Source organism: Thunnus thynnus, chromosome 17, assembly GCF_963924715.1.
Source record: "Thunnus thynnus chromosome 17, fThuThy2.1, whole genome shotgun sequence".
Lineage (NCBI taxonomy): Eukaryota > Metazoa > Chordata > Actinopteri > Scombriformes > Scombridae > Thunnus > Thunnus thynnus.
Window position 1 is genome coordinate 21,704,451 of NC_089533.1, and position 279,395 is coordinate 21,983,845.

Genomic DNA, 279,395 nt, shown 5'->3' on the forward strand with positions numbered 1-279,395 from the left:
GGAGGCGGCTCACTCACCTAAATTAGCTGCTCTCATGTTTAGTTTTTTTTTTTTTTGTTACTTTTCTGCCTGTTTTCAGTTTAGTGTGGACTGCCCCTTTAATCATCAGTGGACTCCATCAGGCCTCCATTTTGGCAGCCCAGTAATGAAGCTGCTGGTTGTGATAAAATGGAGGAAAGTTCAGCTTCCTCTGCTGAGCTGCAGAGCTGACCGCGGGAGACACATTTTCCACTGCTGACCGTTCATGACTCTGCCCTCAAAGAGCTGGCAACTCTGTGTGTGTGTGTGTGTGTGTGTATGTGTGTGTGTGTGTGTATATGTGTGCCTTTTGAATTCCAGTGTGTCCACGTGTAATTAAATCTTTGCTGACATGAACCGAGTGTGTGTTCCTGTTTCATGGTGAGAGCAGCAGTCAGGAGTCCAGCCGCCTCTCTGTTTCCCCCAAAGGACCAACATCAGCATAACATCAGAACCTGCTGGGAGTTTCTTCCTCTGAGACACACACACACACACACACACACACACACGTGTACAGTACACCAGCACTGAAAGGCATCCATACATCCTAACACACACAGTTGTGTTTCCATCACTTCAGAGGACATTACGTAGACTTACATTCATTTCCTGGAGACTTACCCTAATCTTAACCATAACCACTACTTGCCTTACCCTAACATAGCCCTAAAATTACCATAACATTAAACCAAGTCTTCACCCTAAAATTAATGACTTACATTAAGGGGACTTGCTTTTTGTCCCCATAATGCAGGTGAGTCCCCACAACATGACAGTGTAAACAGAACTATGTCCCCACAACGTGAGGAATGCCTGGACCACACACACACACACTCTCTCTCCCTCCATCCTACCTCAGCAGCGCCATACACACCCTCCTGTGGGTGTGTCAGCATGCAGGGTTCCGATTGGCCGACATCACATGAACAGAGGCTTTTTATTGGCTGTTGAGTCATTGCAGCCTAAACTCAGGGAGCAGAGGGAGCTGAGATGCGAGTGTGTGTACACGTTTTTGTTACCTCATTGGGACCTTCTCGGTATAAACACCGACCTTGTCGGGACCAGTTGTCCTCATGGAGACCAAAGCCTGGTCCTAATGAGGCAGAAGATCATTTCTGAGGTCCAGGTTAGAGTTAGAGGTAAGGTGTGAATTGAGGTTGGGTTAAGGTTAGTGTTAGGCATGAATTGGTTATGGTTAAGGTTGGGGTTTGTGTTAGGCTGTCCACAATGAATGGAAGTCAATGAAATGTCCTGACAAGGATAGCTGCGCAAACGTGTGTGTGTGTGTGTGTGTGTGTGTGTGTGTGTGTGTGTTTGAACTCATTACTGTTGAACCCCTCCTCTCGTTCTTTCTTTTACTCCTCAGCTCTTCCAGGCAGCCGTGTATGTGTGTTTGTGTGTGTGTGTGTTGCACACACCGGTTTCCCAGGAGACAGGTATCTGAGTGAGGGGGCGTTCAAACGCATATGGAGCACAAACAGTTTGAAAGGCTTGTTATTCAGACTGGAGTCTGCTCTCAGACTTTCAGAACTCACCGTGTTTGTCCTTCAACTCTGTTTTGTCGAAAAGCAAAAAGAGAGTTTTTGTATGTAGTGTACTTCCATACTAACTCTACTGTCTCCTTATTCCCTCTGTCTTTCTGTCCTTTGTCCTCACGTCCCTCTGTCCCTCTCAGATTACCTGTGTTTTTCCACCTCTGTTTTCCTCTTGGCTTATGCAGGCTGACATCAGAAGGTCTACAAGGACCTAAACAGGATGTCTAATACAGGACTGTCAGACACATCAGCCTGGAGCCATCTGAAGCGTTTCATCTTCATGTCATTTTCAAGCTGAAATAAGTTTCTAAAATATCTGATGTTATCAGGAAACTGAATTTCTTGAATCCACACATTTTAAAGAAATAGTCGCACAATTTGGTAAATACACTTGTTCGCTTTAATCACAAGATTGAGAGTGGTATCAATTTTTTCATCTCACTCTTAGCAAGAAAGCAAATATTTTCCAAAATGCCAAACTATTCCTATAAGCTCCATAATCATGAAACTTCAGTTGTGAATTCTCTACTGTCAGATGTTTGAGTGTCTGAGGTAGAGGAGGATCAGACTGTATGTACTTTATGTATATTTTACATGTTAACATCTCAGCAGGGCAAACCTTTATATATCAGTAATGTGGAAACAGTAGAACATCTGATTCATACAGAAGTGCTGTTAAAAGTGCTAGAAAATCTAAAGATTGGTGGTTGCATCTGGTCACACAGAGGGTCAGTGCAGAATCCTGACTATAAACATTTCAGTGATGCTCTTGAAAGGTATCATCATCTTTATTAAAACCATCTTTTCTTTTCAACTTTTATAGGTCTTTGAGTCTTCAAAATGAAGCAATGTGTACTTGCAACCTTTCATCAAAAGTTCTGTCTATCTTTAAGGTGTGTGCTTTTTAAACAAAGTGATTTCCTTATGGTTTATTGTATGTAATTGAATTTACTGAATAATTTGGGTAAATTTAAGTTTAGTTAAAAGGTTATACTAAAGATTAGAGGACAGTCAGAAAAAAATAAACAATTGTGACAAATCGATGTTTATAAGAAATATATTTTCTTCTTTACTCGCCTGTTAATCATCGTATGACCCCTCAGATCTATCTGGTGACCCCTTACGGGGGGGTCTGACCATTGGTTGGGAACCACTGAAATAAGATGTTATACTATATCAGCCAGAACAGAGTTACTGTTTAGTCTGTAATTCATGGTTTTCTCAAAGTAGTTTAGTTTAACACATGATCAGAGATCTAACAAAGTGGAAGCCCTGAAAAAACTACTCAGTTACAGAGACACGATTAGTTGTGATTATTTTTACACTCGCTGTACCTTTGTATGATATGTATGTACGTATTGTGTTTGTGTGTGTGTGAGTGTGTGTGTGTTTATGTGTGTGAGTGTGTTCTTTGTTTTCTCTAGCTTTTGATCTCCCTCTTTCACCCCTCAATGTGAAATGACAACTGAGCCCTACAAATATTAGTTCAGAGTGTGATCCCACATAGATGTGTGTATGTGTGTGTGTGTGTGTGTGTGTGTGCGTGTGCATGTGTGTGATGTACTGCATATCAATTAGCTATCTATTATTCATGCTGACAACGTAATGAATGAAACATCACAGTCTTTGTATTTCAGGCATGTTTACTTGTCGCTCTCTCTTTCTCTGTCTCTCTCTCTCACACAAACACACACACACACACACACAGCTGCCGTTATGGGTATTTAGACAGGAGTGACAGTGTGACTGAAATCCCATTGTAGCTGTGAAGACGAGGTGATGCCCACTGAATACCTGACAGCTGAATCCAGCTCGAGACTATCAGCTCCTCATAATGAAGGAGCAAGGACATCGTGTCCGCTGGAGGTGAGGGGGGTAAATGTCCCCTCACTTTTACATCTTCCTTTTGATTTAGTCTCTAAAATCTCTCTAAACAGCATCCTCTGACTGTCTAGCTGACAAAAACCAGATGAGAGAAGAGAAGAATTCATTAAAATGTTGCCTTTATTTGTTACTCTGTGTTCACATAAGCTTCAGGAGCCTTTAAGAGCAAAACCAAAAGCTTTGAGGGGTTTTTCCCCCTGGGTTTTGCCTCTCAGGCTACTCCTTAAACATTATTATTGGTGGAGGTTTAACCAGGCTGACAGGAAGCTATACAGACACTATTCAGGGCTGTAAAAGGTACGTCCACCTCCTCAATATCTATATTTTAATGTACATTTAATATTCTCCTAGACAGTTGAAGATCAATCAAAGATAGAGCAGTAAGTGCTCTCACTAAAGATGGAAATATAACACGATCTACCAGTAAAACTAAATGTGATGTGAAGTGGTGTTTGCTGTGTGGAGCTTGTTTTTTGAAAATATAATTGTTTTAATTTTGTGCTTTTATGTTGTATGTTCCTAAATTAATGTGTTAAATCAAATTAGCACACAGGTCCAGGTGGTATTCAGGCATAGAGAAACTGTAAACAGAAGGTGGGAGGAACACCAGTTGGGTCCCTGCAGCAGCAGCAGCTCCTTTTTGCCCCCGGGCTTCTCTAGCAGGTTTATCTGGACGGAGCAAAGCCCTAAACCAATGTCTCACTACAGTTATGACAAAGAAACACTGTTGTTGACTCAGTTTTCATAACAGTTTCAAGGTTAGTCAGAGTTAAAACTCTTCATATAGAATAAGAAAATGGGAAATACAGTGTTAAATTATACTAATATGTTGAAGACAATTCATCAAGCAACAGATTTATGGTAATACAGACTGAGTGACTACAACCTGCCATTGAGACTAGTGGACACACAAACCTGGCAACCCAGAAGAAAGTCACTCTCAGTTCTGCCAACCACAAGATGTAGAGACACTTCCTGCTGTACTTCAGCATGAATGAAGACAGAAGAAAAAATAGTAAGAATCTGAGACACTCTCATGCACAAAACTCAGTATTAACCTGTGAAACAGCTGACATTGCCAGTAGCAGCAAAATCAGAGTCAGAGCACGTCACAGCCTGAGGGAAAACCAGCAGACTCCTAACTCCTCTTTCTGGTTTTGATTTGATCTCTTTTATTCATTGGATCTCACCATTACCTTTATATCCAATTATTAAACTATATTCTTGTATTCTTTATTTTTATAAACCCCCTCCAGACCTGTTTTAGAACATATAAAAATCCTCTGCTTGGAATAATAAATTGTGTCTGACATGCTTTCTCCACAAAAAATGTTCAGATACCTTGTCAAAATCTTTCAAACTACAGCTCCTCCTTCTCCTTTATTGAAAACAGAATCTATAAATGTACAAAGTCATTTCATTTCAACAGTTTAACTGTTGGACTCAAGATGTCTCCTACTTCACGGAAAAGTCCACTTTCAGTGAACATGCAGTGGAGGTTTCGAGTTTTCACGTCACACTTGTGTCACTATATACTGGCCCTTGATTGGTTCCAAACTAGCTGTGATGTCACAAATCATGCTCATAGGTACGCGCCTTAAACTGAGATTTAACGTGAGCTCAGAGAAACTCTTAAGCAGATGAATGTGAAAACAAACTCTGCACATACATCACCCTGCACAGTGAAACTCAAACATTCAACTGAAGGAACAAGAAGAAAAACACATTTTAGACCGGAGGGAGACTTTAATAATGTTTATGCCAATAAAACAAATTTGAATTTGGAACATGCTGAATAGTAAAAAGGACAGAGGAGTGAGGTCTTCTCCAGCTCAAGGCTGCCACCTGTAGGAGAAGGCTGATGCTCACCATCCCGGAGGTTTGCTGTCATATTTTTCATTTTTATATCTTATTATACAGAGACAGACTGTTTTTATCGTTGTCTATCCATCCCACTTATGAGACATAACTGTGCATTGTGTCAATCATCAGGATGCCTTCATCTGTCCTTCTGGCCAATCCCCTGTTTTCTCCGGTCTTTTCTCCCATCTCATACATCACCACTCCCTCCTCTCTCTACTCATCCCTCCAAACCGTCATGTTTTAAACATTTTTCTTCATCTCTTCTCTCTCTCATGCCTTCTTCTACCTCTGCATTTGGTTATACTCTTGCTCTTTTCTGTTTTGCCCTTCTGCTGTTTGTCACTTACTTCTGCTTCCTCTGTCTCTCTATCTGTATGTATAACCTGTAGCTCTCTTTCTCTCTCTTCACTGTATAGCTTTACCATTACTCTTTAGTAAAAGATCCCCTCCAGACATGAATTAAGACATAAAAATACTCTGCTTGGAACAATAATGTGTGTCTGATATCATTTTTCCACAAAGAAAAATTACTGCTTTAAAATCCTTAAAAATACACATACTCCCTCTTGCGCTAAAAAATCAAGAATCTATGAATACGCAAATATTTTTCATTTCAGAAGTTTAACAGCAGGACACAAGATGTGTCCTTCTTCACTGTAAAGTTCATTCTCAGTGTTTGTGCACTGGAGGCTTCAAGTTTCCACATCACACTTGTGTAAGTTGAATATTGGACCAGGATTGGCTTCAAAACTAGTTATGATGTCATAAATCGTGCTCGTAGGCCCGCCCCTTAAAATCCGATTTTCAATGAGCTCAGAGAAACTTTCCACTTTCAGCAGACGAAAGTGAAAACAGCCTCCTAGTGTCAAACTCTGTATATAGATCATTCTGCACAGTGAAACTTAAACATTGTGGGAACAAGAAGAAAAACAAATTTTTGAGTGGAGGGGGACTTACAATCTGCTCATTATATGACACGTTCTATCTTTAGATTCTTGATTTGAAAAAGAAAAAACTCCGCAACAACAACAAAAAAAACCTTTGACGTAAAAAGAGGAGAAAGAGGAGTGAGGTGGAATCCCATCCAATGCGGGGAACATGCAGTAGATGCATGTTCAAAGATGGCAAATATAGCACTTGTTGAGCTACAACACGGAGAAACAGAGTTGAACATTAAGCAATTAAAGTGCATAACATAGTATTAAGAGTTTCAGATAGAGTGTGAAAGTGTTTGGAGTGGAGATTGTGAATCAAAGGAAATGAAGCAGCGAACATGAGGTGCAGAACAGAAGTAGGAGGACCAGAATTAGGTCATCAATTAAACACGGACAAATACACAAGTACAGTTCATTACACAGGCATTTAGGTGCTGTTTCCTCTCAGTACTGAGAACAAAAAGGAGAAATAAAGAAAATTGGGAAGAGGAGGAGGATTAGTCAGTGATTAATTCCTGAGAGTAACAGTCCCGTTTCATGCAGCACAGTCACCACAGAAAGAGAAAAAACATTGATACTAAAACCCAGTATCTTTGACATTAGACATCCCACTTTCTCCCAAAAAGGCTGAATATATTGGCAATACCAAAATATGTGGCCATGGTCAGCCAGTGCCAGTGGGTCCCAGTGAATTTAGATGTCTGCTTGGAAATTTCAAATCAGATTTTGCAACAAAAATCTCTCCATGTCAATGATTTGGTAAGTATACTAAGAGTTATCCAGACTAGACACATTTCATCATGTATTTCCATCCTTTTCTCAATTTACTGAGTTTTTATTAATTGAGGTGATACCCTTGTATCCTTTGCTGTTGTTATATTCACCATTATAAGCATATATAAACATCTGGGTAAATTTTTGATAGATTCCTCAATTGTGACCTCTGATCTCTTGGTCCTTTTGTAAGATCTCAATAGCATAAGATCTTAAAAACAACACATTTTACACACATGTATACACTGTTCCTCGATTACTATTGTGTGAAATGTCTTATGTAAACATCTGGAGCCCTTCAGTTCAATGTGGCCCTCTGCCTGTGATTTAGGTCATGTAGATTAATGACTTAAAAGGGCAACTGATTAATGAAAGGCTGCCATAGATCCATAAAACTTATCTACTTGTTGCTGTCTCTGTTTGAGTGTTTTGGCACTTTCCATTGAAAAAACAATCTCTATACCGTGTTTAAAGCAACAATTTGACATTTTGGGAAATATACTTATTTGCTTGCTTAGTTTTATGAGACTTACTTTCCACTAAATATGAATCTACAGCCAGGAGGCAGTTAGCTTAGCCTAAAGACTGGAAACAGTGTTGAACAGTGGTATACATACAGCCTGGCTAAGATAAGAAGACAATTCTATTACCCATTTTGTGAAGGGAAGTTAAAGCTTTTAGGGGAACATCACATTGTTAATTCTGAGAAACAGCATCACTAACAGTATCACTGGTGTGATGTAAAAAGGTTACCAATCATCATTTGTTTATGGTAATCATACCGAGACATTACAATCCATTTAAAGAGCATATGTTGAGCTTCAAACACAGAAACCCTCCTCTGTCTCCTCCATCTTGCTCCTCCTGCTCCTCCTCTCTTCCTCCCTACAATATGTGGAGCAGAATGACTAATGATCATTCGTTCTGTCACACGCCAGAGACTTTCTTTCCCTGCAGCCACATCCAAAATTAGCAGACACACACGAATAAACACACACAGATGAACAAACACCCAGATATTCATGCACAAACATGTCACACACACATGCCATAGACACAAGAGGGGCAGCTCCACCAGAACACATTGATCTCTATAACACTATGAACAAGACAGAGGATGTCATTGGTTTAAATGATTTCTGTCTGGTCTTGTATGGTTGCGTGTCCTGGGCAGAGAAACTGTCCAGCAACAGAAGGGTCAAAGGTCAAAAAAGAGAGAATTTCCCTTTATGAGAACATCTCTCTTTCACTCCCTGACACACTTATGAAGCTAAATAAAGACACAACATTTGATCTGTGATGCTCTTGACCACTAGCCATATGAACCTTGATTCTGTTCTCTGAGCAGCAGCTCCCTCTGCTGGATATGAGCCGCTACTACAGATTTCTGTCACACACTACTGACTTCATTTCATGTATTGATCAACTGCAGTGGGAGTTCACATCTTTCTCTTGCCACCTCCAGCTGGAAGGTATTCAGATTCTTGCTCAAGGACACTTCAGCAGGACAGACGCTTACTGCCATGGGACCGAGGAGGAGAAATCCTGTTCTTGTCTGTTGTCCAACTCTGATATTCAAGACAAACTTACCAGCATGAATCTCCTAAAGAATGTTTCACACAAGCCCAGATAACTCATAAATTAAATGATCAAACTTTTATAATGACGTCTGGATTTGTAAAAGCTCAAAAAAAAAAAAAGGTTTTGGTTTGCAGATCTGTTTGGCTCACAGCTGTTTAAACAGGGAAAAAAAAATCTGTCTGACTGAATGTGGTTGCTTCCTGTTTTTTACAAAGGAGCTCTGATCTAAACCAAGACAAAGTTCTTCTTCCATCTAAATATGTAACAGCAGAAATAGCAACAGCAACCGCAGCAGACACATCAACAACACATGTACATGGAGGCGGCAGACAAATATGTAAAAGATTTATTGAGTACTGATGGGTAGAATGCTGAGCACAAACAGACTGTTTTGGGAAAGTCCAGTATCTCACGTAAACCAAAATCATACAGCATATTCATAATGAAGCAAAATTTATTTATTTTTTGCACCAATACTCTCACAAATTAGCAAGTTTTGGAGGAGGATATAAGTAGCATTTTGATAGGTTGAGCAATACTTTTTCTTACTATAAATAGTGGAATTAAACACTGAAAGAGCTGCATCCAATCCTTGTTAACCATTAGATCTCCTAATACTGAACAAAAGATCATTTTCCTCTGAAACCAAGCAAGTGTGGTCAGAAGAATCAGGGCAATGAGCTAAATTGTGTCCGTTCGCTTGTTGAATCCTTGGGTTATACACCAATGAGCCATAACATTAAAACCACCTGCCTAATATTGTGTAGGTCCCCCTTGTGCTGCTAAAACAGCTGTAACCCGTGGAGGTGTGGACTCCACAAGACCTCTGAAGGTGTTCTCTGCTATCTGGCAACAAGATGTTAGCAGCAGATCCTTTAAGTCCTGTTAGTTGCAAGGTGGGGCCTCCATGGATCAGACTTGTTTTTCCAGCACATTCAGATTGAGATCTGGGGAATTTGGAGGCCAAGGCAACACCTTGAACTCTTTGTCATGTTCCTAAACCATTCCTGAACAATTTTTGCAGTATGGCATGGCGCATTATCCCGCTGAAAGGGGCCACTGCCATCAGGGAATACTGTTGCTATGAAGGAATGTACTTTGTCTTCAACAATGTTTAAGTAGGTGGTATGTGTCAAAGTAACATCCACATGAATGCCAGGACCCAAGGTTTCCCAGCAGAACATTGCCCAGAGCATCACAAGGCCTCTGCTGGATTGCCTTATTCCCATAGTGCATCCTGTTGCCGTGTCTTCCCCAGGTAAACGACACACACACCGGGCTGTCCACCTTCTTCCATTGCTCCATGGTCCAGTTCTGACGCTCATGTGCCTATTTTAGGTGTTTTTAGTGGTGGACAGTGGTCAGCATGGGCACTCTGACCGGTCTGCAGCTACGCAGCCCCATACGCAGCAAGCTGTGATGCACTGTGTGTTCTGACATCTGTCCATCATAGTCAGCATTAACTTTTTCAGTAATTTGTGCTACAGTGGCTCCTCTGGGGGATCGGATCAGATGGGCTAGTCTTCACGCCTCACACACAACTTTTGGTCGGTACTGACCACTGCATACCAGAACACCCCACATGACCTGTCGTTTTGGAGATGCATTTTGGAGATTACGCTTGCCCATTTTTCTTGCTTCCAACATATCAACTTCTAGAACTGACTGTTCATTTGCTGCCTAATATATCCCATCCCTTGACAGGTGCTGTTATAATGAGATAATAAATGTTATTCATTTCACCTGTCAGTGGTTTTAATGTTGTGGCTTATCAGTGTATGCACAGACTTTGCATCAAAAGCTGATTAACCACCAAACCTTCATGCAATAATGTCACCAGCAAAAAGGCCAAATTGAGCTCACTGTACTGCACTTCTAGTTTGGACTTTTAAATAGAATTACTAAAGCTTGTAAACTTTTAATTTTCCACAAATGTCATCTGATCTCTGCAAAATATAGAGTAGATATACATATATACAGCATAGTATTTTTACACAATCTAATTCTCTCCCTCTTACATCATCCTGACATTTCACAGTAAGCAGTCACATAAGTGTTCAGCCTAAAATAGTCTTTATGAAGCTGTTTCTGATTAAACTCTTAGCAGAGAGGAGAATCAACATTATCACATACTGTAGCGGGATTTAAAAAAGACAAAATCTTGTGTGTTTTAAACTATTCAAAGTGTCATTATGCAGGATTCATTTTCTCCAATGTGCAGTTTAAAGTAAAACTATTTATTATTTATTACTATGCTGGTTTCAAGGAACACTTGTTTCATGATGAGATAATCAGTTTGGAAGATTCTGCTAGTTAGTTTATTTGACTCCCATGAAGCAAAAGCCAGGACAATGTTCTGCCTCTGCAGTGAATTATATGTCTTAAAGGAATGGTTTGACAATTGGGGAAATACACTTACTATATATGCTTTCTTGCCAAGAGGTTGATGAGAAGATGAATACTACTCTCATGTCTGTATGGTAAATAAGTAGCTGGAGCTAGCAGCTGGCTAACTTAGCTTACAATAAAGACTGGAAGCACAGGCGAAAAGTTAGAAAAGTAAACCTAAATTAACAAAATCTGCCCTCTAAAAGACATAATCTGGCACATAATCTCCCGTAAAACAGCAAATTGTCATTTTTACAGTTCTATGGATCAAGAAAACAACATTTAACATGTTTATTAGTGAACTTTAGAGGTGCCAGTAGGTGGATTTTGTTAACTTTGGACAGAGCCAGGCTAGCTGTTTCCCTGTTTCCAATATTTTAAGCTAAACTAATCAACTTCTGGATGTAGCTCCATATTAACCTAATTCTAAACAAGAGCAAATGAGCAAATTTCCCCAAAAATTTAATTAGTTTGAGAAATGTAATTTAATCATTAAAGGTTCCCTGTGGAGTTTTTGACCTCTAGTAGTGCTATGGAGCATGTTCTTTTGAGCGGGTCCCTCATGCACATGAGTGACGTGATACACAGTCCTACCAATTGTTTCACACTGTTCCACTGATCTACAGGTGGCTGTAATGTGCCGAGAGACAATGTGCCAGCAAAGGCAGAGAAGAAGAAGACTGCAAGCTAATAAACATGGATGTAAACAATGAAGGATTTAAAATACTTTAAAAAATCTGTTTTATGAGGTGGGAAATGAATTCAACACTTTGTACATCACAATGATACACACAATGAGTTTTGATGAGTAAAAGTGAATGTAAACCTAACTTTTTTTTGTTTAGAAAAGAAAGAAAATGCCACAGTGCACCTTTAAGTAGCCTATTGGTTAAAGATGCATTTCTTTGGAAAGTGGGATCTTCTTTCAAAAAGGCCCTGTAGTATTTTTCAGAGAGAGAGAAAGAGAGGGAAAGAGACTTTTCATGTCCTTTAATGACACATCTGACCAAAAATAACTCAAAACACCTTCAAACCCAGCAGCAGCTCACTGAGAGAGAGACACAGCGAGGAGAGAGGCCTCAGGCAATATGGCACCATCAGCACAGCGGGACATGCATACAGTAATGAGGTTAGCTCCCAAATGGCACCCCACCATTCTTCAAACGGCGCCAACTTTAGGCTCCAGTCAAGCCGTCACCTACATAATGTAGTGCACTTCATGGCTTCAACACTGACGCCTGTTTTTCTTCATAATGTATAAACTCTGCTATAGCCCCGCTGTGACAGAAGATCCTCTTATCACTGAAAAATTCATCAAATTCACAAGAAACTGTGGGGAAACTAAGAACATGGGGAGGCTACTGGGTGCTGCTTCTGTGTTGGATAAAAATAAATAAATAAAGGAGACTGGTGCTCTCTGGTCAGTTCCTCTAAGTAAAGCTACAAAAGATCTGAATCTAATACTTTCTAGAAATTTTTACATGAATGAAAATAAAAGCTCTTCAATACCTTGAGTTCATTTCATTCTCTATATTTACAACTTTCATCCTTACTGTTTCTTACATTCACTCTTTTCTCAGCTATTAACACTGATCAGAAACAGGCAGACATTTTGGCACTAATTGTTTTTTCCCCTCATATCCCACATCATTAGTTAAACACAGACACCGTTCAGAGGGACACAAAGGGGTCCTGGGAACACAAACACAGCCATTATCACCCTACCTCATCTGGTAAATTCATGCCAACAATTTGTTCTCTTTTCAGCCATCAGAGGGTGCAAGAAGTGACATGAAACTCACTGAACAGACAAAAGAGAATTTAACATTTACTGTAACTAAACAGGACAGGGAGCAGCAGCTGCCAGTAATGATGCAGAAAAGTTGATCATAGCAAGCAGATGATCATAATAACTGCATGACGGTTTAATATAATTCATTTCTGAGTTATTTTTTTTAGATATACTACATAAGGTTAACAAGAAAAATATTCTTTATTATTGAAAATAAACACCCGACCCTAATTGGACAACAACTGAAGCTTTTTCAGTTCCGATTAAACAAACAAGCTGAATGGAGGCAAACCAGAGAGATTTGATAGCCTGATTTGATAAATAGTATATCCTCATTAAACATCTTGGACCACTTGTGAATGTAATTAAAGAAAAACTGTAATTAATTTCATTTTAATTTCATTTTAAAGTGAAATGAAAAATACATTCCCCAAGTATCTAATCCTGTGTCTCTGTGTTAATTGTTCAGTTATCTCTTGATATATGCCAAATATATCTCAAAAATGTATTTTGTGTTTATATTAAAGTTCCTTTCTATTCTCCTCCTGAAAAATGTTAAAACATTAACTGGGGTGGGCGGATTGATACCTAAGGTAAGGTACTGATACTAGCATCAATAGTATCGATACCAAAATTTAAAAAAAAAAAGGATCATGTTAGATTATGTACATGAACATTCTCTCTCGTGTCTTAACTGTCTTTTTTTTGCCACTTGGGGGCAGTGTAAACAAGTTGTGAACACAACATGAAGTATCATCACCTTTTAAAGGACCAGTGTGTAAGATTTAGTGGCATCTAGTGGTGAGGTTGCAGATTGCAACCAACTGAATAATCTTCCCCTCACCCTCCCCTTCAAAGCTGGTAGGAGAGCCTACAGTGGCTGCGAAACTCGCAAAAAACATGAAAGTCTCTCTCTAGAGCCAGCGTTTGGTTTGTCCATTCTGGGCTACTGTAGAAACATGGTGGTGCAACATGGTGGGCTCTGAGGAAGAGGACCCGCTCCCTATGTAGCTATAGAGGGCTAATTCTAAGGTAACGACAACACAATCATTCTTATTTTATACACCAATTAAAACATACTTATGAATATAATATAACATTTCCGTAAAGTCTGTTCCGCTAGATGCCACTAAATCTTACACACTGGTCCTTTAAGTAGATATGTTAAACTGGTTAGCAAACAGTTGCTTATATACAGTATATTATACATGCAGTTACGGAGCAACACCAGCTAGTTGCTAACTGTGCCTGTTTGCCATTTGGTGCTGAGCAGGTAGTGTACAGTGGGTTTTTAGAGCTTTTTCTCTGAAAACAGCCAGCCGAAAACTATGCTATGAGAGCTGTGAGAGTGAACCAAAACAGTAAAGTAGCAGTTGGACAGCTAAATAAAGAAACTCGCTATAAAGCTCCATAAAGCCGAGGAGCTGCAGAGTCAGGTGAAAATTCTCTGTAGGTTTATCATCACTAGCAACTCCTTTGACACTACAAATCATCATTTGATAATTATTATAAAAAAATATCGATTATAGCTTTAACATGCACATGATTGAGTAATTAACAAAGCATACTAAAAAGAAATGTCTAATGTTTTGTAAATCACTGGTAATGAAAATGTATTCTGAGTTCTATTAATGACGCATTAAACTCATGACAGTACATTATCCACTTTTAAAAATACGTTAAGATATTGATATCAATAGTTCTGCCACTAGTGTTACTTAGTATTGAATCAGAACCAAATTTTTTGGTATTGACCGCCCCTAATTTTCGATTACTCTGACCTTGACCTCGGGGTCATACACATACATTTTTCCACTCAGATGTGATTTGGGGTGACTTAGCTTGCAAGTTATAGCAGCTAGCACAGCAAAATCATTGGTCAGAGGTGTGTTTGGATGTCTGCCAGCAAAAACTTTTTTTTCATCCTCCTCCTCCTCCTCCTTTTGATCTAACAATGAGGGTGAGGGAAGTGTGGTTGGAAGCTAACAAGCTACAGCTCTATTTTGTTGTGTATATGCTAAGCCACAAAATACATCACATTACTGAAGCTAAAGATGCTCTAACTTCTATTTTACTGTGACTTTAGCGAGGCTCCCTTCAAGTTATTTTTGTTGCGGTTTTCAAATGGTGCAGTCAGAGGATTTAGCTAATAGTACCTGAATCAAATCATCATGGATAGAACTCATCATTCAAAGATTTCAATCATATTTTCAGGGGACGCATCATGAGGAGGAAACAGCTGAGCTAACATGGTCCAGGAAAATCCACTCTTATATCATCTCTCTATTTTGAATATCAACAGATCTGAGAACTCATAAAATGTAACATATGTGACATATGACAGAAGGTCTCCTTGAAAACGGCAAGCTGTTTGCTCCCTGCAGCAACAGCAAAAAATGACTTGACTTAACACTGTACAAATGTCAGCTGACCTGTTTGCACACACACACACACATGCTGACAATAATTCAATAATTTCTCTGTGAGACACTCAAAGGACTACTGTCGGCTCGCTGGCAGAGGCACAGCTCCTGTTCTTCACCTCCAGGAAAAAGTTCAACACTGCAGAACCCAGTATGTTTGAAAGGTCAGTGGACCACCAGGCTGGACAATGAGAGAGTGGAGAGATCTGCTACGTTTTCACACAATTTCCTCCACTACTAAATCCCAGGTTTTGTTTTTGTTTCCACTTTCTTTATCCACTGAACCAAATCAAAGCATGACTTGGACAAAGGAGAATCTGTCTGTCAGAGGATAAACATTAACCTTTAAAAAGTTCTTCACAGATGTCTTCTTGTCCTCTGCAGCTGGAAAGTCTCTTGTTTGATTCCAGTCCATCAGTCTGTGCTGCTTCTACTTGCCAGGATCCTGTGTATGTAAATGGCTGCATGTATGTACATGTATGAGTGTTTATGTATGTATGTGTGTTTTATTATATGTGGACATTCAATACCCTGTAGCATTGGCAGGTGTGTGTATGTTGAGTGTGGCGAAGCGTGTTCCTGATCCTGGAGCGGTGAAGCTGTAAGCTGCGTAAGCCACAGCAGAGCCCACCATCAAGCCTGTCATATAGGAGACTGTCATAGTGTTCCCTGGAGAGACAGAGACAGCAGAGAATGAAAACTATAGTCTGTCCAGAACGAACTGTATATTTAAATAAAAGGTAAACTTACTGTAAGTAAGTAAAGGACAGTAAGTAAATATTTTACTAATTCAATTAATTTGTTAAGCTTCATTTATTCAGAAAGTCTCATTAAGATCAAGATCTCTTTTACAAGTATTATTAAAAATATCCGTGAGTTGAACTTAAAAGACTCTCAGAGGAATTAATATGAGTATGATTTTTTAGTTCATTCCAGTAGTAAGGTGCATACTACTGGAAACTAGTCCTCCCCCGTTAAGTACTTAGTATACAAGAAGCAGGAGGAAACAGCTAGCTTGGCTCATTCAAAAGGTGACAGAATCCACCTACCAGCACCTTTTCACTAGTAGTAACACCTTATACCTCGTTTGTTTAATCTGTACAAAAACTGAAGTGTAAAAACAACAATTTGTGATTTTACAGGCAGTTATGTGCCAGAGGCACACTAGTCTGGCAATACCAGACAATCAGAGATCTCCCCGCCTACCCATCGTCTGGGGATTTCAAAATGCAAGGTAGTTGCTCGACCGGCAGTGAGAACAGCTGCTAACAAATCTACACCCCTTAAATTTCGTCAAGGACACGCCTTAATGGAAATGATGCTCTCCCCCCATTCTCTTCTGCATGCTGTCATGTCTCCGCCCCAATATGAAGGGCCGTCCTAAAGACTTTGGAGTGGTTCTGCAATGCAGGATTTTTTAAAAACTCTCTAATTGTTTCCATTCAGTTTTAACAATGAAAGCTTGGAGATTGTCCTCAGTCTCTAGCTTAGCGATGTGTTTAGAGATTGACATGTGTGTCTAGAGGCACACTAACTTCCTCTGGGAAAGTGACTACAAGAAGTTACTTTACCCAGTCGAGAAACAGAAAACCGCATTTAGAGTTTGACTCTATTTTCAGACCTGTTTCACCATCTACCTCTATATAACACTACAAACACTTATGACTGAACACTCTCTCTCACCTGCCAGCTCCCTCTGTTCAGGTGGCACTTTTCCAGCAGCCTGTATCATCGGCACAGAACCAAAATAGCCGTTGGTGACTCCCATGAGGAGGGAGAAAAGACAAGGCCAGGCTGGATGGGACAGGGTTGGCGCACTGGCCGGGTACACACACATGACAAACAGAGGGATGAAGACCACCCTCAGGCAGGAGAAGAAGAGCAGGCGGCCTCCAGACCAGTCGTACGGCAGTGCTGCCAGGATCTGAAGAAAGAGCATGGAGTCATTTCAGTCAAATTTTATTCTGCTGTTCGCCAGAAATTTTGTGAAACCAGCACACAAAATACATGCTATTTGCAAAAAGGTGAGAAAAACAGGGTTCTGCAACACGAGGATCATTTTAAGGACACAACCAGAAAGAGCTTGATGAGTAACTTAACACTAAATCCCCTCTGTTTAGTTAATAGTTCATAAATTACACGTGCAATCACACGTGCAAAAACAGAGAGTAGACTAGTATGGCAACACTCTCACAGTGGCAATGCAAATATGCTGATGTTTAGCAGGTATACTGTATATATTTACCATGTTCACCATCTTAATTTAACTTGTTATCATGCTAACAATTGCTAATAAACAATAAACACAATGCAGCTGATGGTGGTGGTAGAGGGAAATTAAGGTATATCCAAAGTGATTTTATGCTGAGGGGGGCATAAACGTGTAAACCAAATTTCATGGCAATCTATCCAGTAGTTGTTGAGATAGATAACTCAAATCTACAAATGTTAACCTCATGTTGGCGCTAGAGGAAAAGTCAAAGGATCACTAAAGTGATTAGGGTGCATCCTACGGGGATCATGAATGTCTGTGTAAATTTTCATGGCAATCCATTCAACAGTTGTTGAGATATTTCAGTCTGAACCAAAGTGGTGGACCGACAGACTGACGTTTTCCTCCATAAAGCCATGCTGCTAGCATGCGGCTAAATCTGAAATATAAACTTCCACTTTCCTGAACATTAGACCCTTTGAATTTTTATTTCTTGCTTTACTGGGAGGCTACTTGTTAGATACAGCATTCAAAATGCTAAAAAAAAAAAAGTTCCAGTCTGTTCCATGCTCTTTCTTATCATCATTTTCTTTCCACCTCCAAGCTACCATCATTTCCATTCCCATTTTCAATTTAATTTCTCTTCTCCTTCCTTATCTCTTTTCCCTCATTTCGACAAAATGCAACTGTCTGTCAACCAACCTTTTTCTATTCAAAGTCAAAATTGTGATTTAAGGAACCCAGATAAGTTTTAATTTATGAAAATATAGATAAAGCCTTTGAGCTAAGTGCAATTATCCAAAAATAAACCAGACTTTTCTCCATCCTCACTCTCAGGTTTAATAAATGGGGCGACCCCATTAACTATTTCACAAGGTCAACTCCAGTGTAAAAGTGTGACTTTGTCTCTTTCCTTTGTCTCACCCCTCTGTAGTGCCAAGAAGCTTAATGCGCAATGAGATAAAAGAGGACCGTTCTCATATTTTCTAAGATTTTGGCAGAACATAAAAAAGGAGATCACAGTAAAAATAATATGAATATCGATGTTCCAGTTGATGCAGTGTATACCTGAGGGAGAAACTGACGAGACCAAACATTTACATTTTACACATGTGTTTAATGGTTGCCAAGAAAACTGTAAACTATAAACTGGATAAAAGTTCTCTAATCAAACTTAAGTCAATGGACTCAAAGGCTAAAACAAATCTACACAATGGAGCATATAGCCCAACTGCAAATAAAGGTGAGGTGATCTGCAAAAATGGACTTCACTGATATTGTACCTGAATAAAAGAACATGGACCGCGGTTTATTTTGTTTGCAAAACCTTATTAACTAAGAAGAATTAAGGTGATACTAAGTTCAAAAGTTAAGAATTGTTTAAACCAGTTGTATCTTAAACATGCAAACGGATTTTTCCGCCACTTGGATGCAGTAAAACCAAGCTGTAAACACAACAAATATACAGTATACAGACGTCACCTTCTAAGTTGTAAATGTTTTAAAAAACAGTTCCTTATTCATACATCCAGCAGACATGGAACAACATATCTGGCCACCCAACAACTGTAAGTCCAATTTTTACTCTCCTTTTAACTCTGTTTTGGTCTCCACCACCTCCAGAGGGAAATATCTGTCTCTTAAGCTGCTCCACTATATTCACCAGCTAGTTGCAAAGTTTGTCTGTCTGCTATTTGCTGCCGTGCTGGCGGAATACAATTGGCTTTTTGAGCTTTTTTGATGAAAACAGCTGCCTGCTGCAGCCAAAAATTCAACTATGACAGTGAACCAAAACAGTAAAGTGGAAAGTGTGGAGTGGAAAACCAAAAAATGAGCTGAAAGATGTCAACTTGTTACATAGAGCTGAGTGGGTCTGCAAAGTCTGAGGATAAGTCTCCATGAGTTCATCTTTCACATAGTCATGTCATCCATTGTTCATATGAAAGTATTAATTACAGCCACTTCTGGTTCCCAAAATAAGAAGCTTAAGTTCCTTCTCTGTCCTCTGACACATAGTTATGAAATACTGAGCCGAGCACCAGATTTTCGACAGTTATTACTTACTTTTACAGCTGGCTTCTCAAACATGAAGCTAGAAAACACTTTCTAAACTGTCAAAAACTTGCGCCTCACCTTGCCAACAAAGTCTGACATGTTGAAGGTGGCCATGATGAGGATGGGGAGCCACTCTCCTAAGGTGGGGTTTCGTATCTCCGACTCCAGCCCGGGGAACAGACACAGGGTGATGCTGTAAGTCACTGCTATTGACAGCATGTAGGCCCAGATCACACGGGACACCACGTAACGATGCAAGATCATGTCTGGTTGGAGAAGACAGACACACAGGGCGATATTTAAAAACTTAAAGCTCTCAGTAAGAACACACTCCTCTTCCCAGTAATCTCCTGGGGATGCATTTGAATTTCAAATCCATCTATTAGGAGTCAGAGGGTAATTGAGCAGTGAGTACATGAGATGAAAAGAGGAAGAAAGAGAGGGATGAGTGATGAAAACAGAGAGTACCACGGACACCAGGCCAGCTCCTTCTTATCTTGGCTTTCGGGGCATCAAATCGCACATATGTCCCACCGACAAAGTCCTCACCACCCTCTTCGGTAGTGGACGGTCCTGTCCCACCATTACCCTGAAGAGAGACAGACAGAAAGACTTTTTATCCACATTTATAAGAAAACAAACACTAGAGAGTCACATTATATTCAATTTCAAAGAAATCATCTGAATTTTATCAGCTTATACTTTATTCCATCATGGTTGTGAGAGCAAATTTGAAAATATACACTGTCAAATGTCATATTTTGTTGAAAACCTCTTCAAGGCTTTTTGAAGGACATTAGCTACATAAACAGTTCATCAAGAAAACACTAGAGGTAGCCATCACACAGTAAATATATGACCTTTTTTTCTAGTTGTTTTCATTTATAATGGCTTCCTGGCTGCATGACATCAGCTTTTTATTGCAACAGCTATTAGAGAGGATCACTGTGACTGGCAGCACGTTGACGTAATGATGTTGGAGAGACTGCTGATCAGACTGCAAATAAGGCCAGGAGCCACACACACACACACACACACACACACACACACACACACACACACACACACACACACACAAGCCTACAAACACACATTATCTCTTCATCCAAACATATGGGCATGTCTTTCTACTCATGCTTCTTTTCAAACACACAATTTTTCATATGCCTGCACTAGCAGTTATGCACGCACACTCTTTCTCTCTCTCTGTCTCACACACACACACACACATTGATCCATTAGTTGATTAAAGGGACTTGCGAGCCAGAAGGCACCACTCTTCTTGATTATACCATAATGTAGAGCGCTGCCTTGGTTTCCCCCGGCAACCAGAACAAAGGGCTCCCTGAATCAGCCCCCAGATGCAGAAAATGACACATACCCGCCTGCACACACACAGACACACACACACACACACACTACTGTAAAAACACAGGGGGACACACTTGTCTTGTGTGTCATGATGTACAAACATGCACACATGAAAAGATGACAGCCTGAGGTGTGTCTTCCTTTGAAGGCTATGAACACACAAACACACTTGGTGTGATGAGGAATATTAGCTCCATGTCTTCAGACTACACAGGGCTGCTTCAAACACTAGTACAAAGTATATTTACCTCCTCTAATTTTTCAATCACTTCTTTCTTTCATTATCATGACTGGTCTCCTGCTCTCCACCCTCTCTCATCTCCTTCCTTGCTCACTTTCTTTCAGTTTTGCTTTATCATATTTGTGATGATCCCTTGCTCTTCTTCCTTTTTGGCTGGCTGCCTTTCTGTCTCATCTCTTTGCCTCCACAATTTTCTTCCAACCTTTTTTCCTCTCAGCGTCGTGACTCTCATTTTCTCTGGTTGTAGGAGGCTTCAACCTCTCTCTCCCTCTCTATAACTCCATCTTTTTTCCGCATCACCCACACCACCTCTCTACCCCTCCAACGCCCCCCCTCCAAAAATCCCTCGCTCTTTCTCTCTCAATGTTCCTGTTTCTGAGTGGCAGCCAAAAAGCAGCCCGTAGCTTAAATAAATTATTCTAAGAGACAGCCCTCCATGCCTGTGTGCGTGCTCACACTGTGTGTCAGTACACACAAATGTACAAAAAGAGGCACACACACTCTTCACTGAAATCAACAAGGAAATGGACTTGCATGACGCAACAGTTTAGAGGCCTGACATTTCCTCCCTGTCTGGTTTGTTGTTGCAACATTTATGAAGAGTTTAATGAATGAAACATGTACAAGAAACTTAAATGTGAAATTTTGCTGGTCCAAGTGGAAGAGTCAATCTCTCAATCCAACTTGAAAAGCCCAAATTGAGAAAATATTGAAGCTATTCAGTCGCAGTTGCAAAATATTAAGTTGAAGCATCTCCCTGTGCAGCAGACAGAAACACTCAAAACGTATTAAGACCCAGGCTGTACCCGAAATCACTCTCTCATTCACTCATTCTCTATTCCCTATATAATAGACACTCATTAGTTTACACTATAGTGAGCGGTTAATTGAGATTTCAGCCACTTATTACAGTAATCATCATCAGTTTCTGTCATCACTGACAGCTGTAGAGTTGTACAGCAGTAATTTTCACATCTATGAAATGTGAAATATTTTACATTTACATTTTGTCATTTGGCAGATTATTTTTTCCAACGCGGCTTACAGGACAATTAAGCATTAGAGGACAGTGACTAAAGAGAGCTGTGGTACGAATTCTCAAGTACCTGACCAGGTGTAACTGCAGTGAGAAAGAGCGCTAGGCAAAAGCTTTTTTTTTGATTTTTAATAAAGGGGAATTGTTAGCAGAAAGTACTTTTATGACAGCACTACAAAGTGCAAAATGTTCACACTTTTATTTCAGACACAGACAATTCAAGCACAGCATTGCTTTGAACTAAATGCTAACATCAACATGCTAAAATGCTCACAATGACAATGCTAACATGCTGATGTTTAGGTATAATGTTTAGCATGTTCATCGTCTTAATTCAGTGCGTTAGCATGCTAACATTTACTAATTAGCATTATAATATAGTTGATACTGTCATTTGCTCATAAACCAAAGTATTGGACAAGATACATTTTTGACCAGATGATGGTGCCAGATGAAAAGTTAAGGGATTACCAAAGTTAATCAAATTCATCATGAGAGGGACATAAATGTGTGTACCAAATCTCGCAGCAATCCACCTGTTGTTAGACATTTTTCTAAAAAACTACTAATGTCAACCTCATGGTGGCGCTACAGGAACAGTCAGGTGATCACCCAACTCATTAGGCTACATCCTCTAGGGACTATGAATGTCTGTACAAAGTTTCATCCATTTGATGTTTAGATATTATATAAGTGGTGGACAAATTGATCATCATTGCTATCCATAGAGCCATGTCGCTAACTGTATGCATTCATAGCATACACAGGCAAACAGTGTAGTCAAAATAGTGTCCAAAAACTTACAAATTTGACGTCCTCTGTGGTGACATCATGGTGAACCCGGTATCCAGTCCCATTGTCACGTGGGTCATGACCTTTTCCCAGACCTTTGCCTTGGGCGTGGTTGGTGTAGTAGCGGACGAATCGTGAGCGACGGACAAGCAGGTGTAGCAGGAAGCAGAGCATTTCCATGCTGATGGAGATGAGGAAGAAGATGAGCGTGTTCCTCCTCTCGTCTGGGATCAGCAGCTTGGTGAAGATGCGAGACAGGGAGATGATTACCCCGGCTGTACCTGGGAGAGGAGAGGAAATACATAAGACGATGGAGAAAGTGAGGACTAAGATGAAGGAGATGAGAAAGCTAGCAGGGAAAGAAATGTGTATGTGGGTGTGTGATTGTACTCACTCTCTCCAGTCATCACCCCCTGTGTGTACCTCTTGGGCAGCATCCCCATGTAACCATAGAAACTGGACTGCTGCACTGAGGAGGGATGAGGAGGTGGTTATCAGTGCAAACAGTGGCCTAACTGTAACAACACAATTTATTTACTTCCTGAACCTCCACACGCTGCTTGGGAGAAACCAGCCTGACCTCCTATAATTAAAATCCACTGCTGACTGAGAGGCTTTGTGTTCACACTCACAGTAACGACGAGGAGACCCCATCTGTGTATGAAAGTCAACAGCAACAGCTAAGGACTGAGCTCCCAACTGTATTTGTTTGTGTTGACACTGTTGCTTGTTCATTATTTTTCTGGCCGATAACATGTTTAATTGGAACACGATCACCACCATCATCAGGTTTGAATTATATCTATGGTAACTTTTGAGGCTGTATATATTTAAGTGTCTCTCCATCTTTATAATCTATACTTAAATCTATAATACAGTAATATTATTCGTATTCATCACAAGTGTCTCCCCATAAATCTTGGGTGTTGTGGTGCTATCAAATTCTGCATTACAACAAGCACAACCTTATTAAGTTGATATGGCAAACTTGCTAGCCAAGAGTTGCCCATTTACATATCCAGCAAATTCAGCATTGATTTGGAGTTTTGTTTGTGTCAAGCTAATGAATTTAAGTCCAATATTCACTCTCCTTTTAGCTCTGTTTTGGTCTCCATCTATGCCTGAGAAAAACATCTGTCTCTTTAGCTGCTAAATGTGTCACTATGTTAACAACATGTTTACTAACTGTTTGGTTTGGAAGGTAGTGTAGCCTATATTGTGATCCATTGTTAATATAAAAATAAGGATTATAGCTGATTTATGTTGATATGGTGAATGTGTTTACACATTTTGATTAGCACTCATGTTTCTGGCTACCTGGTGAACTCAAGTCCAATATTTACTCTCCTTTTAGCTCTGTCTTTTTTGTTACCAACTCCTGAGAAAAAAATTATGAATAAAATTAAATAAATAATAATTCATTTAACACCTAAATGCTCCACTATGTTTAGCACTTGCGGTGGGTTTTTAAAGCTTTTTCGATGTGTGTTGCTGTGGCAGAAAATGACGCTATCAGAGCAGTGAGACTGATCCAAAACAGTAAAGTCATGGGCCATAAAACCAGCACAAAGAGCTGAAAGATGCTAAAACACTCCATAGAACTGAGAGGAACCCCTTTCACATTAAACATGGTCATTTAACACATTGTTAATATATTAATTTTAATTAGTGCAGCTTTAAGGGAAGCCCTGTGCTGCATATTTATATCTAGAGCAACTCCCTTTTCTCCTTCTGAGAAACAAGCAAGGAAGGACAGAATAATTCAAACAATTTACTGTATTAAAGTGGAAGAACACAACTACAGTAAGTTCCTTACCTAACCAAAACACCAAGAAAACAGATGGATAGATAGATAGATAGATAGATAGATAGATAGATAGATAGATAGATAGCAATAAGCATTGTTATTAGTAGTACCTGTACATCCGAAGGCCACCACTCCCACTGACACCAGGTTGATGATGTAAGCCTGCCTGGTGGTGAACTTTGCCAGCCACACATCAAACACACTGACAAAGACCAGTGGCCCCAGCGCTAAGATGTAACCTACAGAGAACGAGACAGGTGGACAGATGGACAGTGAGGAGATGCCACAGAGCCAGGTTATGCTGTGACTGCATGACTGAACACATGTTTGACAGGTCCGACGTGCGAGCAGAGTTGCTTTGATCTGAAACCCGCCACAGTCTGATCCTGAGTTTATTAATTCCAGACACAAGTTCTCAAGCAGACAACATACTTCAAAAGACATTTCCTCAAGGATGCAAGCAGAGCTATTTAAGCTGCAGAAGGTTCTGTGGTGAATATGGTGAGATATCAAACTTCTCCTCGGGGGACATACATTTTTAAAGACCATTTTTTCCATTTTTGCTCAAAAGTGATTTTATATTGGGTAGGCTGATCGGCTTTAATATTTTTATGATGTTAGTCTCCACATATCACAGTGTCTTACTGAGAATAATTTACACTGCTAGACAGTATACAAACCAACTTTTAAATGAATAATTTTAGGCCATATTTAAATTCCAGAGAAACCTGATGCAACATGCTTTAAATAGCACAGTGAATTCACTTTTAAATTGTTTTGAAACCTTCAGCAAACAAAACTGAAGGTGATGCAAGATTTTTTTTTAAAGTGAAAAGAAAGACTCTTTACAGTCAGCCTCATTTTAAGAATAAGAACTCTGGGAGTATTATTGCAGAGTGTATTTTTTATCTCTCTCTTTATGCTGGCTTCCTATTTTTGCTCTGTGTATTCTGTTCAGATAAGCCTTGAGGACCCCAGAGGGTCTTTAATAAATGAGTAACAGTAGAATTTACCATAATGGGACTTTTTTTTTCACAATTAGTGATCCGTCTTTCAGCGTTTTCCTGTCCTGACTCACCCACAGTGATTCTGGTGTGCATGCTGAGTCGCTCCACCAGCACGTTGTTGAGGATAACGGCCAACAGAGCCACCAGGATGTAAGTCAGACTCATGTCGAACACAATGGACGTCCCTGAAACACACACAAACACACACAAGAGCCATGACCTCTGGGAGTTGGATATGAATACGTAGTCACTGGTTGTGTGTTCCAGTGTGTGAATGTGTGATTCATTGTTACAGCTGTAAAATTCTCTCTATGGACAGATTTATATATGTTTATCATGCATATTTATACCTTTAAACTTGTGGTGCAGGTAGTCCACATCAGTGATAAAACTGTTGTAGGGTAGCAGGAAACCCACTCCAGCCAATAGCATTGCAAAGTAGATGCCATGGTAACGGTCGTCAGGGATCGGCTCCTCAAAGTCTGAGCGGGAAGGGAGGAAAGGAGGGAGTCAAAGGTTAGAGAATTAAAACAGTATGAAATCACGCTCAAACAGTGGAGGGGGGGATGACTTCAAAACATCTGAATTAGGTCTAAAGCCAATGCACTGGATCTTCATTAAAGCTAATCAGGATGAATGAAGCTGCAGCAGCAGCAGCAACAACGCCTCTGCTCCACTAATGGAGCAGCTAATGTAGTGGAGGAGCTTGTTCCTATTGAGTAGATGAAGGATTGATCAGAAGAATTATTGATCATGAACTAGCTGCCAAAGAAGTTTCACAGCAGGACTTTTGTGTTTTTCAGCTGTTTCAGTTTCCATGTTTAAGTGTGATGTGCAGAGTCTTTATATAACTGTTCATAATCCTTTCCTAATCCTTCTATTAACAGCTCCACATAATTTTTGAGCACTTAGATTTTACAGTTGAGTAGAGGAGAAAAAAACATGAATTTGAGACTATTTATATCACTTCATGTTCACATTTATTATGGTAACTGAAACTGATGAATTACTTTACTATTCATTTGTTAATGGCTGATCACCTGCTCTTAGCTCTTCAATGATCCACAATATTTCCTTATAAATATGTGCTAGAGCTGCAACAATTAGTTGATTAATTGATTAGACAAAATGTCAAACATTCTTTAGTTCAAGCTTCTCCCATGTGAGGATTTGCTGCTATTCTTTGTTTCATATAATTGTAAACTGAATATCTTTAGGTTTTGGAGTTAGTTAGTTAGACAAAACAAGAAATTTGATGTCATATATTTGGACATTTTTCAATATTTTCTGACATTTTATAGAGAAAACTATTAATTAATTGATTAATCCAAAACATTATCGGCTGATTAATCACTAATGAAAATAATCGTTAGTTGCTGCCCTAATACGTGCCAATTTTAATAACCATATATGAATGCACCATATACAGCTCCTGGAAGCATTTACATCTCTGCTTTTCTTTAGCTTGTCTTTTTCAGGTTAAGGAAAAAACAACCTTTGAAGCACAGAAAGTGATGTGGATCAAGCCTACAGCAGATTTGTTCAGAATAAAGCAAACTGTGTCGTTAGCATGAGCAGTGAACGTCACCATGGCTGCACAGACAGAAGAAACGATCACCGCCTGCGAAACTCAAACCTCATTAAGGGAAAATCCAATGAAGAGGACACAGCAGCACTGCCCACACTGTATGACTGACATTTCATGCAGAAAAATGACGATATGGAAGTGTTTTAGGGTGGATTTCCCCTTTCTGACATCAGAGCCACAGATTGTCGGAGCAGCCGAGCAGGACTGTAACGTCAGCCTGGGATGGATTCAGTCGGTTGAGTCTGAATTATCATATCTCTGTGAGTTTTCTTCCTTAAGGGAAAAGGCAGGCTCTGTCTTTGTAGATTGAATACTCTGTCTATATTGTTGGCTTTATACTGAGATATGGAGACTGACAGCTACCAGAGAAAGAGAGATTGAGGCAGAGGATGAAGAGACTGGGAGCAGAGAGAGGGTTTCTGTCTAGAGCACTCGTCACTGGTGGACTCAGGGGGGGCAGCAGGGGGGCCAACCATGACAATCTGGAGTGAAGTTCCCTCTTGGATTCCCTCTTAGTGAAAAAAAAAATCCACATAAGTGCCTACTAAGGTGCTCCCATAGTATGATAAAATGCCCTCTAAGGTGCCCCCACAGTATTATAAAATGCCCTCTGAGCTGCCCGCACAAAGGAGAGAACATACCAAAGTTCTGTAATGACTGTCTAGTTATGGGTAAGTCGGGATGAAATGCCCTATAGAGGGCCTCTACGTGTGACAATCTGGAAAGAAGTGCCGTCATAGGTGCCCTTTTAGCGGAAGAAAATGTGTTAGTGCCCTGTAGAGAATCCCCAAAAGCGAGACAACATGTGCCCTTTAAATGAAGACGATGTAATGCAGTGCCTTTGAGTTGCTGTTGCGATGGGGTGAGCTGGAGGTTCTGTATGGGAGCCTTAAGTCTGCTACATACTGAAGTGCAGAATTGGTTGCCCTTTCAATGTAAAAAGTGCCCTATAGGGTGTACTGTATGGGAGAAAAACATTGTGAAGTGTCCTTCCTGTCAAGAACATGAGATACTTTTCCCAATTAGATACCCTTACAATGGAGTAGAAAGAAATTAATGTATGCTTTATGTAGGCTGACCATTAGGAATTTCTGAATCAATTTGACTTTTTCATACAAAAGGTAAGGGATAAAAAATGAATCTGCCATTGTTCGTTGTTCCAGGAATTTTCTTAAAGAGGACATTTTGGTTCTCCACACTTTAAGCGTACATATAAACTACATATTAACCATAATGATGGTGCAGATGTTGTGCAGATTTCTGCATTTTTCGAAAGAGGATCAAACATTTCTTAGACATGTTAGAGGAAACAGCGTCTAAGCTTCGGGCCGCTGGGTGTTTCCCATGGTTTATATTTGAGGGCCAATGTTGCTAGGAGACTGACTGGAGCATGGATACATCCCCCCTTTTAGTATTAGTTATGTACTGTTATACAACAGTTGGTTCCAAACAAGTAATTTGATTGGACAAGAGGCTTTCCATGAGTGTTGATACAGAGTACAACAGCACTGGGACTTTTAACTATACATGTATTACTCAGCTTTACAGGTGTTCTGATAACCATTAATTTTATACCGCCAAGATGAACATATTTCCACAAATAACATTTGAGTTAAATTATGAATGGTCATCGGAAGAGGACGAAGGGAAGGAAAGAAGCCTGAATACTTCAGTGCAAACCTCCAGGTGCGCTCTTATGACATCAGCCAACAAGTTAGAGAAGAGCAAAAATGAAGCTAACGCTGTAAGGCAAACAACATGGACGTTGAACTGCTTTGAACAAAAGTCTCAAAAATATAAACATCGACATTCAGTCTGTTAAGAAGACCGAGCTGAATACAGTCTTGAGGCAGTTTTATGGATCCATCCGGACAACTGAAGGGGAGCTCTGCAGCATCAGCAGCTACCTTGGGCTTTGGGCTGGTTTAAATCATAATATCAATGAGCCTCCGGTTAGCTGTTCATGGAATTTAATGCAGGATCCTGAATTCATATCAGTTAATAATGTTTTCAAAGGTGATGTAAAAGAGATTAGAAGCACAGGGAAAGACAAAACAACACATCATCCCCCAATTTCACCTGAAGACCAGCATCTTAAAATATTCTGCAACACTAAGTCCAGACCACCCAAAAGGTTTACTGAGCAAGGTCTGGTATGGTATTCAGTTGCACTTTGGACACTGGGGCACAGAGGTGAATCAAGGTCTCAAACCTGACTCATTTATCCTAAAACATGACGAGAATGGAGCAAAATATTTCACCATGACATTCAACAAAGGAACAAAAACTCATCAATACCCACTGGAGAGAGACAGAGAAAATCAATGGGGGCTCTCTTTTTGAGGAGCGAGGAAATCCCCTCTGCCCCGTAGCATCTCTCAAAAAATTCCTGAGCAAAATTCCACCTGATGCAAAAGTCCTCTGTCTGCAGCCCAGGAGGGTAACAGCTCCAGCAGACAGCTTCTGGTATACCGCTGTTCCCCTGGGAGTAAACCAGCTGTTACAGATATTACCCAGGACGTGCAAAGAGGCAGGGACACACACCAACCACAGCCTGAGGACCACCGCCATACAGAAACTGTAATGTTTGTGTTGCTTGGCAACAGCCCAGAGCCAAATAAATGATTAAATAAACAAAAAAAACTCATTATCTGATCGCTTATTACTGTTAACTAATGAATGGTGCCTGTAGAACTGTTGTATAAAGGTAATATCACACTCAAGGTCGTGCTGTTGTGCTGAATATCAGCACAGCTGTGATTATCTTCAGCACTCGGCCTGCAGCCTCATGCCTACAACCGAATCACAACCATGGTGACATTCAGTATAACAGCATTCCTTCTCATGTGATACTACTTAATTAGCATTTTTAAGATGTTTGTTCCTTTACAACATTCAACATTCAGGAGGAACCATCCATTTGGAGAGGTGAAGCTAGCAAGCTAGGCTAACAGCTTCCACTTGGAGAGTTGTAGCTAATTAGCTTTGCTTGCTAACGTTAGCACTGATTCCTACTGGCTTTGATGTTATTGTTCATGTTATTTCAGCACCTGCTGAGTCATTGGCAAAGCTGCAAACTGAGTGTCCCACATTACAGAAAGAGTGCTTCTAGTTAGTGTTAGCTGTCTCATTTTCATGGGTCCAGTTGTCATGACAGCAAATCACCAGACTGTCAAAACTCTTGTAACTCTGTACGATACCCAGTGATTCAAATCACAAAAGTGAGTCATTTATGAAGTCACGTATAGTGTGCCCAAATCATGAAAGCAATGGCTAACAATGGCGGCACCCTGGACACATATTGCACCAGTCAAATTCCAATATTATCAGTCAGTAATGTAGGGGGTGCTGTCATGGCAGAAAACTAAATAAAACTTAAATTTCTTCTTTTTGGTAGAAGCAATTTTGACCAAATAGGCTAAGTGCACAAATCAAAACAAACAGCAAGGATATACATACTGATTTCTTAATTTTCACACTCCACACTTCCTTGTTTTTCTGAAAAAAGAGGGATGTAGTCAATAAATAGGCAGTGCTATGTTTTATTTAAACCATGGAAAACTGGCACTGCACCATCCAACCCTACTGTAATACCTCCATTATCCTCCAAAAAAGGGTGTTGTTTGCATATGACAAGGCAAGCTGAGCGTAAAATATACAGAATATACTGGTAACAGGGCTGGAAATATCAATTATCTTCCTTATCGGTTAATCTGACAATAATTTTCTTGATAATTCCATAAAAAAATGTCTACAAAATGAAATGGTGACTAATGTCTAGCACAATTTCTTAAGTCCAAGATGTTTTCAAATATCTTGTTTTGCAACCATCCAAAACCCAAAGATATTCTGTTTATATTGGCAATGAATGTGGACAATATTATTGTACATATGTCATGATGTTCTATTATGTTTACATCATAAACATATATGTATATTTGTTGAATTCTGTCCACTTCCTGTATATGTACTGTACATTTTGAGTATAATGGAAAAATGCGGTGCTGGTGGAAAACCGTTCTATAAATCTATCTATCAAACCAGTATACACACACAAGCACAGACACACATATAGTCAGTAAACTCCCTCACCGGGCTCGGACAGAGCCAGCACTCCTCGCTCCGGGGCGTCTTTACTGATCTCCTCCTCCTCCAGCTGGTACGAATCGAAGCTGTAGCTCTGCACCACGCTGCTCTCTCTTCCCTCTCTCCAGCCCTCTCTCCCCGCATCCCTCCATCCAGCTCTTCCTCCATCCCTCCAAACATCCCTCTCATCGGGCGTCTGGGCCGGTGTGGGCCTGCGGCGCTCCGCTCCCACCGAGCCCATCTCTGCACTCGAAGTACACACGCACACAAACACGCACGCACTAACACACACTAAACAATTCTCTTGACAGGTTACACACTCGTGGGAGCGTGCATGTTAAACACAATCACAGAGACACGCCCTGTTCAGGCAGCTGGTGAGGAAGAGAGGCAGGAGACCTTCAGAGGATGGAGGATCTGCACAACAGGAAACACAAACAGAATCAAAATGAAAAGAAGATGCAGGCATAGAAAAAGCGGTCTGTCACTTCCTTACTGAAAGTAAACGTGAAAAAACTCAAGGTTAGACACCCCAAAGAAACCTACTATGCTGTGTGTGTGTGTGTGTGTGTGTGAGGCATATTAAATGAGAAACAGTGGCAAAGGATGCATGACTGGGTGACAGGGAAGGAGGTTAACGTGAGCGAAAATGAAGCTCTGCATTCATTGAACAGGCACTGCAATGTATATATTACTATAGAAGAGAAGAAAAGAGAAAATCAATTAGTTTGTAAATTAATTATTAATTATTAATCATTTTGGTCCTTTATCAAGCATGAATACCAAACATTCACTGGTTCAAGCCTCTCAAATGTGAGAAATTGCTGCTTGTTTCATATGTTTGTATATTGAATATTTTGGGGGTTTGGACTGTAAGTTGGACAAAACATGCAACCTGAAGACATCACTTTGGGCTTAGGGAAATTGTGACAGACATTTTTCACTATTTTCTGATATTTTAGAGACTTAACCATTCAGTGATTAATCAAAAAAGTATTTGATATGTTAACTAATTAATGGAAATCATCATTAACTGAAGCTCTACAATATATATCTGTTATCTGTTTGGCTAAGATTTGTAGACAGTAGACAGTAAAGTAGTTTTCAGCTGACATGAATCTTCCTAATAAGCTATTGAATTCTGGAAAATTAAAAGAAAAGATGCAAACAAAATGCTGGTTGATCTAAAAGGCTGCTATCATCATGATCTAACAACTTCAGCCACTATTGAAATTGTTCCTGCAACCCTCCTCACATTTTAATTTATACTCTCCACACAAGGTCTCTCTTCTGTCATTACAGCAGCTAAAACTGCTTCTCAATATCCTGCTTTCATTCACTCCAGTTAACTGGAAAATGTTGAGGAAAATGTTATTGTTACAAGGTAGGTCAATATAAATAGGTATTGACATTGTTCTGAATGCAAACATGCAAACACAAAAGCACAAAAGCTCATCTGGTGTATACACCTGTGTGTGTGTGTGCGTGTGTGTGTGTGTGTGTGTATGTGTGCTACCAGTAGGAGCCACACAGTCCAGCTCTGTCATCACACATCCTCGCTGAGGCCTCGCCGCCTGCTCACCTCTGATGCCCTGCATTAAATTTCAGATCTGGCCTGAAGCAAAATAAGCTCAGTTTTTGCTTTGTATTTAGGATGTGATCCTATTTTAAACCCCAGCTGTCTGGAAACAGACAGGATCAGATGATGTAAGATGGTTATCATCTCTGTAATTTGGGCTCATCCTGCATGGCCCCCAGTACATACAGAGAAAAAGGGAAACAGGTGATTAAATTGAGGCTCTCTCCTGCATATAAAACAGTTAAAGTGGTTATTGAGTGGTTGTTTAAAAAAAAATGATAGCAGCTCACTATAGCGTCTCACACACACTCACAGAGCCATGTTTTGCAGCTGGAAGACTTTCCATTTGCAGACTTGAGGAGGCGCTCGCAACCTTCCTCATCTAAATTAAAAGGAAAAGCCTCCAGCCAGCGACCGTAATTGAATTGCAGTCTGATATCACGCTGCAGTTTCTATTGTTTACTCCAGCTGTGACAAAAGGAACAGGTGTGTTTTTTTCAAGAGTGAACAAAATCACTAAATCATCACATTTTACGCCTCCAGCAGGAAATAAATAATTTGGTTATTAAATGCATTAACTCCAAAGTCACGTGTTTTGCTTACTATACAGGGAGAAAATTGAAAATTGAAATTAATCAAATGCAAAAAAACTCGACGGCTGAGCAGCGGATGCAACATAAAGATGCCCTCTCTGTTTTTCTGTCTTTCTAATTCATCATTAAAACGATTCCAATCAAGTCCAAAAAAGGTTTCAGGCGTTTTTTTGTATTTATGTTTGCAGCCCCTGAACACCCGATACCACCGCGCTTTCCCTCTTCACACCAACAACAGGTTATTAATGGCCCCCTTACCTCCGTGTCTCCCCCTCTCCTTCCGTCTCCTTCGGCTCTTATAGCAGCGGATCCTCACCGGACCTGGTCCCTGTACTCAGTCCGTCTCCATCAGACAGAGGAGGAGCTCCGGTACCGTCCTGCAAGCGCTCCTAACGCACCATCCAGCAGCGGAGAGGAGGAAGCATGGATGGATGGATGAGGAGAGTGAAGGGGGGGGGAGGAGAGAGGAGGAGGTGGAGGAGATGGGGAGGGGGGGTGCTGCCTCTGGCTGTTCAGCCTTTTTTGCAAAAGCGTTGTTAGAGTCGAGGATGAAATCATCCAAATGCACGTTTAACAACTTTTTTTTCTCCTGCGCACAGTGATAAATAATTAAGAGTGAAAATTATTTGCACATATTAAACTGGGACTAAAACATTTGATTTCAGGAGAGAAGAAGACAAGAGACAGAAATACACAAAATAATCAGCAGCTACTATATTCAAGCTACAACAGAGACAGGAATCCTCTCTCTAAACGCCTCAGCAATACACCAAGTGTGAATATTTAGGAATGGTGACGACAGAAGACACATAAAAATAACATAAAAAAGAAAAAAAGGAAAAGATCACTTTAAATTCAGAGTTCACAGCTGAGCAGACAAATCCTAGGAGGTCCAGCAGGGATATTCTAAACATTTTGTTATTCATTGGAGAGTTTCTCCTGCTTCTCTCTTTCAATTTTTGTCATTTTTTGAATTTAATTTGGCTTTACTGGCAAGATGGGATATACATGTGTGTTACCAAAGCATATAGAAAAGTAAAGTGGATGGTTCTCTATACACAAGCACACAGGCTCTCTGTCACACACACACACACACACACACACACACACATGCACACACGCACACACACACAGGAGCCTCAATGTGATTGACAGTTTTATCAGTTCAGTTCAATATGTTAATGTTTCATTATTGGCAAGGCTCTGTTATATTGAACACCCCCACGGTTGCCACAGAGGAGCACAGCCAGACAGTAATTATCTAAATAGTATGGCTGTCTCTTTAGGTGTACTGTCAGTGCAACACAACAGACCCAGGACCTGCCTGCTGCAGCTGCATTGCAGGTTGTAGGTTTGAATCCCATTTTAGTGTCTCTGTCTTTGTTTACTGTCTAATGAAAATCCTTAAAAGGCCAAATTCAGTTCACTTGACTTTTGGCTCAACATCACAGATCACATCAAAGTAAGATCAGCTGTATCAAATTTATGTAGCACATCATGCAAAAGGCTTATCCCATCAGAATACTGGATTAGTTCTGAATTAAAAAATAATATTGTGCTTATTAAGAATTTGTGCAGAGAGCGTTCCCCATGGTGTATTGGATTTGTATTCCTGATTTGTTTCTTGAGCATCCTGCATACTGACGCATTTTGTACAAGGCCAAATAAATCCAGTGATGTCTATCATGATGCAAGAAGAGACACACAAAAAGAGAAACTGCAAAAGCCCAAAACAAATGAAAAAATATGAAGAGAAAGAAAAGAAAAGAAGGTGTACAAAAAAAGGGCGAAACTCATTCAGTGTCTGGATCATGGTATCCTACTTTTTAACTGACCAACATGACATTTATTTATCAGTGAAGCAACAGTTACAGTAACATACACAACCCTTCTGTCCATGCAGAGACAGATGTTTTATAAATGCAAATTGCAATTGCAAAAACAAGCAGTTTTAATAGTTGAGTTTCTTTTTTCTTGTCCTGCATACAAGTCAAATCAGATCAGCACCAACAGGAACAGTCACTCCCACACAATGACCTAAAAACACACCTGCATGTCAGAGTGGCACGTCTATATTACACAGTTTTCTTCTTTCTTCATTTATATGCATTAGGAGTATGCTGTACACATTCAAGAGACAAGTATTATTAAAAAAATGATAACTTTCAGTAAAAAAAATTCATATTTCAAGCCACAGGTTCAGTAACACTGGTTTTATTCAACTGAGTCTGCTTCATTTGGCTCATAGGCCTCCTGTCTTCATGTACAGCGGGACAATGTCTCAAGAAAATAGTTCTATGGATAATAACAGATAATAAATAGTATTAAATTATAATAAATGAGGCAAGACAAAAGGGGACACACAACCGGAGTCCACTGGATGACACTGCTGCTGATTTTATGTTTCATTGTTGTGAGTCTCAAGCTTTAAGCACTGTGATATGTGCCAGCACAGTGGGTTTGAATTTCTTTAGCTTTAACAGCAGATTAAGAATGAAAAGAGCTATGATTTGGCAGTTGTTTTGGAGGATTACATTATTTATTTATGTGTTACTATAAAAGCCCTACAGTGGAACATATCATACCTTTTGTGACTAAACAAGTTGACTGTTTTTATGTTTGGTTTTTAAATTGTAACTAGTTTCATATTGAGATAAAGAATGCACATTTTGGCAAGTTGGTTGAGCTCGAGAGATAAATGAACTCATAAATATTAAAATGTTTGCTTAAAATTATATTTGGTCGGTCCATTAGAGCGCTGCTGTGCTAACTGTGTGAAGAATTTGGAAAACAGAACTGGGAAATAAAATCAGCATCTCACTCAGTTCATGTTTGTTCTAAATCAGACTCTTGATAAGTTCATATTATCACACTCATAACTATACTTCATTTCAAAAATCCTTTCAGTTCCATATTGCTATCCAAGACAATAAATGAAAATAACACTAATCTGTGGCTGTGAATGGTTGCGACGTATCAACCAAACTATTCTTTGTCAGACACACAAACCCATCCTGTGGCACAGCAGGCGTTTTGACGCTGGTCCAGAAATACGTTCTTGGGATGAATTTAATCTGTGTAAAATCCTCTGGATCATGAGGGCGTTGTTCTCTGGTTGTCTGCCTGCTTATCTGTTTAGCTGGCTGTTAGTTTACCTGTCTGGCTCTCACTTCACCTGTCTGTCTGGGTTATATTTGAGTTGCCAAAATGTCTGTCTGACATCTTGCCCGTCTAACCCCCCATTTCTATCTGTCTGTGGCTTTTTCTTCCTCTCTGCTCAGCTTGTGGGAAGGCTTGCAGCTCTGAATTTATGCTGTGTGTGTTGAATAGTAATAGTTTGTCACGTTGTTTTAGCCTGCAGCAATCTGCCCAGAAAAGAATGAGTTACTGTCGATTTGTTACGTGCGTGCGTGTGTGTGGGTTTGTGCATGCATGCGTGTGTGTGTGTGTGTGTGTGTCCCATAAATATTTTTCTCAGCAGCTCTCTGTTATGAATGTGTAAAAAGGTCAGACTATGTTACGCCTCCTTCACTCAAATGGAATTATTTTTCTGTCCAACCAATACCCGTCAGGAACACACAGACTAGTGTCTGTAAGTGTGTATGTATGTGTGTTTGTGTCCGTGTCCGTGTCCGTGTGTGTGTGTGCGTGTGTGTGTGTGTGCGTGTGCTTGCTTTCGTCCTTTTAATCCATGTGAATGTTTGACTTCTGCTGTGTCTATGCATGCATCTTACACTGATTAATTATGTCCTGTATTTACTGTTTAACACTAGTTTCAGTTGTGTGTCTGTGTGTGTGTGTGGGTCTGTTTGTATTTGTGTGTCTATCCCTCCCTCCTCTCATCCATCCCTCCTTCCAGCCTGGTAAAGATGCTGAGCATCAACAGTGTCTATATTTAGCTGCTGGTTCAATCAATGACGGCAGAGCCACAGCACCATGACTCTGCATACTGATAGTACTATACCGCCTATAACCACCTCCGCTCACCTCTGGAGAAAGAGATAAAGAAAGACGTGGAGAGAAACAGAGGGCGAGAGGCAGGGAAACAGGCAAATTAAAGAAATAATTACAAGAAAATGAGAGCAAAGACACCAGAAACGACAAAAATTCAAAGAGAGAGAGAGAGAGACAGGTGGGTTCCTTAATCGTGTCACACGGTTTGAAGAAGACAAGAGAGAGAGTGCGAGAAACAGGCACTGAGAGGAGGAAAAGGAGGAGGTAATGATGTGCAAGGCAGGCAGGTGAAGGACAGGGATGAAAGGAAAAAGAACAGGTGTAAATACAGAGGCATGGGGATCGAGGGATGGGGACAGATGGGGGAAAGAGAGAGTTGGAGAAGAAAGAGCAGGTGGAGAGTTCACACGAGCAGAGATGAAGACAAGGTGAATGAAGATGGAGAGAAAGAAAGTGTAAGAGGGAAGAACAGCTGCAGAGTCTGAGAACAGGAAAGCAGAGAGAAGTTCCTTCCTTAGAGATAAAGACACTGAGGTTAGAGAGGGAGGAGGAGATACCAGGGGAGGAAAAAGAAAGAAAGTTTGCACAGGAACAAGTACAGAAAGCTGTGACACATAGCAGGGGTTTCTACAGTGAAATAGCAGAGTGTACTCTATTGGTATGTGATGTAACTGAATGGATTTGGAGGGAAATGAAAGTTGAGAGGCTTATTGGAGGCGGGATCAGGTACACTGAGGAAGAAAGAGACAGCAAGAGTCTATCGACTCTATTGAGCCTCTATTGAGATGTGACAAGAGAAAAAGAAATGTTCTCCTGACCCACAGTGCAGCACTGTGGACTGCAGAGAGAGGTCAAAACTTATTAAGGGCTTAGAGGTGTTACAGCAAATAATGTGACCCATCATACTCTGTGACCTAAGAATTTCAGCTTTATTACTATTGGCTACTTTATTTTGATACAGCTGTTACCAAACATGGTGTCACCATAATATTTAAAGTATAGTCAAAATTTAGCTTAGCTTAGCATAAATACTGGAAACAGGGGAAGCTGTGGTGGTCCTGAGGTGCAAAACACAACAAAAATTTAAAAAACACATTAACAAATCAGAAAACACAACAAAACCACCAGCCTGCTTCTGTCCAAAGGTATTAAAACACACCTAACAGCATCTCTAAGGTTCACTAAAATGTTAATAAACACAGACTGCACAAACAACCCAGCTGTAAAATTTGTGTGAATGACTTAAGGCTTAAAACTCCTTAATTGTGCAATTAGGTGTATTTTGTTACAGATTAGGCTAGTTCTTTCTACGCTAACTTAATCATCTCCAGGCTGTAGCTTCATATTTACTGTACACACATAAGAGTGATGCCAATCTTCTAACTATAGAGTCACAAATGTTGACTTCGGTGTACCAAAACCTTTGATCCAACAGATTCTGTGATGCTAGATGATTAACTACATGAAAAAGATCGAAAGGTTGACCCGATATTGACTGTTGATGATAGTGCTCTACACACAGTTTCTGCTATCACAGCTGTGAAAATATGTGACCATCTCTGTACTTATGGGGTCATTTTTTCCTTCACAGCTATCAAAATAAATGTACTTTGGAGGCACCATTTTTGTTAACAACTGCTATATTGCAGTGGCATAGCTGACTTCAGTCCTGAGCTCAGCTTTTGTCTCATTTGGTCACTAGACCACTACACATCACACACACACACACACACACACACACACACACACACACACACACACACTGTCCCTTTCTCTCACAATAGACATCTCCAGTTCTTTATCCAATACACAAAAGCCAGCGTAAGAATATTTCTTTGGCTGTTATTCAAACACACACACACACACACACACACACACACACACACACACACACAGTTGTGTTCTTTCTATTTTTGTATGCGACACAAACATGAGCACTGACACACACTCACTCACACAAACACATAATCTCTCACTACTCTCACATGCACAAATCATCTCCATATCTTCTCTCTCATGGGACATGTACAGTACACTCAAATAGAGTACGTACTTACGTACACACACACATACACACACTCTATAAAGCCGTGAAAACTGGAAAGCGCCTTCAGCACTTGGAAAGCACTTGTTGTAAATCCACACTATTGTTATATTTGGCTGTGATCTGTTCTGGGCTTGAATTACATGACAACACAGGCGTAGCAGCATCTCTGTCTGGCTTTTTCTCTGTCTATGTGACACACAAACACATATAAACAAACATACAAATACATACAGGTACATTCAAACTGCACACACACAGGATGTGTATTCTTTTAAGAATCATCTATTGACTATATTATTCCTTTATTCATTACCCCTCATCCCTACTTATCCCATTGTGTTAACCCAAATTCTAAACCCAAATCCTAATCTTCACCTCAAACCATAAATTTAGAAACAAAAACCCTGAAAAGCTCACAAATTAACACATTACATCTTTCTTTTTTTTTTAATCTGTACAAAAACGTAAGTGTAAACATAACTGGCACATATGTAGCTAACTTGATGTTTTTACACATCAGTTTACCTTTGCACAGAGCCAGGCCAATTGTTTCCCACTGTTTCCAGTCTTTGTGCTAAGCTAAGCTAACTGGCTGCAGGCTATAGCTTCATCTTTAATGGACAGATATGGGGCTGCAACTATCAATTCTACTATTCATCATTGATTAATCTGCTGATTATTTTTTTGATTAATCAATTCATTGTTTAAAACTTCAAAAAGCACTGAAAAATACCCCTCACATTTTCCTAAAGCCCAATGTAGCATCTTAAAAAGTCTTCTTTTGTCCAGAACTACCAAATATTCAATTTGATACAACGAAAGACCAAGAAAAGCAGCAAATTCTTACATTCAAGACCCTGGAACCATGAAATGATTGGCTATTTTGCCTGAAAAATGATTTAAATATTCAATTTAATTAAAATAGCTGTTGATTAATTTTCTGTCACTCAACTAATCATTTACAGTAATTGACTAACTGTTGCAGCTCTAGACAGATATGATAAATCTTCTCATCAACTCTCCACCAGAAAACAAATAAGTGTATTTCCCAAAATGTTTGTGTAATGTCCTCATTTTGAAATTGTACATTCAGAGACTTTACCATGGAAAAAGAACAAAACCACACAAATTTCCGTAGATAGATGGATAGATAGATAGAGGAGATGAGACATTTTTCATGGTTGAGATAGTCCTATTCATAGTCCTGCTGCTCTGTTTGCTGTTTCCCTTTCAAAGCTGATCTGTGCTCTCTGGAGAGGTTTGTCTATGTATGTGTGAGTGTGCTTGTGTGAGTGTGTATGTGTGAGTGTGATTGTGTGCATATGTGCACTTTCTCTCTCAGTCAGTTCCAGCTTTTAGAGCTTTGTTATACACACTGTACACTCTCACACACGTCTTTAACAAATCCCTGCTCTGAAACTCAACGCTGTGTAAGCAAAGCTCAGAGACACTCAGAGAGCCAGAGTTCAATCACTCCTCTCTCTCTGTGTCTCTCATTATTATTGTCTCCATCTTACGACCGTTGTTTATTAAAGGTTGCTATGTAACAACCAGCCCCTTTACCGCTTCAATCACACAACTCAGCTTGTGTGTATGTGTGTGTGTGTGTGTGTGTGTGCATGTGTGCACTTGTGCCTGTCTCTGTGCCTCGGTGTGTGTTTTAGTGTGTATGTACTGTAATTTTATTTTTCTCTGTCCTCAGCTGCAGTATTTCACAGTAAAGCAATAAGACCAATCTGTGTCTAATCTGCTGCAGAGGCTTCAGGCCAGGTCGACTTCACCTTCCCTTTCCACACAGACAACTCTGTCATCCAGTTCATTTTGTCCAGTAGCGGTCAATTCGAAAACAAGTAACACTGTTACAGAATTGTATAGTTTAGTGTGTTAGCATGCTAATATTTCTGAACACAACGTAGCCTACATGATGGGAATTTACTTCATTTTGCAAGTATTTCTTATTGTTAAACTGGACCTAGCTTGACTGCTCTCCCTTATGTGACATCACTTCGAATATGAAAACAGCCTTACAAAAATAAGTCCAGATATCAGTGTAGTGTATATAGATATACAGTACTGTGCAAAGGTTTTAGGCACCTTAGATGTTTAGATTCTTATCCATAATGCAATACCATCAGGGAGGCGTCTGATATTCTGCAGCATGAGAACGACCGCAAACACACAACCAGAGTCATTAAGAACTATCTTTATCAACAAGAAAAACAAGGAGTACTGCAACAGATGGTTTGGCTCCCACAGAGCCCTGATCTCAACATCATGGAGTCAGTCGGTGATTAAGTGAAGAGACAGAAGCAACTGAAATGATTAAATCCACAGAATAACTGAGGCAACTTCTCCAAGATGCAGGAACAACCAAAGTACCTGAAAAGCTGTGAGCAGGTATACTGAGGAGAACTGCTGCTGTTTTAAAGGCAAAGCTGCTTACATCAAATATGAATTTAATTTAGGTTTCATCTGTTTACTGAACTTTGTAAGAAGTTAACATAAATAAAAACAAATTTATTTTTGAAGCATCCTCACTTTAATTTTAGTGATCAAAACTTTTGCGCAGTACTGTATATTTTTTGAAAATCCTGTTCAACGTTTCCCACACATTTGTTCACTGGGTGGGATCACCAAGTTGCACTTTAATGTCTGTACCAAATTTCCTGGCAATCCATCCAATATTTTGTTGGTCCATGAAATTGTTAAAATGATGACGATTTGATGCACCAACTGACTGACATTGCCACCCCTAGAGCCATGCTGCTATGTATGAAATGAATGTCGGCTAATGTATGAAATGTATGAAAAATGATTTTTTAAAAGGGGTAAAAATTGTCTCCATCTTTTCTTTTGGGTATCCGCACCATATCTAAATGAATGTAATAGTGATAATACTGGCTTCAATCAAAGTATTGTGAGCTTTTTCCATGTTATATATAGATAAAAAAAATCTGAAAAAAGCTGAGGTACAAACCTCTCTAATGTGTCAGATTTACACGAAGATGTGCAGCTGTAAGTTTTCTTGCTTCTACTTTATATTAGATCTGACAAAATAATAACAAGCTGTAGAAAAATCTGCTACAGGAAGTATTTTATCTAATGGCTGATGCAGTTAAGCTGTATAGAGAGATATAACAGCTAGAGCTGCAACTAATGATTATGATTATTTTCATTATCAAGTAGTCCGTCAATTATTTTCTCAATGAATCCATTAGAAATGGTGAAAAATTTAGATTACCATTTTCTCAAAGCCCAAATGTCTTGTTTTGTCCCGACCAACAGTCCACCACCCAAAGATGTTCAGTTTACTATCATGGAAAGCTAAAAAAAAAACCCCAGAAAACACTCACATTTAAGACAGTGGAACCAGAGAGTTTTAGCATTTTGTCTTAAAAAATTAAAAAACGATTAATTGATTATAAAATAGTTGGTGATGAATTTTCTGTTGATGGACTAATCGATTAATCAACTAATTGTTGCAGCTCTACATCACAGCTTCATCACAGAAACAATGGACATTCATGAGGAAATAATAAGTCCAAGTGAGGCAGAAAAAGAAAACTATATAGAGATAACACTACTATTGATAAGACTTTCTACTGTGGAAGAGTTTCTGCATGTTTCTTAGAAAAACTCTTCACAAAACTTCCAACAAATTGGTACAGTGTGTGCTGCTGCTTGTACTACTGGTACCAGGTTTCTTTAAAATGTTTATGAACCACAGCATGTAAGTAAAGACATCAGTGAGAATAATTGATAAGTGTTCAAATAAGTGCGCTGCCTCTGTTAGCAACTTTGTGAATCTTGTACAAATCCTCTGCCTGCGTTGAACATTTAATACTAAATGTAAATGCTTTGTGTTTAAAAGAACTACATTTACTTTTTCTATCAACAAATACTACTACTAGCACTAGTCTATACATTTTCCGTCTGTTTTGCGTTGTGCACTTTCGTATGCTGCACAAGTGTGACTTCGATTAGTCAGCGTACCATTAGTGCCCATTACATTTAAGTGTGTGAGTGAAAGTGAATGGGAAAGTTTGATTTAGTGGCTAAAGCCATTATCGCTGTTAGGAAATAAATGGTCCCTGTGGAGCGTTTCCACACATATCCTCTTCCTCTCCCTCTTTATCTCTCCATGTCTGTCTTACACACACACAAAGGTTTCCTCTGGGACCTTCATCAGGCCAGCAAGCTCCTTTTAGCAGGCCCCTGGTGATCTCCATATCTCTAATGAGATTATTGTAGTAATAGGAGAGTTGATAAACCCATTACCCAAAAGCCATCCCTCCTGCCTTACTGCCTGCCTGTCTGATATTTTCTCATGTGCTCACTAGTGAGCTCTCGACCGGGACAGAGAGGAGGAAGAAGAGACAGGAGGAGGAGGAGAAAGTGTCATTCATGATGAGAGGGAGCAAGTGAAGAGAAAACATGCTGCTGCCAGAGGAAAAGAGGAGAGAACGGTTGATGTGCGAGGGAGGAAAGAGAGGAAACAGAAACAGTTGCAGATCAGGAAAAAGAAGAATCGCTGACTAGGGCAGAGAAAAGGTGGCAATTGTAGAGAAACACAGGGGATACAATCTAAAAAATGAAGAAGATGATATGAATGAAGGATGGATGAACAGGGAGTGACTGGAAGAGTGGCTGTTAAAAGGTCATGTGTATTAGAGAGCCGTGTGCAGAGACCCCTCCTCCTTTCTGTCCTTTATCCTTCATCTCCCTCATTCCCGTCATTCTCTTTCCGCTGCCAGTTTCTCCTTTTGTACTTACAGTCTTCATCTCTTTTCCTCCCTCATCCTCTTTCAACCCAGCCTGGTCTATTCTGTCTCTCCTCTACTCACCACTCCAACACCCCCCCTGCACAAACCAACTCCCTCTCTACCCTTTCCTCCCTCCATCTCTCTCTCTCTCATTCTTTTTCTCTCTATCTTTCTCCATCAGCTTCAAAGAGCTGTCTTTGTGGCAGACCTCGAGGGCACCTGCCTCTTGAGGTGGAATAAAATCATCCATCCCCCAGTGCTTTTGTCTTTGTCTGTGTGTGTGTGTGTGTATGTGTAGCTGGTACAGACTCCACTGAAGTGCACTGAGGCCCAAGGCAGCACTACAACAAACAAACAAACAAAACACAAAACCAATAAACAAGCAGGTGAACTCTAGTCTACAGGGTCATTTCTATTTATGGGTTTACTCCGTAAATGAGATTATGTTACAGTGTTGCCGGTAACCTTTACAGCCCAAATGAAATTTATGTGCGTGCATGTGTACCTGTCTATCTCTCTGTGGTTGCTCAGTGTGTCAGTCTTCAGATTGTGTGTTTATGGCTCTTGCGTCTTTGAGTGTGTGCGTGTAGGTGTTTTGGGAATCTGCCACCTCTGGAGGCGTGTGCTGGCTTCTCAGTGGCACAGAGTGAGATTGGATTAGAGTCTCTGGCCCACACTGTGTGTAAATCAAGAAGTTGGTTCAACAGAGTGTGTGATTGAGTGTGACCTTCATGAGGAGAGGAGAGGAGTGTTGACCAGGCTGTTTTCTGCCTAATGGACCTTTTACACAGCAGACATGTCATAGCAGGAAAAGTACAGGTGTCATTGATAATGTTAATGGTGGCTGGATTCCTCTTAGTTTCTCCATATTTATGACCCTGTTGTCACTTCCTTGGACACTTGAATGGAACTAAGCCATTGTCAATGTTATCAGTTCCACCTGTGCTTTTCCTGCTTCAACATGTCAAAATGTCCACTGTGAAAAAGGTCTATTGAGCTACATTTTCTCTGACTAGGCGAGTAAAAATGGTTTTGGGCAGCTTTCAATCGTTTAGGCTACAATCCAATAAGTGCAGAGTTTGACAGGAACGCTTTATGACACAACTTTAAAGTGCTAATCAATAATTTTGTATTAACGATGATCACAAGACTACTTGTTTGATAGAGGTCTCTCATAGTGACAAACCCACAGAGAATTATCACCAGACTGGTTCATTGTTTTGGTTTTCTGGCCTGTGGCTCCACTGTTTTGGTTCAGTCTAATTTGTTCATTCTACCGATCAGCCTTGTTTACCAGCAGCGGGCAGCTGTTTTCAGCACAAAAAGCTCCGATACTGTACACTACCTGCCCAGCACAGCAGACAGACACAGTTAACAACTAGCTGGTGAACATGGTGGAGCATATTTCCCTCAGGAGTTGGTGGAGACCAAAACAGAGCTAAAAGGAGAGTGAATATTGGACTTTAAAGGTGCAGTGTGTAGAATTTAGTGGCATCTAGCGGAACAGACTTTGCAGAAGTGGAATATACATAAATATGTTTTAATTAGTGTATAATCATCTGAAGATAAGAATCATTGTGTTATTGTTACCCAGGAATGACCCCTTTACATCTACATAGTGAGCAGATCCTCATTCACAGAGCCTGCCATGTTGCAGCTCCATGTTTCTGCCGTAGCCCAAACCAAACACTGGCTCTAAAGAGGGCCTTTCACGTTTTTCGAGTTTCACAGCCACTGAAGGCTCTCCTACATGCTTGGAGGGGGTGGGGTTATTCAGTTGGCTGCAATCTGCAACTTCACTGCTAGATGCCACTAAATCCTACACACTGGTCCTTTAAATTCATCATGTTGTCAGAAAAATGACTCTAAATGAATGCTAATATTACTAGTGTTATCTGCTGGACGTGTAAATAAGCAACTGTTTGGTAAGAAGTTTGTCATGTCAACTTAAAAGAGAACAATATTTCAATCTTGTGTTCACAGCTTGTTTCCACTGCCCCCAAGTGACCTAAAAACCAGATTTTAGAAGAAGAGGAGATTGACATAGCACAGTTAGGAAGGCTTGATGGCCCAAAACACAATGACACATGCATGATGACCAACAAAAACAAATGTCACTCCAGTTCAATAGCTCTACGCTCAGAGTTTTTTCTTTCAATTATATTCACTTCCAAAGTCATAACTCTGTTTGTAATCTTTTAATAGTTTCAATTTGTTCATATAAGTGAAGGCATTTGCTGTTTAATATGACAATATCCAAGACTTCACATTAATTCTTCAATATAGTAACTGTAGTCTCAGGTTCACCTAAATGCATAGCCTGCTAAAAGAGAAATACTGGAGGGGGGAAACCCTTCTTCAAAAGAAAGCAAAAGACTGAGTTTGTTACACTCAGAAGAGAAGAGAAGAGAAGAGAAGAGAAGAGAAGAGAAGAGAAGAGAAGAGAAGAGAAGAGAAGAGAAGAGAAGAGAAGAGAAGAGAAGAGAAGAGAAGAGAAGAGAGGAGGAATATTTGGGTCAGCATGCAGTAAAGTGAGCTGAATCAATAACAAAGACTAAACCTGGTAAAGATTCATCCATGTTCAACACACAGTATTCATGTATCCACTTATGTAACCCTATACATACACACACACACACACACACACACACTACTCTACCCTAATTACAAAAGATAACCAAATTAGGGAGACGTTGATTAGTAATCAAAATGCATATGCGTATGTGTGTGTGTGTGTGTGTGTGTGTGTTTGTGTGTGTTTTGTGAGGTAGAGAGGAAAAAAAGTGGGATGGGTGTTGGACATCTAACGTCATTAGAGAGAAGAAGGAAAATCAGTCTAATAAAGGAAAGAGGTTGCTGCTCAGTCTTGGATGAAGGCCAAAACCACTACTACACACTAACTCACTGTGTATGTGTGTATGTGTGTGTGTGTGTGTGTGTTTGTGTGTTTAGAGAGGTGTATTGATCCATGGGCGGGTGGAGAAGACCTGAACTGACACAAACACCAGCCTGAATAAGACCTTAACTATATCTTCAGGTACATTATGTATAGCAGTGCTGCTGGCTGTTGTGCGGCTCATTGATCGGCTACTTTCTCTTGAAAAATGATTCCTCTGATAGAGTGTCTGGAGACCTTGAGAAATACAACAGTGTAGCAAACCCTTCAGGTCACTATTTCAAAACACATAAGATCTGACACTCTGTGAGAGAGAGGTTTAACATGGGGCTTTACAAAAACCTGAGGTAGTATCAGAACACGATATATTTACTTTCTTATTCTACCCAACTTTATATATCACAATGAGTGATGCATATTCATTCGATTAATTTTTAAGGAACAGATTTAATATGGAGAGTAATGTTTGCTTCTGCTGTGACTGTTTTGTTTCCTTCTTGATCATGAATCCATATACTTCATAGTAACAAATGGTCCACAAACCTTTTCAAATATATCCTGTTTACCTTGTAATATGTAACCTTCTCTAATGGGGGATGTAATAGCGTCTCCCATTGTTGGTCTTTTAGTCATTTTTGTGTGTGAGTCTTTTGGCATGCAAAAAACAAATATCTATTATTGTTCCATTTTGATAAAGTTGTGTTCTTCTGAATACAACCATAAAGGACCCTTAGGATCCATAAGAATGCTGTTAGAAATAACGTCCTCCACTGTATTTCTCACTTCACCATTAAATTTGAATACAGTAACACATGTTCACATTAACCAATTACATTCGTATTCAAAGCAGGATTTTGTGACATCACAACTGCTGTAGTTTGGAGGCCAATCACAGTCCAGTATCCATTTATACAAGAGTGATGTGGAAACTTGAAACCTCCAATAAACATTTCATTTGATTTTTCACTTTGTTCATTCAAATTTATTTTGGTTATATATGCAAAACTTAGGAAAATGGCTACTAATGTACAGATTGATGTATCTGATGTGATGTTATAGTTTGTGTTCAGTGGGTTGGATAGCAATATTACCTATATAATTCAGCTGCTGATCATTTTTGGTAAATTCAACAGCCATAAATCTAAATGGTCTGGTTCCAAACCTGCTTTCATCCGTTTATTGTTGAACACAAACAGTATGGCACCTTAAGTGATGATAGATAGCTAAGAAGAAGAAGTTCTGTTTTTTGTAAAACTGTTGTTGTACCTATTTGTTGTGAATAAAGAAAATTTTGCAAGAGCCTCATGTTTTGGGGGGGGAGGACAAAACAAAAAAAATACAGTGAAGTAGTTTTATTTTGTCCAGTAGTTTAGTTTTGGAAATGAAAAAAGTGCACATTCACTAATTTGTTGTTACTCCAGATATTTCTTGTTTTGTGCAAAAAATGTGACGCTTGTAAATCTTTTTGGTTTCATTTCTTCTGCTGCCCTCCAGCGGATAGATTTAAAGACTACATTTCCACCCATAATGCACTTCGTCCTTTTATTCCCATCATTCCCTGCTGCGACCAAGGACCGTCTGCACCAGTCAAGATGGCGGATAGACCAGGTAACGTAGCGTGTCCTCTGCTGAAATAATCATATATTTTCTTTATTATGTGCTTTGTTGTCGGTTTCTATTAGCACATTTTCGCAGAGTGAGTGTGTTTTTGTGTCTGACGGACCGTTAATGAGTCAGTTGGAGGCGTTTGTCTGACTGAAGGCCGCAGTCAATCCTTTGAGTCACGTCAAGGACTTTGCGTGTCATTGTCGGCTTTACTGTCAAAACTCCTCTTCCAGCCGCTTTTTGACATTTAACTGTGATAAGAAACTTTCAATTTGACTCGTAGTTTGCATAAAGCTGTCACAATTATGTTGTTGCATTTTTTTTAATTATGTAACGGTTTCTTTTGGCTATAAGTTAGCTTGCACGGTAGCCTGCAAACACAGACCGCAAACTCTTGACAGTTGGTCAATTTTAAGTCTAAAACAAGATGAAACTGTAGAAACAAACCACGAGAGGCTGTTTTGCTTTGTAATGATAAATAATGCACTATTCATTGTAGGTTTATTATAGCTACACACCTCTGGTGAATAGAGTTGCCTCCGGAGGTGGAAATGGCCCAGTATATCCATTAAAGACACGTTTTACGACATATTATAATACTCTGCTTAGGATAATAAGTTGCGATATGGTTTTTCAACCAAAAAAGTTTAATTACCTTGTTCAAGCATTTTTAAATGACATCTACTCCTCTTCCCTCATCGAAAAAAACATAATGTGTGAATATACATTATTTTTCATGTTAAAAGCTTTAATTGGATGTCTCCTACTTCACTGAAGAGCTATTTCTCTGTTTTGTGCCCTGGAGGCTTAAAGTTTCCACATCATACTTTTGTAAATCACATATTGGACCATGATGTGATGTCTCAAATTATGCTTGTATTTATATGTATTAAACTGAGATTTAAGGCAAGCACAAAGGAATTTTTCCACTTCAGCAGATGCATATGAGAACAAACTCTGCACAGTGAAGGTCAAACATACAACTGAAGGAACAAGACACATGTTTGAGTTGAAGGAGACTTTAGTATGAACACATCAGAAGTGCTAACAATTTAAGGATGAGCAGTGTTACTTTGTCTGGACAAATTTAGAATTAAACATAAACCTGATTCGATGTTTAATAAAAAAATATTGTACAACAGCTTCACAGTTATGAAGAACCTGTTGCTTTTCTTCAAGTCAAAGTGTTACAAAAGGGATATTTGATTTTGGTTCAGGTATTTAAATGGGGCATAATCTCAGACTCTGCTAATTTGTGGGCAGAAAAGGTTAATTATTGAAAAAATAACCAACACATTTATAATTAACTTAAATGTTGCAGCCTCATTGGTAATACTTTATATACCTCCTTACTTTTGCTGAAGTGAATGCAGGAGTTTTACAGCTGACATTACTTTAGTTTAAATCATCCACTGGTTGGTGACAAGCACCTGCTAAACACAATGAAGTAGATGTATGACACGACTGCACTGTGGTCACACCAGGTGTTAAGCTCGATATTTTACAGCAGCTTCGTAGCCTGGGGGTCAAAGCTGTTTATTTGATCATTTGAGGTCTAAATCAGAGCACACCACAAGAGCTACAGCGCGTTTTTCTCATTATGGACAATGTGTAATCTAACTGTTGTTGCCTTCTCCGCTTATGATTAGTTCCCGTAGCTGAGAAGCGGCTGATGGATGTGAAACTGGGAGAGCTGGGAAGCTGGCTTGGAGGTCGAGACTTCACTCCCAATGGCATCATCTCAGCCGTCCGCAGGGGTGAGGAAACCTGTTCTGACTAAAACTGTGTTCAATAAAAAGCTTTTTACCTTCTTTTACAATTAGAAGAAAGCAGTTCTGGTTTTGTTTCCTTCGCTCCAGTTTCTATTACAAATACTGGAGTTTTCAGTTTTCACCATTGCTGATTTATGAAATACAAGCCTTGGCAGATATCTTTGAAACATCAATCACCGTTGGTTTGAGAAACAGCAGCAGAAAGAATGTGGTGATACAGAAACCTCATAAATCATGAACAGAGACGTTTAAATGCGATCTTCTATCTTTTTGGAGGCAATAACTATCAACATATTTGAGAGCGTTAATTTATGAAACAAGATGTCAAATGTAGTTGACAAATGGTGGGAAAGTGTATTCACTTGGATACTGCACTGCACTATGTCGTCATACTGTTTTGAACTGTGGTTTATGCTGTTTTTATTGCCTCCTTCTCTTCTAGGCCACGACAGATATTACAACAAGTACATTAACGTGAAGAAGGGAGGCATCGGTGGTGTAGCCATGCTGCTGGCTGGCTACGTGGCCCTCAGCTACCTGTGGGAATACGACCACATCAGTAAGAAATCCCTACTTTGTTTACCCTTTGTTATAAATGTCAGTTTTGAGCCCTGAATATACTTAACTCAGCCACTATTTTTCATTTTGTTACTTATTATATTCTAAGAGTAAGCCCCTTTTGCACTTCAGTGTCTCAAATTAGCTACATAGATCACAGATGAGGAAAGAAAAATTACCTTTTAAATAACATTTTAACATCCTTCGCTTCGTCTTCTCTTCTAGAACATGATCGCTGGAGGAAGTACCACTGAGCTCCCTCAGCAGCCATCAGACCTTCAGGGTTGAAGCTTCCCCTGCTGTTTCTATTCTCAGCTTTGTGTAGATATGTGACTGTTGTGACCAATAAACAATACAAAGACTTACTGTTGGATGTCATGTTTTGGGTGTGTGACAAATATGGGATGAGTTAGTGATATAAAGCTGCATCAATCGTTACAATTAACTATTAGGAGTGCAGATACTTTATAAACAGTGGCCACCTCAATAGTGTAGTAAGGTGGGAATGAAAGTATAACAGGTACATCTGTAACAAACATTTATTTGTACACACTGTACAGATTGTGAGAATATGTTCAGACTGTATCCACTGTCAGCAAAATAATGAAAGTAATCCTCTGAGATACAACTTGAGCTGAGCTGCTTCACCCTCCACGTTTCCTTTAAGTTAAAATATGTGTATTCAGATTTCAGAACGCAGGGCCTCCACACACACACAACTGGAGAATAATGAACTATTTCCAGGATTTCAAATGTTTGCAAAAAACCACAAATATGTAGTTGAGGGTGACAAGTCTTGTTTGACTAATGCAATAGTCTAAATTTTAGAGGTTTTCAGATAATGCAAGGTGTACAGAACCCCATTCAGAGTCTGATTAACTACAACAGTTTAAAGTACAAACGGCCATTTACATTCCTACTGGCACTTATCACATTTCTGTGGTTTATTTCACTTACACTGTCAGAGATTTACTCAGATTAGCAGAACAGGAACAGTAGTTAGGTATCACAGATGCAGTCACATGACCTGAGGAAACAGGAATATGCTGTAAAAAAAGCAGCAACATGTTTAAGCTCTGCACCTGTTTCACTGGGTGCCTGTTTTTTCAGAGTCGGTGTTCCATACAGTACAAACATAGAAAACTTTAGACTAACCCGCAAGTCAGGTCATTCAACCACAGCCACACAGATGGTGACCTCAGTGTCTTTTTTTTTTGCTTGTTGTCATTTTCATGTATCCATGTTTTTTTTCTTTAAGAGGCAAAATACCGAAAAAGTAGCTATGTTTATCTTCCCTCCTGCCTGTGTCTGTATGAAACGACACACACAAGAGCGGCAGTTAAAGTCTTTAAGTTGAACTTGAGTCTTTGGAGCAGAGGGGCTTCATCTCTTCAGCTACTCTTCCTCTCATCTCCTCTGCTCACATCAGGGAGGCGAGCTACAGCACTGCGGTGTTAGGACCTTGAGACTGAAGGTTACTGTCCACTCAGGAAGGCGAGGTGGCCTTTAGTGCATTTGTTGGCGTAGTGGCCCTTCTCTCCACACTACAGACACAGGGGAGACCAAAAAAAAAATGAAGAGATTAATGGCTTTTTATTAAAAGCAAAGGAAAGCTGGAAATAGTGCAGAAAAGACAGAGTGTGTGTATGTAAAGTACAAATACACACCACTGAACAAAGAAAAGGTAACAGATGCCAGTCTCGTTATTTACAACCAAAGCGAGAGTCTGGTGTGTACAACAGATTTTGAGCAGACAAACGTGCAGATGAATCACCTTGTAACAGGTGACCTGGTCCAGTGGCCGAGGCCCTCTGTTGGACGTCATGTTATTTTGCTGAGCACCGGCGTTCATGACGTGGTTCTGCGGCCGCTGGCCTGGACTGGAGTTGGTCAACTGGATTAGAGAGAGCGAGGAGCGGCCGATGGTAGGCACAGGCTGCAGGAGGAACCCAGCAAAGAGAAACGGTTTGTTCTGCTGTTCAGCAACAAATTAGCATGTAGACGTGCATCTAGTATAGTCTAAAAAAAAAAGAGTCTCACAGTCCCATCCTAGTAGCTCTTACCTTTGTCTGGTTCTGGGTTTGTTGTGGTAGAGGAGGCTGTTCAGAAGCTCCCATCGGCAACTCAAAACGGGGACTGTGGAAGAAGATCTCACTGTTAAATCTGTGTAACTGTAGGGTGATGTCACCAATTATTTTTATTTCTATTGCTGCCTCTGTCTTTTGTCTAAAGATAATTATACTACTGTAGATGACATTTCATCCGATGAATAACACACAGAGAGAACTATCCCTAATCACAAAACTTAATGCTGAAACAAGTCATAAGTGGCAGCAAAACTGTCTCTGTTTTGACTGTTTTACTTGCACATTTCTATTATGTGGGAATCAAATAAAAAAGGTAACATACTGCATAAATTTACAGGATTTTCCCTCTGGACAGAAGCCCACCAGGTAATTCACACAGATCACCCTCCTTGTGTGTCTGTGTCTGCAGTCAGGACCTGAGACAGGAAGTCAGGGACAGAAATATAAGAATAATGCAGATGGACAATGAAAAATTGAGGTTTTTTTGCTGCTGATGCAGAAATTCGAACCAGCAGGAGTATATTTTCTGCACATTTAGGAGGTGTTAATATCATTACTGCTGGAGAGTTTATGTCCACTACTGAGCACCTACCGTGTTTGCAGAAGCCTCGGTCGTACCAGGGGCAGTCTTTGATCTTGGACTCGGGATCAATGTGCAGGAACGGACATTCCTTGTTGCTACACTCACCTGCGAGGGTCAACACACAAATAAAATCAGCCAGATGCTGATCAACAAATACAGCCACTGAGCTCATCTGTGTGATTTTGTGCAAAGTAAAGTCAACCAACCAAATTTGGAGTAAAAGTAGCATTCAGGCATCTTGGTCATGTCGTACTCGTGGAGAAACTCGCACTGGTCTCCTTTCTTACACAGTCCTCTGAGCCAGTGCTTACACACCACCGTCTTCTCTCCACTGATGTGACGGAACGGACACATCCCGCCTGTGAGTGGAAACAAAGATACAACACAACACAACAGAATTAAGTATTTTCCATTTTCCCATGCTTATGCCTGAAAAGTTTGACCTACCGGCATCTTGAACATGCATCCATTAAGATGAAAGATACACAAATAGGGAATTACAAGCTTGTGTGGTCCAGAAATCATCACATGTTGGTATCTTCTTCTGTGTATCAGGTTAGGTTTTGTGCTACAACTAGGACTTGGTGCTGGATTTATTACCAGTAAAGGTATCAATGTAAATAAAAAAGAAATATGTGTTACGTTGCTATCAGTGGAAGTATTTATGTGCATCACAATCTGAAAAATTCGCTAACTACTTATAGGGCAACTCTAGTTTTACACATAAGGTCACTTTACTCTTATTTAAGAGTTTAGGAGAAAATAACCTGGATGAAATCACTAGTGTTATCTCAGCTTGAGCTTGACACTTTATTTAAATTTAAAACAGAAAGCCTGCGTTACCAACTAACAACACAGAGTTTGAGACATTAGCCGGGGGTCGATCTTCATGTCTTTTGAAAGGTAATTTGTTCATTTCCACTTATCAGAACTCAGTGCTCTCCTGCAGCCACACTGAGGCTGTATGTGATGGTACTCAGTTCTAATTTAAAGCAGTCACTTCATGCTGCTCCTTTTGTAATAGAACTTTGACACTGATATATTACAGTCTGAGATATTGGGAATTTCTGACAGCAACTATATCTACCACTTGATGAAAAGAAGTGCTGAAGTGTGAACAAAACAATGGAAAAATGGCAGCAAAGGTGCTGCCAATGGCAATGGTAGATACTTGTATCTAATTAGAATTCAATATTAACGCTACACTATATTAACTCACACATTTGATTCAGATCATTAAACAGTTTGTATCTGGTTTCACTTCTTACTGAACTGCTCTAAATATGTAACTCCACAAAAATAGCTGAATTAGACTTTTTAACTGATGTGACTTCATGGATAGCAGTATCTAAAATAATGTATCAACACTTCCAAGTCAGAGAAACTGGAGGTTTTCCTGTTCTTCCCATTCTACCGGCATTGCTCAATATGCATACGCAGTATAACGAAAAGATGTTATTAGTTGCATTATGACAAATGTAAGATCCAGGGAGGTTTGGAAGATCCTTTACTGCTTGACAATTATTTTTCCACCTATCTCTTGTGAGACCTCCACCTTCATGGAAGTTAAAACCTGTGTAAAGGAAAATCTTTTTCAACACATTATACATGTTAAAAAATAATTGCTGAAAACATGTGAAAAGGCTGAACTATGTAGTACTGGATCATGGAGTTTGAGCATTAAACTGTTTTTCACCATTTCTGTGTTCAGGATATTTTGAGTGGGTCCCCGGCCAGAGGGAGAGCATTTACAGAGCAGCGCTTCACCAAAAAGCACTGCTTAAGAGGAAATGTTTCCAAGGGTGACGGCCACAATGAAGCTGCTTTTCAGCAGAGAAGTGAGTAACGTTAAGTTAACCAAAGTCCATTGAAAAAAAACGACAATTTACCATACAGATGATTGGTGATGGTTTACTTGTTAACTAGTCATTTAAGTTACATTTTTAGTGAAACGAATCCACATTTACCTACAAAATATGTGCTGCATTAAACAGTGGCTCCTAATATTACTTAATTTTAAAATATCATCCATGTTGCTTGTCTTACACCTACAAACAAGACCTATTTTAAATTGTGTATTTTTATATGGGAGTTTGGTACAAGCATTGATAACTCAGAGGCTGTTCAGTTGGCCAGTACTTTCAGAGGACACGCCCCCAGTGTATCACAGCAGAGAATATTGCAGATTTTAACAGGATTTTGAAACTTAATTTTATATACTTGGATGATTTTTTAATCATTAAAATTTGGCTGAGTGGTTAATAACACATTTTTCTGTGTTTTGACAAACTCAGAACACATATTTATTATTGCTTTACACGGACTTTAAATATTAAATTGTTGGAATATCCCTTTAAAAAAAAGTCAGTTCTGATTCTACAGAATTAAAAATGGCAGTCAAGTGTATGTATGTAGTTATGTGCTTCATGTGTGACAGTAGTGTAAATGCCCCTAAATAGTTAGTCTGAGTGCAGAGCAGCTGAAATGTTGTCATGTTGTGTTTTTACCTTTTATACACGCTGCTCTCATGAAGAACTCACACACAGCAGAGCCGGACTCTGTGGGGACATAAAGGGGTTTGGATCACACAAACACGAACAGAGACACCAACATCCAGATGCTAATGTCCACCTGTAACTCTGATCACAGTTTCCCAGCTACAGCGGCTAAGCACCAGCTAGCATCCGAGCACTTACTGTCCATGCCGGGGAAAGGCAGCGGCTGCGCCCCCAGCTGCTGCTCCACAGCGATCTCCAGGTCAAACTTGATATGATCCACGTTGGCCAGTAGATCCTGCATGTCTGCTTTTGGTTTGTCGTGCTCCCGTCAAGAGAAATGTCAGCTTCGGTTAGTTAGCTTGGAGTTGAGCCTGTTAGTAACTTCCTTCAGCAGCTAACGCAGCTAGCCGGGCTAACCGACGAGCTGAAGACAATCAGCGAGCTTCCCGATGTAGAAAACACAAGGAGCTGCTGCGTTTTGTAGCTTTCCCGGAGCTGTTTTATTAAGTTTGGTGTATAAGTTGTTTGTTTGTCACGGAGCTGCTTATAATAGTGGATGTGAGGATGAGAGGCGCGCAGATTGACCTCTGACCTGACGGAACAAGGCACGCAGAGCCCTTCTTCTTCTTCTTCCTCTTTTGTCTAATGGCTGTTGGCAAACAGCTTTTAGGCGCATTACCGCCACCTTCTGGTTTGTAGTGTAGATAACAACGGTTACTACACTATTACATTAAATTCTCCTATTAATTCCTGTGTTTCCCACAAATCTGAACATAACCCTGTACCCTACGTCACCTGAACTCCTCTGCAACATTTCTCTAATACCACGTGTCATGTGATTCCTTTGGAGTGCAATTGTAAGCGTCTGTCGCTATTGTTGACATCTAGAACAGTATAAAAATACATGCTCAGACTAAAAAGATCCCAGAGTAGTTATGTACATTTGTGGCACATTACTGCCTCTCACAGTTCAGTGCTAGATTGCAGTCTGACCATTTTCACCTTCTGGATTTACCTAACAAGCAATGTGTTTTACATAAAAACAAACAAACAAACAAAAAAAACACAGCAAAAAATGTGCTTGTACAAAAACATACATACATACATACATACATACATACATACATACATACATACATACATACATACATACATACATACTGTACATACATACATACATACATACATACATACATACATACATACATACATACATACATACATACATACATACTGTACATACATACATACATACATACATACATACATACATACATACATACATACATACATACATACATACATACATACATACATACATACATACATACATACATACATACATACATACATACATACATACTGTACATATATGCTGAGTTCATTTAAGAAAATGCTTGACTGAATAGCAAGGTGTTTAGTTTGCTTTTAAAAGAACTCTAAGTTCAGCAGGAAAACGCTTCCATTTTTTAAGTGCATACATGCTGAATGCCATCTCAGCAGACTTAGAAAATGCTGTAGGCACATGTAGGAGATTTATTAGCATGTCTGACATGTATTGTGGAGCCAGACCATTAAGTGCTTTGTACACCAAGAGGAGAATTTTGAATTGTACTCTGCAGACAACAGGTAGCCAATGACAGTTTTGGAGGACACGAGTTATGTGGTCTGATCTTTTTGTCCTAGTTAGAATTAATCAGTCCAGCCTGCTCATGACAAGTTTCTCTAAGGTCTCTTCAATGCCCTTTCCACAGTCTCATTTCTCTCCACCTCTGAGTCTTGTCCAACAGAATTAACAGCTTTACAATTAGATCAGACACCTAGTTTGTTTTCCATAAATGGCGTCAGAATCTGAGCATATGACTGTTTTCTGTGGTTTCACCTCCTCAATTCACTGTAATGCACAGATTATTGCTATTAATTCCATTCTAAAGACTGAACACCCTCAGTCTATCCTTCATAATTTGAAGGTCCAGATATAAGAGACAAAGCCAGATTTCCTTATCAGGCCTTTTCACCACCTGTATAAATCTGAAGGTAATTTTCCCAGTTGTGTTTTAGTTTTTCTTTCACCATTTCCAGATAGGCTTTACTGTCCTGTGGGTAATCCTGTACGATGGTGAACCTTGAGCAGTGTTTAGTAGTCAAAGTTACAAAAAACAAACAGGATTAAGACAATGTTGGAACAGTGTGGTCTCTGTCTTCCGCTGGACCCTGGACTGAGTCTCTCCACCTGTTTGTTTCAAACCAGCAACAGTCCCAGACCAGCGCAGGACGATGGTTATTTACAGTTGTTTGTTTATCTTTCTCTTAGTTGTTGATTCACAAAACTTACTAAAGTTTTATTCATTTATTTAATCAGAAATGTAACTTTTAACAACTATCAATATAATAATGTAATAAACATAAACAAATAAACATATAGTTAACAAATATTTTATTTATCATATTAATTTACTGTATATATAACCAGTGTAATTAATAAATGAATATTTTTCATTAACCTATTGTTTTATTGTCAAATTGCCCTGAACACACACACACACACTATATATACAGCAATTTGACCAGGATTAGTTTATATTCAATTAAATATATTGAATAAATGTATGTAATATTGTAATCTCTATGAATAAAGTTAAATAAACATAAGCAGTCTGCTGTCACAGTATATTTTATTTGGGTTAACTTTTACTGGCTCCTATTTAAATCTCATCCTCACTTATCATGCAAGCGTCTCTCAGAACTAAATGCTTTGTGTAAATTCAGGGTTAAGCGCATTAAGACAGTCAGCCGATTCTGTTTAAACAGGAAAGACTAAAAATAGAAGCTTTATATTATCTAGAGACATGAACAGAAGGCGATGTACTTTGAGATGTACTTTATATGTAGTGAGAACTTTGGGTGCTGTGTGTTCCTGAAGATATTTTCATTTCATCGTGAAGCAGAGTATTTAACTATCAACTCGTTCAATGTTTAATCTCATGCTGAATTTCTTCATAACAGTCTGTTAATATTTCTATCAAGAAAGGAACATCCCATTTGCAGAGATCTGCAGTCAAACTAAAAGATCACAAACATAAGACTTCGATTCATTCGTTATAGTTAACAATGGTAGTTTTATTATGTATCAAACTGTATATGTGCATACAGTGTGTAACACAGGACGCTCATTTATGAAACTAATAGTCACTTTGTGCTTCAATCTGCAGTGCTGCCTGTAAGGAAACGTTGAACTTGGAAACTCACTACAAAAGGAAGTGGAGATTGCTTTCAAGATTAAAGCTTAAATGTAAATGTAACATCTTATGTTGACAGTTGAGAAAAAAAACATGAAACAGCGAAGGTATTATAGCAATACTGAACAACTAGAGGACAATGACGTCTGCTCATCCACACACAAATCTTTTCATTGAGACAAGTCTGTTCCGAGCTGTAATGTTGTCTATCCATGACTGCTGTGAAGTCACAAGGAAGCGTCTTGATATGAGCTTTGACAGATTTCATAGGTGTACACTTACAACAAATATACACACGGAACAACACACCACCAAAATTGGTATAATAATGTTTGCAATAATCAGTAGTCCAGCAGCCATCAGTGTCAGAAGCTCCACCCTTTACAGCTCAGGTAGGCCAGGCATGGGGAAACGACCAGCGAAAGCCTCCACCTCTGTCCTGATCTCAGATACCCGCTGCTGGAACTTCTCTCCCTGGGAAAGAGCCTGAATGAACTCCCTCAGAGGGGCCTTGGGATCCAGACTTCTCTGCACCTCCAAGGTCAGCTCAATGCCTGTAGGATAAAGAAGAGCAGTGAGGGCTTTCAGATTGAAAAGTTTCTGAGGATTTTATTTTTTCATCATTTTGGTTTGGTGGATGGGTTTAAATATGATGATGTCCAAGCTTCAGTTGCCGATACTATGGAGAAGAAGCCAGTCAGAGGCGGGAATCAAAACAAAACACTGCACCATAGTGGTTGAATTAATTCAAAATTAAAATCAGAATCTCAAAATGAACTTCATAAAACTGCTAAATGTGTTACCAAGTTTCAACAAAGTGTCATTTTACAAATGTGCTTCTTGGGAGTTGTTTCTGACATTTTTAAGTTAAAAAAAAAAAAAAAAAAAAAAAAAAAAAAAAAAGCTGGTTAGCTTAGCTTAGCATAAAGATTGCCTGGTTCTGTCCAAAAGTACCCAAATCTGCCTCCCAGCACCTCTAAAGCTCATTAATTACCATGTTTTATCTGGTTTGTTTAATCCATACAAAAATGAAGTATAAAAATGACAATTTGTGGTTTTACAGGGGTTAAGTTTGGTGTGCTGCATAGACAGGGGAGTGTTTGATACTCAAAAGACATATTGGGTGCAGTATCACTTAAAGCACAGATAGCTGAATACCTTATCACCCCTTCATTGGTCTGGTCACCACAGTTCAAACACTTTTCTCAGAGAATATCTCAGAGATTCTACTTTTTTTTTTTTTTTACCTCTGTGAATGAACTCAGCCACCTTCTTGAAGTCATCTTCCACCAAACCTCTAGAGGTCAGAGCTGGAGAGCCAAACCTCAGACCACTGGGGCGCAAAGCGCTCTTATCCCCTAAACAAAGAGATGTATGTGAAAAGTTTAGAATGGCGCTCTGAAGGATCATTAACAATGGCAACATTCACAAAGGCAAGGGTAGAAATCACACACACACACTCTACAATGCAAACAAAGCTGCATGTATCATTGCATATTAGTGCTACAACACACTACCTGGACAGGTGTTCTTATTACAAGCAATAGCACAGGCTTCCAGAACCTTCTCAGCCCGTCCTCCATCACTTCCTTTGTTGCGCAGGTCCAGCAGGATCAGATGGTTGTCAGAGCCGCCTACACACAGAGACACAGAGCATTAAAAGACATAACACAGACCATGATGCTATAAATCTGCTATCAAAGGCTTTTTTCAACTAAACCACCAGTAAAAACAATAAATAAATTATATATATATAATAAATCATGCATGCTGCGTCATCACCCCTATTTTAAACAAATATTTAGGATTATATAAGTTTTAACTGTTGTCATCTGAAACTAGATAAATAGAGGTTCAATAGGGATGTTTACATTAACGTGAGGCTGTCATAATAATGAGAACTCAATATATATTATTCACTAACATCAATACCTCCAAATGCTTTATATGAAGGAGGAAATAAAGGAATGGATGTAATAAGTTATTGTCATCATTTTTTTCTCTATGGTGAAGTTTCAATTAAACTTGTGCTTGTGGAGTGGCACTGCAGCACTTACCAGTGACGATCTTGTACCCATGGTCAATAAGGCTACTTGATAGAGCTTTGCAGTTTTGAAGAACCTGCATCTGGTAGGCCTTGAACTCTGATGTCATGGCTTGTTTGAGAGCTACAGCAACACCTGTGAAAAACATGACCTAAATGAGATAGACGCCGGCAAAATAGAACAGCTGTTCACATCAAGCTGAGAGAATAAAGGCAAAAGGGAGAAAAATGATGACGAGGTGCACCTGCGATTGCATGGTTGTGTGGTCCTCCCTGCAGCCCTGGAAACACAGCCTGATTGATCAAAGACTCCAAGTTGTACAGAGTCTCCTTCCCCTTTGCATCCACACTCCGCACACCTGGAGGAGAGAAACAGAAAGACAGACAGAAGGTCAGATGGAAAGCAGATAAGGCAAGAGGTTTGTTTTTGAAAAAGGCGTCATATTCCATTTCTACCTTTCCTGTAGAATATAACTCCAGCGCGGCAGCCGCGCAGCGTCTTGTGTGTTGTTGTGGAAACAATGTCACAGTACTCGAAGGGCGAGGGCACCACTCCAGCTGCCACCAGTCCGCTGATGTGAGCCATGTCTCCCATCAGATATGCACCATTCTCATTAGCAATCTGCCTCATGCGAGCGTAGTCAATGTTGCGGGAATAGCAGCTTGTTCCTGGAGGAGAAAAAGACAGAAGCGAATATGTATAATATTTTTTTTCCTTCTTCTTTACATATACAGCTCCTCTTTGTTTTTACAGGGAATAAATGATTTGTTTTAATGTGGGACATATTTACAATCTTAATAAGAAGACAAAAATGAAAGACTCAGTTCAGTTCTTTGGTCTAAAACTAAAATTTTACCCTAAAAACTAAACAAGCATGCACTGTCTTTGTGTGTGTGCGTACTAAAAGACCTGCAATGATGAGTTTTGGGTGGAAGAGCCGTGCGTTTTCTTGCAGTCTGTCATAGTCAATGTAGCCAGTTTCTGGATTCACCTAAAAACAGTAGATCATGTCATTACAAATACACCAAAACAACACAGTTAAATTACTTTTATTCTATTACGTTTCCAATTTAGCCCACATTTTATAAGGAGCCACAGGCCAACGCCACGTGCACATACTTGCACTAATGAGGGAAAATGGAGGCAGTTTGAATTAATCTTGTTTAACTTCGTCTCCAGAGTCAAGATGTAACTACTCCAAATATAAAACGTCTTTCAGAAAGCCACTTTTTAAGCAACAATGACCCACTCTAAATGATTCTTTATACCCTGTCTAGGAAAACAACATTAAGATAAAAAGGATTTTATGAAGCACACAATGACAGAGTTGTAAAGTAGCATCAGATACAACAGAAATGTTCAAATGCCATTAGAATAATTCAATGCCAAGTTCCCAACTGCCTGAGCGTGCATCGACAATTTGCATGTGACTCTTATGTACCTTGTATGGCATGGACTCAAAGAAGATGGACGTCGCTGAGATTTTCTTTTTCTCAGTCATGAAGCCGTGTGTCAGGTGACCTCCATCAGGAAGGTCCAGTCCCATGATCCTGCCATGGGGTTCCACAATGGCCGTGTAGACGGCAAAGTTGGCTGGCGAACCTTTACAGAGAAGCATCAACAAAAGTATGTCAAGTAAGAGAGAGGAACAAGGAAGACGTTGCAAGACATGAGGAGAGGAGATGGAAAAAGCGAGGAGTACAGAAGAAGAGTTTGAAGAGTGAGAAAGTACGTTAAAAATACTGACATCAGTCAAGCCCTTCCCCAAGCGTTTCTAGTTTTAGATGTTAAATTAGTATTTGATACCTGAGTATGGCTGCACGTTGACGCCCCATTTCTCTGAGTCCAGACCGAAGGCCTCCAGCGCCCTCTTCTGACAGAGTCTCTCCAGCTCGTCAACATGCTCCGTACCACCATAGTACCTGAACACAGGGATCATGCAGATTATTACAACTTTATTTGTTATCTAATAATAGGTAGGATACAGCATGAATGCATTCCTGATATTTAATAAGTAATTCGACAAACTTGGTCGATCCTTGTACCTCTGTCCAGGATATCCCTCAGAGTACTTGTTGTTCATACAGGAACCCAGAGCCTCGAGAACAGCTCTGCTGGCAAAGTTCTCGGACGCTATCAGCTCCAGACCGTAAACCTGCCTGTGCTTCTCTTTTTTTATGATGGAGAACACCTGAAACACAGACGTACACAAATATTATTCAGCGGACAAGAACATTTTGTTACACAAGCTCTATAGTGCAAAAACACATCATTTATTCTGTTCTACACTCATGTGGAGAATTATTTGTGATTAGTAGCTGCTCTCAGAGTCTGACTGCAAATGCAATAATGAGATGGGAAAAGTCTGGAGATGAAACGACCAGTTGGTTAATTGATTGAGTTCCCGGCCTCTCATATGAGACGATGTGCTGCTTTTCTCTTTTTTATATGACTGTAAATGAGTGCAATGAATGGATTAATCAATGATGAAAATAATCTTGTTTCAGCTCTAGAAAGTTGCAATGTCGACACCAATCCAATGCACAAAACTCTCATTAAAACAATATTCTTGAAAGAAGTTATTAGTACTGTTTATCCCACTCCAGTCTTTTGTCTATGTCCTTTATGTAGATAAACTTTATTTGTAAAATCCACTGAACACAAACCTCAGAGTCGTTGATGGACAGAGGCTCCAACATCATCTTGTTGTGCGAGTCCCATGTTTCCTTGCTCACACTGTGGCCGTTTGTTAAAGACATGGTCGTGGTTTACCTGGTAAGTGGAGATCTAAAGAAGAGGAAGAGGATAATTCTTACGTTTATTTAGAGACTTGATAAGAGTCACAAAAACATACAAACATAAATAAAGAGTATTAAAAAGTTGAATTAAAGGACCAGTATTTAGGATTTAAGGGAATTTATTGGCAGAAACGGAATATCATATTCATATGTTTTAATTAATGTATAATCACCTGAAAATAAGAATCATGTTTTTGTTACCTTAGAATGAGCCCTTTATTTCTACATAGAGAGCGGGTCCTCTTCCACGGAGGCCACCATGTTGCACCGCCATGTTTCTACTGTAGCCCAGAACAGACAAACCAAACACTGGCTTTCGTGTTTTTCATGAGTTTTGTGGCCTCTGTAGGTTCTCCTACATGCTTGCGGTGCAGCCCCACTGAATGCGTCCAATTCATATAAAACACCCCGCCAGTCGCACAGCTGGTACACACAGCTGTTCAGAAAGTAGATGGTGCCGCAGCTTAATTGGCTGTCTTGATGTGAGCACTGTTTGAATTTTTGAATTTATCCCGCTCACTCGCCGCACCGCCAATTCAGGTCTGTGTGTTTTGTGTAGCGAAGTAGTCGCTTCAAATAGACAATGAATGTGTGCGGATTTTGTCACCAGTCAGTTTGCATACAGTGGGGCAGCATCATCTGAAGGGGAAGAGGATGGGTACTCACTTTGTTGCAATCTGCAACCTCACCACTAGTTGCCACTAAATCTTACACACTGGTCCTTTAAGTGAACTTTTTTTGACCTTTAATGAGGCTGAAAACTATATTGGATTGTTGTTATCGTATTGTCTTTTTAAACAATATACAATGAGTGCTGCTGACAATCTGCCATACAGGTCCATTATCACAGATCCATTTTCATAGATCCATTATCACAGCCCACAACCTCAGACAAAGGAGTACACATCAGCATCTCTGCTGTCTGCAGCTGCGTTGCAACACTCCAGCGGTGGCGTGATGTGGCTCCATCAGTTAAACTTTGAACCATTACATAGACAAGATAGATGAGCAACTGAATTGCAAAACCTCTCATAACACAGACTATGATGTAACTTGTATAATAAGTTCATTACTCCAAGAAGCCAGATCTTTGCCCGCCGTATTAACACTAACTTACAAAGGGTAAATATTTATCTGGTACTGCTGGTCTGGTTTACAAAGTTACTGCAGGCCAGTCAGCCGTCTGTCACATGAGTTTTATTACCTTTATCTGCTCTGCTCGACTGACCCAGAAAGTTGGCAACAAGGGAGTTAACACAAACAAAGCAGTAAGTGGACTCGTTTGATAAACTTTTAGAGTGAGCTGAGCTGTAGAAATGTACCACTACTGTTAAAGATATAAAGTCATAATAACTGCCCGCTTATCTGACCTAAATTTCTACCTTTGAAGGAAACAAACAAGCTGCCGAATGTCAACCGAGCAAGAGCCAACAAATACACAAATCATGTCAAATAAGACTTTCAAACGCAAAACAGAGGTTAGTCGCTTTTAAAAGTGTATTTCTAGCTGCCAACGTGACCCGTAGTTTGTCGTGTATATAAGTTTGTACATTGTTAGTACCGTTAACAAACTCACCTGTCGAGAAGAGACTCCCGCCGCTGGCTGTCAGTTGTGAAACTAAAATCTGTCCATGAGGCTACAACAAAAAAAACTGCGTCTTCACTGAGGATAAAGTCCGCCAAACTTTCCACCAATCACATCGCTTCTTCTTCCTATTCTACGTTTTTATTGGCGGTTGGCAAATGTCGCATTACCGCCATCTGCTGGATTTAAACTAAAATCTCCACTGACTAAAACAACAATAACATCCGCGTCGTTCCCACCATTTCCCACTCTGCTGTAGCTGCAACAACACCCAGAAATCTCCTTGTTGCAGCTACAATTAAGTCAGTTTTCTCAGATTTTCTTTCTACTCCAGCAGTACAGTTAATTACACTATGTTATACAGTTTTTGTTCCTGGGTAGTAAGTGTTATTTTCTAATTATGTATGCCTAAAAAGAATAGAAAATGGCTATTATTCCTTTCAAACTTTGCTTTTGTGACCTGGATAATGATATTTAATAGGATATCCAATAGGAAAATGGGCGAACACACATTTTGATAGCTGTAGAAGCACAAACTTAAAGTGTATGTAGTATGTAAGTGTGAGCACTAACACCATAATATATGGGCAACACTTCAGTCTTTTTTTATGATCGTCTTGTGTCACTGCGGCTAAGATTAGTACCCTGAAATCACAGCTATCAAATCCTGTCAAAATGCTATGGATGCACCTCTTATCACAATTACATTAAAATAAAGTATCTGCATGATAAAGACATTTACAGTATATGGATATTATTCATAAAGGTCTTAAGTCAAAGAAAGATATAGTGAACATTTGAAGTGAGCATCATGTGTAGAAGTCTTTTAAAATGTTTTTATATTTCTGTTTCTGCTTTTCCACAATACAGAATTCAGTGGTCGACTGAATCCACTGATTCAACATTTCATTAAAATATGTACTATTATTTTAATTTCTCTTTTCTAGGTTTTGTCATGAACTGTCTTTCAAACTCAGCAGAATTTGTGTATTTCACCACTCTAATAATGTGATAATATTAATAATGTTTTAGTTGATAGAATTCTGCTTAATCTGCTTAAATCTTTAAATTTTTTAAATTTCCGTTTTATTGATTCATGTAAGTGTTCAATTATGTTTTGTATACTGATGAATTTTATCCACCTAAACACTGTTTCAAAGCCTTCTCTACTCTGCCAAACATCTACTTAGACTTAAAAACAACACGTCTGCTGTATTGATTCATCCCATTTTCATGTCAGTGAACCCAACATGGACATCTGAGGTTGGGAAAGCCTGCTCTAAACCAATCACAGAGGAGTAAACCTAATAAAGAAATGAGCAGACACATTTTATGGGTTTCATCATATTCATCTGAAATATTTTCATGACTCAGTTATATACAATGTAAGATCCCAAAAAAACTTAGTGGCAAAGCTCAGTTAGCAAAGTTGCAATTGTACAATGATAAGTAAACCATAATTAATATCATGTACAAGCTCATAGGTTAGAAGGGTTGATTCCGAGTGTACGTGATGACCGATGTGTTCTCGATTGTAGCTTTCCTTCCTGGAGGGATCGATATCGTCATTATTCCATGCTCCTCTCCTCTGGTGTCTCCTCAACCATTTCCCAAATGGTAATATGTTACAATAAAGTGAAATACTCTTCATAGCTCTTCCTTTAAAAATAGTCAAATATATATATTGCGCCAGTCCATAAACATGTGAAAATGGCTCTGATAAATATTCTGCATCATTTTAGTGAGAGGGAGTTCATTCCTCTAGCTGCTGCTGCCGCTGCTTCTTTTGCATCTTTTGCTGTGAGAAAATAAAACATACCGACAGTCAGCTTAATACAGAAGCATGCTACATTCAAGAAATAAAAAATAAAAAAATGGAGACTTTATCTCATCATTATGATTTATGAATCTCATAATTACAAGATCTGGATGTAAAAATGACAAGATATGTATCTCGTAGTGTTTGACTGGCTTAGGGTAGTAAATATTTATCATCAGTGTATGATAATCACCGTATTAGATGTTTAGTCCAGCTCAATCAGTTTACCTTTTTTCTCTTCTTCTTTCTTTCTTGCCGCCTCCTCTCTCTGTTTCCTGATGATGGCGAGGCGAGCGAGGTCCGCTTTGGCCTGGTCCGTCTTCCCTGCCAAGTGCATCTTCATGTAGCGCTCCTTCGCTTTCTGTTTCTCGATCTCCTCTCTGTGTAGCGGTGTGTGTGTGTGTCAAGGTGGAGAAAGTGACATAAAGAAAGTCATTTTAAACCTTTTTTGACTGCAATTACAGAAGCGTAACATCACTGAGAATTTATAAGCGGAAGACAGAAAAAAAAATTTGACACTTTAGATATGAGTCATGCTAATGTGTTAACTGTAACATGCAGGGCGGTGTCAGGGTTTGACACTGCACCATCACACTTATATACTACAGTGCACAAAATACACTAGAAATATGCTTTTTGAAACTTCTAGCAGTTAACTGTATTTAAGTAATGACTTAAGTACAGTGTAGATATAATAAACACAGAAAGGATAAATCTGCACCTTAAAATGTGGACATTAACTTTTTTACAATAAAAAAAATGTCATATCATACAAATTCTATCATTCAATTTTTAAAAATTTGAGACAAAACACACACCTTTCTCTCCTTGATAGCTGCTTGGGCTCATCTAGCTCGATGTGCATCACCTTCTTGGATTTCTGAACCACTCTGTTGGGGTTCTCGATTTCAATCAAGCCCTCCACACCTGCTCTCCTCCTCTGCAAACACATCGCAACAGCTCAGACAGCATGAAGTGAATTCTTGAAATGTAGCAAGCACTGAAATGACAACACGACTATGTTCATAAGAAACTATTGAGCAGACAGCAGCAGTCCTGGATTAATGTGAATATGTTCATAGTAGGAGTAAGCAAAAATAATACAAAAAGTAAGTAAACTTAATTTCTATAGAACCTTAAGCTACAACGTGCTTCACATGTACACATATAATACTGAGAGGTGATTGGATAGATTTAGTGTGGTGATACCTGGGAACCTTCATCATCGCTGTCTTCTGATCCTGATGCCGGTAGCTTCTCTTCTGACATGTCAGTCTGAGCTGCACCCTCCTCCTCGTCCTGAAACACACAGACGACATTAACAAACAAAGGCATCAAGTCAAACACCTGCAGAGACAACAGAGGATACATACAACACGTGTGTAAGCAGGTTTTTGATCCATCTGGACATACAGCACATGCCTTCTCCCTGCCTTTTAGTGTGGCTGTTCGTAACATCTGTAAACACAGCAGCATGTTGTATGAACTACAATGTTTGAAGCATAATTTGGTCTTTACAAACTTCGGTCAGGAGTTAGAAACACGGGGTGGGTGGGAGGGGTCCTATGAAAAAATGTTGGTGTGTCCTGGATTTTTGGAGCCAATAATCAGAGCTAAGACTCTGCTTTGGATTTTGACCACCCAACTTTATGGAAGTTGGACTGGACCTTTAGTGAAAACCTGCCCTCTCTCGACGCTGTGTGGTAAATGATTGGACAGCCTTTGGATTACACTCTCCACCAACTTTTTTCCAAACTTAATTCAACAAATCGCATATTGCAAAACAACATACAACTTAAAACCAGAGGACACAGACATGACATGAATAACAGATCAATAATACATATAAGTAGATAAAATGAGCAAAGGGAGAAGCATAAATTAATAAATAGTAAAAAAAAAAAAAAAAAAATTAAATAAACATATCAACACAGATCTTTCAGAAGCATTTCTTTGGAAAAATTAATAGAGTCAGCACAATTTTAAAAACAAGCAGGAGGGGCCCAAACCTACTGAATCTACATTTATGTATGTAAAATTTAGAAAAAAAAGAAAATAAGATTTATCTAAAAATATTTTTCATTTTCCTTTTGAAAATCAAAAACATCAACGAAAACATCTTTAAAAGAAAAACAAAAGCCATTAAAAAATACATGTAAATATAGTTGAACAGATGCACAGCTGTTTCAGGTCTCAATGTCCTTTTTATATTTAAGAAAAAAATGATCAACTGGGTAGAATTGATGGATCAGTCTGAAAGTGACTTCTCTCCCTTTATTAGTGAGAAGATATTTGAAGGATAAAGTCCAGACTTTCCTCTAAGGAATATTTCCCACAACACCATCCCAGTATGAAACTACAGCAGGAACTGTTACAATATCACCTTAAAAAAAAGAGCTCTTATCTTCTTATTGTTGCAACACCACGCTGAAAAACTGATTTTACCTACTGCAGTTTCACAAGGATCAGAGGAGAAACAACAGGAACATTAAAGTCAGTGTTTCTAAGCAACATAACTACTCCAGAGGGAATGGCATCTAAAATGATTTATTATTGGAATAACATAAGCTGCAAGAAACTCTGTTTCTCTCTGTTGTTTAGTTAAATAGCTGACCATTCAGCTTAAAGATCCCCTCCTGGCAAGTTTTAAGATGTAGGCTATATAAAATACTCTACTTTGAATATTAATTTGTGTCTGATATGGTTTTTCCACACAAAAAATGATCTAGTTAAAATCCTTAAAATGGCATCTGAAAGCAATTATCCAAGAATATAGACTTGCTTTTGTGAAGTTTGGTCCAAATGAAACTGAAAGTGTGTGGAGAGAAAAAATAAGTTTAAAGATGAAACACCAAGAGAGTAACATTTGCTTGTGGAAGTTGGGATTGTTTGATGGGGATTTTTTCTTTTTTCCTTTCTTTTTTGGAGATGTCGTACTTTCCACCAACCTTTTTCCTCTCCTTCTCTGCCTTCATCTGAGCGTCTATCTCCTCGGGGCTTGTGTACGTCCGCATGCGACCCTTGTGGCCACCTTTCTTGCCTGCAGCGATGACCATAATGAAAAAAAAATGTCATCACACACACACACACACACACACACACACACACACACACATAGAGATTTGTATAACGCATATATGGACAGCAGGAGTGAATAACAGCGAGCAGACAGGCGTCCAAAAGAAGCAGATGAGATTATAAAGATGCTATCAGTGCTTGTTTTCATATTTAAACACAACTAAAAGCACAGACATGTAAGTTAGGAAACCACCTTTGTATCGCTGCCTGCTGTAAGGCTGAATAACAGAGGCACAAAACATAATTTCAACATACAGTAGCAGGTTGTACGATCATTCTTACCTCCTTTGGGCATTTTGACACACGAAAAACCTTATTAAAACCTCCCTAACAACTAAATCGTAACAGAAAACATCAGCGCTCGGGCAGTAGCACGAACTGACAGCTGGCTAAACTCACAGTAGTGAAGAGCAGCACAATATTATTCTAAGTAGGCGCTGTTCAAAGATTTGCCTGTGAACAAATATTTAATATAGACGATATTCCAAGCATTTAGCAAATATATCTGCCACTATAATTTAATTGTGTATTTACTTCTTCATAAAATGCTTACTTATTCCCCTTGATAACGTGACTTATAAAATACAATACACCTATCATGGTGTTTATCGTAAGGCAAGTTACTAGTCTTCTAAAGTGATGCAATATGCCAGAAACGACAGAAAGACATCTACCTTAATTTTCTCTCGGTAAACATCTCTACACTGACCTGAATACGTGCTTATATAAACGTGTACATTGTGTTAATCTGAGAAGAGATTTAACAGGTTATAAAATGCTGACAAATGTGTATTAAGTTTATTTCATGAAGTGACGTCATGCGAGAGACGAGAAGGTGAAATGGGACCCCATCCATGTGACGTCAAAATTGAAGGACAAAGACGCGGATTTCGCTCAATCAAAACCAAAACACCAGGAGCTTTTGTTCTACTTTTGTACAAAAACAGACCAAAATGCCCAAAGTAAAGAGGAGTCGGAAGCCACCTCCAGACGGCTGGGAGCTCATTGAGCCCACTTTGGACGAGCTGGATCAGAAAATGAGAGAAGGTGAGCCGGTAGACGATGATTGTCGCGATGCTCCTGCAAACGCTGCGTGTTGGACACCTGTAACATTTCAGCCTTCACTGCGTGTTTCCTTAAACAGATGGGGTTTTTTTACACAAACGGGACATTGTTGGGTGGTGCACGTAAAACGGGGCTTTTTGGCGTTTTGGAAATATTGTCCCCCCCAAAAAAAACCAATTACACGGTTCCTTTAAAGCAAAGTTTAAATATACAGAAATACAACAACCAAAACAACATGAACAACAAATGAAGCACACACACACACACACACACACACACACACACATATATATATGTTGACCTAGATCATCTTTGGGGACATTACATAGTTTTACATTTATTTCCTGGAGACTTTCCCTTACCCTAACCTTAACCATTGACCCAAAAAACAACTTTTTCCAAAGAGTAGCCTACGACAGACAGACAGACACACACACACACACTTTTGTCTGTGTTGCTGTATTATGTCATAAAGTATGTGGCTGCATAGTGTTTGTTCTCAGTCAGAGTTCCTCTTAGGGGAAGTGTTGTTACTATCACTATATATAATAAAATTGCAGCTGCAACTAACTATTATTTTCATTACTGATTAATCTGCCAGTTATTTTCACAAAGTAGTTAAAATGTTCGTTATAATTCCCCAGAATCAATGGTCTTTAAATGTCTTATTTTGTCCACACAAATGTTGAAAACTCAGATATTCAGTTTACTATCCTGTATGACTAAGAAAAGCATTAAATCTGCACATTTTAGAAGTTAAAAAACAGGGTTTTTTTGTTTAATTTATTAAAATGTTAAATTTACTTAAAAATTGACTAAAACAATTATTCGATTATCAAAATGGTTGCTGGTCAATTTCTAGTTGATTGACCAGTTGTTGCAGGTCTGAATACAATTTATATTTTTTAGACAGTATCGTGCTTTCAACTTTGTGGCAACAGTTTGGGGAAGGACTGTTTCTGTTTCAACATGACAGTGCCCCTGTGCACAAAGCCAGGACTATAATGAAATGGGTGTCTGAGTTTGGTGTGGAGGAACTTGACTGACCTGCACAGAGCCCTTACATCAATCTCATCTAACACCTTTGAGAGGAACTGGAACGCCGGCTGTGAGTCAGGTTTTATAACCCAGCAAGTGCCTGACCTCTCTAATGCTCTCATGGCTGGATCCCTCCAGCCAGGTCCCAGAATGTTTTGGAAAAAAGAGTGGGGGGCTGTTATAGCAATAGATTAGTGGTTTTGTAATGAAATGTACTTTATTTTTGAGGCATCATATCCGATGTGACATCCCTTGTTGACATTACTCACACCTTTTTGATTTTCTTTTCTTTTCTAACTTTCTTGTTTTTCCTCTCTGTCCCAGCTGAAACAGAGCCTCATGAGGGGAAACGAAAGGTGGAGTCCCTCTGGCCAATTTTCAGGCTGCATCATCAGCGGAGTCGATACATCTACGACCTCTTCTACAAAAGGAAAGCTATCAGCAGAGGTAGACACGGTTTGAATGTTTCCCATTTCCCCTTTGTTCTTTCCCTGCTTCCTCTTTCTTCTTCTCTTTTCAGCATTGTATATAATTCTTCCTTTTAATTCAACATGACATATTTGGTAACGGAGGGAACTTTGGTAACTTGACTAAAACAAAGTTCTGTGGGTTTGAGTAACACTTAATCTGTACAAGAGTTTCTAAGGACTCACCAAGGAGTCTCTGACATTAAACTTTATTATATTTTGGGCTATTGGATGCCATCTTTCCTAATTTCCCCATGTGTTAGTAAAAATTGCTTAAGAATTTAACATTTTCCAAGTCCCTAACACTTTAAGATGTTTGTTGTGTTTGGGTTTTTTTTTTCTCCCTTGCAAAAAGCATTTTCCCTATTGTTGTTTTTTTGTATTTGCACGTGACCAGACATATGAAACCCATTTGTAGCTCTACTCTGTGTACTAGACACCAAACCAGTGTTGTCTTTCTGTGTGTGTCCTGGCAGAGCTGTATGAGTACTGTATAAAGGAGGGCTATGCAGACAAGAACTTGATTGCCAAGTGGAAGAAGCAGGGCTACGAGAACCTGTGCTGCCTGCGTTGCATCCAAACAAGAGACACCAACTTCGGAACCAACTGCATCTGCAGAGTCCCCAAGAGCAAGCTGGAAGTCGTAAGTCTGACAGAATTTCAATGATTCTCACTAAAGTCATCTGTTTTTAATCATTTTAAAAATAATCCCATTGTTCTTTTTAAAACGTATAAATATGTGTTAAAGCTTTAGGTTGCCTCTCGATGTCTGTGCAGACTTTTATTTTTAGTTTATTTGTTTATTTGTATATTTATAGGGGACAGTGCATATTACTCAACATTGACCTTTTCACAACACCATATGTTGTGTTGTTGTTGTATTTTAAGACACAGGATACATCATAAAGCAAAGAATTATGATGAAGTTATCCACTTACCTCACCACATGGTAACATTTATAGTAAAATGTTCACCTGTGGTCTAAATCTGACTGTTTCTTCTTCTTCTCTTCTTCAGGGACGGATCATTGAATGCACCCACTGTGGATGCAGAGGATGTTCTGGCTAAGTGCAGTTTTTGGACATCCGGTCTATTTTCTGTTGGACATCGGGACTCACCCAGCTTCCCTCTGTGTACTCTCACAACCATAATGCAACATTGTCTTTATTTCAGCACTGATTTCTTCCCAATCATCCTCAGCTGCCTTTTATAGGGGTCAGTATTTAGTACTGCTCTACTTTTCAACACAGGGGAGCAAGGGATTATACATCGAGAGGGTCCATATTGTACTAATTACATTTGTTTTCCATGTCTGTTGTTTTTTTTAATACCTAAGTCAATCCCTAATCTCCAAAAACTCAGTTTAGGATGTTTAGGTTAGATGTTTCTGGATTAGGCCCATCATTACAGCTGTGAAGGGTATTTTCAATTCTGATGTATTTCATTTTATTTAAAGAGAACTGGGAGGGGAAGTTTTTTGTCTTTAAAATGTCATTGCTTCAAACCTGAAAACTTTTTTTCTTTATCATTGTTCATGTGTGATTTTAAATAAAATTGCTCTGATTTACTTGTTCTCTTTTGCTGTTTTTAAAGTGTAAAGCCCAACTTAGAATTTAGTTTTACCATTCTTCATCTCGAAGCATATCTCATCTTATGAATTTAAAAAGCTTTAGAGGTGCACTGTTACATTCCTCTGTTTCCTGAAGTATCACTAAAAGGTTGAATATGCTTATATTTCTCTCTCTGAACTTCTGTTTTGATCCTTTTGACTTCTACACAATACAGATACTGAGATGTTCAGTTTCTTATCATTAAAGTGAGATTTAGGTGTTTGAGGACAAGGCCAACATAATTATACATCTGCATTTTGACTAAAATATCTGTTTTTTATGTCTGACCTATGACCATGACTACAAAAAGCAAAATCTCAAGAGCAAACACCAATGAATATCATAGTTCAGTATTCCCAAATTAAAACATTTCACTTTACCATAAATAACATGGTTTTCTACAGATGTTTTAAAAAACAGTCCATCCGTCTCTTTGACCTTGTTTCCAGGTTGTTTTACTCTTGTGGACACTACAATACAGAGAAAATATATCTCACATAACATATAGTGACACTGTTGCCAAAACCACGGCAGCTGTTAAAGACAGGAATAAGTATAAGATTATAGGAATAAAGGGGTTTTTCTTCCATAAAACTGTTTTCACAAGGGGGAATTCTTCAAATGGTGTTTTATCATCTCATCTGAGGCACGACATTACAGATTATCTTTACTCAGGTGTCTACTTCCAGCTGTTAAATGTCAAGACTCAACATGACAGTGTTGGTGCAAATGTTTGTCTTTCATTTACTGAAACTTTTTCTTCCGTCGCCACCTTTCATTCTGCTGCTCCAGCAGGGCAATTAAACGTCTTCGCAGATGAGCATTTATTATTCATGACACCTCAAACGCTTGCACATTTGTCACCGCTAAAGCGAGTTACACAGACACAAGCCTGGTGGAGTACTGATGTTTAATGATGATCTGTAGCCTGCACTGGTCTGCTCCTCCAGCATCTGCGTTATCAACACAACAGATACTCTCAGCTACAGGAACTGCTGTGTGAACCAGGCATCAACGCAGAAAATGACATGGATTCAAATAATTTAATGAAATAAATGAATATCAGCAACATTACATAAAAGCATTGAGACATTCACAACGTGCTCTATTAAAAAAATCACCGGTAACGCCCCCCCTCATGATGACATACAAAAGGTGCGCAAACAGACATGATATGGCAACATAAGGACACTGAGTGACAACATATTAAGCACACTGTGGTATGGCTTATTCAGATTACATTCACCTTTTTGCATTAGAGGGACTATAGCTGATAAAACAACTGCTGCAACATCTGAGCAGAAAAAATATGTTATTTAAGCAATAAAAAAAAGACATCACATGCAGCAAAAAAAAGCACTAAACTGAAATAATACATTAGGTGTGATTGAAAGGTGAGGTTGCTCTTAATAATTAAAAGAATTTGCCTGATTCAAGTCAGTGCAGTGACATAAATATGCCTTAAAACCTAAATCTGCCTTGTTCATAGTGTGACCTTTCAGATCCAAACTCTGACCATGTAGTCACAAGATACAGTTACCATCCTAGATACATTATTACAGCTGCATCACTGACGCCACACAATTAGGAACAGTAAAATCTAAAATACTATCAGTGATGCTTCTTCAGTGTTGTTTCACTGGCCGATTTAAACATAATGATTTCCTACTTGTGCAGCTTTCCGTCATCCTCCAATCAGAAAATCCGGGTGTTGTCAGCATATTGATCATAATTTAAATTTTTGTACCAAAGCAATAAATACACAACAGTTGATTTTTGTTCATAGCACAGATCCAACAAAGGCTCGTTGAGAAGGCAACTGTCCTCAATCAGGTGTTAACGTTTTGTTTTTGATGGCACAGGAAATTAATGTTTCACATAATAAAAATCTATACAAACAAAACATCACCGTCTCAGCAACATCTCCTCAAACTGTTCAGCATCTTGTCCAAATATAACAAAACAGAAATATTATCAATACGATAATTCAACCTGGCACAAGACAGTCTCATGCTGACACCACAACACTCTCACACAACTTTTAAGACAACAGTGAAATTCAATACATTTAGGTTAAGTAGCTTTAAAATTCTCCTGACTGTGTAATGTCATATGCATGAAAATGCCCACCAGTAGATAATATGGGCGGGTTTTGGCAGCTGCTGGCCCTTCATGGGTGAGTATGTGCGTGGTGACGTTATTCTTCTGGACATGCAATTATCACGCGGAGCTGACTGGATCTAATTCACACAGCGAATACACTTCTCTTCATGCATCACAACCTGAAACAGCCTCTGGGAATGTTTACTCCATGCTCCCAAACATCAAATCTACTCAGTTAAAATCCAACATTGCGTCTCTATTTTGAACAAAAATGGACATTCATGGTTACTGCAGGAATGTGCGTTCAAGAATTCATTCACACAGCGAGAGAGAGAAAGTAATGTATGAAAGAGGAAACTGAAAGTGTTGGTGAGTGAAAAATAAAATAAAAAAAGGAAAGGCTTCAGAGAGGTTTTGTCCTTTGGAAGTTATGTGGTTCCTTTTAGTTTTCAAAGAGACGCATGTCACAAAACCAGCTGTAACAAGCCTACATGGTGCTAATAATGTGTCACGGACAGATTCAGAGGGACGTCTGTTCTCCACAGGCGGAAAATGTCAGCATATGCAAGTTTGTTACAGCAATCCTGAAAAACATGTCTACATATAGTTCAGATGATTCTGCATCAGAGCTGATAAAACTGCTCAGTGATTGGTGAGTGTTGACACAAAGCTGTGTTTAACCTGTTAGCAGGCTGGCCGAGGTTGGACCAGTACTTACAACACACAGACAGCGTCTGATGGATTGAGTTTTGTAAGATTAATTAAAAAAGAAAGGAAAAATATGAAAAAAAACATGTGTGTGAGGGCAGACTGACCTCTTTAAAACAAGCCAGCAGGAGTACCATTAATTTCCATGGAAGGGAAAAACACACAAATGGCTCAATAAGTAGAGCCGACCTTCATCTGCTCTGTCAACATTATATATATGTGTGTGTGCATGTTAGTGTGTGTGTGTGTGTGTCAACATGCTCTGAACCAAACACACGCAAGTAAACCACTCACGGACATTCACTTCTCACTCCGTCTCTTTTTTTTCCTGCACACAGAGGAAAGAGTGAGACCAGAGAAAAAACAGCAAGACAGAGAGATTACACAGATAAAACAATAACCAGTTTGCTCTGAAACTAAAATGATCTTAGACCTTATTGAGATCACCTTTGGTCCATTAAAGACCAAAGGGTCACAGATGATTCCTGCTAAAATGTGTGTGAATCCTCCTCCCAGTATAATATTAGATTTTGTATAAAACGCTGGTAGTGTAGTTAAAACTGAAACAAGGTGCTGCTGCACTGCTCCCATTGGCGGGCTGCAGGTACTGCTGAGTGATGAGCTGGCTGAGGTAGAGCAGTATGTGGCTGTCCTCCTCGCCCAGCCCCAGCTGCTCCTGCAGGAAGCAGCAGCGTCGGCCCTCCACGCCCTCTGGCCCCTCCGTGGAGCTCACCGGCAGGTGGAGGTGGTGGGTGAAGGTAAACAGGAAGGCCTTGGCTGCCAGGCGACAGAGCGTGCTCTGCACGTGAAGGAAGTAGGTGGAGCCACGGCGAATGTAGGTGCGGTGGTCGGCTATGTTGGCAAGAAGTTGGCCGCGATACGGCGGACAGCGCAAGGTCTTCTGGTCGGCATCCAGAATGGAGATGTAGCGACTGTAGCGGGACAGCGAGTAAAGCATGCTGGAACCCACAGGGGACGCCACTCTGTGGGGGACAGAGAGACAAATATTTGTTCATTTGTAAAGACAAAAACAAATAATTTCTTTAATCCCACCTCCACCATTATTGTTAACTACTACCCACCCAAGTCCGTACAAGAATGTAGGGCTGCAACTACAATTAATTTCTTTATCGATTAATCTGCAAATCTAAAACAGATGCTGATTAATTTCCTGTCAACTGACTAATCAATTAATCGACTTATCCTTGCAGCTCTACAAGAATGACCCTTTTTTCAGTTGATTCCATCAGTTTAGGAACAGTGACACTGGAGGTCTGAACCACAACATGCGAGTGAATGATGCTACATCATTGGTACAAAATCTGCACATTGTTCAACAGCCAAATTATTATATTCAGCAATTGTTTTGCAGAATTCTTACAGGAGTTTATATTGAAATGCTCACATATGGGAGTGTATATTTCTATAGACAGCAATATTTGTTACCATGTGGCTTTTAGTCATCATTGTACAACAACTAAATAATTAATATGTAAATATGTGGATTTGTCTGCTCAGATGTTCTACATTAAGAGGGTAGGGGTGTAAAGATGAATAATATATATACAATATGTAACAGTGGTGTCAGTATTCAGTATTCAGCATTCAGTATAGGTTGGCCTCCATTTGGCATCGAACAGTGTTGCATTTATAATATGAGGAAAACAACCAGATATTGTGACAGAAAGAGCAGACATTATCTGAGCTGAACAGCCACAGGACTGCACTGTTCAACAGGTTCTGAACAAAATACTTGGTGAATCATTCAAGACGTATCTACTGAATTGAAAATCAGAAAAGTCACAATCCCACTGGACCCCTCCTCCTGTGTCTCTCTCTCTCGCGCCTACAACTTTCCTCTCTACAGGTGAAATACTGTAATAATTCACAGCCCACTCATTTATAAAAAGAAAATGAGTAAAGATGAAAAAAAGAAAAGAAGGAAAAAGAAAAAGAAGGACATACGTGAAGGATGAATAGTTGGTTGTATGAGTCATCAGGGACTGAGTCATACCAGATGAGTAACAGGAGAGTATCGATAACAAAGGAGACTCTGTCATCAAACTCAATGTTCTAGTAAATCAATGTAAATAACTAATAATATTCTACGATGAGCCCTTCCTGTTAGCTTTGTATGCGAGTTTTGGTTAAATGCTTCAAATTAAATTGCAAATTGGAGATACCTTTGCAATCCAACAAGTTTCCACCTCTGCAGGTCAGTAAGGGTGAACGGGCAGGACAGCCAAGCTTGAACCCTCTCTCCGCACTTCCCAGGACCGGGCACAAAGAGGGCCAGAGCAGCAACCAGCCGGCGGACTCTCCCCTCATCTGCCCCGAGCACCACCAGGGTCCTGCCACTCAGCAGACACCACAGAGCTTGCATGGCAAACGGGTACTGTCGCACAAACCTCAAGGCTGCTTGTCCAGCCTTCTTCCTCTGACGCAGGGTCACCATCCCTCCGTAGCCGAGCGGTGAGGCGGCCCGATCAGACCCTGTAGAAGCACTCATGGTGCAGTCCGACCCGTCCTCTGCTGAGATGCGGGAAACTGCATCTCCCAGAAGCCCCACAGGCAGCTCCAGCCCAGCTGCGGGGCTTTCTGAACTCGGGGAACCCACAGTGTAGTCGTCCTGGAGTGGAAGCAGAGCCTGGGGCTCCTGGTTGACCACCAGGGTTTGAGAGAGGGGCTGTGGGTGGGAGCTTTGGCTCAGACGAGGTATCACCTCTGGTGCGGGAGCTTCATAAAGGAAACCCTCTTGGGCCATACAGCATGCTGTATCTAATGGAACCAACAGCTCAGACGCCTCCTCCGCTCCTCCCTCACACTCATCCTCCCTACTGGCCTCCGGCTCAGAGACCACCTCCAGCAAAGAGATGGGCATCTGGTCTCCTTCGTTGTCACCTTCATCATCTCTGGCAGCGGTCTCCATCTCCTCACTGCTGCTCTCCCTCTCTAGGTCAGTGTTGTGGTCTGGGTCCGGGATCAAATCAGAATCAGGATCTGGATCAGGATTTTCTGACTTCATACCAGCCAGATTCTGTTGCCTTTCTGATTGTCCCAGCTCGCTCTTGTCACTGCTAAAGCTGCCTTTGGTCTCCTCCGAGCTCTCCTGGGTCTCCAGAGTCTGGTCTGAGGGGGAGGACTCCAGATGGCTCTCCTCAAGCCCAAGCTCACTCTCCTGAGTATGGCTGGTCTCGGAGGCTGGGTCTAGAGGGTCCGGAGGCTCCAAAGAGTCGAGCTCTAAAGGCTCTGGTCCCAGCACGATAGGAGGCGGATTTAAGAGCGAGTAGTTGTCTACAGTATGGTTCACAGCACAGAATGGTCTTAGTGTTCTCCCTTCAACCTCATCATCATCACCGAGATCTTCCTCAAACAGGAAGTTGGTAACTCTCTGTTTCCTTCGTAGCGCCCTGTCCAGGCGGCGAGTGTGCAGGTAGCACAAGTCGCCCCGGAAACTCCTCTCTGTCTCCTTCAGGAGCTCCACGGTGGCATCATAGAAAGTCTCATCACACAGTTCTTGGAGGGTCTTCAGGCGCTTGTCAAAACACTTGGCGGACTTCGCTTTGATCAGCTGTGGCGTGTAGGACGGCCTGCGTTTAACGTTCTCATCCTCTTCCTTGTCCCCTCCTTCGTCACCTCCTCCATCGTCAGCCTGCCCTTCCTCCTTCTTCTCTCCTTTGTTGGTGTAACTGAAGGGGTTGGCAAGCTTGGCATATTTGTCTAACAGCGCCTCACACTCCCTCAAGCACTCGTTCATACACTTCTGGCAGGTGACAGCGTGAGGATCCCGGCGTGGGCGGTGAGGGTAGGAGCTGATCTGTCTCAGCAGGTCTCTGTGTTCATAGATGCTCTTTTCCACATTTGCAAGCTCGTTGGCCTTCTCCACAGCGTGAGCGGAGTACATGCGCTGAGGGCCCGCCTCTCGCTGCAGGCCCTCCTCCCTCTGCAGCACCGAGTGAGTGTACCTGAGGGAAAGAACACAGACTTATTGATGCAAATGTGTCAAGAGTTTGACAAAATAGAACATTTTCCACAAGAGGAGCATCAGAGTAACGGAGAAACATTACACAACATTACACATTACACACTGAAAACCTGCACTGTAAGACCAGGGCTGAGGTTAAATGGTCATATTGAAGTTCTTACTCCAGGTCTCGGAGCTTCCTCTGGAGTTCCTTGGCGAAGGCTCTTCGGTTTCCAGCCTTCAGACACTCAGAGGCCTGTGAGAAGCGGAGGGACAGCTCCTGAAACTGCAGCATGATTTTTCTCTCATCTGCTGAAACATACGCCATGCAGAACGGTCGCACAAAGCCCCTTGCCTCCAGGTCGTAAAGCGTAAGGTGATGGACGTAGGCGAACGCCCCCTCCTTTGAGTCACCGAGCACAACCCTGGAGTCCTCCACAAAACTGAGCCTTGGGTAGCCGCTGCCAGGTGGATGCCCCACGAAGGAGGCCTGGTAGTCCACTGACATGATCCGCAGGGAGAAGTAGTTGAGATCGAAGGTGCCGCAGATTTTCGGGTCATCGGGGATGGTGAGGAGAGGCTGAGGGCCCACCTGCTCAGAGAACTCAGAGATGAGGATGAAGTCTTTGGTGAACTTGGCATAGGAGGTTTTTGCCCAGGGGTTGGAGTCAGCCAGCGGGTAGAGGGGAACAGAGAACTCCTCAGGGAGAGCCCAGGGGTCGGGACTGGTCTGCCCATATTCGTCCTCTTTAGTGAAAGCCACCAGGTCAGGTGAGCCTATCATAGTGGTGTTGTTGAGCAAGGCATGAGACACACAACACACAGTGCAGCTCAACTAACGGTTACAAACCAGCTGTCAGAGCGCAGCGGCACAGAGTACAGTCAGATTGATCATTCTGCTCTCACATTGTCCAGCCAGAGAGGGTCCACAAAAAATCAAGATAAATTAAATTATTTAAAAAGGGGTCCCAGAGCATAGGGTGCCCAAATTTCAGCTGCACCCCTGCAAGAGCCAGTCCACAGAACAGGAGCGTTGATATTTGTCTGATAAAATAAAAATAGGCACCTCGGCAGAAATACAAGTCAGTGTCTCTGTTAACAAAAGCAATTATCTTGCGCCAGTCACAGGCTCCGAGCAGGCATCAGACCATTCAAGCTGTGCACAGAGTCAAAATACAAAGCAGCGTCCTTCTCCTCCTCATGTCTTCATGCGTCGTGTCCATCACGTCATTGTGTTTTCGGCTCTAATGCGGCGCGTCGGAGCGACAGAAACACCGCTAACAGACACAAGCTCAGATTTAATTTTCACATTCAGAGACAGACGCCATGTTTACCCAGCTGGTTGTAGTCTTGTCAGGTGACCAAACCCACCTCCCATCTGGAGAAAATCCACCCTGAAACAGGAAATTTCTTATTTTTTCTTATCTTTTGTCTATGATGACTGTAAGTAAAGCTAAGTTATTACAGAGTGTGAAAAGGTTTCAACAGTTCACATTTTAAAGTGTAAATGACTACAAATCCTTCAGTTATTTCATAGAAAGTGAAACTCTTTGACTCATAGTTATGTCTTAAAATCAATATTACATACTATTCAAACTAAATAAACAATAACCATTAATAATAAATGAATAACAAACAATAATTACACTGTAATTATTGTTTGTTATTCTTTTCAATGAAATTAATGAGTCCTTAAAGTCATCAATTATTTGCCAGTTTTCCAGTTTAGGAGAGCATTTGTCTACGTTTGAAGCAGGTTATAACCAGTATTTTAGAAATACTGATGTTATGAGTCAATTCCCCACCCAACAATCATCTCAACGTTTTTTATTATTTGGATTTTTCATATATTATTTATTTGGTTAGTTGTGCAGTTGAATTTTCTGCAATTGTTGTTGAAATTGAGTATTTATCCTAAAATGAATCTAGTAAACAGCAACATTTTATAACAGTCTCTAGCTAAAATACCTGACTCTCAACATTGTCTGTCTTTTACCTTTATTTAATACCAAATTAAATACAGACCTGTAAAGCATCAAATAAAGCGTGACAGTTTTATTTCCCAATAAGAAGGTCCTTTTCAGTGTCTCTACGCTGCCATGAATACATGTTTTATGGCGTAATACTGAATCCCTTTTTTATGTCTTAAAAATGATGCAATTTGAATATACTTATTCTAAAATTAGTGACCAAATGTTAAACATGTTTAACTTTAGAATGTAACCCCCCTCTCCCCCCAAATTTCCAGAGAAAGTACTGGAGACATAACCTCACTGTCCTCAGTGATAGTGAAGGTTTGTAGATGTTGAAATGGAAAAATGTAAATTCTGATTTAGGGTGGATTTTCCTTCTATAATTTAACAGTACTATTAATTGAATATATTTTATTAATACAACGTATAATTAATAATACCACACGTGCTGCGCCTGTAGATAATAGTAAATCTGAATAAACCTTTAATAACATTTTTCTAATATTAGATTTAGATTTTATTTAGACTTTTGGTAGTAGCAGTGTTTTTACGACAGTATTACGACCGTAAATACGGCAGTATTTGACAGGCTGGCGCGGAATTTGTAAACAAAGTGAACTGTCCCGTTATTAAGGTTTTAATTGGCATGTTTTAATGGATTAGCGTCATTCTCTCTCTTTTTGGTTAATCGGTAGTGAGGTCAGTAAAAAGGTGAGGACTTTTAAGCTCATTGTAAACGTTTTTTGGGAGCGGGTAGTAGCTTTATCTAGCTGCCCGAGCTAACATGCTAACACACAGTTGTCAGACAGCAGCGGGGTTGTCTGGAGGACAGGCTGCCTCATGTGAGAGCCGCCCGGCATGCTGGCAGTGAACCTCCTCGGTAGATATTTGCTTCGCTCGGGACTACAGCAGCCAGGCGTCCAGTGGAGGTGTATCTTTGCGGCGCAGATTGGCCGGTGTCCGGACACACCGCAGCAGGCAGACATGCTACGGGGCCGGGGTCACATCACACGGGTCCTCTGCGTCGCCGAGAAGAACGATGCAGCTAAAGGCATTTCAGAGATCATGTCCAGCGGCAGGTCCAGGAGGGTTAGTACAAACACCTCCAACTCACCATAAGTTAGTCGATTAGTGCAGCAAAAATGACAACATGTGTCAAGTCTCTCAAATTTGAGCATTTGCTGCTTCCCGGTGCATAAACAGTAATATCTCATTAAAGGATAGGTTCACAGTTTTCCAAGACTGTCTTAAAACACTATATATGAACACTAAAAGAGGTTTTCCTCGCTGTAATCATTCCTCTTGTTCATATTGACTATTAAAAGATCCCCTTCAAATGTGCTTTCAATGTAAGTGATGGAGGCCAAAATCCACAGTGTGTCCACATAGTCATTTTGAGTAAAAATGCTTTTAAAAGTTTATCTGAAGCTTATATGAGGCTTTAGCAGTGTGAGTTAGTCATATAAAGTGGATATCTACCACTTTTACAGTCTTTTTAGCATCAAATTCCCTTTTTGTGTTTCCTCGGACAGTGTTTCCCTGTTGAGTTGTGGTGGAAGTATAGTAACAAAAATAGGGACTTTGGCACTAAAAAGACTGTTACGTTGAAAGATATCTACTTGATTTGACTCATTTGGATGACTGAAGCTTCATATTAGCTTCAGATAAACTTTTAAATACATTTTTGCAAAGAAAGGAGGACTGTGGAGTTTGTCCCCCATCACTTATATTGTAAGTGCATTATGAGGGATCTTCTAATGGCCGGTATGAACAGGAGGAATGATTACAGCAAGAAAAAACTCATTTCAATGTTCATTTGGGCATCTAGCCATTGTTTTAAGACAGACTTGAAAAATTGTGAACTTATCCTTTTAAAATGGCAGGTAACAAGGCAAGTTCTCTGAGAGTAGATACATAAGTGTTACAGTATACATATGTTGTCATATTGCCCACCTGATAGATAGATAGATATTTGATGACAGAAATAGATAACCCAAACTTTGGGTGGTAAACAAAATAATAGGAACACTGGACAAAATAATCCAATACACCTTTTCCCAAAACTACAGCCTAAAAAAGGCCATAGAGTTGACTCAATACCTCTCTGACACAGTCTGAATAAAAAGACATTATAATGCTGTCAAGCTGTAAAAGACTCTCCCATATATCCTGAAATCAAGGCATATTTATATGAATGATGAATACAAATGGGATTCTTTGATCCCAGATTTGTCTATTTCTCTTCCTTTACCGCAATACTAATTGCCTTCTTTTCCATTTTAGAGGGAAGGACTGTCAAAGTTTAATAAAATCTATGAATATGAATATCATCTCTTCGGTCAAGTAAGTGAATAGAGTGAAGAAACGGAATATTATGCACACATGCACCTGTCTGATATGTTCTTAAGTGATTTATATTGTCACTGATTTTGTTGGTTTCATTATGCCCCCATCTCGCTCCAGAATGTGACGGTATCAATGACGTCAGTATCAGGTCATTTACTGGGTTTAGAGTTTAAAGCGCCATTCCAGAAATGGTAAGTTTAAAAAAAAGCCTGTGTACATAACCGTATATAATACACACACTTACCTTTTATATACTAAGTGCTGTGTTTGGTTCAGATGATAGTGTTCTCTTGTTCATTAAATTAAAGTAGCTCATGCTTTGATTCTTTCTTGGTATATTCAGCCACACACACTATATCAACAACGGACTGTATTTGTATCTTTTCTTTCCAAAGGCACAGTTGTAATCCCGTGCTGTTATTTGATGCTGAGGTAGAGAAGTACTGTCCAGATAACATGGTACAAATCAAGGTATGCTTATTTACTGTCCTCCCAGGAATCACAAAAAATGTACAACAAAAACAGATCTTGACTTTGTATTTTAATGAACTTATGGGATCTGTCACTCTTCCTGTGTGTGATGTTGTGATTCATATAAGTGTACTTGATTCTTGTAACTGTCATTGTTTTAGTCCTTTGACCAGGATTTACTCAGCCCTATTTCAGTTTTGCTTTTGCTCCAATAAGTTTTGCTGTTGCAGAATCACTGTATATTCATAAAAACTGGATAAACTAAACTGTCTGTTTATTTCAAGGTCAGCCTAGATGATGAACTCTTATTTCCTTTTCATCTCTCAGCAGTAGGAAGCCACAATTTTCAGATTAAATAATGATGAATATAGATAATAGACATGGACTTGAAAGATTTTTATAAAACTGTAACTCTCCATCTAACCTTCTTCCTTTCCTCCGTCCCTCTCTTCCCCTGTAGCGGACACTGGAGAAAGAGGTGAGGCAGTGCCAGGCCTTAGTCATCTGGACTGATTGTGACCGAGAGGGAGAAAACATTGGCTTTGAAGTCATAGATGTCTGCAAAGCAGGTACGATTGTAATATGTGTATGTTGTTTTTGTTGTTGTTGTGTGGATGCGCATCTAAATTCTTTTTCAGTAATGTAAAGCACATCGTAGTATCTCTTGTTTGTGTGTGAGCAGGAATGACCCATGTTTCTGTGATGGTGTAAAGGCCGGAGACTAGCAGGTTTTGTGTAAGTTTGTCTGCATAAAGCTCCTGATAATGATGTGTGTCATTATGTGTGTGTGTGTGTGTGTGTGTGTGTGTGTGTGTATATGTGTGTGTGTGTGTGTGTGTGTGTGTGTGTGTGCATATGTTTTTTTTAGTGAAGCCAAATTTACAAGTCTTCCGGGCAAAGTTTTCTGAGATCACGCCTAACTCCATACGGAGAGCCTGTGAGACCCTAACTGAGCCAGACTCTAACATCAGCGATGCTGTTGATGTCCGCCAGGAGCTGGACCTGCGGATAGGTGAGGTAGTGCTCTCACACTGTAGTGCACCGTGCAAAGAGAGAAACTAATAGACTAATTTTCTCTCCTGTGCTCGCTATCTGCAGGTGCATCCTTCACTCGCTTCCAGACGCTTCGCCTGCAGAGGATCTTTCCACAGTCTCTGGCCAATCAGCTGATCTCATACGGCAGCTGTCAGTTTCCCACCTTGGGCTTTGTGGTAGAGCGTTTCAAAGCCATCCAGGCTTTCATACCTGAGACTTTCTACAAGATCAAAGGTACAAACTCAACCGTGCACAGACACACAGATCCAATTTTAATCTGACTCTCACTCGTCTGCTCCCCTTCTATTTTCTGGGTTTTTCTTTGTCTCAGTGCTGCATGAGGTGGAGGAGGACAATGTAGAGTTCAGTTGGACGAGAAACCGTCTCTTCCACCACACAGCTTGCCTGGTGCTCTACCAGATCTGCATGGAGGTATGTGCCTGTGTGTTTTATGCTGAATATGTTAACTTGTGTAAATATGAATCTATGATTTGTTACGTGCTCTCTTGGAATGTTTTAATGAATTAAAGCAGTCCACACAGCATGTAAATCTCTCGAGATCATCTACCACAATTTTATCTAGTGAGCTTGCTGCTGTTCCTATTGAATCAAATCTGAGGTTCTGTCAGTGATTTCATGTGTGCTGTCTAGATAACACTTCAGTAGGGAGTTTTTAAACATTGCTGACTGAGCTCTCACCAGTCTTACACATGTGAGAAAGGGACCTGGCTATCACGAGTCTAGAGTCGCAATATACAATATCACAGGTAATTGTCACATTAACCTTGGTAACGATCAATGAAACCACATCGTATTATATACACCTGTGCACTAGATTCTCCGTCGTCACAGTGGAGCTATTATCAGTTATTAGTACTGAAAAATAAACAGAACATCATGGATTATGACTCCAACATTTATTTACCAAATTCAGTATTTTACGTATTTGTTTGCTAAAACAGGAAATTCAAAGTAAACCATGGGTCTGTTGCTTCATATATCTTCTGACTTTAAAAAAGTAATGACTTCTGTTATCTCATTATCACATCAGCCAGATCTTTTTTTTTAAACTTTATGTTTATTGGGCAGAGTTAAACAAACACACAATTCAGCGATTACAACATTTTTCTGTTAAATTCTACTAAACAGAAATCCAAAACTTGTAATCTGTATAGATTTCCTTTACTTGCATGTCCCTCTCCTCCCAATTTTATGCCATTTCCCAACCCAATCATCTATTTATACTCAAATCTTTTGTCATTCATTCTCTCAACCAACCGGTTTGCATGCCACCTTCACCTCTACTTTCATCAACACACATATTCAAACATACACCCCTACACATGCACATCTTCATCTCTACCTTCATCCACTGCCCTCCGCTCCCTCATCAACTCACCACTTCTATCTATGGGACAGTACCATCCAGAAACAGTGTGTTTATAAACCATTAGTTACACAATAATAAATAAATAAAACAGGCGCAACAAATAAAAAATAAGTAACATGCACACCAAAAGTAATATAAAAACCATAACACTGACATTAGCAGCTGCAATTACCCAACACATCACCAGAAAGCTACTTAGAATATAAATTGATGAAATGGAAAAGTTTCCCAAGCATGTCTATTTCCATCTATCTCCATCACTTCTAGCCAAGGTGACCATCAGTCTGTGAATTCTGCATTTTGTAGTCTCAGCATGAAGGTTATTTTTTCCATTGTGTAAACTCCTTTAACTACTGACTGCTGTTTATCATAGGTTGGAGGGTCTTTTTTATGCCAGATCAACGTTATTGCTTTCTCGGCTGCTGTAAGAAGTATATGCAGTAAATGTGTCTTTTTCCTGCTCATCACAGTCTCTGGTATGGCCCCAAGGAAGGCCTGCAATTAGTCCATGGGTAGTTGAAAAGTAAATATTTATCAAGTAAATCAGATATCTCTCGCCAAAGGTTATCCAAGAGATGGCACTTCCAAAGTATAAGTGTATGGTTTGTAGACTCCTCTCCACATTTCCTCCAACATGCCCTTGTTTGAATGGGGTCTATTTTGGAAAGGATGTGAGGGGTTCTGAGGAAACTGTTAACTATTTTCCACTGCTTTTCGGTGTCAGCCGCTAATGCCATGCAAGGATTTGGGTAATTGCTAATATGCTCCATAACATTAAGCGGTCTGCAGATGTTATCTTGCAGATGGCAACCGTCTATAAAGCCTGTCTGGTGTGAATGTATTAAAGTAGTAATAACCGATTTCACTCGGTTAGCTAGTATAGAAGTTAGCAATTTACAGTCTGTATTTAAGAGTGCAGTTGTCCTGTAGGAGGCGCAGTCTGTGGGATCTTTATGTTCTTAAGGTACCACCAAGATTATTGCCTCCTTTCAGGCCAACAGCTGCTCTCCTTTCTCAAGAGCATGAGAGTATGCTCTCTCCAAGATTGGGCTGATGAGATCAATAAAGATTTTATTAAATTCATAAGTGTATCCATCTGTACCTGGACTTTTTTAATCTTTTGGCTTCTAATTGCATCTTACATTTCCTCTTTAATTATCAGTCTGTCTATGAACTCAGATGATATTTTAGGTAGTTTGATGGATTGTAGGTAGAAATCAGTTATTTCTGGGGAGCTTTCAGTGTTTTTGTCTGAGTATAAATCTTAAAAAAAATTATTAAAAGCTTCTGAATTTTAATTTGGTTTATACAGGAATGGTTTGTCTGATTTGTTACTTTTGATTTTTTTGACTGTTTGAGACTGTATTGTCTTCTCAACTAAGATACCAAGAGGCAGCTAGCTCTAGTCCCATGCTCATATTATTTTGTTTCATGAATCTTAAATTTATTTTGATTTTTTCTGTCAGAAGATTGGCAAGTTTCTGCTTAGCCTCTTTAAGTTTGTGGAGATTTTCAGTGGATTTATTTTCTTTATATTGTTTATCAAGGTTATCTGCTTTTTTTCCCCGAGTTCTATACGTTTATCTGTCTTTACTTCTTTTGAAATTGAAGTCAATTGGATTCTTTTTCCCCTTAACACAGCCTTTGCGCCTTCCCAGAGTATGATTGGGAGTACGTCCTCTTTATCATTAAATTCCAAATAAAGGGCAAACTCGTCTCTTTGAGTGGCCTGGAATGCCCGTATCTCTAACAGGGAGATATTTAGCTTCCATCTACAAGAGGTAACCGCCCATCCCACATCACAAGCCATTGACACTGGCACGTAATCAGACAGAGTTACGTCATGGATTTGGCATTGTAATGCTCTGTATGATTCATTGTTAGGCATAAAAACATAATCAATCCCAGAGTATATGGAGTGAGGGAGGGGGTAAAATGTACTATCTCAGTCCCTTGGGTGTAAATATCTCCAGACATTGATGAAACAAAACCCTTGTCAACTATTTTTAAGAGCCCTACTTGTTGTTGGATGGACGCTTGAAATAGGGCTTTTATCTAAAAATGGGTTCAGCAAGCAGTTCAAATCTCCTCCATTCAGTAATATGCCTTGTGCCTTCTCTAATACTAAGTCAAATATAGTTTTCATAAATTGTGGGCTATTGTCGTTTGGGGCATACATGTTTAACATTGACACCCAAGCTCTTTATTGTGCTATTAATCAACACATATCTTCTCTCTTTGTCCTTAAATGAAGAGTCAATACAGAACTGAAATGATCTATGTATCAAAATTGCTACACCTCTCCTGTGATCAGACACATGAGAGGAATAAGGCCATGATTTAGTCAGTTTCTTATGTTCAGCATCAGATAAATGCTTTTCTTGGAGGGAAGCAATATTACAATTCATCTGTTTGAGCTGGTCCAATATTTTCCTTCTTTTTGGGGGGGCTGTGCAAACCCTTTACATTATGTAACTACTTTACAACCTGATATAGTGGACTGTAGGTAGGTGTTAATGCCCAATGAAAATGCTGTACTGGCATCTATAGGCCAGACTTTGTCATAGCTCTTTTGTTGCATTTCAGGTTAAATATAGTGACTGGGAGCATTGCAGCTATTATTCCTAAACATTTCATGTGTATAGAACATATAACAATAGTAAAAGGGAAAAAAACACAACTATATACAGAAATGGGGGGAAAAATACAGCAACTTCCAACTTAATGACCCATGTACCAATGAGCCTTTACTGCCAGCCACCCAATGTTACTGTGTGTGTCTACAGTCATAAGTACTGATACCAAGGGCAGTGAAAGAGTAAAAAAGGAGTGTCCAGAACATCTAGATGTCTGGGCCTAAAATCATCTGATGTTAATACAGTAACACAGGTTTTCTAAGTTGTTAAAAAGTTCCTTGTGTTAGTTTCCCCCCAAGAGTCCCTCCCTGGCGACCCACTCTTTCATTACCATTAGTTTCAGTGGTTTTAGTAAATGTTATGTTATAAAAGGCATCAGACCATAACAAAAATAAGAGGAAATCAGCCAGATCTTTTTGAGTGACATTATTTTAAGAAAAGCTTGTGTGACAGACTGCTGTGTCTGAAACAACTTGCCCCATCCTTCTGACTTTGAGCAGGAAGCACAGTAGAGACTACTTTACAGATTCAGTGCTAAATTGCAGTTAACTTCTGGATTAACCCCGTCAAACATTCACTGTCATGTTTACTGCTAACTTAACTCCACTATGATGTGCAGCACACCTGCTGCAATATCTCAAGATCAAATCGTCTTACCTTATATATGCACAAGCACTTATTATGATACTGTATAATAAAGTATGACAGTATCATCAATTATTATCACCCACTCACACTTTGTGTATTCACAATGGTAATTTTAATTTGCGTGATAGTGTCAATATGTACTATGTTGTTTTAGCTGGTGTTGCTAATGCAACAGAGGTGTCGACTGAATCAATGACTGTCATAGAAAAACACTAACACTTGTTGTTTGCCAAGATGTGCAAAGCTGACAAGCATGTAATTATCACTAAGCTGGTTTTCACTGTTTGCCACGGTGCAAGATGTGACTATCAGGAGCCAAACTCAGGTAAGACAAACACAACTACTGTACGTCACTGTACGCCAGTGTTTGTCAAAGATCTGGATGCAGTTGTTGCCCTCCATTCTTGAGTAATTTGTAATCTAGAGAAAAATTCACAGTTGAGTTATTATGAAAATTTGTAACATATATAAATAAAGACAAATTAATAAAATTGTATCACATGAATTCTACATAATTAAATCTTCACGGACATTTCCTCAAAGCCAGCAAAGAAGTCAAATTATACGTTAAGCTTCAGTAATCAATGTTTTTATATCAACAGATAAATGAATATAGTTGACTTTGTATACTATAATGCTATGATGCGAAGGGGTCAGAGAATCATTATCCACCTCTATGGAGCGTTTTGTTTTTATCTTCTTCTACTCATTGATTTGATTTAGCTCTTATTAAGCGACATTCAGAATGAAAACAGCCCTGCATTAAAACTAGAGCTGGAACGATTAGTCAATTAATCGAGTTGATTAGTCGATCGACAGAAAATTAATCGGCAACTATTTTATAGTCAAATAATCATTTTAGTCAGTTTTTAACCAAAAATGCTAAAACTTTGCTGGATTTAGCCTCTCAAATGTGATGATTTAATGCTTGTCTTTGTCATACATGGTGGTAAACTGAATATCTTTAGGTTTTGGACAGTTCGACAAAGTGGGAAATTAGAACAGGCATTTTCACTCTTTTCTGACATTTTGTAGACAAAATGATTACATTAGAAAATAATCAGATAAATCGATAATGAAAATAATCGTTAGTTGCAGCCCTAATTAAAACAAGGGGCAAGGGGCTGCATTAATGGGATCCATGAAGTCCAGTTTGATTAACAGATCAATGAGTCTGAAGGCTCATGAGACCACACAACACTGCACAGCAGTTAATAATAGTTAATACAGCTCATTCAAATGAATGAGGTGGCTGTATTTTTTCAGGCAGGGCTAAGAAAAAAAAGGAAAGCCCTAATTTTGTTCCTTTATAACAGGTGCAAAATGTATTAGTACTGAAACACAGCACGAGCAAAGTAGCACAGGAGAGTGGATTCGTATTGAGAACATATCGATGTGATTATCCAGATTTAAGAATTAATGTATTCGTTTAATACAAATGCAGTTTTATATCTGTGATACTGATTACTTCAGAACTGTATTAACTTCAGTCACACCCATAGTTGGCACTGTGGACTTGTACCAGGTGTGTGTGTGTCAATTTAGTGTAAGTGCACATACACGTGTGTGTGCTCTTCTCCTCCTGCAGCTGTTACCTTAGGAGGACACAACAGTATATTTGAATGTGTTGTCAACCTGCCTTAATAAAATGGGCTAAAAGCCACATGTAAAAAGGTACACATGAGAATATCATTTTATTCATTTCTAGGATCCCATAGCAACAGTCACCTCAGTAACCAGCAAGCCCAAGAGCAAGTGGAGGCCGCTGCCTTTGGACACAGTGGTAAGAATATAAAGTCAAACAGCCACACACACACAAATACACACATACGCAGGCTGCAGATGTTTATGGTACTAAATGTATGTAGTTTCTTTCTCAGTACAGTAGGAGGAGTTTTATTTTGTCAGCTTCAGTCTCCTGGGTCATTGTCACTAAACCTCCTCACTGCTTTGTCCCACTCTGAACAGTCTGCTATCTTTATCTTTTCTGTTGTGACCAACAGGAGATGGAGAAACTGGTATCTCGGAAGCTGAGAATAAGTGCCAAAGAGACCATGAAAATTGCAGAAAAACTCTACACCCAAGGGTGAGTGTGTGAGTTCTGAACAGGCAGCAGTTCAGGTCATTTATGTACACACCGCTGTCTGGTTTTTGTTTGCCTACGATGTGGGGAGGACACACAGAAAAGTATTGTCTTGGTCCAACAATATGCTAAATATCCTTCATCACCTTTATCAGTTTATCAACCTGCAATATTTTTAATCTTTCATCTGAACTTTGGAGTCACCTCAAAGCCGTGCTTATTTTTGTACACGAAAAGGCACCATCTGGCAGTGTGGCGTTTTTCAGGACGAGTTTATCAGCAATGTCACATTTGCAAAGTCTTGGTTTGTGCGGTGCCAAGATGACATGTTGTGTGCTTGTTTCTTCTCAGGTTTATCAGCTACCCCCGTACAGAGACAAACATTTTCCCTGCAACCCTGGCTCTTGGTCCCCTGGTGGAGCAGCAGACACAGAGTCAGGACTGGGGGACGTTCGCCCAGCGGGTGCTCGACCAGCCTGGGGGTCCCAATCCGCGACAGGGCAAGCACTCTGACGAAGCCCACCCCCCCATACACCCCACCAAGTTCACCAACACACTACAGGTGGGTCCACAAAAACGCTGCATAATTCATTCATTTGTTTATAACATTTTGCTCATAATTAATCTTAATCTTATGTTTAAAGGTAATTTTCAGCCTTTGGGGACATGTCTAAACAATAATATATTTGTAATGCATGTTAACGTGAGTTTTTGCCACTAAAATGTTCTCATTTTTTTATTTTGAATCATAATAAACATTCATGAAACTGGTAGCATTCTGATAATTAGCAGCATTTATCTTTTTTACCCCCTTGTTTTTGTTTTTTAATTATTGGGCAGTTTGTGAACTTCAGTCAACATTCAGTGTCTCACGGACACAAACGCTGACTGTTTTAAGTAATGATTTTCTGTTTCTTCTGTGTCCAGGGCAATGAAGGTCGTCTGTATGAGTTCATCGTCCGGCACTTCCTGGCTTGTGTATCCCAGGATGCTGTGGGGCAGGAGACTGTGGTGAACATAGACATCGCTAAGGAGAAGTTCTCTGCCTCGGGACTCATGATCATTGCGAGGAACTACCTGGACGTTTACCCGTATGACAGGTGGAGCACCAAGGTGCGTGTGTTTGTTTGTTGGTGCTCATCTAAAGGCTTTGCAAAAAAGGGGGGGAAACTAAATGAAGACAGAGAAATGTGCAGGATATATACAGTAACCTAGTAAACCTGCTTTGTGTATGCCAGGTGATTCCAGTGTATGAACAAGGCACCCAGTTCCAGCCCTCTGCTATTGAGATGGTGGACGGACAGACAAGTCCTCCGCAGCTGCTCACTGAAGCCGACCTCATATCGCTGATGGAGAAGCACGGCATCGGTAAACTTAAAACACACACAGGAGACTGTGTTCTTAATGTGTGTGAGGTCCCAACCACTCACAAATACTTATCTATGAACGTTTTATGAGGAAATATTGCTGAATTTCACAAAAGTTCTTAATTTGTCCGTGTGTTCTATCATAGTATAGATATAGTTTTACAATATCTATATATTGTGATTTAGTAAATCTTACTAAAACTTCTCAACTAAATTTTTCTGGACAATTAAACCGAGGAAACCATTTATGTATAAAATGGAACTGTCTGTATTTGGGGCATTTAGTGAATTAAATACCTGATAAATCAACATATTTCATCATACTGAGCAAAAAAACTGTAAATCCAACATTACCACAAAGCACTTCTGCTCATTGATTTGCAACATTGTCTGAACTTGCCTAATACAACCAGAACCACTAAAGGAAACTTGCCTTGGTAGAAACTGTGTAGAAAAATCTCTACTGGTCCATACATTTCAGTCATATGACAGTACATATGGCCATTATTCAACTGGAACACAGTTTCTGTGGATGGGACTGTGCAAATTGCCAGTTTGACTATGTATGTCCACCTGGATTTTTGTCACATTTTCACACACTGAAAAAAAAAAATTCCCAAAGGACTTCTGTGTGTGTGTGTGTGTGTGTGTGTGATTTTACCTTTTTTGGTGAACTCAGATAAACAGTAAGTAAATAAATTACGCAATAAGTTTTACCTGAAACAAAGTTGACTATAACTAAGTGACCTTTTTGCTGAATGAGCAAACATAGGACTGGTGTTTGTATCTAATGCAAATTGTCCTGTTTGAATTGTGTGCATTACAGGCACAGACGCAACACATGCAGATCACATTGAGACTATAAAGAGTCGCATGTACGTGGGCTTGACAGCTGACCAGAGGTTTCTCCCTGGAGAGCTTGGCATGGGACTGGTGGAGGGTATGTATACACATACTGTACACAGGGTACAATTCGCTGGGGGGATGGTGGGGATTTCCCCCTTCTGTTCTATATATTCCTACCTCTGCTGAGCTATTTTTGTTCCCACTGGGGATAAAAATATCTCCCTCATAGTGATTTTTGCTACTTCACCCATAGACCATATAAATATCTGAAATAAAAATAGGCTGTTTAAAAAAAATCTAAGTAAAGCACTGCAGCATGAGAACAGTCGTTAGTGTAAACAACAATAAAATCAGAAATGGACTTTCACTGTCAGCGCCCGTGCTCGTGTGACAGTAGAGATGACACTGCGTCAAGGCAACGTGATGACGCAGTGAATGGACCAGGGGTCGCCTCCTTCCCTGCTCAGAGATTTATAGAGATGTGTGGTAAAGTGGGGCGACACGCTGAGGATGACCCCTCCACAGGAAAGCGGAAAAACAAAACAGAAGTCCATCATCAAAGCAGACTGTTTTCTTAGTCTGACAAGTAGGCATATACTGTAGCCTATTATTTTTTATAAAGACAGCAAGTTGTGCTGTTGCATGTTGTCTCAATTCTGTCGTTTGCTACACATAGACCTGAAATAAACAGTGATTTGCAAGAATGACATTAAGTGTATTAGCATGTCTGGTTAATAGGTGCTATCCACAGTAGTGAAAGGAGCGTTGGGGGTTGAATTCTGGCATGTTAAATTAGCATTTAACCTTTTGTTTTGTTGTATATGGTCACATCACCTATGTGTCCAGATGAGGAAAGGACAAGGTATGAACATGACATCATATCACTGAGAGTAAAAATATCACACTACTTGATTAATTAAATTGTTTTAAAAAGGATTACACAAGTTCAAGTTTCATAAATGTTTTATTAAAGGTCATAATTATTTAAATCTTACTGTAACAGCTTTAAGAAATAGCCTAATAGACTTCATAGTCTATATAGGCCCACTGTGGCACACAAAGACACACACTGCATACCACAACATGCAGTGGGCTTTAATAGATGTTGATGGTGAAGCTTCCTTCTGTCGTGTTTGTTCAGGTTATAACTCCATGGGCTATGAGATGTCTAAACCAAATCTGCGTGCTGAATTGGAGGCGGACCTCAAGCAGGTATCAGAGGGAAGGAAGGACAAATGGAGCGTGCTGCAGCACCACATCCAGAAGTACAAAACTGTCTTCATTGAGTCTGTCAGGAAGGCAAAGAAGTTAGTCACTCCTTACCTTCTAGCACATTTATGTCTTTCTGACGCACCATCTGTACCCAAATGAGTAGAATTACGTCAATGGATTAGTCACACCTGTCCTGTAATCACTGCAGGCTGCTGGTTGTTGTCACTTAGGTAAGAAGTCATTTTCTATTTTTGCCTCAGGTTAGATGAAGCCTTGTCGCCATATCTGGGTGCAGCCCAGGAGATCACTGAAGCAGAGCAGCAGGACATGGAGATCCCGCTGCCAGTCAGAAAGTGCCCGAACTGCGGGCGGGACATGGTGCTGAAGAAGAAGAGAGAGGGAAACAGGTGAGACTAGACAAAGGAAAAGAGCTTAAAACTATAGCATCACAAGAAAACTAATGATGTGTTCTTTCTGATATCGTATTGAGCATAGATGTTGTCTGCCATCCAGCACTTTAAAATTTACTCCGCATTTCTTGTATGTTTATCTCCTCATCCGCCCCCACAAAGGAGCACAGATGTTTCCTTTCGTCACACTTTAAAGGACCAAAGGCTGTATTTGTTTTAACTATGAATCAACTGCACATTTTCCAAAGCAGGCCATTAATTTTTTGTTTGATTTTCTATTTTGGTAGCATGTCATGAAATTTCCTTAGAAGGGTAATCCATCAAGGTGAACATTTAGAAACTTTATTTGTTATTGTCAAAGTAATTATTGTATAGTAATGCAGTTGCACTTGTTCAAGTGTGTTCTTTTTTTATTCGCCCATGTTTTCTGATTGTCTGCCTTTTGTTTTACTTTCTAACAACATATTCCTCCTTGCTGTCCTCTACCTGTCCTCCCCCGTCTGTGTCTCTGTCCCCCTGCAGTAAGTTCCTGTCCTGTGTGGGCTACCCAGCCTGTAAGACAGCAGTGTGGTTCCCCGATACAGTGCTGGAGGTCAACAGAGATGACAGCATTTGTCCCACCTGTCAGCCGCGCCCTGTTCACATGTGAGTAATTTTTTTATACTGGACTGTTTTATTGGTTAATTCACAAAGCTGTACACTGTGTAAATACACACTGGAAACCATTTAAATTGTCTAAAATTAAAGGTATCCTATGCAGGATTTGTTAGTTGGTATTTGTAAACACACAGCATTCAAAGTTGGCCCCTCCTCCCCTCCTCAACACCAGAGTGAGTGAGTGAGTGAGTGAGTGAGTGAGTGAGTGAGTGAGTGAGTGAGAGAGAGAGAGAGAGAGAGAGAGAGAGAGAGAGAGAGAGAGAGAGAGAGAGAGAGAGAGAGAGAGAGAGAGAGAGAGAGAGAGAGAGAGAGAGAGAGAGAGAGAGAGAGAGAGAGAGAGAGAGAGAGAGAGAGAGAGAGAAGCAGTGGTTGAGCGAGCTAGACAGTGAATGAAGAGAGCGAGTGGCACTGGTGAGAACAAAGCTGTGAATCAGATAAATAAAATGTTATTTTCTGATTGTTTCATGGCAGTTACATTCTAAAGCACAAATAAACACACCCACACCTCCACACAACCCTGCAGGAAGGTGCCGCATTGCTGGATTTTGTGTGAATGCAGAACTTCATCTTGTCTGCTGTGGCCTCTCTGCTCTGTGTGTGTAGCTCAGCCCCACCCTCGGTCAAGCAACAGAACTGCAGCTCTTTATACATCCATGACAGAGAGCAGAGCAGAGCAGAGGAGAGAGACGGAGACAGCGATGTAATCTGGTCACTATCCCACGTGTCCCAACCTCACACCCTGCACGCTGTTATTGGTTGGGAGCTACACACCTACTGCCCAAAGATTGATGCCCAGAAACGTCCCGAACATAGCAAAATGAGAAAATACAGGCAGAGGGCAGGATCTCTGCGGATAAATACACCACCGCTCACTTCTAGTGGGTCATAAGTGATGATTTCGATCATACTTTTGTATGAGTCTTAGGAAGATCCTGCATAGTATACCTTTTAAACTTTTATCAGATCAAGGTTAGTTTAGACTCTAACAATGATGATTATCTTCTATCTGGGCTTAAGCATTAGAATCTTTAGCCACGCTATCAATGAGGTGCTAATGATGGCTTGGATGGATTGACAGTAGATTTGGTGGAGTCAGTCATGCCCCCCACGGGATGAATGGCATTCCCATCAGCTTCTGCTGTACTTTATTAACATTGTCATTGTGAACATGCTGACGTTAGCATTTAGCTCAAAGCACCACTGTGCCCGAAGGTGTCAGTATTCTCAAAAAGATCTAGTGCAGTGGGTGTGCTTGTCTCTTTCAGAAATCTACCAAAATTGTGAGACAGATCTGCCCACATTAGATGTGTCCCATATTGGACACATCTAAGTGGGCGGGGTTTCGGGCGTTTTTTGACCATCTGACAAACACTTAATTTGAACCATACTGACACCTTAAATACAGCATCACAGAGCTGCTAGCGTGACTGTAAACTCTTAGTCTTCTTTAATGTGTCTCTAAATTGATGGAGTACCCCTTTAAGCAAACAACCAGGCAGATGGTTGAGAAATAAAAGATTAGTAGTTTAGGATAACAATTGATGGCGTGTCCTGATAAGCGAATGGTTTAGGCACATACCACACAACAGAAATGTTGTTCAATGTCATACCGTCAGTACTTTCGTCTACCTCTATGCTGTCTGCTGTCTAAAGGTGAAAAAAGTACTTCTTTAATCTATTTTATAAATGCTTTTTGTGAGAGATCCTTTAGTCCAGATAATTTCCTCTCAGCACAACTCACCTACAGGTCGACACATATTAAACTTTGGAAAACATTTTTCTTTTCACTTCAATGCCAAGTACATCATTTTGCCATGAACACACTGCATACATTTCTTTATTATTTAGAAGTGTGTGTGGGAGCTCAGAGTCTAGGTGCTTTCAGGTGTGGAAGATGAACTTCACTCTAACAAACACAGATGAGGCTCTAAGTGGCTTCACCAGTGCGAGAAACTTGTCAAAATTCTTGTTTACACAAGTGGGCGTTAACCCCTTAAGCACGTGCCTCAGCTCAGTCCAGATATAGGGCACGCTTGCAAGCAGCAAGCCAAAGTGCTTCACAACAGCATCTGTTACCATAGCAACCAATCTCAAAGTTGAACTACAGCACTTACTCTAAAACAATATCAGTGTTTTTTTTTTAAATCAGATTTCATCCAGCAGTTTCAGCGTGTTGGATAACTTCAGATGCTGTTTACAGCAGATCTGTGCAGTAATAACCTGTTTCCTAGCGCTGCCGCCTCGCTGGTCGCCACGGCAACTTGCTGTACCATCCCGACTTTTGTTTTACAGACACAAATTGAAAAGCAGGTTCCTTCAACCACTTTTTGATGGACTGTTTTTACAGTACAAAAACACAGTATCAACACATTTTTACATTTCAGCAAATCCACATATTCAACTATTCCTGCTGTTTTGATAGATTCATTCTTAACATACCAGGCTGAGAGACAGAATATGCAAATAAATGTGTTGACATAAAAGCCTCCTGAAAACCCTTTTTTTGTGGTCATTTAGATTTTTTTGTTTGTTTGTAAAGACATTTTAGAAAAGGATTGAACATTTGAACAAGACAAATAAGCTTGTAAAAACATTATATCCTAAACTCATCGTTGTCTTTTTGTTTGACCATCATCATCATTAACTTAGCTTTCTCTTGTGCTGCACCACACAGGATCTCAACTGCTGCCTCAGTTCAGATATATTTTAGTTATTTATGTGGATTTGGCATGTCATTACATTTTATTTTAAGATGTAACTATAAATAGATAAATTCCCTCTTTGCATGTGCAAGGATCACCAATTTACTTTAACTAAGGAAGGGTGAAGCTGATTATTTTAACATTCTGTTCTTATTATTTGATACCAAAACATTCAAACCCTCTCTTCAATTAAATGTTTGTGGTCAAGTGCAACAGTGACTGACATGATGTAACTGCCAAGCTTGTTACATCATTTTAGCTTAAATAAGACCCTGAATGGCTCTCTCCAAGTTTGGTTTTCTTTTTAATGGTTTATCATTACTGCTGACATTTGTCTCCCAACAGACAAATTCATGACTGATATTTAAATATCCCCTCTAGACATGTTTTCAGATATATAAAAAATACTCACCTCATTAAAATCCTTAAAGTGACATCTCCGTCTCGCTCACCGAAAATTCAGAATTTACAAATGTGTAAATGTGTGAAATGTTTCATTTCAAAAGTTAAACTACTGGACACAAGATGTCTCCTTCTTCACTGTAAAGTCCGTTCTCAGTGTCCACTGGAGGCTTCAAGTTTCTACATCAAACTGTAAATTGGATACTGGACCACAATTGGCTCCAAACTATTTGTGATGTCACAAATCATGATTGTAGGTCTTGTAGGTCACACAGATTTTCGGTGACGACAGAGAAACTTTCTGTCTCCAGCAGATGAATGTAAAAACAGCCTTCAAACTAGGAGGTAACTACCACAGCTTGAAGCCGTACCCTGAAGAGCAGTCCCACCGATGGCTGCTAGATGCTGGCACCAAAGTACCCTGCTTCCAACTAACTCTCATTTTTAAATTATGATCTCAATCGCTGAATGGGGTCCTCTAATAAGTGTGCTGGTGGTCGTTTTGGAAATTATTGCTCTGTTAATAAGATTTGAAGACTTATAGTAGCTTTGATGTCAAACTCTCAGCTCAGTTCATTGCATATCTGGGGTGTATCCTGAGGCGGACTTACTGAAGTTTGTCTCCTGTGTGTCCTACTTACTTCAGGTTAAAGTTCAAGTTCCGCAGGGGCAGCCTCCCTCCCATGATGCCTTTAGAATTTGTTGGCTGCATCGGTGGATGCGACGAGACACTCAGAGAGGTGCTGGACCTGAAATACCTCCGAGCAGGGGGAGGGGGAGGAGGTGGACAAGTGGGAGGAAGGGGAGGCGGGGGAGGAGGGGGAGGAGGAGGAGGAGGAGGAGGAGAGGACCCTCGCCCACCAGCTCCAAGACCCCCCAGACCAGAGCTACCCAGAGCCCCAAGATCAAATCCTCGACCTTCCCTTCCACCTCCTGTCCCTTCCTGGGCCCCGCAGCAATGGCCTCCACCAGGTGGTGGCGGCGGCATCAGTGCAGACACCAACAGTGATGTCATTGTGTGTAACTGTGGTCAGGATGCGCTCCTCCTGACTGTGCGCAAAGATGGTCCCAACCAAGGGCGTCAGTTCTACAAGTGCAACGCCGGGAACTGCAACTTCTTTCTGTGGGCGGATCAGCCAAGTCAGCAGGGACCACCGCAGAGTCGAGGACCTCCGCTGCCACCACCAAGGACCTCCCAGCCTCCGAGGCCTTCACTGGGGTTCAGGAACCCCCCCGCAGGAGGCTGGGGGCAGGTAGGGCCTGCAGGAGCACACGGGGACCAGACGATGTGTAACTGTAATGAGGCAGCAGTGACACGCACGGTGCAAAAGGACGGTCCAAACAAGGGCCGAATGTTTCACACCTGCGGGAAGCCGAGAGATCAGCAGTGTGGCTTCTTCCAGTGGGCTGACGAGAATGTACCGCCACCAGGTAAGGCTCACACATGCACACACAAACACTTCTATTTAAATGCGCTAATTGTTTTTACCCTGAGGCCTGAAATGAATATCCTTTGAATGAGTAGCTATGCTAGTAGCAGGAATGTCAGTGTCAGTCAGTCCATCACTCTGCTCCAGACTGAAGTATATCAACTATTAGAGGGCTTGAACACACACATTCATGTCCCCCTCAGGATGAATTGTAATAACTTTGGTGATGCCCTCGATGTTCATCTGGCGCCATAAACAGGACAAAATTTCACTTCGTCCAATACTTTAGTTTTGCAGATATTTGGTCATAAAGTAATGACATTCCCATCAGCCTCCTCAGCTGTTCTTTGTGTTTAGGGCTAATTAGCAAATATTAGTATGCAAAGAGGCTCAACTAAGATGGTCAACCTGTTTAAGATCAGCATGTTCACATGCTCTCATTAGTATTTACTTCAAAGCACAATGTACACCCTCACAGAGCTGCTAACATGGCTGTTGACAACATGATCCATGCAAATATGCAGATGTAAATTGCAACGCTTTGCCCAGCTGGCACAAATGGTAGACCCCAGTAAACATGGATGGAGGGGATTAATCTCAGTCCTCAAGAAGTCAATATAGGCTAGTTAGAGCCAAACAGAGCATTTCCATGAATAGGGTAGTAAACAAACGTGGAGTGTGTGGAGAAACATGTACTGCTGGACTTACTACACAGAAAAAAGAAAATACAGAACATGCAATGTGCCACCTGTGAATCGCTCAAGCAGGAAGGACAGAGAATTCCTGTCTGAATGAGTGAATGAATGAGGTGACAAAGTTCAGCAGGAGCTTTGTTTAACTGGTCAGCCCGAATGAAAGGGGGCAGCTTTCTCTTGTTAACTGCAGCTCACGAATTGTTAGGTGTCACTCCAGAATACGGCGACATGTGGCATCAATCTCGTGTAGCTCGAAGCATGTGCATTTGTGCGGTTGTGTGTAGCATATTTGGGACCTTAGTCTTGTTACTAAGTGAAACATTTCTCTTTAAACAGGAACCAGCTGCCTCAAGTTAAAAAGGGCTACTCTGACTGTATTAAAAATAGATCAGTGAAACACCTTGGTTGCATAAAGGAGTATAATCACCTTTCAAATCACAAAATTAGTGTGTTTCAGAAAAGTTCGACACAAAAGACTTTAACATTTTCAGAGCACATTGGTTGAGTTGTGTGGCACGAATTAAAACACTTTGCTGTCTCTGCATTATAAACATACTCTGTTTCACGTTAAAGGGAAGAACATTCATCAGTACATACAACACATACACTATAGACAGACATTTGTAGTCTATTTCATTTATTTCTCACTGTTCAGTGTTTGGCTGCCATAATCTGGCTTCTTGTATTCTTTGTGAAACACATGTTTATTGCGTACATGCAAAGCAGAAAAGATGTACGGCACACTCAGATCAAACACGAGCGATTCTTCTCACCTACGTCCTTACTTAATGATAAAGAAAAGCTGTCACGACTCACAAACACTCCCACTGAGACCTTGAGGCTTCAACTTACCAGACTGACAAGGTGCCTGCAGCACACAGAAAAGTCTTTATGTTTTTTATTCAGCGGCATCTAACCACCTTATGTGGGGTTTGACCTCTGTTCCCTTGTGTCAGGTGGTGTTGGTGGTGCATTTAATGGCGGTGGAGACGGAGGGAAGAGGGGAAGGAAGATAATGGGAGACGCCGCCGCTAACAAACCCCCTGCTGCTAAGAAACCACGTACCTGCGGCATCTGCCACTTACCAGGACACACCCGAGTCACCTGCCCCCAGCGGTGACAAGCTGACGGGTTAGAGCGTGTAATCACATTTTTTTTCCAGGAACTCCAATTATAAGTACCGTAGAATCTTATCCAGATCTTGTTTCCTTTCTGGGAAGAAACAACTTTGAGTCATATAATAACTTATTAAAAGCTCCAAACAAAATAAGAAACTGCATTTGCCAGTAACATTTGTGCATCACATTGCCGACTCTGTAATAAAGACGAGGAATGTCTAAGACATTTTTTTTTGTCTCAGGTCAGTTATAAACTAGAAGTTTTCTTTCTGTTTTTCATCCAGCTCTGATTTCTCAGATCTGCCATGTGCTTGTTTAGGAATTTCTGGCCACTGGGAGAAAAGTCAGGGGTCATTTTTGGGGGTCCAGTTAACCTTTTATTTTTGTTTAGTCCTAAAAGATGCCGGACAGGTTACGTCCTAGAATCCTTAAAGAAATGATTCAACATTTTGGGAAAAATCCGCTTATTTGCTTTATTGTGAAATTGATACCACTCACATCTGTACCATAAATATGTAGTGTGTCTAACTCTGCAAGAAAGCAAATAAGCATATTTCCCAAAATGTTAAGATATACTTTTAAAGCTTAGTGCATAAGCAGACCATACGTTTTAAACTGATTGTCTGAACTTTCTCGCTGCCTGAAGAAAACGCTCCGAGTACAATAGGAGTACTCTGAGGAGTTGAACTGCTTTGAAAACTTGTGGGTGTTTGTAGTCGCTGTAACCTGAAGGTAGTGAAGAGTTAATAGGAAATTTGCTCAGCTGGCCTTGGATTCCATTAATCCCTTGTCTGTTTTGTTTTCGCTGTATTCATGATCCTAACAGCTTGAGTGAGAGCAGCTGGAGGAACAGAAGCAGTGCTGGATTTAATGGGAGAAATGTGTATTTTAAAATAAAACTTATTTGCACACTGTTAATTAATAATTAATGGTGTAGTATTAATGTGCTGACTGTTGGTTTTCATTATTTTCATCATCACCTTTAACAGTATTTTAAATTTGTTGATTTGTTGGGGCGCTTGTTGCTGTTGAAACAAACAGCAAACTCTGTTTTTACATTGTAAATATAATAAGATAACTAACTGTTGGTTTCTCTCTTGGTAGTCTGTCAGTACCAAAGATTTCTATTTTAATATTGATGAAAGCTAATAAACTTGAATGTACTGTAACCTCCCTTTGTTATTAATATCTTTACAGTCATGGGAGCTGGACAATAACAGGCTGATGTTATGAGTTTTGGTTTTGGCAGGAGTTTTTCTTTTTTTTTTTTTCTTTTTTCTTTTTTTTCCTTCTCTTGGTCAAACTAATTTTTCAGTCAGTTCAGATTTCAGTCAGCTAAACTAAGGAAAAAACCCAAACTCAGAATGTCTTTCTTGCTACTGTGCATAATACATGAATAGAAACTTTTATCCCCGATGCATTCTGTTAAAAGGTATTCAGATTAAAATAACTTACACAACATTACATTGTTGTTTAATAAGCAAAAGAGAAAGTAAAATGAGCAAAAGTGAAAGTGAAAAAGTGAAGTGTTTATATGATCACGTAAGCACAGTACTTTGATACATATGTAGAGGTCATAACAATACTCCATTACATGTTAAAGTCCTGTAGGGCTGCAACTATCGATTATTACCATTATTGATTAAATATGCAGATGATTTTTTCAAGTAATCAATTTATCAATATGTCTATAAAAATGTCCATCACATTTCCTCTATGTCCAAGGTGATGTCATCAAATGTATTATTTTGTCTGACCAACAGTTCAAAACCCAAAAAAGTTTCAGCTTACACTGATATAAACCAAAGAAAAGCAACAAATCTTCACACCTGAGAAGCTGGAACAAGAGAATGTTTTGCATTTTTTTCTAAAAAACCACTTAATCAATGAAGCAATTAATCAATTATCAAAACAGATGCTGATTAATTTTCTGGCATTGTTCGACTAAACGTTGCAGAACTTAAGTCCAACATTCAAAATATGAGGTAAAAATACAAAAGTATTATTAGAAAAATACATTTTAAGTATCAAAAGTTACTAGTTTTGCAGAAAAATGTCTCTTGTTGTGTTATTGTACATTATATTGGTGGATTATTGTTACTGATGCATTAATGAGTAAATAGCAGTTTACTGCTGGAGTGCAACTAATTTCAACTACTGTAGTTTATAACAAATATTTTATATGATGACACGTTTTGTAGCTTATGTAAAATTATGCAAAGTCACTTGTAATTATAGCTGTGAGATAAATGTAGAGGAGTAAAAAGTGCAATATTTCCTTCTGAAATGTTGTGCAGTCTGAGTTTAAAGTAGCATAAAATAGAAATACTCTAGCAAAATATAAGTACATCAAAACTGCATTTGCGTAAAAGCACTTGGTAACTTTCCATCACTGATCCTGACTGTTTTCACTGCAGAAATGCACACTTTATGTGTCTAACTGTTACCAAATGTTGAATGTTAATAGGTCTGTTTTCACGAAATATACTTAAAGAACTATTTCAGACTTTGTATTTCTCAGCAGGAATCTAACAATGAAATGGTTTATGTTCCCAGAAATGCCTGAGTTCACAGGCACAGAGGTGAACAAAGTGCAAGCCCGGGGGGAAAGAAGGATAACTTATACAAAGAGAGGGAAAAAAACCCCAGAAACGCATGGATTCCCGGTATGAGGCAGTAAGTTACCGAAATGTTTTTTTCCTCTTGATATTCCAGGGAAGTAGTGCCGATCTTCTTACTGGCACGTTTGGTGACTCATACATGAGTCATAACATGTGGGTGTGAGTGAGCGCCGTGTTGTTTTGCCGCTCCATCCTCAGCTCCCAGCTCCGCCACGGTAGTATCCGGGCAGATAACAAGTCATGTGATTGCCGTGTGTCTTTTCTGAATTGCAGCGATAACCTCCTCCTTACGGGAAAAGCGCTGTATGCTATTTACCCCGCATTATCTTTTAGACTCATTCCTGTCACATACCGTAACGCTGGTCCCTGTCGGAGTATTATAGGTGTACTGTAAAGGATCAAAACACCATAAAGCTCGATGAGATCAGCACAAGTCCTGATAGAAAGAACAGGAGCTGTATGAACACTATCATGCAGGATCACTGTGCAAACTCAATACTGATGATCATAATAACCTCAGTGAAGATAAACAGCACAATGCACAAAAAGATCACTATAAACTCACCGCAGACTGAAGTCTTGTAGGAGTATTTAAGGAGTATTATAGCAGTAATTTAAAGGAGCAATCCACTCAGGGGCGGACGATACCATCAGGCAAGGTATGCAACTGCCTGGGGACCCCAACTAAAAGGGCCCCCCCTCCTGAAATAACTTAAAAAAGGCCCCCCAAGCACTTAACAAAATGCAGGATCTTTATGTTTACAGTATTTTTATTGTGCAGTATTAATAGTTTTTCTTAAGAACGACATTTTGAGTACTTCTACCGCTGCCAATACCAACATTGCCCCTGATTCCACTGATTTTACACATGAAGTTCAGATTTAGGAGTAGCCTGCTGCTCAGCCTGTGAAGACAGTTGTATAAACTCCCGTAGCTCTGCGGTAGCTTTGTCAAGTGTGACACAGAAACCCTGATGATGTCATAGTGATGTCATCAGGGTTATGTCGGTTTGCGCTTGAGACAGAATTAATAGCAGAAAGCCGCAGTTACAAACTGTAGGTGTGGAGACCTGCAGTCAGGATACCTCAGTCTCTGCTGCTTTGATTTTGACCCTTCTTTTTAAAATCTGTCTCTCATAAGATTCAAAATTCAATAACTTTATTGTCCCTAAAGAGCGATTGTTTGCGCAGCCACACAGGAAACATAGCACAAAACAAAGACAACCCAAACATGTGAATGCATGAAAAGATTTTAAAAAAAACAAAAACAAAAAAAACATACTGAAAGTCAAAACAGTCCAAAAACAAAATGCAGGAAATTAATGTAAATGTATTTAGAATACCTTTTGCTGTCTGAATTTACCAGAGTAATAGAGTAGCGGAGGGTAATATACAATAAGTCTAATAGCTTTATGGAAGTGACTGAATCACTTGAGAGTGCCCCTTTAAGAGATGCAAACACCAGTGAGGTCGCTAAATACAGACACTGTAAGGCTTTATTTTAGGAATATTGCAACACCACATGAGAAGAAGCATGATGATTTAAGTAAGAGCTTAAACGATCAACTGAAAATGAATCAGCAACTCCTTTGATAATCAATCGTTTTCCAGCTATTTATTTAAGCAAAACAGCAGAAGAAATCAGCTGATTGCAGCTTCCCACTTCAATTAAATGTCCAGTTTCATTGATAAAGGAAGATTTTGTAAGCTTAGGACAGAGCCAGGCTAGCTGTTTCCACCTGTTTCCAATCTTTGTGCTAAGCTAAGCTAACTGGCTGTGGCCTCATATTTAATATAGAGATATGAGAGTGGTATAAATATTCTGACAGAAAGCAAATAAACATATTTCCCAAAATGTCAATTTTTTTCTTTAAAGAGCTCAATCACCGTACCATGACTGTGGATTACATTTCACTGTGATTGTACCTTAAATGATTACATATGACAAACTTGATTGATCGATTGAGATGCTACATATCACTATAAAAATATCATTGGAATATTAAAGGAATTTCTAGTGTGTTTCTACACACTCAAAAGTGAGAGGTCAAAGGTCGTATTTGGGTCGGTAGGGGTGGATCACTGTTCAGCCCTGAGCTGCTTATCAACTCTTCCTGCTGTCTCATCATCATCCAGCTTTTCAGTGGTTCCCGTAGAAACAGTTGCCATGACACCCAATGCCCGTAAGTGATGCAAGTCTTCCAGGTGCAGAGAGACCGTGGACTGTAGACCATGTGTGGGGAATGTGTGTGTGTGTGTGTGTGTGTGTGTGTGTATAGTTACAGCGAGTTTTACTGTAAACTGATCCACACCAGGCTTCGTGAAAGATAATAGGAATCTGGCTCTGGGCCTTTTTTCCACCGTAGTCACTCTACCTTCATGAGCTGTTCCCACCTGAGGGCTGGGAGTGTAGACATGCAGGTAAAAAGTTAAGTAAGAGTGTTTGTGATCACAACGATAAACACAAGACTTGGATTTTAAGAATCATCCATCTGTAAAAATAAATGTGGGCTTCAACATATCAGCAGTCATTACTGAGATCTTTAACTGTGTCGTTATACCTACTCAACCTCATCTCCGGCTGTCCTCACTGCAGATAGGTTGCTTTGCATTCAGGATGTAAGATTAAGACTTTCAGTGTTTAGCTGTTTAGTTCCATATTTGGATCAAACACGGCTGGAGGGGTGAACATTTCCACAAGAGAGCGAAGCAAGGCTTTCATTTCCATTGCAGATTCTGATCTTTCCTGGCTTTACTAATGTTACATAAAAATACATGAGCTTACACTATGTTTCATGCTCAGGCTGGATTTCAGTTTCTCACCGCACAACCTCATTTAGCTGCATTTCACCTGTGAAATCATAGTAAGTCATATTTTGAAGCTATGGTTGGACTGAAATTTTCTGTTTATTAATGGCTTAAAGCAATAGTTTAGGGAAATACATTTACAGGCTTTCTGGTGTAGAGTTAGATGATACGATTGATACCACTCTCATATGTATGCAATAAATATAAAGCTACAGCCAGGAGACGGTTAGCTTATCTTAGCATAAAGACTGGAAATGGGGAAACAGCTAGCCTGGCGCCATCCAAAGCTAACAAAATCCAACTACCAGCACCTCTAAAGGTCACTAATTATACATTAATCCATACAAAAACCAAAGCGTAAAAATGACAATTCAAGGGGTTGTGTGTCAAGCTATTTCTTGGATAGGACCAGTGATGTCCTGGCAGGTTGCGTGGTAACTGCTCCCTGCCAAGAAATAGTCTAGTGCATAAGCTGTAAAACAGCAAGTTATAGTTTTTACACTTCAGGTTTTGTACAAATTAAACAAATGAAATTTAACAGGTTAATTAGTGAGCTTTAAAGGTGCTGGTAGGCTAATTTTGTTACCTTTGGACAGAACCAGACTAGTTGTTTTCCCCTGTCTCCAGCCTTTATGCTAAGCTAAGCTAACCAGCTTCTGGCTGTAGCTTTTTATTTACTGTACAGACATTAGAGCGGTATCAATTTTATCATCTAACTCCACCAGAAAGCAAACAAGCGTATTTCCCAAGATGTCGAACTATTTCTTTAAAGTAGGAAGAATATAAGTAAAAGTTTTAAAAATAATTAAATAAACATAAAGTCATGCCACTTTGGACTCAACTTAAAAAAAAAGGTTTTTAAAGTTTAGCCCAAAAATGAAAATAAGCATTAACTAAGTTGAAGTCTTTGCTTCTTTATTGGAACTAGAACAATATTTTAAATGTAGAGATTTTTGTAAAATCACTAAAAAAATGCAGCAGTGTTTGTTGTTTTTAACAAACCTTTGAAATTTCCACTCTCAGCCTCAACTTTAGTTTCACAACAACCTTGTCCTTTAATCCCTCCTCTGTCCCTCTTCTGCACTCTGCTCCAATTTGCGTGCGCGGCCCCGCGAGCGCGGGCACGCTCTGGGGGCTCGGCCCTACGCAATGGAAAGGGGGCGCGCCCGACTTAAAGCAGCGCGTTGTGTCCAGTGTTGATGTGTCGCAGATTTTAAAAAGTGAGAGAGGCAGGCAGCTGGAGTTTGGTGAGAGGGAAGCGCAGAGGCACAACGCACAAAACAAGTGCTCACACCGGGAGCGAGCGGCTGCAGTGACACTTGTCACAGTTTTTTTCCCTCCTCCTCCTCTTTAACTATTTTTATTTCAGCACTTCGAAAAGCAGCAGAGACCCAGTTTGTTTTCTGTTTTGGAGCGTGTGGAGCAGCGCGCGGCGATGGAGCTGTCATCAATAGGAGACCAAGTGTTTGCAGTGGAGTCAATAACAAAGAAGAGAGTCAGAAAGGTAAGCAGGACAACAACTAATACACTTCATGTAACTTACATAACTTATTTTCGCTGTGCTTTTTAGCCTAATAGAGCAGTGTTCATGGAAACATCTAGAACAAAACTAGGCTACGCAGTCTCCCCACAGTTTACGCAAAAGAGATAAAAGACTCATCTGTTGTTTTATGTAGCTGCGCCAAAGTTTAACATTGTTTCAGCGCTCGGGTCGCATCCTGTAACCTTCCTGTGCAGCGGCTGAGATGCTGCAGCATGAACGTGTTTTGAAGGAGCCTACGCAGCTGTAGTAAAAATGTGAAAGGGGGTGTGTATCCTGAAAACGGGTATACGGCCAGTGTGCAGGGGAGCTACGCAGTTTATTTCGTTTACGCCAGCGAGGGGAGCAGCAGCGGCGGAGTATGTGGGTGAAACTGCTGCGTAATGTGACTGCTGCGTGATGGTGACACGCGATACGGTGGAGGAGATGTTGTGGACTGACGCGCTCACGCTTTTAACGCAGAGTACAGGGGCAGATTGTATTTAACGCAGCATGCCCCGTGTTTATATACGCGCATACTATTCCGTAAATAAATGAAAAGTGTAGTGCGACATCGCCTCCATGGAGTAGTATTGTAAAGTTTATGTAATATAATAGCAATACTATACGCTGCGTTTGATGTTTTCGTCCACCATCGGACATTGAAGCATCAGAGGAGTAATACAGTTATTTTTCAATCGGGATGACTGTGATAATTGTTTCAGCGTTGCTCAGGAGGTGAGACTTGAACGTTGCGCAACACCCAAGTTGTTTACATGTTCCCGTGGCCCCACCTATCTAAACCGCCGGTGTAATGCTCCTGACAGAGCCCGTGCATTGTCGAACCGGCCCGTGTAGCCATGTGCGGTCACGTCACCGCGATGTGGAGAGAGAAAAGCTGCTGTTTTGGAGGCCACCCAGCCCCGCTGTCATTGACGTCATCCCCCAGAAAAACACCATTTGAAAGGGAGAAAAATGTCCATGACCCTCCCTCCTTCCACACCTTAAAGTTACAGTCGTCCTTTTTCTCTGTGTGCAGCAGCAGCAACAGCAGCAGCAGCAGCTTGCTTCTGCATCGCACTGGACCGGATTAGAAGTGCAGGTTGTGTGAATGTGTTCAACTCTATGCTGCATCTCCTCTAAACGTGTCCCCCCTTCCTCTCCTCTCTCTTCTCTCAGGGTAATGTGGAGTATCTACTGAAATGGCAGGGATGGCCCCCAAAGTGAGTAAGCCTTGAGTCATCAACCAGTGACCTCATCCTTTCAATATAAACCCAGTGGCCTTTCCAAAATATGCTTCTTGGTATCCAAGCTCCATGTCTGCGTGGATAAATAGCTAGAAAGAAAGAACGAAATATTTGAATGTATGTGTGTTTGTGTTGGCAGGTACAGTACTTGGGAACCAGAGGACAATATTTTGGACCCTCGCCTGGTCCTGGCCTACGAAGAGAAGTGAGTAATCATAGAAGACTTTTTGAATGCTTGCAAAACACTATTTTCTTCTTTTTGTTGTTTCTCACTGTCTGTTTCTATTTTTCTCTGTCTGTGTTTCTACCTCTTTCCCAGTCAGGAGAAGGTCAGAGCTCTGGCCTATCGCAGGAAAGGACTCAGACCCAGGAGGCTCGTCCTGCGGGTAGCGACACTTTCCTTTCTTTTTGGCTTACAACTCTTCACTAGCCCTTACTGCACAGCGCAGAGTTTGTAAACACAGTTTCACCTTTAGCCAGGTCATGATTGATGGATTGGTTAAAAATTTTGAGCATCTCAAAAAAAGACCTCAGACAGGTACGCTTTGAGTTGAGCAATTAAAAAAATTAGTGCACCATTGTCACATATATTGTGATAAATTAAAGGGGTACTCCATCAATTTAATTGTACACTTCCATAAAGTTGCGTGACTCACAAAAGACAGATTAAAACAAGAATGGTTCAAATCTAAGCAGCAGAGGCTGAGATATCCTGACTTTAAGTGTCTAGTACGAGTCAAGCTCCAAAAACACTGGATACTACAATTTCATAATTCAAATCAATAGCACCTTTTCAGTTTCAATCCAAGCTGAGATAACCCTGATGACATCACTATGACATCATCTGGTGGGGGGGGGGGGTTACTTTGGAAAGCTCCCTGTAAATATGAGTATTTATGTGTAAACTTGGTGGAATGCCCCTTTAATTACAGCAATATATTACCAGTGTTTCCCCTATAATTGTACAGGCCAGCGAGAACCCCCGCCAGGCCAAAAACTTTTTTTTTTTTATGCCAAAAATAACACAAAATATCCATTCTTTTGGAAATCAACAGCGTTTGGGGGGGCTCTGTGTACCACTGTTGTGAAATGTGAGTCAACCTCTGTCTCGTTGCCCGGGAAACTCTTGGTAGCGTAGCTCCGTTAAGGAATAGGGCAGTGCGTAATATGTGTGTGTAGCGAGTGTAAGAGAGTGAGCAGCAGAAAAGTGACGGCGAATGTGAGCGGAGGAAAAGGTTAGCAGGAAGTTGTCAGTCTGGCAGTAAATGTACAGTACAGACTACAGTGTGTCAGTTAATAAATGACAACTTTTCAAGACAAAGAAAAGTCACTGTCTGTTAACCCAACAATGGGTTAGCGTACTCTGACGACGCTCACTTATGGTGGACTGTCCTTTAAGGGGGACCAGTTAATCTTATTTAAGTGTCAGTCTCATCCACTCCTAAACAGAGAAATGAGTCTAATGAGTTTTGCTCAGCGCACCCCCCCACCACCCCAAAGCAGTCAACCTAGGGGAAACAGAAAATAAAAGGAAAAACTCCCCCTAAAACACTGACTCATTGTTTAATAACAGCAGTTAGTGTTTCACTTTCTGTTATCCTTCTGGGCACGTTTCGTGGTTTGGTGACTGTCCGACCGTCACGTTGAGCAACAAAAGTTTCAATAACTAAAGACAACTGAAAGGACATGTTGTTTTCTTGAGTGAAGGGTGTGGCGTAACGGACACTTTGCTTTTCTTTTCATTACTGCCGTTGTTCTCTCCAAAAGAGGTCACACACCAGTTTTGGAGTTTGATAAAAGAAATTCGGCGAAATTTCAAACTTAGACAAGGCAAGTTACGATAAATGGGGTTCAAATGGGGTATTTCAGAATTTCAAAAAGTAGGGTATTACTTTTAACAGATAAGGCAGCTGATATTCTGTATTTTTGTTATTGTCAACCAATTTCTTGAAAAGACCAAAGCCAACAATGTGTTAGTCTGTTTCTTCGTGACTCTTTCTCCTCTGCTGTCCCAGAGGCACTTGGCTCCAAGCCCGTTAGTTCTCAGTGAAGATGTAAATCTTAAAAAATGGCTCAAAAATATATTTTTTCTTTTTTAAAAAAATGGCTAATTATTTCCTTAAACAGCGGGCACTGTAGTTTATATCAACATTTTATTGAACAGGAGTAAGGTCGTACTCACACCAAATCAGGTGTTGCAGCACTCAGCCGCAGGCTTGAGCGGAGGGGTGTGGGGTTGTGGGCGTGTTTGTGCTCTAAAACGTGACCGCTGTGAAACAATTAGAAAATAACGTTTCATTGATCTGATTCACTGGCTTTCTCGCTACCAGCGCTCCCTCTCTTCATTCACTCTCTAGCTCGCTCAACCACAGCTGCTCTCTCGCTCGCTGGTGCTCTCAGCTCTCTCTCTCTCTTTCTCTCATCTTTTTTAAAATGAGTTGGGAAGCCGACAGCAAAGCCTAAGAGAAATGTCCTCCCCTCCTCCTGGTCAGAGTTTTACAGCTCTGATCAGTCTGATCGACGACTGTGATTGGCCGCCACAGCGTGACGTTGGGTTGCATTTATCCAAAAGTTTACTCTGGATCAACTTTCTCGCTGCAGGCTGCTGCAGCGCCACTGCGGCCAAAACCCCCACAGCCTAAAAGCCACTGAACCCATTCAAATGAACGTTGTGGTGTTTTTGCCACACCGCCTGATTTGGTATTTACAGCAGCAGGATGTTGTCGGTGGGATTGAGTCAAAATAAACTACAATGTCCATGTTCATGGTAATGAAGGAGCAGTGTAACAGTGAGGCTCACTGAACGTCAACAGTTGGATACACAGATAATACTTCGTAGATCAGTTCACTGTTGGTTTTGTTTTTTTCATGGAATTTGTTGACTACATTTCCTATAAAAGTTCTTTCTGGTATAGAACTGACTCTGGATACGTAGTGTAGCTGTTGTCATAAAATGAACGCAGTAATGATCAATCTGTTAAACTGTCACCTTCTCTCTGACCCAGAACATCTTTGCCATGGACCTCCGCAGTGCCCACAAGGTCCCGGACAAGCCTCCGCCCCGGCTACGCCTCTCCCTCACCCGCTCCATGAGCACAGATGTGGACCAGGGCGAGCGGGGCAGCATGTACTGTCGTCAAGCCAGACGGAGGAGCAAGTATAGGGCGTCCAAACGAGGGCCAGATGGACCCTCAAACAAACCCATCCGTCCACCCAGGAAGAAGGAGGAGTCCATGGAGGAGGACTGGGGCGGCACCAGCGAAGAAGAGAAGCAGGAGTCTGAAAGCACCACTGAGGAGAGACGTGAAGACAGTTTATACGGTTTGTCAAGTCAGTCACTTAGAAATCCAGTCACTCAGTCATGACTTTTGACCTTTAAAAATCAACAAAAATGTCTGTTTCTGTCTTGAAGGTCAGTCCGAGTGCAGTTCCCCTCCCCTGCTGGAGCGACAGGACTTGGAGATGGAGGTGGAGGAGAAGGTGGAGGCCGACCTGACAGCAGTAGGCACAGAGATATGGACTGACAGAGCAGGCGGAGGGACGTCCGAAATAAGACTCAACCAAACATTTGCGTGCGACCAATCAAAGGACAGCGCCTCAGTGCCTGAGGCCGGACAAGGGGATGTTGTTACTGTGGGCAACAGGTCAGAGTGGGACAGAGGTGAGGCGGGTGTGGCGTCAGGGTCGGAGTGTCTGAGTCACAGATCAGAGGGAGGCGTTTGTCAGAGAAACAACACAACCTCGGTGATAGTGAGCGTTCAGGAGAGCAGCGAGACAGCAGGTGACACCACCGCTGTCTGCTCGGCTGCAGAAGCACGGAGGGAGGAAGTGAGAGGCGACAATCAGAGCGTTACTATGACAACACCAGGCAGTCAGACTGATCCCGCTGAAGCAGAGCATCCTGGGAAGGTGATTGTGACAGAAGTGACTATCAACTCCTTGACGGTGACTTTTAAAGAAGCCACGGTGGCTGAAGGCTTCTTTAAGGGCTACTGAACGCAGAGAAAGAGAGATCAAAATAACCATAATTAGACTTGCCACTCATTTTCTACATGTAAATAGTCGTATATGTAAGATAATTCTTCATGTTTACAAAGCTACACTCATTTCCTGCTGAGTTCAATGAAGAAATTATTGCCTTTGAATGAAAAGTGAGTGGTAATTTTATCATTGTGGCTCATTTATTAGGAGTGATAAGAAACAAGAGTCCCCTAAAAATGTGCTAAAATCATTTTCACATTGCAATCCAGCAGACAAAATAGATCTCAGTGGCAGGTTTCCTTCCTGGGGCTGCTGGGTTTACTGAGAGCGGGAGACAGATGGTGAGACAGCAGTCGAGTCTATAACAATACAGACCACATACTACTTCCATGCAGCTACTTTCTCCAGTCGTCTTCAGTGCTTTCCAGATACCAGTCTCAGATCTGTTCTCGGGGCCTGTTTCAGTCGCTCCTTTTCTTACGAATAATGTTTTGTAAAGATATCGCTCTTTTCCAGTATTCACACAGAGTTAACCGCATGCCCTGTCAGTCTGTGCCACACATGCACAAAGCCCTGTCCTGTGTGTTATTGAAGAGGTTTATTTCTGTCACAAAAGAAATAAAACAAAGGAGAGAACTAATACCCGCCGCTCAGATGAAGTTCTGCGTTTCAAGGAGGAGGGATGCACAAAAAAAGAAGTACACAGTTGTGTTTGCTGTCTCTGTCTTTTTACTTTTCAAGTATGAAATGCTACCTGGTTCTATTTTTGTATTACCAATTGATAGTCCACTCTTTTCACTAGCCTTTGTGCATCTCAAAAGAGGAAGTATCAGTTTACACCGCCGCTGTTAAACGCCGTGTAGGGTAATGTACAAATGGAAGCAAACGTACAGTACGTTAGGTCAGACAGTAGTGAGCTGTTATTTATTGCATGTCACATGTATAAGCTAAACTAACTTATGTCACGTATGTGTCTGAATCCGTCTTTCTCTGACAAAGATGAATTGTCAAACATGTCTTTTCTCTGAAAATGAATTTTTATTTTGACTGCATTTCCAATAAATATGTACTAAAATAACTGTTTCCTGGAGCTCATTTAATATTTGGGATTACTGACTGCAAGTTGAAGTAGTTTTATGTATATTACATGATAAATATGGGGAAGAGGAGTCTTAACATGACAGCAAGACCTGAAATACAAATTATGAAAGAGTGAAGTAACTAACAGCGTCTACTCCTGCTCATGTAGTAAAGTAACTTATGTGCAACCGACTTGTATTTTAATTTATTTTACAGATCCGCTGTTGTTTTGCAGCCAACAGCGTCCCCAAAGTTACCTCCCGGCTCACTGCTGAGGCCTGAAAGTCAACACACAGCAGCTCTCTGTTTGATTTATGATCCACTTGGATTTTGGGGCGCTATTAAGCAGCACAACAAATCCAGGGAGAGAATCTTTTAAAGTCAGCCTCTGAAATATAACTCACTCATTTTTCCTCTATTGAAAGCTGCAGCTTTTTACTTCAACTTCAGCCATGTTTAAAACAGCAGAGCTACTCAAAGTCTGGTAAAATATGTGTAAAAAGTTCTTCCCAGTTCTTTCCACCACTGAATGTGTTTTCCATCCATTATTGCTGTCTTGACATTGAACCATCATGCCTCCATGTATCGCCACTAGAGGGCATGTCCTTCCCAGGAAAGACAATTTACTGTAAGTGACGCAATTGAGTGTAAGTTAATAGTCTCTGATTCATAGGCTCAGTATGTCATGAGTGTGCCGTGGAAGTGGGGGATTAGAGTGTGTGTGGGTAGATACTAACAAGGAACATCATTTACAACTCATCAGCTATAACCATACATACTCCTGTAAATGTGAAAGAGTGGTTGAGCTGGTAAAGGGAAAATTACACTATTTGTCCTGCAAAAACCTCAAGATTCTGTACAAAAGTCAGCACGAGGCTTTGGAGACTTATGTCAGTGAAAATGTAGAAGTGAGCACACTGATCACTATAAACCAGCTGATGTGAGGAGCTCAGGGCGTGACGGAGAGGCTGACATGTAGCTTTCCTGCTCTTTTTGACTTTGGGATATAAACTAGTTGTGATCAGAGAGGATTTCAGCATAGTTGATCTAATTTTCTTACAGGATAAGAAATGACTGCAGATGTTTGAGATTAAAGCTTCACAACAAAATTAAAATTATTTTAATAAAATGTATTTATAAAAACGTTAAAACCTGGGAGTATGGATAAATGCACTTGGTCAAACATTTTTGTCAGATTTGAAGGGAATCAAAGTTTTACTCAGCAGTTATTCAGGTAACTCAGTCAGACCTGCTGATGTCCGATGCTCCATGTAATCTTCTTAACTTGAAGGCAGGTACTAAAAGGTTTCATGCATCACAGCAGGTGTCGTCTTTTTTAAAGGTTGATGTGCGATAGATGATTTTACGGCTGGAATTTATTTTTCAACCTAAAATATCTTATTTTGTCCTCCTGACAAATGGTTCACAACCCAAAGATATTCAGTTTACTGTAAGAGGACTGAAAAAAACAGGAAATATTCATATATGAGAAGCTGGAACCAGAGAATCTCAGCAACCTTAGAAATGACTCAAATGATTATCACAATAGTTGGCGATTCATTTTCTGAAAATCGATTAATCTTTGCAGCTCTACATGAACATATACAACCTATAAAAATATTTACCCCACTTCACAGTTTTAATGTTTTGTTTTTCAACATTGAATCAAAGTAGATTTAACACTAATCGACAGAAAAACATCCTTGATCTCAACAAATATAAAATACTTGCACTTGCATGTTTTTGGTGTTGTCCTATTAAAGGGGGTGAATTCTTCTGCGGTCATGTATTTAGTATTTGTAATTTAGATCATTTTATAGAGATGCAAGTTTTTTTCTGTTGATCAGTGTAAAAAACACATTAAATCTCCTTTGATTCGTTGTAATCATAAATAATAAATAGTAATAAAAACGGGAAAAGGGAGGTGAATATGTTTCAAATACCTGTTCTTATTTCTAACAAACAGCCACATGCAGGACGCATCACTATTGGTAATTTTCATTTTATTATAAAAAAACAGTATTTGAGTCCACAGTTTGTGTTTCCTTTGTACAGTAAAAAATATTAAATTAAACTCCCAAAGTTCTTAGCAGAAAGATAAAGAGGATGGAGTTTGGGGAGGGGGAGAGCAACTTCCCCCAGAGGAGGAGGAGGAGGAGGAGGAGGAGGAGGAGGAGGAGGAGGAGGAGGGGGGATTTAAAGTCCAAGGGAAGCAGCAAAGGGGACGAGGCAGAAAGAGACGGAGACAGACTGCTCAGATCTCCTCCTTTCTCCTCATTTCTGTGCAACACAGTTCATTTGGATCAATATCCTCTGTTTACTCCAAACAGTAGAATCCTAAAAACACTAAAAGGAGCCCACCCCGCTCATTTTTTCACATCCCAGCCCATGTACTCAAAAAGTTACAGGCACACAGGTATGCACCCCCCCTCCCCAAGCCTCCACTGCTCCATATTAAGTGTCTTTAAAGGAAGGAGTGCACACACATTCGAGGGAGAGGGCTTGCATGTTTGCGAGGGAAGAGTCCCTTCCAGCATGATAGATGTCCGTTACAGAAGCTGGCTGGGACGTCACGATGTGTCCGTTCAACATCTCAAACTCACAGCAGACCCTCAACAACTGCAAAAAAAACACTGACATTTCATTATTCCCACCTGGACAGACCCAACTAAAGACATCTAAAGTGAAATGAAATATCCACTAATCCCCCGTCTTAACAGTCAATAACAAAAATATATTTCTATACGAATTGTAGCAGTCTTAGGGTACATAACACCCCCCGCCCCCCCTCCCCCCGAAAAGAAAACAATAAATAAAGCAAACCCAAACATTTAAAAAGGAAGATATGCATCATGTTTGGATTTACATTAATAATAATCCACATCACTCTGCAAAACAGAAATAGACAGAATGAATGATGGGAAACAAACAAAAAAAAAGTTCTTTGCATTAAATCATTTCCTCTTTAATTCTTGTCCACTTTTAAAATCTTAAAAACGTTTCTTAAAAAAGGCAAGTACCCCTATTTACCCCCAAACCCCGAAAATATTACCTTTCTTGTATTCTGCAAGAGGTGGAGGTAGGGGGTGCTAGAGAAACCATCCCCCTCTTTGTCCACAATTGGCAAAAAAATATATTAACAGCAATAACTTACAATTTATTTATTCTAATTTATTTAACGACTGCTTGATTTATTGTTCATCTCCCATAGGAAGTTCAGTTCAATGCATCTTTATTGAAAACATTTTAAATAACATTTAATAATAGTATAAAAAAGAAAGGCTAAGTAATAACAATAACACTGTCCTGGGTGAGTGCAGTTTGTGCGAAGAATCACAGAGCTTTTCCAGCTCAACTTGACACGTTAAGTAGAATTCCTACATGATGTCCAAAGGGTTGTGATTCATGTTCTGACCCAGCGGGTCCTGACTGTTGCCCCCTGGCCCGTGGAGACCCACCATGCCACTCAGCTGAGATAGCATAGCGCTCTGGTCCGACCCAAACTGTTCCATAGAGTTCTGTTGCTGCTGCTGGGTCGTTGGCTGTTGCTGTTGTACCATACCCGGGTGGTGCTGGTTCAGGTGGCCCGGATGTGGGGAGCCCGTCTGCATCTGGGGGGAGATGTGATGTGGGGAGGGCTGAGGCTGCATGCGTGGGGACGGGCTGGAGTGTGGCGGCTGGGACTGGGGTCTGGGTGAGGGCTGTGGGGATCGCACCTGGTTAGCCAGGGATGTGGGCAGCGCCTGGCCCTGCAGGTGTGGGTGGGGGGACTGGGCCATCTGCTGTGGCTGCTGAGGGCTCATGGGATTGCTGTGCTGAGCTGGTGACCCCCCAGGACCAAGATGCTGCTGCTGCTGCTGGAGCATCCTCTGATGGAGGGCCTGCTGGAGAAGGGCCTGAGAAGATTGAGGAGGGGGGCCACCTTGAGTGGGTTGAGGGCCCTGAGGTGGCTGTTGAGGACCCCCTACACCCCCTCCACCTGGCCCTGCATCACCTCCTGGCAGGCCAGCCATGGCGTTCTGCTGCTGCATCTGGAGGTGGTGCTGGTGCTGGAGCCTCTGTTGCAGTGCAGCTGTGGCCTGCTGCTGCGCCACCGACCCTGGGTAACCTTGGCCCTGCTGGCCCGGGGGACCACCAGCCTGCTGAGGACCAAGAGGTGGGCCGCTGGGTGGGCCTCCCACTGGAGGAGGCTGCATTCCAGGTTGTCCCATGTAGCCCTGCCCCTGTGGTGGCTGTGGCTGCTGGAACTGGCCGTGATTTACTCCCATTTGCTGTTGTTGCTGCTGCTGCTGCTGCTGCTGCTGCTGTTGTTGTTGCTGCTGCTGCTGCTGCTGCTGCAGATGCCGCCTCATGAGCAGTTCTCTAAACTGGGGACTGTTGAGATTTGCCATTTGTGGCCCCTGGCCCTGCATACCTCTTCCTCCACCTTGCTGCTGTTGTTGCTGCTGCTGCTGCTGGAGAGCTGCCACTTGCTGCTGTTGTAAACTGCTGAGCATCGGCCTCTGCTGCTGTTGTAACTGCTGCTGCTGTTGCTGCTGCTGCTGCTGCTGTAGCTGGGCCATAGCGGCCATGTTGACATTCGTCCCTCCCTGGCCGCCCATGTGCATCCCTGGCTGGCCAGCACCTGCAGCATTCATGTTCACCTGCTGCCCTCCTCCTGCCATGACATTACCAACAGGACCCCCTGTGGGACCAGGACCTCCTGGGACCCCTCCAGGGACCCCACCTGGGACTACACCTGGGACCCCACCTGGTCCACCAGGGCCCCCCTGCCCCCCCTTGTATTTTGAGGCCCTCTGTTTAATAAAAGCAGCCATAAGCTGTGGGTTAGACCGCAAGATGTTGAGAACTTGCTGCTGCTGAACTGGTGAGCTAGGTGAGCGGAGAGTCCGTAACAGCTCCTGGAGGGCTGCCTGGGGGATGTTCCCACCAGCAGCCCCTGGGATACCAGCAACTCCAGGGAGAGCTCCCCCTGGGACCCCACCACCAGCACCTTGCTGTTGCTGTTGTGCCATATTCATCAAGGCAGCATGGCCCTGAGCTTGTTGGTGCTGCTGCTGCTGCTGTTGTTGTTGCATTTGCTGCTGCTGCTGCTGTTGTTGTTGTTGAGCTGCCATCATGGCTTGATGGCCCATTTGGCTCATCATAGCTTGCCTCTGTTGGGGCGGCATCCCCTGGCCTGTCCACTGCTGTTGCTGTTGTTGCGGGTTTTGAAGTGGAGCACCCATCCTCTGCTGTTGAAGCTGCACCTGAGGGGGGAGCTGGCCCTGGGGCAGGTTACCCTGCTGGGGGGGTTGCTGCATGGGCCCACCAGTGCCAACCATCATCCCTGGAGGAGCACCTTGTTGTTGATCCATGTGGGCCCGAGCAGCTGCCACTGCTGCTTGGGTCTGCGGTGGCATGCCCTGGGGTCCAACTATCCCTACTTGCCCTGGGTGACCCATGGCCATCTGTTGACCTTGACCCTGTTGATGGTGGGGGTGAGGAGGCATCAAGCCTGCAGCTGCCTGGGCTGCTTGTCTCTGTAGAGCCATCTTCCTCTGAGCATCGGCTACCTGTTGGATCTTCATAGCAATTTCTACTGCTGCCGGTGGAGGGCCGGAAGGTGGCTGCTGTTGCTGCTGTGGAAGAGGAGGCTGGCTCTGGGGCTGGTTGGGAGGTTGTTGGCCCCCAACATTTCCAGCCATGACCGCGCCACCAGGCTGCTGCTGAGGAGGTGTTGCAGAACCAAGAACCGGTTTTCCCTGGGACTGATGGATTGGGGAGGAGCCTGGGGGTCTGCTGGTATATGGAGGCAAATTGTTGGGGTGCTGCTGGAGCTGCTGGGGGTTGGTCCCTGCTCCTGCTCCACTTTGCTGCTGCTGCTGGACCTGAGGGTGCATCTGCTGCTGATGTTGGGGAGAGCTCATCATCCCCCCAGCCCCGCTGCCTCCACCCCCCATCTGCTGGAATTGGTGATGAAGGTGGTGCTGAGGAGGTATTCCACCTTGTGAGGGCATCCCACCTGGCTGCTGTTGCTGCTGGACTCCCGGTCCAGGGCCCATTACTTGCTGTGGGACTGGAGGCATGGTCTGAGTCGGGGTCTGGGGAGTTGGAGGTTGGGTTCCACCAGATGTGGGAGTACTGGGTGCAGTGGTGCCATTGTTCCCTGGCGATGGAAGTCCTACAACAGGTCCTCCCGGTGGCCCTCCAGCTGGCTGCCCCACCCGCTGCATGCTGGCCATCCTCCTTCTTAACATCTGGGCCTGCTGGAGCCTGTGCTGCAGCTGTTGCTGCCGGAGCTTTTGCTTGATGTTCAGGCAGAACGGGACGGGACATTTGTTCTCCTGACAGTGTTTGGCATGGTAGCAGCACAAAGCAATGAGCTGCTTGCAGATGGGACAGCCGCCGTTCGTCTTGCGCTTGCAGCCTTTTGTGTGCTGAACAACACGCTTCATCTTCTGGCAGGACGGCAGGGAGCAGTTGGCGTTGCGGCACTGGCATGCGTGGACCAGCGACTGGATGCAGCGCTGGATGCTGAGGCGACGAGAGTCTCCAGGGCTCTGGGTAGCTGCTGCTGCCTGGTTGTTGCTGTCATCGTCCAGTCCAAGCCCCAGTTTATCCATCTTGTGCTCATGACCTTTAGTGTTGTAGCAGGTGATGCACAAGTCATAGTCCTGAAGAGGGAAGGGAAAAAAGAGAGATGGGAAAATAAATATGAATTCATGCACTTGATTAATTAATACAGGTTAAAACTTTACAGGAAAACAATAATCAACATTATGTACATTGATTGTACATCAGCACAACCACTACATTTTGTGCCATCCTGTCTCAAACTGTGTAGTGTCTTGGCTTGGCTTTTGATAAGCCTTCAAACTGATTAATCTTGGTTTGCCACCGTTCCCTACAGCGAGGTGCCCACATTAACGCACACCACGCAGCCTTTTTCAATATTTTCCCTTTATGCAACAGTCATTGCAGCTCATTGCTTTGTGCTCTAGAGAAACATCAGCGAGCCTTTGTGACTCTTCTTCTGCCTAGATTTTACAAACTTTTATCTGAGACTATTGATGAGTGACACTCCAGTCGCAATAATTGTTTGGGTTCACAGGTAGCACAGGGGAACAAAAGAGTCGCCCACCACCGCAGAGACCATGATTCAGTCAGTTTGGCTGGGAACTGGCTGGTTCTTTTTCACTACACTAGCGGCTCCTACTGGTTGGTCAAAGCACCAGTGTGGGAGACCTGAGACTGCTGTTGACTCTATGTGTATCAAAAGGTATCACATGGCTTTCTACACCCTCTCCAGGCCAAAAGCCATAGTGGAGTTAGCAGTGACAATGACTGCAGTGCAAAGGAATTGGTTGTTCCAAATTGGAGGGGAGAAAAAATATTACAAAATTGTAGGAAAGACGGAAAAAGCACGTCTGTCATACTAACAGGCTTCTATTGTCTGAATAAATAAATGTTTTACCTCATCTATTCAGCAGCCACTATCATGAAAAAGAAACCCAATGGATTTGTGCTTTGAAATATACCTATATATTACTTATGCCTTTGAAATATAAAATTCCAATAACTACCCTAATTCAAAATGGTAAACAATTATACAAAAAACAAACAAAATGGAAACCCATGTGAGATGTCCCAGTCTCAAAAATGGTGGGGTAGTCTATATTTACTTTTTAAAATAAGTGACCTTAGAGTTTTAGGTGACAAAGTGGGCTTATTAATATTACTGCCACAAAGCACCCAACTATGTCTGTGCAGGAATTCATCATTATTTTGGAAAAACATTGTTTATCCTGTCAACACTGAAACATGACTGCGGTTTTTCCATTTACCCCCTCTGAAGAGGATTTTCAAAAGGCTGTTTTTGGTGTGATAAACGCCAGCATGTTTCCTCTCAGTTCAAAATTGATCTAGCTTATTGTGGGCACTCATGGTTTTCACCATCTAATGATGAAAAACATAGTATTTTAAATATTCACAGGGTTGCAGCCTTTTTGCTGTAGTTTCATCCCCAGTAAAATGCAAAGGGAGAAAAGCTCAATTTCAGCAAGTCCTGATTCTCACCTCGCAGACAGTGCAGTGGAAGCGGGTCTCCACGTGATGTTTACACTCGTTACAGGTGTAGACGAAGCGGTCCTGGCTCTGGTTGTGTAGCTCCACCAACATACACATGGAGCTCCACTTGGACCTCCTGAGAGAGCTGAACTCCAGGTGCTTGTCCCTGGCCAAAGTCAGGAAGGCATCGCGGCCGTCCATCAGGTCACAGGCCATCAGGGGGTCCGCGTCAGTGATAGGGGGCAGCGAGTTGGCGGTGGGGCCGGCAATGAGGCGGATGACAAAGAAGACCTGGCAATGAGAGAGGAGAAGATCAGCTGTAAGTTTACTAAACAGTCTGAGAATGTTGTGTGATTCAGGCCCTGCTTGAACAGACAGGCTTTCATAAAATATGGTTTTAGATTAATACAAACATTCATCACCTGTCAACAACACCTAACTTTACCCTCCTTTACAACATCACTACAAGCTACACTTTCTACATACAAGTAGTCATGTGACCCATTGTTAACATAAAAATATAGGTTATAGCAACTTTAATTCACTCTGTTGTCGGTAAAGGTTAAAGAATTTCAAATTTTATGCATTCACAGAGTGGAGTCAATGTCACAACTCCTATGACGTAAGTAACTGTAATGTTCTTAGTATAATTAGTCCATATAATCCAATAAAAAAGAGTGAGCAGCTATTGCTACAATCAAATGAGAGACACATACCTCTTTATGTTTCTCCATGGTGGCGTAGAGTTTCTGGGAAAGGTCATTAGAAACATTGGGCATCCCTGGTTTCTTCTTATTGGCTCGGCTCAAGCTACTCTTGTTCTTGCTTGTCTTTTTATTGTTCTTCTTTTTGGCATTCTTGCTGTCTCCTTTTGTGGCCTGTGAACATTTTAATGTCGACTTCAACACAAAGCGCTGCCATGAAAAACATCAGTGTTTTGTGACAAAACAGTCTCTGCCTGAAAGTAATGACTCTTATTCTACTCACATCTGTGCTCTCATTGGAGGTACTGTTCTCCTCCCTCTTCCGCTCCTCCTCCTCCTGCTCCAGCTCCTTGATGCTCTCCTCCAGTACGTTGGGCCAGAAGTCGCCCTCAAAGTATGGCAGCTCCTTGGCACTGGTCAGACGGTCCTCTGTTGCCTGTTTGAAGATGTCCTGTGGGACAAAGAGGGAGGAAGAGACGAGTGTTCAGTGCTTGTAATGCTATAAATGTCCCTGTTAGCTTTTTCACTGTTGTAGGAAAGACTGGTTCATTCTTGACTTAGGAAACAGCAGTTGAGAAAACAATCTCACCACAAGGTCTATTTAATAGCTGTCTGGGGGCTTTCAATTAAATTATATGATCTTCATCATCAGATAGTTCGTCCAAGTAATTCAACATTTAAAACAATAAAAGTGCCCATTTTTCAGATTTTTTTTCCCCAGTAAAAAAAAGGAAGTTTGAACATCTGTACATGATCGAAAGCTCTAGAACAGCTAGTAAAAAGGATCTTGTGGTGAGATTGTTTTCTCAAAATGTCATCAAAAGTCATACTGCGCAACAGTTTGACAATGTTCAAGACTATGGGTGACTCAATGTTTTGACTGTTTTGCTGTGATAAATGCATTAATTCACATAGTAGGTCTAAAAACTTAACAGAAAACTAGTCTCACCTTATAGTCATGGATAATGCGCTCAGAAACAGCCTTGTCCAGCATCTTCTTGTACCACTCCTGCAGGCGTTTTGGCTTGGGGATCTTCTGGTCCGCTGGGTGACAATGGAAGATGTAATCATCCCCCTCACTGGGTGGGCAGGCCCAGATATGACCCGCTGTAAACCTGAGACAGGGAGACGAGTACAAAAGTAAGAAATACATTAATTTCCTTTTCTTCCATCTGCCTGCTCATTTTCATGCTGTTGAAAATGCTCAGTTGGCGCTTCCATCTATCTCTAACTTATAGTAGGGTAATGGACGGGTCAGCAACAAAACATGTTTTAATCACCTAAAGTATCAGTTTCAGTGTACGCTATATTTAGAATATTTTCACCACTTTATTTTGCTGTCAGACAGCCCTTTCCTTTGGCACTACATTTTCTCAACCAGAGAACTTCCCTATTCCTACGCATGTTGTGCACTGTATTATGCCCCAACAGCACTGCATCGCTTAGCTTCTGTGTCGCTACTTCTGCCTGTTTTGCCAAACTGGGGCAGTGCGGACCATCATCTACTGCAGGTAATACACTGACTGTGTTTAAGTACCTCATACAACCCCACTTCAAAAAAATGCAAATTATCCCTTTAAGATTTTGACATGGTCTGAGTTTTGCTCTTACCCCTGTCTCCTGACATACTCCAGGTAGCCAAGCAGGATCTCATGGTACACAGCAGTCCTGAGGTGTCGTGGTTTGAAGAAGTGCACGCTGTCCAGGTAAGAGATGTACACTCGCCTCTGGTTGGGAGGCGGGCAGTCGGAGCCGTACTCTTGAACATGCATGCCGAAAAAACACACATCTGCTCCATCGATGTCCTCAAACGCAAACAAGGCTTTCATCCTGTATGGGAAAGACTCTGACATCTCTCCGCTGTCCACAAACCTGGAGAAAACAACAAACAGCCAAGGTGAGGAAAACAGCTATTCAAGGCAAATATTGTTTTAACAATCCAAATCTGAATTTGTGTAGCTCATCCCTGTTGTTTCTTCACCATAGTGTTTTCATCTTTTGAACAAGTCTGACAAAGCAACATCACAACCGAGGACGGTTTGCAAGCATGGCTCCTTGCTGTGCAGTGTTTTTAATGTGCGATCTTAGAACCGAGACAATGACAACTTGTTGACAGAGTTGAAGTGTTGAGGCTTTGAAGGAGTGGAATATTTGGTTCGACTGGGTGCCAGATGAGATGCACGTCCGTAACAAGTGGCTGGAATTTGTTAACTAAACAAATTACAAGCCTCCTGCAACAACTAAAAGGATATTTACTGTAAATTCAGCACACACTTCAACCAGGACTTAGTACAAGAACAGGCTGTGCTATTTAGTTTGGGATGTGGTGCTATTTTTGGCATTTAGTGGAAAACACAAGTGAGTTTTCCTCAAATTGATTAAGAACTGGCATTAATACTACAATATTTAACTTTTTTATTAAATAGTCGATTACAACACACAAACTCTACTGTACAGCTGCAGCTATGGCTCTAAAATTCGATATTGGGCTGTTGTAGCGAATCAATTTGATGCATCGGAAGTAAAACTTGTCCCAGTTGCTTCTGTGTGTTTATGCTCCAACCTGTGTTCACAATATTTCACACCCTTCAGTAAACAAACTCTCCATTCAGTTACTTCTTACAGACTTCTTGTTGGGATACATCTGTTACCTGCGCTACTGTGCATCATGGCCAACCAGCTGTTGCCTAGCAACAACAACCTTGTGCATTTGTTTTTGCAGCGGCATGGAGAGGAACTGAGAGAAGCTCTGCCTCGCTTAATCACAGCCATTGATGATACCAGTCCAGTTGGTTGGTGCATCAACACCTGATTATGACTGATTGGGCTGTTTGTAGTGGTCGACTGTAATGGGTTTTTCAATGACCGATGCCGATATTTAGAGAGCAGGGCGGCCGATGGTTAATATATAATGTTGATACCATGTTGTTGTTTATTAATTATTTATTATAAAGTTCTAGTGCACTTAACAACAGCATTTATCAGCAGATAGCAGCATCTCCCTGTTTCTGAGAGCTACCATCAGTAAATAAAATCTGAAGGCAGATCATCAGCTCATTATTTTGAGATAATAGGCCGATGCTGATTATCTAAAAATGCCAGATATCGGCCCGATTAATCAGCCGACCACTAGCTGTTTGCTTCTACTTTTACCAACCTTAAAAAAGGGTTCACTTAATTGCTCCAGAGTTCCCCATTTCAGATTGGGCAGAGGCGAGAGCATGTCGCCTCATGGTTTCTTCCAGGAAAGTGTTTTGCCAAAGTGATAAGCCTTTGTCTCTTTTGGTTTATCTCATCAGAGGAAATATACATTTTCTATACTAAATGGTGACATAAATCCTGGTCTTGATTTTGTGCACTTTCAGCCACACTACTTGCAAACTTGGAACCCATCAGCTATCTGTCTGATGATGATTTAGCCTCTGGGGGCAACGGCCAATATTTTGGGGCTTCCGGTGTAGTGAACGGATATCCAGATAACGGATATCCAGGCCAAGACTTCCTCTTCCGTGCACTGGTCATTGTTAACAGTCCCATTAGCAACTTGAGATAGTCCAGATGACATTTCGGCTAATCTCTATAAAGTGATAAACGCAAATGAATGCAGATCCTTTTTTTAAAAAAAAAAAAAAACTAATAAAAAGCAAAATCATCGTCAGAGGGTAGCCAACGGGTTCCAAGATGCGTTTCAGCCAATGCGTTCTGCCTCACACAGACCGTTTACCTGCATGCAACCAAAGCCCACTCAGATGTGATTGGTCAATACTACTCAGACTACAAAAGGAAACCAGAACGTTCCGGTTCCAAAATCTTCCTGTTGTCTGCAGATTCTGCATTCATATGCAGAATCTGTTTATAGAGATTACACTACTTGCAACATTGTTTGCTATTATATTCAAGATTTTGCTGCATTAAAAAGCACGATTGTGACAAATACTGAACAGTATGCCATTATTCTAAATATGTTCAATGCTGCTTCCCATATCACAAACACAGAACCCTCAGTAGCAGTACAATTCAGCCTCCTACCTGGACTTCATGCCCGGCTTGACCTCAACCACCTTGTCCGAGACATGGACCACACGGATGGTGACGTCGCCACATTCAGGGTGGCTCTGCCGCTTGAGGTAGTCGTTCACTCGTGTCTCCAAAAAGTTCCCCAGCTTGGTCTGAGGAAGTCCTGCAAAAGACAAGACAACAGATGAACCAAGAGGTGGAATACAGAGCTCACTTAATGTATAACTACAACCATTTTAACAATTTTTTAAAATTTTCTTTGACAATTTTAGATTTTAAGCATGCAGCCCATAAACAGAGATCCACACAACAAATGCAGCTGTTAGAAGTTTAATACACCACTCATTGCATCTATCAATCTCGCTCAAACATTAATCTTGATTTTCATCATTTTATTCCCAAATAAAGCATTTAAATTATTGGGGAGTGGACTGAGTGGAGTAAGTAAAGGAAATGTAATTACGGGCATAATGATACAGTGAAATATAGATAAATAATATTACTATGCTACTATAGTTTGAGTTTTCACAAATGTTGGTATTAAAGATAGAAAGAGATTAAAACATGGGCTGAAAAGGGATGAAATGTTTGAATTAGGCAAAGGAGACAAAGTCATAAACACAGACTTATTCCACTTACTTTTGGCTGCGTATTTGTTCTCTTTCCGTGTCTTATTGGCCTTTTTGAGGCAGTTGTCACATACAAAGCTGTGGTTAGGGAGGAAACAAATAGTAAATGGTTACATTTGCAGGTTACCATCCAGCCTGTCACAATAAGCACCAGTGACAGTGATTGAGTAGCTTTAATCAAGAGATGACTTGCTTTTCAAGTCAGTCTTCCTTTCTTTAAACAACTATAATGACTCAATAATTAAAAGATGTAAGCAAATGTAAACAGACCACACAAGAAGGGAGATCTAACTTTGAGGAATGAGAGACTCTCAGTCGACACTCGAGTTACAGGACTTTTGTGTTTGTGTTGCCGCCATCCTGGCAGACATTTTCAGTCCAGATGTAATGATCGAGACTACTACGTATTGTCAAATAGACAGCTACATGCAAACATATGTGTACCAGGACTTAACACTTCCACTTTTCCAGCATATTTATTGATGTTTTGGATTATTCTAAAGCTTTTTAAAGAACACAGAGGGCCAAATTTATTTTCCAGACCCAGTAACATGTACAGAGTGTGTGTAAGATAGCTGGCTCACCCTGATGGCCATATGGTGTCATTATGCAGGACACAGATCTGGTGCATTTTACGACCGCAGTCAGTACATTCCACAAGCCTGAGCGGAGACAGAGCGAGAAGACAAAAGACAGACACACAGTTAATAAAGCAACGTGTCACGCATCATTGAAATACCCTGCTCGTTCCTCTACGGGAGCCACAAACTTGCTAATCAGATGTCTATCATTCAGAAATGATAATTACTTTATCATATTATTTATCTTTAAGTAATGCAAGTGTATAAAAAAAATCCAAAATATTCAAAATTATTATGCAATCTAAACAAAATACATGAAATCATAATTCTTTCAGCATCACAAAGATGGTATGATATAATGTTAAGGTAATGAGTTAAGAGGGGGACATACAACTCGGGGTCGAGTGTGTCATTCTTCTTCCGTTGGAACTGTTCTTTGTTGATGGACCTGCAGGAAAGATCAGAAAACAAACCACTGTAACTGACAAACACTGTCTTCTTCCTGCTGATTATATTTGTCCAATATGGAAACACAACAAGGTCATCTTCTGTAGACTGCAGAATTTGTACAGCAGCATCTATTCCAAGTTCAGAAAATGCTAAATGTGTCCACTAGTTAAATATCAATCAATACGTATTGTTATATTGATGGTTAAGAGTTATAAACTCATGTCAGAGTAGGTTATAAACATAACATGGTTACTGGAAGATGGTGACGTGAAATCACCAAAAATGAATTTCTCTCTCACATTTCAATCCTAAAAAGGAGAAATCAAGAGTTTTGAACAACTATTTAAAACATGACCTTTAACCTATTAAACTTCACTGACTCGCTAGCGGGTCAATCACTGCAAACTGCTGCTGTGCAGCCAAACACTGTTCAATTCTACAGAACTTTTTTTTTTTATAAATCTAGCAGAGATCATAAAGTTTCCAAACATGCCAAATATGTCAGGCTGAATTATGGGAAAATGTATATAAAATGGTCTAGAGGACATGTAAAATATTTCCATTTGATAGAATGGTGCAGCTATAAAAAACACATGAATAGGGTTTGAATATTTCAAAGTTTAAATACTAAATAGCTTTAATGATGAGCTGAAAAAGGCTGATATAGAATATATACAGTATATGACACTGTGGAATAAGATCATTTTTCTACCCTTAAAGTTACTTTAGGGCAAATTACACAGGAACACTGTTGAAGTTCATGCTCATCTGATCTCATTTTCAACCAGAACCTTTTGGGTTTAGATACCAAAAAAATGAAGAGTTTATAATAGAACCCTGTCAGCTTGTACATTAGGTCTTTAATGCCGCTAATTAATCTCCACTGAGATATAATCTTACAACTCAAAGCTCACAGAACATCTGGAGAAGCATAACTAGAGAAACTAAGTATGATGGTACTCACGTCTGAGGCTGGGAGGGGTCGTCTCCCAGGGAAACACTCTCGCCCTGGATTTCGTTGAAACACTTCTCACAGAAGTGGTACCTGTCAGCAAGAAGCCCATATTTTGGTGAACTACACCGTTCGCCATCAGCACAGCCAATCACAGAGAGGGCACGAAGAAGCAGCCGCCAATCAGGGCAGGGCAGGACAGGCCAGGGGGCGGACACACAGGAGGAGGCAGAGGGCAAGGTAGGTCGTCGCCAGGAGGTAGCAGCCAATCGTGATGCAGGGTTTTTGTATGGGCGGGTGTTTTGATTTTGCGTGTAAATTTCGGAGTGGATGATTGGTCACACCAAAGCAGGCCAATGCAGACATCACAAGCGTTAAAAAAGGAGGGAGAGAAGGGGAAAAGGGAAGGGGGGGAGGGAGATGGGGGAGGGAGGTCAAAATGAATATTAAAAAAGCGTGAAATAAATAGTTACAGGTCAGACGAGGACAATGGAGGGACAGAGAGGGAGAGGGGGGGGGGACATGGAGGACGGAGGGACAGACAGAATGTGAACAACAACCAACAGAGGACAGAGAGCCAAGGCAAAGCAAAGATTAGCGTCAGACGTCCAGTGGTAAACAACAACAACATTACAGCAACATGAGAGACCACTAGGAGCTGTGGAGGAGGAAGGGGGGGCGAGGATACGTCTCCAAGGGTGGATGAGGAAAAAATAAATAAATAAATGGTAAAGCAACAAAGACCCATCATCCTTTCAGTTCATTTATAAAGTGGGAGCCGTTCTTCTAGTGGTGAGAATGGACACCCCTCCCCCCCCTCTATTTATGCAAGTAAATATCAGACATGCTGTCATGTGTTGTGCATGTAAAATTACTCAGTGGGTAAACAACGGTGCAACTAATAAAGAATAACTGCTGAAGAAGACAGGAGCCCACTTTATAAATGAAAACGTAATGGAAATTAAAACGTGAACTATGGAGATGGAGATGGTGCCAGGGGTAACCATTTGAAGCCAAATTAAAACTCATCTGTGATTGCACTGATTGGTTGATAATATGTTGTAGGAAATATAATCAATGTGCAAAATACAACAAGACATATGTGTGCGTGCGCTCGTGTTCCAATGTGTCGACAGCCCTTACCTGTTCTGGTAGCTAAAATAAGCAGCGTCACGTTGGATGGTGCATAATTGTTTTCCATAGCAGCATAGAGTTTGGGGGGAAAACTCAAACTGGAATGATAAGACAGACAAGAGGAACAAGTTAGCAGACCTGTTATCTGAAGAAAACTGGAAACAAACTCAATAAATTACACCTATGAAAATAAAATTAATTGCTCAAAACACACCTCGATGGTTGTATGACTTCCATGACAGAATTTAACCCTTATCTTTCCTCTTAAAACAGAACACGGATCATAAAATACTTCTCACCTTTCTCCCACAACAGTATCCCAGGCCCTGCATGACGGGATCGATCTCCGACTCAAACACCTCAGCCAGCTTGGAGCAGTACTTGTAGACTCGGGATGTCTTGCGGTTGTACAGCCAGGCGTTGTTGAACATCAGCCAGATGTCCTCGACGTACTGCCACGGCTCTTGGTACTGTCCCGTGTCCAGCTTCCGCTTGATGGTCGACAGGTCCATGGGGTTCTTCACGATGTCGAAGTAGTCCTGGTTTTGGAAGGGGCGCCATTCGAGGTAAAGTTCAGGAGTTGAGGAAGATCAGAGGGGGGGAGGGTGAGAAGAAAGAGCAGCGAGATGGTGGGAAGGTTTGGTCGCCCGGGGGACCAAGACGAGAGAGATGGGGAAGAAGAGAACCATCATCATCATCATCATCAGGCATCGCAGTCGACCAGGTGGGACCAGAGTAGGGAGAGAAGAGGGTGCAGGGGGACAATGTTGTTGAGCGCTGCAGAGAAGAAGGTTCGCGTGCAAACAGAGAGACATGACAACTTCTGCCCTCCAGCTCTCCGCTTTGCACCCTACCCTATTTAAATTCAAGTCCTTGTCTGTACCGCCAACAGGGACCAGCTGACCGCCACAAGTCTGCCTGGTCCTCTGCTGCGCAATAAGAGATCTAAAAATTAGCTACAGATGAGATTTCATTTGACATATCCTATTGCAACTGAAGCCCAGCCTTGTGATCTGAGATCATTATGTATCAATATGTCTTAAAAAAGTGATAACACTGTCCAACAGCTGGGGGAATAGTTCTCTGCTGAGGCCTGAAAGCTCACAAAGCTTTCAGGCCTGCGAGGTGATCAGGGTGCAAAACCAAGAAGAACAGAGCAGTGGCAACAGCAACAGGCAGACAGAGATTTACTGTTCTGAGTAACATAGTGGTTGGCATTAACAGCGCCAGCAGCATGAGTGGCAATACGGTGGCAGAGTTAAAGCCAACAGTGCTGAGGTGAGGCAAATGTAAGAGGGACACATGTCTCCAAGCTGTTATTCTGTTCCTGTCGTCTGCCATCCGCGTCTTCTCAAACTAAAATAACACGTGAGAAAGCAGCGGAGAAGAGGGCGAGAAACAGAAAGGCCTTTTGGAGATTCTAACAAAAAAAAGAGGCGTGAGTTTCAAAGAGCAAGGTCCATCTCAGTGTCACCATGGCAACAAGAGTTAGGAAACAGAACCTCATCCCTGAATGGATCCACTCACATGAACAAACAAGTGATGCATGTTACCAGTTTCAACCTACAGAGCCAAATTAATACCACGACAATGAAGTGTTTAGAAAAATAACTGCATATTTATCTAAAAAAGAAAAATAAGTTGCATCACTTGACTGTGGAGGTTTCTGAAGGAGAGGTGAGCCGATAGCCAGGTGCTCGCTCAACACTGCTCTAAAAATGTTTTAAATTGAATATATCATGAGGCAGTGGGGGGACTGACGCTGTGTCTAAGCTTTGTTTGTGCCATCTATTATCAATAAAATGACTTTTTGTGCCTGAATATAAGTGCGCACAGAATTAAGACCATACTGAATCTCAGGTACTCATTTCTACTTCATTTGAATGCAATGAGGGTAAAGGTATTGTCCCACCTCTACACACTTCCCACCTGAACACCAACACACTACTACTGGTGAGGAACTGAACTAGAAAGCTAGCAATGGAACACTAGGATGAAAACTACACAAATGATAATTCAAATTAAAACCTAAAAAAATGGATTTAAAAAGGCAAAAGTCAAACAAATTAAAGTGATAAATGAAAGCAATTGGCTCATGAACTGTTGTTGGAGCTTAAAGCAAATTATTTGGTGTGCTATGAAAGACAACCGGCCTTTTATTAATTACGCCTGATGCTCTGATGGATGTCTGGGTCATGTAATATTGTGTAATATTTTAGGTTATCAGATTCAATTGAAGCTAAGAGCTGTCAGCACTAAAACTTTAATTTCAGTTGTCAAAATCGGTATCACTCAGCCAAACTGTTGTTGTTTTATCATTTACCTTGTGTCCTTAACTGCCCTTCACTAAAAGTCTATTAAAGGCAAATGTTCATAAGAGTCATTGCTTTGATTTACAAATGACAAGAAGTTTCAGAAAAGAGACCACAAATTGATACACACACACACGCGCACACACACAAACAAACACACACACACACTTCCAAATCTCATTTTCTTAACTTCTGACATGCAATGGGAGAAAAATCAACTAAGAGTTTGAGGAAACTGGAAGCAGATATATAAAACAAATTTTGAAAATATGACAGCTATGACAAAGGAGAAAAAATATTAAAGATGGAAAAAAGGAAAACAAACAAATTAAAAAAGCTACGTTTTCAGAGGAGTTGAAGCAAAATGGCAGCCAGTGCAGTCCCTTACCAGGTTAGTTTTGTTACTAGTTCGAATACGTACGGGTATTCCCAGTAACTGGGGGTCCACCGGCTGACGGAAAGGAAGGGACTCAGGGTCCTGCCGGTACAAAGATTCCAGGGTGGGCATCAGAGCCTGACGCAGCTCCTCCGGCTTAAAGACTGGAAAGAAAAGAAAAACAAAGAAGATTGAGCAAAAAAAAAAAACCTGAATAAAAGGTGAGTTTGAAAATACAAATGCGGGAGTGACCTGGTAGCCGAATGGTTACTGCGCATGCCACATAACTACAACGTCCCTGGTTTGACTGTTGCATGTCATACCCATCTCTCTCTCCCCTTTTTTCCTGTCTGCCTCTTCACTGCCCACAACCCAATTAAAAACTATTAATATGACAATTATTTGGACTCATGACAACAGTAGGTGAGTAGTAATGAGTTGCATTTGGTCTGTTACATGTTACACTGCTTCACTTTGACTTAATTTGTTATTTCTAATCAACATTGTATTCAGTGCGTTCTGCTCTTAATGTCTTAAACTTCAAAGAGGCTGCTGATCTGCTGATCTGCTGATCTCAGGTCTTCTGTGGCTCTTTGCTGTCAGCGGGAGATTCATACAAGACAAACCATCCCTGTCTTCTCTCCTTTTTTCTCTGTCTGCTTTCAAACAGCTCTATCTGCTCATGCTGACAGAGCACAGCTCAAGCACCCGTTGTGAATACTGGTCTGAGGTCAGTGCATCAGAGCATTGAGCCGGCACTGAGCTGACAGGGAGTAGCAGAGGTTCTTTGTTAACTGTGTTTAAATATATCAAAATGTTCTCTCTCATGATGTAAATATCAGCCATACTGCCAATGGTGTGCATCTGTGTGACGGTATTTAACATCTAATTAGGCATATGAGAGAGAAAAATATAGAACAAATTATGCAAAGGAAAAATGAAGGAAAAGTGTAGAAGTAATCAAGTCTGTATTCAATAGATCAGTCAGTCATCATTATTAAATGTCACGCCATTATCTCCTAAAAACAGCTCAATGAGTCATTAGACATTTGCTTTACTCTTGGTCTCATATTCTGATATGAACAAAACCTTGATGTGGCATTTATTAGTTTCATATTTGAGCAGGTATTAAATATTTATGGCTGAATTTGTTGAGTGTGTCTATATTATTATTAATACTCTAATCACCTCTGCTGACAACTGAATATTCAAATACACTCGTTCACATTATCTTAACATGCAGATAAAGATTTGTGTTGAATCAATGACGGAGTGAAGATAAGACGGCCAGACTTACTTTTCTTCTTGCTCTGAGCGCTGGCTGGGGAGCTGTTGTTGGCCGTTGACCCTGACCCCTCCTCTTCCTCTTTGGGCTCTTTCTTCACCTCTGGCTTCTTGTCTTCACTTGTTGCTACCGACGCTGACACTGAGGATGAAGATGTATCCATGGGCTCGCCTTTACACCCATCTCCTGATGGCTTCTCTTTCTTTACCTGTGGGGAAAATTCAACCGTTAGTATAATTATTTCTTTCTCAAAGTGATAACTTATTAAACTGAAATTCAGATAAGATTTGATTTAGATGAACATTTTAAAACTTTTCCAGGATTTTCAGACACCCAGATCAGAGTCAATAAGCTTATGTGGACAATCTTACCTCTGGTTTCTCCTCTGTCTTCACATCAGGCTGACCCTTGCCCATCTTCCCCAAACCCTTGCCCTCTCCTTGGGCTTCAGCCCCATCCTCCTCCTCATCCTCCTGCTTCTTCACCTCCATTTTGACATCTTCCTGGCTGGGAGCAGGGCCATCCGCCGGGGCGAGCTGGGAGCTGGGATTGGTACTGCTGCTGACTGAGGCTGGAGAGGATACCTGGCCATCTACTGACAAAGAAGGCTTCGGAGATATCTGAGGTGAAAGGAGAGAGATGGGTTGAGGTTTAGAAATGTCAAGCTAGAATCAATAAAAAGGACACGCCCCTTTTGTAATCAAAGTCAAGGAGTATTTGACGATTGAATGTTGATACTTTGATACTTTTGAAGGACAAATTTACTTTTCAATAAAAGTTAAGTCTCTAGACCATCTGTACTTTTGCTTAAACTAAACTTCTTGGCCTTTAAAAACCTACAACCTTTCCATAATGTCTTAGTAGATCAAGGAGGAGAGAATAAGAGCCTCAACAATCAGTTTCAGGTTGGTTTTTTTGGTTTGTCTTTTGAGAAATAACTAGAGAAAGATTGAGAAAGAGAAAGAAAGAGCATATTAGGTGAGTCTGGGTTGGGGGAAGAGCGGGAAAAGTAGTGAAAGCAGGGTGATCTACTCACTGGGGTCTGCGGCAGCTGCAATGGCACATGAGCATTCTGGGTAGGCACCGAAGAAGCCTGACCTGCTTGGGGGCCTGAGGAAGCCACACCCCCAAGAGTCTGCTGTGAAAGCTGATTGGCTTTCTCAGAGTTCCCTGCCTGCCCCGATGGCGGCTGCTGCTGCTGCTGCTGCAAAGCTTGTTGTTGTTGCTGTTGCTGCTGCTGCTGCTGCTGCTGTTGTTGTTGCTGTGGAGGGGGCAGCTGGGGTGTGCTGGGCGTCTGTGGCTGTGGGGTCTGAGAACCATGTAACGTGGGTGGTGTTTGATGGGGTTGAGGCGTTAAGCTGCGTGCTGGTGAGGGGGAGTTTGTTCGGATGGGGGGGCAGTGAGGAAAGGTGTTGGGCTGGGTTGAGGTGGAGGATGGAGGCAGGTTGGGTAGAGGCCCAGCACCACTGACACTACCAGGCCCCATGGAGCCTGCAGAGGCTCCAGAGCCTGGAGCAGAAGAGGCAGACTGTGCTGAAGGGCTGCTGGCTGGGAGGGAAGGCGGCGTTGACATCTGGTTCTGCTACAGAGGACAGGACACAGAGGTCAGAGCAAGAAGCAAGACAGCTCTTTTTAACTAGAACAGAAATCATTTTTATAGATAACAGAAAAATCCCACTGAATATGGGAGAAACAATAAAGAACAAAAAAATGGTTTTGATTAATTATAGAGAAAGGTTTTACCAAGTAAACCATATAAAGTTAATTAAATAGATAAGGAAGGCTGCCAAAAAGCACAAATGATCTGTCTTAAAACTTGTAGATAGAGCCAATAAGAACTGTGATCCATCTCTCACAGCGGTCATGAATTATGTGCCTAAAGACAGCTCAGTTAATTATACAGTACTCAACACTATTCATCAACTCTACCAAAGCAGCTCTCAGAGTCGATGCCTCAGTTAATCCCCATTTACTTTTACACATTCAGCCAGTTTCCACATCCAACTGACAGTGTGTTTGCAGACGAACTCATCTTCACATTAGAAAGTACAACTGTAACTCTGTCACTTAATCCTTACCGGTGGCACAGCAGTCTGTGCTCCCGGCTGGTTCATGCCAACAGGACCAGAACCAAGCCCAGGACTGGACCCAGGAAACTGGCCTGGAGGGAGGTACTGGTTCTGTAACTGTGTGGCATTGGGCTGACCCATCCTTGTTGCTCCCATACCCATCTGGAAACAAGACAACAAGGGAGATGTGACGTTTTGGATAAATAAAGGATAATTTCAGCCAACAGTCATATAAAGATGTTTAAAAAAAAAAAAGTATGGTCATATTTTCTGTTGCATGACAATCAAATCATTTGTTATGCAAATGAGAACTTACATACAATAAACGTGTTTTTTCTGTTTCTTTGCCTTTTCTGTTTTCAGTTTATTCTTATACCCAAAAGTAATTTGTGATGGAGATGGTAAATGCAGTGATGCCAACCTGGTTCATTGAAGCATTGATAGGAAGAGGAGGTGTCGACCTTTGATTCATCGACTGCATCCCCATCTGACCAAACTGGTTCATTCCTAGAAGTGAAGGAGGACAGAAATGTGAGCTGTACAACAAATAATACAAACACCAATGGTGTTTCACACTAGGGCTGTCACTCTTTATTCTAAATTCAAACTACCATTTGAACATGGGAAGGAATATTTGATTGGCAATTAGGCTGAGGCTGAGGCTTCAACTCCAGATGTGGGTCAGTCTGACCCATCGCATGCCCTGATGCTCTGTCAGTAAAACTTCACTACACTACTGTTCTCTTTGCAAACACAAAATGGAGAAAACCAGCAAGAACAGATCTCCTGAACATATAATCATAACACCAAACCATCTAAGAAGTGTGGAAGCATTTTGGATTTGACACCATATTCTATTGATTATTTTAAAATGTATTAACATGTACACTACTCACGTGACATTTCATACACATTACCTGTACTTCAGCATGAAGTTTTTTTATATTATTTCGTCATTTGGACCACCCATCGTAAATAAGTTTCTTAAAGTCTGGCCACTCAATGTGTATTTGTAATAATGTCATTTACACTTCATTGGAGACTTACCTGCTGGGTTCTGCATTCTGTTGACCATCTGATTTGGTCCAGTCGGTCGGACCATGGACGGATCGGCGTGAGGACCATCTGACAGAGTGATAAGAGTTACAGAAATCACAGATCTTGTCTTCAGGATCACTGAATACGAGTAAAACCATAGATGACTACAAGATGTTTAATAGGTGAGAAAAACAGTACAGTGAGACAAACAGACTTCATCATATATATGACTTTTTTCCCATTTCAACACTACACATTTTTCATGACCGATTTCATTAGAAGATGTAACATTTTGATCAATGTATAATCAATCAATCAATATAGATGCGTGCCAGAACACATTAACATGACTGACTGAGCAGTCAAATTGCTTTTCTTTTAAGTGTGTGCCTGCATCCATGTGTGTCTATGCACACATGCTTTTTTACACTAAACCAAACAAAGCCAGCATAATGCTGCCCCCATGTGTGATTTTAGATAACATGCTGGCATGTTAACATGTGTAAAACAACAGCATTAGTGTCTAGTGTGTGTTGTCCCGCCATGTCGATCTGGCAATGTGACTACCTCCGCTGCCGGCTTAATAGTGGAACAACAATGTGCCCCCCATTCCGTGTTCATACCTTTTATACAGAACGGCGAGGCGGAATAACAGTGCAACATTCCTACCTTGAACAGGCTGTGTAAAAGAGCCTACAGAGAGGTGTGTGACAGAGGTGAAAACAGTATGTTTACTTACTTGGGGGTTGCCCAGGGGCCATGGGTGGCTGTCCCATGCTGGGAGGCACCTGTGGGAGGCCTGAGGAGGCCATGCTAGGCTGGCCAGGCATCATGCCCTGCTTCTGGAGCCGTGTCCTCCTCTTTTCCTCCAGCTCCTTTTGGATCTTATAGATCTTCTCAGCCAGTAGGTGGTAGTACTCCGCCTGGAGGGGATACAGCATGAGGAGGAGAGAATGTTACAGGACACATCCCAATGATGCATGACATAAATAAATATATTTCCTCATTTCTCAACCAATAACTGATGGTCATGCTACAATACTTAAAACTCTACCAGTGTTGGTTTCTTACCCTACTGTTGGCTGATTCGTACATGTCTCCCTCTACTTTTCGAGCGTAAGCCACCAGATTTTCCATCCGCCGGTCCTTCAGTGCAGCTGGGTCGGGAGTAGGGAAGATGGCCTGCACACTGCTCTCACGCAAACACACAAAGGACACACTCAGCTTTGTCTCAGACCACATTTTTTTCAGAGAACAATTAAATTGACATGAAGAGCTGAAAAGTATGCTGGAAATGATCAGATATTAAAATGAGTTAATTTCATTAGCTCCTGCCCATAGTGAGATTTTTTTGGGAGCACTTGCAAGACTCAGCAGACTCACAGCTTGTGAACAAGGTGGTTGCGGAGGTCTTGCGTGATGTCTTCATGCCAAGACTTCCTCATGCCTGCAGCAGAAGGAGGAGTGGCAGTAGGCATGGAGCCCAGGTTCCCCACGCCATCATTCATCAAACTGGGGTAAACAACAGGCAAGAAGGGGACAGGAGGAGTAAGATTTGAGCCAATACAGAGCTAATTTTGAGAATTTTGTTAAAGTCGGTTAAGTGACAGCAGCCTGACTTCAGAAAAGGTAAATAGTTGTGACCAATGAAATGCAGTCCTACCTCTGTGCATTCATGTTGTTGTGCAACATGGCATCTGGCAGTAGGGTGGACTGCTGGTTGGGGGACTGCACCCCCACTCCACCATTCACTCCCATAGAGTTTCCTCCTGGAAAGAAATAGTTATCAGTTATTAATAGAGTTTGAAGGAATCACTGGTATCTTGTATTGCTATAAGATGCAACGTTTTAAAGCCAAAGAACAACAATGAATCAACGTTAGCTTGGGATTTTCTTTCTTAGCAGTGTTGGAAAGTCCCATAAACAACATTATACACTAATGTGACAGTGAATCTATCCACTTGCTATCTAAATCACCGGTGTGACAAAGTCAACATATACAAACACCTGTTATTATGTTTCTTAAAGGTAAAGTCTGGACAAAGATTGTTGACATTTGAATACCCAAATAAATACATCCCTCCCTTCAGAAGCTCCACCCACCGATTCATGTACATGCATTGCCAAGACAAAGACCAAAAGAGAAATATGGCAGAATTCAGAGCGATGTGTCAGCTGTAGAGTCACTTCTGTTTCTCTCACACACACACACACACACACACACACACACACACACACACACACACAAAATCACAAGCGGACAAAAAACCAAAATCGTAATATAACAGTCCATCCACACTCTCCGCCTCTCTGCAGCCTTCCCACTTCCCACTTCTCACTCGACCCGCGTTCAGCGTCTCCGTCCACAGAAGCAGCCGTCTGTCAGCTGCAGCTCCTGGGGAGCTGAGAGGACAGCGGCTGGACAAACTGCCTTCACCAGGCTGACTGACAGCTGAAATTTACTAAACCAAAATAGTTTGCATGTCGACTCCACGGGAAGAAATCGACAATGTTTGTATTTATTGATTCACTGATGCGGTTAATAAGTTAAAAACACATATACAGCAGGATATTTGTGTGATTTCAACAGCTGCCTGCTCAGATTACGCTTCACTAAACACAACAGAAATAGACTCTTAGTGTAAAAAAAATGCGGGGGGGGTCTCTGTGAGACTGTCTGAGATTCAATGTGGATTGATACATTTAATAAAATGGAAGCGTATCTGTTCCATGAGAAAACACTGTCTTTGTGAATTGGCCAGAGCCTCTCTCTCTCTCTCCAATTCACCAGCCCTCCCCCACCATTCAACAGGAGCTGGAGATGGGAGACTGTCGTGTCCTCACACTTCCCCCTGTCCTGTGCTCGAGCATGAATGTCCCCTGCTGATATGTTTGTTTCCCTTCACAGAGACAGTGCTGTGTATGAACACCATTTTTTTTTCAGCGCACACACACAACAGACAGCAAGCAGACTGTGAGGAGATATTCACAGATTTTGACAAAAAGCGTATTGAACGATCTTTCTTCAGAATCACTGACTCTACCTTTAAGTTCCACACATACATCACAGGATTACACCTAAGCCAGCTACATTTGTTGATGAAAACCGTGTCAAAATGCTTCCTCACATCACTTCTCAGCTGGTTTGGTATCATGATTATTTTAGGAACATGGCCGGCTTAAGTAGACTTATAAACTGAAGATTTTTTATTTAATTTCAAAGCACATGATTACATGATTAGTGAATGTTTAATTTTTTCCATGTTTTAATTTCAACTAAAAATTTTTAACCCTTGTATGTCACCACATAATTTGTGATATACATTAGGGAAAAACTAACCCATGGTGTTCAGAGTCCTCATCCCAGGCTGTCCCTGCAGGCCCTGGTTTGGCATGTTGGCCTGTGGTGGCTGCTGTGGAATCTGGTTTCCCTGGTAAGTGAGGCCGAGGGCAGCGTAGGCCCTCTCTATGGAGCTGGGGTCAATCTGGTTGGGAGGGTTCAGGTTTGCCGTATTGGACTGTCCACCTGGTACCCCTGAACCTAAAGAGTTCACCAAACCCACCCCTGCACTGTTGACAAGAGCTGTGGTGAGGGGAAGAACAAAAGAAGGGGGAGAGATGATTGATGGGAGAAGGAGAGGGTGAGAGGTAACAAAGGATGAGCATCTGTACATTCATGCCTTTTGTCATGAACTTTACTGTTTAGTTACAAGATTCTGAATTGTTGTGAACCATTGTGGTAGATTATGTATAATAACTCAATGATCAGAGCCACAAGCATTTAGACTTCTCCAAGAATCACTTACATTGCTGGTTCCTCTTGTCTCCAGCATTTTTCAATGGCAGGCATACAGGACAGTCGTGTCGCGTGCAATTCTTCCAATGAGAGATGATCTGTCTGGATGAGGCACAGTGCGCCACTGTGGGAGAAGAGACAGAGATGGAGAAAAGTTTGAGAAAAAAAACCAAAACACAAACGAAATAGTGAGACAATGGAGAGAAAGGGAAGACAAGTGAAATGAGAAATTGTGACAGAGTGAAGGAGGGAGAAGAATGATGAGACAAGAAAGGAAAACATGAGAGTCAGAAGGAAGAGAGAGAAGCCAGAGACTAAGAAAGTTATTGTATGAGTCATTCAGTACCATAAAACTACGTCCAGATGGAGACTCAATGAGAGAAGCTAGAGGAAAAATTACAGTAGGACAGCCAGCTACAGAGAGTAACTCATTCTGATATAACAAAAAATGGGAGGCAAACCAAGAAGGATATAAACAACATACAAGAACAAGGGAAAAAAAGAAAAACTGAATTGCTGCAGATGCATTGCAACTTTAAACACTGCCTAGTGTTGATATAAACCACACGCCATAAAACTAGCAATCAGCATAATTCAACAGACTCACCCTGGCAGGACTTGCCAGCCTGGCAATGAGTCATGTGGTTGAGCACGTTCTTCATGGTGCGGCAGTGGGGCAGGTTGCACTGCCGCACTTCCCCGTTGGCCTGCTCCCTCCGCTGGCACTTGTGCGCGTGGAGCAGGAGGACTAGCTGCTGTTGAATCAGCTTCCGCTTCTCGGGGTCTGCCGTAGGGGGCGCTGTGCCGGGACCAGCCCCTACGGCACTTAGCCCAACCTGAGCCCCCCCTACTGCTGCCGCTCCGCCTACTGATACACCGCCAACGGCTGCGGGCTGCTGCTGCTGAGGGGCCTAATGACAAAAGGGAGAGAAAAGGCATAGACGAGGGTTAGAAAGAAATAATACAGGTACATTTAAGTATCCAAACATTCGTTAGATATCAATGATGTATTTACTGTTGAGAAAACATATAAAAGGTTCTCACTGAGGCAAGCTTTTCGTCTAATACATTAAAATATTTGAGAGTTAAAAATAATTCAACAATCGAACACACTACAACGATCTGTAAAGAAAGAAGCCAGAAGTCTAATTCAGAAGTTTGCTTCCAGCAATTCTGTAATTAAAAACAGAAAAACCACCTAAAGTATGAATGAGCCCGTTCTCTGTTGAAAAAAAGATAAAGCCTGCGTTTAATTACGGCCAAATAGCGATAAACATAAATAACACAAGCCTGTAATGCAACAGTGCCGTGCTGACTACTGATCACTTCTATAGGCTGACTGGTGCCTGATTGATCAATTCTTCCTGATGTCCAATAATCACTGGCATTTGAGATATTGTGTTTAAGTGTGAGGGACACCACAACAAAAACCATTTATACCACAATAGTTTAACCTGACCATGCAGTTCTGGAGCATTTGATTCATCTTAAGCTTCACTTTAAAAAAGGTGATATTTTTTCTGGAGCTAGGTTACTGTAATAATGATTCAAACTAGTTCTTCACCAAATTCCCCTTCAACACAACCACCTGGGTGATTTCCCTCCAATCCCCCCGAAGAGTCAGCCCAAGCTGCTTCCCATATGAGTTGGTCTAAAAACATCTGTAAATCTATTTAATTCATCACTGTCAATGATCAGATGTTTGATTTGTCTGTAAAAATTAGTCTTTTCCTGATTTAGCTGTATGTAGCCACATACATATATACACACATTTTTTGGGATAAAGAAATATAATGAGATTGTCAAAGTTCTTCTATTTAAGCAACCTGAAGACCTATTATCAGTGACAATTGTGGACATGTGGGAACAAGAACGAGGGGCGGACCCATCACCTCACACAACTCCTAAACTGGGAATTACACGTTAACCTCTCACTAGTGAATATTTTGATTTTTTATTCATCTTTTCAGGTGTGTAAAAGCAGCATTTCATGTTGTACAATGATACAGAGTTAGTGTATATTTCAGCTCATTTCCAGATAAATACAGTCAGAATTCAACTTAAGTTTACAAAACCCAACAATTTAATTCTCTTTACAAATGCCATGGTGTCTTTTGATGTGCCACATCGATCTCAGAGAGCACATGAAGGATGTTTCGGCTCTTTAAACAAGCTCCAATTTGAACACTTGACTGCAAATGCATCTTGTGTGTAATGGCTGAACTCTGATTACTGTCTGAGATTTTTTGTTAGTGGAGAAACCGGTTTCTCTGCCTCTTCCATCCACACACACACACACGAGCAATCATTTGTTTATCACATACCAATAGCTTTATTAAGTCACAAAGGCAAATCAGGAAAACGGGATTTTATAACAAGCTATATGCTACAGGCTGATCCGGGCCCGCTAATGGAATGTTCTGGACTGACAGGGTTTGCTCTCATCTATCACGCCATCTGCAGCATCTGTGATTGGTGGCCATTTTTCTTTTACGTTTGACATCTTGAGTTGTAGTGCAAAGATGACGTAACAACATTCACGCAGGTGTGTTTTCCTGGCACTGACTGATGGTCCTGAATTGAATCCCTCGAGGTTATAAGTCTTCATATGACGCTAACCAATTAAAGGCTCAATATACAATAAAATATTATATTATGGCTGTTATTTTGTTATTGTCAACAAATCCCTTGATGCATAAGTCTCTCTCTTCATTTTCCAACTTCCCAAGCTGACCACGTCAGAAGGCAAAAGTGTTTATAGCTGTTCCAAACAGCCACGCTCAAAGGTGGAGTGAAGCGCCTCATGTCAAAGAGATGGGGTGTTGCAGTCGTTCATATCTATAAAAACTGATGGAAGTAGCTGGTTGATGAATGGAAAAAAAAAAAAAAAGGTCAAATCCTGCTTGATGTGTCACCTCTGCACACCTGGCCAGTCGTTGCGCTTAGTGGGTGTGATGGCCTGATTTGGAAAGTTGAAAAAAAATTGTTGGACGCAGTCCCCAAAGCGGAAGGGTGCGGTGTAGAGGTGGGGTTCAGGTGCTGTTTAACAATCTGACAAGTACTCTGGCTGAAGCATACCAAGGCTTTCAGCCCCAAGCCCACTGGCTCCTACTGAAGACGTAAATTATTGGAAAATGACTCACAAATATATACTTTAATTTTAAAAAAGACTAAGTCATGTCCTAAAACAGCTGGGCACTGTAGTTTTTAAATCAAACCATGTTCTAACATGAGTAAAAGGTGCATTTGTTGAGGCTCACTGTGTGTGAGTGGCTCACTGATGGCTTAGTTTCTGGAGAAAATGGAGGACTATGGCACAGAGGAATAAGGCTTTGGTTGCGCAGGTAATACTAGTTTGTAGTATCAATTCATTATTGGTTTTGGTCTTTTCATCGATTTTTGCTGACATTAAGAAAAACATAAGATACCACCAGACCACCTAGAATTAGAAAGTCACCTAAATGGGACTTAAGCATCAACTGAAAACTAAATCGACAAAGATGACCCTTACACAGAACGTGCAACACCAAAAGTACAATTGTGTTCAAAGTGGTTTATAAGAAAGTGTGTGAGGCTAAAATGTGTATATTTAGTAAGAAGTCCTACCATCCCAGGCATTCCTTGACCCGGCGGCACCTTCTTGTCCATGTTGAACTGGGTGGCCATATTGTTGGGCAGGCCCGCCTTATTCTGGAGCTGTGGGCCCAGCCCTGCTCCAGGCAGCCCCTGGCCAGCAGACTGGCCGTACGGACCGCCATAGGGGCCCGCATTGGCCATCATATTCATCTGGAGAGCAGGGTGAGAGGAAGTAAAAAGAAAATGAGAGAGATGGGGAAAGAGACAGGGGGGGGGGGGGGGAGAAGAGGAGGTAAGGAGACAAAACAGGAGATGAAGAAATAAATTGTTTAGAAGGCGAGATAAATTACTTTTCATGATTTTATTACAGCATGATTTAAGCAGCAAGACGACGGGTATTCAGACATTCAAGGTAGAAATATGGGAGGGATTACAGTGTCCACTTTTTGAGTTTGAGTTAAACAACTGCTCAATGCTACTGAGTAAAGGGTGTAAGGAGGACAACATGGAATCACTTTTCAAATACTAGCAGTAATTATTCCTTCATAATGACTATATGTTGTGAGTGTACAGTTCAATGTTCAGACTGTACAATGTCACTTCCTCTTTTTCCTGACCTTACTTTGCTCTCCACAATAAATAAATAAATAAATAAATAAATAAATAAATAACAGAGTCAGAATCTAAATGCCACCTTTGCAAACAAGGTCACTGCCAGCTCTGATCTCAGATCCAGCCCAAACTATTTCCAGCTACTTTAGCATCTGGCCAAACTATTCTTGATTTCAAGAGCAGCACATCAATCCTATGGCTGAGGATCCAACACGAGCAACAATGTGGAGTGGCTTGTTAACGGTTGTTACGTGACCAACAGAGACTCATGAAACTGTTTGTACTTTGTGAAAGTGAAAATAACTCATCTTACTGGGTTTAATGATGAGCTTAACTGCATGATTTCCTTTCTGAACAAAGACGATCAGTAAAAAAAAAAAAGAATTATACATATACTTTACTGATGATATTGTAACTACAGGACATTACAAAAGAACCCGTGTGTTTACTGGTACACAGTCACAGTGAGTTAAGTTACAATCTCATACAGTTGCAGAAATAAACCTCAATTAAACCATTTAACACAGTGGTTTGCAGCACTGACTTCACATCCTTACAACCGAATCATAACCATCGTGTGGCATATTGCCAAGCAAAGAGGTTAACCATCAATACCGCAGAGTGAAGGGTGATGTGGATACGAATCCAACACACAACCACACTCATGCCTGCACCTACACCTGCTCTGGAGAGCTCTTGTCTTCACCAGTCTCGCATAAGACATCAGCCTACAGCTTCAATCAAGTCTGAAAAGATGTCTAAACACATTAGGTGTGTTCCAACTACTTCCAAATCCCCATGATACAGCTTAAAATATGTCAGTTTTAATGTTTGTGTAAATATTGTCCTTTGACAAAATTCACTTTTCAAAATTGCTCAAAATGACAACATCTTTACTGTAAAAGGGTATGAGAAACATGCAGGTGTGGGATTCAGCAGAGCACCAAAACTACACTTTGTTTAGGAAGGCATTTGGAACATCTTAGTCTCAATTAAAAATTGCAATCTATCATAAAAAATAATTTGCGATAAAACAGTTGCTTCTGAGATGTCAGTGTAACTCATGGTCCTGGTGTGCTTACCTTGTTCAGTGCTCCGGGTTGCTGTGGTCTTATCCCTGCCTGACCCCCAGGTCCCATTTGCTGACCACCCTGCTGCTGCTGTAGGGTTTCCGCCAACAGATTACCATTGTTACCCATGCCTGCACTACCAGGGTAACCCATTCTCGGCGAGCCGTTCATCACCTGCCCCCCCATCAGCCCTTGCTGCTGCTGTCCAGTGTTGCCCTTCTGGGCACCCATCATGGCAGCTGCCCGATTGAGCGCTGCCACCCCTCCCACCATCCCAACCTGCTGCATTAATCCAGGTTGCTGCTGCTGTCCCTGGGGAGGCATGCCTTGAGGTCCACCAGGGGAGACACTGACACCCCCCATCATCCCCATGGAAGCCCCAGGTCCTGTGCTGTTGGAAGTAGGGCCACCCTGCTGAGCTGGTGCTCCAGCGCGCAGGAGCTCAGACAACTGTTTGTGTTTCGCAGCTGCATCCTGACCTCCTCCCACACCTATCCCTCCAAGACTGGTGTGGAGTTGGCTGACATCCCCTCCATTGGTCAGCCCCAGGTCCGAGGAATTGATAAGCTCATCTGGGAGGTCATGCTCCAGGTCAAAGAGTGAACCAAAATCTAGGCACAAAGAAAGAAACAAAAATCTTACCCACCAGAAAAATAAAGATCTGATTTAGAAAGTGACGACTCAGGAAATTTAACTAAAATTTAGGATTGGCGTAGCATAGCCATAGTATTTCAAGGCTAATAATTAAATTACCTTACATTTTTTAAAGTGTGGCACAGCTCTGACACCACTTTGAAAACTATCAACCACTGATTTAGAGCCCACAGCTAGACAGGCAGAGCAGCAGTAGCTGCCTCTCTCAGCCTGGACTTCTCTCCTGGGCATCAGTTTGTGGTTTGATGGGATGCCAAACATGGAGAGTGAACGCAGTAGGGTCGAGGTGAGAAGCCGCAGAGGGGTAAACACTACAGTACCTAGGTAGGTGTGTGCATTGGATCTTCAGTTATGTGGTGTGAGGGCATGAAACAGAGGAAGGTGTAAGACTTAAGTTATATCCACTAAGACAGGAGGCAAAAGAAGAGGGAAGGGTCTTTGACAGGACATTTTAATATATTAAAATCACAATAATTTTCCTTGAGCAGACTTTTGATACACGTTAAAACTGATATATCTACTGTAACATCCCAAACCAAGTTGTTCTCTATGGATCGCCCCATGAAAACATTATGCATTTTCAATTTTCTATAATGGCTTCTGGCATGTTAACATCCCAACGAAAGATTGATGTTACAGTGTAGAAGATGCCAGGCCTGTGTTTGACTTCATGCATGATACTAGTTGTATCCCTACCTCTTCTCTCACTGTCCTCATGTACAAACTTGCCATGTATTACTACATTAAGAGCCCAGATCCTGTGAGAATTTACACATGCTTTGAGCTTTTTTTTTTTTTTTTTAAACTCACATTCATTTATTTTCTGACAGTTGGAGAACTAAAGGTGTGGCTACTATTCTTTAAAAAAGATGATTTCACAATTGTGAAACTTTTTGTGTTGTAAGAAATATTTGAGTTAAACTATACATACTAATTGTTGATTAAATGCCTAAATCATAGTGATTGTGCAAATTAATTTGTTTATTCTTTTGCAATGATGGCTTAATTCACAATGCATTTAAGTGGTTTGCTTGGGCTAAGTGTTGAATTTGAAAAGTAAACTACAAAAAGTGCAGCGCATTGTCACCGTGCAGAGGCAGACAATGGAGGCTGAACAAGAATGGGCACCGTCGGTAGCACAATTGAGAAAACTAAACGCCTTTGAACAAAAGGCGTGAAAAGAGGCATTTCGGAGACGATGGCTGAGTTTGCCTTTTTACTTAGAACGCGGTAATAAAATTGAAGTTGACGCAAAGCTGCATCTTCAGTTGGACAACAAGGCTTTGCGCAACTTTAATGAAGTGTCGAACAATAGCTAGCTGGTATACGACAACCGTTCACTAAAACTCAAGTGTCCCCACAGCAAACACATGTACACGAAATTCATGACCCCACACATTTACTTCTGCAGCTACTGAAAGGGTTAGCGCCAACTTAAAAAGTCGCTCTGGTGACCATTAGGGTTTAATTAATCACTTATTTTCTTTGCTAGCCAGCTACCGAGCTCAGCTGAGCCGGTCCAACGGCTGGCTAGTTAGCTAGCTCGCTCGGTTACCGTTACTTTCTCCTAAAGCTAGCTTTGAAACGAGCATTTGTCTCTACGTTTATTGATTATTTACGACGCCGGTGGTTTAATGTGCCTGTGCTCTCATCCTTCGGATTAATTAAACTTTTAAAGTAGCTCGTAAAGTTGAAGCAAACTGGGGTGACTCGACTCTTCCATTGTTTGGAGGTGGATCTTTTAGTTACTAGCTAGTTAGCCTGTTGAGGCTAACACATCAAAACATCACTCCTGGAAAGTTGCTACTGGCGCCAGCTCCAACGATACTGCATGTTTCTCGATAGCGATCAAAATTTACCAGACTACCCCTTTATTTAAATCGAGCTACAAATACGTGCATGTTTAAAAGCATTAGTAATGGAGCAACTCTGTGTCAGACCAAGTAAGTTGCTGTGCAAACTCTGCAGGGACTTCAAGATTGGCCAGCAACTATTACACCAACAGTTTTATCTCCAAGTAAACAAAACATGCAATATATTTACCATTTCCATCACTGGCAGACACTGAGAGAGCTGGGGAGGACAGCTTGGGCCTCTTGGCTGAAGGCGGGCCGGACTCCAGGACATTATCGGCCATATTTTTGACGAATTAAAAAAATGCTGTAGATCCACGGAGGGCAAGCGTATTTCCCTTATTTGAGTCTCCTTATCCCTTTAACATATGCTTCTGATCGTTCCCCCACCGCTCGGGGGACGGTAGGGGAGAGGAGAGCAATGTTGAACTGTTTCCCTCACAGTTCTCCCTCTCGGTTTATTCCTCTCTGCAGATATCAGTCAAGTCCCCCTCCCCTGTCGGAGAGTTTGTTTCTTCAGATTTGAACAGGAGGAGGTGGGAAGGTGGAGTCGGCGAAAAAAAGGCAAGCGTGCGGCCCTCTGACAACCTCATGTAGCCTCTTCTGCGACACAAAAACTGTCCCAAGATCCGTCCTCCGTGCTGCACTCAGTCTTGTCCGCCATAGTCGGCGGAGAAATCCTGTATTTCAGGTCTGAAACGCTCCAGTGAAGACTCAGTTGGGGCACGGAAATGCTACTTGTTTATTCCTGTGTTAACTTTTGCAGGTCGGTCTCTCATGCAACAGTTCTGAAACCCTCGGTTGCATTTAACATTTCTCTCAGCCGATCAGTCATCTCACTGCTGTCCATGCCACAGATTTCCAAACCAGAGAAAGGTAATCAACCGGTGTGTGGAGACTCACCGGCAGTGGGTTTAAAATACAGTTAAAGCGTTACTCTCAAGTGCAATACTGAGAAAAACAACTTGCCTTGACTCAACAGTAACTGAATAAATAGTACAACAGCTCTGCAGAAAGATGAAAACACTGGAGTCCCGGGGTTACAGTTACTCAGATAAAAGAAAATCTATGGCGAATGTAAAATCCCATGCATGAGTTTTCTTTTGCATGTGCATGCTGACTATACTGTAGTGTGTGACCATGCAAGGCACTGGGTCAGAAAGAGGGGACTCATATTGCACATTTAGTTGTTGCAACCTCCTTTTGCGCGATTCTGCCTATTGCAGTATGCAGGGTAGGCAAAGGTTGAAAATAGAAAATCTTATTTTAAAAAAAATCACTGCTCTTGTGCAATCGATTCTGATGCAGAGTTTATGTCTTTGACAGTGTAGTTCTTGAGGGCAATCACAGCGCTAATTGCCAATCAGCGGGCAGTCAGATTGATCCAATTAGTTTTATTTTGCAGAGGACAATCTGAGGAGGAGGAGGGTTTACTTATCTTGTGCTCCAGATGAGGTTCCTCCTCCGGTTCTCGCTTGGGTTTAAACACTTGAAATCTCAGATAATGCAAAGAATAATAAATACTCCAACAAAAACCCCCAAAACACCTATCAGTCACTCCTTGTAGGATGTCTTGGCTGTGCAAGCGAAGAGAAAAAGAGAAATCTTAATCAAAAACAGGAGCAGAGCTACGGCGGCAGGCGAAAATGTGATAAAAAAAAATGACGGTGGATCGCTGAGAAATTATGGCTATTTCGGAAGCGGAACGCTTCAGATGGGCACAATAATGTTGACACCCCCCCTAAATTATTTTGGGCTGACAAAATCCTCTCATTGACTCTTTGTGATGGAGAATGCCCCCCTTCGTGTTGATCCTGGCAATTTCCCCTTCTCTTTAAACCCGTCTTTCTTTCCACCTCTCCCTTCTGCCCGGCAGCAATTTATTTATATAATTGTCTATGCGGACTCTTTCCTTCCTCCGCGACGGACACATAATGATTTTTCATGTTGATGTTTTCCCCCGTTTTCGCAGGTATTTCCTCGTTATTATAATATATATAGCCCTCTTCCGCCTCTCTCCTCTCTCCGTCTCCGCTCCGCAAAACACCCCCTTCCTTGGATTTTTCGGAGTATTTCCTTCTCATGCACAAATATATATATTTATATATCACCGACTCGGTTTTTTTTCCCTCCACTGTCGTCTTATCTTTTCGGTGATGCTTTCCCCCCTCTCTCTTGATAACACGGACAGGATTTCGCCACTCTTTTCTTCCCCCCAGCAGTTCCCGGAGCGGCGTGTCGTCGGCCGCCGGAGTCGCTCCTTCTCTCGGTTATCTCCTCCTGTTTCTGACGGTCTGTCCGCACAAACAAAATGGCGGCTTGTTGTTTCTACTCCTCTGATACGGGGGGAGGGTTGGAGGTACAGCAACATTAGGCGTGAAGGGGGGGAGGGAGGGGTGGAGGGAGAGGGGGAGGTTGTCTTCGTAGGTGTTCGGGATTGTTCGGAAAGTGGTTCCGAGCTCTGTCAGCAGTCGCCGATCTCAATCTGTAGGGGACAGTGGAGCTCCACTTTTCATACAGCTGATAACAATTTACCAGTAAGCAGCGAGGGAAAGTAACAAAGTACATATTCTCAAGTACACACGAGTAACATTTGGTTATTATATTGTAATAACCAAACAAGTATTTTCGAGTCTTTACTTTAACAATAGTAAAATGCCTTGCTGCAAGCTCACTACCTCATGTTGTTACCTTTAGTTATCTTATATTTTTAGTAGTTAAGTTTATTTAAATTGTTTATTCTGCAAGTGCACTGTTCTTGATCTGGGAGAAACATAATTTCATTTCAATGTATGTGACTACTAAGAAATGACAACATAATTTTGAATCTTGAATTTACATTTTTGTACTTTATACTTCTACTCCACATCTCAGATGCAAATATACTTTTTACTCTACTAGGCTACATTTATCTTAAACTCTGAAAGGAACAACTCTACATTATGAGTACTTTTACTTTTAAGATACTTTAACTACATTCCTCTACACATTTACTTAAGCAAAGGTTTGAATGCAGGACCTTCACGTATGTTTATAATGTGGTATTACTAGGCTACCTTTACTTAAAGTCCCCCACCTCTCAGAAATGTTTTTCTTCTTGTTCCTTCAGTCAGATGTTTGATCTTCAATGTGCAGAATGATGTATGTGCAGAGTTTGACACTAGAAGGTTGTTTTCACATTAATCTGCTGAAAGTGTAAAGTTTCTCTGAGCTCATTGAAAATCTGATTTTAATGGGCGGGCCTACGATCATGATTTGTGACATCACCACTAGTTTGGAGCCAATCCTGGTCCAACATTCAACTTACACAAGTGTGATGTGAAAATTTGAAGCCTCCAGTGTACAAACACTGAGAATGAACTTTACAATGAAATAGGAGACATCTTGTCTCCAGCAGTTAAACTTTCTGAAATAAAATATATTTGCATATTTATAAATTCTGGAATTTTGGAAATGAAGGAGTCTAATGAAGGAGAAGGAGTAGATGCCAATTTAAGGAGTTTAACTTGGTAATTATACTTTTTTTCTGGGGAAAAACATATCAGACACACATTATTGTTCCAAGCAGAATATTTTTGTATGTGGAGGGGATCTTTAAGGAAGGGATGCAAATAAAACCTGTTGCAATTCCCAAAACGTAACATCCCAATCATCAAATAGTCCAGTATAAGTAAAAGTCTTGCATTGATAATGTTGCTTAAGTAAAAGTGTGTTTTCAGCTAAATGTACTTTAAAGTATCAAAAGTAAAGTACTCAATGCAGAAAAAAAGCCCCTGAGAGTTTTATAATTTAGCCTATTATCAGTGGTGGAACTACTCAAATCCTTTACTTAAGTAAAAGTACCTATACAACAATTGAAAAATACTCCATTACAAGAAAAAGTCCTGCATTCAAACTCTTCCTTAAGTAACAGTACAGTATTATGAGCAACATGTACTTAAAGTATCAAAAGTAAAAGTACTAGTTCTGCAGAATATACATGACTTTTCTCTATTCTTTGCTTTTTGTGTGAAATATTGGATAATTTGACCTCTTTGAACTTCAATCAGTTAGTTAAATGAAACCTGAGACGTCTTTGGTAGAATTGCAAACCAACTCATAGCCATCTAAAACCAGCGAAAGGAAACAAGTAGACACTGCCAAAAAGGTTGGAAACCTCTGTTGTGACATGAAACAATGTGTTGGATTAGATTATTATATGTTTATATGTACATTTTAATCTCAAACTATAGCTGCCAAATAAATGTGGAGTAAAAAGTACAATGTGAAATTCTGAATTGTCATGGAGAAGAAGTATGAAGTGGCATGAAATATACTCCAGTGCATAAAGACAGTATATGAGTAAATGTGCTTAGTTACATCCCACCACTGATCATCACATCTGTGCTGCACAGCACTTCCTTCATTTTGTAAATGGCCGTCACTCACTGAAAACATTTAACTTGTGTGTCAAAAGTGAATAAATTAGTTATTTAGTAAGCCATTTTGGTCACCAAGTGTAACTCAATGCCTAAGTGGGTAAATTCTTCAATTTACTTATTTACAATTTACTTTAAAACTTACTTAAACATTTAGATTGTATGTGAACGTAACAAGAAAAGCACATAGTGTTTTGAGAAAATGCCAAAAATAACCAAGAATAAAATGTTTTTTTTCTATAAGATCATTTCAAGTATAATGTTACATACAAAAATCAACCCCGTATCTTCAAATATATCCACTTTGACTTCAGACTTTTACGCACAGTTCACACAGACACATACAGTGCTTACACACGGTATTTACGCCCCTTGGAAGTTTTCATGTTTTAATGTTCTACAACATTGAATCAAAGGAGATTTAATGTGGCTTTTCTGACACTGATAAACAGAAAAAACTCTTTTAATCTTAAAGTAAAAACAGATCACTTAGAAAAGTTCTTGTATCAATCCAGACTTTTCTCGTGTTGTTTGGAGTCTCCCTGTGTCCTCATGATGGAGGTTTTCACTTGATGCTGAATCAACAGAAGTTGATACAGGTGTATTTATACTGTAATCAACTGAACCCCCTTGACTACACACAGTTGATCTCCATTTCACTTCTATAATCAACAAACTCTTTTCATGGCATACATTTGGACTTGTAAAAGCACAGGTGTAAACAATAACAGTAGCAATGGCTCTAATATCAGAGCCTGGAACTGGCTCACCATGTTATTAATGTCACCTGTGCTTTTCCTGCTTTGACAAATCAAAGTCTGCTGTATCTTGTATTTTATATTTGTAATGAAAGAGATCATACTGTAGAGATGTTTACTCTTTCTCTGTTGATCTGTGTCAAAAAAGCTACATTAAATCTACTTTGATTCAATGTTGTAAAACAATAAAACACAAAAACAACCATGGGGCATTACTACTTTTATATATTTTCCTGCTTTCCCAAAATGATTTCCATCTATCCACATAGTTTTGATGTGATTTTTCTGAGGTGTGAAGATACTGAGTATCACTATACCGTGTATAAGTGTGGCGCTCAGAGTACCATGAAAATGCATTTTCAAGAACTCAGCAACCAAGTACAGAATGACACTGTTAATCACACAGTAAGTGAAGATAAGTGACAGGTTGTCTTGGTCCATCTCGATCTCCTAATATTGAGGTCAACTTTCTATCCTGCCCAAATCTCAGTTCAATGCAGCCACTATTATCATCATCATCATTTTTCACACCATGTCGTCAATCATCAGTAAGATGCATCAAACCAAAATAATTTATTAGTTACGAAAGAAGAAATAGAGATCTTTTTAATACATATACACAATTTTCTTTAAAAGAGAACACACACAATCACACACACACAAAAAAACAAAACACACACATAATCTCTTATCAATGTATACTTTTGAAACGATTTCAGTGCATTGGTGTAATCGTTATCATTCCAGATTTATCAGGAGCATCTCTTTTGGACAGAGTCCTCTTTATTCATTACTTGTGTGCATAAACATGGTGGTCTGCTGATTTGACATGCCCTGGTCCTTCCTGATCATTCATACAGTATAGTGAGTGATGTTTAGAGCCTGTGTACTGTAGCATGAGTTGAATGATGGCAACTGTGTATTTTTGTGTGTAAGAGACAAATGAAGCGTGTGTATGTAGGCTTTGGAAGTTATATGAGTGAGACAATAAACATAGTTATATCCTGGTGTGCAATGATGGTGTTAATACTGAAGAACATGGTGTGGAGCAAACTGATTTATATAAGCTGATATTTTTATGCCTTTGGTTCATCAGTCTGTCACGAAAAATGCTGACATGGTTGTTAGATCTTAATACTGGGTCTTTAGTTGGATATATTCTTAATGAAAAGGGTTAACAGATGTTTCTAGGTTTTGGTTTATGGTTCAGCGTCATATTTTACCTGTTGATAGCACCATCACAATGATAAGTGGATTGCGTGTGATGAGGACCAGTCTCCATGTGGCATTGCTGCGGAACAGTGTAGTACACCACTACGTAGACCTTAACACAACTATATCCACCTTTATTGTGGATGAGCTCTTCATCATTCTTAGAGTGGCAACAACACCATGTTTACTTATTTGGTTTTCTGTTTTGGAACTTATGGTCTTATGCAGATTGAAAGATTGATCAGTGTAATGAGGGCAGCGTCTTGTTCAGTTACGTATTGACAAGGCTTTGTGCGCTCCTGTTTGTGACAACGGCTAACTTTAGTGTTGAAGACAGCAGTGTGGGAGAACACTTTCCAACAAAACATGAAACCACTGTGTTTCTTTGAACATTTAGGCAGTAAAGCGTCTGCAAAATCTATGATCTTCCACATTACCACATTTCTAAATTTTTGAGGCCTTGTTGAGACTAAAACCACAGTCTTGCAGTGTGCTCCCACCTTTCATGTACCTGGGCCCTGAGCCTGATGACGTGATCACCGTGGAGACGGTTGAAAAATCACAGTACACTGCCTGCCATTGATCCTGTGGCTCATTTGGTCACTTGTCTGTCTCGTCCTGCCCTATCTCTGGGCACAGGCCTGCTCTACATCAGCGATGGTCTTCGGTGCGTCAGACGACAGAATCAGAGGGCCTCCCTTGTCTTGGATCACCACGTCATCCTCAATCCTCACACCCAGGCCACGGAAACGCTCTGGGGCCTGGTCATTGTCCTCGCCGATGTACAGCCCTGAGACAAAAGAAGGAGAAAAGTGGAAAAATTCAGGAAAGCAAAGCAAAAATTTATTAACTGAGTTTAAAAAAGAGCTCTAACAATAGGGGAAGTTGTGGACCAAACCATCCAATATAAGTCCACACAAATTGGATAAAGAAAAAGAGAAAAGTATTCTTCATGTACTGGCACAGCTGCACATCTTTAAGAAAAAAAAAAATTGATCGAGAGAGTAAGAGAAAGTTTAAAAGCCTTATTTTTCTGTACCTGGTTCTATGGTGATGGCCATTCCTGGCTGTAGAGGCTGTGAGCGGGACAGCTCAGGTGTGTCGTGGACGTCCATGCCCAGGTAATGACCAACATGATGTGGACAATACCGCCGCGCAGCCTGGCATGAGCATAAACAAAATTAAGGCCTGAAGCAGTTGTATATCTACCTGCCTTAAAAGCACAACTGAATCTAAGACCTCTAACAGCTGGATGCATAAAAAACATTCATTCTTCATTAAGACAAGGAATCATTGCTCACTTTTAAACACTGAGAAAGACCTGGAAACTTTGAAATTTTGGTAAATATGCTTACTTGCTTTCTTGCCAATAGTTAAATGAGAGGATTGATACCACTCTATGTGCAGTCAATATGTAGTTGGAGCCAGTAGCTGGCTTGGCAGGGACAAGTTACCATGAAACCAGTGGACACTCCAAGAAACAACTGGGCAAATAACACAAATTGTCGTTTTTTCACTTTGTTTTTGTACAGCTTGAACAAACAAGATATAACGTGTTAACTAACAAGTTTTAGATGTATTTGGACAGAGCCGGGCTAACCATTTCCCCTTGTTTCCAGTTTATGCAAAGCTAAGCTAACAAGCTGCTGGCTCTAGCTACATATTTACTGTACAGATAAGAGCAGTATCAATCTTCCAACTCTTGCCAAGGAAGCAAATAAGCACTTTCCCCAAAATGTCAAACTACTACTTTAATGGTTTGTACATCTCAAACAACAAAAACTTTCTGTTCAAAAAGCCAAGAACTGTTTATTAGCTTTCACATTTGTAAAAGACAGAAATGACCGACCAGCCAGTTTCAAATGCGCAATTTCTCGGATTATTATTACCTTTAAAGCATCAGCATCACTGGTACTGGCCTTGATGATACCTAGCTGCCTGAGCTGTCGTCCCAGCAGAGCCAGCATTGTGCTGTAGATGTGATCCAGACTGACACCCGGGGAACACAGAGACAAACAGGAGCGCTGGACCTCCAGGACGGCCTCGTACAGCTCAACCTGGGCAGGGCTGAACCTGGCAGGAAGGAGGTGGGAGCAGTAGACAGTTAAGGTGTGTTTGCATCAAGGAGCCTGGTGGTGGGAGGGATGAGGGGAGCAATTTCTGGTGTTGATTACATTTATTGTATCCTTGCCTTTGTCATGGAAAAATCAATTAAGAGATCTATCAAAAAGAAGAGTCATACAATATTTTCATTAAATTTAAAAGGCCCTAAAATCTAAAAGACCCAGAAGATTTCAAAACAAATCATGTATAAAGTTTAAACAAATGGTGAAAATTAATGAGAAAAAAATGGATTTCAGTTTGTTTACTACAAAAAAATAAAAATAAAAGTGAACTTTATGTAGTGTAGTGTTGATGGGTGGGTGTAATAAACTCCAGCCACAGCCACAACTTTGATACTCAATTCACCACTGACTATAACACGAAAACTAAACTTGTTTTGAGCCTCTGCAGATTCTCAAAATAGCATGAAAAGTCATGTATATATAATCAACAGCTGGGTTAGGGTGAAATAGTCTATAGTGACGCATCAAACACACAAAGTGACCTTTTGTTAAACATCTACTCTGTCAACAGAAAGTTACTTGAACGGGAAAATTTCCAAATGAGTAAATTGTTACCAAAAAATATCAGAGCCAACAAACTGGACTTAAACCTGCAATAACTGATTGTTGGTCAATATTCACTTTCCTTTTTTGTTCTTCACCTACTCCTGAAGAAAATATCCGTCTCTTTCACTGCTAAATGCTCCACTGTAGTATGCATGTGTGAAAACTAAAGGCTGCAGGTCAGGAAGCCAAAACAATTAGGTAAAAATACTATAAAGCTCCAGAGAGCTAAGGGAGAGCAGAGCTGTGTGATAATGTAAGGTTAATACACACATACACATAGGGATTTCATCAAATGTTAATATAAAAATATGAATTCGAGCCACTTTAAACTCTGACCTCATATCTTTTTCATTCATAGGTATTTGCACAGTATTCCAGTCAATATATGTGCTTTTGAATGCACTATAGTCAAAATAAAGCTAATAAATGACTTTGACTAGTAGCTGTAGCTTCATTGTAAGTAGTATTTTCACCATCTCTCTTAAACACACTCAGAAATGTGTCTATTAAAAATACAAAAAGGGACAGTAGCAAAATCAAACTAAAGAGAATTACAGTTTTAAGAAAAAAGCTGATCCATTGATAGACATTCTGGTTGCCACATCGAATAAGGCCGATAAACGCCAGTCACAGGCAGTTTAATTATGTATGGTATTAGCATTAAAAGACTATACTTCAGAATTGGAAAGAGGAGCCTGTGCCCACCTTTAAAACGTGGCTCAGGGAACTGAGCAATGTATTACACTTGGAAGAGTTGAGATATTATTTAAACAAAAGCCAATGTCATTTGTAAAAGTATGGCATCCAGTTACAACCTTTATGGACAGTATTGACCAGTGATCTTAATATTCAACAAGTATCCTTAAGATTATTATCCAACACTGTTTGTCATGTAATATCTGAAGTGACATTGTATCTGACATCTGAAGTTCGAAGCATCTTTCATAACAGAAAGCCAGGCTCTATTAACAGTTCTACGGGGAATTAACACGCCCCATCGCAGGGGTAACTGATAGTTTTCCTTTTTCACCTTGTGATTTGTCCTCTTTACTGTTCTGAGCAATTAACAGTCTGCTTGACATAATTAGAAGATGTTAGGATATTAAGTACATTGAATCAGTATTGTTGTTACAAAAAGTACTGCTATTCTTAGTCTCAATTTCAATGGAAGCAATGTTTGTCACGTGAGTTTACCTGAACAACAAGCTGTAAATAAACAATCTTAATACATCTTGTACATTAATTTTCAGCCCTTGATGAAAATTCACAATATTCACATTGGTCTTAAACCCACAATGACATAATAACAAGCCAAGAAACAAACTGAGCTAACTGAGGAGTTCAGTGGGCTGTGTTGATCTTTCCTTTGTCAAAGCCTGACCCCACTGCTGCTGCTCTATAAACATGATGCCAAAAAGCTCTCTTTTGCTTTGTCAAATGCTGTGATTTTGTTTCATTGTTTTATTTTCCATATTATATGTTGAATATGTGCTTCACAATGTTGTCTTTACATGTCAGTTTTCTTCACAGTGAGTTGATTTGTGCTTGCTGTTGAAGAGCAGTTCTTACACGAGGGTTGTCTTATATCAGTTTTGAGTTGGCTTTATGAAACAGCTTATTCCTGTTTCAGTGTGTTAGGCTCATTCAAGACAGGACTTTCACAATGAGTCCTGCTTTTCCACACCACCTTCACGAAACACTCCTCTGGTGGCTCTACAGAGCTACGCTGCTCAGATATTCTTTATCAACTTTTGCTTTTCTTTGACTGGTACAATTTATGATTATTTTGTCAAACTTACTTCCCATTCACTGGCCATGTTCGAGTGACATCACTGACATAACCAAAGTATTCACAACCGCCATCAAGCAGCACCATTTCACCATCCTGGTGGAGGAGAGAAAGAGGGAGACAAGTGTAAGAGTCATTTATGCTACTGAATCATTACTTTATACACATATGAACCACTTCTCATTCTCAGGATGGTTAATGTGTGTGTTCATTGCACCTTATATGAGAGGTCAGATCCTTCATCGCATTCAACACCTTCATTTACCTTGATAATCTGGTTGTTGTTTATGTAGTGCAGAGTATTGGCTCGATTCCCTCCAGCAACCACAGGTGGATAGGCTAGGAAGTTGGCACCATGGAGTCGATTCTCAAAATCAAACTGGAAGAAGAGTTTCTGTCAAAAAAGGCCTTTCTACTTGAGAAATAACTGTAGGCTTCATGTTTGCTATGATTTATGTCATATACAGTAGTAGACAGACAGAGAGAGAGAGAGAGAGAGAGAGAGAGAGAGAGAGAGAGAGAGAGAGAGAGAGAGAGAGGTAAATACAGCATTAACTGTACTTTAAGCTAAATCCTGCAGAGTTCAGACAGCCAGAAACCAAACTGTCTTCATCCAAAATTCATCAAAGACATCAGACTGGGAAAGTATCTCAGATGGAAGAAAGGAAATATCATTACAAGCAGTGATACATCCTCGTATTCAAAGTCTAATTCCATCTAAAGTCCAACATACACTGAAACTGACAAAGTCTAAATAAACTGGTTTTCACTGCTGAACATTTTGACTTGTCGAGGGTAACAGAGAAACCTGACTGATTTCCATCATAACCCTATTTATTATCTCTGAGTAACCTGGTTTCTTGTGTACAAGCTTGAGGACCACAGAGGAAATGATTTCCTGTGTGTTCCTCGATGAATTCATCTTAATCAGCAGTTGTCAATACTGTGCGTAATGTTGAATGTTGAAAATATCAAATAAATTCAATCGATCAATCTGACAGTCAAGTCCAGTCGTAATGAGGAATAATAATAGTTTCCTCTTTACTTTGCAGTAATCACATTAAAGATCAATACAAGACACAAAGATCGTAGCAGGCCACACATGATACTATCTATCATGTATAGAGAGGCAATGAAGACCCATACAGAGATTTTCAGCTACCTTAGCAAAGAGCACAGCTTCATCTACATCTCCATGAGACAGAGCCATCGTCCTCCTAAAAGCCTGAAAGACAAAGAGTTGAGTTGGAACGAGTACAACATACATGTATTTTAAAATGCATCCCTGTGACAAAACTGAGAAGTGGTTTAGTGGCTAATCTCCCTTGAAAAGTGAACCAGGTGTTAAATTAAAGCCCGTATGTGTAAATTATGAGCATTCTGACTTTGGCACCCCACAGTGGCAGCATGGAAAAAAACAACATTGTGGCAAACAGCAATGTACACTGTAGCGTAGGTTGAAAACAACACAGACTGCACCGATTTTCACCAGGATTGTTTCAGTTTTCTATAAACGAAAACATATGCAATGAGAATAATTTGAAAGATAATCACATTCAAAAATCAGAACAGAATGTCGTTAAAATTCTGATTTCTGGGCAATTTCGTCAAGCATTTGGAAATAATAGTATTGATGGCTTGACAAAGGATTTATTGAGCATTTTGCTTTCATAATTATTAGACGCATTTTTCTTATTATATGAATGATGAAGAGGAGATTGAGGGGATTTTTTTCAGGGTGTAAACCGATGAGATATCAGTAACTGAGAGAAAAGGCAGTTTTGTTGGAACGGAGGGCACAATGAACTATTATAGAGTCACTGTTAAATAACAATACCAGAAAATGAAAATTCTTGCATTTCTTGCAGGCATTTATCACTAATTCTACACTATTATGACATCGACTCTATAAGTAATTTAAACACCAACCTGTGCTGTGATGCGACCTGCTTCTTGCATGAGTGCCACCTCCGCTGAGCTCTTGATGGCCCTGAGAGAGTGTATGAGGGATCTGAGAGAGCGCGGCACCGGCCCCGCTTCCAGCATGGGACCCACGTGCACCTGGTGGAGCCGAGGATGGGACGGCTGAGAACTGTCGTACCACAGCAGAGTGCCTGAAAGAGGATGGGAGTAGAGAGAAAATGCTGAAGAGAAACAGTTAAGTTAAGCTACTTCTAACAGTTCAACCCCTAAATGAAAAAGTCAGTCCATGACCTCTCACCTCTACATCAGTTTAAGTCAATGACCATTTACTGATGTTGCCCTTTAAACACACAATGCATTAGTTAGTGGAATTTCATCAAGCCTCCACCTGAAAGATTAAAGATGATGGTCCAACAATAAAGTATTGACTGACTCAGGGTGAAAAGCGAAAGCTGTGTCCATCAAGTGCCACTGCTTTGTTAACTAGAGCTTAATAATTATGGTCAACGTTGTTCTTGTGCAATTAGTAAAACGTATAGAGCACTAAAACATGCTCATTAATTGTGGCTGTTCAAATGAAGCAATAAAACAACTTGTTCAATGAGAAAAAAATCAGATGCAGACACATCTGGACACTGCAATGTTTCTCCATTCTTCTCATTTGGATCCAAACTCTGACTCGGTCGCTGCGGAACATTAATGTTGTTCCTCTGCAGCTTTTAGCTTCATGCTTGGACACATTTTCTTGATTTTCAACAGATCTTCTGTGGCAGGTTTCTAGTCGACTGCATCAAAATTTCTCTGTATTTTGCTGTGTTTCTGCTCATTTTACTTCCTACCCTCACAAGCTTACCAGGGCCGGCTGCAGAGAAGCGTCCCCACAGCATGATGCTGCCACCAGCGTGCTTCAAAGTAGGCATGTTATGTTTACGATGATGTGCAGTGTTGCTTGCGTCAAACATGGCAAAAGCTCAGTTGCGGTCTCATCAGACCATTAAATTGTCATTGTCTTCCAGCTGACTTCTGTCTCCCATGTGCGTTCCAGCAAACCATAGCCGAGCCGAGGCGTGCTTTTCTAAGAGTGACTTTCTCTTTGTCACTCTCCCATAAAGCTGCAACTGGTAAAGCATCTGGCCAACAGTTGTTGTCTACAGTCTCCCCAGTCTGAGCCTCTGGAGCTTCAGTGCTGTCATTGGTTTCTTGGTGTCCTCCCTCACTAGTCTCCTTCTGGCACACTCGCTCAGTTTTTGAGGACAGCCTGCTCTAGGCAGATTTACAGCTGGGCGATACTCTTTCCATGTCTTAATGCTTGATTTAACTGTACTCCAAGTGTTGTTCAGTGACTTGGAAATGTTCTTGTTTTCATCCCCTGACTTGCACTTTTTCAATCATTTTGATGCTTGCAGTGTTCCTTTGTCTCTACGGCGGAGGTTTTACAGGTCTGTTCTGATCTAGGTGTGTCCACTTAAAGAGGGTGAATGCTTATCCAAATATATATTTTGTAAATAATATTTATAATTAATTTAAATCACTTTGTAGAGATTTTACTGTGTCATTTTGATATTAAAGGGTCTTTTGCTGTTGATTAGTGTCAAAAAAGCCACATTTAATCTACTTTGATTGAAATTTGTTAAACAATGAAACATGAAAACTTTCATGAGAGGTAAAAACAACAAGGACAGCAAGGTTAGTTGTGTGAAGAGACGTTCCTGCTGGACCTGGATCCACCCACCTTTAAGGCTCTTGAGCACAACACCCAGTTCTTCTGTGCTATGAACTCTCTCTATGCCGGTCAAAGCAGCCGCCCCGTCCTTCCCTGACCGGGGTCCGTCCCACAGCTCTCTCCCTGGGTCTCTGCGGGGGACGAACAAGATCGCCTGGTCTGGTCGCCCTTTCCCATAAAGAACCAAGGCACTGTCAGGCTCTAAGATGCCACTGAGGTAGAGGAAATCCTGGAGAACATTTGGCTCTGGGTTAATTGTTAAAGCCTGGCTAAAATTACAAATAATCAGTATCCAAAATGACAACGACTCGCAATTCTCCTATATACCTGAAGCTTGCTGCTTCAAGATAAGGTGTTTTAAACTGTTACTATTCAGTTTCCTGTTATGTTCAACAAACAAACAAAGGCACAAGAAGATAAAACTGAATCCACACCTGGTTCTGGTGGAAAGGATAAGGGATGTCATTGGTCATGTAGCGGGTCGGATGGGACAAAACAATGACCACATGGTTGCCAGAGGAGGCAGAGGGTCCCAGCCTGTCCGCCTGGGCCTCGATAAGTGAGGCCAGTCTGTGTCTGCGGAGCTCATATTCTGTCTGGCTCAAGCCTGGGGTCACCTCACCTGAGGAGCAGAGATCAGAAAACAACAGCTCATCATCCACACTTTCACTGTGCAGGACTATTTTGTGTGTAACATGCAGTGTAGTTGCTTAAATGTGTACGTCAAGCTGTCTGTGTCCTACAATATGGTCTATTCCTAATCCTCATCCTGTGCTACGTGTGCTTGAATCCTACCCAAAGAAATAACTATGTATTGAGCCTGTTGTTGATCTGACTAAAGACCATATGCCGTATACAGGTTTCCCTAAAAAGTGTTAATGTACTAGTGCATAACTCCAGTGTAAACAATACTCACCATGTTTGACGATGTGTGGGTGAGTGAAAGGGCTGGGCTGGCCCAGGTACCGAGGAGGAACGGTCTTTGGTTTCAAACCTCCTGGTTTCACAGAAATGTTTCTGCACGGGCACCACACACATCCTACAGACAACAACACAACACAGACATTAAAGAGTCTTTAACCAGGGCTGGACGATATAGACAAAATCAAATATCATGATATTTTTGACCAAATACCTTGATATCGATATTGCAACAATATTGTAGGGATGACTATTGGTGGTTTCACAAAATATTTACACAATGAGATTTATGGTAGTAATCATCAGTAACATGGATGTAATGACTAAATGGGTAAAGGCAAATAATAGAACAGCTAAAACAGTCTGGTAAGTTCAGAAAATGACTTTACTGTAATGCAGCCTTTAAAACCAGGAAAAGACAACTTATGCTATATCACAATATTATGACATCCAAAATATCTCATATCGATATATTGCCAAGCCCTAGCTTTAACCATTAATTCTGTTTGATCTACAGCAGACGTACAGTCTATGTGGGGCGATAAATGACAAGAAACTGCAGTACAGAAACGTCAAATATATGTTTGATGTAAGTTAGAAATAATGTCACCATCACATAGTTTGTCCAGCAGAAAGCACTGACAAATTTGTTTTTCAACAGTAAACGTCCCACTCAGTTCATATCTCTGTCACAGTTCTTTAATAATAAGTATAATAAGTGTGGGGGATCCTTTCTAAAATGTTTGTTTATATCTGTATAATCTGTATTACATACAGCTGAACTCAAGGATCGATGTCGGCCTCAAAAGTCCAGTATCAGTGGGGCTCTATTACAGACCACGTCAAAGATACGGTAAAGGTACAGTTCACCCAAAATTCAATTAGCAACAATAAGCCTTATGCTCTGATCATACATCTCTTCAAACAATTTCTAGACTCAATATTTGAAGTGTTTTCATACATAAAACAACAGAGCAAAATTCATTAATAGCAATATCTGGTGTATCTTCAACAGAACATATTATTACTTCATATGAGTCTAATGCTATAGTATCTGCTTCACTGATCGCTTGATGATTAATGCTAATTAAGTGGAAGGCTGCCTGACCTCCATCTTTTACATAATGGATCACATGGATACATGTGAATGTATTTTACTTGTTGATAATGTTTTATTCTTTAACTTTGATCCTTTTCAGTATACACCTATGTATATCTGCAATATGATGAACTTGATCTGTCATTGAAATGCACAAATAGGCTTTATGTTACACCTATAATCCAAACATGTTGACTCTGTACTATATGTATGTTTTTCTTCTCCTCTGTCGTTGCTGTTGTCTGCACTTTTGATGCTGTTTGGTTCAAAAGAGTTCAAAAAACTTTTAGTGAGAAAGCTGAGGTGAAGCAACAGGACAGAACAGCTGGCTGTTTAAATGAGGAATTAGTAACTGACTTATCGATTGAATAACTGAATTTATAAAACGTTTAGATAGGATAGAAAACGTAACAAGAGCAGACTGAGCTCACCTCGACTCCAGCTCGTCCGTGGCAGCAGCCTGACAGCAGACCTGACCAGGGTGCAGGCTGAGGGCAACATTGTAGCTGCAGCTCGACGACAGCGACCAGTCACAGCATGCGGGTCAGTCAGTACAGTAGACTAGAGAAGAGGTGAACTAACACAAGATATTAACGGAGACACATAGAGGTTTGTTGTTGCGAAGTACCAACGTTAATTTTTTTCATACAACACACAACTGCCTATTTCCCGTTGGCTGACAGTTACCCTCGATAGCTTACTCAACGCATGCTAACTACATTCATTCGTGCTGTTTGTTGGGAAATTGCTGCCCTGCGTTTTGCTTCTCAGGTGCTTAATCCCGCCTCCTCTGCTATGATTGATTAACCTCAATCCTGACCGTGGCGCTGATGTAAACTTTAAAAGACCATATCAGTGTTTTTATTCTTTTACGCTCATTTATGTTCACTTACTACCCACCTTTTTAAGGGTCCAAGCAGCGAAGCTTTACTGCTGGAACCCTTTTGTTTTTGTTGTTGTTGTTGTTCCTCTTCTTCTTCTGTTTTTCTTTGCTAAAAGTGTTTGCGTGCAGCAAAAACATGTTAAAGCTAGAAATGCACAGGTGCATTCAATAACATTAATGATGGCTGAATCCCACTCAGTTTTTCCAAGTTCATAACACTGGTATAGTGACTGATGGTTCACCAGTATGGCATCCTTGGACACTTGAATGGAACTGAGCCATTGTTAATGTCATTATTGTATTAGAATATCACCAGACATATTGTTATGATAAACTATTCTGGCCCTTGAGCGACCCCCACCTGGTTCAGGTGTAATGTATGTGATACAAACTATTGCTGAAATATCTTTACCTGGTATAATAACTACTTGAAAGAAAGAAGCAAATAGGCTGTTCTGCAAACACTTAATACTTTCAATTTCACTGCCCAAAATAACTCTTTAACAAGAAAAAAGGTGATTAACCATGAGTGATTAAAGGAATGTGATGGATTATATACTCTCTGCAGTTTTTGTGTGCCCTACAAATGTTTTTCAAAGTGGAAAGTTTCTCTGAGCTCATTGAAAATCCAATTTTAAAGGGTGGGCCTACGATCATGATTTGTGACATCACAACTGGTTTGGCGCCAATCCTGGACCAATATTCAACTTACACAAGTGTGATGTGGAAACTTGAAGCTTCCAGTGTACAAACACTGAGAATGAACTTTACAGTGAAGTAGGAGACATCTTGTCTCCAGCAGTTAAACTTTTGAAATGTTCAAAATGTGCAATGTCATAGATTCTGTATTTTTAAACAAGGGAGAAGGAGTAGAAGCCATTTTAAGGATTTTAACATGGTGATTGTACTTTTCTTGTGGCAAAACATATCAGACACACATTATTGTTCCAAGCAGAGGATTTTGACATCTTAATACATGTCTTGAGAGGATCTTGATAGGCTACTATTTAGCAATGAAAATATCATTCAATTGCCCTTAATAATTGCATTGTATTGTGTCTTACTATTAGTAGTAATAATAATTTTGTCATGTTTAAATGTATTCATAAACTACTTTGAAAAAAACTTTTAAAGTTTTCACGTGATTATTCAATACTAAACAAGCACTGTCTTTTAGTCGTTCGGAATCAACCACTTTTATAATATTATGAATCACACATTTGTGAATTGTATAATATAATATAATAAATAAATGAATAAATAAATACATAATTTGTATAATAATAATAATAATTTTCTTAAAACAATGTTTACAAAGTGCTTCACGCACAATAAAACTGTCTGACCATGTGCCTGACAGGCCTGACTCAGGGCACAAATCAGTCTCACCATGTGCCTGACAGGTGTCACTCAGGGCTACATATGTATGTAACCATGTGCCTGACAGTCGACACTCGGGGCAACAAATCCCATTTCCATAGTCCGTCTGTCCGACAAGTTGCCTGAATGAAAACACAGGAGCGACGCCACCATCAGTGAAGCAGCGTTGTGGCGATAAAATCGACTGCAACCTTCCTCTGCGGGCTTTCTTATCGGGTGTCAGCGGTGTAAACCTTCGATCAGGTTCGTTTCCTTGTGATTACTGAGCATTATGGCTGCAGCTGCGACGTGTTTATCATTGAATTGCGGCCCGTATTGCAGCTAGCTATTTAGCTAAACGACGTTATCATGCGTCAAACAGTCATCGCGTCATGGATGGATTCACATTTCTAGAAACTTCTGCGCTTGCGGTCACTGTTAAAGCTTGTTTGCATGGTTGCTGCATCGCTAGCGCTTGAATTGTACGTATTTGTTATGTTTCTGTAAAGCGTAGAGTGAAGAAGATGAGGTTGTAGCGCACGCTCATTCAATCCCTTCACGTTAGCATGCCGTGCTAACGCAGGTATTATCGTCAGCAGCCGCGCGCGTAAACAAAAGCCAGACTTTAAAGTTTTTATTTCTGTTTGATCCCGCACGCAGCTCTGTGTGTGCTGGACGTGACAGAGCAGCATGGACGCGCGGAAAGTGTCAGAGTTGAAGGGCTTCGTGCAGATGTGCGAGTCCAATCCTGATATCCTGCACCTGCCTGAGATGAGCTTCCTCCGGACCTGGTTGCAGAGGTCAGTAATTACACCTCAGAGCACAACTGTTGCTCCAACAGGTGAACACACAGGGGATTTATTCTTTCATTATAGGACTGGAGTATTTAGATGAAGTCTCAAACACCAGACTGCAGGCTCAACACGTGCCCTGTCCCGCCCACCCCACCAGTACATACTGTGCTCTGTGTGTGTGTGTGTGTGTGTGTCTGTGTGTGTGTGTGTGCGTGCGTGTCTGTCCTTGATGATTTACATTGACTGAGTAGATTTAAATCACATAGAAATCACTCACTTTTTGGATTTAGAAGGTTTATGGAGTTATTAGAGCTGCAACTATTAGTTGATTAATTGAAAATTAACAGCCAGCTTTTTTTGATAATCATTTTGAGTCATTAGTTAAGTCTGTTGGTCTGGACAAAAGAAAATATTTGAGGACGTTGCCTTGGGCTTTGGGAAACCATCTATACCTCAAATAAGTAATCAATTAATCTAGTAAATAATCAGCATATTAATTGATAATGAAAATAAATGTTGGTTGCAGATCTAGCAGTTATGCTGTCTTGCCAGCAAGCTGAAATGCAGACTTAAATAGACTAGAGATGAAATAAGTTGATTGTAATCAAATAGTTTATGAACAGAATAATACTCAGCGTGTATTTTGATCATCCATAAACCATCAGAGTATTATTTAAAGTAGATGATTTAAAAAATCACTAGTTCTAGCTTCTTTAACGCAGGAAAATTCTGGATGTATTTGTGGAACCATTTGAAGACATCACCATGAGCTCTGGGAACTTATAATGGGCATATTTTTACTGTTAAAGTTAACAATTAATTGAGAAAATAACCTGCACGTCAACTGATGATGTAATAACTTAATCTTCATGGGGACTTGATGTTGTGGAGCTAACATGGACTGGTGCAGCGTTGTACATGACATGGAGATGTACTGCTCACTAACTTGTTCTCCATCATTTTATATTGCAGCATGGGTGCAACGATCCCTCCCCTACGTAAGACAGGAGATAGATGCCAGGTACCACTTAATATTTTTGTTATGCTTTTTATTTGACATCTTTTGATACTTTGGTTTTGTTCTTAATTTTTTTGTTCTGTATTTTCAGTTCAGAACAAACAAATAAAACACAAAAATAAGAAAATATGCACAGTTGAACAGTGCTGGCTGTTGATCAGTTGCCAGTAAGTTTTCACACTCATCACATCGGTGCTCTCTGACTTGTAGGGCGGTTGTCCCTGTGGTCCTCCCCCGACAGCGGCTTCGCATCCTGAGCCTGAGCCTCCTGTGCTGTCCGAGAGCGAGGAGAGTGATTTAGGTACGGTATGTCTATCTCATCAAGCTGTGGACTCGGGGTCAATGCCTGATCCCCGTGGAGAGACTAGATGTAGCATTACCTATTATTTATATTTTTCTACCATCTGTCGTTCAGATGAGCACATGTTGCAAACGTAATAGATTTTTTAAAAACATTTAACATAAAATATGTGAGCTATCTCAGTCTAGCTGTAAGCCTTTAAGTTGATATTTTGAACTTGTTTGCCAACAATTGCATATTTACACATCCAGCAGTGACTGAGCAACATTAGGATTTGTTTTTAGTTGTGTGTTTCTGGCCAACTGACAAATGTTAGTCCAATATTCACTCTCCTTCTAAGTCTGTGTTTAGTCTCTACCAACTCCTTAAGAGAAAATCTGGCTCTTAAGCTGCAAAATGCTCCACTTGGTTCATTAGCTTGTCACTAACGTTGTTGTTTCATGCTGAGCAGCTACTGTACAGTGGCTTTTTAGAGCTTTCTCTGTCAGTGCTGGCTAAGACAATACAACAATAAGCTGAGGAGAACTTATCAGGTCATAATTTTGATTGATTTTGATTCATTGTTAATATAGAAATTTATTATTTCTATTATTATTATTTCTTCAAAGCATAATAATAGGTTTATGCCTCTAGATTAATCACTTTGTTGCATTTTGTGACCATTTTGAAGATGGTGCAAGTCTTGATAACAGGGTTCTGAACACTTACTGTAGGTCCGTGTAGTTATTCAAAGTCTTTAAACCTTCATCAGAGCAAATGTTAACTAAAACTTATAAATATGTGCATTAGCACAGCTTGCAGGAAGGAAAGGATCAGCAAGCTTCACTGTGTGTGACGTCTGAGACAGTCAGACACAGAATTTCTTTCCTTCAGTGTATTTAGTTTAATCAATGTGAATTTCACCAAATCTAAGAAAAATATTTCTAAACACGTGCTCAACTTATTACTCTGAAGAGTGCTTTGAATTAGGACTTAAAAGTAATTTAAGATTGATTTTGTTTGTATAAAAGTTGGATGTGTCCCAACAAGAACTTATGGTAAATGCTGTTTTGCTTTTTCAGAAATTGACCAAGAGGGAGTGATTGAACCAGATACTGATGAACCACAGGACATGGGAGCGACTGACAATGTTGAGGTAAAGTATTCTGCTTTTCCATATTTATTTATTTATTTATTTTTAATCAGAACAGTTAACAGTTTATTAAAGAGATTCCAGGCTTGGAGAATAACTAAACTTTTAACACAGACTGTGTCCGTATGTTTCCTCAGGTCACAGAGGAGATGATGGACCAGGCCAATGAGAAGAAGATAGCAGCTATTAATGCTCTAGGAGAAGGTGGGTTGATATTGTGCTTGCAGAGACAGTTTCTGTACTGATACACAAGGTAAACAGAGCTAAAGACTGGGTTTAATGTATGATCTTTAATACCTGTTTCTATTTTTTTTCTTGCAGGGGATCTGCAGAAAGCTCTGGATCTTTTTACAGAAGCCATCAAGCTGAACCCTTGTGTAGCCATCATGTACGCCAAGAGGGCAAGGTGAGAGTCTTTCATTCAGGTTGTTTGTGGCAGATCATCAAAGTATTATTCAGCCAAGCCACTGTTTTATTCCTCAAAATAATCAATAACATTTAAGTGCTTAATGTTAAGGACTGACACACTTCTCTCTGCTTCATGACGGCTCTTTTGTTTACACTGTGTGTGAGTGTAATCACCCTCTTCGTGTTAGTGTTTTCATCCAGATGAAGAAACCCAACGCAGCCATCAGAGACTGTGACAGAGCCATCAGCATCAACCCAGACTCTGCACAGCCGTACAAGTGGAGGGGAAAAGCTCACAGGTACATTTCTACGTTATAGGTGCTTTCAGATATGTAAAGTTGGCCAAGAGGTAACGTTACACCTTAACACATGCAGGATATAACCAAACCCTCAGTGTAAACACTTCAAAGTATAACACAGCTCAACGTGTTCGGCAACTGATGTTTGATATTTCATCAGCGGAGCTAACTTTGGGTTACAGCAGGGAATAATCACTATAATCATATAATGTGATCTATCGAGCTTTGGTGACCAAAGACGACCTGACCCAGATTCTCACAATGTCACTGCTGCTACAACACACGTCTCCAAAGCAACCAGTTGAACTATGGTGTGAAATAACACACAATAAACTGGCCGACACTAACATTATAATCACCATTTGTGAATAAAGTTCAGCTGTGATCAAAGCTCGCCTTGTGTTTTTCCGCCTTTTTCAAAAACATGAGAGGAGCGCAGATGGATGACGTCTCTCTGTTTTGCATTTTTTTCACATCTTATCACTTCGACTCACCAGACTCTCATCTCACCAGCTGACATGCCTCAAAACTGATCTCAGTCTGACACAGATTGTAGCAGAGATTTTATGTGACTGATCTCACAGTGTGAGAAGATTGTCATCATGAAAGAGTATAAGGGCCTTTTGTCACTGAATTTTTTTTTTATTCTTTTTTTGACACCATGCAGTTTTTCTATCTGCCTTTCATGCTGCTTGTACCAACTTGTTGGTGAACTAATAGTGTCATATTTTGCTTGTTATCTCGTGTGTGTGTGTGTGTGTGTGTGTGTGTGTGTGTGTGTGTGTGTGTGTGTGTGTGTGTGTGTGTGTGCGTGTGCGTGTGTGCGCGCGCTGCAGGCTGCTGGGCCACTGGGAGGAGGCAGCCAGGGACCTGGCCACAGCCTGTAAACTGGATTATGATGAGGACGCCAGTGCGATGCTGAAGGAGGTCCAGCCGAGGGTACAGTAAAGTTTAATATAGTAAAGGAGTAAAAAGTTGTTTCCATTAGTTTGTAGTAACTGTGATGCAGATGTGTCATATTAATGTGTGCAAGCTGAGAAGAGGAGTTGGGTTCACGTGATGCTGATACACGGTTTGATCGGTCTCCAGAAGCTCGTAATGACTGACAGGAAATCAAAGATGCAAAGATTCTCCCAGATGTGAGTTTGCGGTACGTTATTCTCATCATGCTTCTCTTTGTTTTCAGGCTAATAAAATCATGGAGCACAGACGCAAATACGAGCGCAAGAGGGAAGAGAAGGACATCAAGGAGAAACAGGAGCGGTTAAAGAAAGCCAGAGAGGAGCATGCACGAGCTCAGAGGGTGAGTGAAGAGTTTCCCTGCATTTGATTGAAAGTTAGAACACAGTATTTCCTATTACAGACTCAGAAAAATACAAGAAATGGCCCTTTTTAAAGTAAGAGTTCCTGCTCACACACACTTAATCCTGAATGGTTTCTTTTGTCTCTCAATAGGAGGAGGAAGCCAGACAATTTGGTGGAGGATTTTTCCCAGGTAGGAGAGTGAAAGCATGCTGGTTCACTGACATACACTCCAAATGTCCTTATAGGAGAGGGAAATGGAAAAAATACTTTTTTTTTCAAGCCACTTATCAGACAGACGTAACAACACCTGTAAGTGCAATAATTAGTGCTGCCACAGTGAATCAGTGTCATTGTCGCTCTGCAGGTCCTGCTGGATTCCCAGGCGGAGCCCCTCCTGGCATGCCTGGTCTCGGTGAACTCTTGAAGGATCCTGAGGTGCTCAACGCCATGAAGGTGACTTTAACCGCTCAGCACATCCCTCCACTTCCACTGCTATGTCTCATGTTTAAAGTTGTAGGAAATACGCTTATTCTCCTTGCTGAGAGTTGGATGAGAAGTTTCATGTCTGTACAGAAATACGAAGCTCAGCCAAGAGACAGTTAAAAAACTCACCAGCACCTCTAAAGCTCACTTATGAACATGATATATAAAAATCAATGTGTAGGAACGTCACAGCACATAACCAGACAACTCAGTGTTTATGTTTTCTCATTCACATTGAGATGAGTCTTTTGGAGTTCACAAGTATCATCATCACTGCTGACACAGAGAGGAGGAACATGTTTTAATCCCACACTATAACGTGTATTTGAGCCTTTGGCACTGCAGCATGGAGATGGACTTAGATGAGATATCCTGTTGTTCACCCAGAGAGATTAAAAAGGTTGAAATCCTGTTTACACAGAACAGACCCAATGTACTCGCTCAGCTGCTGCACCATTAGAGGCAGACTAGAGAAGACAACGCTGTTTTTAATGTATTACTACCATCACTCAGTCTGTCTAACTGGGACATTGTTCTTGTTCATGTTCACCAATTCTGAACAGACCTGTGTGGACTTGTGAAGTTCTCTGAATAGGTTTGCTTTTCTCGACAGTCTGATCAATGTTACAGCTGCTGGTGCAGGTTAGGTGAAGAGCAAATGTAGACCTGCAGGTTTTATGAAAGACGGAAGGGTTGAATGGACTTCTCTGCGATCACCATTAAATTGAACTCTTAAGGAAAAGGTAGTCGTCAGTTAGATATAAGAATAGTTAATGTAAATTTGGGATATACTAGTAGATAGTGGGATGATACAGGGTTATAAGGTAACAAGATAAAGAGTCTTTTTTCCCTCATGGGACTTTAAAGGAAGAGTTTGAAATTTTGGGAAATGTGCTTTGTGTTATTCGTTTTTTTTGCCGAGAGCTGAGCTTGACTCATAGTTGTATATTAAGGGTTTACAGCGTAGCTGCGGAGCATACACATAACACATAGCCGCTGCAAGCTGACATTTACCTTGATAAAGCTCTCATGTATGAGGAAATATGTAGCAGGAGCCAGCGACCTGTTAGCTTAACTTTGCTCAAAGGCTGAAAATGGGGAAATGGCTAGCATGGAAGTGAGCTTTAGAGGTGCTGCTGGTAGGAGAATTTTGTTACCATTGGACAGAGCCAGGCTAGCCATTCCCCCCCGTTTCCAGTCTTTGTGCTAAGCTAAGCTAACTGGCTGCTGGCTACATATTTTGCATAAATAAGAGAGTGGTATCAATCTTTTCATGTAACACTTGGCAGGAGAGTAAATAGGCACATTTATGAAGTATTCCTTTGAACACTGATGGATTTTATTGCCCCTTGTATTTTGACATTACCTTGTCTTTTTTTTTTTTTTTTTTTTAAATGTTTTTCTGTATTCTACTTATCTGTATTTTGGTAATGCATGTAAATGTGAATCATGACTCTGTTTGCCTTCCATATTCAACTCCAGGACCCCGAGGTGATGACTGCCTTCCAGGATGTAGCACAGAACCCGGCCAACATCGCCAAGTACCAGAACAACCCCAAAATCATGGCCCTCGTCACCAAGCTGAGTGCCAAATTCGGAGCTCCACCACAGCCGTAGACGGGACAGGACCGGACCAAAGCGGAGAGGAGAAGGGGGGAACGGATGCGTGGTGAAACAATCTGGAGAGCCACAACGCTTTTCAACAATTATTCCACTGTGTGCAGATCAGACAGGGAAGCAGGCGACAGGTTAATCGATGTGATGTAGAGAAACTGGGGCAACTTTTAAAATGTTCTTAATCAGCCCGTCAGCACTTAACAATGTCTCAACAAAGCAACCCGATGGTTAGGAATCATGTCTTTATATTTAGACGACCCCTCTGACTCGTCTCAGACAGGACTTAACCACAAGTTGACATTTCTTAACCTGTATCTGGAAACGCTTAACTGGGAGCTCCTGCGCTAAGAGGCTAGCTAACAAACATTTTTACAGCCATTTAATAAGTGAGAATGGTTTAGCTACCTGTCTTTTCTTTCTCTGAACAGAGCTGAACTCACACAATGTTGGAACTTTTTGTCATCAGTTCTGTTATTATAAATGCAAAAAAGTTACTTATTATGATGTCTGACCCTGTTGGAAAAATGATTCACAATAATAAAACCTCTGTTGCTGTAAAGCAGGTTTGACATTCATTTGTAGTTCAGTTGGTCTTTCATTTCCTTCATTTTTCATCGGTGGCTATTAACTGGTGCAGTGGAAACGCAGACCTGTGTTTGTCTTTTAATTCATTTAAGAATTTAATCATTTATATTGATTATTTATAACACTGTTTAGGATTGTATCTGAAGGTAACAGCTTACTTTAATACTCAGTTGGCTAAAAATGACTCAGATGTGAATATAATGTTCTGTGATGCACTAAGACTAGAGACGTACTTCTTTGGTTATCCACACATGATAAACAGTGGCCTGTTTCATTAATAGTTGATTGAAAGTTCTGTTGCCTTAAAAAAGGCCTTAACACACCATTTCTGTCAGACTGCCACCTTTGTGTTTGAAGAACAGATCCATTCTGGTCCAACAGACTGAAATTGTGGAATTAAAACGGCACAATGAGCCGTGATTTTAATGCCTCTCCTGGTGTGGGGGCAGTGTTAGAACAGGGTTTTATTAATTGGGATTTACAGGAGCCTTGTATTTATCATTATCTACAGTAGATTTGTGAAAACAAATGTAAAAGTTTTGATGTAAATTATAAAAGTAATAACTTAGGCTTTCATCAGGGTGCCAAATACTTTTGCTGGAAGGCCAGATTTGGACCACTGGCCACTGTTTGCCTACCACTGGTGTTTAATAATTCAGAGGCTTTCATTGAGTTTTTTTTGTCACTTACCATCCAGGAGGATCTTTACTCAACTCTCTCTGATCTTTTGAGTTTAAATCCACAGTAAAGTTGTGGTGTATTTGGTGTGAACTGATGTGAATTGATGTGTTTTGAGTTTCAGCCTCTCATGTATCCTCATTAGAAGAAACTTTCTCATTAACAATTAGTCAGATTGATTGTTAGTAGTATTTTTTGTAATCTGTTACCTTTACAGTAATTTAACAAAAATGTCAAACATTCACAGGTTCCAAATTTCACAAATGTGAGGACTAACTGCTTTTCTGTTTTATGAAATTATTTGAATATATTTTGGACTGTTGGTCAGAAAAAACAAGCAATTTAAGAACATCACATTGGAAATGTATGATGTTTTTTTCTAAGATGTTTTGACATATAGACTCAAAGACTTATATAGTTATAGACTTCATTAAAAAAAGAAAAAATGGATGGATTAACTAATAATACAAATTGTTGTTAGCTTCAGCCCTAGTTCTCATATTTAAGTAACCAACTGTTCCTCGCTGTCTTTTAGTGAATAACAACACTGTTAGTTCCTTACTTGTTTTTAACAGAAATTGAGTATACAGTGCAAGTCTCTACAGGTGCAGTAATATAAATCAGACCCAGAGGGAAGAGTGGGTCACCAGGCCACTTAATCCGCCCGGGGCATCTGTCTCTCAGCCAGAGGATTACTGCTCTGTAACACACGCTCAGCCCTGGATCTCACCGGCTCTGAATCACAGCATCAGAGCTGATCTGAACAAGGAAATTCCTGTTACTGAAAACAGCTTTTCAGTTTCAGTGTCCACCCAAATGTAGTTTAAATGTTAACTAAGTCATAGTTGTGAAGGTGAGTCTTTGCAAATGTTGAGCCATTTTTATTGAATAGGATACAGCACAGTGAACCTTCTGAAACTCCTAAAAAAAATATCTTTTTTGTCACAACACTTGTGTTTATTTGTGTACTTACAACATACCAAAACAAAGACGTAGGAGTAAATAACTAGGATTACAAGCAGGAGGGTAAAGAGAAGCAGTGAGGGTGACGCTTAAGCCAAGAAAGAGGTCAATAATATTCCAACTAGTGTCCGTATCTGTGAAAACATAACAGAGAGAGAGAGAGAGAGAGAGAGAGAGAGAGAGAGAGGACACACCGTCAATACAGCTGTTCAGTTCAGGAAATATTCACAACTTTTCACTGTCTGAGGCTACTAGTGAACAACCAAAGTACACTGTCACTGTTGAATCTACAATTTAAGGTACTCACTTCTGAAACTCCCACTCCCTGTTGTCTAGAGGGCACACCTGTCTGGTTTTCAGCCAACGAGAAATACAGTGGAAATGGAACGCATGCTGTGGAAGACAAACAGGGCAGAAAGATATTTACATATATGCAGCGTATATCTCAGCATAACCAGATTAGGGCAACAGTCCATTTTAACTGTTTTTATTTTCGCCACATAAAAAACGTCCCCAATAAAAAACTTACATGATTAGTTGTATAATTCTTTATTTTTATAATTCTACTGAAGTTTTGTTTACATCAGCAATGGTTGTAAGTACAGGAGAAAATCAGGTCTACTTGCTCTTCTGTGCCTTTTTTGCTCTCCAGTAACTCAAAAACTGTTTATGCTAAACATACTGTTAGCATATATATACACTTTAATGCCGTTTCCTGTATTTCTATGAGATTTGCATAAATTTGCATATTAACTGAGACATTCCTGAAATGTTTTAATGCTTCCAAGATGGCTGACATGTCAAATACTACCCAATTCTTTGAAGGAAGATGCTGACTTTTCTTATTGGTAACAAATGCAATTTATTTAAGAATAAATTAACCTCCCCTGAAAATCCTATTTTTGCTGACCTCCAGTGTTTTAAAGGAAGTTCCCGTTTATTTGAACCTGATGTATTTCCCATAAATGTGGCAGTTGTGACTCTATGTTCTGCTAACTTTGCTCTCTGCAGCTCTGTTATTGAGATTCAGATTGAGATTCGGGTGAATGAGGCCTCGTGTGTAATGACGGTTATTGAGGCAACCTCCATCAGCCTCCAACTGCTTTTGAAATAAACAGGATTTTTACATGAATTGTTTCAAAAGTTTGAGAGTCTGAATGAAAGTAAACACAGGAACTAGCCGCCTGTAGCAGCATTATGGCTGACTGCATAGTGAACCACATCCGGGACAGTTTGCACGTCAGTTTGTTTACGTCTGACGTTGTAGCTCAGTGTCTGTTCATGCTAGAGAAGTAGTAACTTAGTAGATGAAATAAAATGGTTCAGGGCTGCAAGTTTCCAAATTGCAAGGATCAAATGACAAGATCCACACTGTGCAGTTTTCACGGAGTACCGCTGGATGATAAAGACACATATACTTTAATTCCTCACACAGTTACGTGTTGAAATCATATTTTTCTTACTGTGTGGAGCTGAACATTTAACCCAGACGGCCTTGTTCTTTTCTTCCAGTTGATTTTGTGAAACAGTCTCCAGGACGACTATGTTGATAAACACTGTAAATCCTTGTGTAGTAGTTACACAGCTGGGATTACTCTAATCCGTGGACTCTTCTAGATTTTCCAAGTCTGGCAGCAACAGGTCTGACTGCAGAAAAAGTTTTCCTCTTCGCTCGTCAGGAGAGCAGTACTGCAGGAACACCAGCAGTTTCTCTGAGGTAACTGTTACTGTACGTTGACTTTCCTGATGGTTCTGTTGCCTTTCTGCCTCTATTCTTCATTCTTCCTCTTTCATTTGTTCTATCTCCTCTCTGTATAATCTGGCTCAAATAGACACAGCTGGCCAGTCAAAGTGAAATGACTCATGATCATCCTCATAATAGTCCACGGGATAATCCATCATTGCACTTAGTTTTTTTTAGTTTCCTTGCAGTCTAAGTGCAGTGAAAGTCAGCCTCATATATGTAAGTAAACCGGCACACGCAGATGAATATATGGGTGGTCTGGTTAGCCGGCAGCCGGATGTAGTTCCCTATACAGTTAGCCATAATGCTGCTCGTTATACGCAAGGCCTCGTTGGCCCAAATCTCAATCCGAATCTCAATAAAGGAGCTGCAGAGAGCAAAGTTAGCAGGACAGAGTCACAACTATGGGAAATACATCGGGTTCAAATAAACTGGAACTTTCCTTTAACTTCTCACCTTGCTACAGTGATGTGAGTGTACTCCAGGACACTGTGACATCACTGTTGGGTGTTGTTACAGGCTACTTTTTCCCTCTGTTGTATAATGCAGGTAATTTTCGTTTTATTCACAAATGATTTGAGATTTCTGACACTGCTTCACTATGATGGAGGCGACTGAAATTTGTGTTTGTGATGCTTGCAAAATTAAAGTTGCATTTTTTTGCTTTTCCAGTAACGAGTTACTGGGGATAAACCACAGACCTTGTGAAAAGCTTTTATTGCTAGACTATTTTGTACTTGAGGTAAAAAAAAAAACAACAACCATAAGATGTTATTTCAGCCCACTCAATGTATTTCAGTTGATGGAAACTCACATTGCAGACACCCCAGGCTACAGTGCACTCCTCAGAGGTTGCAGAAGCTTGGTTGGCCTGGCACTCTATACCTGATGGAGGAAGGAGAAATGTGTCATAAGTACTGTTTCACAAACAGACATGTCTGATGAATGTCATTTACAGCTTCACAACTCATGAAAGCTCAACCTGGTCAAATGATTTATTCTTTTAATAGACAGGATAACCAAGTTACGGCTCTGTAACTCTGCTTACTGTAAATAAACTAAGAACATTTTTATGTGCCTGTACACTTTAAAGTTGGTAAATTCACCTTTAATTAGTGTACTTCACTATAGTTGAAATCACATCCTTTACAGAGTACAGGTGTTACCTTTGAGATTATAACTGTATCTCAGCTGTTGTGACTATCACATTCAAAAGGAGTTCTTTAACATCTACCATACTGTCGTATCCTCCCTACCATTGAGAGGAACAGCATACAGTTTGTTGATGTGAAGTTTCACAGAAGCTGCTCCTGACCAAATCATTAAGAGTTCACATAGTCTATTATGAAAGCAGTGTTGAATCCTAAACTGTGTGAAAGTGAACTTACAGAGATCCATGATGTGATTCCGACAGATTGCACAATTATCCACCACGATGTCCCAGGCCCACAGCGCCACAGCATTCCACTGGTGGGGAAAAAGGTACATATAAATGTCATTTTTAAGAAAATATTTTCATGCACAGCATACAACAGCTTTAGAGATTAACATCACCACCTAAACAATAAATTCTTATTTGGGAATTTGTAAACAAAATACGGAGATTTTAACTTTTTTTTGAGAGGATTTAGAAAACCAAATGCATGAAGTGGAAACTGTTGAAGGATTTGACTCAGAACAAAGCTTGACTATTTGACATGATGTCTACTACTACTTACAGAGGACGTCACAAAAAAACAAACAAACAAAAAACAGTGATGTGGATATCACTGATTCTTGATTTCACTTTCTATTTTGACAATTATTTTGCTAGTAGCTTTTTAACCAGAAGATACAGATTTGAAGATGTATCATAATTGTAAGTATATATATTTTAAGTTAAATTTCAGGGTCTAAGACATTGTGCCAACACTGATAGTGAAATTACTGACATTGTCATACTGTTCCATCTGATATTATATTATTTTTATACCACTACGAAATATAAATATGTGCGATATATAATTGATGAAGTTAACGTTATCCTTTAATCTGGGATTATCAAAATGTTTTGTTAACGTCAGTAACGTTGCCGTTCGTTAGTAAGTAAGCACGAAGTTCAATCATAATTTGTTATAGGTTGACTCACATTACTTTTGGGGTGGATCATAGATATACTACGGAGAGGAACGGTGTATATACTGTATATGTTATAACTTCAGGTATTGACTCCTTGTGGGAGCTATCAGCCTCAGGAAAGGCGGCTAAGCTAGGCTAATTTAACGTTAGCTCACCGAGAGCTTGGCTGTTAAATTAATGTTAACGCTTGGTTTACCGTTAAAATTGCTTTTCTGATTTGTTGATTAACGTAGCTACACTCTGGTTAGTTAGGGAAGGTTGGCTATTCATCGCTATAAGTTCTGGTTATTAAATCTTTAACGGTAACAAAAAAAAGAGAAGTGCACATTCATGCCCAGTTTGAGGCAGGCTAACAGCTAGCTAGCTAGCTAGCTAGCTTACTATCCTAACGATAACGAGTGAATTAGCGTTAGCATGCTAATGGCAGTGAGCTGTGTTAGCTGTCATTTAGGACTGCTGACAGATTGTACAGTTTCTTCACAACTCAACACCGAGTTACTGTATGTTTCCATACCTTCTTTACTTCAAACCGCTTCTTGCTCGCTCCACTGTTTGTGCCGCTCGGTGTATCTACATCCATAGCTGCTGCCATCTTGAACGAAGAAGTTCTGCGTGACCGCCCCGGAAGCAAAGCAGACATTTCCGTCACCCCAGCGCTTTAGTCGATTGTAGCAGTTTGTGACACAATATACTCACTCTGGAGAGGGGTTTGGTTATACTATGTCACGTTGCTTAACGTTAATTAAGTATTTATAATTTCAGCCGCATATGAGGTGTGTAAAGCATAAAAGGTTAGGTTCCACCGAGATTTGAACTCGGATCGCTGGATTCAGAGTCCAGAGTGCTAACCATTACACCATGGAACCACTGATTTGTGATCTTTACACTTTAGTTTTATATTGTTGGGAATAGCTATATGTATTTACGACTCATAAAAATGTTCTCTAGACATGCAAGTTATTTTTGTATGCGTCTATACGTATTTTTTTTAGGAAAATCCTGCGTAGTATGCCTTTAAGACATAAAAATACTCAGCTTTGAACAAAAATGTGTCTGATATGCTTTTTCTACAACAACAAAAACAAAATTTACCACTTTAAAATCCTTAAAATGGCATCTATTCCTTCTCCCTCATTAAAAGTCCAGAATCAATTGATATGCAAATTTTGTTTATTTTAAAAGTTTAACTGCTGAACACAAGATGTCTCCTACTTCACTGTAAAGTTCATTCTCAATGTTTGTGCACTGGAGGCTTCAAGTTTCCACATCACAATTGTGTAAATTGCATACTGGACCAGGATTGGATCAAAGCTATTTGTGATGTCAAAAATTATGCTCATAGGTCCACCACTTGAAATCAGATTTTCAGTGAGCAGAGAAACTTTCCATTTTCAGTAGATGAATGTGAAAACAGTCTTCTAGTGTCAGACTCTATATACATCATTCTGCACAGTGAAGGTCAAACATCCAATCGTAGGAACATGAAGAAAAACATTTTTGAGTAGAGGGGTACTTTAAAGGAAATTGAATTTAGGTCGTACAGCCACATTTCAGCTGAGGGGTAGTAGAGGACTAGGCAGCTGATTGTGACCAGAAGTGTAGACTATTGTAGTTTTTCCTGAGATGGCTTTGGCAGTTTGAACTAAATGTTAAATGAGACTATCTTGACCGTGTGTTGAAGACGTGGTTATGGTCACCATGTGTCAAACTAATCTTACCAATGTAACATGTACACCTCCTACAGGATTGGGAAGGGAATTGGTTGGGTACTCGGGTTGCTTCTGTCTTTTGTTTCTCCTTTTTTGCTGTGTTTATTATGCTTGGACAGCAAAGGGAGCATGTAAATCCCACACAGTTGTAATCTTGCACAGCAAAAAAGCCTCTTTACACTCAGCTGTCACACCGCAATAACAAATCCATTAACACGATGCCCAGGCTAATTGCAAAAAACTAGAAACTGACTACATCCAATTTGTTATAATGACTTATTACAGTGTCTTCTTTTTTGTCACTGTTGATGCCGCAGGTTTCCTCTGAGGCCGATTCTTGGTTGGTTTGGGCTGATTAGCTTTGGGCTTTGCAGGTTTAGCCTTAAGTCCAGGAACCTTTGAGAGGCTGAGTTTAGGGTTCTTCACTTTTGGACGTGTGGGGGCCACAGCAACTTTTTCGTCTGGACGTGAGCTGCTTTCAGGGCAGGACTTGAAGACATGGATGTCTCTGACCTTCTGACCTCTGAGCTCAGGAGGGTTTCCACAGGTGGCGATCACTTCCAAGCTCACATTCTCCATCCACCTGAGAAAGTTATTTCCAAAAAGGTTATGTCTGGCAAATTTTCTCTGCCAAATGATTTCCAAAACCCTAATTCCAGGGAAAATTTGTACTGACCTGCGTAGTGGCATCAGAGGACAGTCACACAGCAGGGGGTTGTCCTGCAGGTCGACCACCTCCAGGCCGGTGAGTGGGCTCAGGTCAGGAAGCTCCTCCAGCTGGTTCCCTCTCATAGTCAGAGCCCTCAGCCCTGGGCCCAGCCCTGCCAGAGCATCCTTGGACATCTGGATGGTGGTACAATTTAAAAAGCTGATCAGCAATACATTCTGCTTTTTGAGCTGTTGACATGGTTATGGCCTCAATATCATGAATAATATTAATCCAATACTTAATTTCACATAGTCATGCCTAAACTAGAGGCATAATTGTGTTATAATGCTCTGTATTTTAATATTTTTACACCAGAAATTAGATGGAGAAGGAATGGAGAGGCAGTGAAAGGAGGAACACAGGAGAAAACATAAACATGATGCAAAGGACACATGAAATGGGAAATGCTCTTCTGTTAGGTCGAACAGGCTTTTTCCTACTTTCTCCATGCCCATCTGGTTCATATAAAGCCTCTTCAGACTCTGGGATAGGGGCTGGAACGCATTCGGTCCCACCCAGCGAATTGAGTTGTGAGACAGTTTGAGCTCCTCCAGATTAGGGGCCGCAGACAGAGCATGGGTCGGCACCTCCGTTAGCTGATTTGAATCCAGGTGAAGTGTGCCTAGGAAAGCAGAGTCCAGAGCCCCCTTGGCAATAGCAGTTATGGTGTTATTGGTCAAGTAAAGCTCCATTAGTTTAGGGGTTACTGAGGACAGCAAACCTGTGGGCTCTAGTTTTGAGATGGTATTTTGCTCCAGGTGTAACATTAACAGACTTGGTAGGAGTGCCAGAGCTACAGGAGAGACACAAAGAGACAGAAAATATCTGTGTGTCAGTTTCCTGTGATTCTAATACATGTTCTTATATATATATGGACCATGTATATTCCTGTAATTTTAATTTATATACAACCAGATTTGACTTGACTGGCCACTGACCTGATCCAGGGAACTGTGCCAGCCGGTTCCCTTCCAGGTGAAGGTAAGTGAGCTCGGGGGCTCCTGCAAAGGCTTCAGGGTCCAAGGATGTGAGGTCATTGTCAGAAAGATACAAATAAAATAGGTTTTTCATTCCCCGGAAGGCACCGCCTTCGATCTCGTGGATTTTGCAGAATTCCAGGTGAAGAGAAACCACTTGGCTGGTGCCTGGGAAGCTGTTGGCAGGAAGGTAGTGGAAGTGGTTGCTACGGAGGTCAAGCAGCTGCGTCTTGGTGGGGAAGCCTCGTGGTACTTTGGTGTGACCCCGACCCTCACATGTGGCATGCTGGGCTTCAATCTGGGAGGGTCAAATCAGAATGGAACATTATAACAATACAACATAATGGGACTTATAAACAGCAGTGGAGTATTTAGGTCTTTTTCTTCAAAAAAAAGTAGCAATACCACAATGTAAAATACTTTTATAATTTATAATACCTATATATAATATTCAAAAACTTGCTTAAGCAAAAGAGCTGGAAATATTATTAGTAAAATATACTTAAAGTGGACCTTAAAGTGTAAACGCTAAAATGTAGTGTAACAGTAGCACAAGAGGAGACGAGTCAAAGTCAGCAAACTCTTTTCATAATGTCAGTTACACAGTAATAACTATATAAGGTTTACTACCATTAGCTAATATTAGCAACCTTAAGATACTGGTCATACCAGACCAAGTAGAGCTGCAACAGCAAAACCCCTATGTGTATTTAATCGATCAATGGTAGTTTTATTAATTATGAATTTAACTTTTCATTTTTAAGAAGAAGACTGTGTTATTTCTTTTTTAAAAAGTAGTATCAAAAGTAAACTGACTTATTATACAGAATGTGCTATATTATTATAAATTCAGGTTTATTTAACTTTGTTAATTGGTTCAGTAACATGTAGGCAGCATTCATAGTTGGTCAAGGAGGATATAATTTGAACTGCTTTACACTGTTGAGCAGTTTAATTAATTACATTGCACCATGTTTTATAAGTTGTATGTATGTGTGTGACATCTTGAATCTTGAAAAGTAACTATATCTGTCAGATAAATGTAGTGATCCTTTTGTCTCCATACATTTAGAACCCTATAATCTTAACAATCCAGTTATTCTAGTATCTGACTTTTAGCACACACTGTATATACCATGTAACATCAATTAACAGTTTCCTTCTGTTGCTGTGTTACAGAAAAGTAGCAAATGTTGGAGATGGTCTGTTATTTAATATGGGTGGAAATGCACAAAATCTGCTCCATAAAAGTGAAATATTGTTTCTGCCCCCAGAACTGTCTTCACACAAACAAAAATAAACCAAACTCACATCACAGTCACAGTTAACTGGACACTTGACTTTCTGCTTGGGCTTGACTGTGGGCAGGGGGCTTCCTGTGCTCTCATTGTCCTCCTCAAATTCATCCTTCAGTGTCTCCCCCCTGCTGCGGCAGCGCAGATCCAGAGGAGCGACCGCCTGCAGTGGCTCATCTGAGAGGTGAGGAGGTCCAGCACAGGCTCCAAGCAGCTTCACGCCACCGTTACGTGCCCACTCCCTCAGGGGCCGCATGTAGCAGTTACAGTAGATGGGGTTTCCTTCAAGAATAGTGATGGTCAACATGTATTAAAGATGACATCACTTTTAAAACTCTCATTTAAAATCACAAGAGTCACTTAAAAGACAAAAACATCAGAACACAATTGTACCCGTCAGGTTGAGGCTGGTCAGCTCTTTGGGGCCTGAGAGAGGCTCCAGGTAACGAAGCTGATTGTGGCTGAGGTCCAAGTGGGAGAGGAGCGGGGCGCGGGACAGAGCCTGGTCTGACAGGTCCTGAAGGGACATGTGGTTGAGGTAGAGGTGTGTCAGCTTTGCCATGGAGACTGATTCTTCCCCGAGGTAGATCATGGGGTTATAACTCATGTCCAGGCGCGTGACCTCACGGAGTCTTTACAAGGTAAAGAGAGTAAAGTAAAAAGTTGAATGACATATCTGTGAAACAGGTCACAAATATATGCTTTTATTCTTTAAAAAAAAGGATAAATAGTTAGTAATAGTAGTAATAGACAGCTGGGAACTGTAGTTTTTATTAAATGTGTGTATGTGTGTATTTTTTGGGGTTTATTTTCAGCTGCGGATTTGGTGCTCCAGTGAGTATTTACAGCAGCAGGATAGTATGTGGAATTGAGTCAAAATGAACTACAGTGTTCATGGTAATGAAGGAACGTTTTTGGACAAGAGTGGAGCTCTATGGCATAGAGGAATAATTTATATGAGGCTAGATGCACACATAATACTTGTTAGTAGAATCAGTCTTTGCTGGTTTTGGTCTTTTCATGAGATTTGTTGAAAATAAGAAAAATATAGAATATCACCAGACTTATCCTTTAAGGCGACGCCCGCATTATTACCTACTCATGATGCCCCATCTTGTAGAGGAGGTTGGGGAGTCAATAATAGGCGCTCATATGTCATTTCTGCCCCCTAGTGGATTTATCCGGCATTGGATGACATGAAAGACGAATGGACAGTCCACCACTTCTTTACTTATAAAAATGATATTCATCACTTTTATTTATATTGTCCAAAATTACAAAATTGCCACAGAGGGCTTAACAACACTCTCCAACCTTAGCTCCACAATTCAGACCAGAAAATACTGCAAAAATATCTTGGAATGGGAAAAAAAAAACTCAAGAAGCAACAGAGTGATCCTTCATCTCAGACATGCAATAAGTGTTGTATAAACAGAGTGGACAATTGCAATTTTCTGTCAGTAGCAAAAAGCTGTGTCATTTGTTCCTATGGTGACACTGCTGAGAAGTTGGGAGCACTGTTTTCCATTAGAATATTAAAATAACACTTGTATAATGCCCATAATAATCCTTCAGCTTGTCCTACCTGGTCATGGTCTGAGTGGGGAAGAACTGCAGCTCATTGTGGTCCAGGCTGAGTCGGTTGAGGGTGAACAGGCCAGCGAACGCCTCGGGTGCCAAGTTGTTAAGGGAGTTATGGCTAAGACGAAGCCACTTGATGTTTTGCAGGCCCTGGAGGAGAAGTCAGACTGTTGTGGGATCCTATTGCCAAAAATAATCATTCATTGTGAAGAGTGTGTAGCAGCTTATTGTGTCTGTGTTTGTGAATATGTGTGTGCTTATAAATGAGTCTGAATACCTGGAAGGCCATGTTGGGGATGTAAACCAGCTGGTTGTGGGTGAGGGCCAGCATGTTGAGGAAGCCAAGCTGTGTGAAGGCTCCAGGCTGGATCTCCTCCACACGGTTATGATCCAGATGCAGCTCCTTCAAGGAGGAGAGTCCGTCAAAGGACTCCTGCAACAGTCAGAGAGAAGGAGGGAATTAGAAATTAAGAAAATAATATCTTTTTTGAGCAAACATGAAACATTTGCCCCTTCCTCTTACCTGGTAAAGGATGTCAATTTTGTTGTGGGCCAGGTTTAGGGAGACCACACGACCCAGCATCCGGAAAGCACCCTCCTTCACCCTGATAATGTTGCAGCGCTGCAAGTTGAGGTGGGTGAGGTAAGGTGTGAGCACAAACGCCCCCCTGGGCAGCACCTGCAGGTTGTTATTCCTCAGGTCGAGTTTCACCGTAATCTGTGATTAAATAGAACGGATGATACATCTGAGGCAGAGGTGAAGCACAATTAAAGGATGGGACTGAAATAAGAACTGTATCTCTGATAATGATATATATTATCAGAGATACAATTGATGAGAAAGCCTAGAACAGTGCCTATAGAAAGTATTCACCTCTTTCAATTATGGCAAAGCTATAAGTTACATGAATATGCACCAGTCTTTGTTTTCCCATTAACTGTTGCTGCAGATCCCTTGAGCGAGACACATAACTTCTACTTGCTTCTATAGCTGTACAGCAGTTTGAATGGCATGCAGGACGTCCTAAAAAGTGAGTGCACATTTACAAAATTCCTTTTGGGTGGATAGAGATTCAAATACAAAAATGTCTGAAATGCACCAAGTAATCTGCAGCTGCTATTGAAAGTTTCCTTCCTCAAACAGTTGTGTGAAGTGAAAGAGAGGCACTACACCTTTGAATTTCTCACCTCATCTATAGTCGGGGGAACCTCCGTTAGGTTCTTGCCAACGCAGGCTACCGTGAGTTTGGTGCTGTCACAGCTGCACACTCTGGGACATTTTCCTGCTTCCACCAGAAAGCTTAGTGCTGAACTCACCAGTAAGACCACAGCAGAGAAGAAATTCATCTGTGCCAGTAAAACATGGGTTAGAAACATGACATCAAAAAAATCAAACATGCTGTCGAGACATTTCCACTAAAGTTAGCTGCTTAAAGAACTAAACAGCCTTAAAACAATTTTTTATGATGGATGCTATGATGTTCAAATTACATGTGATTATTTACTACCTATAAATACAAATAATTCATTACAATTAACATATGAAGCTGCTGAATGGAACTGTATCTTTCCGATGATGCACCTGATTTAAAAAATAATCAATAATAATACTATTTCATTATTTCTAATTTGCCATGAACTAATTTTTAGTTTATTTTTAAAAAAATAATTTAGTTTTTTAATTTAAACATTGCTTCTGTGATGTTTATTTCTAAAAGAAAAAAAAGGAAAAATAATTAAAAACATAGTACTGTTGGTTCTTCAAATACTGCATTTACTTCTTAATATTTCAAATCTGTACTACAACCACAACAGTGTCTGAACTGGAGGACAGACTTTAAAACCAAACTCACTGAAGAAAAAAAACTTGGCTTACCTTCACAAAGAATGTCACTGTCAAAGTTTGCCTGGTGACATAAATTAAAAAAAAAAAAAGGATTATAAGTGAATCCGCTGGTTTGCTTCAGTTATCTTTCACTCGGAGTGTGTCCAGCACTTGAGTCTGGGGTCCAGCAGGCTAACAAACAAGGCTTTGGTAAATTCTTTTGCAGTGACCCCTGATCCCTGCGCCCCCTCACTGCAAATTAACACCTTGGCATTACATTTTCTGTCCAGTTAGAGGCTGAAACACCGGGAGCAAGAACTGTATTTGTTGGCCACAATGATTGCATTTGTAGATATGATTAACTGACTATTCTTGGTTTGTAACATTGATACCATAAAAAATTGCAATGTTGAATAAAAGATTTATCAGTGGCATCAGGGCTTTTTACTTATTTGACCTCAGTATCAGAGTTTAATTCATCCATAAACCCACTCTGCTGATTCAAATGCACCATCTCTACCAGAAGTTGCACGTTACAGAAGTAAATAAAAATGAACATGTATAATATGCAAAGATTGCAGAAGACATCCAACACTCAAATTATCTTTATTTTTGCAACGCAAACCCAAAAAACATCTGCGGTTTGTGTCTCGTTAACAGCAGAAAATACATTTCATCCCTTTTAACTGTTCTACTGTACTTTACAGTCCTAATTTCATAATATTTACCAGTCAATAGATATTTTAATAACATATTTGACCATATTCATGAATTTAATAAACATTTAATATAAAACAGCTGAATAGTAAAAGGTAAATATGAAATAGAAAATGTACAATAGCTGATGCATCGAGCCCAAATCAGTCCTGATCAGAGGAAACACTGACATGATTTGATCTAATGTGCATCAGAGTGTAATCTGTGCTTCAGTCACAGACAACACACACATTTTAGATTATGTGGGGAATGAAGGCGTTCCTTACAACGAAGGTGAGGAACAAAGTCGTCAGTGCTGTCCTGTAGTTATACGAGTGTACATGAAGCTACTCAGTTAGTCCACACCATAAGAGCATAATCTACTTCAAAACAAAGCATTCAAATCCATCCAGAGTCCAGAATAAGGTGTGTCGCTGAACTTGTGAAGAAGTCAGCGGTGATGCAGCGGGGTGCACCTGACTGTGTGTTCTGTTCTTTTCAAGTGCTGCTCTACTCCATTTGCTTCAAATGAGGGCCCATGTGTGCTGTTTTCCAAAAGGTCCATCAGTCAAGATTCAGTCTGTATGTGTGTGTGTGTGTATCCACAGTCCTCAGCTCTCAGACCTGACTCTCTGCAGTGTTGACTGGAGGTTGTTTCTGGCATTGTAACATGAGTCCAGGGCCTTGTTGTTTCTGTGAATGATAGACAACGTCAATATAGATACATATAGACACACAACTTCAGATTTTTAAAATATATTGTATTATTCGTCCATTTTTCTTACTGCCAACAAAATCCTTGAAAAACCAAACAGGCAATGAATTGATCCCACTAACCAGTACTGTCTGTTTACCCATTCCAACACCAAAGTAAGCAACCACCAGAGTGTGTATACCACCGTTATTACACACACCAAGTGCAAAAACATTAGTGTATGTGCTTTATTCCTGATTGTATGGTACGATGTTTTGTACCTGGAGGCTGCCTGCTGATTGGCTCATTCTGTCACGTCCTTACCGGGACATGAAGGCCTCCAGCACAGCCACGCTCTCTTTGGGGAAGTAGTCCTGTCGTACGACGTGCTCCAAGGCCTGGAGGTGGCCGGGAACCACGAGCACAGGCTTCACCTTGTCCTCACTCTGAGACGCAGGAGACAGGACCAGAGGAAAGAAAATGCAAAATGTAGGGAAAAGACCCATGTGAGAAATGCAGAGAAAAGAAAGGTAACAAAAGGCATCAGACAGTGACATCGAAGGAAGACGTATTACTGTATCTTAGTCTAACTTTGATGAACATGTGCAGATTACCTTAAGAAGTCCGAGCAGCACTAACAAAGATGATACAAAGCTGTAGCCTTGGAAGGAAGGAGTGGAAAAAGCTTTCTTCAGAAGAGCATCTGTGAAGGAAAAATCAACAAAGTTATATTCTAACACTGTCAACAAAAAATAAAATAATGAATAGAAAGCATGTACTATTGTACTATTCAAAGTGTCTCACCGATACTGTCCAACACTGCATTCTTAACATCATTATTCTCCTCCTTGTACACTGATGCAATCTTGAGGAAGGCTTCGGCTGTTTTTGCAGCATCTGTCACATCCACCTAGTCACAGAGAAAGGACGAAATATTTACTGATTTAATGATGATAATGTGTTTATTTACATCAAGTATAAATTCTAAAATCCTTTACTATATACGAAGGCATTTCTTTTCGCCTTTAGTAGATCTCATAAACAGATCGATGTAAGTCTGAGGGTGAAAACTAAAGTTGTTTTCGTGGAGTCATCCCTGTGGTTACCTGCTGCTCGATCAGCAACGCTCTCTTGGCCCCCAGTTTGAGCAGTTTGTCTGGAGATGGAAAGCTGAGGAAGGAGGAGACATCCGGCGGCCGGGGTGCTGATACAGGAGTGGACAACTGCAAAGGGAAGGGGAGAGGAGAGATGTTAGGATGCTAATTTTATATATTTTTTTGCTCTTTTAGAAGTTGACAAAAGCCAACCTTTGGTCACATGAGGCGTTTTAAAGATGGATGTCATGCAGCTGCAGCATCAAACTTGCTTAAACTTAACTCATGTGCTACAGGTAACTAATGATACACTTTTTTTTTGCCCATTAGGCAGAATTATGAGTGGTCTGGTTTTTATCACATGTTTATCTGACCTTGTTGCTGCTTTCCTCTTCCTCCTCTTCTTCCTCTTCCTCCTCTACCTCCTCCTCATCCACCTCCTCATCATCGTCATCCTCTTCCTCATCGTCGTCCTCGTCATCGTCTTCTGGTTCACCTTCATCGTCACTGAGGCGAATCAAAATACAGCTCGTTAGTGAAGTTTTATCTTTTTCCTGGGATGAGAATTTTCACTGCGTATTTGTGTAATAACTATATAAACCTGGACTGAATTTGCATCAGTAAGGTCAATTGTTCTCTCACAGTCCAAACACACACACAAATACATAAACACACACGCACACGCACACACACACAGATCAGGTGAACTGGTGACTCATCATAGACTAGCAGCCTGTCCTGCTTCTCACCAAATGCATGCTGGGATAGGTTCCAGGTGCACACAACTCTGAACACGATGAAAAGACAGACAGACTTTCTTTAAGACCCGTGACGTGATTACCTGAGTGATCCTAGAAGCTCGGCCTTGTTGATGCCTTCCAGGGCGTCTTTCAGAGCTTTGCAGCCATCTTCTCCCAGACAGTTACCTGCAAACCAAAGAGAACATTTATGCAGTGTAGTGAGGGGAACCAAATAAAACAATTTTTTAAAAAAAGGCATCTCCTCAGACTACTTTGAGAAAGGATGACAGCTAATTGTGGGTTTGTACCATTTAGGTCCAGTTTCTCCAGCTGGTCTTTGTCCTTCACTGCTTGTGCCACAGCCAGAGCAGCTTCCTCTGTAATCTCACCGAATGATAGATTGAGCTCCTGTTAAACATAATGGGATATTTGATCAGGAGGGAGAAAAAGTCAAACAAAAACTGAGAGAAAGGATGGATGGAGAGAGAGAGAGCGAGAGAGAGAGATGATCGAAGTCCAAAGGAGTTTGTGTGTGTGTGTCTTTCTACTTATTTCCATTCAGATTGTTTCATTACATGGATCACATTCTGGCATCAACACATATCTTAAAATCTGTCTCCTCTACTCACTCACCTTCAGGATTGGTAGTCCCTCTGATACAGTTTTTGCAATAGCTGTGGCTCCAGCTGGCCGCACCAGGCAGTCCCCAAAGTTTATCACCTGGATGCTGCGTAGGTGTTTCAGGGCCTGTGAAAGAGCCCCAATACTCGTTATCATTATTTGAATAGAGCTAAAGGAGGGTGAATATTGATCTCATGTTTATCAGGCAGCCAGAAACACAAGTCCAAATGAATACCAATGTTGCTCTGAGTCTGTGGGATTATAAAAAGGTGGTAATGTTATTACAGTCTGCGTTTTTCAGTTTGTTGTGGAGTTCTTCTGCCCTCAAGTGGCCAAATATAAAAAATAAAAAAAAATTTCAACCATGAGCTTTTTCATTGTCAGCAATCTACCAACAAGCCAAAAGTCACCATGCAGATCTCTGATGTCACCATACCTGAGCCATGGCGGTAGCCCCCTTCTCAGTGAAGGTGTTGTCGTTGAGGTTGAGGATGCGGAGGTTTGGGTTGTGCTGCATTGCCGTGGCCAGGGCTGTCACACCGGGATGATTGATGCCATTCTGGGGCATATGAACCTCCTCCAGGCTGCCCATCAACTGGGAACACAAATAATAGTTGTAAGATACAAATTACACAGCCACACTGCACCTCTACACAGAGGACAGCAGCAGTTTATTTGCAATAACAGATTTTGACAGCTTTGAAGAACAGTGAAATTATCAGGTCAAGTAGTTAAAAGACTCTCTGACAACATAACTACATTCATATAAACTGTTCTGAGATCAGTGTTTGAAATTAACAATGCAACATACTCCAGTAAGGCGAGCTGTAGTCAAATCTGTCACAGTGGTTGAAAGTTGTTTGCTCAACAACTGTTGTGATGGAACCAAAATGTGACAATGTGGCCTTTATCATCAGAGTGCACTTTGCTGCTATGTTTCCACAGAGCACTCTGCAAGTCTACAAGTAGAGTGTTCAAAGCTCAGGGAGGAGTCAGTCTTCTACCTGGAAGGCTTGAGCGAGGGCAGTAGCTCCATCGTTCTCCAGTCGGTTCCTCCCTGCAACAAACACCTTCAGGCTGAGGGGGGCGCCGTCTGCACTAGACTTTTTATGGCAATCGGTCAATGCAGCAGCCAAGATCTGAGGAGTTCATAAACAGATGAGTTACACTCTGACGACATTCAATTAAACATCATCAATCTTAAAAAGACGTTCTCACGACTTACTTTCCCACCTCCGATGCCCATGCCACAGTTGTTGAGCCGCAGCTCCTGCAATGTGTAGCAAGCGTTGCTCTTCAGCAACCTCTCGATGCCTTTCACCCCATCTGGTCCAAAGGCGTTGTCACTGAGGTCTAGAACAGTCAGCTTGGCGCCCGCCAGCATCAGAGCATCACCCAGTGAATTCTTCACAAAGACAGAAAGAGTAAAATGAAATAAGAATGAGTAAAGAAGTGTCCTCTCTGTGAAAGTGTCGAAAGATGTTGAAATTAGATTTTACTGAAAATAAATCCAAACAAAGAAGTTCAAAATAAAGAGAACACGAACTTTGACTGCACTACGAGTTACAGCTGTGTTACAGCAACAACATCAAAAAATGTGTGCAGCATTTCAACGAGTTCTGACTGGAAGCCTAAACTTGTTTTTGCATGGACAGTAATGTAGAGGAGCTGGTGCATTACCAGAGCAGGAGGGATCTCAGAGCGCAGGCGGCCTGTGAACATGTCACTCCAGTAACAGCGCTGAAAGAGAGAGAATAAAAATCTCCAATATGTTCCATAAAAGACAACTAATTAACTACTGACCATAATCATGTTAAGCCTACTGTACAATATGTTAGAGCTGAAATGAAAAATCAAAACAAAGTCGACACTACAGTATCATAAAAGTGATGAATTTGACTTTAAGATCCAAACAGGAATGATAAAAAGAGTGAAGAGTAAAAAGTCCAAACCTTGAACTCGCTCTTTGTCTCTAGGGCTTTGGCGATGGCCTGTGCTGCTGCCACACCTACAGTGTTTCCCTCCAACCTCAGAGCCTGTAGACCCTCAAAGTCCTGGATATCCTTCACTATCTCCTCCACTGAAGAGGGGGAAAAGGGGAAAAAGTTAAAGGTTGAGGAAGAGACAGGGGAGATTAGAATGGGATGGTGATTCAAATTAGAACGCAAGCATGAAAAAACATTACAGCCAAGACTGAAGTGCGTTTTACCAAATCAAGCCTCACTGGACATGAGGTTTGTTGGTGCACAGTGACAGCTGACACTCACCTGATTGGGCATCATCCAGCTTTCTTCCCTGGCCTTTGTAGCTAAGCTCTCCATCCTCTACTCCAGTCTTGGCCAGAGAGTCAGCCAACTGTGCAACAATGTCTGTCGCCATGGGAACACCTGGGGGACAAACACAATTAACTTTTTATTCTGCTTCATAATAATGATAGTGCTTGCTACCAATTCTGTCCTGCGACAAGAACTAGTACTTATTACCAAATAAGAACCAAACACTGCCTCCTTATAGAAGGCATTTAAACTCTAAAACATGCAGTAATGTACGAACAGTACAGGTTTTAACCACCACGTTTTTTCTGAAAAGCTTGGTCCACCTTTCTACTACACAAAACAGCTGACAGTGCTGTTTCGCTGAGGGAAAATCCACCCAAAAATTGTATTCAGATCTACTGTACGACATTACAATACAGCTAAAATTCAATTTACTGATTCAAACATGTCTCTTTGTACGCTGAACAGTACAGACTGTAGAGATTTCATCTAGGTTAGAGACAAATCATGAATCCTCTGTAGACACTGTAATAGTGTTATGTGGGGAGTATGAGCACATATTGTGCTCATGTAGCTGAAGCTATGGTGAATATGAGCACATATTCACCACAGCTTCATTTGGTTGAAGTCAGAAGCTTTAATTCGTTGTTCAATTAACTAAGTCTCAAAAAAGTATGGCAAGACAGGCGTTTTTATTCGTACACACCGACTTCACGGTCTACAATCATCACGATAGAAAGTTGTTTTGGGGTAGATTTTCTCTGCAGCCCCGTGGGCTTGAGTTAGCTGAATGCTGCTAACGTTATGCTAACACAAACAGTTTGATATCTGACTAGTGAAGACGACTGTCGGGTCAGTAGCATATCATGTACCGTTACGTTTACTAGACACTTAACAAACCTAGTCTGGTGGTTATGAGTTTACAAGCTGGGAAATGTACGTTATTAAACTAGCTAGCAGAGAGCATGGCTCGGCCTCTCCATGGCCATCTGAAAACCGCTGACTAACGTTACCGGCGCAGCACTCAGCCTGACCTCACCGGTCCTCGGTAAAGTTCGTTACTACAGTGTCTATAAGCGGATCCATGACTTAGTCCGCTCCCAACAGGAATTAAAATCACCATTACCACAACACTTCTGTGCTTGTTGAATCCAGTCGAGTGACACACTCCCGCTCGCCCTGACGTTCAAAAGCACACACTACCCAGCCTGACGACCGGAGAGATAGGAGACAAGGGACTTGTAGTTCAATCAGAGATGGGAGGCAGAGGATTTGTAGTTCTACCAGAGGTACGAAACACGGGATTTCTAGTTCATTCAGAGGTAGGAGAAGAGATTTATAGTTTAATCTGTGGTAGGAGACAAGGAATTCGTAGTTCAATCAGACTGCGACGGTGTGTTCACGGGCTCCTACAGACCTTCTACGTGCAGTATGTGGGAAATAGGCTTACTGTAGGTTATCATTGTCTCTTCGTGGAGAAATTTACAAAATGGACTTGTAATCATTAATTTGCTGTTTTTTTTTATTCCATAGGACTTTCTTATATTTCTGACACACCAGAGCTGGATAATAATCCATCGGCAACCGAGGTGCAACATCAGTCAAGCTTTATACTGCACTGCACAACCAGCAGTGGTGGAAGAAGAATTCAGATCCTTTACTTAAAAATCCCCTCCAGACATGTATTAAGACATGTAAAAAAATACTCTGCTTGGAACAATAGTGTGTGTACGATATGGTTTTTCCATGAAACATGTATAATTACCATTTTAAAATCCTTGAAAATCCTTCTCTCTCACTAAAAATCTATGAATATGCAAATATATTTCATTTCAAAAGTTTTCCTGCTGGACACAAGATGTCTCCTACTTCACTGTAAAGTTCATTCTCAGTGTGCATTGGAGGCTTCAAGTTTCCACATCACACTTTTGTATATTGAATAATGGACCAGGATTGGCTCCAAAGTATTTGTGATGTCATAAATCATGCTCGAAGGTATACCCCTTAAAATTGGATTTTCAATGAGCTCAGAGAAACTTTCCACTTTCAGCAGATGACTGTGAAAACAGCCTTCTGGTGTCAAACTCTGAATATGCATCATTCTGCACAGTGAAGCTCTAACATCCACCTGAAGGAACAAGAAGAGTAGACGCAGCCTTTAAGTAAAAGTACCAATACAGCAATATAAAAATACTTCATTAAAAGTAAAAGTCCTGCATATAAAATCTTGCTTAAGTAAAACTACATAAGTATTAGCAGCAAAATGTAAAGCATTAAAGTAAAAGTAGTGGTTTGGTCCCTCTGGCTGATATATTAATATATATGACATCATTAGACATTAATACTGAAGTTTAAGGTGAGAGAGGAAGGAGCCTGTGTGTGCAAAGAGTGTGTGAGCAGCACTGTGAATAAAGAGATGTTATTCCTGCAGAAACCCCACTCCAGACAGGGAAAACAGGATATTGGCGTACTGTCTGTGAGGCCATGCATCTTCCTCTCTTAATCTATCTTCTGATGACCGTAGGCACACCATATCGTTTCAGTTAGATTTTGCATGTCTAGTTGTTGTTTGCATCTTAGTTAACTAAAAAGGTCCTCCTGTTTTCACTGGCTCTCCTCTCCGCTCTTCCTTGTGGGCTACCAAGCATCTGTTAAGACCACTATGAAAGACCTTGGGGCAAGGTCCAGTCCCAGGCCAGGACCAGGATCTGCACTCTCGCGACTCCCTCACATGCCAGTCTACCCTTGACCTCTCCTTGCACCCCACAGACTGATCCCTCAGTGACTACTTCCCTCTACCTCTCATCCAAGTCCCACCCGGGCCGGGACAGGGACCAACGGAATGAGTCCCCCCTCGGATGAGGCAGGGAACCCTGGAGAGGGCCTCATCTCAGAAGAGGTAAAGACTGATGATGCTGTGTGATAAATTTGAGGGGTCGTGAGATATTTAATGGGAGAGGGAAAAAAAACAAAGCTCTGATACACAAATCTGTTTTCAGTTTTTGGACTTTTTCTTAGAGGGAACTAATCACCATTTGGTGGAGCTGTTAACAACTCACAGACATCTGAAATGTGACTCTGACTACACACTGCTTTTTGTAAGATGCAAAAAGCCAAAAAGGTTGGAAACCACTGGTTTCATCTTTAACAATGTGTTGTATTTTAAAGCTTGTTATATTATCCATTGTGTCAAATCTTCATCTGAAAAGTAACTAAAGCTGACAAAGAAATGTAGTGGAGTAGAAAGTATATTTTTCTCTGAAATGTAGTGGAGTGGAAGTATAAAGTAGCATCAAATACTCAAGTAAAGTACAAGTACCTCAAAATGTCTGAATATTGAAAATAGAATCTAATCTTTACCTCAGTTGGAGATCTTGGGGAGGTGGAATTACAAATATTAGCTATCATGTCCCAAATTGAGACAGGTAAATCCAAAGTCAAATCTCAAGTCCACTCCAAGTCCTAAACTTTTGGGTTGTGTCCTAAATAAGTCACTATGCTCCCTTCACCAAAGCAATTTCACTTTAAGGTTTTGCGGGAAATCTCCAGAATATACCAGTGTATTAAATTTGGTGAAGGGTGCATACTTGTTTAAGACTAAAGCTTAATCTGGTGAGAACATATGAGCGGATCTGGCTGAAATATCTCAAATGTGACATCAATGAGAAAGAATGATGGTATGGAAGAAAGCTCTCATAGATACATTTAATCCCAGTGAAATTGCATGACATGGGTTTGGTTAAGAATGATCTATGTGGGGCATGCTGGTCCTGAGGGTTTAAGGCACTGGCTATGAACCACAATGTCCCCAGTTCCAGTCTGGCCAGGATACCTTTATGTCATTTGCCAATTTTCTCTCCCTGCATTTCCTGTCATCTCTCTACTTTCTCGAATAGGAGCATAAAATCCCCCCAAATAAAGGAATGCTTATGTTGGAAAAGCTTTAAGCAAAACAGTTCTTACATAGAATTTGGGATTGTCCCATTGTTCCTACGTTTTGTACACTACTAATACTGTCATTTTACATTACATGATCTTACATTTTCTTCAGTTTTTCTGTTGAGTCAAATTGTAAATGTAAATGAAACCATAAAGAAAATGCAATGAAATCACAAAAGAATGAACTTTTAAACTCAATTTTAAGCCATTATGGACGAGAAGTCCATGAAGTGATCTGTGTCACCCAGAGGTGAGACAGACAAAATGTTGGATAAGCTTGTTCCATTATGAGTTATGAATATCTAATAAACAATTCATCAGTTTAATACTGTTGTGAATATATTCTTAATATGTAAGTATATAACTTGAACCAGTTAACACATCAGTTAATGCACTTTCGCCTACAACAGTTTCAGTTCTTCTCCTAATTTGTCTAGTACAGACTTCATAGATAACATCATGACCATTTTCAGTTCTCCTATGGAGGAGCCCACATGCAAAACTGACCCCCAGATGACATGTCTCGCCCTGTCTCCAACAGTTTATGTTCTCTATCTTCCTTTTTACAAATATGATGCTGAACTTCCTTTAACCTTAGCTGATGAGTCTGCTGATGTTGCAGAATTGCAGTACAAAACTGGAACAATTCATCATAATTTGTGTAAAATAGTAACACATACACAGTGTAATGATCATTTTTATTACAAGAACCACCTCTTTGTCCTTGTCCGTTAACTTGGAATGACACCATAGTAGGAAAAATATGTTTTTTTATCCAGCCCTTCAACCCGGAACAGAAGGATCAGATCTCTCTAAGAGAAAGACATTATCACCATCCCATTTGTAATTCATTACTGGGGAAGGTTGGTCCCAAATATCAAGTGGAAAAAGGTTTGGACCTTATCTTCAAGATACTTGATCACAAACAAACCTCGAGATGTCTGTTTCAAACTTCTCCATCGATGCTATCCAGCGAATCACTGCAAAAAATAAGAAATGACATTGATAGTGGTTGCTCTTTCTGTGGACTTGACAGTGAAACAACCATACACATGTTTTGGAGCTGTCCTTATACTGTTATTTTTTTTGGAAAGAATTTGCTCAATATATTTGTTGTAACATTTCTGTCCAATTTTCATTCAGTATTATATTATGAATCTTTTTTTTTATCTCAGCAAAATTTCACATTCACAAAAGTGCATCTTATATCAAACAATTATTTATTTTTTTATCATTATTATATATATATTATTTTTATTTTTATTTTTTTATAAATGGAATGCAACAATATATGCAAACTATTCAGCACTCTATAAACCCCAAAGCCTTAAAAACTTTTCTTTCGCTATATAATTCATTTACCCCTTAACGCTTGGCATATATGTTTATTATTGTTCAGTTTTTCCAAAAAAATACCAAAAAGGTCGCCTTCAGTCCAAAATGGCGGAGGCGTAGCTCTGCTGCTGTTCGACCAATCAGCTGTCAGTTGTTATCGACGTAGTTCATCGGTGTTTGGTTTGTGTCCGGGAAGTGCTGCCTGACAGATTGTACTCAGGGTGAAAGCTCATAGACATCTTAAAGGGCCAGTGTTCGGATATGTAGCGGGCTTATGGATGTACTGGGGCTGCTGGGAATCGAAACTTAACCGGGGACTGGGAAGTAAGACGCGGAGCTCCAGCGGCTCTCCTCCTCGTCGCTGTTTATCAGCGACAGGACTAAACTACCTCTCTCTTAACTGCTGAACAGTTGTTCTGTCTGTTTCCGCTCGCACACAGAATGACACGCGTTTAAACTTTGCTTGGCTTCAATGAACTTCCTTTCTTTGTCAGGTAGGTGTGTTTAGAAGTTGGCCCAGTCGCGCCATGATAGCTAGAGAAGCATGTAGACTCGGGGACAAACATGCTGGATAAATAATTTAAAACCAGTGAGAACATGAGTGTCAACACGATGTGACGAGCCCGTGACAGTTTATTGCTTTCTGCTGTCGAAGCAAGTGGGCGTGCACGAGCTACATTTCACGTTCTTGTGCACCATCAACATCACAACAGTCAGCCTTTGCCACTCATTCACTTTGTTTATCTTTCCCCAGTGAACAGCCATGGATCCTGCCAGACAGAAACGCAAAGAGGAGATAAGCAAAGCTCTGACATTCATACAGTGAGATGATGTTTAGTTTTTCCTTATTTGAGGGCACACTGTCAGAAAGTGAAGGCTGCCCTGCCTCTGACTGTCTCATATCCTTGATAACTAAGCTGCTTTAATACTTTTCTCAACAACTTTACTTTTTGTGTTCCAGGTCTTCGTTGGCTTATCCAGAGCCTGAGGGCTACCAGGTACTAGCTTGTCTCTACCGTCTCTTCACTTTTTGTCTGTTGGTTTCAAGCACATTTTAATGAACTCAGTCATAAGTTGATACTGAAGTCACAGACCTCCCACGGCTCTCCCTGAAACTCTATTCTGGTCTCTTCTGGCCTACCATCTGTCTTTTCATTCTCAACTATATGTAAATCAAGGACTTTTTTTAACTCTCAGGACATTTCTACATTTGCACATTCTCTTATCTGAGTCGGTTTGATTTGTACTGCTACTGTCATGCATGCAGTGATAGCTTCTTTTAAAAAAATTATATCAATGCAGCAGTGAAAGAAACACACTGATGTTTTACTTAAATACCACAGTGTAGTTATTTTACACTGTTAAAACACACACATTCAAAATTATACTTGACTAAGTGTAAAAGCACACATTATGCAGAAGACCCCTTTTCAGTTTTGGAACCCTCAAGGTCCCAAAAAATTATATTTTTGTATCCTATGTGCACAAGATAATACATTTGTGTGCACAAGTTATTATCTTGTTCAACAAGATTAAAAAATGTTATATAGAACTTTGAAGGGCCACCTGTTAGTTTTGTTGCAGGACAAGTTACTTCATGTTAATCCCAGCATAGCTTTGCACAACTCCAGCCCGAGTCAGTGTAATCAGACACAATAGCTTTTATACGTTTATTGAATTTTTTGTATGCAAAATCAAAGTTACCATAGTTACTGTAGTTGTAATTGTAAATAAATGTAGTGGAGTAAAAAGTACAATATTTCTGAATTTCAGTGGACTGAAGGTATAAAGTAGCATAAACTGGAAATACTCAAGTAAAATACAAATACTTCAAAACTGTACATGTATACTACTTGAGTAAATGCTCTTAGTTACTCTCCACCGCTGATACATCAGTCATAATAGGGCTGCATCATCAATCAATCAAGGTTTTGGGACACACCAATATCTCTCTACATTCCTTCTTATCACCCTCCCAGGACTTCCTGACCCAGTTAGTGTGCAACCTACTCGATGAGGGCAACGCCTTCTTCAGAGACAGAGACTGGGAGCAGGCAGTAAGGGAGTTCAGTGAAGGCCTGAATGTCTCACACTACGCTGCAGCAGAGGACATCCAGATCCCCGGAGTTCTACTGGAGAGCCTTTATGTCAACCGGGCTGCCGCCTACCAGAGTATGGTGAGATACGTTTTCTGCTGTGCGTTTCTGAGACGGCGTGTCATTCAGCAAAACAATCAAACAGATTCTTTCTGTGTGCATTAGTGCAGCTCAGACAGATGCTTGTGAAGATGTAGGCAGGTGTTTGGGAAATGTATGCCGCTGTATGACACACCGAAACTTGAGCCGAGCATGAGTCAGCCAGCTGTGGAACCAGATGAACATGTAGTAATCCATAATAAATGCTGCTTGAAGGAATTTATCAGTTTGTGATACATTTATAATGAGAAATGTTATGAGCATATAATTTGTAATATATAATTTCGCAGTGTGAGATATACTGTAGAGCTAAAATCAGTATTTTGTGTTTTTCTCTACTGAGAATACAGGCCTGTTTTACTGCTGTTTGTACAACACTGATGTAAAAAAGCCTTTAACAGCAGAATGAAACAATAATAACTTGTTGTCTGAGTCAATAAATTTGAGTGAACGCAGGTTTCATTCCTTAAATTTGCAATGTTTTTTAGCCCCGCTGTTGTTGTTGTTGGGTTACTCTTTTACTGTGCCTTCAGTTTGGCAGGAATTGTATAATTAGATTTGTTCCAGTCTGAACTGGACAGGAAGTGCAATGAGCAGGTCTGTGGCTCATAATGCTGGAATATAATCGATCATCCAGCCAAGCCCACAGTCTACACACAGATACTTCCATAACTGCACTCAAGTGTAAAAAAAAACTCTAACAACACAACATTTTAGTGATTTCACTGCTGTAAAAATACTTAAAAATGTAAAATGTCTGGTTTTATCCATAAACTACCTCAGACTTAATAATTCCTAAAGCAGATATCAAATTCAATGCACCATTGGATTTGGAAAAACAGAACCTTTGACCTGCAACACTCAATGTTCTCTGATGTATTGTAAGCAAGAAAAAAATCAAAAAATAAAACCATTTACATGTCAGTTCAGGCAAAAGACCATTCAGAATTATTTGTAAATTCCTGAGTTCAGAAGTCAAATTTTATAATTTAAACTTATTAGATGATGTCAGTAATGTACCAGCAAGAAAAGGTATCAAGTGTGACTGACGGTGCTTTCTGCATATTGCTTCTTGCAGTTGTAAGGAACAGATCAAAGAGTTTGGACTCATTAATAAATGGACAATAAACTCAGCATATAACTTGCTAATTTTCATTATATCATCAAAAGAGGATTTTCTGTCTTCACCACACCTCACACCTAAACTGTGGAGCTGTTACCAGATAACAATACCAATCTGATTTACTACCCCTAAAAGAATTTGTCCAGCATGAAATCAGTTAGACGTGTTTATCAGCAGTACCCGGCCACAGAGCTTAAACCCGCATACCAAAAAAGCTCCTCAATAGCTGCACCAAGTTGAAAACTTTTCATGATGTCCTTGATTTTCTTGTGTTTTCCACAGGGGGAGTATGATCACGGCGTGAAGGACTGCGACAAAGCTTTGGAAGTGTGTAAGGACAGTCGCAGGGCTCTGTACAGGAAGGCACTTTGTTTGAAGGAGCTTGGGAATTACAAGGAGGCCTACAACTGCACCACGAACTATCTGCTCATTACTCGTCTGGTGAGAGTAGATGCTGATAGATCCAAGAAAATGCTGTCAAAATCCAAATGTAAATCTGCTATTGTCATTGTAATGGGAAATTGCTGATCACTCAATAAACACACAAAGAGAGCATTGTCAGGTTATGAAATAATGTAATTAAATAATACAATCAGAAGTATAATGCATCATAGTTCTGGAGACAAAGATACATACCACCTAGCTATCTTCTTTGTCTGAAAGGTTGGCACTGAACCAATCCCTTAAATACTACTCGTACAGAATTTAAGACGTCTGTTTACTAACCTTACAGGTCAGCAACCAACCCTCAGATAGAAACACAAGTCAAAAGTTCAACTAACCTAGGAACAGTCTTTCTTCACGGCCATATATGACAGTACATAAGTATGCACCAAGTAGCATCACAAAATAACATTACTACTATATTAAATTAAGGACAAACCACACTATCCTCTAAAAGCTTATCAGTTTTACACATAAACATCTACATAACTGTTGTTTATCTTATCACTGACTCAGGTAAGGGTACAGCAGAATAAACTTAACTGTTAAACACACAACTGCCTCATCTTACACAGCAAAGAACTAAGTTTAGAATAGACACAGCACAGAGGAATTTAAAACATGTGTGAAACACAAACTAACACTAAACTGAACTTAAACACTATCTGAAACATGTATCATATGTTCAAGAAATACATTAAATGATAACCTATTATTCAGTTTTCTTTTACATCATGCATAGCAACACTGCCTTATAGAGAAAGAGGATGTACAAAAGATTATGAGGGGAAATTTTCACTCGGTTTAAATGTCTCACTTTTTAAAGCCAACCATGAGCTTCATATTTGTGGCTTTGTTTCAGATATCCTGACAACTATTGGATGGATCACTATGAAATTTCATTCACACATAATGCCACGCATTAGACTTTGTCTTGTTTTCAAGGCTTTTAGTCGTATCTCATGGCCTTCATAGCAGATAGTTTGCTCAGTTACCATGAAAACATTCATCTCTATTACTTTTTTTTGACAAAATCAAAAAGATGATTATCTCTCATCTTGGTTTGGAGAAATACTAAAATTTGTGCAGTTTTACAGTGTCTTTTTTAGCATTGGTTGCATGAACAGTAAATGGATTTTTCAAAGCAAGATAAATGGAAAAAATGAGAAATACAACTTTTGTGCATCAGTTTCATGCACCACATGGTAAATTTCAGACTCCTAGCTTGTGCAAATGGATCATTTGTCTTTTTTTTGTTGTGTTTAACTCTTCACAGGACAAACAGGTGAATGAGCTCGCACAGGAGCTGGCCGTCCATCTGGGACTAAAAAATCGAAAGCCCTACGTCAGTGCAAAGGTTAGTAAAATGATAATTGTTTATATTTTTTTTTACTGAGGAATACGAGTGAATAATGTTAAAGCATCAGTCTTCACCTCTGACTAGGGTGGACATGGAGAAAATCTTATATGACAGTGTACAGTATATATCGTAAAGACAAATCTCTGATTGTTGACAAATTTCTGTAGTCTCACAGTGTATATTGTAAGGTGAGAGTTGCAGGAGTCTGTGTCTGCATTCTGCCCAAGAGAGGTCAAAAGAGCAGAGTGTCAGAGCAGTGCTGAGAATAAGGAGGTGTTATTCTTGCGGAAACCCCACTTCAGATTGTAAAGTTGGGATTTAACACACTGTCTGTGAGGGATGGTTTCTGTCTCTGTTTACTACAGCCAATGTTTGGATCTATTATCTGGTGAATGGTCTCTGACCTTCTTAATGAGGAACGGCTCCACACTATAATATGTTTAATGATCTATAATGTTCATTTGCAGATCTAATGATAAGCCATTCTGACCTGTTTTCAACAATTAGTAATTAGAACCGCTGCTAATGATGGGTTTGGGGCTTTTTCAGGGGACATTATACTTCTGTCTCAATGAGCTGAACAAAAAGAAGATCTGTGTTTAAAATAGGTCTTTGTCTGAACAGCCACTATTGTAAAGATGGCCTTTTAACCTTCTTTCCACATTAGCTTCTTATGATAGCATCCTTACATATATCTTTGAATATTATAATGTATGCATGTGCCACGTAACAGACTTCTAGGAGGAGAAGAGACCTCTTAAAAACATTTTACTGATCATAATAATTTATTGTGTTATTATTATTATTATTATTATTATTATTATTATTATTATTTTATCCAGTGATTAGAGACACTGGAAGATGGTACTCATTCTTGCTCACCCACTAGTGCGCTATAACCTTTGTGTAAATCCTTGACAAACCTGACAGCCGAGCTGATAGGCAGGAGGTGATGTAGTAGTCTTAGCAACTCAAGCTGCACGGCAGTACTTGTGAACGGTTAAATAGCACCAAACCAATAGGAACAGTATTTCATTGGACCGTAGCCTAGGCCCCTAAGCAGTGCCCAGATTGACACATTAGATTTTGGATTCCATCAGAACCAGCTAACAATATATATCACCATATTGCCCAACTCTAACCCAGACGTAATGCAGATTCGTCCTTATCTGCTTTTTTTTTCTATCATGTCCATTTTAATAACTTGTCTTTTTCAGGAAGGTGGACTTACTACGAGAGTGTCTGCGAATGGAAACATGACTGCTGAAAGCATCCAGGCAAGTTCTACTTTGTTTCTATCATTCACCACCATACACTCAAATAATAAAAAAATTAGATTTCCTACAAAGTTCCAAATCACAACGCACACCAACAAACAGATTTTAAACCTTTCAGCTGACTGTGATTTAGTATCACAGAATGCCTGTTTTCCTGTTTTGTTGATGTGTTTTTGCCTTCACTCATCTTCTCAGATATTCTCTGATTCTCGTCAGACATTCATTTTATCAGTGCTTGATAGTATTTCAAATCCTTTCTCTCATCTACAGGTGCCCGGTGCGAATTTAGGAAATGGTGTAAATCCTCTAAGTGGCATAGCACCAGGTGTGAATTCTTCATCAGAATTGATTTGCATTAACAATACAGGCATCATGTGTCTCCACGTCTGTTTTCATGATTAAGTTCTTGAAAACAAAATCAAGATCTACATAAATGAGTTGTTTTCTTCCCTCCTGCTTCTCCTCAGTCAGCTTTCCCGGCATGCCTCATTCCTCCCGTCCCTCCACAACTCCCAACTGCCGCCAGCCTGCTGTCGCCATAGTACCTGACAAGCTGGACACTTTGGAGGACTCTGAGCTGATGGGAGATGACTTGGACAGCCTGCTCGATGAGCAGGTGCCAGCTGAGGTAAAGTCAGTGTTTGTGCTGTGTTTGTCCTTGCAGACCAGTAAAGTAACTTTTTTCACTGATAATGGATGAAGGTTGCCTTGGTTGCAGACGATGACTAAACTTGAAGGTCAGAAAAAGCATAAAATATTACATAAATTATGTCCAAGTCTTGAAATGTTTGGGAATTTCACATATTGCACACTTTTCTGTTCATTTCAGAGCATTAAATCAATGTCAAGACTTAAATTTTGCTTTGGATTAAGTTATTATTTTGTGGTGATGCAGTGAAAACGTGGACTTCTCTAAATGGGAAGCTCCAATATGTGATATTTTGAGACATGGCTGCTTTGCCAAACAGCTATTGATTGAAAATCAAATGCAGAAGACAAAAACAGTATTGGCAAACATAGAAGTCATGAAACTGCTCATGTGCATTTGTTTGCATTTTCAATTTAACTTGAGAAATCAAGTTCAGCTTTAATCTTACACAGTCTTCAGACCAGTGAGGCCAATGTTTAACTGAGTAGATTCTGTTATGTTATGCCAAAACTAATCTGGGATTAGTTTGTTTATATTTTCCTCTCATTTATTTTTAAGTGACTCCAATGTTGACAAGTTGCGTGTGTTAATCAACTCATAGATGATACTTATGGTCTGTTTTGCATCTGCACTACATTTAAGGATGTAGTCTAGAGGGGAAGGGGGTGGACACAAGGGAGAGAGTAGGAGTTACTGGTCAAAGGCTCTGAGCTGTAAATAATAGAAATGCCTTATAAGAATATATATATATATATTGTACCAGCCGCTCAAAAGAAGCAAAGTTTATGTCAATATGGAGGTTGTACAATGAGGTGATTTCCACATTATGACCACATACCAAAAGCTTCATTCATAGTTACTGTCAAGAGATAAATCATGAGTATATATTTTTTTAATGTAGATGTAGATTCTCATTTCACTTGTTTGTTTTAGTGAATAAAAAAAAAACAGAATCATGTTGATATTGTCAGCCAACATCTGTCAAAACCTTAAAATCAAATCATAAAATTCAGTCATTGTGACACTTTGTTGCAGCTTTTTCATTCACCTTCACTCAAGTTTCTTTCTCCGTGTCCACATCCAGGCAGCATTCTCACTCCCAGGCAGGACATCCACTTGCACACACGCCGTCCCTTCAGTCCTGCCCGCCCCAACACCCCAGCTACCCCCGGCCTTCTTCAACTCAGCCGTCAGCCAGCTTAACTCCCTGGACTCCCTCACAAGTGGTGGGCGCAGCGCACTTGATGCCCTGGATGACCTTTCGCCCTTGCAGGGTCTGGATGCCTTAGACAGCTTCTCTCCTGTAGTCGCAGGCGCTCCAAACCTTAGTCTGACCTCTGCAGCACTGGATGCTTTGGATGGCCTTGATTCTCTGGATGACTTCTTGGATACGGTGCCAAGCGCTGATATTGTGGAGGAAGTTAATGAGTCCAAAACAGAACTGGACACAAAGGAAAAGTCCCTCGATGATTTGCTAGATGAGCTAGATCCCCTGGAGGCAGTCTCTGATCCAAGTGGTCAGAGCGGTTATGTCCCAAAAATTGGTGTGAAAACTGTGGACCAGCTCGACTCCCTTGATGCCCTGGACTCATTTCCCTCCATGGAAGGAGGTGGGGCAGCTTTGCCAGCAGTCTCCATTGGGGGAATGGGCTTAGACTCCCTTTCCGATTTCAGCTCCACCGGTGATTATAATTTATTGGTGACTCATTATATATATAGAACTACAGCAGTGGTTCCCTACCTTTTTACCTTGTGGTCCCTTAAAATGAAGCAATGTATATTTGTGACGCCTCTTGAGTTGTGACTGGAGAGTGATGGTTTTTCTTCTTGGATTGTTTCATTTGAAGGATTTTTAGAACTATGAAGAACTGAAAGAATGCAATATTTTACATTCAAAAAAAACCCAAAAAATTGTAAAATGCAAAAAAATAAACACATCGAGTGACCCCTTAGATTTCTTTTTGTTTTTCTTGGGAACCACATACCTTTCATGCAGTGTATGTTTCATGTCAACTTTTAAGGAAGGAAACACATTGAGCATTTCATGACCCATCTACAAATCTGTTGTCTCCCCTACTTAAAAGACCGTATTCATGCACGTTTTAGTCCATTTAATACAAATAGCATACACATTATATATAACTTGTAATTTATTTTCTTTCATTGCTCCTCAGGTATCGCAGGCTCTCACAGTGCTGTGGCTCCAGCAATACGTTCTCCAAAGAACACTTACAAAGTAAGACTTATTCTCTGACTTGTGTTACCAGCTGTTTTTGTCTGTTTTGTTTGGATTAACTGAAATCTTACTCTTAACATGACAATGAAGGAGAGGAGTAACCAAGCTTCAGTTGCAGTCTCCAACCCTCTGTCCAACACCCACGAATTCATGCAGGCCTGCTCTGTCTGTTTCCCTCGGGAAGGTATGTTAGCAGTCCAGCCCTGTTTCAAACATTCAGCAAGGTGCAGCTACAGTAACTGTAGTGTAGTAAGAAATCATACTGATGATTTACTATCCAGGTGGGTTAATACCATTTAATCTTCCCTGTTTTGAGCATATCCTAAAAGCAACTTGTAGTTTAATTTGCATCATGAAGATAAGCAAAAATTGCGACACCCTTTAAAGGTCAAAGGTCGATCAAAATGCAAAGATTAATCTGGATATCAGTGAAGAAAGCAGAAACAAATCTTAAATCGTGCAAATGTTTATTTGCATATTTTCACAAATGTACATCTTCAGAAACAGAATCATCCAACTTTTTACCAACTGAATATCTTCCAATTTGAAAAAATATTCTCCTCCTCCCCACTTTTTGTGTTCAGGTCAAGGGATATATACTTTTGTTCACAAGCCAGATCTGATCCACAGCTGTAAGCAAGACATTCTGTTATGCAGACGAAAGGCAGGTTTTTCTTCAGAGTGGACCAGAGTGCGACCGCTTCCTACCTGGACGTCCTTCACTGGACCATTTGTACTTTGCAGAGGTAAGGATCTCAAAATCATAGTTGATTACTATCAAAATCTTTTCTGGTGAAATGTTCATTGCTCATTATCGTAGTTTTACCAACTAACATGTATCATGACAACATAGCTAATTCGTTTTGTTGAATCACAGTGTTCAGACTCTTTGTTTTATTGATTACTGTCGAGCATGCGAAGGGTTGGGGTCACAGATCTGAAAAGTAAGACTGAACTTAGTAATTTCAACAGTGGTGGTCACAATTTCCTTTCTTCAAAGACAGCCAGACAGAAATGTACATGGATGTTATATAGTGTTTGACATGCTAATTTATTTGAACATACCTTTGGAATGTAAGCAGAGGAGTCAATGCCTCAGGTTATCACGCTGGAGGTTAAGGTCACACATTTCTCGTACATTTTATGGCCTGACTAGACTGTTGGTCTGACGTTGATGGGGAAACTGTAGTTAATCATTTACTGACAGGCTCCAAAAGGGAGAACTACCTCCACAGCAGCTTCACCTAATGCTGGGTATTGTTTCAAATTTTACAATACAGCTGCTAGTAAAATACCTAGTTACGAAAACGATACTTTTAAGGATACCTTAGTTTGAGGAGCATAAACATGTTATACTATTCTGTTGGTCCACCAATTTAGTCCAAATACCATATTATTAGATGGATTGCTGTGAAATTAGATACAGATATCTATGGTCAGACTTCTTATGTAAAAAGTTATCAGTTTGTCCAGTACTTTGGTTTATGACCAAATGCCTGCAAAACATATGGCACTGTTCTTGACACGCGTACTTGCCCTGATGAAGGCCCCAATGGCTGCATAGGCATGTTTTTAACTATGACTAAGTAGCCATGAAATATTAAAGGCTTTTTAAATGTACCCTCTTGAGTGCCTCAGACCTTTTCAATTACTCTAAACTAGTAGGATCCCCAAACTGAAGAGTACCAGAGGGATACCTTTCTACGCCCAAGCAGCACTCCATACATCTGTTTTTTAACTGACATATGACTCTGCCTGTTTAAATTTCATAATTGTAGTTGTGTCCATGAAGGCTTTTAGGGTTTAAAGGCATCCAGCATTCTTGTGAGGACTTGGTAGTTTTGGGGAAGTTATATATTTATATTTTTCCCTTTGCTAGCAAGGTAACTGTCTTCCACTGTGATTGGTCAGACACAGCCAAGTGTGAGGCAACTGTTGACAGATGAATTCATGCCAGTCTCTTAACTACTGAAGTTCAATGGCAGTTAAAAAGGGAACTTGCAATAAAAATGTGAGTTTTTAAAGTATTTTCTTACATGTCCAGAGCTGCTGAAGTCTGGGGATTTGGGCCTCTGTAAGTATGGAGAGAAATGCAACTTTGCCTTCAACCAGTTCGAGATTGACGTTTGGGCAGAAGAGAGAAAGGGGACACTGGACAGAAAGCTGCTGTTTGAACCGGCAGAAGTCAAACTGGACCCAGTAAACAGTATCATACGCCTTATACAGGAACATAAGGGCATGTTCATGTTCCTCTGTCAGGTTAGTACTGACACTAGCACTTACTAGCACTAGCACATAGTTTATATAATTATCATTTTCAAACATTTTAGGTACTCTGGTCTCTTGAAATGAAGTTGTATAAAAATTACATATTACCTAAAAATTATAAGGAAATACTTACAGAAATATACAACTTTATACAGCAATAATACAACCATGTCTGGAGTTACTGCTCAGTAATATTGTAAAACAGTAAGGGAACTACACAGATACTTGGTACCTGTTTTACCTTTTTTTAAGCAGGTAAATCCTATTGAGGTCTCATTTTTTTGTGGATTATAAGTGACTTAATAATCAATCAATAAATACATACATATATACATACATACATAAATGCTGGTATAAATACATAAATAAATGTTCCAAATAATAAATAAAAGAATTTAATTAATAAAAGCTGTGATCTAATGAGGAATAAACAATATAATTTCTTTTCTATATTCCTGAAAATTTATACATTTTATTTATGTATTTCTACATTCCACTGTTATTACATCCATGTATCTTTTTTTATTTATTTATGTATTTCTCTATTTCTATTTTTATTTACTTCTGTGTATCTGTTTCAGTTTTTTTCTGTAAATCCACAATTCTATTTTTTATGTATTAGTCAACCTAGAATAGGTGTACATCTATACTACGTTGAATTTATCTATTAATATTCATTTGATTAGACACTGATCCTCTTAATCTCCAAATGTGTCTGTTTCTTTACTGTTGTTGGTCCTTTTTTTTCTTTTGGTTTCACCTTCTTTTATTTCTATGTTTCTGTCTCTGTAGAAATGCTATGACAGTAAACCTAGGATCATCAGCAAGCGCTGCAGAGACAATCACACAGTCTGCTCTAACTTGGATACCCGCCACACCTTTGATGCCAATAAGTGAGCGTGTTAACGGCATACATGTCACTTTGTGTCCTCACCCACTTATGCTAAGTCTTTAAACACACTTTGATTCCCCTGCATGCTCGACAGGTGTTTGGCATTTGTAGTGAGGACCACCAGTGTGAACTACAGAAAGATCCGCCCACTGAGCATCCAGTGCCAATTGGATTTGTGCCGCCAAAGCATCCGGTACGGCTGCCAGAGAGAGGACAGCTGCTACTATGCCCACTCCGTCATCGAGCTCAAAACCTGGAGGGTGCAGCAAGACACAGGTGCAGACACGTGCAGTAGAAAGAGTTATTTGTTCTCTTGAGTGAAGTGAAACACTGACGTAATGCTAATTTTATGTGGTGGTGAGATGGCAAAATGTGCAGTGCTTATGAAAACAAACACATTTGATTCACATGTGATTTTTTTTAAGCTGCACTAATCAAATTGCCAAAAAATACATTTTAATACTGCTTGGCTTGAAGATTTTTTTTTCTTTTTTGTTGATCAGAATTAAAAGTCATTATTTAATCCACTGAGACTCAGGGTTGTAAAAATAAACATTTTTAGAGGTGATGTTATAGGGGAGTATACCCATCAATACTTCATAAGATGGCAATACCTTGTAGTGTTTTTGTCAAAATGAGAGGGGACACATGTGTGTTTGTGTTTGTGTATGTGTTTTATTTACAGGTATCAGTCCTGATGAGATTGTAAAAGTATCCACAAAATATCATGACAACTCAAGCAAAGGGAAAGTGAATAGAGTAAGAAACAATTTTGGCATTCTTGCAATTATATGTAGCAATCAGAGTATTGTGTAATTTCATAGAAATATGTGTAATTATTGGCTAACCTAAACCTAGTTAAATTTAAGTAAACCTAGTTTTGAGATTTTTATATTGTTGATTTTGTCATATGAAATGTGAAAGAATGTTGTTGAATGTTTATTACTCTTATCTTTACTATCGTTTAATTGGAAACAGTTGTCTGCTGGTGGAAATAGTGGGAACAAACCAAGAGGAGGAGGAGGAGTCGGGAAGAGTCTTAACATGAAGATGAAGTTTGCCTGTGTTCAGTGCTGGCGGGACGGTCTGATCAGTGAGCCAGACAAAACCCTCAAGTACTGCAACGCCAAGGCCAGGCACACGTGAGTAAAAAGAATATATTTGCATAGTTCCTCACAAGTTGGGAAAATAATGGAAAATGTCTCTAATAATTTCAGTTCAACTACAGAAATGTTCTATAAACAACCATATTACAGATAGATCCTATAAAATATCAGCTAAAGACTCCCAAGTGTTGCTTGCTTCAAATAAAAAGGTTAAAGGTTACATAGAAAACTGATTAAATCACAGTAAGTCATATTCATTTTTCCATCCATCCATTTTCCGTCTCTTATCCTGGCCTGGGTCGCCGTGGCAGCAGAGTAAGCAAAGTAGCCCAAATGACATTCACACTAGCCAGGCCCTCCAGCCCTTCTTTGAGAATCCCGAGGCATTCCCAGGCCACATGTGATTTACGATCTCTCCAGTGTGTTCTGGGTCTGTCCTGGGGTCTCCTCCCAGTCCTCCCAGTCCTCCCAGTCGGAAGTGTCCAGGATTCCTCCAGAGGGAGGTGTCCAGGAGTTATCCTAGTCAAACGCCTCAATATTCCTTTCCAAATGCCTGACATCCTGTATTTATCTCTAAATAAAGGTGAGGCCAGACACCCTGCCAACCAAAATCTAATTTCAGCCACTTGTATCTGCAATCTCATTGTTTCAGTCATTACCCGCCTTACCCAGACAGTGACTCACTCAGTGGCTTTTATTATGTCAGATTACATCAATGAATCATGAGGAAATTCTTCAAATAACAAATTGCTGGTACAAATAATGAATGTGTACATCATCAATTAATGAATATTCACAGCAAATACATGTAAAACCCAACCTTCAAATAATAAATATCCATATCTGATAACGAAAAGCTCAATTAACAAATACACATTGCAATTAATAAAAAGCCAAACATCATAAACAGATGAGTCAAGCAACAAAGAATCAAATAATGAATACAGAGGTAGAATAATCAGTTTAGTCAGTCATTAAATAAGAAAAACAGGGTCCAAAAAGCCTCCACATAAATCAATTACAGCTCCAGATCCTTTCTTCCTTTAAGGTCTATGTCTAGCTTTCACCACTAGATGTCACAGTTTCATTATTTCAGAATTTAATTAGTGTGGAGGTTCTTTTTTGGACTGTTGCTTGAGTTTTTAATCATTAGATGTTAGGATTCATTGCTGTTATCTGACAAAAAAAAGCTTCCGTAGTTTTCAGCAAAAAAAACTCCACAAATATCCACTGTACACTACCTGCTCAGCACCAAATGACAAACGGACACCATTCGGACTAGCTGATGAACATAGTGGAATATTTAGCAACTAAAGAGACACATATTTCCCACAGGAGTTGATAGAGAACAAAAACAGAGCTAAATGAGAGTGAATATTAGACTCCCTCCTTCACGTGGACAGAAACATGACACCAAATGAATGATAATGTTGCTCAGTAATGGCTGGATTTCAAAATCATCAAACTAACAATTTTGCCATATCAATTTTGTTTTCACAACTTGTTTCCGCTGCCTTTAGGTGGCCAAAAAAATCAGTTAATGCCGGTTTAAGTCACTTTGTCACTGTCTGGCATTATTGATATCATTATAACAGTTGTTAACAGTTATCAGTTGGTCTTCCTTAAATTCATATCTGTGGGCAACACATTACTCTCACAAGCAAAAACAGAAGCACTTATCTGTATTTCAGTAAGGCATTTCTCATAGATTAAAAAACAAACATTCACCAGCAGAACAAACAACTATCCCTGAGCTTGCAAGATCACATTATCACTGCAATTATATAAGTAGAGAAGGTCCTTTATATAGCCTTGAACCTGCTCAGTCGTATACAGTGTCTTTTAAATAAGAAAAAGCAGCCGTTCACGCCCCCCACCCCACTCCCCACCCATGATTGGAGACATGTGTTAATACGATGTAACAGCTCTAACGGATGTTTGGTTGCTCACTAATCATCGGTGCACTCAGTGTTTCTTTCCTCTTCTTGTGTCATCATCTTCAGGTGGACTAAAGAGAGACGGACACTGCTGGTGAAGTCCTTGGAGAGAAGTAAATGGGTTCAGGTCCGACCGCTGCCACATGCCAAAAACTTCCCAGTGCAGTATGATGTAGGTTTGCTTCTTCAGCTCTTATGCTCTTTAATAAAACCAGAACTTTAAACCAAGGACAGACTTTCCCACAGAGATGAAGTATTTTTCCCAATATTTTTGCATTTCTCTTTAACCGTATCTGATGCTTTAAAATTGAAATCTGCTGCTGTTGCTGATTATTGTGACTCTTGCAAGTTTGTACTTGCAGGTGTGATCTGTGTTTAACAGCATTAAGTTTTCTCCTGACAGATATGCATCCAGATTTTAGAGAAAAGGAAATGTAACTACGCAGGGAACTGCACCTTTGCCCACAGCCAAGAGGAGAAGGAGATGTGGATGTATATGAAGAATAATGACTGTGAGTTATTAAAAAAGTGCTTTTAAATCACTTCAACTGCAGGAAAACCTACCTACCATAACAAAGCTGTGCTTGAAAAGCTACTAATGTATCTGGCCTGTCTGGTCCCTTTTTTCATGTATTTCAAGTATTCGGTCATGAACTAAACCAACCAAAGTATTTGACAAAGTGAGATTTGGCCTGTTGATGGTGCTGGATGAATATTTATTCCCTGTTGAATATAACATTTGGTTTCTTTTTGACTTATGACCTAAAAGTGGTTCATTATTACACTATTTTTAACTTCACTAAAACAGAACATCATCTAGTGGAGTATGTTGTGATTATACATTGTCACCTGCTATTTCTCTCTCTTCACATCATTTTTGGTTTTGAAATTTTGCTAAAATGAACAGAAACCTAGAGGGAAATATGTAAATGCATAATCTTATTTGAAGAGCACAGCGCCTGATGGTTTGGTTGGTGATAACAGATTTTTATCTGTGCCTGTAGTGCGGGATATACAACAGATGTATGACATGTGGCTGACATTAACCACCCAAAACCGACAAGCTGATGGAGCCATGCTCAGCCAGTCCGTCCCAGAAGAGAAATACATCGTCATGCCAACTGACTATGCTGAACCAATGGTAGTGTAGTAGTTTAATTTAAAAAAATGTGTTTCCTGACTGCATCTGTAAGCAAGAAGATGACCATGATACTTCCTGTTTGTATCTTAGAGTGGCTTCCACTGCCGTCTGTGTGGTAAACACAGTAACAGCGAGCGGCAGTGGCAGCAGCACATCTCCACTGAGAAGCACAAGGACCGTGTATTCAGCTGTGAGGGAGAAGACGAGGCTCTGACGTGGAGCTACCGCTTCCCTGGCACATGCTTCGAACTCTGCTCCAAGTAAGAGCTCTTCCAACACCAGTTTCCCTCTATAAATTCACTCAGCGTAAAAAATAACTAACCAATGAATTCAGCTCGTTGGGAATCCAGTGGCTATGGGTGTGTTGTTACTTTGAATGGCAGGACCAGCTGTGGAAATATCGTCCATAAAACTTAACAAGATATATTCTCAACAGCTGTTGCCAGTGTTTCTAACTACTCTTAATAATGGACTTGTCATCTGGATTTAGCTGCTTCACAATAGGAAGAGCAATGCATGCAGTGCTGTATTTTAGGCAGTAATGAGGATACTTTCAAAAATAATGCCATGAACAGTTTTATTTATGAATTTACTCCACAGCTCAGTAAACAGAAAAAATCTAAATGAAATCAATATCTGGTGTGAGCAGGTTTGCCTTTAAAACAGCAGCAGTTCTCCTCGCTTCACCTGCACACAGTTTTTCAATGCTTTGGTCGCTCCTGCATCTTGGAGAAGTTGCCGCAGTTCCTCTGTGGATTTATGCATCTCAGCTGCTTCTGTCTCTTCATGTAATCACAGACTGACTCTTGTTGAATGATGAGATCAGGGCTCTGTGGGGGTCAGACCATCTGTTGGAGGACTCCTTGTTCTTCTTGTTGATAAAGATAGTTCTTAATGACTGGCTGTATGTTTGGGGTTGTTGTCATGCTGCAGAATAAATCTGGGACCAATCAGATGCCTCCCTGATGGTGTTGCATCATGGATACGAATCTAAACATCTAAAGAGCTTAAAACTTTCACACATATATTGTAGCTACTAAGTGTAGCTGCTCACAAAAACATACAAAATAATATTATATTTGAACCGTGTACCTAAGTTAATCAAACAATAAAGCATAATCTGTACTTGAACCCCACCTCCTCAACAAAAGGAGTCTGAACTGAGTCTAAATGAAACACGTGTAACAGTTCAGGGAATTAATACTGGAAGTAGAATGGGGGGAAATACAAGTCAGATTGGCTCAGGTTGTAATGTGTTGGAGGCTCAGATGAATGTTGGATTGTGAGTGTCCGTGAGGGGAAAAAATGAGAAAGCCATGACAAACGTTTGAAAAGCTTTCTTGGCCTTTTTGCATTGTATAAATTTTATATCTACTGCTTTGCTTAATACTGAATTTTCACACTAAAAATATTGGATTTCTATCTTAAAGCTGCTGTAATCCATAATTAGGTTTTTGATTGGGAATTAACAACAGTGTCAAAACAGAGTGTGAACGAAACTGAGAAAAAGCCACATTTTGTATGTCAATGATTAACAGGTTGGATGGTGCCTGTCCTGACGGTGTGAGCTGTGACTACGCCCACAGTCCTGAGGAGCTGCAGGAGTGGACCGAGAGACGAGACTTCCTGCGACAGAAACTGGCCAAAGCCCGGGAAGACATGCTCATCATGCCTGATGAGTTTGACTTTGGGAAGTACAACTTTCTACTTCAAGACTAAGAAGATTTTTTTTTTTTCTTTTGAAAAATGAACTTTGTGAGCCATTTTTGTGACTGTCAAACTATCATTTTAGTGTATTAAGAGTTTTCACAACTAAAACCAAAATCAACAAATGACGTGAGCAAACAGCACTCCGTACAATTTGCCAAAAGATCATTTGAAATATGAAGCACTTGTATTTCCTTTCCAAAACATACCATGTACTCTTGACTTGAAATTGGTAAATATTTTAAATTTCTTCTAATTATAGTGTATGGACGTTTTTCAGAACTTTTGCTCATGTCTGTTCAGCTAAAACATCAATATCGGTAAATAAAAAACACTCAATGCTGTGAAACTAAGGCTCATGTTGACGCCACTCTGAAAAACACAGCAGTCACACACACTGTTCATCACAGATTATTCATAATGGGTTCATATCATATTTACATGTATTTCATATATATAACCTTACATGCAGCCATTATGTGCTCTCATCCATGTGATGTCTGTACAAAATGTTGTGAAATTGTTTTGTTCGTTTCTGTTCTGTTTGTGTCCTTGTAAGCAGGGAGTATTATCAAGTGCTTTCATTGCAAAGGCCACTTAACTACTGTAAACATGGGGCATCTCATTTTAATCATATACTGATAAGTGGAATATTTCCAGATGTTTGCTTTAATATCAGAGAGGATTTTCAAAGCCTTAACTATCCATTAAATACTCCCCACAACCTGATTTCTCAAGTTTCTCACCATTCAGAACAAATAAAAACGATCATGTTCTGATCAGATTTGTACTCTTGTAGAGACATAATGTGTTTTGATTCAATTTTCAGTATTTTTATTTAGGACATACTGTACAATCAAAAAAAAACCACTAGAGGTGGCATAAAAGATGAACAAGACGAGCACAGAAAGATCTTTTACAGTGGTGTGTCAATGAAAAGTACAGATGGTGACAAATGAAAGGAAAAACCAACATAAAGTGTCTTAGTAAGGTATTGGGCCACCATGTGCTGCCAGAACAGCCTCAATACTCCTTGGCATCGATTCTACAAGTCTCTGGAGCTCTTCTGGAGGGATGAACACCATTCGTCAAAGAGATATTCCCTCATTTGGTGTTTTGATGATGGTGGTTGAGAGCGCTGTCTAACATGTCAGTCCAAAATCTCCCATAGGTGTTCAATTGGGTTGAGATCTGGTGACTGTGAAGGCCATAGCATATGATTCACATCATTTTCATACTCATCAAACCTTTCAGTGACCCCTTGTGCCCTGTGTATTGGGCCATTGTCATCCTGGAAGAGACCACTCCTATCAGGATAGAAATGTTTCATCATAGGATAAAGGTGTTCAACTCTGTATTGATTTTTAGTGACCCTTCCAACTAAGGGGACAAGTGGACCCAAACCATGCCATCAAAATGCCCCCCACAGCATAACAGAGCCACCAGATCCCCTCACTGTAGGGGGTCAAACATTCAGACCTGTACCAGTTTTTCATGAATTTGTCACTCATCTGTATACCTCTGTGTGTGTTACATGCCAGAAATGTTTATGTGGAAGTGTCACTGCTAAGGAATTGTGTGGGAAGAAGAAGGTACCCCTACAGCAACAAGCCTGCCAAGTCCTTTATGCTAGATGCAGACACACTGCACCTTTAATACCTGAAGTACAATTAGCTAAAATGTAGGTCTATGTACGACATTTTACTCATAACACTTTGAATGCAGTACTTTTACATGTTTTACCTCTTCCAGCACTGTAAGTGATGACAATTGGCCTTTTTCACAGCGGACATTTTGTACAAATCGCCCACTGATAACATTAATATTGGCTCCGTTGTCTCTCAGTAGATGTGTGTCAGCCATGACAGAGTCACAGTGATCCTGCAGTTTTCATTTTATTATTTACACGTGTGCTTTTCTTATTGGGGTATGTCTTCCGTGAAATATTTCTTTCTGTTTTTTAATGTCGTCACCTTTTCAGTGCATGACTCAACCAGCTCACTAGATGGCGCGGGGAGTTCGGGATGTCCTGTCCTCGAGCCCGAGTTTGGCCTCCCCCGTCTGCACGTGCAGCCGTGCGTGGAGAGTACTGTGCTCTGCAGCACAGAGTTGTTGTTGTCGTTATTTTCGTTAGAGCCCGCCCCCTGCTTTGTCATTGGCTCTGCGGTGTGACTGACAGGTTCCTGCTGGACTGTCATCGAATCAGCAGCGTGTGAGAGGCGTGGCTTCCCCTGCTCATTATGATACAAGTTGTTTGGACACATGCAGGCGTCCCCGTGATATGACCCTCTGCAAAGTTGGTTAGAAGTAAAAGAAGTCAGCAGCACACCCTCAGTATCACTGTTCCTCACGTAGTCGGACTCGTCTTTTAGACATCAGCAGATACTTGTATCGTTCATCATGACAACAACCAACCAAATGTTTTTTGGAGATAGGAGCGACGTTCCTGATCTCCTCAAGTCCTTGGCTGACTATCCTGTCTCCTTCCCTGCCTTTGATGACACAGGTAAGAAGAATATTTTCTCATTTTCTTTCAAGCAGAGCAGTTCAGTTTATCTTATATTGTAAGCTGTAGCAGACTTGTGTCAAGCAGTGGTGGGATGTAAATACTCATTTACGCATTTCTGAGATACTTTTACTCTACTTAAGTATTTCCATTTTATGCTACTTTACTCCTGTTCTACTACTTTCTTTTTATCACTAACTATGCCTGCTTTTTACTTACTACCCTTTACTTATTTTTTACTTATATGCCTTTTTTGGTTACTTATATTACTGTTTGACTTATTTCACTAACTATGTAAAGTTAAGTTGGCTTTGAGTCTAAGAATTTAATTTCTGGTAATTATGTTGCATCGTTATCAAGTATATGGCAAAAAGTATATGAGTTATTTTGCTGTCAACACTTTTGAATGCAGGACTTTTACTCATAATGGAATATTTCACACTTTCACTGCTTTTATTTTAGTAAAATATCTCAATTCTTCCTCCAATATTGGTGTAAAGTACTACTACAATATACTAGCAGACAACTTCCCAGTTCCTGCGGCAGTCACCGTTTAAACGAGCAGCTATCGATGAATACATTATCACATTGATTGCTTTAGTTTAAAGTGATGATGATTGTATGTTGAAGATGTCCCTGATGCAGATTCATGCCTCTGTGGTAATGTGTCCGGCTGCTCTGACCACATGCACAGGTGATCAAATGCAGTGAGCTGTTTAATGTCAGTAGACTGTCTGTGCTGTTTGCACTCACGATATGTCAGCCAACAACTGATGCAACAACACTGAAACAATCTTCACTCAAGGTTTCATCACATCATCAGTTTCTTTTATGCACTTGGTTCTTGATCGTAAATGACTCGGCCACACAGAGAATGCCTCTTTCCTTACTTTAAGCAAGTTATAGCATGCTGTTGTTTTTAAGATTTCAAGACATTAAGTAAAGAAACCAGAAATCCTTAATAGACATAACCTGAAAATATTCAGCTTGCATAGTTTGGATGTTATGTCAGCGTTTGTATGCACTCTGCTGCGTTTTCACTGATAGTGGCTATTATATGTCCCATCCACAGTAATGTAATTCATTCTTCCAACTTATACTCGCCCTTTGTGCATGTGTTTATTATCAGTGATTTAGACACATTTGAATGCATCACTGGATCGACAGTTTTATTGTATTGTTTGTTGTGCCAATAATGTGACGTGACACTGATGAGCCACCTTGTTGTCTTGCCCTTTCCTTTATTTGCGATCAATAATGATTGCATATTGTTTTCATCAGTCTCTTGGTGACACCCTGTTATTTCTTTCTCACCTGTTTCTTGTGTTCAGCTTGTCTTTAAGCAGCATTATCAGTGTAGAGTCTTTAATAACAGCTTGCTATAATGCATCATTATTATTTATTTTGAAATTAAGACAGAAGTAAAAACAATCAATTTTCTGCTGCGGCCAGCACCAGAAGATTAATCATTGCATTATTTTTCTCCCTGTGATTATGTCTTGCAGTGTCTCACAGGGAAGCTTTGAGCCCTTATTACTGCATTTTCTCACCATGCTACACATTCACACTGTGGTGTTTGTAAAAATCATTTAACAGCAAAGCCTCTCCTGCTGTGGACAGGACGCTGAAATAAAACTGCTGTTAAAGTCTTTGTGTTTTGCTTAGATAGTCTGAATCTTAATGCAGTATGCAAACAAAACCTTCTTATTCTCATTTGTCCTGAAACAGAAGTTAGACCATGAGGCCAGCTCCTGTCTGTGCTGCTTCATGAGTGTAAATACGTTTCCAGTAATGTGAACGGACAGTAGAGGGCACTGAGAAGTGTTTATCGGCAGAGCCAGCAGATGTTTGCATATTCTGTATGTACACACAGCAGAGCACAATGAGCACAATGCCTGTCCTGTTGGGTTTTTTTTTTTCAATAAGCTCTGCAGGATATTTAACCAGTAACTATGAATGACAGCTTTGCATACTGTGAACTGGTTTTCAGCATCAGTATAAGTGAGGTACCACACTATATTTAAGAAATATTTGTGGTGTTACACACACAACCAGACTGGTGCAGTTACCACATGGCACCTGACAAAGAGAGCCACACTATGTACCAGTTTCATACTTCATACTAATTCTAAGCAAGTTTTGAGTATGTGGTGCCTACACTAGAAATAAAGTATACTCAAAACAGTTAATAAATGATAGATTTTTAGTGTGCTATTGATGTACACTATTCTCCTACAATGCAATGCAAAAAACATTAAAACAATTTGCAGGTGGCAGTTAGACAGCCCAAAGAAAATCTTGGAAAAGAAAAGCATTTCATCATTAGAAAAGCGTCTGGCTTTCTCTTTGTGAAATTAAACTCTCAGTAAAAACACTTAAGTACATTGATTTCTTGTGCACTAACTGCAAAACCAATATACTATGACAATAAGGGATGCACTGATCCGACTTTTTCAATCCTGATACTGATACCTGGGCTTTGGGTATCGGCTGATACCAGTGTTTAATTAATAAGCTGTGTGTCTCACTGTGTGGACGAGACTGGGATCGTTCTTTGATGTATAAGACAACATCACGCTTGAATTAAACTTTTCTTTCCTAACTTTGTAAAACAAAATGTAACAGATAAATACATAGATATAAATTTACTGAATTGTTATTTTTTTATTTGATACCAGATCGGCCCATTGTCACTGATACCTGATCCAGCTATTTGCCTCAGTATCAGACCGATATCTTATATCCGTATTGATGCATCTCTAGTGACGACTGGTATGGAGAACTGTATATGGTGTTAGTAAGTAGTATGGAGTTTGGACACAGCTGTAGTCAGAGAAATGTTATATCTTAATATTTGACAGTTTTTAGGAAAAATAAATAAATAAAAGGGATTTAGTAGTCTCCATCAGCACTACATACAGTACAATGTAGAAAAGCCTTGAAATAACATTTGGACTGTAATGTAGGGAGACACAATTTACAGAAAATATAATTGGACAGTTAAATGAATACATTCTCTCTCTCTCACACACACAGTATATCTAAAACTCTGGCTTCTTGACCCTGTATAGGTAACAGGGTGAATGGTTCACATGGTGGTTTTAACTGGTACATAGCATGTAACCAGGATGAATACAATGGGACGTTTGATGCATGTTATTGACTCGCGCTATTTCCCATCCCTCTACACTTTACACTATCCACTTGCTAAAAAAACGAACTTGGGTGTAACATCATTGCGCCAAGTCAAACTGTTACCGTGTGGTCATTGTGGTGAACTTGTGAAAAAACAGACATTTAGTGGTGAGGCGGGGTGATGTGCGGTTTGAACATTGTGTACATGAACAGAAATATCTTGCTGAAGAGAACGAGACACTCGCGCGCTCACTGCATGGATGCAGGAGAGGACTCACGGTCGCGTGCGATGTTTCTAGCGCGTGCACGGAAAACGTGAGATGTTTCTCTTGTTGTGGGCGTTTGATGCGGAAGATTTTAACAGGACGTGTGAAATAATGAGTTCATAGGACGACGTGAGTTATATGTTTACATCCACAAATCAAATATTAGACTAATACTTTACAATTAAATGAATTATAAATTAACATGTGGTCAAGATATTACAGTTTCATGTAAACATCTAAATGATAACATAATAGCTGTCTGGTGAAGTACCTGTACCTGCCAGCTGTTAGAAGGAATAGCGCGTGGCCTGCTCCAGCTCGCATTGGTCCGCACGTGCTGAATCCACGCCCCCTGACAGATTGTACATTCACGTGCGGGCGGGGGGCACGTGTTTGTCCACGAGTGACTTCTTGTGGAGGCCGGGTAGGTTGCAAGGAAACAGAAACTCCTTGCACGAGCGCTGTATTTATTATTTATTTGTTTATTTATTGCGGGGGGCGTGCACGAGAGTTTGTGCAGGTGCAGACTTTCAAGTTGTGCAAATTTAATTTGCTTCACCTGGACGGTCTCTGCATTTCTTTCCTGCAATTTGCATGCGCGAGTAGTGACACTTTCCACTTAAAATGTATTGATATTCTGGCTGCACGAGACAGTATGTTCTCATTGCGGTGCACGTTCCCTACGTATGGACTGCACAGGCTTCTCCATGCACACAGTGAGCCTCCATGTGGACAGTAAGCGGCCAATGAGCCGTCGTGGAGCTACCACACAGACAAACAAAGGCGCACACGCAGCTGCTGAAATACATATTCACATGGACAGCGTTGACAGCCAATCAGCTTCTACTATACCCCGAGTGGGCGGGTACCGGACTCATGAATTTCTAACAAGCGCTCTCGGTGAACACGGAGGACACAAAAGGCGTCTGTGTGGTGTTGTTTTTGCATCCAAAAGCGTTAACAGAGGCAAACAAGCCAGAAAAGCAGCAGAAGTAAAATAAGCGACCGTCGGGTTCAGTTTGTTTCTGTTGTTTCCCGTTAGAGGAAGCAGCTCTCGGTACCGCAGGAACATCGTTTCGGTCTGAGGTTGACAGGGAACAATGTCTGGCAAAACCGCGGTGGCAGTTGGACTTCAACCCGGCAGTAACGATAACGTCGCTGCAGAGGCTCCACAGAAGTCCTTTCCTTTTGTTTTAAAGAAGATTATGGACATTCCCCCTCCTAACATCCTGGAGGAAGGAGACGATGGTAAGACCGAAACCTCGCGTTCAGTTTTACGAGTTTGTTTCTATCTGTTCTGAGTTTTGCCTCCGAAGCTATTTACGCACACAGATGTGCATAAACTAATATGTTTATATCGCGTACTGTCAGTTATAAAATGGGCGAAATGACGGCTGTTAATCTGGAGAGATTAGGACGGACATGCCATATGTTGCACGGCTCCAGCTTCATCCGAGGCTGCGAGGAAACAAAAAAGAACAAAAAGTTCCAACTCCTCTGAGCTGCTCTCCCAGCAGCGCAGCCAGACTGTAAACACACTTGAGGATACAGACACTGCTCGGCTTCTCATTGCACACATTTGTCTGATGTTATTTGTTCCCTAGTTTGTGTCATGGTGTTTTGTGTTCTTGGGGAGCTTGTGTGGAACAAGCAGGTTCCCCCTCCTGTATTTCTGCACCGTTTCTCGTTTATTCTCTGGTTTCCTCTAAACCTCTTTCTAGCTTTTATTTCACGGAGGCATCTACTCGCTTAATTTCAAACATATTGACAGACTCTTAGCTTGTTACCTTCCTTTATTAACCCCCTTTTTTTTGTCAGATATCACAACACCACCACACTTCCTCCCCCCCTTTTCCCACCCTTCCTCTTTCCACCAGTTAATAAGCTTTTCCTGTGTGTGCGCATGAGACTCTCTGAAAGGACTCTTGTAGTCATGTATACACATTCCTCTCACAGCAGGCATCCATTTATTTAACCCTCCTGTCTTTTCAATGCAGAAATCGAGAAAGAGAAGCTGTGCTCGTCCGAGGATGTGGAGGGAGGCGGGGCTGGGGCAGCCAGTGCCGTTGGAGGTTCCAGAGGAGGTGGTGGCAGCGGCGGAGGGGTATCAGCCTCCCTGACCCCAGCCATTTGGGAGAAGACCATTCCCTATGATGGGGAGACCTTCCACCTGGAGTACATGGACCTGGATGAGTTTCTCCTGGAGAACGGGATCCCTGTGAGCCTGGAGGAGGAGGAGCTGCAGAAGACTCTGACCTCAGTGGGAGGAAAAGGCAAATGCATCCCCAAGGTTACTGCTACGGCTACTACTACTACTCCTTCTACTCCAGCTACGGCTGCAGCCTCCGTGTCTGCCCCAGCATCTCCCCCCTCTGCCTCCGCCACCTCTACGGTCACCTCAGATCCAGAGGAACCGGTGACAGTCACTACACTGCAACCAGCTAATTTAGAGGATGAAGAAGAAGAAGAAGAGGAAGAAGAAGAGGAATCTTTGCCTGAGGAGGCAGCACCAGTTGAAGCAGTGGAAGTAAAGGAGAAGAAAACAAGTGAGTAATTTAGATTTATGGGGTTTATATTTGTTAAACATTTGGTCGCTGAGGGGAGTCTTTGTGGATGTGTTTTTGACATACGGTTCCTCTTTATTTATATTTATTTCAGATAACAACAGTTCCTCTTTATTTATGATGTCAGATAACTAGTGTTTGTTTATTTTATTCTTTTCTGTTCTTCATTATATCACCAATTACTATTAGACTGAATCACTTTAGAAAAACAATTTCTGCAGGCACAGACTCTTAAATGATGTATTTATAAGCTGAATTCTGGACATTGAGGCATGTCTTTCATTTCAGCTGCAGCCTGTAGTTATATAGGTAAAGTTGTACTGTGTAGTTTAAGTAGGTGTTGCTGTAACATGAACTAAGAACAGCGTATATTGACTCAAGGCCAAGACACTGACCTTTGAGCACACATAGCTTTTATATGTTTGGCACATGGCCACTACTACTACTACTACTACTACTACTACTACTGCTGCTACTATTATTACCACTACTCACCTGTTAATACCTCCTATCTCTCAAATTTTTCATAAAAACCTGAAACTAAAAGTTTTTCAGCGCTTTGTTGAGCAAATATATAAGCTCAACCACAATCAAAATGCAACGCTCTAATGCAAAGATCAAATTCACAACCTTCAGTGGGAAAAATCAACCGCCCTTGAATCCCTGAAAATGTTTCTTCAGCAGAACGTTGAAGACATGCAGACCTGTATTCTGTTCTTTGGTACATGTAGAGACCCCGCACATAGGAGCCCAAACATGCAGCTGTTAATTTTTGCTGGAAAAAAAATCACATTCCCAGTTGACTTATTTTTTCTTCCCACCTGCATTCCATAAAGACCCGCCCTACTCTGCCTCTGATTGGCTAGTACTCGTTGCCTTCGTCGATTAGGTTAGTTATGTTGGTTAGGTTTAGGCATGAGGAGTGAGATGGTTTAACCTGAGGCGCCAGATGGTTTGTTACACAGAACCATCTGAGAAGTCGGTTTGGAAAAGGGGAGGCACTTTCAAGAAATACTTGGTAGGTGATTGGATGAACCGTCAGTCTATCACCGTCTATCATGGGGTGCCGCACCTTAACCAGGCCGTTAGCTGCCAGTAGTTCTTCATAGGACGCTGATTGGTCTGAAGCACTATCACTGAATATGAAGGCCAATCAGAGGCAGAGTACGGCAGGTCTTCACAGAATGCAGGTGGGGAAAAAAATGACACATACCAAAGACAGGTGAGTTACTCATTATGTTAGTATGTAATGCAGCCCCGTACAACAAAACAGTAACTAAAGGCTTAAAAATTACCTCCCTGATGCAAACTCAATAGAAATCTATAACATTACAAGCTGGTGATTTTTTGGAGTATTGGTTTGAATTACAATATACAGTTACAACTTTTCATGTAGAGCTGCAAATTATGTCTTTAGTTCATAGATAAACAACAAGAATCTTTAACAAAAATCTTGAAGTTGTGTCCAAAGCAATGTCAGATGTTTTGTTTTTCCTGACTAAATTGAAAAACAAAATAAAAATCAATCAATCAATTTCAAATCAAATCAAATCAAATCAATTTGCATAGCACTCTTCATGCAAATACAATGTAACACAAAGTGCTTAACACAATAAAAACAATACAATCAATAAAACCCCCCTTCAATCCCATCCACGCACAAACAATAAATGACTATGGTTAGTTGTGTTTTGTTGAGAGCGGCCTCTCATATCAAATTATACTTTTTCTCACCATACCTGTAGATCGTAACGCCAGCGAGCGTAGAACACCCTCCCCCATCGACCCAGACGCCATCGAGGTGGATGTTAATTTCCAGCCGGATCCCACAGACCTGGTCCTGTCCAGCGTGCCGGGGGGAGAGCTGTTCAACCCGCGTAAACACAAGTTCTCTGACGAGGAGCTCAAACCGCAGCCCATGATCAAGAAGGCCAAGAAAGTCTTTGTTCCTGAGGAACAGAAGGTAGGCTGATATAATCGTATCTTCAAGGCAAGAAGAAACAATAAATTTCATAATAAGCAAAAGATTGATATACAGACGGATGATAAATGAAATTAATGCCTCCATCAGGGCCTGAGGGCTTACTGAATGGTGTTGGCTATGAGATTCACAGTCACCAGATCTGAACCCAGCTGTAGACTTATGGGAGATTTGGGAGCAACATGTTAAAATCAGACTTGAATTGTGGTATTAATGCGATGTATGAGAGTTTCATTGTGTTTCAGGGCACATTTAAGGTGCAGCTCAGTGCTCTGGTCAGTCAAGATTAAAGCATTTGCAAACAGTGATGATTTGTTGTCTGTGGATTAGAGATAAAAGATGGGGGGGATGGTTTAACAACACAGATGTTCATCTATTTCAAATCCCTTCCTAATGTTGGTCAACCACATCTCTCCCTTTTTGTTTTAATTTTTAAAATCTCTTTCTCATTTCACTTTCACTCTCACTCCCTCAGGATGACAAATACTGGTCCAGGAGAAAGAAGAATAACGTGGCAGCCAAGCGTTCTCGCGACGCAAGGCGGCTGAAGGAGAACCAGATCACGGTGCGCGCCTCCTTCCTGGAGCGGGAGAATGCTGCACTGCGGCAGCAAGTGGCCGAGCTGCGGAAGGACTGTGGCCGCTGCAAGAACATCCTGGCCCGATATGAGGCTAAGTACGGCCCGCTGTAAAAGAACTTAGAATGAAATCCAAGAAGTGTCAAATGAGACAAAAGCAAAACTTCCTTCCCCGCAGAATTCAACACAGACACAAACACCAAGGGAATCAAAATTTGCACTGTTGTCTTTGCTGACCTCCAGTCACTGTGTCAAGCTCCAGCTACACCCGACGCTGGAGTCTTGGATGCACACTGGCAGGCAGCGAGGCAGTCTGGGAGCGGTGGTCACAGGAAGGCCCGTGGAGAGCGCCTGGCTCCTACACTCTGAGAGGAAAGGGGACGATACTCCCATGGTCAAACACACATGGAAAATATGGTCTGTTTAAAGACGATTTCAAGAAAATCAGGAAATATGAAAAGAGCAGGCTGGTACAAAAGAATCACAGGCTTTTAAATACAACACACATCAGTTTTTTATCACTGCACAGCACTTCTTCTTAGTGGACCAAAGCATGAGTAACGTCAGTTGTCTATTTAGAACGGTGCACACTTCCCGTCCCTCACTTTTTTCCTTGTGTTGCACTTATGTTTGTATCTGTACGTCCTTTTTAAAATACTCCGGCTGAGGCTCAGAAGAAGGATGATGATTCACTCATCACTGGATAGGAGAGGAACAGATGAATAAAGGAGCAGGAGACAGATTCACAGTTGTACTTCAGCCTGAGGAGAGGGGAAGCAATGACCTCAGGTCAGCAGAGGAAAAAAGGAGGAGAGTCTGTTAGTGGCTTGATTCAGTCACAGTTCTTCCTTCTTGTAACCCACATGCACGCCTCTGTGCGCACAAAAAAAACTATTTGTGTGTATAGCCATCTCCCTGCACCACATAGATGTGCGTAATCCAGTGTGTAATCCATTTGTTTTGCACTTTTTCTTTAAAAAAAAAACAAACGACAAAACACACATGGTGTGTAAAGATTATAGCAGTGGCAGGTGTCTACCTTATTAACCACAACCAGTGTGGGAGACACAGTAGCTTATTAAGAAAAAAAAAACATGCATGACCCACAGTTTCAAGCTACTGTGATTCAGTTTCCTTTTCTACTAACCTCAGATCAGCTTCCAGAGCCCCACACAGGATTTTATTAAAGCAGACAGATTTGGGGTTTTCTGTAAAAGATTTTAAAATTTAGAGAATGAGCAGTAGTGTTTTAGTCCTGCAGATTACTGTCGAAGGATTAGGTTTTGATGATATCCAGGGCCCTCACAGGTGGAGGGATATGTTTATATGTAGGGATGTTTATTTTACTGCACACTGCAAGTAGAGGGCGCTAGAGCCACTGCGTGCCGAGTCATGGTGTAGTGATGGCTGGATTGTTTTTTTTTTCTCTAAAGATTTATCCAGGCCCGAGGTTGACTGCTTCTGAATCTTGTAAATAAATGATTGTCTCACAGTCTTTATTTCCTAAGACAGGGATTCTGACTGTGTGTTTATTAACCCAATGCTATTCCTTATATTTGCCAAATAGTCAATGAGTGCTGTATTTATTCTGATGGTAATAATGCATCTGTTGATTGTGATGTACAACAATATGTCAGATTATTCTATTTCCTTTTGAGGAACAATACTTCTAATGAAACCAATGACTAAGCAGGGACTTCAATGGGTAAACTGTGCTTTTGGATGTTTGTTTTAAAAACAGATTTATATAGTTATACGGGATTCTTCTCTCTCTCTTTCTCTATCTCTCTCTCCCTCTCTCTCCCTCTCTCTCTCTCTCTCTCTCTCTCTCTCTCTCTCTATACATATATATATATATATATATACGGTATATACATGTGTCTGAACATGCAAAGGAGAAGACACACTCTCATTTACCTCATCCAACACTTCCTATTTTGAAAGGTTAAGAGTTTAGTAGGGCTACAAAGCAGTGTTGGTTGAAGCAGACAGCACATACAACACAGCTTAGTTCCATTTGGCAAAACCTTGAATCTGAGTCGATCAATTGAGTTATCTCTTGCCAAAGCGGCTGAGCCTGTGTCTAAATTAGTAAATACATTACAGACTGTTATAGGACTCTATATCTCAAGTGTCTTTGGCTGATGCAGATTTTGTGATCGGTCAGCTTGTGCTCATAATCGCCGTAATCCTGGAAAGAGACTATATGTGGCAATAATACTCTGTTATGTAATGCTTGTTTCATTTCAGTGATGATGTTGTATGTAAAATTGCAATGGCGTACTAAATAGAAAATGCCCATTTGTGCTTCCAGTTTAGATCCTATGTAGTCTAGGATCCTAATGCATGAAACCCAGTAAAATCTGTCTCGTTTTTTTTTTTTTTTTTCTTATTGAATATTTTACACCAAGTGTACTTATGTCTGTAAACCATCACTGAAAACTAGACATGTTTTTGGATGGGTAGATTGATGGTCTGTTGTACAGTTCTGTCAAAAGATAAAGCAGAACATCTGTGCCACGATGACTCATATAATAGCGCCACTTCTCCTTGTGCAGTCAGTGCTTGATCTTGGGGGCGAACATCAGCTGAAAACGGCATCTTTTGATCACTGTGTGGATTATTTTCTACTTACTAAAGATTGATCTATATCTAGATACACTGGATCAGTTGGTGCTTTTCTGTTTTCTTGATAGATTCTGTGTTTATTTCAGTTTTCTGATGGTGTAGTATAACAGACATTTCATTTTTGCATTGACATTCAAACCTGACATACACTGCATTATGCTGTTTATATGTCAATGTAGTGGATGAATGCAAACGTCTAGTTCTTTTTTAACAAAATTGAAATTGTTGTGCATACAGCTGATTAAAGGTACTGGCTGAGAGTCTTTTTAGCAGACAATAAATCCAGATCATTTATAAAACAGCATACAGTATGTAGCAAACCTTTTTTTTTTTTTTTGATTCGAAGCGCCTCATGGAACTGGCTTGTAACTCTCAAACATGCAGGCTGCAGATTCTCCAGGTATACACACCATTAGGGAAGGAAAACAATAGCTGCAGCTTGTAGACCTACAGATGTAGACATGTCTGTCTCCACCTAAAGGCAAAGACATTAATTGCAATTGAAAACACCTGCGCCACCTGTAGGCAATATTGTTTTCTTCGTGTTCAAGGTAATTACACAAAATGTCAGCCCAACATGAAGCTTTGACAGAGACCTCATTCATTCATTATCAAAAAAATTGAGCACTTAAATGTTAATTGTTTGTAGAAATAGTCACCTGTCCAGAGAGACATATTTTACCAATAAATAACAGCTACATCTGGATGTTAAAATCCATTAAATATGTAAAATATCAAATGTCACGCACAGAATGTAAATAAAGAAAACTGCAGTAGCACCACTCTGCCTGGAGGTGGCGCATGTGGGAAATTTGCGTTATTGTTTTCTTTACCTGCAGATGTTGCAGATGTGCATGTCTACATCTGCAGATTGGAACAGCTGTTTGCAGGTTCTGGATTTAAAACAGTTGACAGTGGTTTTGGGTGCTTCGCTTCAATGATACTATGTCCTTGTTTACTATTTAAAGTAGCTACAATACTCCTGAAAAGAATATTTAAACGTCTCTATTGAGAACAGTTCTAAAGTTTGATTTGTTTTTTGGTGTTTTTGCTTTCTTTTCTCTTTTTATATAAACGTATGTTTTTGTTGGGTGTTTTGTATTCTGTGTCCTAACCATGTACAAGATACATGAAACTGCAGTACTGTGTCCTAACTGTATCTTGTATCATGCATATGAAATAAATTGAGATTTAATGACATGTGGGCTCTCAGTTTGACCTTGCTTGAGTCATCGACCAGCTGCAGCGGCTCCGATGGGAGGCACACTGCTGCTGAGAGACAAAGAAACAATAGAAGCACAGTTTGTGAACAAATGGAGGCGTCTTCTTCATCCTTAACCTCATCTTTGATGCACACGTGGACACCCCCCAAAGTGCACATGTAACACACACAAAATGTTGGTTTTGTTTTTCTCTCAGACGCTGTGTTGTTTTTTTCACTGTCCCTTCCTCGCCTCGGTCCTGCTGCTCATCAGTATTCCAGAGGAGTAGGAGATGTTGCGTAATGATCACATCCACACACAAGGGAGCAGCGTTGCGTAACAGCAGCAGCCTCAAAGACCAGCAGGATGTGAGTGTGTTTGTGGGGAGGGGGGAGGGGTTGGAGAAAGGAGAAAGGAAAGTGAGGAAGCAAGGGAGGGGTTCTGGGAATTGGGAGGGAAGACAAGGAGAGGAAAGGTGATAGGAAGGATGCAGGGGAGAGAGGAGAGTGGAAAGCAGGGGGTGAAGGAGAATGGGATGGAGGGGAGTGGAAGGGGGGACGGGGCTGAAGTGCTGAGGTGGGGCAAACAAGATGGCAAAAGGATGGACAGAGAGAGAGATGGAGGAGAACGGATGCAGTTAAAGAGCGAAGACGTGTGAGCCGAGGGAGGGAGGGAGGGAGGGAGGGAGATGGGATGCAGTGAGTGGGTGATGAAGATGTGGAGGAGAGCCAAGGAGCAGCCCAGCCATGCATGTTAATGTCACACCACTACATGTTACTATAGAAAGCACAGCCCCCCGTGTGTTTGCCTCACATGAGCCAGCCAACCTTACAGCATGGCTGCATCTGACAGACACTAAAGACACAGCACAGCACAGACAGAGCGCTGGATGATGAAATATAAAGTAATATCTGCTGGGATGGGTCCAGTTGAGGTGGGTGGTGAGCAATCTGGCTCCTCACCATTTGAGAATTTCATCTTTGTTTTGAATTATTGATCAAACGTCACTTGAATTTGTTTACTGCAATAAGAGGGCATGATGCTCCGGCATTTCAATCTGAGGCTTTTTCACAGGAACGCAGGGATCCACTTTTCATAATCTTTGATCTACAATATGTTCCACATTAACCGTGTATGACACACATAGGAAACTAAGAGGTGGATTTATCTATGTGCAAGCTGAAGACTCATGTCACACCGCATTTAGTCACATAGCTCTGCATACCCATAGACAATGAGGACGACACAATTAGCTTATTTTCCATGCTTATTTTTTGCCAATCTGTTTTTATTACAAACTTAAAAAAGAATCTGATACAATAAGAAACTGCAGTAGTAACTCCCCATTCCCGAGGGGCAGCACAGAAACAGGTCATTGCATTTCAGTAGTGAAAGATTCATTATACATCTACAGGGTGTACAGATCAGATACAAAATAGGAAAAATAATAAAATACAGGCAGGAAAGAAAGCACTATATTTATACATCATCTGAACTTTTAATTATATCTATTTTACTCTTAAATGTTAAATTTTACATAGAAAATAAACTTCTTTTATGACAATGAAATATTCCAAAGTGCAAAATAAAACGCACACATTGATATAAGCAAAAGGACATCAGAATACAAAATTCTTGTTTTGTTTTTTTTTCTCTTCATTAATTCTCAACCCTGATTGTAGAATAGCCTGCGTTTAGAGCTGATTTGCGGCGTATTTAAAACACGGATCTGTTTACTTCTTTTCAAGTGTAAAAACACAAAAACCGCTTCTTAAAAGGAGGCTAACCAGCTTTTAAAATAATCACTGACATCCTCAGACCTCTCACCTGCAGAGCCAGATTTGTATGCAGAAGAAATTGAACGACACCTCGTTTGCACTGAATAATCTGACAGCTGAGGAAAAAGAAAAAGAAAAAAAGGAAAAAGGAGTCACTTGGACATTTTGGACATGCATGTGACTAAAAATCTCTCCAAGACTTTTAAACACACAATAAAAATGACAAGTTCCTCCGTTTATTTTCCACAGGCCATCTCAACCAGGGTTGACTAACTACAGATCTGAATCACATTCACAGCACATTCATTTCCTTCATCCTTCCAAACCTGCTGTAACACTGTACTTCCTATTGATGAGATAGGAATACTGGATTTTTTTCTCAGGGCGTAGAGAGGTAGAAACCCCTTGAATCCTTCAGGGTAATTTAAATTATGGCATTACATTGCACTGAAGAAGGGCAAGCATCTGTGTAAGCAAAGACAGTCTGGGATATGGCTATATTATCGAGACCAAAGGACCAGGCTGATGGGGAGAGGATGACACGTTTGGGGAGGGAAAAAAAATGAGGTGAGATTAAGTTAAATTAAATAGGAAATATGAAATGTGTGGGGGGGTTTTTTGTTTGCGGGAGGATATACCTGATGAAGCTCGGACAGACTGAAACGTTGCAGGCTAATAAATGTTTCAGCAGTGAGCGAGACAGTGTGCGGGAGTTTTTCCCTCATCGTTTGTGGGAAATTTTGCTCACATAAAATCTGAGTTTAGCTACTGTGGTAGCATACAGGCAAGTGAGTAGTGTTAATGTGCAACTGTTTTTTTTCCTTTTTAAAAACGAAGGAGAAAGGAATCAGCAATGGACAAAAAAAAAAATAGAATGATATGCAGTGAATTCATATGAAAAAAGGGAAGATGGACATTGCAATCAAAAATGAATCTGAAAAGTGGAGATTTTTGGTTTAAATGTACTGCCTATGAGAACAGGGAGTAGTGTTGTCAGACTGCCACGGGAGCACAGAAAAAGTGATATTAGCCATCTTTTCCTACACAAACCCACTGTAAACATTCACTTCTTAAAAACTCCAAATCCAACTTGAAGAGTGAATACATTTACCCGTCTTATTAGACAAATGCTGTACAAGGTACAATACACATTCAATACTTTACTCTGTACATCTTTATTTTTGTCTCAGTTTGCATATATTCACGTTATTTTTCTGAAAAAATAACTTCAGCATGTAAGAAACTAAACAAAGAATCTGAACATAAGAACTTTCTATATACATATTCCTGGACTTGTAATTTCTTACTTATACAAATGTAAGTGACAATTTGCAAAAAAAACAAAAAACAAAAAAACAAAAACAAAGAAAAGAATAGAAATATTGGAAATAAATTACAAAACAAAAATTGTAAATGCATCTTTCCCTCACAAATTGTAACATTTACAGAGAAGTGTACCTCCCCACCCGTCCCCTTGAAAAGAAAAATAATGAAAAAAAAAAAAGAAAGAAAGAAAACTTGCATGCATATGACAAGCTGTCACATCGCAATACCAGCGTGAGCACAAGTCAAGGGTCCTTGGGTCATTGTATACAAAAACATTTATGGATACAAGTCTAGAAAACATTCACATAAACGGACATGACTGACAGCATCTCCTCACTTCAATTTAGCTCCTCTTTGAATCTCTAAAGCGTTTCGTGACGGCTGAATTCAATGTGCAAAGGGCAAAGGAATGGGAGAACGTTTAGCTCTTGTGTCTGTGGGCGACACACAGCAACAGGAGCCCAGTAATAAAGTGCCGGACAGCTCGAACGGACATCTGGGGGGAGGAGGGGGGGTTACCCTTCCCTGTAGTGACTACAGTAACCTACATGTTAGAAACAGCAGACTTGCAGAGATCTGACAAGCTCTCCGATAAAGCGACAAAAGCCACACATCAATAAAGAACATTCATCTTTGTCCAAATCACTGCAACTGGGAAAAAGAGACGGAACAAGCTGCACTGTACTGTTCTGCTGCTTTCTCTTTGTAACAACCGGAGGAACAGAGATCACTGAAGAATTTCAAGAGGCGAGAGAATAGTGGGAGCCTTTGGCTTCAATACCATTTAAGCTCACCAGAAACGTGCTCTGGGTTTTAAAGTGTTGCTCTCTAAGCGAATACACCCCGGACACCAGAGGCAACACAACTCTCTAGCTGCATCCCTCTCTTGTTTTTCCTCTGTCTTCCCTTCTCTATCAGCTCCCTCTCTCCTCTCTGTGCAGAGGAAAACCACTCCTTCATAGTCAAAGTCATGCTAAGCCATTTATCACAATCCCTACTGCTTAACTGCTGCATCCCCTCCCCCTCACCCCCTTCTCCGCCTGTTCACCTTCACACACTGCTGACTGGAATTGTGTGTGTGCAGATATTTCTGTGTATGTGCTGCCCATTTGTATAGATTTATGACGCCATAACTTGCATCTGTGTGTGTGTGTGTGTGTGTGTGTATAACTGAGGTATCAGCAAATGGTTATTGTCTTAAAATGCAAAGATTCATTTGCCTCCCACATTCACCAAGGTTTCCCTGACCTTCTCAGCTGCAGTTTCCCCCTGACAGGTACAATACATTCCACTACATCGCTCCCTCAACACCCCAACGCTCCCTCTTCCTGCTCCCTCCTCTGCGCTCACTTCATTTAAACCCACGTCATGTACACATTCCAGCTGACGATAAACTGCTTTTAATATCCACCCGGTGACAACAACAGAGTCAAATTGTGTCTGCGCACGAGTGCGTTTCAAGGGTAACGGGCCCACCGTACAAACAATGAGTCTCCGGCTCACGCTGAGCCACAACAAAACAGAACAGGACTACACACACACAGAGACAGCAGAGCCCCCCTCTCTGTATTTGTGGCAAGTAGGGCAGAGCAGATTGCAGAGCAAAGTGCTGAGCTTTCCACAGCCGTCGTTCCCTGCAGGACTTGGCGAGGTCCTTTTTCACAGCATGACAGTGCAGTGCAAAATGGAGCTATACTAGATCAGGGTCCATTAGACTACAAGTCCAAAAAAAAACAAAACAAAAGAAGTCTCTCGCATTAACATTCAATGCAAAATAATAAACACAAGAGATTGGCAACGACTCCAGGTAGAAAAGGAACTTAACCCCAACCCACTCCTGTCATCAAAGCCAACACAGAACGTGACGAGTAACAGCAGTGGACAAAAGTGCAGGGTGGGGTTGAGGGTTATGAAGGAACAAAACAAGTCACATGAAATATTCAGTGGACGTGGTATTTTAAATCTTTGTAGTAAAACTAATTCTTAGCTTGTATTAGTATTAGAACAATTTGTTAGAAAAACTGAAAATATCTGGAGCATCACTGTCCTATACTCAACTCCTCCTACAACAATTCTTATTATCATAACAAATGAAGGCTTAGTTGGCCAGCACAACAGGCTGGAAGGACTGGCTGGGATATTGCAGGTTGTAGCTTCCTAAACCCTCGACGAACGGCGGCTTCTCCATGTAGGAGATCCCTCCGCTGCTGCCAATGATGCCCACGCTCTGTGCTGGAGGAGGGCTGGAGAAGGGGTCAAAGGACGGATGGGTGTTGACATTGTGGGGGGGTTGGAAAGGGCTGGCATGAGGTTGCATGGGCTGGGTGTCAGCGTCGAAGTAAAGGGGGCCGGGGGAACCTGGGTAGACAAACTCTTTGGCGTTGGGGGAGAGCTGGCTTGGGATGGGACCTCCGAGGGAGTGCAAGGAGAGAGACAGCGGCTTGTGCTTAAGCAGCTCAGGAGCCGAGATGGTGGTAGGAGAGCGGGTGAGCATCCTCTGGGCGGGCGGTACGCCGACCGCGACGCTGGAGTTACCTGCCGACCCGGCCCCGCTGCACTTCTTCATCTTGGTCGAGCCAAATTTAGTGGCGGCGAAGCTGGCGGTGGTGAAGGTGATGGGTTGGGGACGGGCAGCGGGGAGAGCGGAGGGCGGCTGCTGAGTGGAGAGGTAGGGCAGCCCTCCGCTGGGAGGAGAAGGGGTGGAGGTGTTGGAGGAGTGGGCAGCAGGGTCGGTGGGCGTGCTGGAGCTGGGGTAGCTGAAGAGCCCGGGGCAGGACGGGGCGGACAGAGGTGTGGGAGAGCTAGAGAGCGATGGCATGAGGGCAGGAGATGCCTGGCTTCCAATTGGCACGAACACCTGAGCGTCTGGATTGAAACCCAGACTCTTTGCCTCCTCCGCCTCTGGGTCTCCTTTACCCTCTCTCATCACCCCCTCCACCCTCTCGCTGTCACATCCGAGGCCTGGAGGATCCTCCAGGTAGAGCACCTTCACCGCCCCCTTCTCTCCAATCTGGTAGGATACCTCGTAAGGGTCGATCCACACGCTGAGCTCTGCAGGGACATTTGCACGCACCTCCTCCGTGTCAAGTCCGCTTCTCTTGGCGGCTAACTCCACCACGGGGTCTCTTGGTGCTCCAAGGTGAATGCAGCGGAAGGCAGAACCCCGAAGAGGGGCTTCAGGATACCAGTGACCCTCAAAACGAGACACCAGTATCCTCTCCAGCTCCTCCCCAAACAGGTCAGCTCGACGCCGAGGCAGCTTGTTGTACAGGTAGGACACGATGAAGTTGAGGGCGACCTTCACTTCCAGATGCATGGCTGCACCAGGTTAGCGCCGTCTTGGGAGCAAAGTGTTTGAGATGATGGTGCTGAAACTGAGGCAACGCAACTGCAACAAGGGGTTTTTCCTCTGGCTTACTGTAAAGTGTATGATTTTTTTATTGTCACCATGGTAAAGGCACCTTGAAGGCAGGGGCAGCAGGTTGCAGGCCGTTTGTTGTTGTCGTCGTCACAGATGTTGAACAATGTTTTCAGGTCCTGTGAAGAAGAAAACAGAAGAAAGCAGTCATTTTACCTTGTAAGAACCAGAGGAAGATTTGAGGAGAGATGAAGGGAAATGAATCAAAAGAAAAGGAGTTATGCAGCTGTACAGTTAATCTTAGTAACATTTTATGGGGGAAAAAAAGCCTCATTTGTATGGAGGCTGGAGTGTGCCACCAAAATAAATAGCCTTTTTCAGGGATTAATTATAATTGATTATTGTGTACATTTGAACAAGTGCTTACATTGTCTTTTTGTCTAAGTTACATACTGTGGTTAAAGAAAACTCATACTGGAATTTACATATTATTGAGTTTTTTTTAAATAACAATTTTGTTCTTTTTCTCCAAAAATTGTAAAACTCAACAAACATAAAACATAAATTCCATCACAATAAAGAAATACAGCAAATTAAGGCACTTCTGGTCACAATTAACCAAAAAACAATGGATGAGATCCTGGTGGAAAAGTTTTGTAAATGTATCAGCTTAATTGATACATATGATCATTCCAGTGGCACACTCCAGCCTCCATACAGGTCACGACCCTAATAAAAGCAAGAAATACGCACATCTGCAGGTATGAGACCAGTGGGAGTGTCACTGCCTGATACAATATAGATTGAGACATTTCTATACTGGCCTCTGAGGTGTAACATTGATTCAAGTAAGAAACTCGACAGTCTAATTTATAGTGGAATGACTTCAAAGCCATAAAAAATAGATTAAACAGCTTGTGGAGGCGGTTTCAAAAGCCCAGCATAAAGCCTTTAGGAATCAAATTAAAAACACACAGCAATTATAAATGTACTATTTTATATTTAGTTTTTTTTTTTTTTAATCAAGTGCAGGATGTACTGATGGCTGTAACAGATGCTGTGTTGTGGGCTTCATAAATCCTTTATAATCTGAATCCGATCGCATGGAGCGCCTCCTGCTTAATGCTTTAGCACAGTCACTCTGGGTCCACTCACCACCACGTAGAGTCCAACTCAACGAAAGATTATTAAGCAAAAAGGAAAAAAAAACAACAGCATAAGACTCACTAAGGAAGAATTATAAAATGGCAGGACAGTTGGTCGAGCCCACAGAACACCATTTCCCACCATGCAGTGCACACGATCACCCCCCCTTCTCCCTCCCCCCTGCACACACACACACAAACAATTCACTCACATTCACTTCCCTGCCAGATGGGGATTCGGCTGCTAAGATTAGAAAGACGCCTCCGATTAAAGACAATTCTAATGTTATTACAGATAAAGCTGCGCAGCCTGCAGGGATTCGGGAGTGACAGCTCAAGACGGGATTTACATTTTCCTCTCACATGAAAAAAGGTGACATTGAAGGATAAGACGGGGGTTGGCCAGAGTGGGCTATAAATAGGGCCCCATTTTGCATCATCTGTGAAGCAAATTCCTCTCCGCCACCTGAGCTAAAGATGAGTTAAAGTGATTGAATAAAAAGGATCTCTGAGCTCAGGAGGATCCGCCGGTCCATGACCTGCAACAGCCATCATTACTAAAAACCTTGAGTGCAGACACAGCTAAGCTACCTACAGCATCCGCTGCGTTTTGTACCTCTCATTATTAAAAGGCAACAGCAACATACCCAAGATCCAATGTCATCCAATGACATTAGAGGAATAGCTCACTTAAAAATGTGCAGGCTTGTTCTTTCAGGAGCACAATAAACGCTCTGAAATCATAAACCACGGCTTGCAGTTTTTAATAAAAACATCCTAATCTTTCAGGTTCAGAAACCCCCTCCCCGGCCCCCCCCCCTCATTGTGTTCTTATTTGTATTCTTCACCTGCAGATTTGCTTCACAGCTTGAAGGATCCGTTTCTGCAGGCCTATTGTTGCAAGTGCAGGATCTATAGAGCTATTTTTGTTTACATGGACTCATTATCAGTGCTGCAAATGTGCCACACAGCATACACTGCATGTCAGGTTTCCTCTCTCAAGCACTAGACGTACACATGAAGTCGTACATATATGACTGCAAAAGCCCATTTTTACATATTATAAATGAAGGTAAGAGTAACATTTACAGGCCTGCATGAACTAATTGGTTGCCACGTACACATAAAACCTCAATATAATAATAGAGCATGAATATTATTGTGATTTTTCCTTTTGTCTGGTTGATTGCACCTCATTTCAGTTTTCTCCCAACAGAACTATAAACTGTTTGTTATTTATAGACCCCTTAAAGTGGGAATATCTACCTGCCAAATAATGGGAAGCAAATATGCAAGCAAGAGTGTGAGATTGGAGAAATATCATCCAGGTTTTGCTTTGCATGGGTGATGAGAAGCTCAGATAATAAGGCAGCAGGGTCTACCTGGGGATTACTGCCATATGTCAGTCAGAAGGCACTGGAGCAGAAAGGACACTGCTTTAGCTGACATGCAACTGGAGAATCCCTCCTTGCCAAATTGTCGCTGTAAATTAAATTATGAAGCTAATTAAGTGGTGAACAGCCTACGAGCTCTGACGAGTGAAGATGAGAGTACCTCCTCAGCATAAACAACCTCAACAATAAACATGACAGCTGCACAGGCTCACTTCAGCTAATATAAACGGAGGAAGACAAAAACAAAAGCCGAGTCTTTCTTCAATGGCTGAACCAGTGCAGTCATTCATTTTCAGTCAGCGCTGTTTTGATGGATGTCCATCAAAACACAGGCAACCTGCTGTTGACAATGAACAGCGTGTGATGATGTTAAAACCCTTTGTAAGAAATGACAGTTAATTACTTACCTATCGTTACTGATGATGTCCTAGCTTGACTTCTACTCCTGCGTTTCTATTTTAATTCCCTTGTGTTGTTTCGGATGTGTCAAGTCGTCGGTGTTGAGAAGCTGACCAGTAGATATTTTTCACCTCAGTATTGTTGATTTTTTTTTTTTTTTTTAACGCTGTCCTTTTTCTCAGATGGCTGACGGGGTTCCCAGTTTGTCTTCAGCTGACACTTTGCATGGAGGCTCCAGAGAAACTTTACTGTTTGACAACCCGGCGTATTTATACACTGTGACTCGCCCACACCCCCGTGACGGCAGGAACTACTTTTCTCGTATGATGATAGCTGCTGCTTTATTGTTATCTTTTACAAATCATCTCTGCTTTTTTTCGTCTGTCAGCAAATCATTAAAACCGTCCATATGGGCTGTGTGTGTTTTTAAACCCTGTGCATTAACCCACAGACTGATTTAAAAACATAAACAAAAACAAACCTGTCGCTCCTCACTTTCTGGACACAATGTCGATTCATATAGTTTTAAAACAGCAGCGACGACAAATACACTGAAAATATGGACGTTTTTTACCATCATATAATATCCAAGTTCACCTAGCAGGCTCTAGCTTATTTGGCGGATGGATATTTGTAGTTCCCCCTCGGTGCTGAACAATTTGCTAAAAATATAAGCGGTGATAGCAACAGAGTCTCTATTGGCTGAGACGGGAGGAACCACAGATTATTGGGCGTCAGCGGCCATTCAGCATCTAAAGCAACCTGACTTTTACCAAGGGCTTGTGGGAAATTGCGTTCTTATAGTTTAATGATATGTTTTTAATTTTTTTAAATTTTATTTTATTTAATTATCAACATACAGCATGGTAGACATATATTAAAAACATAGGCTAAGCAGATAATGCCATGGGATCTAACACTGACAGAAATCATAAATCAGCTCACAAATGTCATTCAGGGTACATAAATTCATGGTTTTAATAGCTTTCTTATTTTTAGAATACAGGATCGATATTTGATTTCATTTTCAAAAATTAAAAAAGATGGTTTATGGTTGGAAAACTTAGATTTATCGATATGTGATTTTGCAAGTAATAAAATCAAATTGATGATATAGTATTGATTTGCTTTGGTAGAAGTCCAAACAATGCATTTTCATAGAATTTTCAGAATCAATATATTGGGAAATATATGTACAGACATCTTGCCAAAAAATACAAGCGTGGGGACAAAACCAAAATAAATGACATAAATCTTCTCGAACCAATTGACAAAGTAAGCAGTCCACATCAATGTCCTTTTGATATGTGATGATTGGAGGATTAAATAACTGGACATGCTGTAGATGCTTTAAGTAATTTTTGTTGAGCAGGCTTTATTATGCATTCACACATTTTCTTCACCATAGGATGGCACCTATCTTATGAATAAGATCAATTCACCAAACCTGAAGTTCAGATCTATTTTTCACAACATAACATACCAGAATAGGTTTAAATTTGATATTTGGGATGATCATACAAAAAGAAATAAAAATTTGTGTGTATTGTTATTATATATTTTTTATTCTATATCTTATTTTAGAATATAAACAAGATCAAATGTTTGTCCCACATGAGCATTTTTACTCACTTGACTATTTGACCATTAATCTCACACATGTGTAAAATTTTACCAAAACTTAACTATTCCTTTTCATGTGAAGAGTCTTGCTTCAGAAGCAGCATTCATCGCTGGCATATTATTGTGAATTATTGACACCAGAGTTTGGACTCATTTGAAATATATTTGCTAAATATTTTTCTAAAACAGGGTATTTTTGAGCATTATGCAATATATTTCAGGTAGAGAATATCTTCAAAATAAGCAAGAGTTGAAAATGACCCCTCAGGTGAACTGAGTACAAAGTAAACCTGTAAAAAAAAGAGTTGTTTTTACATCTGTTAATGTTAATGTCCTTCAGCTACTCTATTTAATTCTTTACATAAAGATGCAAATGTTGCAATAAAAAACACATATTCATTATGTATATAGCTTGTGGGTAAGAAAAGGATGAGATTTATGTGAAATATATGTTGTTATGTGTTATCAGGATGTAGGCAACTGGAAACTGGCATACAGATGTCACATAGAAACTTAATTTTCAAAAATGTCAATAGAGAGTTTAAAAATGATCACAAATAATTACAAAACAAACTGAGTGGTATTATGTATTTGATTTTACACTTTATATCACTGCATGGTCTTATCATTAGGTTACAAACAAATCTACAACATGTGACACATAAATGTTTTTTTTAGACTTGCAGCTTTACCAACAACAACAAAAACAACAACAACAATAATAACAACAACACATTTATTTAATTAGATTTTATTTTACCATACAAAATGTAAAGTGTAAAAAGTGTAAAAACAAAACAAACAAAAAAGAAACCCCCAACAAAACAAAACAATAAAATGTAATTTTTTCCCTCACTTTCTTTATTGTACACATGTTCATATGCAGAGGTTCATAGACAATAGAAAACGAAAACAAAACAAACAAAGATTACATTTTGCATTTTACAGTGCGAGAGTTTGTGTTACATACATTAATAAAGCTTGATTCCTGACAATTTTCTTATGAATATGAAAATATGGAAAATAATAAACAGTTGTGTGATATGCAGCATGTTGTTTTCAATCTGATCTTGACTAAAATAAAGCATTACATCAAACATCTATTTCAACATTCGTGTGAAGTTTCTTTTTTAGGAAGTTGGTTACACCAGTCCAGAACATTCTTGTATATACACAGTGAAAAATAGATGGGAAATACTGTCTTTTTCTAGTCCACCAAAATCACACTTATGATCAATATCCAGTCTGAATCTTTCTAACACAAGTTTTACAGGATAAATTATATGCAATATCTTAAAATACACTTCCTTAAACTTGTTATTGAACTAGTATTTATCACAAATGTTCCAGTGCTTTCTCTCATTGTGTATCATTAAATAAAGAAGACCAAAAACATCTAGATGATAGGAGAGTGTGGTCCTAATATGTTTGTTAGAGCACTTCCCTTTCAATAAAACAATAAAATGTTAAATAACGGGCTCCTATAAACCCGTTGACGTCACAGCGGTGCGACACTCATCTTTGTCAGTGAACAAAATGGCGTCTTACTGTTTGACTGTCACTAGGCTGCGGGTAAGAAAACGTTATATAACTTTTACAGAGCTGTTTAAACTATGTTGCTGTCGAGGACGTGTGTGACAACAGAGATGTTGTGTGGTGTGGTTCAGTCGCCGTCGCTCACGGTCGACCGTAGAGAAAGAGTGAGCATCGAGCCGCCGCCGGTCAGGTCACCGTGTCCCCATTTGACTCCTAACAGTGACGCATGTAACCGTTATAAACCGTGTCTGACCCGACATGAACACATATTAAGCCATATTATGGTTGATATTGTGTTAGTTTCGGTCAACATCAGCTGAATTGTGGCTGTAAACGGCCCTGAGTTTCCTAATGTTTGCAAGGTGATCGCAAGGTTACGGAGTTATCTTAACGCGTACACAACGACTGCTGAGATCTATTTAAAGCAGCGTGTTTATGTTGATGTTTGGGTTGTATTTGTTCATTTAAATAGCTCAAAGCATTAAGTAAACAACAGTTTACAAAAGTCTCTAAACAAGTGCGTCGCATTGGCTGCCAGTGATAATGCAGCATTAATTCCCTCACATAACAGACCTACTTTCCATCACTCAGTGTTTCTACTGAGCACAAGGCAGCAGAAAACTGTGATTTAAGTGTGTTTTGATTTGTTGTCTGCTGGGGGAGGTTTTTTGTTGATTTTGTTGGTGCTTCATCAAACTATTATCAAAATATTTTTATTGAAATTTAAGAATAGAAATCAACAAACAAGTATTTTCACATCAACATTTACCCCACATGCTTTGCTATAAATAAAGATAATCTGATATTAATAGAAAATTACAGGTTGAAGAATATACCAGTTTTATTGAATATTACATATGCTAATGGAGATTTGAAATGTGTTAAAAATGTTTGCCAGATACAATATAATTTTATGGTTAAGTCTCGAGGAGTGTGCTTGAGTTGTCAGAGTATGAGATGTGCCATTTCCTCCTCTAGTTAACCTTTATGAGATAATGTCTCAGTGTTTTTCCATCTGAAGAGAAGCAGTTACCAAGCAAGCAATGTAGTAAAGGCCAAAGTCTCAGCTTGATTCAATTTAGCCTATACTTTGTCTCACCTTTTACATAAATGTTGAGTTATATTATTTGGCTCAGTATGAATTAGATAGCATTCATTGCATTGCGTTGACATTATATACAAACTATGCTCTCGGGCAGGTTCTTCATCGACTACCTGCATCTGTTACCTGTTCCTGGTCCAAACACTGAACATGCTGCCCAGTAGTTTGCCAGTGTGTTACTGTGTCCTCGTTCACACACACCTGAGTACTGTTTGTATCACTGGGTGGAGATTAAATGAGATTCTCTTCATGCAGGCGTAAACCAAAACAAACCTAATCTTTATGTTGCAAAGGCAATGAACATACTTAAAACTCCTGTTTCTGCAGATGAAGTTGCTGAAAAAGATCTACTGTCTAACTGTTTAGGCTGTTTGATCACTGATCAATGCTGCCTGAGAAAAATCAACATCTTCTGGAGCTATGAAAACACAACCTACAAGAAAATTTTCCACTGCTGCTGGTTTGTTTACACTGGTCTTTTTTGGAGCTCTCTGCTGGTTTTCTTTGCTTAGACATGTTTACACGGGGTAATCACATTACCTGTGATTTCCTGACAATCATTTTATCACAGCGGGTTATGCTTAACATGGCATTGTAACATTTTTTTACGAAGTGCATGTCATTAAAAATGTCATTAATTGCATCTTTCATAGTATCTGGATCGAACAAATGGATTTGCAGTGATAAGTACAGGCGTAAAGGTGTTGTATTGGTCCCAACACCGATTTTACAGACAGTATGTGTGTACCTCTAGTGCTCATATATAGTTAACAATGTAGGAGATTGTTGAATGCAGTCTGTGTATCAGACAATCAGGCACAGTCCAGCGGGTGAGGCTAACCCCTGCAACATGAGCTGAATAAACTTTCACCCAGTTTTCTCCGAGCACAGTGACTTTCCACTGAACATCAACACTGCAGGAGAGAAATGAAGCAAGTGAACAAAGCTGGTTTAAAGATGTCCCTCATGTATCCCATAGGATCACTTATTAACATGACAGGTTTAAATCCAGTCCTATAATGCTCAAATGTATGGCTTTGCAGACAGTGGCAAAATAATACAACAATCAAAAACTTATGGCAGTGTCCTGATTAAACATCTAATATTTAGACTAATATTGAGTTTCTGCCAGAATATTGATGCGATATATAATGTATTTTACTACATAATTAAGCTGCACATTACACACCATCATTACATTAAAGCTGATGAAAAATGATGGTTTCTGTTAGTGTCTACAGGGAGATTAGCATCAGTCTGAAATTATTTTAGCAGATAGGTTTGTACAGTAGTTCAACGGCATGTTTTCATTACAAACATGAACAAAATCCTGACATTTTCAAATCCAGTTCTCACAGGGGAAAAAAAGCTGAAAATGGTTGCCAAAATGGAGGCTCTAGTACTGATCTTGCAGAGTTGGAAGGGACATTGCTAGTGTGATATTTTCTCTCTGATATATTGTCAGTGTCTATGTCAAACCAACCTGACTAAATTAGCCTTTTGGGACCACAATTCTTCTTCTGTCTTTCTGTGGGCCATATTTTTTTTACTGGTGCCATTGTCCAGTGCAAGATTATATTTTAACTATCCTCACCAGTGATCCCATTCTTGCACAATTATTTGCCTCCCTCCTCTCCTGTACCTAGTTATTATATAACTCATAATGCAATGTGCTGGTCCTAAACTGTACAATAAAGCTTTTTTTATGGTTTTAGTTCTCTAAATTGTCTTTTGTTTCCCCTGGTCTAGCTGGCCCTTGGAACCGGGGCAAGGCGCATTCATGTCACCGCAGCCTTCAGCGCCAAGGCCAAAGTGGCCATGAGCCGCTTTGAGCCTGGCTCCAGCATTAACTATGGGAAGATGCACGAGAACATCAACATTGTACGCAAGAGGTCAGCTGTTGCCCTTTTCAGAGACGCACTTACACACAGAGTCCCTGTTGAACACAGTTTGGCTCATGAGAACTGGCTGCTCTTTATTACAGCTACACAGTAAATCTTGTGACATTTACAGTGTTGAAGTGTCGGAGTCAGCAGGGCCCACAGAGCTAACTTTGGATGACCTGGTGCCCTCTTACTGAGCTGACCGACGGCTGTAATCCAGGAATAGGAAAAGCCTTTTCTCTGGTTGTTGTATGATGTTATATGAGATGAAATATTATCCCCCAAATGTTTTCTATCACAATAAGCCATAATTACATAGTTGGAAAAAATATTTGTGTAGATATTAGAAATTAGATTTATTAGGCCAAACTGATGAAAGCAGGGAAGCATGAGACTAGGATCTCACAAGGTCAAATTGATGTTAAACTGAAATATTTATTTAATTTTTGTATCAAGGGGAACATTTTTTATATCTGACTCTATAAACACTCAGTGTCCAACACAACACCATTTTTACCACATCTTCCCACCAATCCCCTCCACCAGGCTCAACAGGCCTCTCACTCTGTCCGAGAAGATTGTGTACGGTCACCTGGATGATCCAGTCGGGCAGGAGATCGACCGCGGCCGCACCTATCTGCGCCTGCGTCCAGACCGTGTGGCTATGCAGGATGCTACAGCTCAGATGGCAATGCTTCAGTTCATCAGCAGTGGTCTGCCCAAGGTGGCTGTGCCCTCCACCATCCACTGTGATCACCTGATTGAGGCCCAGATTGGAGGGGCTCAGGACCTGCAGAGGGCTAAGGTGAGGACAGGAAGATGGATGTAGTCAGAGAGAGGTTAATGAGGTCATTCAGGTCATTGATACTGGAGGAAATAAGGAGGAAATGATGGGTAAGAGGGAAGAAATGAAGGCTTATATTAGATCGCTTGCTAACAGTAAGTATTTCAGTGTAGTGCAGTGTTCATCAATACAGATTATAAGAAGGACTAATGCAAGTAAGATGTCAACTTGCGGTAATTGATCACAAATTGCAGACGCTGGAAGAAAAAAAAATCTCTTCTGTTACTTTTTTTCACCCAATCAGATGCGTGTTTTTATGCCTCCCTTCTTTTTCAGTGTAATCAGGTCAGATACTTCCTCAAGTGACAGAGAGTCTTGATGGTCTGACGTGCTTAATACTACAAAACAAATAGTAAGAGACTGCTTTTAGTTGACTGATTTGGAAATAACAAAACTATTTGTTGCATGTAATGGTGATTTCAGGTTAAGGTGACTGGAGCTGGTTCAGGCTCTTACAGCCACACATACACACACACACACACACACACAATTCTGGCTTTTGTCTCAGTGTATTATGAGAGTTTGGCAGCGACTGCATCAAGAGCAAATCTCTTTCAGCTAGTGTTTATACACTAGATAACCTTAATACTATATATTGCAGTATATTTTGAAATGACAGAATTGCATATCGTCTTGAACTAAGTTTTCATGGTTGATTATAAAATAAGTTCATTTTAAATTTTCTGTCAAGGTCAAGGCAGATTCTGGCAAGTCTACGAACATTTTAACATCATTTGGGCAGGATGTGATTCTCAGTCAGAAGGGATTCATGTGGTTACAGAAGCAGCCGCCTTAAACTGTTCTGTGAACACAGCAGATACTCAGTGTGGTGCAAAATCTGACCATTTGATCAAATTGTCTGGTTGAACACATACCAGTCATTTCTCTTTCTGTCGAGGGGTCAGGTTGAATAGCGAGATTAAGGATTACGTGCTGCAGCCATGTGTATTATTTTATAGTTACATGAAGGATATTCATGTATGTAAATGACTTCAACTACCTTAACTCCTCCCTCCTTCCTCCCTAATTACTCTTAACGCAGGAAGTGAACGAGGAAGTTTACAACTTCCTTTCAACTGCTGGAGCCAAATATGGAGTTGGCTTCTGGAAACCAGGCTCTGGGATCATCCATCAGGTATAGTACACTGAAACATAATGATGCTATAAATGGCTTTTTTAAACTTTTCTACACCTCACAGTATCTCAGCAGTCCACAGAATCTTGAACTCCCAAGAGGAAAATGTGTTACTGACTGTGAATGTTGCTCTACTTGAATAGATCATCCTGGAGAACTATGCCTATCCTGGAGTGATGCTGATTGGTACAGACTCCCACACACCCAATGGTGGTGGCCTGGGTAGCATCTGTATCGGAGTTGGTGGAGCTGATGCTGTGGATGTGATGGCTGGAATCCCTTGGGAGCTCAAGTGTCCCAAAGTGAGTTCTTGGCATCATTTTGTAAATGTATTTTAATCTCATTGACTTTCATAATTTCTACCCCGTTTTCAACCACTGATCTCCACAAATGTCTCTTATCTCTTTCCGTTTGTTAAAGCCTGTATGTGTTTGTCCTTCAGGTGATTGGAGTGAGGCTGACAGGCACCCTGTCTGGCTGGACCTCTCCGAAGGACGTCATCCTGAAGGTGGCTGGCATCCTGACTGTAAAGGGCGGCACTGGGGCCATTGTGGAGTATCACGGGCCTGGAGTTGATTCCATCTCCTGCACTGGTAAGGATCAGATACATTGAAAGATATGTAACGATGCTAAAAAGCGTTCTCTATGTCCAGATATGAAAATCTAAGAAAGGAAGAACAACAACTGCTTCATCCACCATATTTTACTTGATTAGAGATTACATTTCTTTAACCTGGTGCATCATGATTCAAGGTTACAATGACACCTTTAATTTTTTCAGGAATGGCCACCATCTGTAACATGGGTGCTGAGATTGGAGCAACCACGTCCATTTTCCCATACAACCATCGCATGAAGACGTACCTGGAGAAAACTGGCCGTGGGGGTCAGTCTCTTGCTGTTAGTTTCTGTGTGTATAGTCTCTTAAGTTTACTCACTGTGTTTCAACTCTATCTTTGTCTCCTTCTCTCCTTCTATAGAGATCGCCTCTTTGGCTGATCAGTTCAAGGATGACTTGGTCCCAGATAAAGGCTGTGAATACGACCAGACCATTGAGATTAACCTGAGTGAGGTGAGTTAAAACACTTTGGATTCCTGTCATTTAATATCAGACATTATTATTGTCCCAAATCCATACTACATACTAATTCTATACAGCATGTACTTCATACTAATCATCTGTATGTAATCATTTTTGTTTTCTTAAGATTGCTCATTCTCCTTCACTCACATACGTTTGTCTTGTCTTGTTTTGTATGGTTATGATGGTGAATTAGGCTTCTTAATGTAATAATATGTTTTCAAATTCAGAAAACAATATTTATAGCATATCCAAATATGCACCACATTATGACCGTCCTTCATGATGCCTTGTTTCTTTTTTCTTCTAACAGCTGAAGCCCCACATCAACGGACCTTTCACCCCGGACCTGGCCCACCCTGTGTCTGAGATCGGGGCTATTGCTCAGAAGAGCGGCTGGCCCCTGGAGGTTAAAGTTGGTCAGTATTTGTGTATAACCTTACAATTTTTAATATGTAATGCTTTGTCTAGTGAAATTTGATATTTCTTTCTTTGTTCCTACCAGCTGTGTTATTGACCAGATATGATCCGGTCACATTACAGCTGTGTCATGTAGCGAGTGACTTACCAGAATGAGCACTGAATGCGATGTAATTCCAGTCATTGACAGAATGACTGGAGTGTAGTAACGATGATCAAGATGTGCCATTACAGACCTGCTTGTCTTTTGTGTCTTTTCCTCTTCAACAATTTTCCTTCCATTTCGTATGCAAGGTGTGTTATTAAAAATAGATGCTTCCGTTCTGCCACTGTAACCGTATACTCCCTTGTTCTCAGTTCTCCTCTTACAAACATTTAACTTGTCTCTCGCAGGTCTGATTGGCAGCTGCACCAACTCGAGCTACGAGGACATGGGCAGAGCGGCCTCTCTGGCCAAGCAGGCTCTGGATAAAGGTCTGAAGTGCAAGGCCCAGTTCACAGTCACCCCTGGTTCTGAACAGATCCGTGCCACCATCGAGAGGGACGGATATGTGAGTCCAAATCTCACATAACAAAGTTAAATTTAGGGAGTGACCCATAGTATTCGGGTAGTTTGTCCTAGTCTGTTTTTTTTTATTTACAGTATATATATTGTGTGAAAGATGCAGGAAACAGTTTCTTCAAATTCATGTTGTCCCTCTTTCAGGCCAAGATCCTGAGTGATGTTGGTGGAATTGTACTCGCCAATGCTTGTGGACCCTGCATTGGACAGTGGGACAGGTATGCACTTCATTTGTAAAGGTTTATTTTGCCCCACTAGCAGCAGAGTCAGTCTGGACCTGTTCTGTCCAGAACATATCTTGCCATTGTCACAAAGTTTTGACCTTTTGTCTGGCACTGCAGTCAGATCAGTATTTCTTCTTGACCGACACTGGTTCATGAAGAGCAATTATGATAGCTAATGACTGGATTTCCATGAAATGCACTGTGAATGATGACCTTTCCTCTAGCACTACTACTGGCTCAAATTTCTCACAAAAAATAGTAGTGTAAAGAGCAGATTGGTGTGAAATGCTCACCATATCTCTTCTCCTTTTGGGTACTTGACAGGATTTCCTCAGGCACAATTGCAGGCCAAATGACAAATTTAAATACAATATATCTCACAGTCTCATTAGCGGACTGCTATGAAATTTGCTGAGCATATTTATGCTTCAAAGAGGATGATTTTAATGACCCCCGGGCTTTTTTTTAAGTGAGGGTCTCAGAGTATCAAATGTAAAGTTCCTCTGAGTGTTGCAAGTAAAATGAAATGCATCAAGCTAACATGCGTTATGTTTTGACTCTCTTCAGGAAGGACGTGAAAAAAGGAGAGAAGAATACCATCGTCACTTCCTTCAACAGGAACTTCACTGCCAGGAATGATGCTAACCCCGCTACTCATGCTTTTGTCACCTCTCCTGAGGTAAGAAGTCCTGCAGGTTAATTGTCGAGCAAAATACAAGCACAGCAATTCATGATTACCATAATTATATGGGCATCAAGACTTACAGTAGCTCATACACACAGCATAGTGGATGTGTATCAGTACTTTACAATAAAACCCTTGTTTGTGTATTCCTTGGTGACTTTGTTGATCTAAACTGATCTAAATATATAATATATTTTACTGTTTGGTAAATGCCTGTTATGTCATTTAATGTAGATTGTCACTGCCTTGGCCATTGCCGGAACCCTCAACTTCAACCCCGAGACGGACTACCTGACTGCTCCTAATGGAGAGAAGTTCAAGCTGGAGCCCCCCACTGGTGATGAGCTCCCCTCCAAAGACTTCGACCCGGGCCAGGACACCTACCAGCATCCTCCTGCTGAGGGCGGCTCAGTTAAGGTGATTTCACTGTTAAGATACAGAATCTACTCTCAACAGCCCAGAAAGAGGGACAACACTGATGTAAAAGACTTTTAGTTAGGTTAACATCTTCTGTCATAACCCAAAAAGAGTTTGAGCATGTACATGAATGAGCAAGCAAGTGTAAAGTGACAGCATGATCAAGGCTTGTTCAGACAGAAGAGTTTCTTTTTGGTGTTCAAATAAAATTCAATTTGAACTGGAAGCCGTCTGTCCTTTGGAAATATACTTTAAAGAACTTTTATATCTCATCCTGATTCAATGTTGTTCAGGTGAACGTGAGCCCATCCAGCAACCGTCTGCAGCTGCTGGAGCCCTTCGACAAATGGCACGGAAAAGACCTGGAAGACATGAGGGTCCTCATCAAGGTGAGAGGAGGAGAATGATACCAATCACAGCCAGTCTATTGTTAGGCCAGGGTTGTCATCACTAGGTTGAGTTTCAAAAGCTTTTGTACAAAGGTGACGGAAATTCCACTGAATGATATAAAGGGTGTTAAACTGCTATTAATCAAATTCTTCTTTCCCTTATCCTCTGTATCTCCTGCTGCTCCTCCTCTGTTTCCGTCTGCTGCTGTAGGTGAAGGGAAAGTGCACCACTGACCACATCAGTGCTGCCGGGCCCTGGCTGAAATTCCGTGGTCACCTTGACAACATCTCCAACAATCTGCTGATTGGTGCCGTTAACATTGAGAACGATGCTGTGAACAAGGTCAAGAACCAGTTGACTGGGGAGTACGGAGGTGTGCCCGATGTGGCCCGCCAATACAAGGTGAGTAACAGGACAGTGTCTGTTGATTGTATGTTTTACACTGTCTGGATGATATATTGAAGACATTTATAGATTCTATAGCATGATGTATGCTAGCGTTAAAAATCACCAACCAAAATTCTTATTTGCGTTGCATATTTTCCCAGCAACACTTTATTCATGTACTCTGTCCTCGCCCTGACAGAAATTAACATTTTTCTTTGATCTTTTTTCAACTGTGTAATCCAGGCCAGTGGAGTGAACTGGGTGGTGGTTGGAGATGAGAACTATGGAGAAGGATCCAGCAGGGAGCATGCCGCCCTGGAGCCAAGGCACCTGGGAGGACGCGCCATCATCGTCAAGAGCTTTGCCAGAATCCACGGTATGTTTCAGGCCACAGAGAGAAAAAAAAAACAAACATCAAACTGTCTCTTGCATTTTAAAGGTATGCTGGCATCACTGGAGTCATGTGCAGTTTTATTATGCTTACACTCAAACCATTAATTTATTTTCTCTGGGAAAGGTTGAGGCAACGGGGAAGTAAGATCTTAATAGATGTGATTGGTGTACAGAGCAAACTGATGATTATTTAGTCTGGCATGTTTACAGTCTGCCAGAATGGGAATGTCTCCAGCAGTTGTCTAAGAGAGTCTCCAAGTTATAAATACAGTCCATTAGTGGCAGTTTTGTTGCATATAGGAGAGTGTTGAAGGGCTGGCTTTAGGTGAAAGGATAGATGAAAGCTTATCTGATCAAAGGAATGTTTCTTTCATTTGTGTGAAAGTATTTCCTCAGAACCTTCAGAAACACACACAATAAAGATTTCTAACCATGGATTTTGTGTAAATGTAAAAGCAAAAGAGAGTCCTTCTCTGGTTACCAGATGGAGGTTACGAATGAGTCAGTATCTCTTATTATTCTTTTGTCCTCCGTACAGAGACTAACCTGAAGAAACAGGGCCTGCTGCCTCTGACTTTTGCCGACCCCAGTGACTACGACAAAATTCTCCCAGATGACAAAATTTCAATCACTGGGCTGAAATCCTTTGTCCCCGGCAAGGTGAGCAGTATTCTGCACTAATGAAACATTGATCCAAAAGCCAGCCCGGCTTCTCTTAACGTTATCTATGTTCGCCTCCTCCAGCCCCTGACAGCAGTGATCAAGCACGGAGATGGCAGCCAGACTTCCATCTCTCTAAACCACACCTTCAATGAGACACAGATCGAGTGGTTCAAGGCCGGCTCCGCCCTCAACAGGATGAAGGAGCTTCAGTAATTGGTGGAGAGAAGGGAGGCGGGGCCCGTAGGGGGCCATCGAGGGGGCCTTGGCGTGGGTTAAGAAGGGGAGAAATGTGGGCCTAGAGCGGGGCTTCGCAAAGAGGAAGAGACGGCGTTAACGGTAGATTGTAACCAGATTTGGTTTAGGGACAGCTGTAGTCATGCTCAGTTAAAGAAAGAACACACACACACGCACGCACACAAACACACACACACAAGGTCGCTGTACAGATGAAAAGCGCACACACACAAACACGGAGGCACGTAAACACGCACAGACAGGATTACTGTGAAAGCACTTCCCGGTTGAAAGACAGAATTACACAAACGCACATAACCGCAGCCATGTCTGTGTGAGAAGCGTAGCAATGTGTCTCTGTTTTAGGCAGCGTCGCTCATACTGGCAGCACTCCTCTGTTTTAAAATCTGATTTGTCAAGCGTTTTTGTTCATCGAGTGTAACCCCGTAGTCGGTTTCATACACAAACGCTCATCTCTGTCCATCGAAGGGAGTTGTAAAATTTTTGATATATTTATGACAGATCGGTATCACCACTGTATATCTATAAAAAGGAAGTTGTTCAGTTTCACCAAAAATCACTCTAAGCTCACCTCTAACAAAACAGGTTGCATCAACATAATGGTATTATTTATAATCAACCACACGGTATACCATCTTTAATGACTGTACCTAACAGTATACAAACCTGATTCAGACCCTGAATCAGTAAAGTTAGATCTAGATAAAGATATACAAGAAAAAAAAAAAACTGTAAAGCAGTGAAGTGTGAACAGTAAAATCCAGCCCAAGACCAGAAAAATCTCCATTATACCTCCTCTGTAATGTTATCTCCATCCAAACAGCTCAATAAGCTGACTTACTTGAATGTAATGTTTCCTTCATTATCTCCAGACCTGAACAGTACATCTTTTCCAGGTTATCTGTAGCTATAATATGCCAAACGGTGATGATCTCTACTAGCTCCTACTGTAGAGGGCTGAGGGGTGTCGCTGCTTTCTGATGTGATTATTGACTTGAACTAATGTTTTCTCGGTCACTGTTGATTGGAACCACACTGTAAACAAACAACCAGGCTCACTTATTTACTGTAAGCAGCATCAGTGAAAGTCCCTCGGCCCCTGCAGTCATTGTACAACTGCAGCCCACTCTGTTCTCACTCACTCTGAGGTCTTGTCACGCCACTTTTGTTGCACTTTTCCATTATGACTGTAGTTCACTCCGGTACATTTCAGTCAGCACGTGAATCTCACTCCCTGCTGCTCCCTTTCGCATCATGTAACCCTCCATTGTGTGAAAACTTTCCCGTGTGGTGGTCTCTCTTTCTCTGATTAGGACAACAAACCAGAGCACGTAACGCTAGTGAGTTAGCGCTAGCCTTGTCGGTTTTTTCTGTCTATTTGTACTTTGTCTTGTGTTTGTGTTTGTGTGTGTGTGTATGTGTGTGTGTGTGTATGTGATGCATGATTATTTTTATCAGGTTAACACCGGTCTGTGTTTGCAGCTGTCTGTCCCTCTTTGCTCATCCTGCCTAGCTTTCAGTCTGGCTCATGCGGTCCAAACCACAACCTAATATGTTTGCTAAAATAGGCTGTAATCAGGTTAGTGTTACTAGACAGTAAAGCTGCACTCTTCTCTTTAGCAAATAAAGAGAAGAGTATTGCACTGTAGATTAACCCTGTTTGCCCAAATGACATTCTGATGTAGTTTATGGACACCTGAAAAACAGCGTAATAAACACTCCACTACACCTCTATAGTAGATTGTTTAGAATAAAGAATAAAACCTCGTCCAGCTCAGACGTCATGTTAACATAGTGTCTCAGTGTTTTACAGCTGCCCCTCACTTTCATCTGGAGCTGCCAGTGTGTGAAATTGCCTCATGTAGCTGTAATGGGAGATGACAGGGTGTGTTTGTCTTTGAACTGAATGTTTTTCCAGGTTGAGGTTTGGTCCTCCATAGCATGAGAAGGCCTCCTGTCTTCTTACACAAAGTAACGCACAATCTAGTGTCCAGACGCCTGGACTCTAGCACTTTGTAGAATTAGGGAAGTAGGTTTTAGGTGTGCTTTGCATCATTTATCCTCCGCAAACGTTTTACTCTTCAGCGTACATCTTCGTTGTGTGTGACTCTATAGGACTGACATACAACTTGTACTACTCATTATCGAGACATGAATTTTGCGACAGTAGAAAGATTTAGATTCAAGATCATTCTTTTATTAGATTGGGTAATGCCATGATGTACACATAGCGTGCGTCACTGAAACAGCGCGGTTATATATTTTTGTGGGCTTAGGGATGTTTGAGGTCATTGCTGCTTTGTTTTATGTTGGAGTACTGCTGGTGTTTAGCTCTCATCATCATGCAGAAGGTCTATAAATCTCTTCCTTCTTCTGTTGCAGAAGTAACAGCGCTTTTGATTGATAATTACAGTTGCTGAGGTAAATCCCTATGTACTCAAAAGTCACTGAGTTTGGTCTTGTGCGTAAATGATGTGATATATAGCTGCACTTTGTATAGGGGTGTGTACATAACTAATAAATCATAAATATATATATATATATAAATAAATAAAGAGAGAGAACAAGAGACATGCTGTATGCTGCCCATCTAAACGAGAGCTGTTAACTCTTGAAACAAAATTTAATGTATTGTCCCCATTCTGTCATCATTATTAAAGTGAATCTCCATTAATCTAATGGTTTCACAAACCAGTTGACACATGGATTTTGGGTCTTGACAGTGAGAAAAGGGACTTGTTATTTTTAGAAAGGTGACTCATGAAGGTTTTGTTTAGTTTTCTTAATTTTTAGTTCTGTGTTCAAATAGTTTTAAGGGACAGAGATGATTTGAAACAGCAGGAGCCCTTGTTTTAAAGACTTTTTGGATATCAACGACTCCTTATAGGGTTTGCTGTTCATACACTCAACTGCGAAACACTTTGAGAATCATCACAAAAACGGTTTCATGTCCCCGTTACACTCATCACCTACGTGGTTAAACACTCCACGTCAGTTTGTCAGAATAACTGCCAAAGATGCCTAATGAAAATATATGGATGTTGATGATGAACAGAAGTTGTGGTTGTTCATGAGACGTTGCTGTGTGTTGCCCGTTTTTATGTGAATTACGAAAAATATCACCATGTCCATAATCGTCTGAATATGTACAGGGTGTTTTTTTTTCCCCACAGAATGGATCAGATTTCATGTGTATTGTGAACCATCTTCAAAATACTGATTGATTTTAATTACCTCTTTCAGCACATTTTAAATTGCCGCTTGTGATGCATTTTGCTTCTACTGTGATGTAAGATAAGGATTTGTTGTTCACTGGTTCAGGTCTTTGAGTTTTAAAAGTACCACTGTAAAGTGACAAATCAAATGATGTTATTCATGAAGGCATTGTGTGCTAGCATGCCCATTGTGTCATTTTGTACTCAGGTGTGCTTCGTTTGGTCAGGCTTCCTCTGATGTGTTTGAAATCAATTCTTCAACATGCTTCATTTGTTCAGATGAAAATGAAATATGAACAGATGTTATTTCGTAGTGATGATTCCCCTCACACTCCTGTGTTCAAATTCAACTTGATTTTATAAAAGTAGATGATTTAAAATGCTTGCAGTTTTATAGCTTGCAAGATCTTGACATCTTTACATTATAAATGGTTAATTAATAAAGATAAAATTCTGAAGTGGCTGTTGTTGTGTTTCTCATTGTGTAATGAAATCAATAATAAGATCATGTGATTGTCAGTATTGTAGTGTTACATGTACAGGTAGCTGAGAGTTTCAGTTCAAAGTTAATAAGCTGCCATCAAGTCTGTTGACACATATTCATTGATGTTCACGTGTTTATTGAATAATATCCTCTTGCACTTTCAAAACTATAACGCCAACTTTGAAATATTATCATACCTGTACAATATGTACTTCTGTCAACACACACATATATATACGTGTAAAATGTGCGTATATAGATTCACTGTAACTAACCTTACGATACCAATACAAGACAATACACAGTAGCGACTTGACTTACACTAACCACGTACAGCATGTTACCAGGTAATATCATTGTATGTATTTATAGAGTTTGAGTATGATTGTAGATTTTAATCAATGTTAAGTTTTAAGTTGTTTCTTTTTCTTTTTTAGGAAATCTTTATCTTTCTCATATTTAGAACAAAGTGCTCTGACGTGCACAGTAAGTTGGTTTCAGGGTGGATTAATGATTAATGAAGAGGACTAAAAATAACTCATAAGATGTTTTCTTACAACTGAAGTGCACCGTGCACAGATAACATAAAAGCACAGTGGCCATAGAACTATATACATGTGTTTAATGTATATGTATGTGCACTGCACTTTATGTAATTCAGATAATGAAACACTCTAATTTGTTTTTTCACTGTAGATATGAGTTAATCACCAGGAAAATGAATACTAAAGTGCAGATTTATATATTTGATATGATGCTTCAGGTTGTAGTCAGTGGAGTGGAAGTTAGTATTTCCTACATTATTCAGTAGCTGATCATTCTGGACAAATTTCACATCCACAAATCTGAATGTACTAGCTCAAAACCCTGCCCTTATCATTTTACTGTCAAACTTAACAGTGTGGCACCCTAATTAAATATGTGAAGAAAATAAAACTGCTAAAAATACTTGAAATTCCCAAAATGATTTTAATTTTAGCTTTAAAGTGAAATACATGAATGGACTTCATGACTATCACACTTCTGATGTAAATACAGAGAGTTTAAAAATGTTTTTAGCAACTTTATTGAGTTAAAAAAATGCATAGAATATACTGAAAGATACAAAAAAAAGTAAATAAAATAGTAAATAGTAAATGGGTAAATAGTCTATGACAAATATTTAAACAGTAATGTAGACAGAGAGAATAAACAACCAGGAGGGATTGTTGATTTGTGGTGTTATGCAGATATAGCTTTTAGGATTGAATTTTTTTAAAATAACGTTCAAATTCCTTAAGGAAAATGTCAAAGTTGTAAAAAGCAAATAGCACGTTACAGTAATGCAAAGAAAAAAACACTGTGCCTTTAAGTTTTGCGACATGTCGTAAAAACGTCGCTATCGTAAATAATCACGTGGAAACATCATGGATGTGTTTGACAGTGCTGCAGATTATTGTATTACTACGTGTTGTCTTTAGCTAGATTTAGAGCACGTGTTGATGTTTATTTTTAAGAAGTAAAACAAGAAATGTTGTCCTGAAAAATAAGCGGCAGCTGACAGCTCAGGCCGAGTGTTGGAGCACCGCTGCTCTGTGTGAGAGCGTGTTTGTGTGTGGTGCGTGTGTGTGTACCTACTCACAATCTGCATCATGTTTGTATTGGTGGAGATGGTCGACACGGTCAGGATCCCTCCGTGGAACTTCCAGAGACAACTCAACGACGCCATAGCGGAGGAGCTCAACAAGAAGCTGGCCAACAAGGTGTGTGTGAGTGTGTGTGAGTGTGTGAGTGAGACACTTCAGTTACCAGTGAGCCAACACAACAGTGCAAAACTGAACTTTCAGCACAACTACATTTGCTCCTCAGGTGGTCTACAATGTTGGCCTCTGCATCTGCTTGTATGACATCACTAAACTGGAGGATTCCTATATTTTCCCAGGAGACGGAGCCTCACACACTAAAGGTATGATGATGATGTTAAAACATACAGTAACTGTGAAGTAACACCCCCCCCCCCCCCCACACACACACACACACTGTACTGTATTTTTATTCCGTCTTATGATTACATAAACATTGTCAAAAAATAGCAACTCAGTCATAACTGAGCCCTTCCCCTTTGTTTAGTGTGCTTTGTTTGTGCTCTATTAAGCACAATAATTCTCCTTATGCACCTTCCCCTTGTCATGTGTTTTTTATGTCAGTCTTGAAGGAAAAATAGTTGGTGTTAGGATTAGTGTCACCCCAAAGCAGAAATTAAACATTATTAACAGTTAACATCCTGATAGGAACACTCTGACATACAGATCAGAGTGGGATGGTGATGGTGATTCTGGAGAAATTGTGTGAGAGTCAGAAGGACACAGTGATATAGAGACACATTCACAGGTCTGCAGAATGCTACAGGTTGGGCTCAGGCAACAAAAAGAAACTCTGTATTGCTGCTGCAAGTACGCAGATCTCAGGTTACAGTCACAGCGAGGGTTGACGGACTGTCTTCTGACTCTTACCCACTGATTCGTTCCTTTGGTTTTTCTGTCAGTTCATTTCAGGTATGTTGTTTTCCATCCTTTCCTCGATGAGATCCTGGTCGGCAAGATCAAGTACTGCAGTCAGGAGGGAGTTCACGGTAATGTCTGCCTTTGTCATTTTCATTTCAATGTTTGATTAAATCTCTAGAAATGTATTTGCACATTCATTATCAATACCCTAAAAATAAAAATAAAACACATTTTCATAATCAATTATGCTGACAATATTCTCAAATAATCTACTAGTTGTTTGGTCTATTAAAGGACCAATGTGCAAGATTTAGTGGCATCTAGCTGTGAGGTTACAAATGAATACCCCTTTGCTCACCCTCCCCTTCCAAGTGTATAGGAGAACCTATGGTGGCCGTGAAACTTGCAAAAAAATGCAAAAGGCTCTCTCTAGAGCCAGTGTTTGGTTTGTCTGTTCTGGGCTACTGTAGAAACATGGCGGTGCAACATGGCGGGCTCTGTGGAAGAGGACCCGCTCCCTATGTAGATATAAAGGGCTCATTTTAAGGTACCAAAAACACAACGATTCTTATTTTCAGGTGATTATAAACTAATTAAAATATACTTATGAATATTATATTCCATGTCTGCCAAGTCTGTTCTGCTAGATGTCACTAAATTCTACACACCGGTCCTTTAAATGTCAGAAAATGGCCCATCTTATTTGCCAGCACTCCAAGTGACGTCTTCAGATGTCTTGTTTTGTCTGACTGACACAAGATATTTAATTTGCGATAATATAAAACAGTGAAAAGCAGGAAATCCTCACATGGGAGAGGCTTGAATCAGCCAATGATGACATTTCTGCTTGAAAAATTACTTAATGAATAATCGTTTATCAAAATAGTTCTGCATTCATTTTCCATGAATTGACTAATCAGTTAATTGACTAATATCTTCAGCTCTATAGGGAACAGATTAAAGGAAATTTGATAATTTGTTGTGACTTAACGTAATTGGATTATCTGATCTTGATCATTGTAATTAGTCGGCTGCAGCAGACAACATTGTTACTGTATTTGCCTTATTTATTTATTTTTGCTTTATTGTATTCATGCAGTAGTGCTGTCTGCCTAACCTTGACCTTAACCTTAACCTTTCCAGTTAAACGCATTAAATAAATAACCAAAGAAGAGTCCCATTAGGATCTGAGGTGTTTGCAGTTATTTGATACATAAGCACTAAGATGTCGTCTTTTCATGTTACACACTGTGTCTGTAGCAGAGAGGTCACATCGACAATATGAAAGTCTCATGTAACTGTCCTCCACTTCCCGTTCATTACTGGTTACATTTACTGTGGACTCCAAGCAGCAAACCCAGGAGCTCTAGTATTAGCTGAGTCACACTTGGTTCATCATGGAGGAAAATATTCCCTTGCAGCAGAGAAAATGTAATCAATTACTCTGAGGAAAAACAGAAAAATCAGAAATATTTGGTGCATGCAGTATTTGCAGATATGTTAGTTTCTCCTATTGTGTGTTCATATTTTTCCTCAGTTTTTTTAAGCACACATGTGACTTTTTGCTGAAAAGGTCTGGCTCCGTATCTTAAATGTTTTTAAATATAATGTAACGTTGAATGTTTGATTGATAAAGAGAGCTGGTGTATGTAAAAAACAAACAAACAACAAGTTGAACTCCATCACAAAGTTTGAATTGTGCTCAAAATTATTAACCAACCTGCAGCCGGCCTAAAGGCTCACATGTCGTCCCTGCTTTCACCCGCAATATACGACATAGAGGCTCTGTGGTGAACACTGACTGCACTCTGTAACCGTTTGACCGTTTCTGTCTCACAGTGACGATGGGCTTCTTTGATGACATTCTCATTCCACCAGAGTCACTTCAACAACCCGCAAAATTGTATCCTCACCTCAAATATTCCTGCAGAGGAAGTGAAGTGATGTGATTTCATTTCAAAAACAGTTTTTCCACATATTTGTGCATTACACATTATTTGAATTGTACTGATCTAGAATTGATTGTGACCGTAGTTTAAGTATCTGCAGCTCCTGAGCTGTTGAGTTGTCCTTAGCTGCAGCCTCAGTGATGAAGCAGAGCAAGTTTGGCTTTGGGAGTACGAGACGGACGAGGGGGCTCATGACCTCTACATGGACCAAGGAGAGGAGATCCGTTTTCGGGTGACAGATGAAGTCTTTGTGGATACGTCACCGACCGGCCCTGCCGCTGCAGCACCAAGCACACCAGCACAACCGGGACAGTCGACAGCGCCGCCAGCAGAGGTCAGCGGCGAGAAGAAAGAAGCACCGTACACTCTGATCGTAAGAACACACTTCATGACTGATACACTTTTACATCACCAGGAGATCTGCTCAAATAAAAACTATTAAACTGTGTTAAACTGCTAAAACAAAAGTAGCTCCACAACCATCTGACCCCTTGTGTTATTGTTTCAGGGGACCATCTGTGACCCGGGGCTGGGGCTGCTGTCATGGTGGAACAGTTAGCACTGCAGAGGAAGAAGATGATATTTGGTTATTTTACGAACACATTGACTCTGATCTGATCATGACTGATCAGAAATGAAGGATGGTCAGCTGGAGACGCTGAGCCCTGTTGTTTCAGTACAAGACAGTCAAGAGACAAAGTCAAGCCGCTGTCTGAAGATCATGTTGGTGTCGAAGTGACTGATTTCACCTCTGTCACACTGAGACGGACTTTATTGTAAATACTGACCTTAACATACCAGCTTCATGTTTACATGGAAAATTTACCATTGATTGATGAACATTAATGTTCAGTTGGTACATTTAATGAGAATTTGACCCTGAAATAAAAAGAAAACAAGAATAAATTAAGTCATTAATCATTTGAGTCATATAATCTGTTGAATCATAATAGCGTCACTACTTTAGCACACACAGGTCATAAAACCGTGATAGTTCAACAAAGTAGGTTCTGTTTAAAACTGGGTTGAAAACAGCATCATTTGTCAGGGACAGACGGTGGTTTGTGGTGCTTAATGATGTAAAAACTTATTTGGACATTCTGAGTTTTAGTGGGTTAGAAAAGAGGCTGAGTGACATTTTTGTTGATATAAATTGATGTGTGGGTCTGATGCATTTGTGTCAACAAGATCCAAACAAACAAAAAAAAACATTTTGGGAATCATATTTGAAAGATTGACTTTTTATTTTTAGTAATGTGTCAACGCCACACATCTTCAGTTTATTTAACAGCTTTTTGTATTTGTTTTGTCTCAGTAAAAGGGCGTATCATCAGCGTGAGTGTTGTGATTTGTGAATTTGTCATTTTGTGTGATTATAGGAAATATATCAAAAGGGATTAGTGCCAAGCCTTTAAATCCTACAGTTTGAAGGGCAGTGAAGGGCAGAGTCCTGCTTGTTTATAACAGATCTGCACTCTTAATGATGGTCAGTATTAGTTTACAACTCTCTCTCTCTCTCTCTTTTTCTTTCTCTCTCTCTCTCTCACACACGTGCTTGTTGTGCAATCAGAAATGCAATGAGCTGTGTTTCATGTGACAACCGCATCAGTTGTTATGCTCGTCTCAATTGTCTGTGGTGAAACGAAGTTAGACTGTATGGATCAACATAAATAGATGGGTTGCATGTGACCCCCCCCCCTCTCCCCCCTTCCCGCAGAAATACAGCCTACAGGAAGTATAGCTTAATTTACCATGTAAATAACTATTTATACTGCAGACTGTGTGGAACCATGTTATATACAGTACACACCTCAGGCATCTTAACTGTTTTTGGTGATTTTCATTAACTGAGTATTGTATGAGAATATACATTTGGGCAAATGCAAAATTCATTGCATTACTGGAGTAAAGTGTACCAAATTTGTAACAGAACAGCACAAAAACAGCTGCACAGGAAGTGCAATATGAACATCATAAAATCACTGCAGAGACAGAAAGAAATAACACAAGTGTCCACTACACTGAGCACACAGCTCCTCCAACAGATTACATGCATGACAAGGAATGAGGAAAGTCATTGTCTGCACACACACACACACACACACACACATACAGACACACACAGAGTCGCATCACGCCATCGGAATCTCCGCCAGCTGCGCAGACTCAGCAGCCCTCACACCGTCACATCAGGGTTCTCCGTCGCTCTGCGCGGATTTGGTCGACTTATTTATTTAATTACTCGTTATATAATCCACACCGACTTTGAACACACACATCCTCACACACTGATCGACCTCAACCTACCTGCAGTAAGTAACATTTCTGTGAATATGTGCATGTGGATATGGCTGCAGAGAGGGGGGAGAGTGTGTCAGTGTGGCTTTGTTTTTGGACCGGGACAATTATTCCCTGCATGCCTGTAAGAGAAGAGCAGCTGAATGAAAGAGAGCGATTTTTAAAAGATAAATCTGATTGTATGGAGGACCGATCGCTGTCAACATTGCGACCATTATTTGCTGGTCTTTGCTCGCTTGTATGAACGGACATTTCACCCTGTTGTTGTCTTAAGTTATTGTCCAGCAGCATTGATTGTTTTTACGGTTTCCACACAATATTGTCAGTAACTGCAGAGACTGAAACTGTGAAACAGGGTTTTATTTCTTTACGCTATTGGCTGTAACGGTGGGGATGCAACAGAGGGATGCAAAGAGATAAAATATGAGATTTTATGGTTAGGTTTTTTTTTTAATGAAAATCAGCTGTCGGAACAAACTCCACACACACACACACAAACACACACATTTCATAGACACATGGGTCGTGTCTTTTCATAGACACTGGGAAGAGATGTGTTCCCGACCTGGACCAGAGGAGCCACGACCCGCTTAATTTTGTCGCCTCATTTCTGCACATCCAGATGTTCTCTTGCAGCTGCCTGTACATTAGTGTAAACTCTGTGTCTCTCTAAATGTTTTGGTCCACTCACAGTAGTTCCTCATTATGATAAACGTCTGTCTTTATGGAATAATTATGTTGAGATTCATAGTTTGAACGTACGAGCCACTGTGTATTTTATTGTAAACGTGTCCTGATGTAACGCTACATTATTATTTCTCTAGTACTACTGTGAGATATGTAAGTGTTCATTTGGGAACGGGGCACTGACGTCACGAACGCACCACTTGAGGCGGTGGCGTTCTGCAGCTGTTCTGACGTCACGCGCGTCTGCCTGCATCACCACAAGCAGAGGAGGAGTGGGCGTTAAAAAAAAAAACGTAACACACATACACACACACAAACACAAACAAACACAAACACACAAACATATAATTATTGCCCAGGCTGTGTTAATTGTGTTTCTAGGATGAATTCACCCTTGAGTACTGACAGGTAAATATATATATATATAGATATATAGATAGATAGATAGATAGATAGATAGATAGATAGATAATTTAATAAATCACAATTGGTAATTGCAGCATTACAGCAGCCAAGTTATGTAAATCATAAAAAATGAGGTAGTTCAGGAAAGAAATACAATAACAATCCATTAATAATTAAGTAACTATGAATACGACTAATTCTAAACTAATTCTAAAAGTAGGAACATACTGTGTGACTCTTGATATGTATTGAATATACACTGTTAAGGTAGTGCCCTGTAATCCATAGTGCAGTAATGCAAGGCAAGTAGATATGAAAATTTAATCTCTGCACTTATTAATACTATGCGTATAGCTTAAGAGATAAACCATGCGGTATAATCATGTGAGATTGCAGTGGAATGCAGCAGCTGAGCCAAAGGGAAACTTCCGAAGGCTCCAGGTGGAAATAATAGGGATGTAAAAGGTTATTCCACCAGTTTTACATCTCAAGTTTAGTCATGATGAGTACTAATGTTGTATTATATCTCCTGTGGCTCTGGAGGGGGCTTTGTCATGTCTCAGAAAATAACCCTGATGACATCTGGAATCAACAAACGTTTAACAGACAGCCTGTGCTACAAACTGGAGGTGTAGATTTCGAAAAATGTGGGTGTTTACTGGTTTCCTGTCTGTCAAAGAATTGATTTCAAAATACTGCTGTTGCTTTATAAAGCACTAAATAGTTTAGGGCCGAAATTTCTAATCTGCAACTATATTACAAACCATCCAGACCTCTCAGGTGGTCTTGGACAGGTCTGATTTCTGTCCCCAGAGTCAAAGCTAAACCTGGAGAAGCAGCATTCAGTTTTTATGCTCCACATATCTGGAATAAACTCCCAGAAAACTGCAGGTCTGCTGCAACTCTCAGTTCTTTTAAATCACAGCTGAAGACTTTTCTGTTTGACGCCGCTTTTAATTAAACCAAATTAGAGGGTTAATATTTTACACTGCACTGTAACTTCTATTCTCCTGTTTTATCTCTTCTTCTACTTTGTTTTTTTTTAATTTCCAAATTTAACACTTTTTAATTGCATTTAAATGTCTCTTTGCATTGCTTTGTGTTGCTTTTCTATTCTGTCTTGATGCCTTTTATGTTCTATGTAAAGCACTTTGAATTGCTTTGTTGTTGAAATGTGCTATACAGATAAACTTGCCTTGCCTTTACCAGGCATCAACAGTCTGGTGGTCTAATGAAAACATGCTTTTGAGTTGGACAATGCGAAATGTTGGATCCATAGTATGGATTAAAAATCAGAATATCTTGGCCCCTGCTTGATCATCAAGTCTGTCTCTAGCAAGTCCCCCAACTTTATGGACACGCAATAGGCCACTAACTCACTGGAGTACCCCTTTAATGTTAGAGGGGACTTGATTTAAAGGACTTAAAGGAGAGTGTCACCTCATTTACGATCCTATTGGATGAAATGCTAATCCGATAACATAAATTTGAGATAAAATTATAGAACAATATATTTCTAGACACCAGGTAAGAACACCTAAAAGGGATTTTCCCTTGATCCCTTAAATTGTTCCTGACTTGAAAAGGTTTTTTGTTGGTTGGTCCTCCTCCCATCAAGTCTAAAGACATATGACAACTCTTTCATCTCCCTGTCGTCTCTCTCCTCACAGCCAGTCCTCCTGACAGACTTGAATTGACAGCGCTGACCTGGATAACTGCTGAGACTGTGTCCCACACCGAGGCCTCTCCAAGCAGAGGGACTAACAGATACACCAGCGGACAGCCAGCGGTGCCAGCAGTTCATCAGCAGCCTGCAGCTCCAGCAGCAGCGGCAGCAGCAGCAGCATCCGTTTGAGAGGAAGCGTTCACACCATCCTCCCCCATCCTCATCCTCCTCTTGTCACATCTGACATGGCAGACCCCAGCCTCACGTCGCCCTCTGAAACCCCACTGCGCTCCCCCAACGCTCAGCTCACCCTCTCCTTCCCCTTCCTGAGGGAGGGGAGCCGGGTATGGGAGGAGAGGGCGGAGCAGGGGCTGCCTCGGGATCTGCCCAGCCCGCTGCCAACCAAACGCACTCGCACCTACTCAGCGTAAGTAGTAAGAGACCATCCTGTGCCAAAATGATTAGTTTATTAACCAATTAGTCAGTGGTGAAAAGTAGACATTTATTCAAAAATTTATTCTATTTCATGCTACTTTTATACTTAATTGCATTTCAGAGAAAAATGTTTACTACCATACTTTTGACTCCCTAAGTTCTAAGTAAAGCAGCCTGTATAAAGGGTGTAACTAATGGCTTTATTAATGGTTAATTAATGATTCACTTAAGTTTTATGGCTCAGTTTAAGCTAATAACACTAACAAATTGTAGGTTGCCAGGTTGAGGAAAAATCCCATTAGCTGGTAAACAAAAAACTTGGTCAGAGTTTTAACCATGTACCAAAGTACACTGTTCCTGAAACATTTTAAAGTAAGTTGTATGAAATGAAATTTTATGGTTAATGTGAGAATGTTATTGTTTTTCTCTCTTTGCCTGCAGTACGGTACGTGCTCACTCAGGTCCGGTGTTTAAGGGTGTGTGTAAGAACTTCTCCAGGTCACAGGGTCACGGCTTCATCCGACCCTCCCACGGCGGCGAAGACATCTTTGTTCACATCTCAGAGTGAGTGACAGCAACACTGAACACACTCTTAGAGGACAAAATCATACACATTTCTGAGTATAAGAGCACACATTAGCTGAATTTCAAGCAGACACATAAACCTGCTGCAGATCTGCAGTTAAGACTAACAGGACTATAAGAGCTCAGCGAACAACACTGTTTAAGTGTGTACTTTTTTTAAATGGAAAGCTATTTTTTCGAACTCTCCTGAGACATTGTGACAACTGCAAAAAGTGGACGTGGCACAGAGAGTACAGCAACTTCTCTGTGCTGGTTTTATTGTACTTTTTTATTCAGGACAAGCAGTACATCAAACTATAGCCTTAGCAAAAGCAAATCTACAAAATGCCTCCAAACAAATTATTCAGGATGATCCAGTTGTAGCCAAATATCTGCATCGTGGGTCTGAAATTCCAACTTTTATCTTGTCTTATTTTCCTCATTATCAGAGCTGTGGCAGATGTCTTTGATTGCTTCTATAATATACTGTATGCTTGTGTAACCAGACTCTGTGAAATAAGCTTAGTTGCTTTTTTGCATAGAGTGAGATGAGAGGATCAATACCACTCTGAAGTCTTTCTGTTAATTATGAAGCTGGCGCCATATGGCAATTGGCTTAGCTTAACTTAGCATAACACAAAGACTGGAAATAGGAAGAAACAGCTAGCCTGGCTCTCTCTAAAAATTCAAAAATATGCCTACCAGGACCTCTAAAGCCTAGCCTCTAAAGCAGAAGGAACAGGAAATTAATTATTTTGGGGATTTTCTTCTGTTGTTAAACTAGTTAGAAGTCAGCACCTGTGCATTAACACATTTTGCAGGACGAAAGTGAAAAGAAAACCCCTAAAAAACAGATGTACTGTTTGTGCCTGTTACGTAGGCTGTTTTCATTTGTGATTGCATTTTCTCAGTTCACTCACACTTCATCTGTAACCTTTTTAAACAACAATACATTATGAAGCAAAACTCACCATATTTCTTCTCCATTTCAGCATCGAGGGGGAGTATGTCCCAGTTGAGGGCGACGAGGTCACGTACAAAGTGTGCCGGGTCCCACCTAAAAACCTGAAGGTTCAGGCGGTGGAGGTGAAGATCATACATCTCAACCCAGGGACGAAACACGAGACCTGGTCCGGGCAGATCATCAGCTCGTAGGCCTGAGCTCCAGGCCTGGTGGGTGGTGCTGGGCAGGGCTGGGTGAGGGGTGGTGGAGGTGTTGTGGGACTGATAACTTACATTCTGTGCTCAAATTCTTTTTTATTTTTATTTTTTAAACATGTTTTACCTACACAGCAAAGTGTCCAGTGTTATTAAGTGTCAATAAATTCAGTTGTAGTAGGCGTTGACAGTTTTTACACTCTGTTGAAAACTGTCTGTCTACTGCTCTGATAGTTTTGCCATGTATTGTTAGGAAAAAGTCACATTTGTTTTATTTATTCAATTTTTTTTTGTTCAAAGTCAAATTTGAGATGGAATTATAAAGTCACCAGCGGGGATCCGACTTCTAAACCGAGAGGAGCTTGGGGGCCTGATTTTTCTTAGAGATCAGCTGTATGAAGTATTAAACATTGGGAAAACTGATAAACAACTGTGGTGCAGATCTGCAAACTGAGGCATGACCGCTGAGTGTACATGCAAGGAAGAGAGCAATGTACGAGAAAAGGCTAAATTCAGTTTTACTTCCCTTCTTTGCAGCTGTTATGCACTTGTTTACTTCACCAAAGTTTCCAGGATCACATGTTGGGTGCAGTAATTGGTCTGATGACTTATTATCTCAACCTACATACACTGTTTTACCATCAAGTGCAGACTTTGGGAAGATGAGTACAAACTTTGAATTCAACAAGAGGATGTAAAAGCAAGTAGTTTAGAGAAATGCGGCTGAAGAGATTTGTGTTGCTTAAGTGAAAGAAAGATAACACTCTTTTGGGTTTCAGGCCACCAGTTAAGAAACATGACCAAAGAGGCCAAAACAAGAGGAAGTTTTATTTTTAAACGGAGAGGGGAATGTTATGAAGGTCAGAGGGAGAGTAAGAGAAATTCAGAAGGAAATCTACAGTTTGTTTTTATCAAAAAAAGCAGGAAGGGAGACCAGGACTGAAGCAGAACCACCACATTAAAGGATGAGTTCTCAATTTTCAAGTCTGTCTTAAAACAACAGTCAGGAGCCCAAATGAACACTGAAACATGTTTTTCTTGCTGTAATCATTCCTCCTGTTCATATTGACCATTAGAAGATCCCTTCATAATGCACTTGCAATGTAAGTGACAGGGGACAAAATCCACAGTCCTCCTTCTGTGCAAAAATGTATTTAAAAGTTTATCTGAAGCTAAAATGAAGCTTCAGTCGTCCAAATGAATCATATCAAATAGATATCTTTCAACTGTTGTTTTAAGACAGTTGAAAAATTGTGAACCCGTCCTTTAAACCTAAACATTTCAAAAACATAAAAAAGTATATATACATATTTTACTGTGAATGGAAAAGTATTTTCCTGAAAAATGCATATCCTTGCTTGTATTGTCTCGTTTGTGGTTATTTATTTTCATAATTTATTTGATGATTTGTTCACATGTGTTGCAAGCTCTTTGTTTTGGGTAACACAGTCAAAAGTTGCACTTAAAAGAATTGAACTTCCACTATGAAAACTGCCACATTGCTAAAGGCATCAGGTTTTACTCAATTTGTCGTCCAGTTTGAAATTTCCTGTTTTGAATGCGTCTGAAGCCACGAATTAAAAAAAAACCTGTTTCTAAATCTCTTTTTCTATTATTAGAAAAACAGTGTATCTGTGTGTGATTCATTGAGAGTAGTCTGTGTGATGGTGAACTACATGACTTCATAGATGGTGCCAATAGAGATCATCATTACAGAAATGTTGTTTGTAGTTATTCAGGTTTTGCTCAGTTATATAATGTACTGTATGTAATTTTCTATAATATTTGTTCCACAGTCTCTATGCATCTCGTCTGTCTGTCAGTGTCACTGCCTAAATTTGTTTGTTTCTGTCACATCAAAGGACACTTTCTTTTGTGGACGAGCCACTGTGGTGGTGATCCCCACGATCACTTCTACTGAGCCTTGAAAGAACATTAAAGCATTTTATGATTCACAAGTCTGGTGGAAGCTGTTTCTTTAGCTGTTTGTGGACATTAAGTGTTCAGTGAGACTGAGTGAGGGAATGAGACTCAGACTGGGGGAGAATGGGGAAGAGTGGTGTGAGCTCTGGTCAGCAGATTTGATTTCGACAACAGCCACGTGTCCTGCCAAAGTGTAAGACCCTAGACAAGCATGTTAACTACTTCATGTATTTATTACTATTCCAAAGCATTAAAATTTACACCATTTTTTTAAACAAACAAATCATAGATGTGGCCACTGATACCAGGCTGACCCTGAACCTCCCATTTGCTAACTCACTGTGAGTCGGTCTGTACAAACATGTTAACTTCAGTTTTTATGCCTTTTTTTACGCCAGCGACATCCATGTCCGGAGGCATTATGTTTTCGGGTTGTCTGTCCCGTTCTCGTGAACACGATATCTCAGGAATGCCGGAGGGAATTTCATCAAATTTAGCACAAATGTCCACTTGGACTCAAGGATGAACTGATTAGAATTTGGTGGTCAAAGGTCAAAGGTCAAAGG

General features: G+C 40.5%; 21 protein-coding genes and 1 non-coding gene across 31 annotated transcripts; 10 read left to right on the forward strand and 12 right to left on the reverse strand.

Annotated features, from left to right (window-relative positions):
- Positions 1–11,828: 11,828 nt before the first annotated feature.
- Positions 11,829–34,094, reverse strand: slc29a4a (solute carrier family 29 member 4a). The gene is made up of 11 exons (XM_067570478.1): positions 33,819–34,094; positions 31,395–31,805; positions 26,065–26,196; positions 25,786–25,899; positions 24,818–24,946; positions 23,295–23,369; positions 22,913–23,181; positions 19,929–20,049; positions 19,539–19,726; positions 16,877–17,117; positions 11,829–15,862 (listed from the first exon to the last, which is right to left on the reverse strand). The coding sequence occupies exons 2-11, from the start codon at positions 31,627–31,629 to the stop codon at positions 15,717–15,719; spliced, it is 1,650 nt and encodes a 549-aa protein (XP_067426579.1). The 5' UTR covers positions 31,630–31,805; positions 33,819–34,094; the 3' UTR covers positions 11,829–15,716.
- A 14,624-nt stretch (positions 34,095–48,718) lies between these two features.
- atp5mf (ATP synthase membrane subunit f) lies at positions 48,719–51,520 on the forward strand. Its single transcript, XM_067616253.1, has 4 exons — positions 48,719–48,828; positions 50,475–50,582; positions 51,040–51,156; positions 51,381–51,520. Exons 1-4 carry the CDS (start codon positions 48,813–48,815, stop codon positions 51,407–51,409), a joined length of 270 nt encoding a protein of 89 aa, XP_067472354.1. The 5' UTR covers positions 48,719–48,812; the 3' UTR covers positions 51,410–51,520.
- Positions 51,521–51,676: 156 nt separating this feature from the next.
- On the reverse strand, positions 51,677–56,957 carry cpsf4 (cleavage and polyadenylation specific factor 4). The gene is made up of 8 exons (XM_067616252.1): positions 56,522–56,957; positions 56,333–56,383; positions 54,032–54,184; positions 53,835–53,930; positions 53,565–53,658; positions 53,219–53,291; positions 52,930–53,091; positions 51,677–52,699 (listed from the first exon to the last, which is right to left on the reverse strand). The coding sequence occupies exons 1-8, from the start codon at positions 56,622–56,624 to the stop codon at positions 52,631–52,633; spliced, it is 801 nt and encodes a 266-aa protein (XP_067472353.1). The 5' UTR covers positions 56,625–56,957; the 3' UTR covers positions 51,677–52,630.
- Positions 56,958–59,422: 2,465 nt separating this feature from the next.
- Positions 59,423–66,112, reverse strand: shmt1 (serine hydroxymethyltransferase 1 (soluble)). The gene is made up of 12 exons (XM_067615653.1): positions 65,982–66,112; positions 64,274–64,394; positions 63,653–63,798; positions 63,414–63,529; positions 63,049–63,209; positions 62,517–62,598; positions 62,063–62,275; positions 61,852–61,965; positions 61,620–61,742; positions 61,080–61,196; positions 60,810–60,920; positions 59,423–60,116 (listed from the first exon to the last, which is right to left on the reverse strand). Exons 2-12 carry the CDS (start codon positions 64,364–64,366, stop codon positions 59,944–59,946), a joined length of 1,449 nt encoding a protein of 482 aa, XP_067471754.1. The 5' UTR covers positions 64,367–64,394; positions 65,982–66,112; the 3' UTR covers positions 59,423–59,943.
- Positions 66,113–67,318: 1,206 nt separating this feature from the next.
- Positions 67,319–71,326, reverse strand: pdap1b (pdgfa associated protein 1b). The gene is made up of 6 exons (XM_067615654.1): positions 71,170–71,326; positions 70,758–70,849; positions 69,019–69,108; positions 68,628–68,749; positions 68,038–68,189; positions 67,319–67,788 (listed from the first exon to the last, which is right to left on the reverse strand). The coding sequence occupies exons 1-6, from the start codon at positions 71,180–71,182 to the stop codon at positions 67,724–67,726; spliced, it is 534 nt and encodes a 177-aa protein (XP_067471755.1). The 5' UTR covers positions 71,183–71,326; the 3' UTR covers positions 67,319–67,723.
- Positions 71,327–71,737: 411 nt separating this feature from the next.
- Positions 71,738–75,024, forward strand: bud31 (BUD31 homolog). The gene is made up of 4 exons (XM_067615656.1): positions 71,738–71,934; positions 73,315–73,437; positions 73,934–74,100; positions 74,475–75,024. Exons 1-4 carry the CDS (start codon positions 71,841–71,843, stop codon positions 74,523–74,525), a joined length of 435 nt encoding a protein of 144 aa, XP_067471757.1. The 5' UTR covers positions 71,738–71,840; the 3' UTR covers positions 74,526–75,024.
- Positions 75,025–76,096: 1,072 nt separating this feature from the next.
- smcr8a (Smith-Magenis syndrome chromosome region, candidate 8a) lies at positions 76,097–83,392 on the reverse strand. Its single transcript, XM_067570252.1, has 3 exons — positions 82,025–83,392; positions 80,062–81,843; positions 76,097–78,861 (listed from the first exon to the last, which is right to left on the reverse strand). Exons 1-3 carry the CDS (start codon positions 82,624–82,626, stop codon positions 78,402–78,404), a joined length of 2,844 nt encoding a protein of 947 aa, XP_067426353.1. The 5' UTR covers positions 82,627–83,392; the 3' UTR covers positions 76,097–78,401.
- Positions 83,393–84,373: 981 nt separating this feature from the next.
- Positions 84,374–106,206, forward strand: top3a (DNA topoisomerase III alpha). Its single transcript, XM_067571421.1, has 19 exons — positions 84,374–84,904; positions 86,099–86,158; positions 86,279–86,352; positions 86,557–86,632; positions 87,093–87,201; positions 87,501–87,644; positions 87,731–87,901; positions 87,999–88,099; positions 94,050–94,124; positions 94,345–94,427; positions 94,776–94,986; positions 95,352–95,537; positions 95,663–95,792; positions 96,618–96,731; positions 97,779–97,944; positions 98,110–98,256; positions 98,782–98,904; positions 102,667–103,451; positions 105,102–106,206. The coding sequence occupies exons 1-19, from the start codon at positions 84,674–84,676 to the stop codon at positions 105,263–105,265; spliced, it is 3,150 nt and encodes a 1,049-aa protein (XP_067427522.1). The 5' UTR covers positions 84,374–84,673; the 3' UTR covers positions 105,266–106,206.
- A 5,669-nt stretch (positions 106,207–111,875) lies between these two features.
- On the forward strand, positions 111,876–118,516 carry cbx7a (chromobox homolog 7a). Of its 2 annotated transcripts, none has more exons than XM_067571422.1 (6): positions 111,876–112,195; positions 113,390–113,433; positions 113,597–113,662; positions 113,777–113,843; positions 116,463–116,787; positions 116,870–118,516. In XM_067571422.1, the coding sequence occupies exons 1-6, from the start codon at positions 112,127–112,129 to the stop codon at positions 117,451–117,453; spliced, it is 1,155 nt and encodes a 384-aa protein (XP_067427523.1). In that variant the 5' UTR covers positions 111,876–112,126; the 3' UTR covers positions 117,454–118,516. The 2 variants fall into 2 exon arrangements, with proteins under 2 accessions (XP_067427523.1, XP_067427524.1); XM_067571423.1 differs by having other exon boundaries at positions 111,878–112,195; positions 116,463–116,778.
- A 1,988-nt stretch (positions 118,517–120,504) lies between these two features.
- Positions 120,505–156,008, reverse strand: ep300b (E1A binding protein p300 b). 6 transcript variants are annotated; one of them, XM_067570354.1, is made up of 30 exons: positions 153,866–156,008; positions 151,181–151,779; positions 149,517–149,696; positions 146,518–146,821; positions 145,921–146,034; positions 145,455–145,697; positions 143,778–143,883; positions 143,498–143,626; positions 143,186–143,303; positions 142,854–143,037; positions 142,124–142,201; positions 141,498–141,583; positions 141,086–141,238; positions 140,044–140,586; positions 139,379–139,627; positions 139,020–139,215; positions 137,768–137,886; positions 135,334–135,573; positions 135,044–135,132; positions 133,913–133,993; positions 132,890–132,946; positions 132,502–132,579; positions 131,928–131,995; positions 131,301–131,451; positions 128,883–129,143; positions 128,221–128,386; positions 127,555–127,722; positions 127,284–127,445; positions 126,577–126,858; positions 120,505–125,174 (listed from the first exon to the last, which is right to left on the reverse strand). In XM_067570354.1, the coding sequence occupies exons 1-30, from the start codon at positions 153,957–153,959 to the stop codon at positions 121,896–121,898; spliced, it is 8,577 nt and encodes a 2,858-aa protein (XP_067426455.1). In that variant the 5' UTR covers positions 153,960–156,008; the 3' UTR covers positions 120,505–121,895. The 6 variants fall into 6 exon arrangements, with proteins under 6 accessions (XP_067426455.1, XP_067426450.1, XP_067426453.1 ...); XM_067570349.1 differs by having other exon boundaries at positions 133,913–134,023; positions 137,735–137,886; XM_067570352.1 differs by having other exon boundaries at positions 140,044–140,589.
- A 3,401-nt stretch (positions 156,009–159,409) lies between these two features.
- xpnpep3 (X-prolyl aminopeptidase 3, mitochondrial) lies at positions 159,410–171,195 on the reverse strand. 2 transcript variants are annotated; one of them, XM_067570236.1, is made up of 12 exons: positions 171,091–171,195; positions 170,622–170,767; positions 169,087–169,209; positions 168,605–168,792; positions 168,180–168,399; positions 166,454–166,638; positions 165,687–165,749; positions 164,790–164,903; positions 164,535–164,620; positions 161,953–162,136; positions 161,103–161,223; positions 159,410–160,853 (listed from the first exon to the last, which is right to left on the reverse strand). In XM_067570236.1, exons 2-12 carry the CDS (start codon positions 170,689–170,691, stop codon positions 160,687–160,689), a joined length of 1,521 nt encoding a protein of 506 aa, XP_067426337.1. In that variant the 5' UTR covers positions 170,692–170,767; positions 171,091–171,195; the 3' UTR covers positions 159,410–160,686. The 2 variants fall into 2 exon arrangements, with proteins under 2 accessions (XP_067426337.1, XP_067426336.1); XM_067570235.1 differs by lacking the exon at positions 171,091–171,195 and having other exon boundaries at positions 170,622–170,973.
- A 1,345-nt stretch (positions 171,196–172,540) lies between these two features.
- st13 (ST13 Hsp70 interacting protein) lies at positions 172,541–180,364 on the forward strand. The gene is made up of 13 exons (XM_067615907.1): positions 172,541–172,696; positions 173,093–173,232; positions 174,199–174,247; positions 174,455–174,545; positions 175,607–175,680; positions 175,815–175,881; positions 175,999–176,083; positions 176,274–176,384; positions 177,221–177,323; positions 177,571–177,687; positions 177,840–177,879; positions 178,054–178,142; positions 179,655–180,364. The coding sequence occupies exons 2-13, from the start codon at positions 173,123–173,125 to the stop codon at positions 179,787–179,789; spliced, it is 1,071 nt and encodes a 356-aa protein (XP_067472008.1). The 5' UTR covers positions 172,541–172,696; positions 173,093–173,122; the 3' UTR covers positions 179,790–180,364.
- A 1,546-nt stretch (positions 180,365–181,910) lies between these two features.
- rbx1 (ring-box 1, E3 ubiquitin protein ligase) lies at positions 181,911–186,527 on the reverse strand. The gene is made up of 5 exons (XM_067615908.1): positions 186,392–186,527; positions 185,148–185,226; positions 184,574–184,644; positions 182,323–182,408; positions 181,911–182,149 (listed from the first exon to the last, which is right to left on the reverse strand). Exons 1-5 carry the CDS (start codon positions 186,515–186,517, stop codon positions 182,137–182,139), a joined length of 375 nt encoding a protein of 124 aa, XP_067472009.1. The 5' UTR covers positions 186,518–186,527; the 3' UTR covers positions 181,911–182,136.
- Positions 186,528–186,671: 144 nt separating this feature from the next.
- Positions 186,672–186,743, reverse strand: trnaq-cug (transfer RNA glutamine (anticodon CUG)). The gene has a single exon. It is a non-coding gene; the product is annotated as a tRNA-Gln (tRNA).
- Positions 186,744–186,984: 241 nt separating this feature from the next.
- chadla (chondroadherin-like a) lies at positions 186,985–192,858 on the reverse strand. Its single transcript, XM_067570953.1, has 9 exons — positions 192,672–192,858; positions 192,426–192,581; positions 192,153–192,298; positions 190,961–191,199; positions 190,584–190,849; positions 189,234–189,570; positions 188,736–189,088; positions 188,263–188,429; positions 186,985–188,169 (listed from the first exon to the last, which is right to left on the reverse strand). The coding sequence occupies exons 1-9, from the start codon at positions 192,729–192,731 to the stop codon at positions 187,866–187,868; spliced, it is 2,028 nt and encodes a 675-aa protein (XP_067427054.1). The 5' UTR covers positions 192,732–192,858; the 3' UTR covers positions 186,985–187,865.
- Positions 192,859–194,560: 1,702 nt separating this feature from the next.
- Positions 194,561–201,339, reverse strand: rangap1a (RAN GTPase activating protein 1a). 2 transcript variants are annotated; one of them, XM_067616507.1, is made up of 16 exons: positions 201,221–201,339; positions 200,086–200,205; positions 199,771–199,898; positions 199,499–199,558; positions 199,044–199,223; positions 198,823–198,957; positions 198,255–198,413; positions 197,831–197,944; positions 197,506–197,605; positions 197,299–197,383; positions 196,832–196,964; positions 196,470–196,586; positions 196,168–196,273; positions 195,978–196,066; positions 195,688–195,809; positions 194,561–195,362 (listed from the first exon to the last, which is right to left on the reverse strand). In XM_067616507.1, the coding sequence occupies exons 2-16, from the start codon at positions 200,195–200,197 to the stop codon at positions 195,281–195,283; spliced, it is 1,722 nt and encodes a 573-aa protein (XP_067472608.1). In that variant the 5' UTR covers positions 200,198–200,205; positions 201,221–201,339; the 3' UTR covers positions 194,561–195,280. The 2 variants fall into 2 exon arrangements, with proteins under 2 accessions (XP_067472608.1, XP_067472609.1); XM_067616508.1 differs by having other exon boundaries at positions 195,645–195,809.
- A 4,252-nt stretch (positions 201,340–205,591) lies between these two features.
- zc3h7ba (zinc finger CCCH-type containing 7Ba) lies at positions 205,592–224,498 on the forward strand. The gene is made up of 23 exons (XM_067571064.1): positions 205,592–205,862; positions 206,123–206,190; positions 206,330–206,366; positions 207,348–207,545; positions 208,969–209,127; positions 210,407–210,487; positions 211,708–211,767; positions 212,038–212,092; positions 212,235–212,395; positions 213,501–214,098; positions 214,591–214,652; positions 214,743–214,836; positions 215,237–215,398; positions 216,697–216,911; positions 217,713–217,813; positions 217,907–218,088; positions 218,498–218,571; positions 218,791–218,954; positions 220,922–221,027; positions 221,259–221,367; positions 221,860–221,996; positions 222,087–222,256; positions 223,535–224,498. The coding sequence occupies exons 2-23, from the start codon at positions 206,132–206,134 to the stop codon at positions 223,713–223,715; spliced, it is 3,165 nt and encodes a 1,054-aa protein (XP_067427165.1). The 5' UTR covers positions 205,592–205,862; positions 206,123–206,131; the 3' UTR covers positions 223,716–224,498.
- Positions 224,499–225,963: 1,465 nt separating this feature from the next.
- Positions 225,964–238,560, forward strand: tefb (TEF transcription factor, PAR bZIP family member b). Of its 2 annotated transcripts, none has more exons than XM_067571066.1 (4): positions 225,964–226,209; positions 231,608–232,156; positions 233,920–234,137; positions 234,631–238,560. In XM_067571066.1, the coding sequence occupies exons 1-4, from the start codon at positions 226,104–226,106 to the stop codon at positions 234,844–234,846; spliced, it is 1,089 nt and encodes a 362-aa protein (XP_067427167.1). In that variant the 5' UTR covers positions 225,964–226,103; the 3' UTR covers positions 234,847–238,560. The 2 variants fall into 2 exon arrangements, with proteins under 2 accessions (XP_067427167.1, XP_067427166.1); XM_067571065.1 differs by lacking the exon at positions 225,964–226,209 and adding an exon at positions 230,001–230,858.
- Positions 238,561–239,811: 1,251 nt separating this feature from the next.
- LOC137201035 (protein Tob2) lies at positions 239,812–248,568 on the reverse strand. The gene is made up of 2 exons (XM_067615858.1): positions 247,971–248,568; positions 239,812–245,203 (listed from the first exon to the last, which is right to left on the reverse strand). The coding sequence occupies exon 2, from the start codon at positions 244,980–244,982 to the stop codon at positions 243,765–243,767; it is 1,218 nt and encodes a 405-aa protein (XP_067471959.1). The 5' UTR covers positions 244,983–245,203; positions 247,971–248,568; the 3' UTR covers positions 239,812–243,764.
- A 2,495-nt stretch (positions 248,569–251,063) lies between these two features.
- On the forward strand, positions 251,064–265,235 carry LOC137168453 (aconitate hydratase, mitochondrial-like). Its single transcript, XM_067571044.1, has 18 exons — positions 251,064–251,157; positions 253,973–254,115; positions 254,653–254,911; positions 255,993–256,085; positions 256,229–256,387; positions 256,528–256,678; positions 256,867–256,971; positions 257,066–257,157; positions 257,480–257,585; positions 257,980–258,137; positions 258,293–258,366; positions 258,940–259,051; positions 259,292–259,474; positions 259,768–259,863; positions 260,075–260,266; positions 260,495–260,627; positions 261,183–261,304; positions 261,389–265,235. Exons 1-18 carry the CDS (start codon positions 251,122–251,124, stop codon positions 261,518–261,520), a joined length of 2,346 nt encoding a protein of 781 aa, XP_067427145.1. The 5' UTR covers positions 251,064–251,121; the 3' UTR covers positions 261,521–265,235.
- Positions 265,236–266,631: 1,396 nt separating this feature from the next.
- Positions 266,632–271,026, forward strand: polr3h (polymerase (RNA) III (DNA directed) polypeptide H). Its single transcript, XM_067570446.1, has 6 exons — positions 266,632–267,003; positions 267,110–267,206; positions 267,786–267,872; positions 269,584–269,647; positions 269,832–270,066; positions 270,202–271,026. The coding sequence occupies exons 1-6, from the start codon at positions 266,893–266,895 to the stop codon at positions 270,250–270,252; spliced, it is 645 nt and encodes a 214-aa protein (XP_067426547.1). The 5' UTR covers positions 266,632–266,892; the 3' UTR covers positions 270,253–271,026.
- A 732-nt stretch (positions 271,027–271,758) lies between these two features.
- Positions 271,759–278,864, forward strand: csdc2b (cold shock domain containing C2, RNA binding b). The gene is made up of 4 exons (XM_067570416.1): positions 271,759–272,005; positions 274,754–275,176; positions 275,626–275,748; positions 276,741–278,864. The coding sequence occupies exons 2-4, from the start codon at positions 274,995–274,997 to the stop codon at positions 276,901–276,903; spliced, it is 468 nt and encodes a 155-aa protein (XP_067426517.1). The 5' UTR covers positions 271,759–272,005; positions 274,754–274,994; the 3' UTR covers positions 276,904–278,864.
- The last annotated feature ends 531 nt before the right edge of the window (positions 278,865–279,395 follow it).

Excerpts from the sequence above, each read along its gene's own strand:
- chadla (XM_067570953.1), bottom strand. The coding sequence starts at position 192,731 with ATGCTGGGTCGTGTGGTCTCCCTAAACCTGGCCCACAACAAAATTGAC. Across the intron at positions 190,850-190,960 it reads GACCAGCCTCAACCTGACGG|GAAACCCCATCTACTGTAAC; the intron begins GTACAATTGTGT and ends CTATTCTTGAAG. Across the intron at positions 188,430-188,735 it reads ACCAGATGGGCATGGAGAAA|ATGTCCAAGGATGCTCTGGC; the intron begins GTAGGAAAAAGC and ends ACCACCATCCAG.
- smcr8a (XM_067570252.1), bottom strand. The coding sequence starts at position 82,626 with ATGATAGGCTCACCTGACCTGGTGGCTTTCACTAAAGAGGACGAATAT. Across the intron at positions 81,844-82,024 it reads AGGAAGCTCCGAGACCTGGA|GTACACTCACTCGGTGCTGC; the intron begins GTAAGAACTTCA and ends TCTTTCCCTCAG. Across the intron at positions 78,862-80,061 it reads AAACTTGTTGGATTGCAAAG|AGTGGCGTCCCCTGTGGGTT; the intron begins GTATCTCCAATT and ends TGTCCCCCACAG.
- zc3h7ba (XM_067571064.1), top strand. The coding sequence starts at position 206,132 with ATGGATCCTGCCAGACAGAAACGCAAAGAGGAGATAAGCAAAGCTCTG. Across the intron at positions 210,488-211,707 it reads AGCCCTACGTCAGTGCAAAG|GAAGGTGGACTTACTACGAG; the intron begins GTTAGTAAAATG and ends TGTCTTTTTCAG. Across the intron at positions 218,089-218,497 it reads GAGGGTGCAGCAAGACACAG|GTATCAGTCCTGATGAGATT; the intron begins GTGCAGACACGT and ends TTTTATTTACAG.
- atp5mf (XM_067616253.1), top strand. Across the intron at positions 50,583-51,039 it reads CATCTCAGCCGTCCGCAGGG|GCCACGACAGATATTACAAC; the intron begins GTGAGGAAACCT and ends CTTCTCTTCTAG. Across the intron at positions 51,157-51,380 it reads GTGGGAATACGACCACATCA|AACATGATCGCTGGAGGAAG; the intron begins GTAAGAAATCCC and ends CTTCTCTTCTAG.
- cpsf4 (XM_067616252.1), bottom strand. The coding sequence starts at position 56,624 with ATGCAGGATCTACTGGCCAACGTGGATCATATCAAGTTTGACCTGGAG. Across the intron at positions 56,384-56,521 it reads GCCTTTCCCCGGCATGGACA|AGTCCGGCTCTGCTGTGTGT; the intron begins GTAAGTGCTCGG and ends ATGTCCCCACAG. Across the intron at positions 53,659-53,834 it reads CCGAGGCTTCTGCAAACACG|GTCCTGACTGCAGACACAGA; the intron begins GTAGGTGCTCAG and ends TTCCTGTCTCAG.
- xpnpep3 (XM_067570236.1), bottom strand. The coding sequence starts at position 170,691 with ATGTTGCCCTCAGCCTGCACCCTGGTCAGGTCTGCTGTCAGGCTGCTG. Across the intron at positions 166,639-168,179 it reads TGTGCTCAAGAGCCTTAAAG|GCACTCTGCTGTGGTACGAC; the intron begins GTGGGTGGATCC and ends ATCCTCTTTCAG. Across the intron at positions 165,750-166,453 it reads CAGGTCGCATCACAGCACAG|GCTTTTAGGAGGACGATGGC; the intron begins GTTGGTGTTTAA and ends TTTGTCTTTCAG.
- csdc2b (XM_067570416.1), top strand. The coding sequence starts at position 274,995 with ATGGCAGACCCCAGCCTCACGTCGCCCTCTGAAACCCCACTGCGCTCC. Across the intron at positions 275,177-275,625 it reads CGCACTCGCACCTACTCAGC|TACGGTACGTGCTCACTCAG; the intron begins GTAAGTAGTAAG and ends CTTTGCCTGCAG. Across the intron at positions 275,749-276,740 it reads ATCTTTGTTCACATCTCAGA|CATCGAGGGGGAGTATGTCC; the intron begins GTGAGTGACAGC and ends TCTCCATTTCAG.
- rangap1a (XM_067616507.1), bottom strand. The coding sequence starts at position 200,197 with ATGGCGACAGACATTGTTGCACAGTTGGCTGACTCTCTGGCCAAGACT. Across the intron at positions 196,067-196,167 it reads TGCAGTGTTGGACAGTATCG|ATGCTCTTCTGAAGAAAGCT; the intron begins GTGAGACACTTT and ends TTTCCTTCACAG. Across the intron at positions 195,810-195,977 it reads TGCTGCTCGGACTTCTTAAG|AGTGAGGACAAGGTGAAGCC; the intron begins GTAATCTGCACA and ends CCTGCGTCTCAG.
- top3a (XM_067571421.1), top strand. The coding sequence starts at position 84,674 with ATGCTGGCAGTGAACCTCCTCGGTAGATATTTGCTTCGCTCGGGACTA. Across the intron at positions 94,125-94,344 it reads CGCTGCCTTTGGACACAGTG|GAGATGGAGAAACTGGTATC; the intron begins GTAAGAATATAA and ends TGTGACCAACAG. Across the intron at positions 97,945-98,109 it reads TCTGTCAGGAAGGCAAAGAA|GTTAGATGAAGCCTTGTCGC; the intron begins GTTAGTCACTCC and ends TTTTTGCCTCAG.
- pdap1b (XM_067615654.1), bottom strand. Across the intron at positions 69,109-70,757 it reads CAGAGAAGGAGAGGAAAAAG|GACGAGGAGGAGGGTGCAGC; the intron begins GTTGGTGGAAAG and ends TGTGTGTTTCAG. Across the intron at positions 68,750-69,018 it reads GCGATGATGAAGGTTCCCAG|AGGAGGAGAGCAGGTGTGGA; the intron begins GTATCACCACAC and ends ATGTGTTTGCAG.
- cbx7a (XM_067571422.1), top strand. The coding sequence starts at position 112,127 with ATGGAGCTGTCATCAATAGGAGACCAAGTGTTTGCAGTGGAGTCAATA. Across the intron at positions 113,434-113,596 it reads TGGCAGGGATGGCCCCCAAA|GTACAGTACTTGGGAACCAG; the intron begins GTGAGTAAGCCT and ends TTGTGTTGGCAG. Across the intron at positions 113,844-116,462 it reads CCAGGAGGCTCGTCCTGCGG|AACATCTTTGCCATGGACCT; the intron begins GTAGCGACACTT and ends TCTCTGACCCAG.
- st13 (XM_067615907.1), top strand. The coding sequence starts at position 173,123 with ATGGACGCGCGGAAAGTGTCAGAGTTGAAGGGCTTCGTGCAGATGTGC. Across the intron at positions 174,248-174,454 it reads AGACAGGAGATAGATGCCAG|GGCGGTTGTCCCTGTGGTCC; the intron begins GTACCACTTAAT and ends TCTGACTTGTAG. Across the intron at positions 174,546-175,606 it reads GAGCGAGGAGAGTGATTTAG|AAATTGACCAAGAGGGAGTG; the intron begins GTACGGTATGTC and ends TTGCTTTTTCAG.
- tefb (XM_067571065.1), top strand. The coding sequence starts at position 230,711 with ATGTCTGGCAAAACCGCGGTGGCAGTTGGACTTCAACCCGGCAGTAAC. Across the intron at positions 230,859-231,607 it reads CCTGGAGGAAGGAGACGATG|AAATCGAGAAAGAGAAGCTG; the intron begins GTAAGACCGAAA and ends TTTTCAATGCAG. Across the intron at positions 232,157-233,919 it reads AGTAAAGGAGAAGAAAACAA|ATCGTAACGCCAGCGAGCGT; the intron begins GTGAGTAATTTA and ends CCATACCTGTAG.
- LOC137201035 (XM_067615858.1), bottom strand. The coding sequence starts at position 244,982 with ATGCATCTGGAAGTGAAGGTCGCCCTCAACTTCATCGTGTCCTACCTG.
- rbx1 (XM_067615908.1), bottom strand. The coding sequence starts at position 186,517 with ATGTCTGCTTTGCTTCCGGGGCGGTCACGCAGAACTTCTTCGTTCAAG. Across the intron at positions 185,227-186,391 it reads AGCGGTTTGAAGTAAAGAAG|TGGAATGCTGTGGCGCTGTG; the intron begins GTATGGAAACAT and ends TTTCCCCACCAG. Across the intron at positions 182,409-184,573 it reads TAGCCTGGGGTGTCTGCAAT|CATGCGTTCCATTTCCACTG; the intron begins GTGAGTTTCCAT and ends TGTCTTCCACAG.
- shmt1 (XM_067615653.1), bottom strand. The coding sequence starts at position 64,366 with ATGTCTTTAACAAACGGCCACAGTGTGAGCAAGGAAACATGGGACTCG. Across the intron at positions 61,966-62,062 it reads AGTTATATTCTACAGGAAAG|GTGTGCGGAGTGTGGATGCA; the intron begins GTAGAAATGGAA and ends TCTCTCCTCCAG. Across the intron at positions 60,117-60,809 it reads GGCTGAGTTCATTCACAGAG|GCATTGAGCTGACCTTGGAG; the intron begins GTAAAAAAAAAA and ends TTTATCCTACAG.
- polr3h (XM_067570446.1), top strand. The coding sequence starts at position 266,893 with ATGTTTGTATTGGTGGAGATGGTCGACACGGTCAGGATCCCTCCGTGG. Across the intron at positions 269,648-269,831 it reads CTTCAACAACCCGCAAAATT|TGATGAAGCAGAGCAAGTTT; the intron begins GTATCCTCACCT and ends CTGCAGCCTCAG. Across the intron at positions 270,067-270,201 it reads AAGCACCGTACACTCTGATC|GGGACCATCTGTGACCCGGG; the intron begins GTAAGAACACAC and ends TTATTGTTTCAG.
- bud31 (XM_067615656.1), top strand. The coding sequence starts at position 71,841 with ATGCCCAAAGTAAAGAGGAGTCGGAAGCCACCTCCAGACGGCTGGGAG. Across the intron at positions 73,438-73,933 it reads AAGGAAAGCTATCAGCAGAG|AGCTGTATGAGTACTGTATA; the intron begins GTAGACACGGTT and ends GTGTCCTGGCAG. Across the intron at positions 74,101-74,474 it reads CCAAGAGCAAGCTGGAAGTC|GGACGGATCATTGAATGCAC; the intron begins GTAAGTCTGACA and ends TCTCTTCTTCAG.
- ep300b (XM_067570348.1), bottom strand. The coding sequence starts at position 153,959 with ATGGCCGATAATGTCCTGGAGTCCGGCCCGCCTTCAGCCAAGAGGCCC. Across the intron at positions 139,216-139,378 it reads AGACAGAGGAGAAACCAGAG|GTAAAGAAAGAGAAGCCATC; the intron begins GTAAGATTGTCC and ends TTTTCCCCACAG. Across the intron at positions 126,859-127,283 it reads CCATGGAGAAACATAAAGAG|GTCTTCTTTGTCATCCGCCT; the intron begins GTATGTGTCTCT and ends TCTCATTGCCAG.
- LOC137168453 (XM_067571044.1), top strand. The coding sequence starts at position 251,122 with ATGGCGTCTTACTGTTTGACTGTCACTAGGCTGCGG. Across the intron at positions 256,388-256,527 it reads GGGAGCTCAAGTGTCCCAAA|GTGATTGGAGTGAGGCTGAC; the intron begins GTGAGTTCTTGG and ends TTTGTCCTTCAG. Across the intron at positions 256,972-257,065 it reads GGAGAAAACTGGCCGTGGGG|AGATCGCCTCTTTGGCTGAT; the intron begins GTCAGTCTCTTG and ends CTCCTTCTATAG.
- slc29a4a (XM_067570478.1), bottom strand. The coding sequence starts at position 31,629 with ATGGGCTCGGTGGGAGCGGAGCGCCGCAGGCCCACACCGGCCCAGACG. Across the intron at positions 24,947-25,785 it reads GCACACCAGAATCACTGTGG|GTTACATCTTAGCGCTGGGG; the intron begins GTGAGTCAGGAC and ends CGTTCTCTGTAG. Across the intron at positions 19,727-19,928 it reads GAGCTGGCCTGGTGTCCGTG|ACATGATCTTGCATCGTTAC; the intron begins GTACTCTCTGTT and ends TTCTCCAACCAG.